The 237,272-nt window shown below is 39.1% G+C and overlaps 1 protein-coding gene across 2 annotated transcripts; it reads right to left on the reverse strand.

The window, feature by feature from the left end:
* Nucleotides 1-5,861: 5,861 nt before the first annotated feature.
* On the reverse strand, nt 5,862-150,073 carry SEMA3C (semaphorin 3C). Of its 2 annotated transcripts, XM_038741277.1 has the most exons (19): nt 149,994-150,073; nt 148,913-149,124; nt 146,604-146,750; nt 77,371-77,531; nt 74,635-74,697; nt 65,766-65,885; nt 62,382-62,472; nt 56,158-56,277; nt 52,732-52,874; nt 52,260-52,374; nt 50,906-50,975; nt 49,629-49,773; nt 36,939-37,161; nt 27,306-27,394; nt 22,103-22,144; nt 18,518-18,675; nt 15,455-15,522; nt 12,092-12,222; nt 5,862-8,586 (listed from the first exon to the last, which is right to left on the reverse strand). In XM_038741277.1, the coding sequence occupies exons 3-19, from the start codon at nt 146,704-146,706 to the stop codon at nt 8,173-8,175; spliced, it is 2,256 nt and encodes a 751-aa protein (XP_038597205.1). In that variant the 5' UTR covers nt 146,707-146,750; nt 148,913-149,124; nt 149,994-150,073; the 3' UTR covers nt 5,862-8,172. The 2 variants fall into 2 exon arrangements, with proteins under 2 accessions (XP_038597205.1, XP_038597206.1); XM_038741278.1 differs by lacking the exons at nt 146,604-146,750; nt 148,913-149,124; nt 149,994-150,073 and adding an exon at nt 131,663-131,746.
* Nucleotides 150,074-237,272: the final 87,199 nt, after the last annotated feature.

The raw sequence follows: 237,272 nt of genomic DNA on the forward strand, positions 1-237,272 counted from the left end.
TATTGTACTCTCCCATTGCATAATACAGTGCTCTGCAAATAGTAAGCACTCAATAAGTATGATTGGGTTACCACAATCCTCAGAGAACTTAAATAGTATATTATTCACCTTTTCAGTAATTTATTCAAGTGTCTGTCTTTCCTACTAGACAGTGAATGACTTAGGGGCAGGAATTAATTCTTCCAATGCTTCTGGACTCGGCCAAATGCATCATATTGGTGCTCTGTATATAGTAGGCATTCAATTAATGCTATCCATTGAGGGGTATTTGTTTTTTAATGGTATTTGTTAATTTCTTACTATGTGCCATATACTGTACTAAGTGCTGAGGTAGATACAAGCTAATCAGGCTGGTTGCAGTCCATGTCCCAATTTTTTCCTTTTTTTTGTGTGGACTCAGTCTTAATCCACATTTTACAGATGAAATAACTGAGTTGCAGATAAGTGAAGTTACTTGCCCAAGATCACACTGCAGACAAATGGCTAAAACTGGATTAGAACTCAGATCCTCCTGACTCCCAGGCCTGTACTCTTTCTACTAGGATATGCTGCTTCTCTACTGAATTGAGTAATTAATGGATTGTTTTGGAAGAAACAGTGTTCACAGGCACAAAGTGTATGTCAAGATCCAAGGACTGCAACTTTAAGTTGTGTGAATGTGAGGTTCTTCCAGAACATAATTTGAGGTCCTTCTGGGACACATCTTCTGTATTCTAGAAAAAGCAGAATGGACCACTTCATTCCTTAAGCTTGGAAAACATTTCTACTAGTTGTAAATGAAAAAGAAAATGAAACTAACAGAAAAAAGTCCATTGACTCTTCTCATTCCTATGGCTTCAATTTTTTTTTTCTGTTAATGTATGTAGTACAGTAAAGAAATTTTCAGTTGGTGATAAAAAGTGCCAAGAGATAGCCCAAATAATAAAGTCACTTATTTATCTATGTAATAGATCATGTAGAGTGTCAGCAATACTGTATTGCAGTACAGTATGGGGAAGCAGTGTGCTCAGTGGAAAGAGCATGGACTTTGGAGTCAGAGGGCAGGGGTTCAAATCCTGGCTCCACCAATTGTCAGCTGTGTGACTTTGGGCAAGTCACTTAACTTCTCTGTGCCTGTTACCTCATCTGTAAAACGGGGATTAAGACTGTGAGCCCCACCATGGGACAACCTAATCACCTTGCAATCTCCCCAGTGCTTAGAACAGTGCTCTGCACATAGTAAGCACTTAATAAATGGCATTATTATTATTGACATCTACATCATCTTATGAAGCCAAATTCTTCCATAAAATCAGAGAAGAGAGGGTTAAAAATAACTCAATTATTCAGAAATTTCAGCTTTATATAAGCACATTCTTGAGCTGTGTTTGGAAAAAACTCACCACCCAAGGCTCTTAGGGGTAACTGAAATTGAGAATTGTGATAGTATGACGAATTCTGGGGGAAAAATGCACTTACCACAGTGATTAGGTACTACAGTTGGTATGATATTGCCAGGTATGTCTGAAGGACTGATATTTTTTTCTCTCCTGAAATATTGTTATTGCTCTGCTAGATTGTAAACTTCTTGAGGGCAGGGATCATGATTCTTAATTATTATGGTCTCTTGAGAGGTTAATACAAGTGCTCTGCAGATAATGCATGTTCAGATGGTTGATAAAATCAATGTGATTCAAGGAGAAAATGACATGAATTCATGGTTATAGGATAGTTTCCTGGTACAGGTGGTTCTTCATGAATTTAATGTTGACTCCCCCTTGTATATTCTCTTTTACCTAAAAAGCTCTTCATGTGCATGGAAAAAAGAGTTATAGACTTTATCATTACCAAATCTGATCTATATACCTAATTGCAGTTTGCTAAAAGTGTATCTCCTAAAGGGCACTCTATTAATTGTAGATGAAACACTCTGTGCAAAGCAACTTATTTAGGACTGACATTTTCTGCAATTAACTTTTGGTGTTAGTGATAGTGTGTGGGGAATGTGCTTAGTATTGTGTTGTACTATCCCGATCAATTAGTACAGTGCCCAATATACGGTAAACATTCAACAGTAGTAGCAGAAGTAGCAATAATAGTAGTAGCATTAGGAGTAGTACTAGCATTTATTGAGTGTCTATTTGGAGTAGTGTACTGTACTTCATTGGGAAGTACAGAAAAATGAAGTGACGTTCCCTTTCCACAAGGTGTTTTCATGTAATGGGGTAGACAAATGTAGAAATATTTATCTTCTGTGTCACCTATGCAAATGGAGCTGTACCTTTTAAGCACTTGATATTCAGCCCACTCTCAGCCACATTGTACTTCTGTATGTAACCAAATTATGGTTTTAATGTTTGTCTCCCCCATTAGAACAAAGAACAACTTGCCAAGACATTAATCAGCCCCAACCACACAAGGCCCACAGAAGAAGTATTGACTAATTGTGGCGATAGGTTTGCCATGTGTGGCACCTGACACTGTTTTCAGTTTTACCTCTTTGTCCTCTGCCTTAAAAGTTCAGAAAAAGCAGCTTCTCCCTTTACAGCAGTGCAACAAGATGGTCAGCATGATACATTTTAGTCATGAATCCACTTTGTGGAAGAATGCATTTTACTGAATCCTCTATCACCTCCTTTTAGTTAACTATTGTCAGGAAATTATTCCCTCAACAATGCTCTCACTGGTGAATGTTTTGGGTTTTTTTTTTTTTTTTTTTTTTTTTTTTTTTTTTTTTTGGCAACAGACAAGCAAAGGGGAAACTCCCTGGCTCATTGAAATTCAGGGAAATATCTCTCCCCACTTCCCCTTTTCAGATTGTTCTGTATCTCCTATAGCACTTTGATATGCCACCCACCTCCATGTTACTTGTGTACATAGCTTTATACATTGCTGCTTCCCCTAGCTGTAATTGCTTTTAATGTGTGATCCCCACATCTGGATTGTAAGCTTCTGGAGGGTAGGGTCTTGCCTACTAACTCCATTGTACTCTCCCATGTATCTAGTACGTTTAGTTTTCTGCACAAAATGATTATTCAATAAGTATTATGAGCCCGATAGGATTAGGGACAAGCACCATGGAAAAAATGGGGATTCTGCCAAATGTTCACGTCCTGGTAGATATTAGGAATGACTGCATCATACCACATACACATTCATTTCTTGTGTGGATTTCTCCTACAAAATGCTTTTAATGAGAAGTTTCTTTCTATCAATAATATGGTTAAAAGTAATTGAGGAATATTATCCATCCTCTTTTATATAAGAAATATTTCTAGTTTTAAAAAAAGGCCAACATAGAATAAACACTTAAAAATGTTTGTAATGATGCTATGTAATAGCACTTGATACAAGTACCACTTAAACTTGTCAGAATAATAACATTGAGGAAAATGCAGTTCAAACAGTGCACAAGCTTCTTTTACAAGCTGAATGGCCAGCACACTGAAGTCATTGTAATGCAGGAATTAAGACATACTATGTGAAGAACAATCCTTCTAACTGCAGTTAGGCACAACACTGAGAGCTTTAGATTCATAGTGCAGGGCAGGCAGACCTAATTTAACTGGTTATGTAAGCATGTTAACCAATAAAAGGACTACAGACCTTTAAAGCATAGTATCCTTAATGGTAATTAGGCCTAGGCTTTCCTAGGGATTTATATAGACATAGTGTGGTGCAGTTAGGTTTTGTTCAACTCAAAGAGCATTATTCTTGTGGCAAAAACAAAAAAGAAAATGTTAATATCCGGGTTTAGATCAGCAGGAAGTTGTTTATAGTTCTTTCATTTTACTCAACAATTGACTATTGTATGCAGTTGATAGCTAAGTTTTATTTAAAAATCTCTTTATGCTCCTTGGTCTCACTGCTTATTCTCCTGAGCCTTTTCCATTTCCTAATATTTCTCATTATTCAACAAAAACATCACAGTATTCTTACCCAATATCTGTATCAACTTAGACATATACCCCTTGTTTATCATCTATTACAAACCATAAACACGAGCTACCAAACTTGCCCTCTTTGGTTATCCTCTTTGCATTTAAAGTGGGCTATTGTAAGCTCTTGGTGGGAGAAACACCTCTACAGACTCTGTTGCAGTTTACTCTCCCAATCACTCTGCACACAGGAAGCATTCAGTAAATACCATTAATTGATTGATTTTTAATTAGTTCCCACCTTTTTCTTTCTCTTATGTTTCTACTATTATGAGCTGTTTACCCTGGGTTGAATGCTGCCATTCTTGCTTGAATTCAAAATTTGTTCAATTGCAATAATACTTCAAATGACTGAACTATGAAGTAGCACAGTTTAGGAGTTAATGGTGGTGATTATTTAGGATGCAGTCATGTCCCAGAAGATCATAATGGAAAGCTGAGATGTAGAAGGAAAAGAGGTATATGTTCAGTGGCCCATGCCTATCAGGATCAATAATTCATATTTAATGAGCACTGTACTAAGCAAAGTACAGTAAAACAGGGTCGATAGACATGTCCCCTGCCCACCAAGATAGCAAGATTTATTACTCTATTTTACTTGTACATATTTACTATTCTATTTTGTTAATAACGTGCATCTAGCTTTATTTTTATTTATTCTGATGACCTGACACCTGTCCACATGTTTTGTTTCGCTATCTGTCTCCCGCTTCTAGACTGTGAGCCCATTGTTGGGTAGGGACCATCTCTATATGTTGCCAACCTGTACTTCCCAAGTGCTTAGTACAGTGCTCTGCACACAGTAAGTGCTCAATAAATACGATTGAATGAATGAATGTCAAGAAAGGCAATTCACCTGCTTACCACTGTTGCAGAAAAATTATGGGGTACATATCAGACCTTGAATGTTTTATGGAACATATTGGCAGATGATTATTTTAAATTACCTTCCTAGGAAATACTCTGCCTGGAGGAAAAAAAGTATTATCTTCAAATAAGCCACCCTATACAATCAATCATCAATTGTATTTATTGAGTACTTACTGCGTGCAGAGCACTGTACTAAGTGCTTGGGAGAATATAACAGAAGTGGTAGGCATGTTCTCTGCCCACAGTGAGCTTTCACTGGGGTAAGGCAGAACTATCCATGTTGTGAATGCAGACATGGCTCAAGGGCCTGGGAGACAGAAGGTCCTGGGTTCTAATTCCAGCTCTGCCATTTATCAGCTTGTATGACCTTGGACAAGTCACTTCTCTACTCTGGGCCTCAGTTTCATCATCTGTAAAATGAAGATGAAATACCACTCATTTTTGAAACTCTGATGCTCTGAGCCCATTAGAACCTTCCAAACAGCACTAAGTACAGTCACTGTGGAAGCTATATAAAGGATTCCTGATTTCTAATAATGGTTTGATGTGATCTGGGAAAATCTAAATCCATGTTTTCTGAAAATACACTTTTACTTCATCAATGAGGGTTGTAATTCTCTAAAGAGTCTTTACTATTGAATACAAAGGTCAGTATGCTGAAAATGGACAAAAGTTCATCTCTTATGGTTAGAGAAGCAGTGTAGCCTAGTGGATAGAACCCAGGCCTGGGAATCAAAAGGGCCTGGGTTCTTATCCCAGCTCCACCACTTGGATGTGTGACCTTGGGCAAGTTACTTAAAACAGTTCCCTCATCTGTAAAATGGGAATTAAGACTGAGCCCAGTGTAGGACAGGGATTGTTTAAACCCAATTTGCTTGTATTCACCTTGGTGCTTAGTACAGTGTCTGGCACAGTTTTTAAATGTATCTTGATTATTAAATTATTATTATTGTCTCTAGATACTGAGGCAATGTATTATGTAATGTGACTAGAGGATAGTCTTGTAGAATGAAATACATTCTGCCATTAAAATGATATATCCACTCTTAAAGGCATAAAAAAATCCTCAAGCAATACACCAAAATTTCAACACACTTTATTTTTCAGGCACATAGTATTTTAGGTATCCAATTAAACTTTACTATGTTAACTCTATTTAGTTGCTTCTTACACAAGATATAATAAACATTCACTGTAATGACAGTTTCATCATGCTAAGAGCTATACACACATCCACTTTTTTGAAAATGTTTCCCTATTAAACTGTATCTACAGTACCCATGATTGTGAAGAACATATTTAAATTTGCAAACTTTACAGACTACGCAAAATAAGTCACAAACATTTGGTATACATTTATGAAGTTCATGAGCAAGAACCTATCTTTACATTAGGCAGATTTAACATCTGGAAGGTTTTCTTTTTAAAAAAGTAATAAAATTATATACATTTTAATAATTCTCAAAATAGAAGATATTAAATAGCACAAACAATATTACAAAACTAAACACACATATTGCCTACCAATTTGAATCTAATTGAAGCACATAAAAATCGTTTAGGTTACCCTGTCCACTTATAATAAAACAGTTCTACTTTCAGTTCTATACCCCGAGGATGTTGGATACAGCTTGGAAGATTACGTAGAATCCATATTGACTTAGGCCTATTGAATAGTCTCCCAGGAGAGAAAAAATATCATCTTAATTTAACGGTATTATAAATAATCAAGACATTAATATAATAAGCAGCTTTAGAGATTAGAGTAGTACAACATATTCAAATAATTTGGTCGTGTTTTCATGCAGTGTCACATCTCTAATATCCTGTCCTAAAATTGTACCTGCTATCAAATTAAGGCTTATTAAATATCATAACCCCATTAACATTAGAAAATATTCTTAGATTCTAATTAACAATTTTATCACTTGATAGGGATGGCATCTCTTAGTTATAGTTCATGAAGTTCCCATAGGATATTTGGTTGAAGTAGTAGCAATATTTATCTTCTGTAATGGTAGTAGCCAAATTGTCAGCTATTAAGCTCTGTAATTGGTGATGCTTTGCTTTCCATTCACTGAAACAAAAGGACTCAGGAAACAAAAGAAAATGTACATTTTGGAGAAAGAAAATTTTAGCATAGGAGGTAGTTCCACTTCAGACTCTTAAACGACTATTCTGTGTGGTGAATTACTCAAAGATCTTCCAACACGCATCAGGAAGAACTGGGACTAGAAAACGTTGAATCCTGACAAACCTCCTACATTATCAACTCCGTTAACCAGTGTATGTAGTGCACTGATTCTCCCATCTCTGGCCTTAAGGAAAATTGACAAGAAATAAATCAAATTAATTGGTGCCTAAATCCAAAATGCAACATGCGAGAAGAAAGGAGGGAGTAAAAAACATTCCATCATTGAGCAGAAGAGATATTTTGCTCAGTGTGCTATAATGTTATATGGCATTATATGAAAGTCCCTTTGGCTGCTTTGTTCCCCAGATGTGAATCAAAATTATTAACTGTGCTAAACACAGTAACAAAGTGCCATATTTTATATACAAAGAGGGATATTTCAAGGAGCTGTACATTAATATCATCTCAGAAGTATGTACTTTGGAATAACAGATGAAAACCACTTTCTATAATTAGAGGAAAGACACCAACAAGAATGCACTTATTTGTTCACTTGCCAAACTCCCATTACAGCACTATGATTTCAGAAAGCTAGGTATAGTAATACAGAACAGTGTTCAGTGACTGATATTAGCAGTATTTAATGTATTTTTTACAACTCAAAAAAAACAATCAGTGTTTCTCCGGGATTCATTTTTCTCTGTGATGCCCGAGTATTTCTTCAAGCTTTCTATTCATTGCTTTGTTGATTCTAATTTTTTTTTTTACCATCTACATTTTGGCAGCTCCACTGTGCTATATATGTTTGTGATTTGCTTTGTAGGAAAGCTGTAAACCTGTTTTTCATTTTCACAGGTAAAACCGTAAACAATCAAAATCTCTTACATGCAATAAAGGACAATTGTAGCATACAGTCCTAATTCCAAAGAGAGGCATGATGATTCTGTTTCTGAAAGTAACAGCACTGAATTCAAAAAGACGACATAAATTAGACTCTGGGGTTAAGTTAAAGATTTATATGCACTGTATGGACTAGACTATGCCCAGGGCTAGTCAGCGTTGAAATAAAAAAAAAATGCATGCTCGCTCAAGTTCATTGCTGCTGCATTTTTAGTGCTGGGATAAACGCTCATCTCATGCTGAACTGGTACCTTATCAAATAGTTTGCTCAACATGTAATCCTAGAAGATAAACAAAAATCCTTTACTGGGAATATACGTGAATGAGTATCAGGCTGGATCAAACTAACGTTTAAGATCCCGGTAACTGATTCCTCCGGTTTCTACTTTTTCGGCTATTGATAAGAGCCTTTAGCTTGCCGTAGTCTCCCCTCATCTTCTGCATTTCTTCTCCCGGTTGACTTTGCTGCCGGGTGTCTTTGCAGTATTGGTTAATCATCTGCATTTCGGAGTGACTGAACACCCCGACAAAGTCCTTTGGGTGGAACTGCAAAGCTCGCACAGAACTGGCCCAGGCCCAGGGAGTCCACTTGTCTGTCACAAAGGCCACCATATCAGAATCTAAGACTTTGAAATTTATCTTGGCTATGGTTTGCTTGAAGCTGTTCTCTATGGCGATGCAGTGGTACAGACCCTGGTCAGAATCCTGAACAGAGCGAATCAGAAGTCCATGTTCTGTAGCTATGATTCTTTCATTCAACTTGACCTAGCAGAAACACAGACAATCAATCACAAAAGAAAGGCTGTTGCCATTGACCCACAGCAAATCAATTTCAAGGGAATTTTGCCCATCGAGTTTCCTCATATTGGGTTGGACAGAGTTAAATGAACAATCCAGTTGACTCAATTAAAAAGGATTAACCGGTATCTGGGAAAGTTGTTTGAACAGGGAGGATCAAACAGAAGTGATGAAGAGTTTGAAGAATGACCTATTATTTTTCACTAGCTTTTTCTGAAGCCCTTAAAATTCTCCTGGGGGATTGCATTCTCTCAGGTCACCTCCTTAAGGAAAACTTGCATTGTAGACTTTGCCACCATTTACATAGATTTACTTCTCAAACAGTACTTCACACTTTATCCAATCAGTTTATCCATATGGTTGGAATAATGTTCTCTAATTCAGTCATTATATTAGCACCATTATCTGGCTTCTGGTAGAACTGATGGCACCATCACTATTTTTCCCTAGTCTACCTATCCTTCCCCTATTCAGGTAATAAGCTCGTTGTGGGCCAAAGAAAATGTCAGATTCAATGTTTTCATATGCTTCCCACTGCTTATTTCAATGCTTTCCATGTTGCATTAGCTATCATGATGTGACTGTTATTGACTGAATCTGCGTCTACTCTAAATGCCCCATTTTCCCAATGTGTTTCAATTCCTTGCTCACCAAACTGCTGATCACAAGGGTCACCATTAACCCACTTTCATGTCCCATCCACTTGCTCTGGTAGGGAGATGCCGTGGCAATGAAATGAAACAGATGGGAACAAGAGAAGGTTGAAAGCCCACCAAAGGGTATGACAGTTCTAAAATGGATTCTCCCCGCTATGTAATTGAGATTTTTTTAAATGTAATCAGGGCAGGTTTGGATCCTAGAACTTTCTTTTTCTCATTACTCTCTCACAAAGATGAAGGTTAATCACAAGTTGGCAAACAACTTTCTGGGAAGCTCTGTTTTGAATAGCTGAACCCATGGCAGTAAGAAGCATAAAACCTGTTGTTGAAGGCAATATGTGTGTATATATACATATATATATATATGTGTGTGTATATATATCTATATACATATATAATATGTACATATCTATGTATATAGATATGTACATATTTTAAATTTATAATTTAGGAAAAACATTACTATGCTCTGAACATCCAACAAATTATCTGGTAGTAATGATCCAAATCCAGGAATGGAAGCAAGCACAAAAAGAAAAATGTGAGTTTAGGGATTCGTTGTTCTGTGGAAATCATATTCTTAAAAACATTTTCATTTGAGTGATTTATTGTAGAGAAGATGACATTTTCTGAGAGGATTTGAAAGAATTTTTTTCTTTGCTTTGTGATCTGGAGAGTGGGGGGGAAAAAGAAGGTAAAGGACGGAACAGAGTGTTGGGGATGAGGTTGGCTGAAAGGGTTGAAATTTCATGTAGAAAATACAGGGGCAATCATTGAATGGATTTAAAGAGTAACATGGACCAAAGAACAACACATACATACATAGAAATCAGGGTGAGCACAGTCCTTGCCCCATATGGGGCTCACAGTCTCAATCCCCATTTTACAGGTGGGGTAACTGAGGCCCAGAGAAGTCAAGTGACTTGCCCAAGATCACACACCAGACAAGTGGCGGAGAGGCAGGATTAGAACCCATGAACTTCTGACTCCTAGGCCCGTGCTGTATCCACTAAGCCATGCTGTCAAGCCACGGGAGGAGTTGTTCTTTAGATGCTATATTTTACAGGGTTCAATAGTGGCCTCATGGGTAGCAGGACATGCTAGTCTCAATTTGAGTAACCTCCCAGGACAGTTCTACTATTGGATAAAGAGGTTCACCTCCACCTGGTATTGTGATTTGCAAGCAGTTAAAGAAAATTGCAGAGAAGCAGCAGATCCTAGTGGAAAGAGTACAGGCCTGGGAATCAGTATGTGGGTTCTAATCCTGGGTCTGCCACTTGTCTGCTGTGTAACATTAAGCAAGTTACTTAACTTCTTAACTGCCTCAGTCATCACATCTGTAAAATGGGAATTAAGACTGTGAGCCTCATGTGTCTGTAGACTGTGTCCAACCTTATATCTAGCCCAGCCCTTAGTAAAGGGCTTAACAAATACTATATATATATATATATATATATATATATATATATATGTATATATATGTTTGTGTGTGTGTATATATATATATATATATATATAAAATACATTTATGATTAACATCTTCAAATGGAAAATTGGTATAAAAATATAATAGTCTGGATGTGAAGAAGTCAATTATAGTTGCCTTTTATTTCTTCTAGGAAGTTACCATTTTGTCAAGGGTGGGGGGGCAAGGAAGGGAATGGGGAGGTAATCTCGGCCAGGTGTTTAGCTGTGAAAATATATTTACATACAATGAGGAAAATCAGTTGTTGGAGTCAGTGTAATTGTTTTTTTTTAAATTTTGGAAAATCTAATTGGCATATTAAAATCCTTATCATCACTTATTCTTTGAGATTCTGCATTTTGTTGAAACCCCAAGATAGAACTATTGGTTTATAGCAGGAGAGACACTTCAGGGGCAAAGGCAGAGTTTCTCTCGATTCACAAACCTAATAATTCTAAATTTCAGCAGTTCCTATAACTCTAATTCTAAATTTCAGCAGTTCCTATAACTCTAATTCTAAATTTTATCAGTTCCTTGAACTCTAATCAATACAGCAGGACTAAACAGACAAGATAGCTCAGGTTAGATTTCATGGCCTAGAAGTAGAATTTTTTAAAATGTCTCTTCAGACTCTGAAGGCAATTGTTTAAATTAATATTCTACTCTGCAAAGGAAGCTGATATCCATGTAATGGCATTCATTATGCACTGTATCACTATTGATTATTTTACTGTAATTTTCTTACAGTAAAATCAAGGAAGGTCAGTACAAATAGTTTTTTCAAATATTAGTTTAATAACTATAAATACTATTTGGTTTTTTCCTTTGCACTGAAAATCAGTTTTGCTTCCAAAAACGATCATTCTCCATATTACCAAACTGAAATCCGAGAATGGTCAACAATTCAGCAACTGAAATGGGATTACAGCATCATCGAAGAATGCATGTTGCCAAGAGCGTTGACATTTAGACTAAAGTCTGTGGAGGAAACTTTCAAGGTGGTTTTGGTCTTTTTAATCTTTTCCAGTCACACACAGGTGTTGCTGTGTGAGCATGAAACCCCTTGGATTTTATACATTTTGTTTCTTTTACGGTTCCTTGCTCACAACCACACTGCTGTCTCACTCAAACACTCTTTTGGTGCAGGTGAGGAGGATAGCATCTTTACTATTCATCCATCAAATTTAGGCATAAATTGTTTTAAAGTTGTTGGCACCTGTCATCCTAAAGACATAAAAAGCCACTTATATGCCTTATTTATCCAGTTTGAGCTTTACCCCTGACCGGGCTGGTGATTTAATGCATTTTCTCTGGAGTTGATTGATTGTTTCGGGGCTCTGTCTCTCACCTCCTTCCTCCTGTCTTTGTCCTTCTGTAACAGCCATTTGATAGACGCCTGTGGAGACTTGGGCGAGCACTCCAGGAAAGTGGTGTTGTTCTTTACTCCATATTGAACAACCTCAGCCGCGTTTCTGTAAGCTGGAAAGAGTAAGAACAGAAGCAAAGGCATTTAGAAAAGAATCCTTCCAGGGAATCAACCTTAAAAGACAAATTAATTTCTGCCTGAGGTTAGGAGAAAGTCCAGTTGAAAAAAAAAAAAAGGATCTTAAGTGGTTTCACAGGTGCAAATCCATTAGGAAACAGGACAAAGAGAGTTAACATTGAAGGATAGAAATCCAGGTTTTGAAAAAAAATCTATTTGGGGTGGGAAAACTGAATGTGCAATTCCTTTGGGGTATTTAAGGTGTCTATTTTTGGAATTGGTATGGTTCAAGCATGGAGTCAAAATAAGAGAAGCAGTGTGGCCTAACAGAAAAAGCCTGGGCCTGGGAGCCAGGTAACCTGGGTTCTAATCTCAGCTCTGCCAATTGCTTGCTGTGTGATCTTGGGGAAGTCAAGCAGTGTGGCTTAGGGGAAGGAGCATGGGCTTGAGAGTTAAAGGATGTAGGTTCTAATCCCAGCTCCACCACTTGTCTGCTGTGTGACCTAGGGCAAGTCACTTCACTTCTCTGAGCCTCTGTGACCTCATCTGTAAAATGGAGATTAAGACTGCTGGCCCCATGTGGGGCAACCTGATTACCTTGTATCTACCCCAGCGCTTAGAATAGTGCGTGGCACATAGTAAGTGCTTAACAAATACCATAATAGTTATTATTAATTATTATTATTTAAACTTCCATGCCTCAGTTTCCTAAACTCTCAAATGGGGATTAAATAAGCGTTCTCCCTCCTACTCAGACTGTGAACCCCATTTGGGACAGGGATTTTGTCTGACCTAATTAACTCATACCTACTCCAGCACTTAAAATGGGGTTTGACACATTGCAAGCTCTTAAATAACATTAAATAAAAATAAAACCCACAGTGTTTGACTGGGGGTAATTGAAAATTGCTAATCTGCTTGATAAAAAATTTTCACTTCAACCATCATTGGACAGTATGCAGCCCTGATCCTCAGATTTCCCCCTCACCCAACATTGCAGGCTCTCAGTTCTTCACTGTTAGGTGAGGAACGGGGAGTTGCTGGGGAGGAGCACCTCTGGAAAGTGGTGCCCCCCCCCCCCACCCCCCAATGAGGGTGTAACCCACTGGGCTGACTTCCACTTCTGCCCAATGGTTGAAGCAGCCTTTGGTTACTAGCCTTATTTATTCTTTAAGTTATATTTATTGAAGGCTTACTGTGTGTAGAGCACTATACTGAGCACTTGGTAGAGTATAATACAACAATAAGTAGACAGATTCCCTGACCACAAGGAGCTCACAGTCTAGAGAGGGGGAGACAGATATTAATATAAATAAATAAATCACAGGTATGTACGTATGTGCTGTGTGGCTGGGAAGGGGAATGAACAAAGGGAGCCTCAGCTGTAATATGGTTTTGGGCTTAGGAAAGAAAGATGGAGGCGATCCATTCTGAATGACCCTCACGTCAGTCCTAGTCCTTCTCTCCTCTCTCTGTCTCTATCCCTCTCCCCTAACCATGAGCATGGACCCAATATCCAGTCGGATGTGGAAAGAACCTACGGAGATCCCTCCTAGAGGGAAGGGAATGTACCTAATCAAGTCTGTTATTTTATACTCCCAAATATTTGGTACAGTGTTTGTCACATGGTAAACACTCAGTAAATACAATTGATTGAGAAATCCCCCATCCCACCCTCCACTTGACACACACCGGGTTTTTCCTGCTGGCATATTGCTCAATCAATGGTATTTATTGAGTGCTTTCTGTGTGCAGAGCAGTGTAATAAGAGCTATGGAGACTACCCTATAACAGAGTTGGTAGACATGACCCCTGCCCACAAGGAGCTTATGGCCTAGAGGGGGAACCAGACAGTAAAATAGATTACAGGTAGGATGAATGGGAGAATGGAAGGATATGTACAAAAGTGCAGTGGGGTTGGGTGTAGAGTGAATATCAAGGGATTAGGAATACATATCCAAGTACAGGAAGCAGCATGGTGTAGTGGATAGAGCATGGGCCTAGGAGTCCAAAGGTCAAGGATTCTAAGCAGCGTGGCTCCGTGGAAAGAACACAGGCTTTGGAGTCAGAGGTCATGGGTTCAAATCCCACCTCCGCCAACTGTCAGCTGTGTGACCTTGGGCAAGTCACTTAACTTCTCTGTGCTTCAGTTACCTCATCTGTAAAATGGGGATTAAGACTGTGAGCCCCCCGGGGCACATCCTGATCACCTTGTAACCTCCCCAGTGCTTAGAACAGTGCTTTGCATATAGTAAACACTTAATAAATGCCATTATCATTATTATTATTAATAATAATAATAATCCTGGCTCTGCCACTTGTCTGCTGTGTGACCTTGGGCAAGTCATTTTACTTCTCTGGGCCTCAGCTCATCTGTAAAATGGGGGTTGAGAATGTGAGGCCCACGTGGGACAGGGACTGTTTCCAATCTGATTAGCTTGTATCCACCCCAGCACTTAGAACAGTGCCTGGTACATAGTAAGTGCTTAATGAATACCAAAATTATTATGATTAAGTATCTGGCCATCCCTAAAAGGAAGGTGAGTAGAGGAAACAAGGAGTTGGGAAAAGCCTCTTGGAGAAAGTGAGATCTCAAAAGACTGAAAATGACACATAACTTGCAGTACAATTTTGAGAGAATAGCTTTTTAATAATAATTTATAGCCATACTATGCATTGAAAAGAGTGCATCCAGTTATTTCTATCCATATATCACCCCCTAACATTGCTCGCACCCTCAACAGGAGACAAAGACATTTAGGCATCTTCATATTTGTGTTCAAAGGGGTCATAGCTAGAAGTTTTAAAAAAATTCTAGGTGATGGCCAAGGGGTGACTTGGGAGAAGGAAATTGATTTGTTGTGGTGTTTGCCTGGGCCTCATCTGTTCATTTTTGAAACATGCCTTCTTGATCCCAGATGGAAATCTTTATCGAGCATCCAGACCCTCATATAAGTTTCATCTGCAAATCTCAGGTTTAGTAGTGATGGACTTGCAATCATTTCTTGAATAGTGTCCATGGGTATGTACCTCCTAATTGTTTTTTAAATCTATTTTCATAACAGGTGAAATGTTTTATTCCCATTTACAAAGAAGGAACCTAGGTTCAAAAGGATTGATTCATTTCTTTCCTGGTACGTGACCATAAAAATCCTAAGAATTATGGCTGACATAAAGGGATTTTCAGCTCCTTTTTTATTTAAAAAGACAGATTCTCAAGGGTGATACCTTTTAGATTGAATCCTCGGCATTGAGTCATAGGATTTCCATGTCTGACGTCCTGTCTGCGGCTCCTCCTAAGTTTGGAGAGACCAAAAGAGTGATTTAAAATTGATCCCACTGTAAAATAAATGGAATGCAGGTAAAATGGCACTACTAACTTTATTGTCATTTTGATTGAATCATCGATTGTAGTTTGGAAGGGAGCTTACAAGACTATTTAGCCCTGTTTCATGTCCTAAATGACCTCAGAAAGATGAGACTCAAACCTAGTCTGGAAGATAAGCATTTCCTTCAGAAACAACTCTCACAGTATGGAAGAGAAGCAGCTTAGCCTAATGGAAAAAGCACGGGTCTGGGAATCAGAAGGACCTGGCTTCTAATCCCAGCTCTGCCACTTGTCTGCTGTGTGGAAGTCATTTAACTCCTCTGTGCCTCTGTTACCTCATCTGTAAAATGGAAATTAAGACTGAGTTTCATGTGGGTCATGGAGTGTGTCCACCTTTGTTAGCTTTTATCTACCCCAGCTCTTTGTACAATGCTTGGCACAGAGTAAGTCCTACACAAATACCATTAAAAATATCTTTTTCTCCAAATTTAATCTCTTGGTCTCATTTTACAGAAGATGCTGTGTGGAAGCTTCTCCACAGCAACCTCTTCTAATCTTTCTCATATATCAATTGGGTATATGATGATATTACCCCTTTGAATTTATTTTATTTTCCTAAAAATATGATTTCTTCCCCACCATTTAGGACAAGAGTCTTCCAGGTCAGCAGCATGCAGTGTGGCTCTATTTCAGTAAGGGCCTGGCATGCTTGTGGAATACTGAGTATTCAAAACACAGAAAATACTCAAACACCTAATGCTTTCATGCTTTCTCCACTGCAATCTGTCCTGTTGTTAAGCAACAAGCCTATTTGTACAGGAGGGGTTTGATATATAGTGTTGATTTTGCTATTGATTTGCTCCACAAATGGAAAGCATACTGCTTTCTGCTAATTCAAGTATTTAACTTGTTCTCAGAGGAGGCTGCTTTCCAACATGACCTAAAGAATAAAGAAACAGGGTTTGTACAGAAGTTTCTATTAGAAATGCCCAAATATTGCATTTTACTATATGGCAAAAAGAGTGAAAATATGCAATGGTCTCAGGACCATATACAAGTACTGGCAAGCCAGAGTAAGAGGAATATATGTCCATTTGTTTCAACTTTCCCTGTATGCTCTTATTCAGCTGATATACAGATGATAACAGTCTAGTTGTAAGAGAAGGTTGCACATGGGTCGGGGTATTGGGGGGCAGGGGAGGGAAGTGGGGTGCTCTCAGGATATCTGCATGAATCCCTTGGTTGGCACAATGACACTCCAAACCCTCACTAGGTTGCCCAAAGGCAGAGGGCATTCAAGATGGCAGTGGGAGAGAGTCTCCTAATTATCTCTTCTGGGTGCAAGATTGGGTATGTTGACATGATCAGAGACAGCAACATGGTACAGATCTTGTAAAAGATGTTTGTCATAGGCCCTTCTTCATTAAAGTTTTCCTGTGGCAAATGGACTCTCTGGGAATACAGTAAAGTTTAAACTAGAAATTCCATAACATTTCTGAAACCTCCAAATAGAGCCAGTCAGCAAGACCAACTGGACTTTGAAGGCTGTAGCTATCAATATCAATTGATGCTGCTGTTTCTAACTTGTCACCAACTTCCTTCCCCAAACCAGCCAAGCTTGCCCCAAATCATTGGCAGACATTTCCCTTTATTGGTGGATATATCAACATAAAGGTGACTGGGCTAAGAACATATAACTCAATTGCCTCTACTGCTTATGTGAGGGCTGGGAAATTGATCACCAGAGGGCAACAGACTAGTGAGAGGTATGGGAGTTGGAGGATTGAGGTAGAGGTGGATTATATTTATGATTTTTCCTGTTGAGTTCCAAATGCTAAATCCCTGGAAATAAGTAAACTGCAATCAGTCTTAGTTCCATAAATGAGTATTTAGATTAAATTTTCAATCAGTGTACTAAGTTTTGGGGAGTGTAAGAATGGAATTAAGACATGATAGCTGCCCACAAGCAAAGTCAATCCAGCATACACTCAGACCAGACAACAAGGATATTATTAAAAGATTCAAATAGCTATTCCACTATATTTCCCAAACACAGAATTTGAGCTATTTCTCCTATTCTTTCATTGTTGACTGATCAAATACTCATTTTTTTCTGTCCTATATTTTTAAGAATTCTTAGAATGAGATAAATGACAGCAGAAATCTATTTTTGTATCCATTGCTCAAATAATGACTATGACCAAGTAAAAATAATAAAACATTGTCCAGATTATTCTTGGCTTACTGAAAAAGAATGATCTCATAATCAGTGGTATAAATGTGGTATAAATAGTGAATGATTACTGTGGGCAGAGCGCTGTACTAAGTGGTTGGGGAAAGTTTAATTAGAGCAGGTAGTTAAGCCAGGTAATTCAGAAGTACAAACACCATTCTTATCTAACCACGTTTTCCTACAGCTGTGATCAGCACCTTAATTGGACTTCTCTATACAATGGTGGGCAGGGTTGATAGCCTTCTTCTGTAAATAACTCGGTGATTAAACAATGTCTCTTCTTATGGAATGCATAGAAGCAAGTCACATTCTCTGCACCTTAGCTACCTCATCTGTAAAATGGGCATTATAACTATGAGACCCTTTTGTGGGACACGGACTGTGTCCAAAATGATTAGCTTTGTATTTACCCCAGTGCTTAGAATAGCTCCTGGCACAGTGAGTGCTAAACAAATACCATAAAAAAGAGAAGTCTTTGCCATTTGGATTGTAAACTCCTCAAGGACAGAGCCTTTTTATGTAATGATGGTATTTGTTAAGCGCTTACTATGTGCCTAGCACTGTACTAAGCACTAGGGTAGATGTAGTGTATGAGACTCGGACATAGCCCCTGTCCCACAAAGGGCTCAAAGCCTAAGTAGGAGGATTCATATACATGTGGCAGTTGTGCAATGAACACTTGAAAAAGATGATGATCATCACATCCATGATGATATTTCCCATAACCTACCTCTTCCCTGTTGGATAGAACCTTGAACAGGAATTGCCATCCCAGGCACAATACGGATCTCTTGCGAGGCAACAATCAGCACAAGCAGTACCATAAACATGACAGCGATGCAGGGATACTTGGGTGACACCTTCATTAGAGCTGATGTACAACTGTTGCTGTGAATGGGGGGAAAAAAAGAACAATCACTCAAATGAGACAGTTACAGGACAACCTACTGAAGTGATTACAAAAATTTTCTTTTTTTTTAAATTTTGGAGGATTTTAAAAGTATCTTGGAGAGCTAAGGGATGAGTTGCAGGGAAACTGTCATAGTCAAGTGCTAACGTATTATAACCCACCAAGCATCAGGGCTGAGGAAACAGCTCAGCTCCCTGGACATGTGACCAGGGCAGAGTGCCAATGTCCCCAGCTTCACATCTGAGAGAAAATGGGACTTGTCAGTGGGATTACAGAGACATGCCACTGTCTCTCTCATCAAAGCACAAAATTTATCATGACCCAGCTGGAATGATGTGTGGGGAAAAAAAATAAATGCTTGGTGGGTACAGGAGGAGGTGAAGGAAGAGGGGCACAAAGGCTGGTGGATGTCAGCACATTCTTCCAGGGGCCAACAAGGGCTAGAATTGGAGGTTTCCAACTGGGTTTTGAATTGTAAGTTCCTTGGGGGCAGGGGTCTTGTCTATCAACTTTATTGTACCAATTATTTAGGTACAGTTCCCCTTGCACACAGTGAGTGCTCAGTAAATACCACTGATTGATTGTTCGTTACCCGCAGTTTTTGGCTAACACTTCAAGTTCCCAGGAAGTGAATTTATCCACTTGTTGCTCAGTTCTGAGCCCTCTCCTTCAGCACCATTGGCATCTCCTCCTGAAAGGAGTAGTGTTTGTGTCCTGGGACCCCACATCTTTGCTTAGGTTGGATAAATCAGGCATTTTTACTGAGCACTTACTATGTGCAGAGCACTCTTCTAAATCCAGGCATGACTCTCCCCTTCAGCAGTGCTGACTATGCCAACTCTTCTAGCAGTTCTAGAATGGGCCTACAATCAGATGTAACAGTACCCAGTCATGAGATTTAATTCTCATTTTCCTCAGGACCTTTCCCCTCATCAGGCTGGAGTGAACTGCAATTTTCCATTTGACTTCAAAGGCAGTGCTGAGTTTGGAGACTCTCCATGGGGTACAGAGTAAAATGACTAATGGTCTCTTTATTCGGGGAAATATTTGCTAACCTCCCTGCAAACATTTTTACAGATGAAACTTTTACTTCCATTATCCTCTGTTTGTTTTTCTTTCTCAAAGTTAGTCAAGAGTAAAGAGCTCAGGACACAATATGGAATTTTTCTTTATCTCTAATAGACTAAATGCTCAAAGAAGACCACTGGAATTGTGTAATCAGTTCAGTTAAACACATGAAACTTTAATCCTATATTCCAAGAAAAATACAGCTAGTTTGCATCAACCATGGAGGAAAAAAAGGTTGACAGACACATTTAAAGTGCTTCTAAAAGTGTTCTGTTTCTGTTTAACATTTTGGGTTCTTCTGATTGTAAGGAGAATGATAGAAAACGAAATGGATTACCTGAGTTATAGTCAAAGAAGTTTAAATATTTTAAAACATAATACCCGTGACATACAAAAATGCTTCTTGTATACCAAGAATGTGACAATAATGAAAACTTTGGGAGCTGGATAGCTTAGTGCTTCTTAGACATGAAGAAAACTGATTGTCATTCCAAAAAATAGAATTATTTTAGAAGGCTATCGATGTTATCTTAGTTGACATTGCTGATATGTGAATACTGTACACTGCATTTGAATATCCTGTTTATAATCTTGGCAGGGTTGAATGGAGTTAGGTCTATATGTTCTCCCACTAATAAATGGAAAGTACATTTTTCATTTTCCTTGTGGGGAAGTGGCAAATGGGCATAATCAGGAAAACCTGGGCACCTGGTGCTTTGTCAATTGGAAAACTCCAGTAATTGGGCAAATTGCCAACCCCTCTTTCCCCAGTCTATACACTTTCTTGGTCAGTTCAGTCCATGAGCCATTAATAGATCTCAGTTTACATTTGAATATATGATCCTCTGTTGTGTATTAAGTGAGCTTCACTCGATTGGCTTCTGTGCATTTGGCAGTTTTATCCTTTTGACTCCTACATTAAATTGTAAGTTTCTTAAGGGCAGGCCCGGGTTTTATCTTTGATGTGTACATTCCCAAGGACCTGCACACAGCAGGCATCCAATGAATGTTGAAGCTGATGCTATTGCACTTCCCCATGTGCTTAGTACAGTGCTCTACACATAGTAAACACTCAATAAATACCATTGATTTATTTATGATGGGGGGGGGATGTGGAAATATTAATAGTGATGTTGGCATTTCTGAAATCAGAGGAGTGATCCTTGGTGAGAAAGCCTCCATTCTGTGGGGACAGTTTGTGATGATCAGATTAGAGTTGCCCTTCTGGTACCTCCCATATCAGAGAGGACTGATATGGTCTAACTAGAGGAGACATCTCCCTTGCAGCATCTCTTTCCTCTCTCTAGGGTCCTAAAATGAGTGGTTTGCAGGACAGGATAGATGAGCAGGCAGTGGACTATTATTCTAAATAGCCAACTATCCTCTCCTTCATGGTAGCAGCTTTTAAGCAGCTGCAAACCTACCCAGTACCTGCATGTGAGCATGAGCCAGGTTGAACTGAGATCAATCAATCTATATCATGCCACTGAGAAGTGGCATGGCCTAATGGATAGGGCACAGGCCTGGGATTCAGAAGGACCTGGGTTCTAAGCCCACCTCCGCCACTTGTCTGCTGTGTTGGTATGGGCAGGTCAATTCATTTCTCTGTTCCTCAGTTTCCTCATTTGTAAAATGGTGATTAAGACTCTGAGCCCAACGTGGGACAGGGACTGTATCCAACCTGACTAGTTTGTATCTACCCCAGCATGTAATACTGTGCCTGCCACAAAGTAAGTGCTTAAAGAATACATAAAAAAAACCCAAAACAGTCAAACGATGATGTTTTTGAGTGCTAACTATGGGAGGCTACTTGGAAAAGCACAGTGCAACACAGGTCAGTAAGTATGATCCCTGCCTGCAGGGAGCTTTCAGTCTACAGGGTAAGAATGGCATCAAAATAGAATACTGAGAGGGGAAATAGTATAGACTGTAACTGTGTGATTTCTGCCACCCCTTCCCTCCTTAATTCTGAATCTGACATTAGCCTTCTCTGTGATTATGTAAATCTCCCTCCTAGGAGACTTCCCTCAAACAGCTCTGATTTTCCATCTTGGGCTTTTCTACAACAGGAGTTTTTCATGACTTGGCACCTCCCATTCTCCTGGCAGGTTGGCATACTGAGTAGCAAAGGTTTATTTCTGCATGTGCACACACAGTCACACACACAAATACACATGCATATAGAATCTCTGAGGGTGTGTACAAATATATCGTGAAATGTTTTGTTCTGTTGAAATCATAAATAGTATTCTTCCACACATTTATATTGGAAAAATTCCATTCCCAGAGTGAACAGTTTTATTGTAAAGCAGAAGGCAAGAAAGAACTTGTTTTTACCTTTTTGGAAGAAATTTTCATGGTTGTTATGGGAGCATTATTCTAAAGGGAAAAAGAAAATGCAAATCAAGTTAACAATGATAAAACCTCAAGCTCGATCCCACCGGAGGAGTACTTTGAATTTCTGAAATCTCCATTTACTCTTGGCTATGTTTATCCTTGCCCTTGAATTGCCATTCACCATCTTAAGACCACGAATGTCATTTTTATATCCCAATCTAACTAATCTAACCGGGTCTTATTCTCTTGTTAAAGTTAACATCACTTAATATTTTCTGAAAAGAACGGTGGAACTTTGGGTGTGATTAGTGCATGTTTGTGGGAGTAATATGGAATCCGCAGTACAACTTATAATTGCGATAGCACTGCAATGTTACAACATCACACCACTACAACTCACTACACTTTTCCCCAAGAATACTGTAGCTATCATTCACTGATCTGGGATAGAATAGGCTAAGAATATGCCAACGATCTGTTGGGAGGATGAACATATGGGTAAGTACACTTATCCTTTAAGAGATTAGAGAGATAGGATTTGGAAAAGTGAACAAAAGACTTATACTTTTATTCTAATCTAGGCTAATATAGGTTTGGTGACAAATTAATGGACAGCAATATATGGCCTATTACTGTTTTTCTGGACTTCAGCGGCAATTCCTCCTTCTTTATCCTGCTTTTCCATTGCAAATTTGTGCTCAATCTGGTGGATTTTGTTGAAACTTTAAAAAAAAAAAATTTGTCCTTCTTCCTTCCTCTTTCACCCTTTCAGTTTTCTTGCCAGCATCTGTTTCTAGTCTTGCAGCTCTTCAGGGAATTCAATACCTGGTTTTGCAAGCCTCTGCTTGATGGCATTGATGACATCAAACTCGTTATGGGCAGGGGAGAACATGTCACTTCTGTTGTACTCTCCCAAGTGCTTAATACAGTGCTCTTCACATAGAAGGACCTGGGTTCTAGCTCCGACTCCTCCAATTGTCTGCTTTGTGACCTTGAGCAAGTCATTTTACTTCTCTGGGCCTCAGTTGCCTCATCAGTTTAATGGGAGTTAAGACTGTGAACACTATTTGGGACAAAGACTGTGTCCAACCTGATTAACTTGTATCTACCCCAGTGCTTAGTACAGTGCTTGGCATGTAGTAAGGGATTAACAAATACCTTTACAATTATTTTTAAAAGTAAGTGCTTAATAAATGCCAGTGATTAACACCAAGAAATATGAGGTTTTTGCTTGTTTTACCCTATGTAGATCAGGTCTGCAAATTCAGATCAGGATCTGAATGAGCTTCTCCACATCCCTATTCCTATTTAGATTTGATTCAGACTCAGCTGTGACACTGTCACATCTTTGAAATTGAATTTAAGTAACGGCATTTAGGGATGACACTGAGCTAAGAAAATACGCTGGGCTCTAACTTCTTCCACATATTTATTTTAGAAGCCGAGGATATGATGTCAACCACCTATTCATCTCAATCTACCACAGACAATGCGGCATTAAGGCTCCCTGGAGTCACTAGGTGTCTTACTGAAGTAGGGATTTTGCGTCAGTTAAATCCATCATTCCATCCTTGTAAATCACAACTGAAGGGCTCTAGCTGACACTTTGGATTACTTATCTTCATGTCCAACATGGGCAATTTGAACCACAGCTCTCCATTCCACAATAGAGAGGAGTTTATTCTTTCATGGCGATCACACTGGAACTCATATAACAGCTCATCAATAGTTAGCAGTTTATCAGAATAAGAGAATATAATATTTCTTTGAAACCCTAGCCACAATATATACATTTGAATTTGTGTCAAACCCAGTTAATTAACAATGTTCTTCCTATCGTCAAGAAAGCACTGACATTAAAAAATGAAGTGCTATATTTTAAATCTTTGCTTTCCTTAAAAGGCTAGGAACCACGACACTATCACTTATGAAGTCACTCTGTCACTGAGCTTAGCATGGGGGAAATCTCTCAACCATTAAAATTGCTATTGCCTTCAGCAAATGGCCTGACGGTTCTAATGCAAGGTAGGAAGCTATGAATTTATTTGTGCTCAGTTTCCCTCTGGCTCTCTGACTTTAGACAGATCTGTGATCTGTATCTTTTCTACCACTGCTATAGTGGGACTAATGTATTTTCCCCAATGAGGCTTGTGGGGGAAAAAGATAATAAACAAGGTTGCAAATTATTGGGTCAACATAGAGACTATGAACAACTCTGATCTTAAGAAACTGAATGTGACATTTTATTTTGCATTTACCTATTACTTCTCAGTTGTTTACTCATGTCCTGTCTCTCCCCCTGAAAATGCATTATTACTAATTGGGACACACCTAACTATATAAATTTTTTTCTTGAGCAAAATTTTGGAGCAAAGGGGAATTTCTGAAGATAGAACTCATTTTAGGGTTAGTGACTGTGGTGGATTGTGCTGCCATACTGGCATAGAGAGAGTCAGGATAAAAAGAGTAGTGTCACCCAGTGGATAGAGCATGGACCTGAGAGTCACAGGGACCTGGGTTACACATTTGGCCCTGCCACTTGCCTGCTGTTACCTTGGGCAAGCCTTTAGCTTCTCTGTGCTTCAGGCACCTCATCTGTAAGATGGGGATGAAAACTGTGAGCCCCATGTGGGACATGGACTGTGCCCAACCTAAGTTGTATCCACTCCAGTGCTTAGTTCAGTGCCTGGCACATTGTAAGCTCTTAACAAATACCATTAAAAAAAATTCTCTTATAGAATGAAAAACAGAGTTGGAACCATAGCAGTGAGAGAGTAGCTGATTATATCTTGAGCTCATGTCAGAAGATACTGTGAATCCCTGGGGCCTGGGTGTGAGTGTCTGTGCTCTATGTTATGATTATTTCTAGTGCTCCTTAGCGGAGTATTCTGATGGTGGGGCAGGCTTAGCTGAACAGAAGTACAGGGGGAGTGAGTTACATCTGACAGACCCAAGCTGGAGACCTAAAATAGCACTAAGTGGTTTGTTGAGCATGGAATCTATTCATTTTAATGTCTGTCTACCCTTCCAGATTGTGGGCTCATTATGGGCAGGTAACCAGTTTGCTAATTCTGTTGTACTCTTCCAAAGCCACTTAGTACAATGCTCTGCCCATAATATGTACTCAATAAATACCATTGATTTTTATTAATTTGAAAACTTCCAGTCCATTAGGATGGAATGCCACTACTACTACTATTACTACAACTACTATTACTATAACTACTATTACTACAACTACTACTACTACTAATTTTGGTATATGTTAAGTTGCTCTAGGTCAAGTACTGTATTACGTGCTAGGGTAGATCCAACATAATCAGGTCAGGCACACTATCCCACACAGAGCTCACAATATGAAACCCCTCTAGACTGTAAGCTCATTGTAGACAGGGAATGTATCAGTTTATTGTATTATACTCTCCCAAGTGCTTAGTACAGTGCCCTGCATACAGTTGTGCTCAATAAATAAGATTGAATGAATAAATTAGTAGGAGGAAGAACAGGTATTGAATCCCCATTTTTCAGAGGTGAAACTGAGGTCCAGAAAAGGTAAGTAACTTCTCCAAGGTCACACTGCAGGCAAGTGGCAGAGGCAGAATTAGAACCCGGATCCGCCGACTCCCAGGCACATGCTCCTTCCATTAGGCCTTGCTGCTTCTCAGCAAGTAAGAACATGTCTAGAATACAGAGATGTCTTCTGTATCTTGGGTAACATCTCTAAGGTTCATCCTGGACAAACGGCAATGCCATTACCGAACAGTTTTATATCCCTCCTGCGGGATTTGTGTATTTAAAACATCTATATATTATAAGGCTTAGGTAGGGACCATCTCTATATGTTGCCGATTTGTACTTCCTAAGCATTTAGTACAGTGTTCTGCACACAGTAAGCACTCAAAAAATATGACTGAATGAATAAGGCTTGGGAATATAAAGAGTCTACATACTGTCAAAAGTCACTGAAGAATTTGGGAGGCCCCAGATTATTGATAAAATGACCCAGATCAAAATGTTCTATCTGTTTATGATGATAGAGGGGGAAAAAAACAATCCATTAATATTTTTTTTAAATGTATTGTTGGTAGAGAATTATACTACACATTAAGCTATAGTATGGTGCTTGCCCATAATCCATTCTGTCCCATATTGTCTCTCTACATTCTTGTCCCACTTTAAATCGTGAGTCTTGTGGGGGACAGGGACTGTGTCTGATAAGATAATACTGAATTTATCCCAGAACCTACAACAGAGTTTGGCACATAGTAAGTGCTTACCAAATATCACAATTATTATTATTATTATCACACTGTTTCCACATAGCCAGGGCTGGGTGGACTTTTGCATGTTGCAAGGCAATTGGATTTTGTGGGGCTCCTGTATACAAGTTCTCTATTTTCTAATTCCTAATAATGTTCTACTTAAAGACATTCTTATAGCTACATTCCAATCTTAAAACTTGAAGAATATACTTTAAATTTCATATAGCATGCTTAGACAAAGAAGTTGTTGTTCCCAAACCATAGATCATACATTTTTATATGTACATTTTTTCATGCATATTACTGTGGATTTATTTTTGTGGTTCATTCTTAGGCTGAAGCCATGGCTTAGCCCAGAAAGCCCTGCATGAATCTGCCTGTAGATATATTCATCATCTCCCCAAGGTAATAAATACAACTACCAATTTGACCCTCACCACATTCAGAGCCTACTCCTCCACCCAGAATTGGTGTTTGTATTATCTTTTATGATAAGTGAATGGAGACAAATCAAAGAAAGAAACAAACTGCTCTACTTCAAATCCCTGGTTACACATCGGACAACTGGAGGAGGAACAATTCAAATTTATCTGCCAAATACCTATAGTCTTGTTTCACTGCCTGTGAAAAATGTCCTTTCATAACCTTTAAAAAAGTAATTTTTGCAATTCTCTGTGTCACAGGGACAGTGAAAGAAAACATTCATTGATATTCAGGTGATTTAAAATCTGAGAACAACAAAAAGTTGTTCTGGAGACATAGTCATGTTTTATCTTAATTACATCAAGTATTTCCTGTTTTCTAAAGTCATCCTTCTCTCACAATTTTATAACCTCTTTATTTGATCTCTTATCAAGTGTTTCTCATCCTCTCCAAATCTGTAGGATCAAAGAGTTTATTTCAAGGCAAGGCCAAAAAGTCTAGGCGGATGAAAGCCAAACCTTAAAAACTTCCAGTTCTTCCAGGATGATCTCTCCATTGGCAGAGTCGTTTGTCGGCAGAACGACAACTTTTTGTACAGTGCCCTGGTCTGGAACAAAATGAGAACAAATTAAGTGCTACATTTTTGTTTTGCTTTGCCTTTTTTTCTTTTTTTTTTTTTAAAAGCCAAGAAACATTCAATTGTTAATTCCAGGATTAGTCATACCCAGAGAAGTATGTTTTGTTGGTGAAGATTATATTCTTTAAAATTTTAATATGGTTCCACAGAATACGATTTTGGAGTACATTTCATTAGGCAGTGGTAAGGACAACTTTTAGACTGCACACATTTCTGCCTCTGAAGCATACAGAATGCTTAACATTCAAAGGGTCCTCATTTAGAGAAGCAGCATGGCTCAGTGGAAAGAGCACGGGCTTTGGAGTTGGAGGTCATGGGTTCAAATCCCGGCTCCTCCACCTGTCAGCTGTGTGACTTTGGGCAAGTCACTTAACTTCTCTGTTCCTGTTACCTCATCTGTAAAATGGGGATTAAAACTGTGAGCCCCCCGTGGGACAACTGATCTCCTTGTAACCTCCCCAGTGCTTAGAACAGTGCTTTGCACATAGTAAGCACTTAACAAATGACATTATCATTATTATTAATTACAACTTCCAATGAGATTGTCTGAGATTATGCCGCAGAGTGTATATGTGATACAGTGAAAGATTGCATTAACCATTCTCTATCAAGCAGTATGCTTTGAATTTTCTTACATAATTAGATTAGCTTCTCCCCTTTCAGTCCTTTGTCACCAGCAATTAGCTCGCTAGTTTTACTCTCCTATGGTCAGGCTCATATCCAATGTAGTAAGCCAGGGGACACTTCTGAATCAGGTACCTCTATCACGTCTATGAAGACCAAGTGTATGCCGGCAGTACCCGCCAACTAGTTTAATCCAAAACATGGGTGGATTGGACTGGCTCCTATGATGGTTCTGACCGCCAGATTCTGGGAGGCATTTCACAGCCCCCCAGCTATTGCCAAACTAGTAATGGTTCTAATTGTATACTCCATCAGCTCAGTGGCCCAGAGAAGCCACTGAGGTCAGAAGTGGCTGTCCTTGAATGGATTACTATAAACCAAGCATCTTGTCTATCTCCCCTGTTTGAGTGTAAATTTGTTGAGAGCAGGAATTAATTCTACTTCTGTTTTGCTCTTCTAAGCACTTAGACCAGTATTAGATGCAGTTTGGCTTAATGGAAAGAGCACGGGCTTGGGAGCCAAAGGTCATGGGTTCTAATCCTGCCTCAGCCACTTGTCAGCTCTTTGACTTTGGGCAAATCACTTAACTTTCTGTAAAATGGGGATCAAGACTGTGAGCCTCATGTGGGACAACCTGATAACCTTGTATCTACCCCAGATCTTAGAACAGTGCTTGGCAGAGAGTAAGTGCTTAACAAATGCCATTATTATTATTATTTATTATTATGCACACAGAAAAATACTCAATGAACACTGTTTCTTTTTTAAATCAATTTTTAGAGAGGGAAAACATTTTAGGGTAATATTGTTTATCCAAAATATCAGATGAAACAAACCAAAACTAGAAAAATTATTGGTGAGAGGATACATACACAGAAATTATCTCTCTCCTTGGAAAGACTACTATGAATATTTCCAAGTGTTTTCTGGGTGAATCAAAAATAATTGTCCACAGGTGGACTTTCCAATTCCCTGGGCCTTTACATTTTAGTTCTTATACTCATAAATACAGGAGCTATCTAATCAAAAATGTTCGCATGTTTTTGTGGAACAGTAAATACACTTGAATTTTTGCATTTTATATAAAATACTTTGCTTTTCCTCAACCTAAGCTCCTGGATCAAATGAAATATTACGAGACATTTTGAAAGTACCAGTGAAAACAAGAAGCAAAACTATAAAGAAAAATTACCTATTCAGATTATCCTATAATCCCAGCCTCTGTATATATTACATAAAAGTCAAGATACATGAGGATAAAAAAAAGAAGTCTTAAATCATGGTGTGGTTTTGACACAAATGCTGTAATACAATCTAAATTTCCAAATTGCAGGCAACAGAACATTATAAATATCCTCTACTATGTCAGGAAATATTAGTTTGCCCGTCAACTTGCATCGAAAGTTATGATGGATGAAACTAATGTAGTGCCATCTGCTGGATTTACTGTCAACGTGCCGCTTCTTTTTACATTCCATTCTCCCTAACACGTGGATGTCTGAGGATGAATTGAGAAAAACGATGCAAAAGGAAATCGGTTAAATGAAGATGTAAATAAGGTCGTCATTTCCTACTAATTCCCATCTCCCCATCCCCATTTCCTACCCTGCTGCATCACACTACCCACTAAGCACTTAGGTGTTCACCTCATCCACCAACTTCATAGACCTTATGTACATATCTCTATATGCGGTTGCTTCCCCCCCTTTAAATGTGTTTTAAAGTCTGTTTCTTCCCTAGATTGTGAACTGGTGGAGAGCAGGAATCATGTTTGCCAACTCTATTGTATTGTAGTCACCCTTTTGTGCTCCACAGGGTAAGCGCTCAGTAAATACTACTGATGGATTGATTGAAATATAAATTATTCTTATGCACCATCCAATTGTACTGACATTCATGTAGTCACTGTTGCACAGTCTAACCATAAGAGCAGCCCCAAACTGTCTGGTAGGGTGGATATATTTAGCTCCACTTTGGGTGGGATTAAAGGGCAGGCATGTTACTGCCCCCCACCCTGCCCCAGTGATTCCACTTCTTGAACTCCTCTCTCCTAAAATAATCTGGAACAGTGCTAGGCCCCAGAACCACTGTCTCCCCATTGCTAATTTTTAATTCTCAATTCATCCTTTCTGCCCTCCTAGCCTTTCACTCTTAATCAGGGTAAGAGACAAGAATCAGTTTCAACCATCTCCATCCAAATTTCCTGGCTGGGGCCCCTGAAGGGCCAGTTCCTTCTTGAGAGACAGTTGAATCTGAGATTTAACAATAACATCTCAATCCACTCCAGGATGTCAAAACTAAAGAGTCTCCTTTGAATTCCATTATTTCCTTCAGAAAGGCAGCCAGCCCTGGATTTGGGGAATCTCTAATCTTAATTCAAACCCATCAAACTTTATTATTGCCTCTTGATTTTTTCCCTCTTAGGGGTGGAATTATAGTTGTACAAGTTTCTGGAGAAAAGCCACCCACTATAATTTTTATTTCAACCAGAATTACAAGTATTCTTGACTCTAACAATTCTTGTTTAAAGAAGCAATTTCTGAAAAAATTTAAAGTGTTACCAGATGAGGCTTCAATAGGTACACAGAAGTTTTAAACAAAATAGGGTATGCATTGTTGGTTTTCTACAACACTTATGACTGAGCAAGTTACAGATATGTAATCTTCCACACTCAAAATCTATTATGTACATGGAAAAGGATTTTTGCCAGGCATCCATAACAAAAAAAAATCAGTTAATTGCAGAAAGGAATAGGAAAAGTCATCTTTGAACCAAAGATTTCAGGAAACAATCTGTCCATATGCATAATGTCAGATCCAACTAGGAACACTCTTTGGAAACAGTATTTTAAGTCTGTTATTAATCAAAAGGTAAATACTAGGATGATATTTAATGGTCCTTTTCTCTATAATTTAATTTTATTTTAAATAAGAATAGTTTACCCTTATGTACCCAGGGATGAACCCTAAATTAATGTGCATTTCAATGTAGTTCAAAAATAAATTTCAATACAGTGGTAAATGGATTATGGTTTTTTTGGCCTCTATTTAGTCTAGAATGAAAACACAGAAAAAAGTACTGAAACCTAACCAGGAAATCTAAACTCATGACCTAAATAAGGTATGCTGTTAAGTGGCATACTGTGAATGTATATATATATATTTTTTTCTTTTTCAGTCTATGTTTTCAGACAGGAGCAGCATAGCCTAGTAAAAAAGAACAGAGGACATGGGTCAGAGGACACGGGTTCTAATCTTGACTCTGCTGTTTGACCTTCTCTGTACCTCAGTTTCCTCATATGCAAAATGGAGATTCAATAATAATGATAATGATGATGGTATTTAATATTTGGGGTGTTCTAAGTGATGTTCTATGTGCTGGGGTAGGTAGAAGTTAATCAGGTTGGTCACAGTCCCTGTCCAACATGGGGCTTAGTCATAATCCCATTTTACAGATGAGATAATTGAGGCCCACAGAAGTTTAGTGACTTGCCCAAGGTCACACAGAAGACAAGTGGCAGAGCTGTGATTAGTGAACCTTATTTGAACAAAATAAGTAGACAGTTTTCGGCCTCTTTCCAGAAGTGTCTCAAAGCCTGTGTCCAAGACAAGCAATAACGACTTCGCTTCGAATCTGTGAAACCAGAACTTGTTCCTGGCATCCTAGTTGACAGACATTAGAGATGAATGGGAGTGAAGCTACACGGTTTTAATACTACAGCTCATCTTATACCTTTTCTCCCCCAGTCAGTCAATCATATTTGTTGAGTGCTTTCTTTGGTCAGAACACGCTTGGGAGGGTACAACCAAAACCAATTTGCTTATACCCCCTCCAGCGCTTAGTAGAATGCTTGGCACACAGCTAGCACTTAACAAATACTATAATTATTTCAATACAACAATAAATAGACACATTTCCTGACAACTTGGAGCTTACAGTCGGGAAGGGGAAACAGGCATCCTAAATAAATCATATGATGACAGCCAATAACCATTTATGTAGAGTGAAGTGGAAAATCACTTATTTTTCCCCTCCCCAACCCACACAGAAGTAGAGTGTTCCTAGGAGAGGGCCACTAAACTCATGACAGACAATCTGTAAACTTCAGATCGTGAGGAGAGTAGTCAAGGACCCTCATGGGTCCAGTCTTAACCCCACCCTATTTCCCAGAGTTTGTTTGGGCCTGATTGTCTGCAGAAATTTCAGGGAATACCACGCTCCACTTTGGGATACACAAAATAAAGTTGTTTTACAAAGTTTTTAATTTGAAAAGGATTTTCCTCATCTCCCTGAGGAGAATGGCAGTCTAGACTCCATACTGCAAGAGACAGTAAAGCATGACCTTAATCCCACAGAAGTCTTTCTGGTCCTCTAGTGCTTAGCTTGCACTATCAAGTTTGATGTGGCAGCTCTGTAGTTCATTAAGGTTATGCCATTTTGGGATTTGCCACTGCCAGAATGGTTTAGTCTACTAACAAGACAGCTATCACATAACACTGCAAGGGCAGAGACTTTAAAGCTTGAATCATATGTAGTATCGAACTTCAAACCTCATGCTTTTAAAGCACTTAGTGAAGGTGAAGTTTCTAACAGAGTTCGTATGCTTGTTCACAGCAGGAGCACTGAACAAAAAAAAATGTTAGCGTTCTTGAGAATACATGGATGTGTATGTAGAGAGGGTGAAACCACATTCATGCCCTCCCTATACATTAAGAATGAATAATGATTCAAAATAATCATAAAGTCCTAACTCCCATATATGAGTGCTTTAGCTCCTTTATCAAAAACCACACATCATCCTCTTTCAAGAGTAGTGGGAAAAATATAAATATGGTTGAATGTGAAGGAGTCTGACCCAGACATTTAAATATTTTCATAACACTAGCAGCGGCAAAAAAAAAACCCAGAACAATCCTTTGGTTGTGCAATGCAGAGTTCTTTAGACAAAAGTTCTGAGTTGTAAGCAGTAGGAAGCAGTGGGAAAATAAAACTGTTCCTCTCAGGAAATCGCTAGACTGCTGCTTTATTGCCTTCCTTAAGACTAAAGAAAGCACCCAATTACAGCAAACTCCCTGTTTTCTAAATGAAGGTTTTTCCAGTATGATTTGGTGGGAAGAAAGGACAACTAGGAAAGGCCATCTCTAGAGTGAACTTTACTAATGACGCATATGGCCAAGGAGTAAAGGACTTTCGGAGAAAATAATGTGTCTATTTCACATCCATGTCATAGAGGACTCTTTAATCATGATTACACTTTGAAGAATAGTCTTCCTTGAGGTTTTTCTAATTTCTAAAATATCATTATAGTTCAGTTAGGGATCTGATTCATTTCACAATTGAAGAGATGGAGAATGGGCAGGGAATGTGTCTGTTTTGCTATACTGTACTCTCACAGTTGCTTAGTACGGTGCTCTGCACACCATAAGCACTCAATAAATATGACGGACTAAATATTGGTATGTTTTGAACCTGGCACCACATTACAGATTCAGAAGGAAGGATTCATCAGAAGTGGAAGACATGACTGGTAGTAGGTCCTCTCTAGACTGTAAGACCCTCAAGGGCAGAGAATGTGTCTAACAACTTTTGTTATATTGTACTCTCCCAACAACAATGCTCTGAACACCCTAAGTGCTCAATAAATGATTGATTTATAGCAATGTGGGCTGAGGTGATCAGTCTAATTGTCACCAAGTGTGGAGTCTGACACCTCTAATGGGTTCTAGGCTAGAGGAAACCAGAAAGTGCAGTGAAACAAAATCTCTTTTATATTCATATATGTGAAGGGACTCAGGATTTGCTTTCAGCATTGCCTTTGGTTATTGACACCTTCACTGAATTTCCCCTGAGTTTCATCAAAACAACAACAGAGGAAAGTGGAGAGGATTGCTTCATTATGACAGTAACTTAAGCATTATCATTTACATATCTGAAAGTCTGAGTCTCCAGAACCACTAGTCACTTAAAAGTAGGGTTCAGCTCTAACTAATGGCTTAGGAATCTGTCCACAACCCATAGCTCCTTCCAACAAAACTAGACAACATGATTTCAGTGTACTAACATAGTTTCAGCTAAAGCCCAATGCATGATAGCAGGAATAAAAAGAAGAAAGGGATACAATTCCAAATAAACCTATTCTACCTAAATTACAGTACAGCCAGATAGCCAGATGAGACAATTGAGATTAGCCAATCAGCCAAGGAAATCCTATTCTTTCATTATTCCCATCTTTGTGGAAATACACTGTTCACACAGGAGCTTTTATCCTTTAGTGGTGTGGATTTTCCTTTAGTGGGGAATGTTCGTTATTGTTTTTCACAGACCTTAAGGGTTTCCTAAGTAATCATTAGTGAGGTTTTATTCTCCCACAATTAGAGACATATGCTTGTGTAGTGTCTTCTAAATGGCACATATGGTGTAAAAAATATGCCAGTGGATTAATTTTCTTCTGTGAATTTTATTCATGCTTGTCAGATATGTGATTTTAAAAAAACAATGAATTGGAATATGTATTTGTCAGATCTATTTTGCTGAAAATTTCAAAAAGGCTGTCAAACTTGACTGTCAGATATTTTATTAATAATAATAATGATGATATTTGTTAAGGACTTATTATCTACAAGCACTGGAGTGGATACAAGATAACCAGATCTGACCAGGTTCTTGCCCTATATGAAGTCACAGTCTAAGTGGGGGGAGAACAGCTTAAACAGCATGGCTCAGAGGAAAGAGCATGGGCTTGGGAGTCAGAGTTATGGGTTCAAATCCCGGCTCCGCCGCTTGTCAGCTGTGTGAGTTTAGGCAAGTCACTTAATTTCACTCTGCCTCAGTTACCTCATTTGTAAAATGGGGAATAAGATTGTGAGCCCCTCATGGGACAACCTGATCACCTTGTATCCTCCCCAGCGCTTAGAACAGTGCTTTGCACATTGTAAGCACTTAACAAATACCAAAATTATTCCCCCTTCTGGGCTGTGAGTCCATTATTTGGTAGGGACTGTCTCTATATGTTGCTGACTTGTACTTCCCAAGCACTTAGTACGGTGTTCTGCACACAGTAAGTGCTCAATAAATACAATTTAATGAATGAATGAACAGATAGTCAATCCACATTTTACAGTTGAGGAAACTGAGGCATAGCAAAACTAAGTGTCTTGCCTAAGGCCCCATTGCAGGCAAGTTGTGGTTCTAGGATTGGAACCCAGGACCCCTGACTCACAACCTTTCCACTAAATCAAGTTGCTCATAAAAAGATAATTAAGTTCAGCTAAGAAGAACCTACAGCAGCTCAAGTTGACTTTTATGGCAAAAAAAAAAGACAAAAAACAGATTTGTGAGACTACAAATAGGGAGTTTAAAATCCCTCTGAGCAAGGTCTCCACAGACCAAACTAAATGGAGGATTTATCTAATTATACCAAGCATTCAGAGAAAGGAGGCTTTCCAAAGTGGATCATCATACCAGAATACTACATTTTTAGACATATATAGGTCCTGGTCAACCAATAGCATGGGGAAGACATTATCAATTAATAGATACTGAGTGGTGGCTGTGTCAATTCTGTTTATCTTGTGTTCTCCCAGTGCTTACCACAATGCTAGGCACATAGTGAACACTTAATAAATCCCATGGGGTGCATTTTGTGACAGAATCTGTGGAAATAATCCTCTTTCTCCATGTTATCTGGACAATTTTCTTTGTACAAAGACAAAATTCCTTTAAGTCCACTAAGGAAGATTATCCATTGAAAATAATGACACAACAGTAAATATAAAATAAATTAAAGTAAAAATTTTTGGAAAAAAATACTTTAAAATATGTTTAGCCACAGGAAGTAACATTACTCCTTTCAAAGTGTTCATTTCATAGTTGGCTCTGCATATTGTTATAATGATGAATGTATTTATCATAGTCAATGGGTAGCCTGATACTAGTTGTGAGAATTTTGCTGAGGCATATCATCTAGAAAAGAAGCTTTGATGAAGATAATGGAAAAAATAGTATTGTACTGCAAAGCTATACAGAAATAGATCAGAAAATCTTGGTAATGGCTTACCATGGAAACAAAGGCAACCATATACTGGGTCTTTTGAAATATGGTTATAAGGCTGGGGGAGTCAGGTCGGCTTACAACCTTAACCTCTGATCTCTTTAAATACCAGTATGGTAACTCCAAAAAATACATGGATAGAAGGCTAAACAATATCATAGTCATTTTGGAACAACTTTTTCTTGTTTACTCAGTCATCTCTCAACCAATTTCTCATTTGGAGGCAATGCATTGTCCATGGGTAAGGGGAAAAAGTAGCATTTCAAAAATACTTACGTTTTGAAATAACTGAATTCACGTTCAAGACATTGGGTTAATACTGGGATAGCATCTCTAGTCAGAAGCAGCCCCTTTGGAAAATTCTATCATTGTAATCAGTTCTAAATTTAGGAAATTATAAAGAGTAAGACATGGGCAGGATCATTATGCTCTCTCCTGCTCATAAACCTCTGCAGATTGGTTATAGTTTTACTACAAAGAGCTTAGCTGAAATTTCAATATTATTCATAGACATGTCATACAATTTCTTTGTACCATATTTACTAGGAGAATGGAAATGGGAATCTCACAAAGTAGGACCTAATAGACCAGATGTTGATTCATCACTTGAAAGCACAGTTACTGTCCTTCAGGAAAACTTGTCATTGATTTAATTTGATATTCATTTTTAAATGTATATATTTTTTACGTCATACATATCTCAGGGCAACCTGGTTCTTTGTGAAGGAATGCATTCATTATCACACTGCAGAATATTTAAAAGACTTCAACACATCAGGAAGTAGCACTAGGAAAGGAAATTTAGAAACCAAATCTCTACAACTTCACAGATGACTTACCGGTTCCAAGAAATAAAACATGGTATCTTCCATCAGCAGCATTTACTCGATCCACAGCAATCTTTGTAAACTTGTAGTCTGTGCCTATCCGAATGATTAAAGGTCGTTTGTGGATTGGATAGACAGAATTGTACATTAAAGGGTGGTTCCGAATGAAGGTGACAACATCATCTGGAAATTCCTTGGTGGAACGCATGTTGGGAGTAAAGGCCCCACCTGGACACTGGAAAAAAAAAATAGAAACAAGTCAGTGGCATTAAAACCAAAATCTTCATTAATACTTCTAACACGCAGTAAGCACTTAATGAATACCATAAGTATGCTTCAGCATTTCAAATTAGCTTGAAATCTCTTGACTATTTGGAGTAGAAAGAAGACCACCATGACTAGCTACACTAGTGATCAAAGTAGATCAAGCAATGAGCCAACACTAAATAGTAGTGTGGAGATCTTCCCTTAACAATGTTTCAACTGGAAATCATTACTTAGAACCAAGAGAAAACTTGAATAATCAGTTAAATAGGTCTGTGTGAAGACCATATGAGGTCAAAGAATATGAATAATCATTTGAGGCTGCTCTAACCCCATGCTAAAATCCACAGATCTGGGAAGTATAGAATTATGGTGTTTTCTACCCTCATTCTTCACACAAAGTGGAAGGAGGGTAACATATGCTTGTTGAATGAAAACATGGAAAGAACGGTGCAAGAGTGATATAAATAGATTTGGAGCGGTGTAAAATAACTCCATTTATGTCTTTCCATGCCCTCCCTTAAAGATCTGCAAGCATTTGCAATTCCAAGATTTATGCAAACTTCGGTAAGAACTTTCAAGCTTTTCACTACATTTTCTGAAATTATTTTTGTGTGTTGTACTGTCATTAAATTATCCTGGTAGGTTTGTGTTTTATGGACTTTACTGAATATTTAACAATGTTCAAATGACAGTTGTGGGGAACAATCCAGAATGTACTAATGAGTCCAAAAAAAATTCATATAAAGGAACAGATTTGTATTTAGTGTTCTACTAAAAAGTAGCCATGTCAATCTAGAGCCCTAAAAATTTATATTCACATTTATATTATTTATATTATAGTTATATAATATATAAAATTTATATTCAAATGAGGAAATGAGAATCCAACCAATGAGAATACAACATTTCATGATTGTGTGTTTTACAAAACTATCTTTGGGAGCAAGTATGGACCAATGACTGATTCCATAGATGAGTTTCTCATTTAAAAATGGAAATAACTATACATGAAATTTGAAATGCTCGATTTAATTTTATCTTCCTGCCCTCTACCTATTGCCCCTTCCTGTTGGAGCACATAGAAGCATACAAGCTGAACTCTAATGATTTTTCTTTTTTTCATGATAATGAGGAAAACACCATGACCTGCCATTTCAGTAAATGTTTTACATCAATCTGTTGGGCAATCAATCTATACTTTCTTCGTATAAAGTAATGGAAAAAGGTAAATCCTGTATCATATGGTCTCAATTTTTCACCTTGAAAACATTACGCATTTTTAGTAGCGGAAACTCCTGAATTAAGACTGCAATTAAAACTTGGCCATGCTAACAAAGACATCAGCAGAATGAAAGGAAAATCTGTTCCAAGGATTTTCCAGGCTGTTCTTTCCATGTATAGAAGGGCAAGATGGAAAATAAACAGAAATGAATAGATCCTGTAAAATGAAATGTGTTACTACCAGATATCTTAATCCAACATAGAAAGTATATATGTTATAAATATTGAAGCCACAATCTTGCTAGGTGTGTTGAGAATGCCAAGGACAATCTGTAACTACCATTACTTTGGATAAATCATTCACTGCTAAATAGATCTTAACATATATGGGCTGGATCCAGTTGAAAGTGAATCCCTGCATCTGTAAATGCTTCACTCTTGGAAGCTGCTGCTTTACTAGAATCCAGAAAGCATTCTGTACTAAGTATTAAGTCTGTGACTTCTTGTATACTGAGTGAAATGAGGCAAGAAGATACATAGGTATGATACTGAAAGATGTGTGAACTCGGAGTAACAGCTATAATCCAAATGACAACATTCAGTCTTTTGAAAAGAAAGATTCCTTTTATTCACCAGAATCCATCCCCATGAAGGTAACCATATCGCTCTCTCCATGGAGACAGTTATCATTCAAGCAAACTTCTAAAACTAAAGATGGTATTATGAATCTGTCTGCCTAATTCTTTAGGCTTTTTGAAGAACCTAGCTTGAAAAAAGTGCATAAGAACAATGATGTAACATTAAATACTTATGTTCCGAGCACTGTTCTAAATTCTGGGATAAATGCAAGTTAATCAAGTTGGACACAGATCCTGTCCAAAAAGTGGCTCACAGTCTAAGAAGGAGGGAGTAGGATTTAATCCCCAATTTTATAGATGAGAAAACTGTGGCACAGAGAAGTGAAGTGATTTGCCCAAGGTCACACAGCAAATCTGTGGCAGAGCCAGGATTAGAGCACAGGTCCTCTGACTGCCAGGTCCGTACTCTTTCCTTTTATGCCATCCTGTTTCTAAATTCAGCGCTTAGAACAGTGCTTTGCACATAGTAAGCACTTAACAAATACCATCATTATTATTATTATGTCAAAGTTTTGTCAGAGCATTTACCATCCAGCCTGGTGGGTTTTTTTTGTTTTGTGTTTTTTTTATTACAACAAGACTCATGGAGGAACAGTGTGAGGGATTTCCTTCTTGTCACCCACCCTATGATGAGAAATATAGTACTTAACATCGCTAAATTTTCCCTATAATTCAATAGGGACCTCCTATTTGTGAATGCATATGTGCTCTTATATCAGCTAAGTAACTGACATTGTGAAAAGTCATTTTCTATTATTTGTTTGGAACCTACTATGTTCCAATGTTAGTCCCTCATCCCAATATTGGGGAAATTTGTTGTTCTTTGCCATCCCTCTCCACATCTTTTTGATTATGAAAACTTACAGTCCTATCCCTTAATTCTGCCTCTCTTTGATGTCATCTAGTTTGTGGGGAGCCTCCCCCGGCCCCAAACTCCCAGCCCCATAAGTAAGGAACTCTCAGTGAAGAAGCCAACTGAGCCACTGGTCTTTCTGCTACTATCCAGGGAAGGGCACAATTCCTAATTAAATTGCCAGAACCTCCTATAGATGCCTCATCTAGCCTCTTTACTGGGTTGATTTAATAGGTTTCATCACAAATATTGGTACTGTCTTGTTAATTCTATTTATTCTGATGATTTTGACATCTGTCTACATGTTTTGTTGTTGGCTAGTCTGTCTGTCTAGACTGTGAGCCCGTTGTTGGGTAGGGACCATCTCCATATGTTGCCAACTTGTACTTCCCAAGCGCTTAGTACAGTGCTCTGCATACAGTCAGCACTCAATAAATACGATTGAATGAATGAATATCTTTTCAGACTGAAGAATCCTAAACTTTTAAGTTATTCCTCATACAAAATCTGTTCCATCCACATGACCACCTTCTGAAGCATGTCTATATTCCTGATGACTACATTCCATTGTTTGCACAGAAAGGAAACACTACATATTTTTTGTTTTCTATTCCTGTTAAGTGTTTTCTGTGTATCGAGCATATAGTATGGAATATCTATACTATCATCAATTCTGCATGGGGCTCACAAAGTAGGAGAGAGAACAGGTATTGAGTCTCTCTATTTTGCAGATGAGGGAACTGAGGCACAGAGAATTTCAGTGATTTTGCCCAAAGTCATACAGTCCACATATGGCAGAGTGGGGATTAGAACCCAAGCACTCTGTGTTTTTTTTAATGGTATTTAAGTGCTTACTATGTGCAAAGCACTGTTCTAAGCGCTGGGGAGGTTACATGGTGATCAGGTTGTCCCATGTGGGGCTCACAGTCTTAATCCCCATTTTACAGATGAGGTAACAGGCACAGAGAAGTTAAGTGACTTGCCCAAGGTCACACAGCTGAGAAGTGGTGGAGCAGGGATTTGAACCCATGACCTCTGACTCCAAAGCCCATGCTCTTTCCACTGACCCACGTTGTTTCTGTTTCCCAGGACCAGGCGAGTTCCATTAGGCCATGCACTTGACCCTGACCCTGAAGGGCACCTAAAGGAGCAGAAAGTAGCTGGTTTGGAGGAAATGCCATGAGAAGCACATGGAACATGCGTTTATGTCCTTCTCATGCCCCTCAGATCTTTTTTATGGTATGTGTTGAATGTGTCCAGCATTGTTTTAAGCACCTAGAACAGTGCTTGGCACATAGTAAGTGCTTAACAAATACCATTATTATTATTAAGCACTGGGGTAGATCAGGCTGGATACAGTCCCTATCCCACTTGGGGCTCTCAGCCTATGTAGGAGGGAGAACAAGTATTGAGTCCCTATTTTGCAGCTGAGGAAACTGAAGCACAGAAAAGTTCAGTGACTTCTTCAAGGTCACAAAGTAAGCAAGTGGCGGAACTGGGATTAGAGCCCAAGTCTCAAGCCCCTGCTTTCTCTTCTAGGCCACACTGCTTCCCTGGCAACATTATTCAGCCACACTGCCCTGCCCTCCCTCCCTCCCTCCCTCCCTCCCTCATTTCCTCCCCCAGAGTAAATTGGTAGGATCCATCTAGCCTCATTATTCCTGTGACTATATTTTGGATCTAGTGACTAACCCTACTCTCAAGGTGTTGATCCTAATGTCAAAATTCTAGTTATTTCTTATAGGAAGAATAGATAGAAACCTCTAGCAAGGTCAAGCGGGTAGAATGATCCATTATATAAATGTTCTTTTCCTTAGCCATTTTGGAAATTGCTGAGTTGTAGTTTTTATGTTTTGTTGTTTTCCCCCCCCAAAAAAACTTACCTACTACTTAGGAGAACTCATAAAAGGAGAGCTCTCTGTGGTCTTCCTCACCACATACACACTTCATTTTCTCCAGGACTGAATGAACTGAAAAGCAGCAATCCAACTGTAAGGATTCTACCCACAACTACAGAAGCATCTCTTGGTTGAATTCTAATGAATGACATATTAAGCTTCCAGAGGAGAGGTCTCTTAGTAACAGTACATTCCTGTCTTGATAAATGAATGGCTTTTCCAGCAATAAGTTACTGATTCATTGATTCACTCATAATCTTTGGCTTTGAGCTTAGCCCTGATTTATGATGGTTAGAACTTGTGATCACAACAAAAAGAAATTCACACCTCTTTATAGGTGATCCTACTTTATCAGTAGGTTTGCTTAGACTTAACAATTTCAGCAAAAAGTGACATAAAAACATCTTTGCCTCAACCTAAATTGGATCAGGGCACATAAACTCAACCCCCTGGTGACATTAGTGTTTCTAAGATTTAGGGTTCCCTCAAAATTGCTCATGTTCAAGCTTATTATACCACAACATTTTTCCTTCAGATAAGAGTGGCATTACCCAAATTCAGTGATCAAACATTCAGTTGTAAATGGGGTAAACTGGTCCTTAAAATGTTTGCTCTCTATGGAGTAAGCCTAAGCTAGTAATTTCTGACTAAGATTAGACAATGCCATAAACTTGTGAGATAGACTGTAATAAATCTTTGAGAGTAGAAGAAACCTTAGAAAGCAAAGTTAATGTGCATTATCAGTGCAGAAGTGGGGAATGCCAAAATTGTGAAGTGGAGATTTGTTCCATCTTGCACCATCTAATCAAGGGAAGACCAGGACTGGCAGAGGACTGCCATGTCCCCTTGCTTCGATTTCTGCCCCTCTTTCATTATGGGGTAATGCTTGTCCATGCCCTTTCTTCCCTCCCTTCCTAAGGAGGGCCCCTGCTTCATGCCTCTTGAAACACAGAGGGGAAAAAAGAGTAGCCGGTTCCTACAAGTAGAATACAGTGCAGGATATAAGAACCAAACAAGCATTTGTTCAGCTGTTTCTTTCTGATATGTTTGTATTGTTTACTGGTTTTTGGCCTATCTCCTGCTTTCATGATCTGTAAATGTTTTTTTTGTCTCCCATATTAAGTTGTAAACACCTTGAGTACATAAACAGTAGGGCCTTGTGAAAGGCCTGGGAGTTAGAGGTGCTGGGTAATAATTCCAGCTCTGCCACTTGTCTGCTGTCTGACTTTTTTTTTTTTTTTAATGATATCTGTTAAGTGCTTGCTATGTGCCAGGCACCGCACTAAGTAGTTAGAAGTTAATCAGGTTGGACACAGTCCCTGTCCCACATAGGGTTCACAGTCTTAATCCACGCTTTCCAGATGAGTTAACTGAGACCCAGAGAAGTGAAGTGACTTGCCCAAGATCACACAGCAGACAAGTGGTGGACCAGGGATTAGAACCCAGGTCCTTCTGACTTCCAGTCCCATGCTCTGGGCAAGTTTACTTAAATTCTGTGCCATGGTGTTGTCATTTGGAAAATGCAGATTAAATGTCTGTTATCCTTCCCCTTTAGACTGTGAGCCCTATATGGGAAAAGAACTGAGTATGACCTCTTAATCTTGTATCTACTCCAGTGCTTGGCACTTGTGAAATACCACAATTATTATGCCTGTACTCTCCCAGGGTCTTAGTACAGGGCCTAGCATTCAGTAGGTGTTCGCTAACTATCATTTATTGATTGATTTTTTCCAATTTAAACTCATGTTTGCTTCCCTACACTCCACTGTAGCATTCATTGATTGTAAATCAGTGAAATCAGTGGTCGCTTCTTTTTATTCAGCATGCATCTTTAGACATTTTGGCCAAGTCAGGATGACTAGACAACACTACCAATTATTCACTTCTCCAAGGAATTTCAGAAATGCTGACCGAACTAAAAAAATTAAAAAAAACTTAGAAGTTTCACTCATAAAGCATGATACTGAATAACTTCCTGATACAGCAACATCATCCACTCTACTGTGACCAAAGCTGAGTAGATATTTTTTAATGGGCTATATTTCTTTCATATATTTCCTTTGGACTCAGAGGGTATCTCATAGGGTGTGAATCCCAATGTTTACAGGTTTGTGGGAAGAGTAAAGGTCTCTCTAAAGAATCCTGGGACTCAAATGTTCGTTTCAAGCCATAAAGTGATCAGCTAGAGAGCAATCAATCAATCATATTTATTGAGCACTTCCTGTGTCCCGAACACTGTATTAAGTTCTTGGGAGAGTACAATATATCAGAGTTGATAGACTTGTTCTTTGCCCACAACAAGGTTACAGACTATAAGTGGAGACAGACATTAATATAAAGAAAGAAATTATAGATGTGAACATTTAGAGAAGGTTGGGGAAAAAAAGGGAGCAAATCATGGTAATAAAGATGTGAGGAAATAACACCTTTTCCTTTGGTGTGACACATTAAACAGGCTGTGTAATTTCCTTTGTGGAATCAGAGACTATTTTGCTGAGAGAAGAAACTGTCAAGAAACCCAGTAATATTTTCTTCCGCACATAAAAGATGACAGGATTGAACATTCCTCATGGGGTTGTGCTTACAAAGGGATAATATATACAAACACAGTGAATATAGAGAAGAGTTAGCCAGGCTGAAGTGGAATAATGTAATGCATTTAGTTGGCCACAGAAAGAGACGGCCGTCTTTGGCTGGCCTTTGCAGCATACCAATGGTTTCTTGTTACCTCCACAAACTTTCACTTATGGAAAAACATTGTGACACAGTTGGCAGGATCCTTCTCTTAAAAACCAGGCTTGGGCTGAGCCTGCGTTCTCGATGTATTTATGCAACAGCTCCAGCCGACAGCGGCAACAAACTTACCTCCAGTGGGAGTCAGAGGGCAGGCATGTGGTTGTCATCCAGATCTTTACTTTTCTGATCTTATAGGGATGGGGGAAGACTCACATCTGGCCCACCAGATGGGAAACTGAAGCCTGACCATCAAACGTGATCATTAACTGGGCGTCCTTAACCCCCGAGAATAGAGGGACATTTTAGGAAATCTGGCTATGGGTTCTGTGGCTGGGTGAAAAGGAATCCAGATCATCTGTCAAGGACTCTTTCAACTAAGGGAACTGACTCATGATGTGGAGCTCGGGAAGGGTGGAGAGGCAAAAGGCTCAAAAGGCCCTTGTTTTCCAGGAGAGTAATTGAAGAAATTAAATCATTAAAATTGGCAACTCTTGCTACCATCTCTGTGCCAGATGTAAGAAACTAGATTAGAGAAATCTGCTGTACCATGGGATGCACTCCTCCCACAGTGGGCTCAGATGTTCCAGTTTCTAAGACCTGACTGCTGCTGCTCCATTTTGGGAAAAGTTCTGGCACTCATCTGAGAAGAAATTCTGTGTTTGTGGTAGGAAAGCTGCTCCACAAAAGGTGGGAAGGCTTGAAATGAGTTAATCTGAAATCATCTGATCCGTCCGGTTACTACAGGATTTACTGTCTAAGCTTTCTTGGTGTAATTAATGGACAAATTAATAGATCAATCACTGACATTTATTGAGTGCTTAAGGAGTGCAGAGCACTGTACTAAGTGCTTAGGAGAGTACAGTGGAGTATTTAGAAACAATTCCACCATCAGGGTTCCTAATGAATGAGATTAAGCTAAAACAGAAATGTGGCTCTTTTTCATAGTCTCAAATTGATTGCAAATAATTTGATAGAAAGAAACAGGACCTCAAATGTAACACACTTTGGAGCAGTAAATCCAGCTTCCTATTTATTTTGCCTCATAGCCCAGTATATCTTACTACCAAGGAAGACTATAAACCAAAGAGAGTGCATTGCAGGGGAATGCCACAGACCACAAAACTATGAGCTGGGGACAATTCTGTCCCCCAGGAGAAGGTTTTAAGATCCTTAGTTTCCTGGGAATCCTCCCAGAGGCCCTGTAAAGGATGTCCTGAAGCCCCAAATTCTAGGAAAGAGATGAGCAGCAGAGAGCTAAGAGCCATCTGGGGATTCGTACTGTCCAGCCTGGTCAACAATTTTTATGGTTTGTGGGATAGTCTGAGGACAAATGTCTCTTATTTCCAGGACAGAACTACAAAACCATTGACCAAAAGGTCATCACAAATAAGTAAAACTGTAAATGTGAACTGTGTGAATAATGAGTTTTTCTCTGTATACTTAAAGTGCCTCAGTTCAGTCTGTTTGGACATGACAATCTGGTTTGGTTTTCTTTACTTTGAGGCACCCATTTTTTGTGGTCCAAAGAGAGGTAAGGGATTGCTGTGTCCTTTCTGACATCTACCTCTGGACAGCATCCTCTGATGTGAGGTTAAATATCAGGTGACTTTTCAGGCAGACATGCAGGAGGTCTTGGAATCTAGGGGTGCATTAGCAAGGAATTTTTTCTACTGGAATTTAAATCGGTGACCCCTCTGGCCTTTTACCAAATATGCAAACATGACACACAGGAAAGAGTTTCTTATAGATGGTCACAATAAGGTTTGTCATGCACCCCCAACATGGGCAGAAGAAAATACTCTATATCCCTGAAATAGGCTAGTTCACAGGTTCATTTCCCAGATAGTGGTAAAACAAGTCAATACAATGTCATTTTACTTAAAAGTCAATGCATTTTGAAAGATGCTTACTCACTAGACATATTCCCCAAGAGGAAATGGTGGGAGTGGGTGATTCAGTGAATTCATTCCCTTCTGAATCAAAAAGGGACAAAGATATAAGGCTTAATTCAAAATAGTTTGAGGACCCTGTGAAAATCCCTCCCCATTGGTGAGGAGGAATTGAAGTATTGGAGAGAGGAGGGGCCAAGGTTTTCTGAGCTGTGGTGCTAGTGATAGTATGCTTGAAGAAGGCTGAGCTAGCTTTACAAAAGCTACCTGAGGCTTGTCTTTCCCTAAACTCTCTTCTCCTCTTCCTGCTCCAAACTCCCCCCTCCTATCCATCTCCTCTCCCTGAAATTCCCTTTCCTCACAAGTGTCTTCCTTCAGCACAGGAGATTGATTGCACTGTGCAGATTTAGGAATATCAGATAAACAAATAACATACATTCTGCTTAGATACTGTAAATTAATTTCACACTGACAGATTTGTTTTCTCTAATCATTTGGGTGAAATATATATGTATATATATAATCAGCATATATGTGTATATATATGTATATGTGTATATATATGTACATATATATATATATATAAAAAGTATATATTTTGAAAATCAGTATATTCCCAAACTTGGGTGCCTTACATCCCCACATCCCTTTTGGAAAGGAGGAGATATGGGAGGAAGATAATGCAGAGCTAAAATTCTCCAGCATTCTGGCATGGCCATTTTACAAGTCCCAAAATACTTTGGGGCATGAACTGAGTATGTGCTGAGCAGATTAACAATAATAATAATAATAATAATAATAATGGCATTTATTAAGTGCTTACTATGTGCACAGCACTGTTCTAAGCGCTGGGGAGGTTACAAGGTGATCAGGTTGTCCCACGTGGGGCTCACAGTTTTAATCCCCATTTTACAGATGAGGTAATCGAGGCCCAAGGCATGGAGAAGTTAAGTGACTTGCCCAAAGTCACAAAGCTGACAATTGGCGGAGCCAAGATTTGAACCCATGACCTCTCACTCCAAAACCCGTGCTCCTTGCATTGAGCCACGCTGCTTCTCTAAAATCCATTTTGGCGAGTCCAGCATTTAAAGCAAAGTGGGGTCAGGGCAGGTAGGCAGACCCATTGCGTGTCTTAGTGGAAAATGCATGGGCTTGGAAGTCAGAGGTCACGGGTTCTAATCCTGACTCTGCCGTTTGACAGCTTTGTGACTTTGGGCAAGTCACTTAACTTCTCCATGCCTCAGTTACCTCATCTACAAAAGGGGATTAAGATTCTGAGCCCCATGTGGGACAACCTGATTACCTTGTATCTATACCAATGCTTAGAACAGTGCTTGGCACATAATAACGCTTAACAAATACCATCATTATTATCCATTTTGACCAATTTTGAAACAGCCTACAATTTAGGACTGATCATTTAAGCTGGTATTCAGTGTGCTATTTCAAATCCAAATATCCTCCCATGCACTTTCCTATGACCTACCCATTTTAAAGACTGCCTCCCTTACATTTTTCTACTGCATTATCTGCAAGGAAAGACCTATATTTTAGTTGATGTACTCTAAATTCAGGATTCCTTAACCCATTTCCCTCTGTCTCCTAAGCAGATAATGGTGCAGCCTGTCGAGTAGTTGAGGGACAGCAGTTTAAAAGCCAAATGACACAATCCCAAATATAAATGTTGTATAAAAATAGGAGGAATGTTATCATTGGAGTCCTGGAAAAATTCCAAATAAAACCTGCCAATTCCTCCTCCCATCCTTTAGCTTTAACTCTACAAGTTATTCCTCAATCCTCTCTGAAATTATCATTAATTCTGCTGGAAAAAAAAGTTTGAGATACTATTTGCTGAATTAGTCTACTTACACAGTTCACACCTTCAATTTTATTCTATGGACAAATCTACAAAACATCATTATTTTTCCTTAAACTGGAAAAAAGATATTTAAATCGCAAATCATGGAACTTTGAGCCCCATTAGAAGAGTATATGTATTACTTGGGATGGAAAGTATGTTGCAAGAAAATTACATACTTTTGGCCCAGTTTTTTTCAACATCCTCCAATACACAGGTTAAGGCCTGAAAACCTGTTCATCTTAAACTGAGAAATGTTTAAATCTTTACCATAGCACTTAACATTCAATTGATATGAGTATCAAGTAACTTGTGAGCAAGGAAATATTTCTAGAGTTCCAAAGGAATTGATAACAATATGGCAATTTTTTTTCCACATAAAGATGATTAAGTAACAATGGAAATTTTTCTAAACACTCCATGTGTAGAGGCAATGGTGACTGGAAAGAGCATGGATGGCAGGGTGGGAGATCTGAGTTATAGTCCTAGATCTGACATTGATCTGCTCTGTGACTTTGGGAAAGTCACTTAATTTATCTGTTTCTTAGGTTCCAAATCTGAAAAATGAGCATACAGGCAATTTGCATAAAGTATAAGTTTTGATTGCATATTAGATGGGAATTTAATTAGGGTATGTTCTTCCACTGTGAAGCAGAGTCAAAAAAAGGTTGAGTATATTATCATGGCTTCAGATCAGCATGACCAATTTTAGTAACCATGAGGTTCTTCAAAAACATACATTTCAATGTTTAAACAAAACTTAAAATAAAACATACTTGCTTCTACCTATCTCAATTATAATAATAATTAGATATTTGCTAAGAGCTTACTCTGAGCTTATTGTGGGCACGGAATGGGTCTGTTCATGGTTATACTGTACTCTTCCAAGCACTTAATGCTTTGCACTTAGTAAGTGTTCAGTAAATACAATTGAATGAATGAACTATAAACTCTATTTGAACTATAAGCTCTACTAAACTCTGGAGTAAATACAACACAGTTAGATGAATGTCCTGATCCCATGTGTGGCTCATAGTTTAATAGGGAAAGAGAAGAGGTATTTTGTACCTATTTTATAGGTGAGGAAGCTGAGGTACAGAGAATCTGCCTTGAATGGTCACAGAGTAGCAAATGTTAGAGTTGGGATTAGAACCCAGGTCCTTTGACACTCAGACCTGTACTCTTCCTTCTAGCCCAAATTCATCTTAAAGGGATACTGTGACGATGACAAAAGCACTAAACTAATGCAAAAAGAGTTGTGGGAAGATAAAAGTTCCGTACAATTCACATTATCGGTACCATTATCATCATTTTTATTAATTTTTGTATCATTTGTACTTACAGTTCCGGGGCGTGGATAAGGAATCCTGCCTTGATATGGAATCAGCTGATGGTTAGGCCCTTCCTTGTGAGCAAAAGGTCCATTAAATACAGTCTGGATATCAGATAAATGATACACACATACTGCAGAGCCCTTGAACACTGAGCTGATAATAAAACAACAAAATTAAAAGTATTTATATTACACACCATGTCTTAAATTTCCAGCCCAATGTATATATCTGCAAATGCATTTAAAATGCACAATTTATAACAGTGGAATAATGAAATCAGGCAACACAAAATATCTGAAGACATGCCTCATTGATAAAATCAATCCATCAATCAATGATATTTAGCGCTTACTGAGTACAGAACACTGTACTAAGCCCTTGGGAAGTCACTACACAACAGAGTTGGTAGACATGATCCCTGCCCACAAGGAGCTTACAGTCTAGAGGATGAGACGGACATTAAAATAAATTTTGGATATGTACATAAGTGCTGTGGGGCTGGGGATAGGGTGACTATCAAGAGGTTAAAGGCTACAGATCTGAGTGCATAGGTGGTATAGAGGGGAGGGTGGATAAGAGAAAAGAAGGTTTAGTCAGGGAAGGTCTCTGGAGGAGATGTGATTTTAAAGCTTTGAAGGTGATGAGGTTGGTGAACTGTCGTATATGAAGGAGGAGCGAGTTTCAGGCTAATGGGCAAGGACTCAGCAGCATGATAGGGAAAGCTGAAGTACAGTAAGTGGGTTGGCATTAGAAAGCCCGTTGTTGGATAGGGGCCATCTCTATATGTTGCCGACTTGTACTTCCCAAGCACTTAGTACAGTGCTCTGCACGCAGTAAGTGCTCAACAAATATGATTGAATGAATGAGTGAATTAGAAAAGTAAAATGTTGCAGGTAGGGTATGCTGATTGTAAGGAGTTCTGTTTGATGCAGGGGTGGATTGACAACCACTGGAGGTTTTTGAAGAGGGGACACACAAACTCCAAAGAATTTGAGTAATATTCTACCAAAGAATAAAGAGAATTTGTAATAATTGGAAGGAGCAGCAAGGTTCACATGCAAGTATTATTTCTGAGTCAGCCACACAATTTTAAAATAGGTCAGTTTGCACACATTTTGGCAATGCATTTGATGGCAGCCAGTAGAATTGAGTGTGTAATTCACAAATATATGGAATGATGAATAGATGGATGCATTTGAAATGAATTACTTCCTTTCAGGTTAGTTCTTACCCTACACTGTTTCTATGGATCGATTCCTGAAATATAATTACTTTAAAAAACTACCTGGATGTTGTAAAGATGCCATACACCAATGTCGTCCTGGGGTTATCTGTTTCCAGCAGAAAGACATCCTCTGTTTAGAAAAGAGAAGATGTGGCTCAATGTAAATCATTCAGGATGGTTTAGCATCAGGCTCTATAGTGGCCAATCCACCATGGGATCTGGGAATTATGACCCTAGTGCTTCCCAGAAGAATAGATGGGAAGGAATGGAGGTGTATCCAACTGCAGCTACCATGACTGATATTTCCACCTCTCTGTTAGCCCTGCCCCATGTGACATCACCTGACACGGGGTGTGATCAGGGATACTCCTAGAGAAACAAGAGATTTAGCATCCCTGCCAGGGGGGCAGGATGGAAGATGGTAATCTTTGGGTGTCCTGTGGGCATCCACGCAAGGTTTTCGGAAGCAGTGTTGCCTAGTGGAAAGAGTCCCAGAATTAAAGTAGAGATATCTGGGTTCTAATATTGCTTTGGGCAGGGAATGTGTCTTTATTGTTACACTGTACTCTCCCAAGTGCTTGTACAGTGCTCTGCACACAGTAAGCTTTCCAATACAATTGAATTGAATAATCTCAGCTCTGTAATTTGCTTGCTGTGTGATGGTGGGCATGCCAATTAACTTCTTTGTGCCTGTTTCATCATCTGTAAAATTGTGGTTCATTTACCTGTTGTTTACCCATTGGAGTTCTCTCTCCCCCTTATTCATTTATTCATCCAATCATATTTTATTGAGTGCTCACTATATGCAGAGCACTGTACTAAGCACTTGGGAAGTACAAGTTGGCAACATATAGAGACAGTCCCTACCCAACAGTGGGCTCACAGTCTAGAAGGGGGAGACAGACAACAAAACACCCTTAGACTGTGAGTCCTATTTAGGGCAGAAACTCTGTCTAATTGGGTTGTTCTTTATTTACAGTATTTGGCTCATAGTAAGTGCTTAACTAATATGACAAATACTATTTTTGTATAAAGAAGTGGCATGGCGTAGTGGATAGAACATGGGCCTGGGAGTTAGGTCATGGGTTCTAATCCTGACTCCATTTTTCCACTGTGTGACCTTAGACAAGTCACTTTGCTTCTCTCTGCCTCAGTTACCTCATCTGCAAAATGGGGATTGAGACTGTGAGCCCCATGTGGGACAGGGACTGTGTTCAATCTGATTAGCTTGTATCTACCCCAGCACTTAGAACAGTGCCTGGCACATAGTAAGTGCTTAACCAATACTGTAATTATTATTATTATTATTGTTATTATTTACACTACCATTTACCCTAACATTGGATGGGAGAGAACAGGGTTTGCTTTCTTCCAACTATCTATTATCACAATAGTGTAGCCACATTTATTGTACCTAATTCATCAAAGTAAGTCTCGGCACCATCTTCATCCATCACTGAGCACACCAATCTTGCTTTCAAAAATGTTGTCCACTTGTTGACAAGGCTCCTCTGGCCACCGGTGTCATTCTGAAACAAGTTGGAGATTTCACAAATATCAGGACCTGATCATCTCGTATCTAACTTCAGTGCTTATTATAGTGCTTGGCATATAATATTCAGTTAATAAATACCACAACTATGATTATCATCATTGTACCTGGCACAACTCAAACACATTTGTGAAGCCCCAAATTCATGACAATGTTTTTTTTTTCCAATACATTAAATGTACTTATGTTAGAAGCAGATATTTCCAATGCACATTGTAAAAGCAGAAACCAGAATTGAATGATTAATGAGACAAGATAGTGTGCTTATTGTTTCTTCTCATTCATCGGGGCTGGAAGATTCATGGGTTGGGACTAAATGAGTAGCCCTACTTACTGGACATATTCGAGCCACCATAGAATGGATCTGCTTTGTGCTGCCACTGCTGTCTGTCATTCTCTCTTTGAAGAAGAAGTACACTTTGGCGTCGTTTGGGTCAGTACCATCTGGGATTAGATGAGCACTTACAAACATAGGTTCTGAAAGAAAAGGGCAGTTACAGATAGAAACTCAAAATTTGGCATGGATAAAATATATTTGCTGTCCTAACAGGTTCCATGGAGCTCTCTTATCCAAAGTGAAAATATTTGGTCTAAGGCTGAGTACATATGTCGTTGTCCCTCCTTTCTTCTCCTATATTTGCCCCTCCCTCAGCCCCATAGCACTTATGTACATATCCGTAATTTATTTATTTATATCAATGCCTGTTCCCTCAGCATCTTGTGGGCAGGGACCATGTCTACCAACTCTAATACTTTGTACTCTCCCAAGCACTTAGTATAGTGTTCTGCACACAGTAAGCACACAATAAGTAAGATTCATTAATTTATTTGCTCCTGTTGCTCTCTTTAACATGGTCTTGGTCAGTTCTTCCATTCCCAGCATTCTCTATCCCTATCCCTCTGCAGCTGGACTCTAATCCACAGGCTAGCTTTGTTCCTCTTCTTTCTCCAACTTGTCCTACGCTGTTCTTCTGGTTCTTAGTTCCCAGTCCTCCTGACAACTCTGTTCTTTCTTTCTCTTCCCTTCTGCTCCCTCCATGCTCCTACCCCTCCCTAAGCCAAGCTCTCCCAGACCCATGTTGTCTGAAATAACAATAATAATAATGGGCATTTGTTTAAGTGCTTACTATGTGCCAGCATAGTCTTTGTCCCAAATGGGGCTCACAGTCTCACTTCCCATTTAACAGATGAGGTTAATAAGCCACAGAGAAGTGAAGGACTTGCCCAAGGTCACATAGTAGAGAAGTGGTGGAGCTGGGATTAAAACCCAAATCCTTCTGGCTCCCAGGCCTGTGTTCTATCCACTAGGCAACACTGCTTCTCTGTGAGCCAGAGTGCCCAGTGATGACACAGGTGGATGGATACAAAGTTTAATAATAATAATGGTATTTGATAAGTGCTTACTATATGAGAAGCACTGTTCTTGACTATAGAGACATGACCTGGATACCTAACATCAATTAACCAAGAATATAAATGAATCAACCTCTAATAAGGTCTGTATCCACACTTATGTAAATGTATGTTTATCAAAATACTGATGATTTAGCTAGGGAGTCATAATCATCCTTTCAGTATGATATGTTATTTAAACAGTTTCAGAAAGTGTAATAGGCCCTATCTTTCATTCTGGAACAGTGAAGTGATTTCCAAATACTTCTCTTTACTATTTTCTTTTGGTGATTTGATGGAAATCTATTTTAAAATATTTTCATGCACCATTTTGGCTGTGAAGATGAAACTTGCTTTTAAAATCCACTTCCTGTTATGATGCTTCAGAATGAATATGCTTATCTCCTTCCAGTGCTTCCATGATGATACAATTGGGGATAATTGGTGAACAACACTATTAGCTTTGGACTAATTTAATTTCTAGTTTAATTTCATAATGTGATCAAGTTCTACCAGTTTCAAGGATCAAATCTCAGGTCTACAGGAAATGTTAAACCAGTATAAGTACATGAATAAGACTGGCAGTTTTGGTGACCTTTTTCAATATATCTAGCATGATTCATTGAAGCAGATTTAACAAGAGTCTGGAGTTTGATAAATAGACTATTATAAAATCCTCATGTTAAAAGAAGGGAAGAAATCTCCACTGAAAAAGAAAATGTCATCTAAAGACATAGAGGGCTTTCTTATTCTCAGGCCATAATCAACCTTTAGAATTGGTTGCAGCCAAAGATATGGGAGAATAATTTCAAGAAGCACATGCCCCATAAAAGGTTTCTTGTGTTAACCACTCAATGGAATTAAATGCACTGATTCACATTCATCTGGGCAGTGTTAAATAGATTGCCAAATTTAGGTTCTGCTAGAATTTTCCCCAGGGTGTAATGCTGAGGATCTGGAGTTTCTGCTTCCTCTTGAGGAATAAGCTGGAGATCATAAATATGTTGTGTTAGAATCACTTTCTAGTGGTGCCTTGAATCCCCTGTCCCTTTGAAAATTAGTCAGAAAGCTCTAATGTAGGGACACATTTTTAATTGATATTTTTATTAATCCATCATATGATATAATTTTCTGATAAGAACACCCTGGAATGGGGTTTCAGGACTTCACTTAATGAGGAGATTAAGAAAAGGAACAAACAGGTGGTGCTTAATAAATGTCATCTCTCATAAAGAGTAAAGCCCCATGCTAGGAAAAGATTAAGGAAAGTAGGAGGGTTATTGGTCTTTTGTTTCTTTAAAAGCTAGCCTAGGCTAGCCTTCCTTACCATTGCAAAGCTACTCAGAGCAACATAATTATAGATCTCCAGGGTATTATGGTGGAGTTTATCTTCCCTCCTTCCCCCACTATTTACACCCCTTTCCTTGTGCCATCCTACTTCTCTTACTCTTATAGCCAGGCTCAAACACACTTAGAAGTCAATGTTTTTGAAACCTTATCTTAGGGAAAGCAAAGCTTGCTCATTCTAAATCCAGCTCAATGTAGTGCCTTCTTTCTGCATAGTGTTGTATAAATATGATAAATACAAATGAATAAATATTCCCTTTGTGCTTTCTTTTTTTTTTTCATGAGGGGGGACTTTTGATTCAGGATGAAGGAAATTTTTGGAGAGGTCTGATTCATTTATATTTTTATGCCTTGAGATTAGGACATTTTAATATTCCTTCATTTAGTCTACATTATTAAAAAAGTAAATTAGCATGGGAGGGGTAATTTTTTCCATGGGCAATACTAGGTCAACAAAAGTAGCAGCAATGGCATAATGGATAGAGCACAAACCTGGGAGTCAGAGGTCATGGGTTCTAATCCTGGCTCTGCCTCTTGTCTGCTGTGTGACCTTGGGTAAGTAACTTTATTTCTTGGGGCCTCAGTTCCCTCATCTGTAAAATGGGGATTGAGACTGTGAGCCCCATATGGGACAGGGACTGTGTCCAACCTGATTTGTTTGTATTCACCCCTGTACTTAGTACAGTGCCCGGTACATAGTAAGTGTTTAACAAATGCCATAATCATCATTATTATTATTGAATAGGATGCTTTTAACACTTTTTGAACAGATTATATCTTGCCTGATGTAAGCCTTTGAGGAAAAGGTGTTAATTTGTACCCCAAACTATTTTACTATTATCTAAATATTTAGATTCCTGTTTCATGTAGTTCTCATTAATTATATTCCAAAAGCATTTGCGATAATTTATTCCATACACTAAGTGAAAGACAGCAAGAATTAAAATGCTAGGACTAATAATAATATCAAAAGAATGATTGGTAGCTGGGAGTCAAATACATCAATAGAATTAAGTCTTACCACTTAACCACTTAGAATTATGTTGATCAGTTCTGACTGCATTCCGTTTGGTTAAGCTACGAAAAATAGCAGCATCAGTGCCCATGAAATCTATATACATTCCCGAGAACAGCTCTTCATCTGTAAATAGAAAAGAGAAACAGTATTCATCCAATATATACTCTAACAATGTAGGTTTGTCTCTTTTGGCACCACTAACAATATATGGTGTTATTTGCTCGAAGATTTATTTGCCTTATAGTGGAATAAAACTCCAACTAGATGAACAGTGATGGTTAATGCTTTCCTGACCCAAAAGAATGAGATACATTCTCTGTTATAATTTTACATCTTCTAATTATCAAAGCCTACAGTGGTCATGATAAAACAGTCTAGGCTAAAACATGTTTTCTGCCCAGTCAAAATGAAATCCATAGAGGCAAATTAACTACGGTCTGTCTACAGCATTAGATTGGTCTCTAACATGAAATCTGCCTTGTTAAAACAAGAGGGAGGGGAAAAAAAAGGTGGAAGAAAAAGAGACCCAGAAAACGAACAGAAAGGAAAGGTGAAGTACGGGGGAAAGAGTGCGATAGAAATGAGAAAAATCCAGGGAATAAATAAATTGCAAATCTCATCCCATCTAGTAATTAAACTCCCTGTGCACTACACTGAAAATGTAGCCCACAAGCACAATTTGTATCTAAATTCTTCCCTCTGCTAGGAACAAAGATAATTTCCCTGGTTAGAGGCATTGGAACTCTGAGCACACAGTAGCTAAAGTAATCTTTAGAAATCATGGTTAGTGGTATAGGTGGATGAATGACTGAGCACAGCTGCATCCTTTGATGTCCCAGTGCAAATCCCCTGATTGCCCTCAGAGGGTGGACTTCTTGGCAGGAGTCATGTTCCTTTTGAGGCATTCAACGAGGCTTTCTTCTCCAACAAAAACACAAAAAATACCCCCAAAACTACCATTTGGACCCTGGAGAGAACAAGAACTGAGGAATTTATTTTTCATTTCTTGCTTATTCATGTTGATCTGAATCCTTACAAACTAATAAACAGAGCTAGCTGACACTTAAAGTGACTACATGTCTCTCTTCCTGGAGGAGGTCTAGGGAGAACATTGTGAGGAGTTAACTGAATTAGCCTAAAGTTGCATTTGAGCAATTTTGACTTCTTCAAGACCGTGAAAATATTTGCAGAAAAATATGTGCACGGAGTTGCTTGTTAGCTAATAATGAATCCTCTAATTTCCAGGTGGGGTTTCCCAGTTTAATAGATCTGCAGGTTGAGGACTATAGCTCTCATTCTATTTCAATATTTATCTCTGGAAGATTGCACTGGGGGTTGTGTGATTGCTAATCCTGTTGAACACCAATTTAGTAGTAGCTTCCTAAATATTTCAAGAGCCTGAATTTGTAATTGAGGACCGGATGGAATACGCCAGCTTCATTTCCTTTCTAATTTCTCTGCAATTAGTACTAACAAGAGGATCATTTCATGCTGTTCTCTCTGTTATTATGCTGTAGGTGTGATGTTGAAAAAAATATGCTTTTTTAAATCTGGTGCTAACAGAAATCACAATTTTCAGAATCTTGGTGCAACATCGTTGAAAATCAAAGAACTTGTGTGCTTTGGTATTTTATTTTTTGTGCTTTAACAAGGTCTTTATCAAGTTCTTTATCAAGATTTTTCTTTATCTAGTCCTTTCTTGTCAATCTGTTGTCCTTGCAGCAAAAAGCATCATATTTCTAAACTAGCACAGGAAGGGTGAATGTATCCTGTGTGTTTTGTGCAATTTGTTGATCTTCCACTTTCACCTAGTTTATAGATTTCTGCATGCTTCAGAAGGTGGAGAAGCAGCGTGGCTCAGTTGAAAGAGCTCGGGCTCTGGAGTCAGAGGTCATGGGTTCAAATCCCTGCTCCACCACTTGTCAGCTGTGTGACTTTGGGCAAGTCACTTAACTTCTCTGAGCCTCAGTTACCTCATCTGTAAAATGGGGATTAAGACTGTGAGCCCCTGTGGGACAACCTGATCACCTTGTAACCTCCCCAGCACTTAGAACAGTGCTTTGCACATAGTAAGTGCTTAATAAAAGCCATTATTATTATTATTATTCATGCCACTATGTCAGGAAGGATTTTTTTGCCTTTTATTGTGATTCAGTGGATGGAGAACAAGATTTTTTTTTAAAAAAATGGCACAGTGAAAGAGAAATCATTCTGGAGAAGATGAAATTACGTTGAAAAATAGAATGGAATCCAATAGTGATACCTGAAGACGACAAATGTGTGAAATCATCAATATCTATTCATACAGGTTCTCTGTTTGTGGTAGTAAAATAAGTCTTTGCTTCTATTAGAAGTTTAAATTAAGCCAAAAAATGCTGTCATAAATCCATTTTTTATTTTAATTTTTAATTATTAGCACATAGAACTTAAGATGTATGTTTATAAACTAGAATATTTGGCCCCTAATTCAATTTCAGCTCAATTTATTTTAATAAAAGGTGGATTTATATATAAATGCTAAAAGGGTTTCAGGTAAAGAGAGCTGGAACTCTGAATATTGTGGTTCAAAATGGGAAATTTTCAAGTACCTTCATTTCTTTCTCTGAGGCATAAGAATTTTATATCCTGGCAATTGTGGATCTGTTTTCAGAAGTCTCAAATTGAGAACCAGATGAGAATCAATCATATTGTGTGCTTACTGTATGTAGAGGACTGTACTAAGCACTTAGCACTCTGGTCTGAAGGCAGGAACACATGTCTTTCTGGTGTGTAATCCTTAACCTGGAATATTTGAGAAAAGGAGGTAAATGGGATTTCTACCTTAAAGGTCAGATTCAGTGGGAACGGTGTATATATTTAAAGGTACAGTAAATGGAGTTGGGAATGAAGCAATTCTTCAGCCAATAGTTTCAACACAAAAGGAGAGTTTAGGGTAATAATATTTATAGAAGTATTTATTTAGTGATTATTGTGGCCCAAACACTGTGCTAAACAATGGGGCAGATACAAGATAATCAAGTTGGACACAGTCCCTGTTCCAAAGGAGACTCACAGTTTAAATAGGAGAACAGGTATTGGAGTTCCATTTTATAGATGAGGAAACTGAGGTCCAGAGAAGTTAAGTGACTTGTTCAAGGTCACACAGCAAGTAAGTGGAGGAATGTTGATTAGAACACAGGTCCTCTGAACCTGAAGCATTTGCTTTCTCCACTAGGTCATGCTGTCCAAGTCTACTGCCTTCTCAACTTATCTTCTGTTTCAGTAAGGATTGAATGATTATAGGGCTGAATCCAAGGTGTCTAAGGATTGGGGGAGGGCACTGACTCTCTACCAAAGAAGTTATGGGAAACCATATCACTGATGACCCTACCAACAATGGCAAATGCTTGAGACATTAGAGATGATGGGATTTCTCTTCTAATCCTGGAAAAGGTCCCACTGTAATTTAAGATGTGACAATGTAGTGTTGCTGGAGAAACCAGGTCTGAGTATCAGAAATCTCTGGTGATGGTGCCCTAGACCAGCTCCACACCACTGGCCCTGATTGGTCCTAACCAAACTCATAAGTCTAGTAAAATAATAATAATAATAATAATGGTATTTGTTGTGCTTACTATGTGCCAAACACTATTCCAATCGCTGCGATAGATGCAAGGCTATCAGATTGTCCAACGTGGGGCTCACAGTCTTAATCCCCATTTTCCAGATGAGGTAACCGAGGCACAGTGAAGTGATTTGCCCAAAGTCAAACAGCTGACAAGTGGCAGAGCTGGGATTAGAACCCATGACCACTGACTCCCAAACCTGGGCTCTTTCCACTAAGTCACACTGCTCTCTGACCAGGGCCAGTTTTAGCAGATAGTTGCCAAGAAGATCATCTACTTTGTGGACTAGCCTTCAGTAGCCAAGAGTGACATCACCAGTTATGGCCTATAATGCAGATGAGCTGTTATGTGCAATAATAATGACGATGACAACAATTGTGATATTTACTAAGTGCTTACTATGTGCCAAGAACTGTTCTAAGTGCTGGGGCAGATGGTGGCAAGCTGAGGGAACAGAAAATCCAGATAATGAGGCTGACCCAGCATGAGATTGGGATATATGTAATGGAATCTTCTGTCAGGAGTGAGACTTCAGTAGTGAGGAGCCATATAGAACAGTTGATTTTCATGGTGGTCATTTGCCCAGCATCACTTATACCCTCTATTCCATGCCCCCCATGTTACTATGGGGTACAGAATTATAATGTGTGAATAGGTAGGCAAGAGGGCAGAGCTGTGCAAAATGTATGTTCTTCAGCCATCCACATTAGTTACAAGTAGATCTGGGGTCTCCTCATTCTCAGAGCAGTGCTCTTCCACTAGAACAACACAGGATCCATACAGGATGACTGAGAAAACAAAACCCTTCTAAATTCATCCCAACAGTGGGGTGAAGTTTAGTCACATTAGTATTAGCCCAGACTCTACAGATGGTGTTATAGAATATTTGGACCCTGGAGGGAGGACCCTATGGAAACAACTTGGTTCCATGACAGTTTGAGGTGGAGAAACATGGACTGTTCAGCTGGGGCAGGGCAGACACTTGGAGTCTTATAGGGATAAACATTATGGGAAACACAAGGACCATCTTTTTAAGTCTAGCATTTCCCAGATGGTCAGCTGAGAACAATGTTGGCTGTCAGAGTGAGATGCACTTGCCAACCTTTTACTTGGATGACAGACAACATCTGTAGCCTCTGATGGGGACTGTGGTGAAAAACGGGAGAACTCAAAGAAAGGAGAAATCTGAGTTTAAAAGCAGAAAAATTCAGCAATTACAGCACACAGATTTTGCAGTGATTTTCAGAAGAACTTGATACATGAGTAAATAATTTGTCACTGGGATCGTCTTCTTAGGCCTCAATATAAAATAACAGACTAGAGATTCTTGTTGGAATAGAGAATCAATTAAAAATCTGACTTCCTTTCTGCCTCTCAGAGCTTCAGGCAAAGCTTCAAACAGGCAGTTTTCTATGGTTGCTATGTTCTATGTCATGTTGAGCAGAGGGACATATATGTTGCTTTTTGAGAAGAAGCACTTTTAAAGGGAAAATCAGTGCAAAATTTTGAAATGATATTTGAAAAATATTCAAGAAGCTAAGTATTTGCTTTGATAGAGTCCATTAAACCGATGTGTCATCACTGCCATCATGCACCTTTCCATGGCTTCTCCTCTTCTTAGTCCTCCACTCCCACTGTCATTACATCTTTGCCTTTGTCTGCCTTGCTAAGGACATTGTATGGCACCAAAGGGATTTTCAAGCAGACTTGAGCAGGGGGCCTAGCAATCATCCATTTTAAAGCTATGAACTCATCCACAATGCAGTATAAAAGCAGAAGAGATTGTTACAGCACAGTATTTGTAAATCATTTTTGTCTTCTTTCTCCATTAGACTGTGAGCCCATTCAAGGAAGGGGTCATGTATCTTGCTTCCCTTGTATTCTCCGAAGGACTTAGTTCAATTCTTCACACTCAGGTGGTCCTCTACAACCCAATTCACATACTTCATTCCCCTCCAAATCTACCTATTCACTGTGCTCCAGTCACATCTCTCTCCCTGTCAACCTCTTGTTCACACCTTCCCTCCTGCCTGGAACTCATCTCCCCCGCCTTATTCACTGTACTACTGCTCTCCCCATCTTTAAAGCCCTCCTGAAGACATAGCCCCTCCATGGAGTCTCCTCTAAGTAATTAATCTCTCATTACCTCCTGCCCCCCAGTCATCCCCTTCACACCCTGGCCATTTTAGTATTTCCTCATCACCTAAGGATTTGAGTATGTACTCACCCACTTCTTTTCCTCCACAGCTCTTATGTACATAATTTATAACTCTGCTGATTCCCACTACGTGCAATGCATTCCAGGGTCTGTCTACCCCAGCTAGATTTTAAGCTCCTGAAAGGCAGGATCTTGTCTAGTAATGCTATTGTACTTTATGAAGCTCTAAATACAGAGATATGCACAGAGTAACCACTTAATAATGTAGCTAGATCAATAAAGACAAATTTATTGATGGAATAAAGTAGCCACACCGTCACAGAAAAGGAGATATGCCAGGGGCAGTAGATATGCAGCAGCAGACCAGTAGAGGGCGCCAGAATGACAACCCATAACTGCCTGCACCTTACAATTTTACATTTCAGTTTTTAAATTTAAAAGCTTGAGTTTTGTTTAATACTTACTAATCATAACAGACACAGTGTTCACATTGGGATTGAAAGAGCAGCGACCTTTCCCAGATTCGCACTTGGAGTCGATCATGAAAACTTGCTCCTATAATTAAGACAAGGCCAATATCAATAATAATAGTAATAATAAGTTTACTCTTTGAAGTCGAACTAGCCTCTCAGGGTGGCTTTTTTCCTGAAATTATTTCCTTAAATGGAGTTAAATGTTACTTTCTTCTAAACTCTTCAAAAAATCAAGGAGTAACTTGACTGTGCAAAATGCATTAGACTCAAGGCAAATTTACTCTATGTAAAGACAATGGTAGCAGAGGTGTAAAGCATCTCAAGAGAATCAATTATAATTAATAAGTACCTCCTATTACTACCCATGTCTATCATCACCTGGAAGTAATAACTGTGAAATAAATATATTTAGTTTCCTAGTGGCTTCTTCTCTAGGCTTTAGAAAACTGAGACAGAGGTCACTCTTTACTGAACTTTGTTAAATGAACTACAGACATACATCATTCTCCCCAGGCAAGTCTTTTCCATTTTCAATCTTTCAATGTTTTAGGAACCAATTTTCTAGTTATAAATGAGAGTATCAATGAGTATCATCAACTGTTTCCTAAAGTCAGTGCTCCAAAAAAGAGTGGCAACCCGAAATACACAGAGAAAGTCTGGCCATCATCAGTGATATTTATTATGTGCCTCCTGTAGGCAGAGCACTCGGTACTGGACACTTGGGGATCAATCAGGGTAAAATGATTAGCTCAGTAAGATTGAGTTTGTTACTGTTGAAGAAAAAGACAGAAAGAGATATGATGGAAGCTTTTGTAATTAGTGTCTAAGAGACTGGCACCAGACTCTGTGCAAACTTCCTTTAATTGACCCCATCAGAGGGACAATTCCAGGGAAAGCTGGACCCTGGGTCTGACTCTGGTAGAATTCCGGTGTTCTCTGTTCTTAATGGCAAGAAATTTAACTCTTACTGGAAATGGAAAAAAAAATCCAAGTTCAATGGTACCCAACTAATGGGCCCCAAATAAAGAGCCGTGTTGCTGACATTAATGGTATAGAAGGCCCATCTCCTCCAAGACGTCTTCCCTGACTAAGCTCTCCCTTCTTCTCCCACTCCTCTCTGTGTCACCAGGAATTGCTCTCTTCATTCATCTCCCCTCCCAGGACCACAACACTTATATACCTATCTGTAATTTATTTATATCAATATCTGTCTCCACCTCTAAAATGTAAGCTCATTGTGGGCAGGGAATGTGTCTGTGCATTGCTGTATTGTACTCACCCAAACTCTTAGTGCAGTGCTCCACACACAGTAAACCCTCAATAAATGTGATTGAATAATAATAATAATAATAATAGTGGCATTTATTAAGCGCTTACTATGTGCAAAGCACTGTCTAAGCACTGGGGAGGTTACAAGGTGATCAGGTTGTCCCACGAGGGGCTCAGTCTTAATCCCCATTTTACAGATGAGGTAACTGAGGCACAGAGAAGTTAAGTGACTTGCCCAAAGTCACACAGCTGACAATTGGCGGAGCCGGGATTAGTGGTAACAGTAATGAATGGGTATTAAAAATGTTGTGACACACAACAGAGCCTTATCTTTTGTTAGGAGACTTGAATATGAGTCCTCTCACTAAGCTTTGCTGGAGTGCGATTGCATGAGTTGGGCTAGACTTCCTATATTCAGATTCCTCATCTGTAACACTAAGCTGAAAGACATGTGGGAATTTAGAAATAGTTTCCACTGGAGATAGATGGATGAAAGACACTCTATAATATTTCACAGAAGTAACTGAGTAGCCATTGTCTATAACAATGCCTTGACCTGACTTTGAACTAGAGACCAATATATGAAACATTCTGTGGTTCCATAGCTTAATACTCATTTAGTAAACATTTAATATACTCCACTCCCATTTCAATTATTTATTAACTGAAATAATGTCAATGGCTGAATCAGGAATATTCCTTAATGAAATGTACCCTGCTTGTATTCTGAATTGGGAATATTCATGTGGGTTAAAAAGGTTAATAATAATGACCACCCCTCTGAAAAACCCCAACTTAGTTCTGCTATAATATGGGGCTCACAATCTAAATAGGAGGGAGAACTAGTATTGAAACCCAAGACCCAGGTCTCGCAGCTTTAGTAGAGGGAGTTGTATTTAATCCCTATTTTATAGATGAGGAAACTGGGGCATAAAGAATTAAAGTGACTTACCCGAGGTCACACAGCGGATAAGTGGTGGGGGTGGGATTAGAACCCAGGTCCTCTGATTAGCGTGCAGTGCACTTTCCATTAGACCACAGTGCCTCTCCAATAAAACAGAACTGGTAGACACGTGCCCTACCCACAGGCAACATACAGTCAAGTCTATTTACTCAAGAACTAATACTAAACTAGGGATGATTTAAAGTCTGTTGGACAAAGTGAATGCAAAATGGGTTCAACTTTAAGTATAAAAAACTTCATGTTCAGCCCAATCAGTGAAACAGTGAATCAATCAATCGTATTTATTGAGCGCTTACTGTGTGCAGAACACTGTACTAAGCGCTTGGGAAGTACAAGTTGGCAACATATAGAGACGGTCCCTACCCAACAGTGGGCTCACAGTCTAGAAGAATCTGGGTGGATCTGAAAGTAGACTAATTATTTTTTACAATGTTACATTCAAAGACCATAACGTTTTTGTTCAAGTATTATAAAATATTTCCCTATACATCAAGCTGAACATTATTCTTAGATGCTTACATAACCATTAACATTACGTGTTTATGGATGGGCTAGTGGCTAATATAATTCACTTAACCAAGTTACTTGTGGGCGACTTTTAAATGTTACTTTTTTGTTTGGCTTATGTGGCACTATGTTTCAAAAATTCTTCAAAGATGAACAAAATTGAATGTCTTACCTCTTAAAGGTTTACCAAATTTGGAAGAAAAATGAGTAATACTTAAAACAGATTCTAGAAAGTTGGCATTACTACAAACCTTCCTCCAGAATTTGGACCAGAAATGAACAATACTTCAACTACTTCCAAATAAGAGGTGGCTGAGGAATTTTTTTTTTTTTTTAGATTTGCATGAGTCTTTCTCACTTTACTTTCTGTAACAGATGTCCTTAATAGGCAGATGAAAGAATATTCTCGTGACTTTTGAAAGCAGGGAGACTCAGATCTCAGAAAAATTCCAATTTCTAATTATAATTTATCATTTTTATGCTCCTAGAATCTGAGTATTTTATATACAATATGAACAAAGTTGGAAACATCTTCACCCTTTATCAGAACCACAGAATATTTTTAGGTCCTGTGAGTCACACAATTCAAATCTGCATCATGTAACCAAGAGTCAAAATTGACTGCATACACTTACCTCAGACCTCCTCCCTCTGTTCAGATATGTGCAAACCGGACTGAAAGCACCACTCCCACAAACATACAAGTGAGTTCGGTTGAAAGCCTGAATCACCCGGACAAAGTTGCCACAGCCATGCTGAAAGAATAGCAAATAGACAAATTTAATGAATAAACTAATAGTGTAATTCTTGAATCTTCCATGCTGTCTTTAAATCAATCATATGTACTGAATGCTTACTGTGCAAAGCCCTGTTCTAACCACTTCAGAGAATATAGCACAACAGCGTTGGTAATGTTCCCTTCCCAATGATAAATATAATAATTATCATTAGTATTTTTATCATGGTATTTGTTGAAGTGCTTACTATGTGCCAGGTACTGTACTAAGCACTGGAGTGGAAACAGGCAAATCAGGTTGGGTACAGTCTCTGTCCCACATGGGACTCAGGGTCTTAATCATCATTTAATCATCACAGGTGAGGGAACTGAGGCACAGAGAAGTGAAGTGATTTGCCCAAAGTCACATGGGCAGAAAAGTGCTGGAGTTGGAATTAGAACTCAAATCCTCTGATTCCCAGACTTGTACTCTATAATTAGGCCCCACAGCTTCTCAAATGATGGTCAAATTCTGAAAGAGTATGAGAACTGTTTTATCCATGAAAATCCATACTTGAGCAATATTCACTTTTATGTTTCTTCCTCCTCCATCAGCTTTTCATCTCCTTTTTCATTTATTAATTTATGATGGGAATCCACATTTTCTGCTGCCTTTTAAGGTAGCTGTGTCCAGATGTTTCTTATCTAATTTTAATTTTCAAGTCATCAGTCATTGAAAGAGTTCTTGCTTAAAAGGCTGGACATTTTATTTATATTTTCAGACATTTACATTCACTGTATAATGACTCTTTATCCTGACACCTGTTTATAAAATTACCTGCAAAGTGATTACATAATTGCACACGGTATGTTTTTTAAGGCTCAAAAGTGTTAATTTAGTATGGATATGTGTGTACTACGTAAATAACATAAATGTGTAGTTTTCACAGTTTTCAATGAGGACACTTTGGAATTGCTATAAAATATATTTATCCCTCTTAAGCCATGCATTCAATCAAAATTTTTACATTCTCTTAAAGAGTAAAACGATTATCTCTCTTTGAATCTGTCAGCCAGACTTTGGCCATGAAGTCACTTTAGATCTATTCTCCTATTCAATTTGTGATTTAAAAAATTCCAACTAAATGAGATAACATTTGGTATAACAGATTTATATCATTTTTGTTTTATGTCATAGATCCAGGAAATATTAAGCCCAGTTCATATTTGTGGTGTAGTAGGGAAGATACAAGGTAATCTAACAGGATACAGACACTGTTCTGCATGGGGCTCACAATCTAAAGGGGTCAGGGGGAGAGGCATTTAATCCCCATTTTAAAGATGAGGAAACTGAGTCACATGAAGTTAACTGTCTTGTCCATGTTCATGCAGATAGAAAGTGCTGAGCTTGGATTAGAACCCAAGTCCTGACACCCATTACTGTACTCTTTCCATTAGTCCACAAACTGCCTCTCCATATTTCCAGAATGAAAAACAGGCACTATGTGCATGGTAAATCCATTGAGGACTATTCTTAAGACATTGAACAGGAGCTTGCGGGCAGATGACTAAATTCCTTACATTCATAGGCATAATAATAAAAAAATTATTATAGTATTTGTTAAGTGTTTACTATGTGCCAAGCACTGTTCTAAACGCTGGGGTAGATACAAGGTAATCAGGTTGTCCCATGTTGGCCTCACAGTCTTAATCCCCATTTTGCAGATGAGGTAGCTGAGACACAGAGAAGTTAAGTGACTTGCCCAAAGTCACACAGCTGTCAAGCAGCGGAGCGGGGATTAGAACCCACGACTTCTGACTCCCAAACCCGAGCTCTTTTGGCTAAGCCACACTGCTTCTCATAAAGTCTGTGCCTTGGATTGTCTGGAGAATGTGGAAGAGAAACAGCACAGCCTCATGGAAAAAAAGCATGTGACTAGGAGTCAGAGGACTTGGGTTCTTATACAAACTCCATGACTTTTCTGCTGTGTGACCTTGGGTAAAATACTTCTCTGTGTCTGTTACCTCATCTATAAAATGGGAATTAGAACTGTGAGCCCCACGTGGGACATGGATCACATCCAACATGATTCCTGATTAGCTTGTGACTACACTTAGTACTGTGCCTGGCATAGAGTAAGCACTTACCAAATACCATTTAAAAAAATGATGAAGAGGACCAAAGCTCTCCTCTAAAGGAGCAAAAAGGATGTTTTGCTTTCTTGTTACCACCAAGGGGAAATTTATTCTTAACACTGATGGTGAGCATGCGCCTTCCAACAGTTGAGCACCTGCAGGTCATGTATCTATATTCATCTCCTCATGTGAGATGTGTGTTTACAGGACTGGAGATGGATTTTCAGGAAACAAAAATAGCTTTGGCCTAAATTTGCCCAGGAAAGCATATATCTAAGACATATTCAATAATAGCCAAGACTGAGTCAGCAAAGCAAACATTTTTGAGGCCACCTGGTAAAGGTGTCTTCTAGAATCCAACTGTGGGCCAGATTCCCCTGAATAACAGATACTATTTACCAAGTGACTATAAATCAGAAAGGAAGAATCATAATAATAATAATAATTAAAAATTAATTTCAAAATGTGTAATGGCCTCAAGCATTAGGGAGGGTACAAGCTAATAAGCTTGGTTGCAGTTCTTATCTCCACCCAGGCTTATAGTACCACCCATTTCTCACCTAGGGCAAGCATTTCACAGGAAACTAAAATCCAGAGAATTTAAAATACTTGCTTAAAATCCTCCAACAGCCCAAGTGAGTTTCGAACCTGAGAATCCTGAATCCCACTCCCTTGTTCTTTCTGCTAGACCACACTGTCTCTCTCTTGCTTACAAAGGAGAGTAGCCCTGTAGACTGAAATCTCCTAGTGTGCAGGGATCATATCTAGCAACTCCATTGCATTGCAGTTTCCTGCAAATGCAGTGTTCTGCATACAATCAATGTTATTTATTGAGTGCTTACTGTGGGCTGAGTGCAGAGCACTGCACACAGTAAGTGCTCAATAAATGCCACTCATTGACTAATTAATACCTCTACCTCCTTGTATGAACACAATTTAACACTCAAGATTAGAAGGGTGATTGATGTATAGTATTAACTCCTGGAGGGCAGGTGCCACATGTCTCATTGCCATTGTATGTTCCCAAATGGTTAATCTAGTTCTCTGCCCACAAAAAGTGCTCAATCAATGTTGCTCAAACACTGTTGATGCTGGTGATTACAGTGTTCATGAACTCTCTTATAAAGAAGTCTAATGAATTTGTGTAACATGCTATAGTTTCCTTAATCTTCACAATATATCCATCTTTTTCTTCCAGTCCCTGTAAGGACTCAAGGACAGTTTTGTGCTTTATAACTACTAATGTGTTCTTCCTGCTGAATAGTAACAGGTGGCATGTTACATAGTCTGACACAGAGCACAAACATATATTTTGGCAGAGAATAAACCAAAGCATATAGTTATGGGAAGAGTTGCCAAACAGCATCTTCCTTTTAAAAGTGTCCTGATGGATCACTGGTGCACGTGACCTGAAAAAGAAGTCACAGACTTTGAAAATGTTAACCATGTTATTTTAGGTACGTTAGCCAGTTATGGAGAAGGGGTTTCATCTGCTCCCATAAGTGAACTTTGCTTCCGGCGATGTCATCTTTGAATACAGAGGACATTTACGTCTATGTAATAGACAACAAACTAGCTCTCTTCCTCCCTTCAAAGCCCTACTGAGAGCTCACCTCCTCCAGGAGGCCTTCCCAGATTGAGCCCCCTCCTTCTTCTCCCCACAGCACCTGTATATATGTTTGTACAGATTTATTACTCTATTTTACTTGTACATATTTACTATTCTATTTATTTTATTTTGTTAATATGTTTTGTTGTCTGTCTCCCCCTTCTAGACTGTGAGCCCGTTGATGGGTAGGGACTGTCTCTATATGTTGCCAACTTGTACTTCCCAAGCACTTAGTACAGTGCTCTGCATACAGTAAGCACTCAATAAATATGATTGAATGAATGAACAAACAATAATGTAGTTTGGTTTGGCATAGAACTAAATTAGCTGTGCTTTTAAGCACTTTCTCTGTGGCAAGCACTGTGTTAAGCACTGAGGTAAGTACCACTATAACAGAGCCAATCGAGTCCCTCTCCCACTTGAGGATCACACAGTCTAAGTGCAGTAGACATCTAAAAACTTCAATAAAAATGGATTGCAAACTACAATATTAAGAGCATCAATAAACAGTAGTAATTCCCTGAAAGGGAATCGGAGTGGCCTAGTGAAAAGAGCATAGGCTTGTTAAAGGACCTGGGTTCTAATTTCAGCTCTGCCACTGCTTTGTTACAGTGGGCAAGTCACTTCACTTCTGTGCCTGTTTTCTCATATGTAAAACACCTGTTCACTCTCCTCCTTAGGTTGTGAGTCTCAAGCTGCACAAGTATAGTTTGTGCAGAGAAGCAGCATGGCTCAGTGGAAAGAGCATGGTCTTGGGAGTCAGAGGTCATGGGTTCTAATCCTGGCTCAAACACATGTCTGCTGTGTGACCTTGGGCAAGTCAATTAACTTCTCTGAGCCTCAGTCACCTCATCTGTAAAATGGGGATTAAGACTTATGTAAGCCCTATGTGGGACAACCTGATAACCTTTTATCCCCCTAGATCTTGGAACAGTGCTTTGCACATAGTAAATACTTAACAAATGCCAACATTATTATAGTTTCTGGCCTAATTATTATGCAGACACCCCAGAGCTTCATACAGTGTTTGGCACATAGTAAAAGTTAAGCAAACACAAGTAGTTTGATAAGGCATTGCAAAAGATCCAGTCCTACTTGCCAAGGAATTTATAATCAATCAGTACTATTTACTGAGTGCTTCCTCTGTGCATACAGTACCGTGCATATCACTGTAGTAAGAACCTGGGAGAGTACAATATGATAGGGTTAATATACATTTTTCCTGCCCTCAAGAAGCCTATACGCTAGTGAATCTAATTATAAGGAGCTTCAGTCTTTTCAGGATTTCTCCTCGATTAGCCTGTAAACCTCTTGAAGACAAAGACCATGTTTTTAACGTATTGCAGGTTTGTTGCTTGAAGTCAGGGATGGTGTCCACTAAGGTGCTCCGTTACTGCTGTGAATATGGCTGGCAATTGGAATGTCTCCTCTCCTTTGTAGTTGGTGACTGGACTAGAGATTATCCACACCTAGATATAGGAATATCCTCATGGCTTAAAATAGCCAGTTGATTTTATAAGGCACAGGCTAAGCCAATTCCTTGTAAGTGGGCCCAAGGAATGTAAAACACTTTGAGTTGTCAGGATGATAGTAGTATGAAGGTTTCTCTTAAGACTACCTAATCCACTATGAAAATCACCACAGACATCAGAGTATAAAAAAAATCAAAGTTTTTTTTTTCTTATATAGTGGCAATGCAGACCAATTCATTCGATTATATTTATTGAGCGCTTACTGTGTGCAGAGCACTGTACTAAGCACTTGGAAAGTATAATTTGGCAACAGATACAGACAATCCCTACCCAACAATGGGCTCACAGTCTAGAATTCACATGTATTGCTATGTGAAATACTGTTCAACGTGGAAGAAAAAAAAACTATTTTTTATACATTTTTCCCTTAATGAAAACATACCTTCTTGATATGTAGTATCCTACACTCTATAATTAATTATAGCTACACTATGTAATTAGTAGCCTACACTCTATAATTAAGCCCCTACTGTATAATTAATAGTCTTAATAAGGTTGACAAGGTGTAAATTTTTTCTAGAAAAAATCTGGGCAATTTTTTCAGAACTAGCCTCCAGTCCTTCCTTAAAGCATATCGTAAAGCTCACTGTTTCTCCTCCATATTAGAAATTTTAGGTGGTGTCAATATTTTGTTTTCCACATGGATACAAAGAAAAAGGGAATTCTGCAAACAGGTTGGGTCTTGGGGAATTGTGAATGTCACCCCTGCAAGGTGCCCTGCCAAAAAAAGAAAAAAATGATGCTATCTTTATCTGAATTGGGAAAATAAACAATCTTTCTGCCTATTTACTTTCAAACTGTTTTCCAGATGAAGGATATTGGAATTCACTATTATCTGGGATTTAATTAAAAATACTATATTGGATTATGTGCTAATAAATCCAGCATTTCTTTTTCCTTAGTAAATCTTAATGACAACTAGATTCAATTGTATGTCTGAATCATCCTGGAAAATTATTATTTTTTTATTGAAGATAAATTTGCTCTCTACCATAGCAACATAACAAAACACAATACTGAGTCCATGTAATTTTTATTGCTGAACAAATAAAGGAATTGTAAAATGCAGTTTTGAAACTGCAGACATCCAAAAAGCAACCTTGCATTCTGAAATGTGTATCAGTATGCACTGTAATAATTTCCAAAGAACAGTTTCTAAGAGATGATTATGAAACTCTCATTGATAAGGAAATTTGCATTTACCAGTGATTATTAACTAACTCAAGAGCTAGTAATTTAATAAACACACTGTGTAGCTTACAGCATTTTAAATCCTCTGTATCTTTATGAAAAGGAGCAGGATTAATGGGACTGTATCAAATTATGGCTTTAAATAATTTGGAAAATACTTCCTGTGATACTGAAGGGAATTTGAGATAAATGACTTATCCACCAGTCTTTAGCACATCAATGGCAATTTCTAGAAAGGGAGATCCAGGGCAGAATTCAAGGCTATGGAACATTAAGGTTAGGCTTGGAAAGCTTTGCAATGAACAAGAAACCTTCTGTGGAATTTTCAGTTGCAGGGAATTATTGAGGCAAGCAGCTTAGTAAAATTCAACAACATGATGTGACACATAGTAATAGGAAAAATACTTAGGGCAAAATTGAAGATGACAAAGGCATTGAGGGATTAGATATTGCATAATTATTTGGAATGCACTTAGCTTTTTTTACCCCATTCTTATCCTTCCCTGGAGTATGTAGCATCATGAGGAGCCAGATTTTTAAATATGGTGCCTGTGGCATCAAATAGGCTCACAATCCAAGTAGGAGACTTTGAAAAGATATTTAATCCTCATTTTACAGCCGAGGTAACTGAAGTACAGGAAGTTAAGTGACTTGTCCAAGGTCCCGCAGCAAGCAAGTGGCAGAGCTGGCATTTAGGACCCAGGTCCTCTGATTCCCAGGCCCTTGCTCTTTCCACTAGCCCATGCTGCTTTTCTACCCTAGTGGATAGAGCATGGGCCTAGAATCAGAAGGACCTGTGTTCTTATACTGATTCCTCCACTTGTCTGCTATGTGATGTTGGATAAGTCACTTAACTTCTCTGTGCCTCATTTACCTCATCTTTAAAATGGAGATTGACTGTGAGCCCCATGTCGGATAGGGACTGTGTCTACCTAATTAACTTGGAGCTATCCCAGTGTTTAGTACAATGCTGGCACATAGTAAGGGCTTAACAAATATCATTTAAAAAAATTGGTCTCTTTAATTTTAGAATTCCTTTACAAGGCCTGCTACCTGTAACCTTATTTTTGGCTCTTATGAACTTAGAGTGAAGCTTTATATCCACCTTAAAAGGGAGGGTCACAAGCTGGGTACATGTCTTGACCATGATTCCCTGTGCAGACTATGGCAGGTCCCAGTGGACAGTCATAGATCTCAGCCTCTTGCAGCTCTGAAAGAGAATCTCCTCACCAGTTGTTTCTGTCAGTTCATTTTGCTTTAATGCGAACCTTACTGACCGGTGAGAAAGCACTGCTATAAGCAGCAGTGAGAAGTTGCATTCAGCTGCTCGCCCTCCCCTGAGTCAATTCCCTGCGTAATTTCTTTCCAGCAGAAGGTCAGTATGTTGGGGCTAGAGCTAGATGTAATTTTATGCTCTGCATTGCCATGGCTTGTAAAATGTGAGTAAACCAAATGTGACTTGAAATATGGTTTAGCTTTAACTGACTTGCTTCTACTTAACGTTAATAATAAGAATGATGTCAAACACTTTAGGTAGATACACTACAATCACATCAGACACAGCCCTGTCCCTGTCACAAATGGGGCTCATGATCTAAGAGGGAGAGAGAACTGGCATTTAATCCCCATTTGACAGTTGAAGAAACTGAGGCACAGAGAAGTTGACTCTAGGTCACACAGCAGGCAAATGACAGGCCAGGTTTAAAACCCAGGTTTTCTGACTCCCAGCCCCGAGGTCTTTTCACTAGGACACATTACTTATTATTAGAAATGCTGACATTCAATGTTACCTTAGTTTTTTAAAAAAATTTCCACAGAAAACAAATGGGTGGGAACCCAGCTGCCTAACAGGTCCCTACCCTTGCTTTTTCTGTTCCGTACTAAAAAGCCATCTTCTATTATCAATGCTGAGAGTAATAATAGAACATGCAGATTAACCATCGCCATTTTGCAAAGATTCTTTCCATGAAAAAACCCATCCAGCTCCATCTGGGAGCTACTCCAGATCCTTTCATTATCGTTAGTTCAGAGTCTGCAGTTTATCCTCTAAAAGATACTGGAACAGGCATTATTACTGAAATCCATTACAAACAGTCAGAGTCCAGTGGCCAGCGTGAGTGAGGCACAAATGTACTCTGTTGGGAGGACTGAAGAAACAGAAGGTTTGAAGACATAAGCCTGAACTTTCAATGAAGCTTCACTCCTACCACGTGTCCAACAGACTATTTAAATCCCCCTGAACTGTTTGTCTCTCTCTTGGCTGCTCCCAAAGTATTCTGACTCAAAGGCCAAATCATTTATTTTTATTTTTTGTAACTCACAGTGGGATCTTTTCCAGCCATTTTGCACTCTTCAACTTTGATGGTTGATGCGGGCCAGAAAATCTGTTTTGGAAAGAAAAATAAAGGTTACATAATCTCACTGGGATCAACACAAGATTCTTCATCTCCTCTTAGTTTAGACTAACAGGTTTCTTTCAAGATACATCTTTGCTTGCTCCATGCTCATTTTCCCAAAGATCATTGCCTTCCATTTTACAGGAAAGCCTACTCTTGGGGATCCACTATAATGATGGCCAATGCATAGGAGATAAAATAGAAGTGTGTATTGCATTTCAAAGTGAGATGCAACCATTAATTCATTGATCTCCACAATTAAAGTGAATAAGAGAACTATTCCAACCAATTTAGAGATGTGGACACTGAGTTATATGAAGAAGAAAGGGGGAACAGTGAGGTGAAATTGAAAAGCATTGATTCTATGCCAATTCCATGTACAATCAGCTACCGGAAGAAACGTTTTATTAACCAGGACTTTCTGGATACTTTTAGAAGTATCCTTCCAAATGGCAGGGTCAATTTAAATACCTGATGGACCATGAGAAGTAGAAACCAGACAGTTCCTGGTGTAAAATGCATCTTCTTCCCCATTCTTTGGAGTATGAGAAGTTCCAAAGCAGGAGTACATAGCTATCCACTCTCCCTCCACACCTGGGTATGTTTATTCAACAGTACATTTACTTGTTTTGATTATTCTATTTATAAATATTTTGTCTGTCTCTTCCATTAGAGTTTTAACTCCTTGAGGTAAGGAACATGCCGCTTCATTGTAGTGTACTTTCCTAAGTGTTTTGTACTGTATCATCAACAGTGGGCTTAATAAATACTACTATTACTACAAGTACTTCAAGTGATAGGCTGCATTATATTCTGTTTAGTTAATTGGGGTGGCTCTTACCATAAAATTGCAGTTTCTCAGATGGCCATAGGCCTTGGGACAATGCTTAGTTTTATCCCAAAGGATAAATTAACATTGTAAATACAGAGCTCAGCTATCTTAGAGCTTAACTCAATTCCACAAATGAAATGGCTTAATTCAGTGAGAAGCATTTTAGATGGTACCATTCCAATTTTTGTTGGGTGCCGAGAAGAACGGGCAATGATCGGAGGTTTTTGAAGAGTAGGAAGACACGTACAGCATGATGCCTTTAGAAAAATGGTCTAGGTAACAGAGTGAAGTATGGATTTGGAACCAGAGAAGTCAGCAAGGTGGCTGATGCAGTGGTTGAGCTGGAATATGACTTCTCCTAGCCACCTATTGGAATTTGGTAATTGTGCCTGGTGGTTTACACCTCAGATTCCATCAAATGGAATGGCATGAAGATCCCCACCTTACAATTCCAGGTTGCTGGAAAATGCTGAATGAACTGTATGATCATTATTTGAGAATTTTCTTCCAAATTATCCCATCATAAAAGGGGAGGAAGTTTAATCAGAGTTAGAAAATTTTCCCAGCAACATCATTAAAGTACTTTGTGGTTGTTTATGGCATATATATATAATGACATGAGCTTCATCTATTAAAAGAGAGTTCAGAGACACCTTACTCCATAGGGATTTTGGACTCCCCTCTCAGAGTCAGGAAAAAGATGAAAATGTATTCAACTCCATGCCTGTTTGATTATTCCCCCATTTAAGTTGGATGAAATCATATTGGAGTAAGTGACTGGAGCTGCTTCAATTGTCTCAAGGGATCAGATAATTCTGAATAGACTACCATAATGACCACTGATTCCTATTCAGACAAGAAATGAAGTTACATATCAGACTTCAGAGAGAATGTGGCCCAGAGTATGAAATTTATTAGTTTAAATTTGTTTGGCATGAAACATCAATGTGTAAATGTATCTTAACCTTTCAATTTCTCACTTTACAATGCCATCAAATGTTGAGTTAATATTTATTAAGCATTAATGCCAAAAACTATCTTTATTGAAACATTTTGATCTTTTGGGTCTGTTGGAGGAAATGACGTTTGGAACATGTAATGGCTTCCATTAACCAAGATTGTGAGGAATTGTCATTTATACTGTGAGGAATTGATTTCAATTAAGTTTTGTTTATATGAACAGTAACATTTATATCAACAAATCTTTTTTTAGAAATATCAAGATGTCACTTCATTTTGAAATGCCTATAGCTATTAAGATGTAAGGTAAAATAAAATGTTTAAAGAGGCCAAATTAAAGATTTAAACCAGTCAGAGAGATAGACTACTGCCCACATCCTTTATTTAACCTCAAATGATTTGAAACACTATAAGGGATGTTAGGTAGTCTTAAATACTTTACTCCTCCACTGGTAACCCATTAACCCTATATCAGGGTAATTATTGGAAAAACAGGAGCTTTCCGCAAAGGTGAGGAGGTTGTAGTTTAACTTTCAAGAAACTGAAAATTCTTTGTATATATCAAATCTTGGCCAGAAGATAGGGAATTCAGAACAGTCCTCTACACTTAGGCTGCTCCTTGGGAAACTGATTATAACCCTCAGAGATCATTTTTAAGGTAAACAAATTATATGAAATGCATTAAGTGCTTTTGAACAGAATTAGTTTGATTCGGCTTATGTTACACATGAAACAAGTACTAACTGTTGAATGAGGTATAGACTAGACTCTTGCCTGATTTTGGTCTGATGAAATACACATTTCTCATTAATAAAAGGATTTGCAGAAAAGCAGTCAAAATGAGACAGAATGAAGTTTTTTGAACTTACACTTAGAGGATCTTGGCTTATATTATTAATATTCAGAGAAAGGATGTGATCTTTGCTGCCCACATATATCCGATCCTGATCTTCATCCATTAATAATATCCGGTAGTCTAAAGGGTTGTGGGATAGGCTGTAATGTTCAAAAGTCTTGGTTTCCTGCAGCTCTGTAATAGTAAATACCACAAGTGAATGAAGAGTTTCTGGCTTTATGGCTGCCTTTAATGTTTAATGAGGTCCCTTTGAATGATTCCGAATAAGAGCAAACTATATTTACCACTTGCTCTAATGAATTAAATATCATTTTGCATTTTTATTTTCACCTGCATTTTTTTCATGTTAAGAAGATTTTTGCTTTGATGATAATGGCATTTGTTAAGCGCTTACTATGTGCAAAGCACTGTTCTAAGCGCTGGGGGGATACAAGGTGATCAGGTTGTCCCACGTGGGGCTCACAGTCATCACCCCCATTTTACAGATGAGGGAACTGAGGCTCTGAGAAGTTAAGTGACTTGCCTAAGGTCACACAGCAGACACATTGGTGGAGCCGGGATTCGAACCGATGACCTCTGACTCCAAAGCCCAGGCTCTTTCCACTGAGCCATGCTGCTTCTCTAAGAATGCTTTCTGAAGAATGGTTGCTTAACTAATGCAATATTATTTCTATTTACTGTCTTTAAGGCTGATAGGCTATTAAATCAGCAAATCTATGTTTTTAAAGTTTTAGGGATTATAGAGGAACTGAAAATAAATCCAAATCTGACACATGTTTTGACTTCATTAGGATTTTGGAGAGATGACAATCGGTGTAATTGTCCTGAAACCCTCAAATGATTAGATTGTGTGAAGATAATTGCAGTTTGAGGTTCTGCATACACATCTTTCCTCATTTTTTTTTTTTCTTTTCCTCAAATGGTACTTGTAAACCTCTTACCTTGTGAGGGACACTATAATAAGTTCTGGGGTGGGTAGAGTATATGCAGATCACACACTATCTCTGTCCCAAGTGGTGTTCTCAGTATAATTAAGAAGGAGATCAGGTATTGAACCCCCATTTTACAGATGAGGAAGTTGAGCCATGGAGGAGGGAAATGACTTGCCCAAGGTCACACAGCAGGCAAATGTTGGAGCAGGGATTAGCACTTAGGTTCTCTGACTCCCAGGCCTTTCCACTAGGCCACACTACTTCTCATGGGACCTTGAAAGACAATGTCTGATGTTGAGGGGAGTCATCACTATCATTGATTATTATAATTATTAATAATAATGGCATTTATTAAGCACTTACTATGTGCAAAGCACTGTTCTAAGCACTGGGGAGGTTACAAGGTGATCAGGTTGTCCAACGGGGGGTTCACAGTCTTAATCCCCATTTTACAGATGAGGTAACTAAGGCACAGAGAAGTTGTGACTTGCCCAAAGTCACACAGCTGACAAGTGGCGGAGTCAGGATTTGAACCCATGACCTCTGACTCCAAAGCCCATGCTCTTTCCACTGAGCCACGCTGCTTCCTTCATTTAGAGAGAAGCAGCATGGCTTAATGGAAAGAGCACGGGCTTGGGAGTCAGAAGTCATGGGTTCGGGTTCTGGCTTTACCACTTGTCAGCTGTGTGACTTTGGACAAGTCACTTAACTTCTCTGTGCCTCAGTAACCTCATCTGGAAAATGAGGATTAAGACTGTGAGCCCCACCTGGGACAGCCTGATAATGTTGTATCTCCCCCAGCGTTTAGAACAGTGCTTGGCACATAGTATGCGCTTAGCAAATGCCATTATTATTATTATTTATGAGGACCTAGTCTTTGAAATGGCCATTGTGTAGTTTAGGTGCGATTTTCTAAATGAGCCATCAGCAGGACTGGAAAAATAGATTTAATCATCAAGCATTCTTCAAAGAGCCATTCACTCAAACCTCAAAACAATATTGTGAATGAAGCAGAGAACAAGACCTGCAGCTACTACGAAGAGCCAGTAAATGAATCGCTAAAGCCCAGTTCCCGCCGACCAATCCGTCACACTGCCCAAGTGCATTTGCAATTGACCTTTGAAAACAATGAATGTATTGTGGAATTAATAAGGTCAATATTCATGACTGAAGATTTGATTTTCTTTCTAAGCCAAGTACTTCATCACGGAATTTAACTGTTCCAGTCAAGAGGCTAATTTTCTTCTTGACCATTATTTTGAGACCCGCAAATTCTAGGGAGGCAGTGGGTTTTTTTTCAGAAATGATCATTTCTATGTAGCTTTATCACCCCAGAGCCAGAGGTTTCTTTCCCCCATGATATTTTTTTTGGTCTTGATGTGGACATGGCATGTCAGAGGCAAAATTCTGACCCAAATGGGAATGCAGTGTAATATCTTGCAACTCCAGTCCTCTCAACTGACCAAATTAATGCTCAGTGCTTTCTTGAATTTCCTCCAGCCTTTCTTAGGACTTGGCATATTGTTTGGTGTGATAAGGCTTGTCTTGTCTTATGCCGTTGAGTTGTTTCTGACCCATAGCCACACCCTGGACACATCTCTCACGGAATGCCCCACTTTCCATCTGCAATCATTCTGGGTGTGTATCCGTAGAGTTTTTTTTGGTAAAAATATGGAAACAGTTTACCATTGTTTCCTTCTGCACAGTAAACTTGAGTCTCCACCCTTGACTCTCTCCCATGACATTGCTGCCCAGCTTGGGTGAGTTTTGACTTGTAGCAGATTGCCTTCCACTTGCTAGCCACTGGCCAAGCTAGGAATGGAATAGATATGCCTCTGCTTGACTCTCACTTCCCGTAGCTGAGACTGGTAGAGTACTGGAAACTCTCCAGGCGTGACCGTGAGAAAGGGTGATAAGGCTACAGGTAGTCAAATTTGTTTCTGAGAGAAAGTGTTCAGCTCTCTTTCACTATGTCCATCAATGGAACACTGCTTGGGCAAGGAGTGTTTCTCAAAGGGCAGAATTAAAGATCCAGGCCAGGATTGACACTGCATGCTCTTTCCAGAAGTTCTAGTGATTATTGCATTCCCCATGATAGAAAGTTGTTCTATTTTCTTAAGCCAAAATTTCCAAAGTTACAATGCTTGGCAGGGCAATATTTTTACCTGAAATCCACAGGATCACTCTTAAAAATTTCCTCAGTGGTTCAGGAGGCTTATCCAAACTTTCCAATGATAAAATTATCATCAAAGTGTGAACCACTTAGGTAAGTAGCAAGTTAAGCTACTTGGCATATTGAGTGATTTTAATATTTAATAATCATTGTACATCCTGTAATATATTCCTACAAGCATAACTGCACAAGTCTAACTTTTATTCTCTATCAAAGAAAGTTATGAATTTGGAATTGGATTTCTTGAAATAATTTAGGCAATTTAATTAAGAAATGTAATTTTAGGGATAAAGTTGATAGCTTATTCTCCTATGCATTTTCACACACACAAATGCTCTATAAAATAAGACCTACAGGAAACCACCTCTCCAGAACAGTGCACCATTCTATGTTTCCTTTAAGAAACGCCAAGAATTGGCAAGCCACTTAAGAAGTTATGGATACTTTATTTGTCTGTCCAATTAAAAGTCAATTCCCAGAAAGTCTCTATTAGAAGCACATGGATTAATAGTTGTAGGAAGAAAAAAAGTGATATGGTTGATAAATAGTTAAAAGTTCATTTTATTTTTTAAATAATTTTCTTAAGGTTAAAAAGGTTCTTGTAAATAGTTTACTATAAATTCCAACCTGGTATGTAAACTTTGCTAATAATTATTTTGAATTTATTTATATTCCCCAAAGAACTCAATAAATCACTTTTACAAGTAGGACTTTTCAGGAAATCATGAAAATAATAATGGCATTTATTAAGCTCTTACTATGTGCAAAGCACTGTTCTAAATGCTGGGCTGAAATGCATGTTATTTGCATTCCCCAAACCGGCTGACCCCCGTTCCCCCACAGCGACCTCTGACCTCCGACCCCGACAGCAGGTTCACTGACCGACCCCCTCCCAACGACCTCTGACCCTGCCGCCAGGATCACCGGCTGACCCCTGTTCCCCCACAATGACCTTCCCCCACAACAAGTGCTTAGTACAGTGCTCTGCACACAGTAAGCGCTCAATAAATACGATTGATGATGACCTCCGACCCCGACATCCGGATCACCTGCTGACGACCCCCCCAACCATCTCTGACCTCCAACCCCACCGCCCGACATCAGGTCAGGATCACCGGCTGACTGACGCCCCCACCGTGCCCCTACACTGACCTATGACCTCCGACCCTGACGTCAGGGTCACCGGCTGACCAACCCCCCCACAACGACCTCTGACCTCTGACCCCTGCCCCTGCCCCCCCATCAGGATCACCGTCTGACTGACACCCCCCCCCCAACAACTTCTGACCTCTGACCCCCAACTCCTCCACCCGACGTCAGGATCACCGGCTGACCCCACCCCCACCATGACCTCTGACCTCCAACCGACTTCAGAATAATAATAATGATGGTATTTGTTAAGCGCTTACTATGTGCAAAGCACTGTTCTAAGCACTGGGGAGGACTGTGAGCCCACTTCTAGACTGTGAGCCCACTGTTGGGTAGGGACCATCTCTATATGTTTCCAACTTGTACTTCCCAAGCACTTAGTACAGTGCTCTGCACACAGTAAGCACTCAATAAATACAATTGAATGAATGAATGAATTCCCAAATACTACTGCTCACAGGATTCTTTCCTTTGCTGGGTTTTGCTATAAAAGAACTTACATTTGAGTTGCTTTTAGAATTAGTGATGTGTCACAAAAGCTTCAGTCATCTGCCAGTCTTTTGGAGGCACTGGTTAAAAACTGATTCAGCGACAGAGGTTTGGCTGTTACTTGAAGGGGAAAGACCAGAACAAGGATAGATAGATTGCCCCTGAATGATTGTCATATCAGGGGATGGCAAATCTAAGGGGACAGAGAAAAACAGCCTTTTCCTTAGCCAGAAGTTGGGAGGTATCAGATGTCAAACACTGAGATCTTTCTGAAATCCCATGGAGAGGGAAAGAGAAGGGGAAAAATTTTGCATTTTAAGTACTCCCAAAGAAAGTAGCATCAGCCAAAACTGATTTCATTTGAAATCTTTGATGTGACACATCCTTTAGAAGGCTATTATTTCTTCATGCTCCCTGAATAAATCCCAATTTAAATTAGTGTTTCTTTTCTTTGACTCATATTCCCTACTCTGGAGGATGCTGGGTTGTTATGAGGTCTCCTTCAATGCCTGATTACTGTCCATCAGTCAATCAGTAGTATTTTTTGAGCACTTACTGTGTGCACAATACTGTTCTATGTGCTTGGGAGAGTACAGTTTAACAGTGTTTGTAGCCAGTTTTCCTGATAGTGTGATAAATTTCAAGGGCTTTAAGTACACAGATCCAAGTGCATGGACAACATGGAAGGAAAAGGGAGTCGGGAAAGCGAGGGCTCAGTTGGAGAAGACCTCTTGGAGAAGATGTGTTTTTAATAACGCTTGGAAGGTAGGGAGAATGGTGGTCTGTCATATGAAACAAAAGCGAGCTCCATCCAGGTCAGAGGGAGGGCATGGGAGTGGCAGGATTGAGGTACAGTGAGTAACTTGTCACAAGAGGAGCTGATTTGTGGTAAGAAATCAACGAGATAAAGTAGGAGGGGGCTAGCTGATTGAGTGACTTAAAACCGATGGTATGGAGTTTCTGTCTAAAGTGTAGGCAGTTGGGCAACTACTGGAGGTTCTTGAGGAGAAGGGAGGTGTGACCTAAACTTGTTTTTTGTTGTTTTTTTAGAAATAAATGATCTGGGCAGCAAGAGTGAAGTATGGACTAGAGTGGGGAAAGACAAGAGACAGGGAGGTCAGTGAGGAGAAATATTTAGTGGCATTTCATTGGGCAATCAGTAAAGAGCATAGAGAGTAATCCTGCTAATCCAACTGCAACAATGAAGCATTGTATCACCAGAGAGAAGGGGAGGTGGGGTAGAGATGTAGAAGCTTAGAGAGGCTGGAAATTGCTTTACAAATTTTTGTGTATTATCATAAATCCTGTCCCGGTGACAGAGAAGCACCTCTTTTGATAGGTGTGTCCTTCAGTAGGTTTACACTTGAAGCACACTACAACTACAGATATCAGGGGACAGCAAGTGACTTTCAATTATATAGATTTTGACACGAGGCCTGGGGCAGCAGGCTCCAGTTTGACACCTGGCCAGTATATATATGTACAATTTTCAGAGTCAGGGAATAGGCAGGAAGCAGTCAGAAAAGGCAAATCCAGATAATCAAATAAAAGGTTAATTTTTTAAAGGATTGTCAAGCTTCTATACATTTATCAACTTTTGCAGCTACAATTTCTGGGTTAAATTGGTTTATTTGACAAAAAGACCCTTGCGGACTCTCTGAGACATTCCGGAAAAGAGAGAATGTGTCGTCTCAGACAGGTTATTATGAGGACATGACCCAAGAATATGTGCATAGGCATTTCCCTCAGCCCCACTGAAATCACCTAAGGCCAGTACTTCCTGGAAATGGCTCCATCCAGACAGAGGTCCCAGTTATTTGAGTAACCATGGCAGCACCTGCAACTAAGAATTTTCCACTCTTCATATAGGACCCTAATACAGATTTTGTGAACTCGCCTCGTTACCTAGACTCTGAGACTTGAAAAATGATTTACTACAGAACATCGAGACACTTTCCAAGTATTTCCAAGGCATTTCCTTCATCTCTGTTTAGATTGGAGAGTATTTTATATAGAAAGAAACCAAACCAAGGAGAGTTAAATGATCCAACGTCCTAATGACAGAGGCAAGTTTGGAGGCTTTATTCACTGCCCAGATTTCCATGCTACGCAAAATGCTGGCAGCCAAAACATTGCTTGTTCATCCTTGATTAATTTAATTTTCCTAACGTTAAAAAGGCCAGCTGGAATTTGCTGTAGGGTGACCTGGAAATATCTTAACATCATAGGGTTGGGTGTTTGAATAACTATGACATGGTCCCACCCATGTAGCAGTGGGAGCTGAACACCCAAGCTCCTCCCCACAGACCTCTCCAAATTAACCTGAGTTCCTGCCAAGAGACAGCACAGCCCAGAATGCTCATTAGGCTAGGACAGTTTCTGGAGCGGGTAGAACCTCTGAGCTGAGGACAGAGGAGTTCTGTCTGTCTCCCCCTTCTAGACTGTGAGCCCGTTTTTGGGTAGGGACCGTTTCTATATGTTGTTGACTTGGACTTCCCAAGTGCTTAGTACAATGCTCTGCACACAGTAAGTGCTCAATAAATATGATTGAATGAATGTATGTTCAGCCCTGACTCCTTCTGGGGTGCAACACTGTCTTCTGAACTTGGCTCCTGTCCTGCTCCGCCATGCCTGGTTCTGTTCTATGTAGGACTAAAGTCATTAGTGTTGTGCAATCAGTGTTTTGGCTGTTCAGCGTTGCCTGATTTGGGCCAGTAAACGAAGTCCTCCAAACTAGCCTCAGTCACTTTACTACAATTACCACAGTTACTGATTCTGCAACTAATAATAATCATGATAACTGTGGTATTTAAGTTCTTACCATATGCCAAGCACTATCCTGAATTCTGGGGTGGGTGCAAGATAATAATGAAAGACTATTTAATCCAGCTGCCCCTTTATTTTTATTATTATTAATGGCTGACTGTGTCAAGCACTGTTCTAAATGCTGGGGTAGTTACAAGTCAATCAGGTGGGAACCAGTCATTTATTGAGCATTCACTATATACAGATCACTGGACTAAATGCTTGGGAGAGTACAGTACAACAGAATTACCAGAAATGATGTTCCCTGCCCATATGGGAAGCAGCGTGGCTCAGTGGAAAATGAACGGGCTTGGGAGTCGGAGGTCATGGGTCCTAATCCCAGCTCCTCCACTTGTCAGCTGTGTGACTTTGAGCAAATCACTTCAATTCTCTGTGCCTCAGTTACTTCATCGGTAAAATGGAGATGAAGACTGTGAGCCCCAGGTGGGACAACCTGATCACCTTGTATTCCCCCAGCGCTTAGAACATGCTTTGCACACAGTAAGTGCTTAACAAATACCATCATTATTATTATTAATAAACTTACTCTCTGGGGGGAGACAAACATTAATATGAACAAATAAGTAATTTATAGTATATAATTTAAAAATATGCACCTAACTGCTGTAGGGGCTGGGGAGTGGAACAAATAGCAAACGTCCAAAGGTCACAGATTGAAGTGCATAAATGACACAGAGGGAACAGCGAGCTGGGCAAAACCGGGCTTAATTAGGGAAGGCCTCTTGGAGGAGATGTGACCTTAGTAATGCTTTGAAGGGGTTTGCAGTTTAAGTAGAAGGGAAAACAGTTATTGAATTTCCTGAGACACAGATAAATTAAATGGCTTGACCAAGGTTAAGGAGAAAATAAGAAGAGAGCTGGGATTAGAACCCAGGTCCTCTTAGTCTCAGGCCCATGCTCTTTCCACTAGACCCCACTGCTTCTCATACCAACTTCATAAAGAATGATAGACCCTGTCCTAGCAGGTATCCACCAAGGCCCTGGAGGCACTGTCCCACCCTGAATCCCCCTGGGGAAGTCACTTCCTTGCTATGAATCAGAATGAAGTCTGTGTGTTCCCCACTCTTTCATTGGTGACACATTGATTTCAACTCTGAGAGTTCTGCAGTAGGGACCATGTCACATTCTTATGTCACATAGGAATGAGCCTATGAAGAAACACTGTAACTGCAAACTCCTGTTAAAATCTCTGTTTTTTTCTCTCTCCTGCTAAGCAGGGCAGTTGTGAATCTATCGAACTAAATAAAGCAAATGGAAGTCCAACACCTAGATTATATTTGAAATCCTGCATTACTAAGTATACACTTTGTATAGCATCATCATTTTTCCAATGTGCTTTCCCATTCATTATTTCCTGTTAGCACCACAACATTCTTGTTAGGTATGAAGAGGCAAGTATTAAGCCCCATTTTACAGGTGTGGAATTTAAGGCCCAGGGAGATTACATGACATGCTCAAACTCACAAAGCCGGTTAGGGGGCAGAGCAGGGATGAGGAATATGGCCTTCTGGCTCCCAGTCCAGTGCTATAGACAGAGATGGAAAATCTACTAAGAAAGCACTTGTCCTGCTTAACCCCACTGAGATTTATATGAAAACATCATACTCTGTGAAGACATTAACAAGAGTTCACAGCCTGTTAGATAATGACTCCATCTCTATTTTCCGTGTCAATCAGGTGGTAATTTGGACTAATTAAAATTCACTGAACTTAAGTGTATTTTAATTATTCATTAATCATATGAGAAAGAAGCAGAATTAAAATGCTTGATTTCTATGCATATTCTCACATGAATATTGCTGCATTTGCATGACAGGAAATGTTAGATTTATGACTATGGAACAGAAAGAAATGATCAGTTACCACTGACTGGGAAGAATAACTATTCCATGTCTTGCCAAGGTTTTCATTATCTAGATTCTTCCTTCAGGGTTGTATAAGACCACCCACTACTTTCAATAAGACAGACAAGTCAAAATTTAACTAAATCCATCCAATATTGTTCAGTGCCATCTTTCACTGTTCTCATTCTCTCATTTTAGTTTGAGTGCAGAAAGCAGTCTAAAAAATCATGTTATATCATCTCAAAATAATAGAAAGAATTTGACTTTTATGGTAATGAAAGCAATATGGAGTAGAATCCTTGAAGAGACACACTCTAATCATTATTTTGGTTGATTTAGCTCATTGTTACGACCACACAAATATCTTTGGCTCCAGTATAAAACAACAACTGGGAAGAAGTGTGAAGGAGAATGGAGACATCCCCCTTTACTTCAAATGAGTATGTCGGTCATTTTCTTCAGTAGTCTCTTGCTTTCTTTTCTCTCTGCCCTCCCATTGCCAAGAGTGCAAGGTCAAGGACTGCTGTCTATAGAAGAGATTTAAACTGTGTACGTCAGAGTGTGTTTGTGCATAAAATTAGAGCTCTTTCCTTCCATTCAAAGCCAAGATGAAAGATGCTTGCCACATCATCCTGCAGCTTTCAAATCAAAGCAACCTCACTTAATAATGTGCATAAACATGATGGCTTTTCAGTCTAAATTCAAGACATTTTGAAGGAATGAGAAAGTGTACTTGCCAACCATGACATTGTTTCTGTCGAGGAAGAGAGCCACCCCTGAAGAATAGATACAATTTCCATATTTCCTGACTTTATTCTATGATTTTTCTTTCTTTCCAATTTTATTCCTCTCACTTTCTCGAACATACATTTCTTACAGCTAAGTGTCACCTTGAAGTTACCCTGCTAGGTCAATTTCAGTCAGTAGACGCTTTCAGTGTGTACACAGCATATTTAGTGTCATCCAAAAGACAGAATGAATAGTGATTAAACTCCTAGATATTCAAAATTTTGACCTGACCCCAGAGGATTTTAAGACACTCTTTTGAAGGTGGAGGAAATTGATAGTCCCCTAAACTTTAGCTCTGTGGTTTTTATATAGTCTGATTCTACTAGACAAAACCACAAAACCCCAACATTCTTTGGGGGAGAATTACATTAAGCTAATTAGTGTACTTAATAAAAGTATCTTAGCAGGATAAACCCTATGATGAACAGAAACTTGGAAATCAGGTTTTGTGAAGTAGATAGCATTGTTACACTTACCTTATATGGAAATGAATTATTCTGGCTCTATCAGGTCTGTTTTGTGAGTTATATTTACATGTGTAAATGCCCTATGGGATACTAACTGCAGAATTACTGTGTTTCAGCTACTACTCACACCAATTATGAGGAGAGCAGTGTGTGAATAAGTGCTGAAGCAGCTCTAATTTCAGCAGTATTCCTCCAAAAGGTATGTTAGCCTATAAAATGAGATTTTGGAGATGGCCTATTATGTTATATAGAAGATGAGAGGGCTTGGCTGAATTCACAGGAGTTCTATTGATTGTTTCTGCTTACTCTTGCTGTAGTTTGATCTACTTTGTCCCTCCAAAATTGTTTCTTTCTAAAACCAGTTGTTCTTTATCCCCTAGAACATGTTGTGATCTTTCCATTAGTTGAGAGAATCTCAGAGACCAAGAATTCAAGGATGATATTGAAAATTATCAGCACTGAGATTTGGGGGGCCAATCTTTTTCTAAATTGCATATGACCAGATGGTGATCATGCCTCTGGGCTTCCAAATTTATTTCTAAACAAAAGAAGTACTAAATTTTTTAGTGTGTTTTGACTTGCTCATACTTGTCAGTAAGCAGAGGCAATTTAAATACACTAGTTCCCTACAGTCTTAGACTAAGTAGGTAAAGCATATTCTAAATCAGGCACTTGGACTAGATATGTCCAAGTGGGACATAAATGGGGATTAAGACTGTGAGCCCCATGTGGGACATCATGATCACCTTGAATCCCCCCCAGTGCTTAGAACAGTGCTTTGCACATAGTAGGCACTTAACAAATACTATTATTATTATTATATGTACTTTCAAGTGACATTAATTTTTCATATATATATATATATATCTCAATGTCTAGGTTTCAAATCAAGCTAGGAAGGAGTGGCTCTTCTGGAGCAAAGGCTGTGAGGAAAATAGTGATGCCAAGAAGAATTGAAAATTGTTTCAGAACACAAATGCTAATAACAAATTCAACCTTACAGCAAAGTACTGTCTTTACAAGTGTGCAGTGTGGAAGGGATTGTCAGCCATGGTGCCACAGAGGGATGAAAACTCCGTGTGACACCATCAACTTTGAACTACACACACACACACATGATCAATTGGTTTATAATTAGTAATTGGTAGTGAATGTCCTTAGCAAGTGAAATTTGTTTCTTAGGGTGTTTAATAAGAAGTACCTAGAGTGCATTTGGTATAGGCAGCTTGTCTATTAATTATAGCTTGGCTTTACAAGCAGTTTTCACCTAGAGAATTCAAGAGCCCAGAATTAACACCTTGTTAATTCTCAATACATCCTGTGCCAGGCAGAAGTTTGCAACAGACCTCATTCTCTCCCTTGGGCAAGTAATTGTCAGAGTGAGGAGACTTGTGTGGGCCAGAGGGTGGGGCTCAGCAAATGATCCCTGATTATGTCAGCCTGCCCCAACAGAACAGGAAGTGCCCAAAACTTGAAAGCCACCTCTAGACTAGAAGTTCTTGGGGAAATGAGTAACTAGTAAGTTAAAGAGCATTTTTACTTAGCCACAGAGTATTTCTGTTGGCAGTGCCCTAGACTCTTCCTGCAATGGAGGGCTTGGTAGAAAAGCAGAGGACTGGGGCAGGTTTAACCTGGGACTTCAGTATTGTGAGAACCCAATAAGGCTCCAAAAACTGGAACCCAGAGGCTTTTCTAAGTCTATGTAGGGCTCTAATTGGCATCCAGTTTGCCAAAGAGCTGTAGGAGGCCTCCGAATGAATGAAAAGTTTTTTGCTGCAGCAGCTAAATCCTTTGCACATTATCATTAGAAAGTGAAACCTACTTTCCTAGGTATGTTTATGTTGTACAGCAGTCACACGTTAATTTTCCCATTAAAAGGTTCATGAGGTTTAACTGATTTTTGTTTCATTTTATGATTCATTGAGCACCTGTTGTGAGCACCTGGGAACATCCATAAAAGTAAAAGATACCATCTCTTTGCACATAGTAAGCACTTAACAAATACCATCATTATTTGTTTATTACTCATTGCACCTCGATCTCATTTATCTCACCGCTGACCTCTTGCCTACCTCCTGCCTCTGGCCTGGAAGGGCCTCCCTCTTCATATCTCACAGGCAGTGACTCTCCCCACCTTCAAAGCTGTATTCTAAAGCACATCTCCTCCAAGAGGCCTTCCCTGACTAACCTCTCATTTCCTCTTTTCCCACTCCCTTCTGTACCTCTCTTACTTGCTCCCTTTTTTCACCACATTTATGTGCTTATGTGTAATTTATTCATTTATATTAACATCTTTCTCTCCCTCTAGACTATAAATTTGTTGTGGGCAGGGAATGTGTCTGTTATATTTTTGTTCTCTCCCAAGCCCTTAGTACAGTACCCTGTACACAGTAAATATTCCATACACGAGATTGACTGAGTCCCTGACCTCAAGAAGCCTGCAGCCTAATGGAGTTCAGTGAAACCCATATGAAAAGCTCGTTAGAAAATTAATCCTGGAAATTTAAAGCATTGACTTTTTTCCAAAGTGGCTTCACTTTGAGAAGCAAGAGAAATAGCGTGGCTCAGTGGAAAGAGCACGGGCTTCGGAGTCAGAGGTCATGAGTTTGAATCCCTGCTCCGCCAACTGTCAGCTGTGTGACTTCGGGCAAGTCACTTTCTCTGTGCCTCAGTTACCTCATCTGTAAAATGGGGATTAAGACTGTGAGCCCCCCGTGGGACAACTTGATCAACTTGTAACCTCCCCAGTGCTTAGAACAGTGCTTTTCACATAGTAAGTGCTTAATAAGTGACATTATTATTATTATTATTATTCACATTAGCAATCTCATTTTCCCTTCATGGCATTTATGTGAGGTAGTAAAGGGCAGGTAGGATTATCTCCCTAGTATAGAGGAGAACACAAAGTGGCTGAGAGATTGAATGATTTATTCATCCAGCAGGTTAGTAGCAAAGTTGGAATTAAAACACTGGGCACTAATGATGAGTAGTTTCATCACTTTGGAGTAAAGCTGCTTTTTTGGGTAAAGGACCTGGGGATATTTTGGAAGGAAAGTCTGCAAACCGTGTTTGTATTTGATTTTCTTTAGAAATCTACAGGTGCTATTTCTCTGCACATTGCAAATCCATGAATGAGAACAAAAAGATTTCTAATGGCTATGACTAGTGCCCCAAACAACAGAGATTTTCTCTTCATGTCCTGTGGGTGGATGGAAATTGGGCTTGTTCTGATGCTTCCAGGGACAGGTCAGAGAGGGGCTTCGTGGAGAGGAGACATTTCAAGTGATAGGGTAGATTCGATCAGTCAATCAGTTGTATTTATTGAGTGCTTGCTGTATGCAGAACCCTGTACTAAGGGCTTGGGAGAGTACAATATAACAGAGTTGGTGGATGGGTTCCCTACCCAAAGGGAGCTTACAGTTTAGAGGAGGATACAGGCAATAAAATAAATTATGGATAGGTACAAAAGTGCTGTAAAGCTGAGGGTCGGGTAAATAAAGGTTAAAAATCCAAGTGCCAGCTTCACCAACATCCATGAGTTTGTGAGGGTGGCACTTCCAATCTGGCCCACTTTCCACTATCCTCCTAGGCCCACCCAGCCCTGATTCCCATCTTCTAGACTGTGAGCCCACTGCTGGGTAGGGACCGTCTCTATATGTTACCAACTTGTACTTCCCAAGTGCTTAATACAGTGCTCTGCACACAGTAAGCGCTCAATAAATACGATTGAATGAATGAATCTCTAAGTTTTATTGCAGATGGATCTGATTCCCTTATTACTTTAGAACAGCGCATTTTTCTGGGGCACAATTGGCAATGGTTTTGGAAAATAGAAAGAAAGATTCAAAGGACTTCTGTCATAGAATAAGAAAGATCTATCATTTTCTGTCCCATTGACCTCAGAACAATATTTTCTTGAAGTCACCACTGCTCTTCTCCACTATATCTCCTCAGTCAACTTTAGCTATAGTTGACTCAGCATCCTCTATCCCACTCTAGCCAGATTTATGACCCCCACAGGTCTCAACAGAAAATACCCAACCATGTTTCCTGAGTCCTTTAATCTGTGTTGAACAATAATTATTCTTAAGGATGCTTCCATTTTCATGACAAGCCTCCTTGACTGATTTTAACCATTTCCTTACTCAAAAAAAAAAAAAAAAAAAAGGCAAATAGCTCTTCCCTAATTGTCTTTCTTCTCAAATCCAGACTCCTCTATGCTAGGTCTGTAGCCTCTGTATTTCCCTCCTTCTTCCACTATGTTTTATATGGTATTTGATGAGTGCTCACTGTGTGTCAGGCACTGTACTACGTGCTGGGTAGATAAATTAATCAGGTTAATCCCCATCTTGCATATAAAGGGACTGAGATACAGAGAAATGAAGTGATTTGCCCAAGTTTACACAACAGACAAGTGGCAGAGCTGGGATTAGAACCCAGGCCTTCTATCTCCCAGGTCTGAGCTCTTTCCTCTAGGCCATGCTGCTCCTCATTTTAAATCTCCATTTTGGCTCATCTTACATGCTCTACATTCTGGGAACCAGGTCAAGGAATTCTGCCTTACTGTCCATCAAACAGCCTAAGCTAGAGGCCGAACCCAGCCTTCTGGCACACAGTAAAGAACTTAACAAGTGCGATGATAATAATAATTCTGAATATTCCTTTTTAAAGAGCACTGATGAGGTCAACCCTAAACCCACTGCAATACTTCACCGGGTTTCATAAAAATGCCAAATTTTTAACTCAAGTGTTCCTGTTGCCTCTCAAATCTAGCTTTTGAATGCCTTGTAAAGTGTCACTTGCAGTTAAATTTCAAAAAAAATTAGCATAAAGTACTTCTGCTTCCTTTCACAAGTGCATAATTGCTTCATCTCCTATAGGCGCTACTTTCCTAAACAGAAAATGCTGCAAGAATTTTATGCAGACTTGGACATTTTTAAACCACCGATTAACTATTTTTTATCCAGATAAAATTGAATAGGGATAAGAACAGCTATTAGTGAAATAAGGCTTTCATTTTGGTTGGGATTTTACAATTTTGGCAATGTATTCATTTTTTTCAGGTAGGTAAAGAAGTATTGCTGAAGTTTCATAGACTGGCATTACTCTGAATATAAATCCACAATATTGCATTTTAACCAGTCGATTAAAACATTTTCCATAAAAGGACAAAGAACATACATTGGAAAGTTGCTGTTATGAAGCCCAGGAAAAGAAATGATATATTTTCAAAGTATGTTACAGTATTTCCAAGGGCACTTTTTTAATTTTTTAAAAAATCTTTTAATGATATTTAAGTGCTTACGGTGTGAAAGGCACTATACTAAGTACTGGGGTAGGTACAAAATATTCCAGTTTGACACAGTACTTTCCCCAAATAGGGTTCAGAATAATAATCCCCATTTTACAACTGACGTAACAGAGGCACAGAGAAGTTAAGTAACTTTCCCAAGGTCACACAGCAGAAAAGCGGTGGAGCCAGGATTAGAACCCAGGTTATCTGATTCCCAGGCCTGTGCTCTTTCCAATCAGTGTGTCATATTTATTGTGCTTACTGTGTGCAGAGCATTGTACTAAGCATTTGGGAGAGTACAGTATAACAGAGCTGCTAGAAATATTCTCTGCTCACAGTGAGCTTACTTTCCATTAGGCCATGCTGTTTCACTTGCCATTGATTTTATGAGACTCTGAAATATGTCATTTTAGTGGAAGCTTAAGTTTCTGTACTCCCTCCTAGCTGTTGCCAAGTCAGGTCAGTAACATCAATCAATCAATCGTATTTATTGAGCGCTTACTATGTGCAGAGCACTGTACTAAGCACTTGGGAAGTACAAATTGGCAACACATAGAGACAGTCCCTACCCAACAGTGGGCTCACAGTCTAAAAAGGCTCACAGGCTCACAGTGACATGCATTAGTTATCTATCTTCATTCAGTTCCCAAAATCCTCTCTTCACCGTTCTCCTTTCGGTGCATCAACTTCAATATGTTATTGCTGAGCAGAGAAGTTTAAAAGGATGCAAAACAATAATCACTGTTCAAGTTGCAAAAAGGCTGTTGAAAGGTGGAGTGTTGTTTCAGGTTGGAACTTTTCTACTTCTAAAATTGCCTTTGTATAATTTATCAGAGAGAAATATAAGTGCTCCCTTATATGCATACCTACTGTCGGTGTAAAACTCATGGTCAGAAAACTGCTTGAGTGCTGACATTTCAAAATGAAGGCAGTAATAAAACAAAAACCTACAGCAGGGCATTGCGACAGTACAATCCTTTCATTTTTATATGTCTCTTTGTTCCCTGAAAGAATTCTCTATGGAGATTCAAAACAGTCTTCATATATCCACAATTGGCAGTACAGTTCAGGAGACAGCTTAATCCCTAACCTTACTGATGTCACTGGTTTCTCTTTTCCTGGTATAGAATCTTCTGTCACTCACTTAGCCACAAATCTCTTTCAAAGGGAAGTGAATTCTCTTCTGGTAATCTCTCAGAAAATCCAATTTTAAGTCCCCATGATTAATCAATCAATAAATCAGTGGTATTTATTGAGTACTTACTATGTGCTGACCACAGTACTAAGCACTTGGGAGAGTACAATACAACAAAATTAGCAGATACATACCCTGCCCATAACGAGCTCACTGTCTGGGGGGAGAGACAAACACTAATATGAATAAGTAATTTATAATGTAATTTAATTATATAATAATTATTTAATAATTTAAATAATTGTACTTATTTACATCCAAGTGCATAAACAATGCAGAAGGGAGAGCCAGCCAGCAAAAAGAGGACTTAAAATTCATCATGTACTTAAAATAGATGATCCTCAGAACAGTGCTATGTAACTTACAGGCATTCAAAAAATACTTGTTGATTTTGAAAATCTACCAGGAACGGAGGGAAACACTGGAACCACATTATAAGAATATAGATGTGTATACTATAGGCAAAAATTTCTTTGTTCATACCACATACTTCTTTTCTGCTGCAGAACCACAGATTATCTCAATTCTCCTTCTACCCATATAGATATTTCCCTATTGCTCCATAACGTTTTCCCCCTCATTGCATACATAAATTCACATACTGTAATGAAATGCACATGTCTATTCAGGCACATAAATATTATGTTTGCACCTAAAATTTACCTTGGAGCCTTTGATATTAAGTTTCTAAAAGGGTATGAAATTCTAAGCTTCTACACCCATTCTCCTTTAGTTGGCTCTCTTCCCACTCCCTTATATCCCATTTCTGTTGTAATGGGGAGCATGCCTTTGCACATTAAGGGAAAAGTGGTCACAATTCTGAAAGATCCTCATTATTCCTATCAATAGAAATGACTCTGACATTTTTTTTTTAAATGTTATGGGTTTAAGAGCAACATTTGAGTAATGTCTATATGAGCATAGTGCATAATATAGACAAAACGGTCCTTTGGGTTTGAAGATGAAGCTAGGGCCGATGAGATTTATCTTTGTGTGAGTGTGGCTGAAAGGCCAATGCGTGACGGACAATCCCTTCCACAGCTCAGCCAGACTGTCCCTTGGCACACTACTGCATTTACTACCCTTGGTGACTGTTGAAAGCTGATTATAGCCTTCCTTCATGTAAGAGGTATTTGAAACACCTAGTCTAGAATAATAATAATGGTATTTGTTAAGTGCTTACTATGTGCCAGGCACTGTATCAAGGCATTTTGTGTGCATACTACTATTTTAGTCATGGAGTTATTTTATTTATGCTCTTTTTCAATTATCGTTCGGAAGAAGTTATACGTTTGGTTTTCTAATGACTCCCACATATCTACATTTTTCACATTGAGAGCCCCTTTAGTATAATGGAAATTGATATCATGCTTCTATTGTCTGCTACCTTCTCAGAGGCAGTCACATTTTCCCTCTGCTGCCTCTATTTTAAATTTTGTGCTGCACCAGTAAATGGTTATTCATGTTATAACCAGTTTATAATAACTGGGATAAAGTAAATACAATGTAATGATGAGAATCCTAATTCTCATACTTAACAGGGGCCTAATTAATGGGAATTGGTGATAAAGTCTTAAAGTACATTTTACATGAAAGAATGGATTTTAGATATTTGATTTAAAAAATCATCAGTCACAATGTTGGTTTGCATTGAGTAGGTCACTTTGTATTTTCATTGTTTAGATTTCAGTTGAACAAGGAACTATTTAAAACAAACCTTCACCAGTCACTCACATCATGTCTAATGTAAACTTGCAATATTTATCCAGGAGTAATTTTATCATGTATTTGTTCAAAAGAGGATTTTCTTTTTCACTCCTTTTTGGCTTAAAAATCAAACTTGTGTGTTTTAGATAGCAAATTCCATGATTCATTTAGTGTTTTTGGATTTCAACAGAGGGATTTTTAGATAACAGCAATTTCTACTTTAACAACTAATCAATCTTCAAACTGGGCAGAGTAGGACTTGGGGAATGATTCATGAAATCATTCCAAATTTAACTGAATATATCTGTATGTATCGTGTATATATAATCCAAATCCAAACCCAAGTACATATTAGGAAGTCATGAATCTGGGGGACACATTAAACAGCAAGTTCAAGAAGTTCAGTATAGTCTCCATTTCCATTTTTGAGAGCTTGTTTAGGGCATTACCAAAGGATTGTTTCTACCTGAATTGAGCCCAGAAAACTTAAATGCTTGAAAAAATCTTATGCTTTTAGATTGAAATATCTGAAGGGCAAGGATTAATAGGGGAAGAAGAATTGTACTTGAAAGTATTTTCTTAGTGTTTGAATAGAATAGATTTCTGACACCCAAGAATCAGGATCTCAATCTGCCCATGCTGCCATCTGTAGCAAGAATTAATGGGAAAATGATCCAATCTGATGCCTCAGGGAGATGAAGTTAACAGATGAGGGATCTGGAGAGTATTTTTTAACACGTAACTGTCCTTTGTGCTAATGGATACTATTTCACCATTGGCAGCATCATCTTTGAACCCGTAGACTGCTGTTATCAACCTATGGTGGGATAAATTTAAAGGAATATAACTTTTGGGATAATCAATCAATTGTATTTATTGAACACTTATTGTGTGCAGAGAACTGTACTAAGAGCTTGGTACAGTACAATATAACAGAGTCGTTAGACACATTCCCTGCCCACAGTGAACTTACAGTCTAGAGGGGGAGGCAGACATTAATATAAATTACAGATATGTACATAAGTTTTTCGGGGATGGGGGCGGGGGGAGGAAACACACAAATATCTTGCACCAACTTCCTGCCCACATCCTGCCTCTGGCCTGGAAGACTCTCCGTCCTCATATCTGACATACAATTACTCTCCCCGACTTCAAAGCCTTATTAAAGGCACATCTCCTACAAGATGCCTTCCCTGACTAAGCCCTCTTTTCCTCTTCTCCCCCTCTTTTCTGCCTTGCCCTGACTTGCTTCTTTTATTCACGTACCCCCTTCCAGCCTCACAACACTTATGTACATCTCTATAATTTATTCATTTATATTAATGGCTGCCTCCCCCTCAAGAATGTAAGGTCATTTTGGGCAGGGAATGTATCTGTGTATTGCAATATTGTACTTTCCCAAGTGCTTAGCATAATGGTCTGGACACAGTAAGCACTGAAATACATACAACTGACTACTGACTGGCTGATAAAGGGAGCAAATCAGGGTGACACAGAAGGGAATGGGAGAAGGGAAACTGTCCAGAAAATGTAAATACATATGTAAATGTCAAAATGTATTCTGGAATATGTTTAAACCAGGTCCTAGCAAGGCTCATTTAATATAATAATGACATTTGTTAAGTGCTTACTATGTGCAAAGCACTGTTCTAAGCGCTGGGGAGGATCCAAGGTGATCAGGTTGTACCATGTGGGGTTCACAGTCTTAATCCCCATTTTTTACAGATGAGGTAACTGAGGCACAGAAAAGTTAAGTGACTTGCCCAAAGTCACACAGTTGACAAGTGGCAGAACCGGGATTTGAACCTGTGAACATTTCATTTCAATCCCTTCTTTTCATAATTCTTTCTATCACTTCCTTCAACCCTAGCCACTTTATCCATTCAGCTTTACCACTGGAGAAAGAGGAATGAACTATAAGGGTAGACAAGCCAAACTAATGCCATCCAAGCTACTGCTTTAGTATTAGAGGGAGATTGCTCCCCCATTCCAATGTCCCTTCTCCTCCTTCCCCTGAATCATGCAAAAAACAGTTTTATTGAACTGTTAGTCAATAAACAAACTGTCAAACAGTCCTGAAACATTTTCTATCCTAAGTTCTTTAGGATAGCCTGATTCTGTGCTTACAGAAAAGTGTGTCTTCTGTACTTGGTTCAGACAGCACCATGCACAGATGAGTACTTAAATGCTTTGGCTGATAATGGCAGGGGTGTCAGTAAGTTATCACTATAAGCTTTCGGTGGAGAACTGGAATCCTCAGTGCTTCTTCATGGACTAATCATTTAAACTCACTCACTTAATCTCTCAACTTTCAGACATAAATTCCTCAAAGCACTTGTTTTTCTTACCAGGCAAAGTCATATTTTCTGAAATTCATGTTGTTTTTCATGCCCACTGAAGAAAAAATGTCATAAATTCACTGCAATAAAATTATTTTTTTCCAAGGCACTGTGATTCATGACCAAGTCTTGACAGCTAAGAAAAGCTTTTCATCAGAATAAACATTTACTAAAGGTGTTTAATCTTTTTGACTTTGCTTTCCAGAGGTAAAATGTAGCAAGATTTCAAATGCTTAGCCCCTTTATTCAGAAGGGTTTTTTGCATTGCTGCTCTTAAAAATGGTATTTTTGAGAGCTCCTGGATATCCTAGGAAAATATCCTAAGAGAAACAACATGGTCTAGTGGAAAGAACATGGGCCTAAGAGTTAGAGGATCTGGGTTCTAATCCCAGCTCCACCACTTGTCTTCTGGGTGACCTTGGACACATCAATTAACTTATCTGTGCTTCAGCTACCTTATCTGTAAAATTAGGGATTAAATCTGAGAACCCCACGTGGGAAATGGACTACATCCAATCTGACTCTTGTATCTACCTCAATATATTGCCTGACATGTAGTAAGAGCTAAAAAATATATATATAAAAAATGCATTTGCCTTCTCTCGAAGTCAGAATCCTGGCCTAGGCCAGGCCAGGTCTTCATTCTGTTCCAAAACCTGCATAAGCTTTCCCAGGAATGCCAAGGTATAAGTGAGCTTGACTCAATTTCACTGGAGTAGGAACAAGAAAAATGGAAGCAAACATTGGTCTTTTAGTTAGTCAAATTGCCAATCTTTTTCATAGTAAAAGTTCTCCAGTCACTGATAACTTTGCTAAAGAAGGGCAATGAGATCCAGTTTCCTTTCACTCTTTTCTAAGGCAGAGGTACTTGCTCTGATATTCATTCATTCATTCATTCAATTATTTTTATTGAGCGCTTACTGTGTGCAGCACACTGTAAGTTCTGGAAAGTACAATTCAGCAACAGATAGAGACAATCCCTGCCCAACAATGGACTGACAGTCTAAAAATTCATTCAATCATATTTATTGAGCACTTATTGTGTGCAGAGCACTTTACTAAGTGCTTGGAAAGTACAGTTCAGCGATATATCACTTCAGGAAAGTGATACAAATGGAAGGTGGGAGAGAAGTCCTAAATCTAACAGGTAGATGATAACACACAGGGAAGCATGGAAACTAAAGTAGACCTGGTTGCAATCTTATACTAACTTCCTTGTGACTGACAGATGATCCTGAAACTGGGTGGGAGGAAAGACCCATACCTCACCAACTTGCAGGGTTTGAAACATTCAACAATAGGGAAGTAACTGTAGGATTGTGAAGGTTCACGATTAAAGGACCACCTAAGACATCTCATCGGTGAACATGCTCAGCAGAAATCATGTCAATTAGCAAAAGCATAGAGACAACTGAGGGGGTGGCTACCTTGGCAACTTCCTGGTGACTTTTGGTACAGCACTGACACTATCCTGCGGTCACTTTGTTCACAAAGAGGCTTTGTGAATAGAATTCCTACATGTCCTCACTCAATCATTTGTTGCACTCACTGCACAGCACAAACATGACTAACATGGATAAAAGAGTGCAAGTGATGATGTGTAAATCACTACCAGTTCCTTTGCCCAGGTTCTTAGATCTGAAGCCTTAGAGATTGGATGGAGTCTCATCTGTCATTTACAACATGAGACTCCCACTATCCATTAATGAGCATTTAGCAAGTGTGAGCCATGCTGACCTAGAGACTTCTCCAACCACCACAACCCCCTTCTTCTATCGCCCTCTCCTTGATCAAACAGAAGTTTCAATTTCAACAGATTTCAATCAGCTTCAGATGTGCCATACCAAGATTCGTATTAGGAAATGATTGTCTGTTGTAACCCTGATTGTATCTTTTTTAACAACATTTGTCAAGCACTGTTCTAAGCTGTGGGGTAGATTCAAATTAATCTGGCCAGACACAGTCCCTATCCCAAATGGGTCTCACAGCTTTAATCCCTATTTTACAGATGAGGAAACTGAGGCATGGAGAACGCAAGTGGCTTGCCCAATGTCACATAGCAGGCTCTCAGGCTTGGGCTCTATCTACCAGTCATATATATTGAGTGCTCACTGCATGCAGAGCACTGTACTAAGCATTTGGGAGAGTACAATACAACCAAATTAGCAGACATGTTCCCTGCCCATAACAAGTTTTCAGTCTACAGGGATTGTTACAGTGTAGCCTACCAGGCCATGTTGCTTGAATCTAATTACTTTAGTCTGTCCAAAGGGGCATTTTCTTGGCTTCTGGTTGAGATTTTCACATATTTTAATAGTGCAAATTGCAAGCACGGTAATGAGGCATGCCATCAGCATTGAAGGGAGAGTGTGGAAGAAGGCTATCAGAGACATTGGAGAACTTGGAAGCACCAGACCAGTGGGAGTTGTGGAGATTTTGACAGAAAAGAACACTGGCAATGTCAGAAATGAAACATCCAGGAATTATCACATGGACATAGTATCAGCAATCATTAAAAATATTCCTCTTTGCAACAGGGATGAGCACGAGATCCACATCTAATCCTTATTTCTACAGGCTTTATATGAACAAACTGCACTGCTCATGGCTAGTCTTCATGGAATATAAGCTTTGCACAAGAGACTTTCTCATTGATGTTTCCCATTTTCCTATCTCTCCAGCATTGTGTCAATTCCCTTCATTGTTTTCTCCACCGACAGCAAAAATGAAAAAGAAAATCCATGAAACAGATGACATAAAATACCTTTGCTTTAACCAGAAAATCCCTAGTGAACTGTCTTTTAAGGCCAGAAATATGCAGCTACTACTGAAGTGTCAAAGACTAATCCCTTACTAAGTAGAACATTACAGTGTGCTTCAGCAGTTGCTAGATGGCTAATAATATTAGACAAAGAGGTAAAAATATAGCAGTGAAGCCAGTGTGCCCCATGGGAAGCTTGCTGACAAAGCTGTTATTCCTTGCTATGGAATAACGCTTCCGCCCTTTAATCAGGTTTTTAAGACTGAACAGGGGTAGCCACAAGTAATGGGGAACTCTGGGCTAACTGATAATGCAACATCAAACAAAAAAATTGTCTCCTGCACCTGCTGCTCCAACTACAAATCATATAGATGAAACTATATTTGTCAACACGTGGCACTATGTTAGGGTGGGGGGATATGAATGAAACAATCTCAATTCCTCAACTGGATGCCCTGGCCCCAGCAGATGAGTTGGGAGTCAGAGAGCCTGGATTCATATCCCAGCTCTGCTTCTTGCCTGATGTGTAACTTTGGGCCTCAGTTTACTCATTTGTAAAATGGTGATTAATTACTTGTTCTCCCTTCCCCTCAGATTGTGGGCTCTATGTGGGGCAGAGACTGTGTCTAACCTGATTAGTTTGATCTAAAGGAATGCCTAATACAATGTTTGAAACATTTTTTTTAATTACTTTCGATCATGCTCCAGAATGGGCAGTTAAGCTACCATAGAGATATGCTTTCTCTACTTTCTGCCATATTTATTCACCACCAGGAATTTCTTGATTCTTGCCTTCTCATAAAGCTTCTGCATGACCCAAAATTTGGACTAGTTTATCCCACTGCCCTCAGGTTTAATCTGAAATAGGGTCTCACAAGGGTCCTTTTCCAGAAATAACAGGCAAGGAAGACCCAATCACATGACTCTGAGAGTGGGTGGCCCAAATTGTCCTAGGTTTTCTCCATCCTGGGGGGTTCTGGAGCTAGGGTGTGTATCCCATGGCAAAATGGTAGAGATGACTAGTTGCTTTCAAAATTTAATGCTAATTCTTGAGGATATTCCAATGGAGAAAAACTGCCTCTGTAGGGAAAACCTCCAAGAATGAACTACATATTTAGAAAAATTAAGGGACCCAAACTGCCTCCCTGTCATCCCACCCAAGCTCTCTATCCACCATCCAGAAATAACAAGAATACAATCTGCTGCTTCCCAAGTAAGCTGTCATGAAGTTTGCCATTTCAACAAATTAAATAGCCCAGGAACCACAGAAACAGGGCAGTCAACAGGGAAATCCCTGTAAACAAATTGTATGGCTACCACCTCTATAAGAATACAGACAGAAGTGCACTAATCTATCAATGTTTTGAGTGATTACTATGTGCAGAGCATTGTACAAAGTGCTTGGGAGAACACCATAGAATAGGGTTGGAAGACACATTCTCTGCCTGCAATGAGCTGACTAGAAGAAGAGGCAGACAGTAAATTAAATAAGTTCCACTAAGAAAGCAGGAGAGCAGGTATTGCACAGCTTTTAAAGTCTTCTTTACAGGAGGTGAAAAATGCATTTTCAAGAGTAAAGAAAGTAGGCACCAAAGAGTGCTATTGTACAAATAATGTGGATTTGATTCCCACAATATCCCTTGGCAGTAAGGACAGATAATGCTATCCCCATTTTGCAGATGGAGCAACTGTGGTCCAGAGTGAAAGAGCTGGAATTAAAACCTAGGATGCCTGGCTTCCAGTCCAGGCTTCTTCCCATTATATCAATCTGCCTTTCAGCCCCAAATTCTTCCAGGACTCTCTCTTTTTCCATCACATGGAACTGATTACAAAAGAGACTACATTGTGATGCTTAATAGTTTGCACATTTTCAAGACATTATTATCATTATATATCCTGATGACACCAAGAATTTGGTGCTATGGTGTCATTTTACATCAGGGTGATGATTTGGGGACAGTGCACAACATAGAATATGATTGGCTTAGTTAAAATGGGAGTAACTAAATATTGTCAAATAATAATAATAGAAAGCTAGGCTACAAATTGTGTGAGTCAGATTATTCCGCCCCCACCCCCCCCCCAATAACAGAATAGTAACAATCCAGCACAATATTTTTCAATTTCAGGGAATGAACTGAAAAGATTTGGCAGGCATTTTTAATAGGATTTGGCAAGAGGGAAAGGAAGCACATGTAAGATTAGCGTTCATAATTAACCCTAATTAGATGTCAAAATGCTAATGAAAGTGTGCTTGTTACTATAGCAGCTAAGAAACTGAGTTGATGGTTCAAGCATAGAGATATACATAGTAGCTATATATATATATCTTAGTTGCTTACAGATCTGTTCTGACAAGTTCTGACCATGATGTCTCTCTACACTTTTTCATTTCCTATTGCTTTTATAGGTGTATTTTTTGGTTGAATGATGAACAGCTGTGAATGTACTTTCTCTTGGCATTCTGAATGAGATCTGACCACTCTCTGATTTATGTTCACACTTAAATATGGACATGGGTTTCTGGTTTTATGTTTCGCATGGATTTCTAATGAATTTGACTGTTTTTTAGTGATTGTTCCATTGAAATCAGCAGCATGACTTCATTCATTAATGAATGTCAAAACAATAGCTACAATCCTCCATATCCTAAAATCCTGTCTCCAGAGAAGGTCCCCCAAAGTTTTTTTTAGAATTTTTACCCAAGTCCTTTATTCAAGTATAACATCTCAGCTAATGAAAATCTAGACCACTGAGGAGTTCTACGGTTCCAGGGTGGTTTGGCTCACTTTGCTCTATGAAACATTACTTAGGTGAAATCCTTCAAGATGTTATGACATTTCCACATTTTAAGGATAATGTTTGATTTTCTCAGACTTTGATTTACTAGGTTGTACAATTCGGTGAGCGGGGGAAGAGGGTGGCTAAATTTTCTGTGAAGCTAAGGAGGAAGGATCTATTGCAACCACCTATGATGCATGTGGTTTCCTCAGAAACCTAAGTGTGTAAGGAGGAACCTGGAGTTGACCACCATGGCAGGTGGGACCCCAGACTCAGCCCTCAACAGCCAGGGATCTCCCAGCTCCTGGAGAGGGTCCGTGGTGCCCAAGACCCACACTGGGAATGTAGAAAGCACTGTAGGTGGGGAGGGAACACAACTCTTGGAGTTGCTGATGTTACAGCTGTGCCTCTGGATTGTGTGGGTAAAAAGAGATGAGTGCATACATGGGCGGGAGGATAAGGGGGTGGGAGTCCTTTCCCTCCCCTCAAAAGCAGGAAAGTGGCACAAACTGAAGAGGAAATCTCCTGAAAGAAGCCTCATTTTTTTTTTTTCAAATAAAATAAATAAATAAATGTCCTAGGACCCCTCAGAATGGGGAGCACTGGGGCTGTCTGTCAGACTGCATCACATGACAGGTCAGGAAGTGCCCTGAGCAGGATGCATGCAGAGGACAGGCAGCAGGCCTGTGTCAGACTGCATCATAGGACTAATAAGAATAATTGTGGTATTTATAAAGAGCTTACTATGTGCCAAGCACTGTACTAAACGCTGGAGTGGATACAAGCAAATCGAGTTGGACACAGTGCCTGTTCTGCTTGAGGCTCACAGTCTTAATCCTCATTTTACAGATGAGTTAACAGAGGCCCAGAGAAGTTAAGTGACTTGTCCAAGGCCACACAGCAGATGTAGTGGAATCAGGATTAGAGCCTTCTGACTCCAAGGCCCATGCTACATCCACTATGCCACGCACTAGGAGGGGACACCCTGTTTAACCATAGTTCAACCACTCCACCAGGGGATTGGTAAGACTGATGAGATGGCAAGACTACTTCATAAACTAACTAAATGTCTCTTGTGCAAATCACTCCTCCCATCATGAACTCATTGGAAGAGTAAACAAAGGCAGTCTGTCCTGGTGATGGGGTAATTGTCAAAGATCAGAGGTTTGGAGAAGATTGTGTCAAAAGCAGGGAGGGCCAAAAATGGCACCAGGCACTTCAGATGGCAAACGGAAATGCACGGGTAATGTTTACATTCCCACACTGTGGAAGTGATTATTGGTCACAGATCAGGAGAAGCACCGTGGTTTAGTGGGTGGAGCACGGGACTGGGAGTCAGAAAGACCTGGGTTCTAATCCCGGCTCTGCCACTTGTCTGCTGTGTGACCTTGAGCAAGTCACTTCACTTCTTTAGGCCTCAGCTACCTTATCTGTAAAATGGACATTAAGAGTGAGCCCCATGTGGGAGAGGGACTGTGTTCAATTCAATTGGCTTGTATCTACCCCAATGCTTAGAACAGTGCTTGGCACATAGTAAGTGATTAACAAGTACCATAATTTTTATCAGGCCTATCGGCCAGTTTTGGAAATAATACCTTCAAGGAGCCTCATTTATAACCATGGAGAACAGAGACGTACACACACACCCCTCTTCATTATGAATATAGAAATTACATTATCATAGAAAGTGGGGTAGTTTCTGCATTGGAGAAACAGAGAGGAAAAAATGATATCACAGTGAAGAAAAAGATAAGGTTCATGGATCAGTAGAAAAACTTCCACTAACAAAAGCGTTCATTATTTTACAGAACATTCTCCTTAAAAAATATTAGCGTGTTACTGAGGTCCAAGGGGTTTGAAAAGTAAAATGTACCATTGTTGTTTTTTTTAAATTACGGATAGAGGTTCCCAAATTAAAAATTCCATAGTGTGATTAAAATATACATAATATGTATCAAATTAATATTAATGATGTGACCATAGTCACTGCCATTTGGACATATAGAAACCTGGTGCGAACAATGCAGCCTTTGAGAGCTGGAGAAAGGGCCAGAAGAGTTAAATCCAAGCAAGTTTCCAGTGTGAAGAAAGGAATGTGCTGTTCTAGAGATACTGACAAACAAAGGTTTCTTAGGCTAAATGGCTGAAGAATTCAGGGAATTAGGACCATGTCATAATACTACTCTAAATACTTTGGTTTTAATAAAAAAGTGTCAATTTGATTATAATCACAGTGCATTTAATTTATAATTAAGACCTTAGTTGTTTCAGATTTGAACTATTGGTGGGTTTTGTAGTGATCAACCAAAAGATAATCCCAATCAATCAATCAATTGTATTTATTGAGCACTTACTGTGTGCAGAGCACTGTACTAAGTGCTTGGGAAGTACAAGTTGGCAACATATAGAGACAGTCCCTACCCAACAGTGGGCTCTCAGTCTAGAAGGGGGAGACAAAAACAGTAGCGTTTGATATTGGTTAGCTGAAATGTTAAAAAAGGCAATAAAAATACACTGCTTTCAAGATTCATGGTGAATTCATTAAACAACCTTGGCTAATTATGAAAGTTCAAACTCATAAAACTTTCTAAATGTCTATTTTAAATTCCCACTTTGGTTTGTCACTAGCAGAAAATTAGAGCTAGGCAGTGAAAAGACCCTTGTCAGTAACCACTAAAATAGTCAAAGAAGAGACTTAATGCCTTCCAGTTCATGTTTTTCTGCTCTTCCCTCATTGCATACAATTGACAGTCTGACAGCACCTTTAGGATCTCTATGGCTTGAATCTACATAGAGCAATAATTGCATCATGGTGGTGTTGACATTTGGCCATGTCCAAGCAGCTGCTGAAGAAATAACAGGACACCATCTGTCACATTTGATGTCTAGCTGCGATAAAGTGTGGAGATTACTGCCATTCCGCACTTTGCATAAATGCCAACAGAGTAAAGACTGAGAAATCAAGATCAGCCACTGAAAAATATCATTGCAGCCGACTTTGTATCTGACTTTGAAGAATAGTGACCACATCCAAAGCAGACCAAGTGGAAGGGGAAAGGTAGGCTATTAGAACCACAAGTTCCCTCCACCCAGGATAGCATTTGTTTTGACAGTCTAACTCAGCCAGCACCTTGGAAAGACACCTGGTGGTCATCACTTCTGCAACTCTGCCTCAAGCTACAGCATTCTAAGTCCTATCTTCACCACTGCCCTGTCTTCTCAGTTATACTCCAGTTTTGAGCACACTTTTCCTTCCATATCAAATATATGCCTTCTCACATATTCCTTATGCATAGGGAAGCAACATGGCCTAGTAGATAGAGCATAGGCCTGAGAGTCAGAAGGACATAGGTTCTAATCCCGACTGACACCTTGGGCAAGTCACTTAATTTCTCTGAGCCTCAGTTACTTCATCTGTAAAATAGAGATTAAGACTGTGAGCCCCATGGACTGTGCCCAACCTGATTAACCTATACCTACCCCAATGCTCAGAATAGTGCCTGGCACATAGTAAGTACTTAAAAAATACCATAAAAAATAAAAATAAAAGCTGATCCACTGGACATTCATCTCCACCCGAAATGTCTACTCTTACTCTACTGGCTCCATGAAATTGTTCATGAAGTTTCTAAACTCCTTGTGTGCAGAAAACATATTACTTCACTCTTCTGTATTTCTCAAGTGTCTAGTACAGTCTCTGCACTACAAAAGTGGTACAAATGCTATTACTATTACTACTTATAAAACTGAACCGTGTCCCATACTAATTGTATAAAGCTTCATCTTTAATGTTTCTTTCTAGATTGTTCCTCTTCTTTTACTTGGCATCTTGAAGCCCTCAAATAGTTTTCCAAATGCTTTTATTTTGAAATGAGCTGAGAAAACTGAATTATATAAGTGATCTGAATTTCCAACTGAAATCTTAAACGGATGTGTTTTCCATACCATTTTTTTCAGTATTTCCAAACTAAACATTCTTCACAAGTTTTAAAATACCACAACTGATAATGTGTTAGGTGAGAGACAATAGGTATTATGGTTGGCCATAACATTTCAGTGTGAAAATAGAAATATTCTTCAAGAGTGTTCACAATTTTAAGTCAAGATAAAGGTTAGGCATTCCATTCTTTTTCAAATAGCACCTCTGGTGCAAAGGTTCTAATGAAACATTTTAGGATACACATGATTCACTTAAAATTTGCCACCCCTCCAACTGTATTAGTTCCAGCCAACTGTATTGCAATTTCAAGAATTTGTTGATTTCCTATCAAGATTCCCAGTAAACATAAAATGAGATTAACATCCCAAGAATTACACTCTGAAAGTGAACCAATGTAGGCAACTTCATGCCATAAGAAATTTCACCCTTAAAGTTATGTAGAGCTAACGTGAGGGTGGGGGGAGGAACTCAGTGGTGTGGACGGTTTTCTTGCAATCATCTAGCAATCTGTCCATTCATTATTCCATCTATTCCTAAAATGGCTGATGTACTATAACCTACTAAATGACCACTGGCATATGGAATTACCTTTAACAGCTTTGATAGAGAGCTGTACACCTACCAGATTTTTATAATACTTATCAAGCACCTACTAGGCTCAAAACACTGTACTAAACACTGGGGTACATATAAGGGAATCAGATTGAATCCAATACCTGCCCTACCTGTGGTTTACAACCTAAGGGAGCGTGATAACAGTTGCCTAAAACCATTTTATTGATGAAGAAATTAAGGTCCAAAAGAGCTATGGGATATGTTCCAGGTGACACAGCTGGCTAGTCCTGATGTAGGATTAGAACCCCAGTCTCCTGGCTTTTAGGTCCATGCTCTTTCTTCTAGGCCAAATAACCCTCTGGGAACCTCTGAAGTAGGACAAAAAATATGTGGATAAAGGAAGAAAGGAAAATGTTTTCCTTTTTCTTTTTTTACAGTATTTGTTAAGTGCTTACTGTTGCTACAGTGTACCAAGTGCTGCGGTAAATATAATCAGCCTGAACATGGTCCCTGTCCCACATGGGGCCCCCTGTCTTAGTCCCCATTTAACAAACAAGGTAACTGAGGCCAAATGAAGTGACTTGTCTGAGGTCACACAACAACCAAGTGGCGGAGCAGGTATTAGAACACAGGTCCTCCTGACTCCTGGACCCATGCTTTATTCACTAGGTCATGATTGAATTCAATCGTGTTTATTGAGCGCTTACTGTGTGCAGAGCACTGTACTAAGCGCTTGGGAAGTACAAGTTGGCAACATGGAAAAGCAGTATGACCTAGTGAATAAAGCATGGGTCCAGAAGTCAGAAAGACCTGTGTTCTATTCATTCAATCACATTTATTGAGCGCTTACTGTGTGCAAAGCACTGTACTAAGCACTTGGGAAGCATAAGTCTGCAACATATAGAGACGATCCCTACCCAACAATAGGCTCACAGTGAGTACTGCTTTCCTGTGAATAAATTAGTCTGTGCCATATAGTGTTCTATCTTATCTATGTCCTTTTTAAATCTCAGTCTAATGTTCCTTAAAAGATAATGTCACTGAAGATTTCTTTTCTAAAGGCCTAAATCTAATGGTTCTGTATATGGAATGCAAATTCTATGAATATGCTTAATGGAATTATCCAGGCGAACCTTTGGCACAGAAAGCCATTTTCTAGTTCAAGTTGGCTTGAAAATCAGCACTTCCATCCAATACCACAAAAATGTTCAGGCATCATTGCTTAAAAGAAAAAACATTCTAAGGATTTATTCTTCAGAGACAATAGCAGAAACTTGGAAGGCCTCAAAATGCCATGGAGGTAGACATATCAGAAGCATTTTATAAATCTTAGGATTAGTCTCTCTCCTTCAGGCCAGTATGGATAAGAAGTTCTTGAGCCCAGACACCAAAATTAAACCATGTTTTACATTTTTTGAGAAGCAGTGTGGCTTAGTGGTAAGAGCACAGGCTTGGGAGTCAGAGGTCGTGAGTTCTAATCCTGGCTCCACCACTTGTCAGCTGTGTGATTTAGGGTCAGTCACTTAACTTCTCAGTGCCTCAGTTACCTCATCTATAAAACGGAGGTTAACACTGTGAGCCCCACATGGGACTACCTGATAATCTTGTATCTACCCCAGCGCTTAGACCAGTACTTGGCATATAGTAAGTGTTTTAAAAATACCATAATTATCATTATTTTTTAAAATCTCTTCAATGTGTTCATTCACTATTACATTGGGCTAAATTAGATACTTTTAGCTAATCACTATCTGCATTAACTTAATGAACCTATTTTTTCCATTTACACTCCAAAGTTGATTAGGAGATAACCAGATGCGAAACTGTCTTCATCAACCCAATCCTCTATCCGTGCCTCCCCTCAAATAAAAATGGAAAATATAAAAATGAAAACATCAAGGGGCTTGACTTCAGGACTTATTCAGATGCAGCTAAGTTTCCTGAATGTGTAATTCTAAAAAAAAAAAAAAAGTGTTTTGGATTCTTTGCACATAATGAAGGAATTTGCAATGTTGATAGCAGTAGGAATGCCACTGGGGGAGAATCAATCAATGATATTTATTGAACACTTAATGTTTGCAGAACATTGAATTAAGAACTTGGGAAAGTACAATAAAGTTGGTAGATGATCCCTGCCCTTGAGAATACATATGGATATCAAAAGTGGGACTGGTTTTGAGTATGATACAGATTCTTTTTTCAACAGTTTTTGTAACAGCCAAAGAAGTTGAAACTATAGACAGTCTAAAGCTTTCTGAGTATTCTGATTCATTTCATAAATAGAGGTGTTTCCATTAATTTTGGCCAAGATACACCAGTTCTCCTAGAATGTGTTCTCTAGCCCTTAGGCACACTTAGATTTGTGGTATTTCAATACTAGGTAAATACATGACAGGAGTCAAAATGGCCCTGAAATAGTCTACATATTTATATTGCCCATTCATAGATCCATTTTTAAGAACAAAACTAAACACAAATACAAAAACTCTATCAAGGTTTGACATGAAGCAAAAAAAACCCACCTTGATCAACCTCCAACTCAGGAAAAGTAATACTTTTTAGTACTTTAGCTTCACAGATTAAAATAAGTACACTATTCCTTATTTTATTTTATTTCATTTTTTTCCAGATAGGACTATGTAATATTTAACTAGTGCAGCACAGATAAACTGAAATTTCTTACCTAATTTTAAGACAAATCAATGGGTGATAAAGGAAATACATTCACTTTAGAGAACAAGAGTCATGAGGTAATGAACATATCCTAGTAGACAGTCCTCTGTGATACTGCATACAACAGCGTCTGCAGAACCCACTGACCTAACTGCTGCTATCTACCAATTTTTGCTTTGCAGTACACTATTTCACAGAACAAGATGAAAACATTTTGCACTAGAATGTGTGCTCCTTGAGGGCAGGGATCATGTCTTCAAAAATCAGTCGTAGTATATTCTCCCGAGTGCTTAGTATAATGCTTAGAACAAAGTAAGCACCTGATAAATACCATTGATTGACTGAAATTTCCTTCCAAATAGAAATCATCTGGGGTTACAATTATATAAATGGCAACTATAAAAGCAGAAGTGATGCTTCCTCGAAATGAATTTCTCCAGCAACCATAAACTAGATACAGGAAATAGTTCTGCCAAACACTTGTCCAATCATGAAGGAGATATTATGATTGATTAGGAAACCAATTGTCATGATTACCATGCACTACTAGAGCTTATTCTTAGCAGTTTTTGGAAAAAAAAAAAGAAAAATCATACAGACTTCATGTGATTTTTAATCCTGATAATCATGGGGATAATTAACTGCCTTTAAAGTCAGTTTCACAGCAGCAGAAGCTTTTGGATTTGAAATACATTTGTAGAATTAGGTGTGTATTATTCAGTGAGAAGATACCTGATTAGTAGAACTAAAAAGTACTAATCAGCAGGTGGATTAAAATAGAAAAGAGCATGCAGAAGAAAAACAACAGCACTGTATTACATTCTTAATCATAGGGGAAGCTTGCTGAGCTTGTCAAGGAGTGAGGCAGCTCTGTCAAAATAAGCATAAAAATGCACGTAATGGACAAATCATAAAAAAGTACTTTGCAATATGGTTTCTATTCAATCAGACAATTGACATTCAACTCAAGAAACTACATTCATGTTCAAGAAAGCATGCAGAAATGAGTGAGAAGACAAAATTATGATCTGTGGGCAAGATCAGGGAAGCAGAATGGCCTAGTGGATAAGCACAGGCCTGGGAGCCAGAGGATCTGGGTTCTAATTCTAGCTTTGCCACATGCCCAAGATCACACAGCAGGCAAGTCACTTATCTTCTCTATGTCTCCATTTCCTCAACTGCAAAATGAGGAATCAATATCTGTTCGCCTTCCTAATTGGACTGTGAGCCCCATGTGGGACAGGGACTGTGTCCAACCTGCTAAACTTGTATCTACCCCAGTGCTTAGAATTGTGCTTGACATGTAGTAAGCATTTAAAAAGTACCATTTTTTTAAAAAAAAAAAGTTGTCTAATGTTAGTTTGGACTGATATATGGAAACATATTTTCTGTTCAAATTGTTAAAACAACATCCAGAGTTCCCAAAATTTCACATAATGTTTTTTGTGAGTAAAGAGTGCTACTAATATCTGAAATTTTTGGAACTATTCACAACTAAAAATAGGACATATGCACAAGGAAATATCAAAAAAGTGTTTTAATTGTCTTTATTGAAATAAAGCAGAGTTGAAGTTTCTGGCTCGACCATCTAGAATTTACTTGTAATAGTATTAATGATACATTGCATTTAAGAACTTACTAAGGGCTGAGCACTGTTCCAAGCACTAGGGAAGATACAACATAGGTAGGACACAGTCCCTGTCCCATGTGGTGCTCAGAGGCTAAGAAGGGATAAAACAGGTATTTAATCTCCATTTATAGGTAAGGAGAAGCATGACCTAGTCAAAACAGCACAGGTCTGGGAGTGAGGAGACCTAGGTTTGAATTCCAACTCCACCACTTACTTGCTGTGTGACCTTGGACAAGTCACTTCTTTTCCCTCTTCCTAATTTTCTTATTCACAATAATGTAGTAGACAGCCCTCTGTGATACTACATACAACAGCTTCTGCAAGAAACTGCCACACTAACTACTTTGCAGTACAGCATTTCATAGAATAAAATATGAAAACATTTTGCACTGTCTCCCTTATACTTTGATTGTGAGTCTCATGGGTCACAGGGACAATGTCAAACCTGATTCTTATATCTACCCCAGCACTTAGAACAATGCTTGGCAAATAGAAAGGACTTAACAAATGTTACTCAAGTGTTACTGTTATTATTATTAGATGAGGAGATTGTGCCTTAGAGAAGTTAAGTGATTTACTCAAGATTACACAGAAGATAAGTGGCAGAGTTGACATTATAACTCACATCTCTTGACTCTTGTGCTCTTCCTCTAGGCTACACTGCTTCTCAAATCTTACTCAAACAACTTGATTTCTCTTGAAAGCGTTATGAGAATTAATAATATTTTCTGTGTCATATGTGAATTTGCTTTTCCACACACTGTTCTGCCTTTTTAAACCTTTTAAGCTGTTCAGTCACCTTAGCATAGGAAACAGAAATTAGTATGTTGAGATGAGAAAAATTAATGCAAATATACACAAGCTCAATGAAACTAGTCAGAAAAAGGAGGGCTGGAATTGACCATCTCTACATCCAGCCATTTACACAAGCCAAACATTGAAATCATTGCTAGAGGGTAATGATCTAGGATTTTTGGTAGAAAGTATGTCATCCCACAAAATAAAAAACAAAAGCATCTGATAGAAAATATGACAGGAAGGAGTAAATACTTTATAATCCAATATGAATTGCTTAGGAGTCTCAGTGCCATCTTCCAAAGATTATATACTTTTCATATTGTATTTCAAAGTGTGCCTCATCTGTAGATTCCTCAAAACTGGTCTCTGTTTTACAACCTCCCCCCTCTAATAAGAAGAAATTATTAAAAGTAGGCAGATATTCAGTGTATATGAAATTTGATTTTATGCATTGATGTCTATGGGGATTGTGCAGGTACACATTGCCTCACTCAGATATAAAACAGCAGGAGTAGTTTGGTTCCAGGAGCATATCTGTGCAGGGAAGGGGCCCTAAGGAGATATCTATCCTGGCTAGTTCTAAAGTCCTAGTCAAATAAATAATTTGGCCAGGCCTGGCTGAAAGATCTTTGTGTGTCTTTGGAACTGCAACAAAAGAATTTTCAGTCCATCATATTAGAGTCTGTGAGCACCATCCTGTTCAGTCAAGTATAAGAGGGAGAAATGGAGAGAAAGAAGGTCTTGGTCAAGTCTATGGGATGATGTAGTTTAAATCCTCCTGAATATCTATGAATTCGAAGTGGCAACTAGTTGTGGGGTTCGGGGGCCAGGGGGAGGTGGAGAGGTTGCTAGTAGTTTTCCTCAGTAGCATCCAGAACAGGCACAGCCTCAGGTGGTGGGGAACATGGAAGGGGAAATTATAGACACAAAAATTTGCCCAGTCTAAAATTTGTCTCTAGTCCACAGCTCCACTGGCCTAGGGAAATCTCAACCTTTTAGTAGTTTCAGCACTGAACCAGAAGTTTTTGGCCACTTTGAAGTTTCATTTATTTCTCATTTTCATTTATTTTTCTGGGCTACACTGGGAAAACTCTAGAATGAAATTGCATCCAGTAAGTACTGCTACTTTTAACATGTTCCAGTAACTGACCCTATCAGAAATCTTAGCTCCATCAATTGGTCAGTATCTAACAAAGCCATCATGCTGGTTTCCTAGATGGTTCTCAAACAGCATCGCACCACTCAAAATCTCCCATTCATTTATCAAATGACAAATTCAGGATGTCCTTATAAATGGGAGAGATCGAGCATATATGATTGGAGTTTTAAAATGTGAAATATAAATCAGGACCACGCAAGGAATATACCATGAACCAATCAGTGGTATTTACTGAGAGCTTACTAAGCTCTTGGGAGAGTACAGTACAACAGAGTTGGCTGACACATTCCCTGCCCACAATGAGCTTGCAGTCTAGAGGGGGAGATGGACATTAATATAAATAAATAATTACATTATAGCTATCCTGAGAGTTAGCTCTTTGTTTGTGATTCACCAGCTGCCTTGGGCAATCCCTTCTCTCTAGTATTGGCAAAGACCAGTTAAATCATCCTACCATTCATTTAATAGGTCTTCTGGGTTTTATTCTCATGAAGTAAATTATAACATCGCCTATCTCTAGACATTGCCCTCAGCTCCTCCCTTTTTTACCTTCCCATTTCTTCAGATTCCTGGGTAGGGACCGTCTCTATATGTTGCCAATTTGTAGTTCCCAAGTGCTTAGCACAGTGCTCTATACACAGTAAGCACTCAATAAATACGATTGAATGAATGAATGAATCCTTTTGCCAGATGCAATTTGGCTAATGTTCTACTCAATCGGTGATATTTCTTGAGCGCTTACTCTGTACAGAGTACAGTAGTAAGTATTTGGAGAGTACAGTAGAGATTGTGACAATCTCTGCCTTGAAGGAATTTACGGTCTACTAGGGGAGAGAGTGATGGTTATCCAACTCAGAGACATTAGAGCTGAATTTTAACATTTATTGAGAACAATGTACTGAATACTTGGGGAAGTACAATACAGCACCATTGCCATTCCTGTCTTTGGGTGAGTCAGCAAACTCACAGGCCTGAATCTCTGCCTAGAAAAATGCCAATTTTCTCCAAAATATAACATGAAAATTTTGATACCTGCTATCCCAATTATTTAATAATTAGGTTGCCTTCATAGTTACCTAGTAACTTTACTAAATGCTACTTGACAAATTATCAATATCCTGGTGGCTACATAATCAATAACAAAAGGTATATAATAATAATAATAGTTATATTTGTTAAGCACTTAACTCTGTGTCAAGTACTCCACTAAGTGCTGGAGTAGATACAAGATAACCAGATACCACGGGCTTCTCAGTTTAAGTAGGAGGGAGAACAGGTATTGAATTCCCATTTTATAGATATGGGGACTGAGGCTCAGCGAAGTTAAGTGACTTGCCCAAAATAACACAGCAGGTGGCTTAGAAGGGATTAGAACCCAGGATCTCTGACTTCCAGTCCCATGCTCTTTCCATTAGGCAATGCTGCTGTCTCTCCTAAGTGCTTTGTAAACTGAACTGCACACAGTAGGTGCTCAGTAAAGTGCAGATGATGGTGATGAAGTGGTTATTTTCTTAAGCAGTTTGATGCCAAGTTATTTACCAGAGTCCTGTTAACTCAATTGAAGATACTTTCTTAAAATAGCTTTTCATGCTGTTAAATGCCAATCAACATCCTATTGAGTAACTCCAATTCACCCACACTGGCTCCAGCTTTCTTCCCAGAACTGAGAGAGCCCTTTGAGATGAGGATGAGCTGTGAATCGGGCCTCATGTAGAGCACTTCCGATCAGGTATGCGGGAAGCCAGTACTGGAGCCACCACAGCACAAGCTCCTTAGTGTGTGAGGTTGATGGGTGAATGTGAAAGGTCTTGTCTTGTGCAAACAGGGGCAGAGCTTTTCATCAACACTGAGTTAAGGTAACCCAAGTCTTTGATGTAAACTATAACCACATGTTTGACTGAAAGAGAACAGTGACTGGGTTTCTTGTGAGGAGAAATCCTCTGCATGTTTATAATATGCTTTGATGTGCATTACAAATTTTTGCATAAAAGGTAACAAGACTTTGCGATGAAACTTCAAAACCAGTGCTGTAATATTACATTCAAACTATAGACAAACTGCTTATAGAATTATGGAATAATAAACATCAAGAATGGCACATACAAAGGAAAAAACATAGACTAGCTGTCCTTGAAGAACCTGCCAAGGAAACATTCACTACCCACAAAGTACAAAGAATTATTTTGTTCAGCAAATGTCCTTGAAAAAAGCTAGTTGTTTCACCCGAAAGCTATTCACTCTCACCAAATTAGAGATTGAAGTTCTCCAGTAACAATTAATTGCTGTATATGTTTAATAAATAAACAAAAACAAATGAACAAAAACCCCTACCATTTATCCCTCAGATAGAATTTGTTAAATTACTTGGTTTTGGGTATTTAGTGTTTGTAGTTATGTACCATAGGGTCTTACCTGAAATGCAATTTACCTTTGTTTTATTATGGAGATTAATTACTGAGGTGATGATTTAAAATAAAGCTCAGCATGCTGGCAAAACAACTACGCATCAGATCTTTACCTCTGAATAATCTGCATAAATAAAGCATTGACCCACGCTGATTTGGGAGATTTTTAAAACCAATTTACACAAGTAAGTCTCAGCATGACTTACCAGTGGATAGCATGTTAGTTGCAGAAAAAAAAAAGTGACCATTCTGATTCTCTTTTATAAATACTCATCCTTTCCAGCCTTGGAGAGTATATTCTGGCTGTACATACTTTTCATTTAAATGAGATGCTATTGTAAGATCTACTATTAGTTTATAAAATCCTACTGTTATAAACATCCATTACTATAAAGCGACTAGTGGCACAAGGTGGAATTTCCACCTTGAATTTTCTTCCTTGAGACTTTGAAACAGATGGCTCTAGCTTGGAACTGTTGGATAGAGCATGTTGACAATGATGAAAAAAATATCTTGTTCATTGGAGTTGTATTTTGGGTTGTTATTTCCAGATAAGAGAAACAGGGACTTATCTAAATGCTCTTAATAATGAAGTGCACTTACATATTGTAGCAGGCAAGGCAATGAATATCGGCTTTAGGCATATTATTTCTTGTCTTTGGGTTAGATGAGCGCATCAATCACTGCTAAGTTGGTCATCCAAATTCATTCTGTGTTTAAGCTACCTTGATTTACAACCAAGTGAAATGCTTGTTTTACATATATCAAATAAAAGTGTGTTTCCTAGGACCATTCTTGCTCCAAGTGGACCCTCAGTAAATATTGTTTATTGACCGTGACATGTATTCTCAAGTATAAGTGAAAGGTATCTTTTGCTTTTTTAGTGATCATGTATTTTTACCAACTGCCATTTGACTCCAGAATTCTGGCTGCATAGTCTGAAACCAGAAGCTCTTCTATCAGTGGGGTCCAAGGGGGCATATAGCATGCACAGTAGCCTTCATCTCCCTCTTATCCCAACACTGGCCATCACTGGGAAAAATTCCAGTCTGAATGAATGGGGCGGGCACAAGAATGATGGAAGGGTTTTGGTGATTTAGACTTTGGATAACCCTGCTTGGAGTGGTGAGGACCCTGGAGGCAGTTTCCTCTCAGCAATAGTTTTCTACTGCTCTATTCCTTTTTTTTTTTGTCACCATTGTGGAATCACTCCTTTAGCTGAACTGACCATTTTTGCTTCTGTCTCCTTGAGCTTGTGAGTGTCCTGGGGGCCAGAACTTTGTTTGAACCTGGTCCTTATTCCTCTCCCCAGCCATTTGTATAGTTCATTGAAAAGAGTGCTTCCCAAGCTTAGTACAGTAAGTGTCAATAAATACGATTGAATAAATGAATGAAATGTCAAATCATAAATCAACAGTTAACATTAGCCAAAGATTGGCTGCCCTCTTTGCTGCACTGAACCAAGTTTTACAGACGCTGTTCTATGCACCCTCTTTGCTAAAATAATTTTACCTGACAGGAAAGCAGAAAACCATCTAACCTAAAAAGAGATTATGGCAGATTCTTCCAGGCTAAAATAGTTTCTGAAGTCTACAACATTTATCTTTATTTTAGTTTCATAACTGCAGAATAGCCAGGAAACTCCTGAAAGCAAATTTAAATGATGATCGAAAGGGGTCTCAAGGCAAGGCAGCAGTGCTGTCAAAGAAGATGGCCTTTGAAAAGCCAACTTATTTAAAGAATGACAGTTGGGGTAGAGAAAATTCTGATGTCTTAGGGAATCTGGGCATTATTCCAGTTCCATAGGCTTCTGCTACAAAATGCAAAGTTTCAGCATTCATTGCTGTCACTTCTTTATTAAAATCTTCCATGCTGATAGAAAAGAAAGACAGTCTTATGGAATGAACTACCTCGAAGTAGATTTTCAAAATTATTATTTCTGCAGAAAACTAAGGAACAGCCTGAAATTAAGTCACTCAGGCTAAGGGGCATAATGAAAAGGTGAAGTATTGTCAAAAAAGCAACCCCAAATGAAAGGAGACTCACTAAATGGATATGCCATATGGGTCTTGGCAAAATAAAACTTGGGAAACCACAATCTAAACAACCAAGTCCAAATTCTTGACAATGAATACAGTTCATTTTGGTTCAGCGTTTGAGCTGAGGCTTGGCTACATTTTTCCACTGTATATACTGTATATTTTAGAACTCCACGTTCGGTGGTGACTGAACTTTTCCCAACTGGCTTAGGACATAGCTTCCGAGTTCATGGACTTCCAAAAATACACCACATTAAAATCCACAGTCTGTCATACAAGGTGCTGGCAGAACTTTAAAAAGTGTAGTCCCAGGCCAAGCAAGTTTCCCAGAATTCTCACAATCTTCAATCTTAATGAATTCAAGTGACTGAAATGTCATGGACAGCACATTTGTAAATTTTTTATGGTATTTGTTGAACACTTACTATGTGCCAGGTATCGTTCTAAGAGCTTTAGATACAAGCTAATCAGGTTGGAAACAGTCCATGTCCCACATGGGGCTCAAAGTCTTAATCCCCATTTTACAGATGAGGTAACTGAGGTGAAGTGACTTGGCCAAGATCAAACAGCAGAGAAGTGGAGGAGCTGGGATTAGAAACCAGGTCCTTCTGACTCCTAGTCCCTGGCTCTATCCATTGGCCACATTGCTTCTCTAGCATACAACCATTTTCCCTGCACTGTTGAGTTTTAGCAAGTGATGTGGGGAGGGGTTGTAATTGTTCACATATGATGCAGGAGATAAGGTGTGAAACAGCCTTTAGGCTGGTTGTTCTAAGTCTCTTAGGTAAAAGGGATTTTCAGGTTCTGACTATTCTTTCTTCTCATCTTCATAGATAAAATTAAAAAAAGCTCATGAAGAGACCAATTAGCAAGTGTCTACATACACTTTTAAAGGGGTGAACTGAATCTTTCCCTGGGGAAAGAACAAAGCCTTTCAGAGGAGAACTGGGCTGGTTTGAGATGAGAAGGAAACAAAGATTTTTGAGCTTGTGTCCTTAAAGAATAAACATGTATCCTTAAATTATCCAGTTGAAACACTCAACAGATTGCTCCTTGTCTGATGAATCCAAATGTGAAAAATCTAGCAATGAAGAAAAATGAGAACTGGATGTCCTGCCTTTGTTTAAAATGTACAGGGGCACATATTTCTGCTTCCACTCTGTCTCTCAGATTCCCATTTTTTTTTTCAAAGATAATTTTTTCTAATTACTCAGTTGTAAAGAAATTCTGCAAAGTATTAAATGAAGAGAAAAATGTGTGGCTTTTTAAGGGAATAGTCCAGTATGATAAATAATGAATAATTAACCTAACGCTCCTTTCCCCCAGGTCTCCCATTTAATATCTATTTTCTTCATAAGAACACAAGACCATAAGAAACATCACTATAGGGTATAGACCGATGTTTCATCCACTCCAATGTCTATTCTGTGACTTTGGGTAAGTCTTTTAACTTCTCTGTGCCTCAGTTAGCTCATCTGTAAAATGAGGATTATGAAAATGAGCCTCATATGGGGCATGAACTGTGTCCAAACTGATTAGCTTGAATCTAAACCAGCACTTAATAGAGTGCCTGGCACATAATAAATGCATAATCAAATACCTTTAAAAAATGAATACTATAAGCTTCTCATCCATTGGACAAAAAAAGTGTTTCCTTAGTTTGTTTTTTACTATCCCATTCAAGGTTTGTTTTTTTTTTTTTTTTGATCTTGTGGAATGGGATTCTATGTTCTTCTTATAATAATGATAATGGCATTTATTAAGTGCTTACTATGTGCAAAGTACTGTTCTAAGCACTGGGGAGTTTACAAAGTGATAAGGTTGTCCCACGTGGGGCTCACAGTCTTAATCCCCATTTTACAGATGAGGGAACTGAGGCACAGAGAAGTGAAGTGACTTGCCCAAAGTCACACAGCTGACAAGTGGAGGAGCCGGGATTTGAACCGATGACCTCTGACTCCAAAGCCCGGGCTCTTTCCACTGAGCCATGCTGCTTCCCTAACACTATATGAATATCCAATTGCATATTCAATTATTTACTTTATTTAGTAAATATTCTTATGTCTATCCCCTCTATAAGAATATAAGCTGCTAGTAGGCAGAGAATGTGTCACTTGCTTTGAATTCCTTCAAGCACTTAGTACAGTGCCTTGCATCCAATAGACCCTTATAGGTCCTGCTACTACTGCTTTGTACAAAGCTACCATCCCTGTCTCTCCCCCTCCTCTGCCATCTTTGTCTTCCAAGGTTGGAATCTAATGTTTTCTATATATTCCTATAAAGAAGCTGTTTCATTTTCCACATCAATTTGGTTGTCCTCTGTTCCTTGTCCAGCTATGTGGTTCACAGTAGACTAACCACAGACTGCTACTATTTTTTTTTTTAATTCCCTCAGCTCTTTCTCTTTTCCTAAAGCTCACGTGGTTGATGAGCTGTTACAGCCTCCTGTATTCTTACTCATTGCACAATGATTTAATTCTATGATCTCATCCAAGGTTTCCAGGCTTAGCAGCCAGTCTCCTCAGAGTGGATCATAAATCATTGCTTTACAAACCTACCATGGAAATGCTGACACTTAAGGCTTAATTCTGTATAAAGTACATTGAATAGGAATTGCAATGCTGAATTTTAAAAACTCAGATAAAAATATGAATTTATCACAGGGTAGTACTCATAATATTGAAAAAAAGAAAGAGAATGGTCCATAAACAAATGTATGTTGACATATGAGAATTCAGACATCTATATTCAACAGAGATATATTGCTATTATGTCATGTTGGCCATCTACTCAAAAGTGAAGACATGATTCAAATGGCATTTTCTGCTTCTTTCTTGGTCATATTTCCTGTGCAAAGCATAGTTCCTACTTGTTTGAACAGGATTGTGTCGACAAGAAAAGATAGAGATTTGGGCTTAGGTGTTGTTGTGTATTGCTAAATATTTTTGTGATAAGGCAATCCCTTAAACAGCATAGCATAGTGGATAGAGCACAGTCCTGGGAGTCAGAAGGTCATAGGTTCTAATACCGAATCTGCCACTTGTCTGCTGTGTGGCTTTGGGCAAGTTACTTAAGGTCTTCGGGCTCAGTTACCTCATCTGTAAAATGGGGATTAAGACTATAAACCCCATGCCAGAACTGGGTTCTCAGCTTTGACACTTATCTGCTGTGTGACCTTGGACAACTCACTTAGCTTCTCTGTGCCTCAGTTTCCTCAGCTGTAAATTGGGGTTGCAATACCTGTTTTCCATCCTACTTAGACTGTGTGCCCCAAGTAGGACAGGGATAACATTTAGGACAGTGCTTGACACATAGTAAGTGCTTAAATATAATAATAATTTTATTATTAATTTTAATAATGATAATATTTAAATGATAATGCCAACTGGATTGCATAGTCTTCCATCATTATTATTAATAATGGCTTTATTTAGCATAGGGTTTAGTACATAAGTTTCGGGGAAGATACAGCTTAATACCATAATACTCCATTACAAGAAGATACATTTTGGAGCAACATGTCCTAGTGGATAGAGCACACAGGTCTGGGAGTGAGAAGGACCTAGGTTTTAATCCCAATTCCTTCACTTGCCTTCTGTATGACCTTGGACAGGTCACTTCTCTGTGCCTCAGTTACCACCTCTGTAAAATGGGGATTAAGACTGTGAGCCCAATGAGGGACATGGAATATCTCCAACCTAATTAGCTAGCACCTATCCCATCCTGGCACATAATAAATGCTTAATCATATTTTGGGGGGCATTTACTATGTGCAGAGCACTGTACTAAGTGCTTGGGAGAGTACAATACAACAAAATTATGTTGTATTTGCAGTAGTAATTGTATTGTTCTATACTTAACAGATATTAAAAATGGTATAAATTGTTTTTGTTTTTTTTGCTGGGAAATAAGAGAAAGATTTGTCTTATTGTGGAAAATGTTCATACATAAACAAATTGGAGGGTCACCCAATGGGAGATAATGGTTTACTAGACCCTGGGATAGGATAGAGGGAATTTACTCTTTGCTGCTTTTCCAAAACTGAAAAACAGCAAAATTGAGGTTTGATTTTTCTACTTGTCTCATTCCCTAATTATACTTAGTGGCAAGAAGACTGGTGTGGTGTCAATTCAGACAAATGTTCAAAACCCAGGTAGGAAGAAATAAGAGAAGAGCAGCGTCAGTCTGCATAGAGCCTGAGGAATTGGCAGTTATTTTTTCCTATGTGAAAGTATAAGCAGCTGCCCAATCGCTAGGAAACAAGCATGCTTACCTTCAGGTTGATTTTATTAAGGGAGCAAGATAGAGATAAAGCTACTAAATGTTACACCCTGACCTGGGTGCTCATGGATGCTCAGCAAATTTGACAAATATAGAGCAAGACAATTTAAGCAGGCCTAAGACCCATGGGTTCTGCCATTTTTTTTCCCACTCTAAAGACTGACAACAGTAACTGGAAGTCTGAGTGTCTAAAATCATATACAACTCTGCTTTCTTTTCATTGAACTTGAATCTGGTTTTTTTTTTTTTTTAGATCTGGACTTCATTAACTATAGTTCTCCTAAGACACACAAAAAAAGACCTTTTCCAATCATTCCCAAATTTCAGGTTTATGGTGGTTAATGGTAGTTGTTACTGGTGTATCTACTCTGAATTATATTTACTGTCCCATATTAGCCTCCTAGCAGAGAAAACAGGACTGCATATTAAATTCTGATTTATTAAAGGGCTCTAGCTCTACACAAACACTTTTCAGCCTACCATATTCCATTTTGGAATTGTATATGGGTTACAGGTCTCTCTGACATACGTATGCAGAGGACTAAGAAACCTCTTCTGAGGATCATCAGAAATAGAATCCTATGTTCTAAGTGCAATTTGGAAAGATACCCTTTTGAAATAACTCAGAAGAGAAAGTGAGCACATTAATAAATGCATTCCTTCATTTGAATAGCACTTATCCAATCCCTTAGGAGAGTAAAAGAAAGAAAAATTTTATAACAAGAAAATACAGTTCCTGACCTTGAGCATCTGATAATCTACAGAGAACCTTAAAAAAAGAGCAATAGACCTCCTACAATTTGATTATCAAAACAAACAAAAACAATGGAAGTAGTACCAGTGGAACTTATCTTCATATTTGAAGACAAAGCACCCTTGAATGGGTGCGGCAGAAAAGATCTATTTCTTTACCAGCAATTCATGAACAGTAAATACTGACCATCGACAAAGTTTCAGAGGTTGGAGAATGAATAACCCAGCATGCTAAGGAAGTCATAATACCTATCTCTAGAAAGCAATCCCTCAATCATTCACCAACGATTTTTCTGCTAGCTGACTACTTTTATTCATCAGTTATCAAGGCACCACCTTTTGCTATTCTTATGGAATACACATACCAAAAGCTCACAGTTTTTCTAGTGCAGTGGTTCTTAGCATAATATTGTAAGCCCAAGTTTCTCTTAGAGTGACAAACCCCAAGAGACTGTAATTGGTTCGAGAATATCATGCTTTGGAAGTGTTTCTAACTATTGCTATCCCTGGAATAAATTCTAACATTTCTTTCTAACAGTTAGTACAGCAGATGTGTACTAAAAAGTTACTTATGTTAAGCACTAGGTTTTAAATGGGTGAGGTCAGGTGATAAGTACTCTGAATTTGAGGCCTTATTCAAGTCAGGGTCTGGCACAGTTGCTTAAAGTCCTGGCTGTATTACTCTGGGTGTATATAGAGAGCTTAACTGAATTCAGAGAGGTTCCCAAGAGGTCCCAGGCTTCTGGGCAAGCAGCTCTAAAACCTGAGGCTTAAAAGCCATTTTACTCCAACCTTCTTACCCGAATAGCCTGAAGCTCAGTTATGTGGATCTCAGTTATTTGTAGAGATTGCCCAACAAAAATACTACTAATAATAACAATAATGGTATTTATTAAGTGCATACTATGTGTCAAGCACACACAATGCACAATAATTGGGTCAGAAACAGTTGCTGTCCTACACAGGGTTTCCAATCAAAGTAGGAGGGAGAACAGGTATTAAATCCCCATTTTACAGATGAGGTAACTGAGGCACAGGGAAGTTAAGTGACTTGTCCAAGGTCACACAGCAGGCTCGTGGCAGACCCAGATTTAGAACTCAGGTCCTCTGATGCTCAGGCCTATGCTCTTTCCACTATGCTAGATGCTCCTCCATGTAGGCAGTATAAGAATCTTGTGTACTGAAATTTCCTTGTATAAATGTTTATCTCAGCTCCTACAGTGCTTGGCACATAGTACTTAAATACCACAATTACTATAGTGAATCAATCTATCTTCCCACACCATTGCTCTCTGTAAGTGTTTGTGTAAGTAGCACTTAGATTCTGCGGGCAGGGAGCTGAAGATAAAACTACCTTTTTTACCTTTTTTGTTTTGAATGTTTTTAAATCCTAAATGGTTCTCTGTAATTCCTCTCTAGCTGCCTTCCTGTTTGATTGATGATCTGGCCCTTTCATTAACATGCCACACCTTTTCGGTAATGGGATTCCCCCATTGGTTCATGAGACCACAAGTCCTTCCTGTTAATGAATATCAGCCTTTGAGGAAAGCAAACCAGCCTTATTTAAGAGGGACTTTGCTTTAATAACAAGTGACATCAAGCACTGATGGCTTGATTCTCCCTCTGTTGTTTAGCAGTAGCAAACAGGCAAATTTAAAGAACTCTAGATCTTTTGCTAAACCTCCATTCAGTTGAATTAGAACTTGGCCAAAGTTTTCCTAGACTGATGAAGCTTACTCTGCATGTGGCTTAAAGCCAGAACCAACAGTTCTGTGCATTGTGTTCATAAGGAAGAGGAAAATATGTAAATGTTATGGGCAGAAAGCAGTAAAATGAAAGCCAGTCAGCTATGTCTGCTTTAACAGCTGTCTGGTAAAAAAAAAAAAAAAAAAAAAAAAAAAAAAACACCAGAAAAAACAAACCAATAAACAAACTAATAAGAGATAGTATTACTTTCCACCCTGGTTAATATTTCCCACATCAACTGACAGTGTGTTGCACTGTTCTTTTCATCCAGCTTTCCTAATACAAGTCTGTCACAAGTTGCACATCCTAGGAAGCAAGCGATGGCAGGACCTTTAAAATAACCCAGCCCCAAAAGTGGATTTTAAATTGGAGGAGGCATTTAATACAAACGATTCTGGGATATTGCAATGATCATTTTGTTAAACAGTTAAAATGCAGTCTATCCCAGATATAGTTTAGGAGCTAACGGAGGAAATTTAAAAGAAACAAATGGAGAATGTTAAACAAATCTACTATAAAGCATAACCTTACTGACCAAGCAAGTTACAGATTCCACTGAGAGTTTTAAGGAAGTTCAGCAATTAATTGTGTGCAAACATCATCCAACTTTCCTTCCAAAGCCTCCTGTGTTAATGAACTTTGGTAACTTCTTTAAGCATAGGAAATTGACTCTTACTTTCTATCTTTACAGCATTATCCAGCCGTTCATGTCCCAAGAAGGTTTTCTTCATTCTCAAAAAGGCTGTTTCTACAGAGTTTAACAAAGCTTACTATGAACCACACACAATCCCCGCTACACTGAAGTGCTGTAAAGGGCACCTTTCCTGCAGCATTTTTAGCCCAATATTTTTGTATCTCTTTTCTCCAGCCTTGTTCCTTTTCCCTTCATCTACCATTCATTAAGGTGCCAAACATTCCTTCCCCTTTTTGATCATCATTGACTTATAGATTCCACATTTGAGTCCCAGCTCTTTCCCCTTACACTGCTGCTGCCCATATCTTTAACCACAACCACTACCCTTTCCCTGCTGTTGACCACATCCCACCCTGCCCCCCTCAGTGTGACCTTGAGGTAGTAGCCTCATCCACCATTGGAAGCCAGGCCTGACCTTAATCCACTGTAAGGGAATCAAATGTCAATGGTCATTTAAAAGGACACCATGTCTTCCAGCCAGACTGTTTAGTTATCTCAACTACCAGAATTCTTCTTCTGGAATAGCTCTGCCATTCATTAGACAGTTCTCATCCTGCGAGGATAGTTTGTAATTTACCTCTTCAGTTAATAAACCAATGACTCATTCCTCCACTTAGTTCCGTCAAACTTTTTGAGTCAAACTCTTTTGCATGTTGAACAACATGAGTTACTGCAGAGATTTAATTCTCCATACTCCGTTTGATCTCAAGCCTTACTTTTCTCACTTTCTAGTCAATGCAATAAGGCTTTAAGAGTTCAAGGTGCTGTTGCCGTGTTATCTTGGCACTAAAAAGAGAACTTTGCTGGGTAAATGTTGATTGGTTTGATGACTTTACTTATGGATTCACACTGTGGATTTGGATCATTCCATGCTCTGAACCCCTCTATTGCTTAGATTTTAGGCTTGAAAGGGAATGATGAAAGAGGCTCCATGCCTTAGAGTTTTATCCTGATGCTCTCTAACCAAACTGGACATTTCCTATTTCAATTTGGTTCTGCCTCATCCCTGCATTTAAGAACTGGGGATAGAAGACTTTGAACCCTGAGCGATATTACAGTGACTTGTCTTTGACCAAATTCAACTTCCCCTCAGGCCATTCTGCTGCAAGACTCATTCTCCAATGAGTGTAAGGCTAACCGCTGAACTATCCTACAACACAAGGAAGACCAGAGCCTGTGTGGTCATTTATACCAAATCAGAGCACAGAACTCATTTTATAGCCCTCATCACTTGAAGCCTCTTCTCTAGAAAGTTTGGCACCTCAGAAGACTGATTTTACAAAACATTTCATTCTCCAGAGGATATTCCTTCATTCATTCAATCATATTTATTGAGCGCTTACTGTGTGTAAGTGCTAAGTGTACTAAGTGCTAACTGTACTAAGTGCTTGGGAAGTACAAATCGGTAACATATAGAGACGGTCCCTACCCAACAACAGGCTCACAGTCTAGAAGGGAGAGACAAAAAACAAAACAAAACAAGTAGACAGGTGTCAATACCATCAGAATAAATAGAATTATAGCTATATACACATCATTAATAAACTGAATAGAGTAATAAATATGTACAAATATACACAAGTGCTATGGGGAGGCTTGTCTGGCTATGACAGGGCAAATACCCCATTTCCCCCTATTGTTCTTGGGAAACCAGAACATGTCATGCTGCTTGCTTAATTTAAAAAATAATGAACAAAATGAAATATAACAATAGTTTATAAGTGCAGAAGTATGACTTTGGAAAAGGACTATTTCTCTAAACTCCTCATGAACTTTCAAGTGCATTTTTTCCCCTCTGTGGTCACTGTTGGATGAGCCTTGCTATCTGCCAGTTGTCAAGGGGCATAATACAAAGTAAGTTAGAATGGCAGCAGGCCAATTCCCTAAAACCATTCCATGGATCCGCAAGGCCTACTAGCAAAATAAAAAGGAAAATCAAATGTTCCAAATCTAAATTGTGTCTAGAAATGCCTAAAGGTAGTTTTTACTGGCAAAGACTCTGAGGATAGCATAGCAATTAAGGTGATTCTTTTTTTTTCAAGTAAATTAAACTCCTGAGGTTATGTAATTGGCAAATAATACTGCCATTAATCGGATTTATTCAAAATGCTCTTTGAGTTTCTGAATCCCAAACACCTGTAACTTTTAGGTACCCTGGATTGTGAATAAATGTTAATTAACAGACAGAATAGACAGACATGTTAGTGTCCTTAACTACCAGTCTTAAAAGTGTTATTTAATACACTTCCCAAAAATACTTGGAATCTCAATTGATTCTTACTTACAGAGAATACAAATGAAATGTGGATGAAGCACAAGGGAATCCACAAAACTGTGACCGTTCAATCAAGTCTGGTAAGCTCCTTGTGGACAGGGAACTTATCTACCAACTCTGTTATACTGCACCCTCCCAAGCTGTTTGGCCAGTGGTCAGCACACAGCCAATGCTCAGTAAATACAATTGATTGAACCATGTTTTCCTAGTGCCTCCTTTTTACCAAGTATTTTACAAAACTCTTGGAAAAGCACAATAGATTAAACAAGGAATACCTGCCCACATGGTTTTTTATTATGTATGATAATACTAATGATAGTAATGATAATATTTGTTGAGCACTGTATGCCAAGTAATTTCTAAGATAGATACAAAAAAATCAAATGGGACACAGCTTCTGTACTACATGGGGTTCACAGTGTAAGTAGTAGGGAGAACAGGTACTGAATCCCCATTTTACCAGTGGGAAAACTGAGGCACAGATAAGTTAAATGACTTGTCCAAAGTCACAAGTAAGTGTGAAGGTCAGGATTAGAACCCAGGTCCTCTGACATCTAGGCCCTGTGGTTGGATTGGGTTCCCAGATTCCTATAATTTGCACCTTTCCACTAGCTAAATTGGTAGTTTTACTTGACTGTACTGCCAATCTACAGGCTTTTCCTACCCTCTACCACTGCCTAAGGTCCTCCATTATTTGTAAGTAAGTGACCCTATCCTGAATGTTTCAGCACAGTATGGTAACTGGCACATACCCCACTGAACTATGTCCCTGTGGATTGTATTAATATGAAGAAAACCAAGTTTACTCTTCATAGGAGTCTTGGAGTGTTGGTGCTTTATTCCCAGAGATGGCTTTGTGATTTTTGTTTGTTTTCTTTACCAATGGTAATTGTTAAGCACTTGCTATGTGCCAAGCCCTGTCCTAACACAGGGCAGCACAAAGTAATCTGGGTGAATACAGTCCCTGTCCCATATGGGGCTCACGGTCTAAGTGAAAAGGAGAACAGGCACTGAATCTCCCATTGCAGTTTAGGAAACAGAAGCACAGAGAAGTTAAGTGACTTGTCTGAGGTCGTATAGGAGGCAAGTGGTGGAACTGGGATTAGAATCCAGTTTCTCTGTCTCCCAGACATGTGTTTTATCCTCTAGGCTACACTGCTTCCCACATATTTGATGTTTGCAATATTCCAATCTGGGTGAATTGAAGCATCATTATGTCCTCCTCTCTGTAACCGTCTGCCTCCCTGTTAGTGCTCTGTGTATTTGAGAGTAGGGATTATCCTTAAAGAAAGCAAGGTCTGAGGGAAAGAGAGTAAGCCTGGGAGACAGAGGACCGGCATTCAAAACCTGCCTCTAATCCCCCATTTCAGAGATTAGAAAATTGAGGCACACTGACTCGCCCAAGGTCACAGCAAGCAAGTCACAGAACCAGGATTAGAACCCAAGGTATCTGCTTCCCAGGCCTGTGCTCTTTCCACTAGGCCATTCAACTTGAGACATATAACCTCTCAATGACTCGGAATTCAATACAGAGTTCTTTGTGAAGAAAATAATCCAAATTTTACCCCCCACAAGCACAATTTAACCCTAATGAACAACAACAAAAACCCCCTCACAAATCAGGCATAGATTATACCAATGTATTCTGCTTGTTTGTCAGAATGAGACAACCGTCTAAATTCCTCAGAAAAATCAGTTTCAGCACCTCTCTGCTCTGTTTTCATTGGTATTCATAACATTCACTAACACCTGTCCAGGGATTTGAGTCCTAAAGCACTTGAAGATTGATGGCTAAATCATGCTAATGGCTTCAGTGACCAGGGGATTTCAGTCCCAATCCTGAAGATTAAGTAAAATGCCTGAAAATGATTAAGACTTTGTAGTAACCACACAATACTGCAGGGTCCATGCCTGCTTAGTATTTGCCTTCCTATCATAGCAAAAACTAGTTCATTTACCTTCATATAGGTGGTTTGCTCAAGATGCTTGAAGCCATCTACTTAAAATGCAGTATTTGTCACTCCAATTTTTCTTAAAGAATGCACTTAGTGCCTTTTTAATTCTCTTATAATTGTTGATAAAACAGATATATTTTTAGGTCATCTTGGTAATTTTTAAAGTGGCTTGGCATCTTCAAAACACCCAGTGCAGTAATAGTGAGCCCTGATGAGCTAAACAGTTAAAACCCAATCCCTACATGAAGGGGACTGAAGTATGTTGATCAGACATCTTAGTCAAGCTTGATCTTCTACCATGACCAGAGGTAAATTCAGTTCTCTTTTTCCTCCCTAACGCTGCTAATGAGAGATATAATGGAGGGGCGGGAAGACAAGCACTGGTTGTATGAAATACCCTTCACCTGTCAGCTTCTCCTGTTGGCAATTAGCTCCCAAGTGGCCCGAGGTAATGGCCAGGGAAGGGTTTGAAATGCAGTCTCCCCTATTCTATCGTTCTCTGAACCTGGAGTTGGTGAGAGTGAAAATCTGGGTTTGTGGATAGGAAGGGCAGAGATAGGAGCATGCAGAAAACTGCCCCAAAGTACAGGAGTATCAAGGATGGGGGCACTTGTCTCCGGTTCTGTCAGAAATGGAAACTTCTTCCATCAAGCATACCTGGGTGAGGATTCTCTGGTCAGAGCATTGTCAGCTCATATCCCAGGACACTTTGGGGTCTTTGTGGCTCCTGAATCGGTAGACATGGTTAGCGGTTTGCTGGAGGTTGGTAGCTACCTTCTGGAACTTCCCAGATGTTCTACCTATTGCTACCCACTGCTGACTCTCTCCCTTCTCCTCCCCCTTATGACATCATATGACATGTAAATGTCATGATATCCCAGGTCCTCTAGCTCCCAGGTGTGTGCTTTATCCATTAGTCACACCACTCCCCATATATTTGATGTTTGTCATATTCAATTCTGAGTGAATTGGAGCATCATTACTTCCCCCTCTCCATAACAGTATAGGTCGCCCTGCTAGTACATTGTGTGCTTGAGAGCAGGGATCATCTTTAAAGAAAACGTGACATAAATTGTCAGAAATCCCATGACTATTTGCCCATAACCTGTTCCAAAATTTCATAATATTTGGATCAATTGCAAACAAACAAAAAAAAACTGAAAACAGCATCAACATAAAACCCCAACCCAGTGGCTTGAAGCATCTAGGTAGGAGGGAGGTGGGTCTCAGATGGGTTATTGATCTTTAATTCAGTGCCCATCCCTGAAGGTCTACCTGGTGTGCTTACATATCACTCAGCCCAGCTAAATAGGAGTGGGTCCCAGACCAGGGCTCCTTAGTGGAGATACATAAGGGGGAGAGAAAAAATGTTTGGAGGAGAGCTGCTGACACCAGCAACTCCTTGGCATGCACTCCAAAAGCCTTTTCTTAGTATTGCCACCTTGACCAGGCAAATGCCAGGACCCCTATATTCAGCTGCTCTGTGTCCTTAAAAGGTATTAGCCGCAGGGCAACCAAACCAACACTGTTCTGCCCCTGTGACTCCAGACGAGTGAAAAAGGTGCTGAGCCAGTCCAAGATATTTCTGCTTCCAAGACTATCTTTCTCCAAGTGAACCACTCTAGAGCAGTTAGAGGAGCAGATAATGCAGGCGGGTCATTGCGGTCATAAATACCTTCAGCTGCTTTTTTGTAAGTGAAAGGTAGTTCTGAGAACAACTATTATCAGACAAGAAAGTAAACACCCCAAGCTGGAGGGCTAGTCTCATTAAGTTCATAATTACTGGAACATCATTGCAATGCCTCACACCCTGTTCAGTTAGCTATTAATGAGAAAGGAATTCAAGGCTCACGTAATTCCTGTAAAAAGGGGAAAGAAGCAGTCAAAACTGCTGTGCAACAATGAGCCTGATAATTTTGCACACAATTAATCCTCAATTTCCAATGATCCATTTTAACCAGACTTTCCAGGTAAGAGTGAAAAGTGTCAAGAGCAGTCAGGGTTCACAGCTTGTACTGTTTCAAATGGATTCAAGCTATGTGTCACAAATCTGGAAAAAAGTGCATTAACTTGTGAGTGAACATCTCATTTCTAGGATCCTACAATGTAGCTTGATGTATATAACCTTTCCAGATGTAACTGTGGGAAGGGGTCTAATCTACCTTATGGTCAGGGTGAAAGCTAAAATGTAAAGGTCTAAAATCTCCTTTTAGACCCAAAATTTTAGACAATAAACCAAATGTTTATTGTGCATTTGAACACCAAAAGGTGATTATGTTCTTTAAAAATGTTTCCATCTAGTACTAAAAGGCACTCAGTGGAATTGTCAAACTACAGGACATAAAATTGAACCAGTAAGAGCATTTAACCCTGTTTCTGCTAGACATCTCACTGATGCAATAAATAGAATATAGTGAATGTTTACTGTGTGCAGAGCACTGTACTAAGCACTTGGGAGAGTATAAAACGCAGAGTTGGTAGTTATGTTTCCTGCCCACAAGGATCTCATCAGAGCTGATATAGTCAAGAGTTTGTGAGCAATGTGAATGTAATCATGGTGATATTTCCCCCCTACTTACAGAGCTAGAAAGGATATAAGAACAAATGGCAGTGGGACATAAATGAAAAGTACATTTTCTATTTCATTTTGGGTTTCCAAAGAGAAGCTAAAATATATGAGGAGCAAGTTCTTTCAAAACTTATATCAAGAGGGTGATTAGAAAAATAACAGATACAAAATAGACATGGAATATTTGTGACAGGACAAATTGGAGTAAAAAATTTGTAAAAGGAGGTTATAAATACAGACAGGAATGTGTCTAATGAATATTTTGGACAGACGTGGAAAATATGAATTTAAGTAGAGCAGCATACGTAAAAATGAGGCAGAGGCAGCTGCCATGAGTTATAAGTAAAGCATGTTTCTTTGCCTTGTTGGTGGACATGTTCCCTGTAGAAAACATAATTAAACTAATATATCCCTAAAGGGCCAAGTACTCACACTAATGGCACACAACTTCAGATTTATTTAAGTATTATCCATTACATACAGGAATTTTATTTCTTAAATAACTAGGAGGAGTACTTCCATTTTATTTTTGTTGAGAGCAAGCCCCTCTTGCTATGACAAGACAGCAGTTCAGAAGGCCTCCGGCTCCAGTATCCAGAACAGGACTGAAGAATCTTATCCCACCCATGCCACTCTATCTCCTTTTTCTCCAGGGCAGAGTTGGATGCAGAAGTTGACAGTTCCAATACTTTTTTGATAGGAAAAATTGCAGTAATTACAGTTATTAAAGAGTGACTGAATTCTCAGAACAGTTTGTGCAAGCAAATTTGTCATGCATGTTTAAGACCTGTCATAGCAGCAGGTTCCATGTAGTCATGGAAAGATGCAATTGATGTAATTATCCCGAACAGTGGCAGGAAAAACAGCTTTTAAGAGAATCAGCTTAAATAAAGAATTCCAGCTGTGTTCATTTTAGAGTCATCAAAAAATCTCAGCTAAAGATCTCTCTCCATGCCAACTAAAGCCCTGTCCGGTCCTTGAAAGTATTGTCTTGAAGGAAATCCAAGACCTTGGCTTGAAAATAAAATCTTAATTGCTTTCTACTAATAAAATTCAAAATAGCTGTTTGCGGATGACAACGCAACCATTGTTAGCTTCCACTTTGCTTTTCTGGACTTTCGGCAGATTTTGCCTATAACAGTTTGGGAAAAAAAAGCGTAGTTCTTGGGTCTTAATATGTGGAAAAGATGGATAGAAGCCCAAGGCTTGAAGCTATTCAGAACAAATCTATTTATACACCATTTTACATATGATTCCAATACATCTCAACATTCACTTTTGGATTTTGATGCAGGAATTTCAAGCAATGTAATTTGATTTAGGTGGATCCTATTTGGAAAGTTGTTGTCCTGGTGTCCAGGAGAATTCAATCAGCTTCACAAAGTGATTCAAGTGGCACTTGAGGGCCAACGCTTGGTTTGAGACAGACATGGCTCAGGAATGTCTGGGTTAGGCTATTCCCCAGGGGTTTGACCCAAACAAGGGTATAGGCCATAGGTTAGAATTAAGCATTATTAGAGTAGCCATTTCACCATGTAGCAGGGACAGTTGCTACAGGCACATGAAATGGAGGAGATAGATGATCATGCACTGGCCTTATCAGCAACCTCTACATTAAAAATATATATATATATATATATATATACATATATATATATATATATATATATATATATATATACATTATCTTCCAACCCAAGGACAGATGTTACAGTTTGTGCTAAATACACATATGGGTTAAGCTTCAATAGTTGATTTACACTCAGAATATCAACGATTTAACACCTAATGTTAAATTATTGTTATCCTTATTATTATAACGTTTGGCTGTGGCTAAGTTTACACCATTAATTTGCCTTGTTTTAATGATCTATTAAATAGTTTTTTCACCTCCATGGTGTCTGTTACACAAGTGCCACAGATGGAAATTTACTGATCTCCATGAATCTGACGTGACAGATTATAGAAGCAAACACTTTTTTTCTTTATGGCATTGGTTAATCACATACTTTGAGCTGTGCACTGTTCTAAGCACTGGGGTAGATAATGTTAATCAGGTCAGACAGAGTCCATATCTCACACGAAGCTCAGAGTCTTAATCTCCATTTTACAGATGAGGTAACTGAAGCCCAGAGAAGTGAAGTGACTTGCCCAAAATCACAAAAACAAGTGGGAGGGCCAGGATTAATAACCCAGGTACTTTTGACTCTCAGGCATGTGCTCTCTCCACTAGGCCATGCTGCTTATTTGATTTGGGTGCATAGATTTAATAATAATGACTGTGGTATTTGTTAAGCACTGAGTACATTGTGCTGCACATTGTAAACTCTCAAATATGATTGGCTGATTTGATAAGTGATTACTTTGAGACAAATATTCTACTAAGCATTGGGGTGGATACAAGATAATCAGGTCAGACAAAGGTCCCTCTCGCACATGGAGCTCATAGTCTAAGGAAGAAGAAGAACAGAGATTGAATCCCCATTTTACAGACGAGGAAATTGAGGGAAAGAAAAGTTAAGTGATTTTCCCAGGGGCACACAGCAGTCAAGTGGAACCAGCAGGATTAGAACACACCTATCATTAGACCAGTGATTTCCTGAGTGGTTGCTACACAGAAAATTAGTTTGGTTTACCTCATGGGTCAACCTCATAAAGTTCACTGTGGGCAGGGACTGTGTCTCTTACATTGTTGTGATGTACTCTCCCAAGCACTTAATACAGTGCTCTGCACACAGTAAGCATTCAATAAATATGATTGATTCATTGGCTCTGAGTTTTCATTAAAACTCTAGAGACTCAAGGCAGCCTGAAGCACAATGTATACATTAGTTGTTGGTGATCTCATAGTGTCACAATTCCCAGCCAGCTTATCCACTTCAAAGAACTACCTCAGCAGCTGCCCTCAACTAATCCTGACTTTTGATATGCAACCCAGTGATACGATCACATTTGTGTAGGAGGAAAAGTCTGGAGACTATTATGAAGGTGAGAATTCCATGATGCAAAATATGTGCTATGGTCTACCTATCTTAGGTGTATGATAGATCATTTTTCACATCTAGTCTTTTTCATTCCTTTTCACATCTCTGGACACCAACCATAGCTAGCTATGGTTGGCTTCAGTCAGTAAATTTGAAGGACGATGCAGGCTTGGAATATGTGGTAAGCAAATCTGGTTCACTGAACTTATTATCTGCCTGTCATTGACCTTACTTCCTCTTGACACTTTAGTTCCTGTATTTTCTTGTCATCTTGTTAAAGACTGATATTCTTCCTCTGGTAGTTCATCTCATCTGAGTACAAGAAATGGAAGAGGAATTCTTGTCCAATATTTCAGTTACATAGCACACTCAGTCCCACAGCACTACGTAGATAACAGTTCTTTAATGTCTGTCTCCTCCTTTAAGCTGTTAAACTCCTTGTGGGCAGAGAATATGTCCACCAACTCTGTTATATTCTTCCAAATAAGGTCACTGACAAGAGGATAAGTTCAGTGAACCAGATTTGCTTATTACAGTTCTCTGCACACAGTTTGCACTCAGTAAATAAGATTGACTCATCTAGATGCCTGTCAAACAATAGTGTGTCGATTCAAATTCTCCATTTAAGAAATATTTTTTCCCAGTTTATTAAACTGACTACCACAAATGTGAATATATTTGAAGTCATGCAGTAATTGTAGGGAGACAAAATGTGCATGTTTGAGAACACTGAATTAATTCCACATAGTATTATAGTTTAATTCTGGCCAGTTTAACTGAACAATTATCATTCACATGGATGCTTACATTTGCCCTTACAAGTGTTTTCTAGGTAGGTACTCTCTTGGGTGGAAATGGGAGATCTCGGAGTACCCTGACCTAGAAAGGAAGAAATACACTACCACAATTACTTGAAAATTTTCCTGCCAACAACCTGCCTCAGCGTTGCTGGAAAAAGGCTTAATTTCCCTGCTAAAGCCTTCAGTTACACTTGTCTTAGGGGTGAGTACCATGGGATAAAGACGGGGTCCAAGCTCGTTGTGGGTGTAGGGATTGTGTTTGTTGTTTTTTACTCTCCCAAATGCTTAGTTCAGTACTTGGCACACAGTATGTGCAATAACAAATATAATTGAATGACTACCACTGGAATTATGCCTAGAGTATTCTTCAGCACCTCAAACACTATTCACTATCAGTGTTAACAAAGAGGGAATAGGGCTTACTGTTTCTGAAAAGAAACAAACTGCCATATAGCTAAATAGGTAAATATCATAGAGCAAGTGTAGCCACCAAAACCAGCACATGACTTGGAATTTTTAAATTTTAGAGTTTGTTGCTAACAATTACTGTTCCACAGAAAATGTCCCTTTCATTTTCCAACTTTTTCTAGAGTAGCTGTTATGAAAAGTGAGTGGACTATCAGTAAAATCACAAAAACAATGAGAATGAATAGGCAGAATGTGTCAGTCTGCAGCTTTTTTCATACTTGTTATTGTGTCAATAACAAGAAAACCAAAATGATTGTTCTTTAATTCTTATGTAAAGAATGTTCTGAAGATGGAAAAAATGGAGAGCTATTCTGATGTCTTTTCACTGTGATTATAGTCCCTAAAATATTGCATTCTTTTGCTTCATAAGTAAATTAAAAAAAATAATACTGGAGTTGTCATGACTGAAGCATTGCCCTTATTCAGGATAAACCAGGTGCAAGAATAGAGAAGCATGGTACTTTAGTGGAAAGAGTAGAGGTCTGGGAATCAAAGAACCTGGGTTCTATACTTGTCTCTGCCACTCTGCTGTATGACCTTGGACAAGTCACTTAACTTCTCTGTGTCTCAGTTTCTTCAACTGTAGAGTCCAATGCCTGTTCTCCCTCCTACTTTGACTGTGAGCACCACATGGGTCAGGGACTATGTCCGACCCCAGTGCTTTGAACAGGGCTTGATACAGAGTAAATGCTTAAAAACCCATAAAAAATAGATTCTAGGAGGCAGTAAAGACTACACACTTGATGAAAATATGATAATCTTGATTAAACCGACAAAGGTCACAACATAAAAAACAAAATTATAGGACAGTCTCTTGACTATTAAAATGAAAGACTAATGCCTTAAATGTCAACTAATCTGGGACAAACCCAGCTTGGATTTAAAACCGTGGCTGCTAAGTATTCTCATCTGTTATTAATACTCTCAAAAACGTCACTCAGTGACTAATCCCAGTATTTAACAATCCTCTAGGGGGAAAAAACTCTTCCTCGTAGTTAAATAAATTCCTTCTGGTCCAGTTTAAAGGTCTTTATATCTGTCTATTTTCAGTAGCCAACAGAAACTTTAAAGTACAGGTACGATATTGCATTTCATTATAACTTATTTTTATGTTTCTTTTCCTTTCAAGATTAATATATTCAAATTGGGTTGAATCTTAATATAATTTGGCATGCCCTCAATGGACATCAGGGGCCGTTTCCACATTATTTCTACACAAATCAGCTTTGTCCTCTAAGAAAATCTCCCACTGAGCCCAGGGTACATTTACTTGTTCTTACATTTATCAATGGTAGTCTACCCAAGCATGTCTATATCATTTAAGAATTAAGTTCTTTTATTTAGAACAATAGAATAAATTCATTAAAAAAAGATTACTGGAATAGTCCAAGTTTTCCTGAAGGCTAAATATTTGGGGAGATTCAGTAACTCATTGGTTATTCTCAAATATCAATGAAGTGAAGAAAAATTGCCTTTAATCTCTGGGGCCCCAAGAAGACAAGCTATTTTCAGCCAACGTGCCTTATAATGTTAATGTGACCTGAGTTAATGAAAAAGCAATTTATTGTTTTGAGCTTATTGTTACAGTGTCAATCCAAGGGCTCTAGGGTTCATGCACTTGTGGTTCACGGGGGTCTTTTGTTTGTTGTTTAAATTACCAAGGCCTCTGGCCAAAGGAAGCAAATATTGAGATAAAAGGATAGTTTTCGACAATTCCATGAATCCATTCAGGTTTAGATAGCCCCTGTTCCTCAGAACTCACATCCATTTTACATGTTTGTAAGAGAAACATGAGAAAAGATAAAGAATGTTTCTGTTGCTTAAGCATAGGTCATCTATCTCCTTTTATTTGCTGCAGAGCCCATTCAAATTCACTCGTGCTTTCACCGCCATTGTACAAAATCATAGAATCCGACATTGCATTTCATGGTTTTTGGAATGTTGGCAGATGTTCTTTAAGGAAAAATGAAGCCAACTTTCTACAAATGTCAGCCATATTTTATCTTCTTTGTTTGCATCATGCTGCAGAGAAGCAGAATGGCTCAGTGGTAAGAGCCTGGGCTTGGGAGTCAGAGGTCATGGGTTCTAATCCCGGCTCTGCCACTTGTGAGCTGTGTGACTTTGGGCAAGTCACTTAACGTCTCTGAGCCTCAGTTACCTCATCTGTAAAATGGGGATTAAGACTGTGAGCCCCACGTGGGACAACCTTGATTACCTTGTAGTGCCCCCCCCTCCCCCCCCAAGTGCTTAGAACAATGCTTGGTACATAGTAAGCGTTTAACAAATACCAATATTATTATTATTATTATTATCATCTCATCCATCCCTCTAAATCTCAGCTAGACCGTTCACCAGTACAGTTTTTACTACTTAAAGTGCTGCTTAGAGTTAAAAATACCTAAAAACCTTTGAACTCATATGGATACTAGTCATTTGGGAACTGAAGTCAGGTCATTGTCTAATGGACACTGAAGTTGCACCTACAGTGACAAACAAATCACTGACCATAGGCATCTAGGATTTTAATCACTAATAATTTTAACGAAGTGAAGATTTTAATTGGTGGTCCATTGGACTACGTGAAAATGTTGACTGCATAAAAATCTTTGAATCATTCCTACCAGGCATCTTGAGTTTCATGGGACAGTTATAAAAAATGTTGTAATTAAATATTACCACCTTACATGAAGATACTGAAGTCTATAGGAGATGGTTAGCGGGTAGGACTGAGGTCCAGGTCTCCTCACATTTTTGTCCTGTAAATGAAGCAAGGACTTCTGCCTCCTGACCTTGCACTTATTTAATTTACTAAAAATCAGTCAACCCAATAAGGTACCTAAACTGTGGTCCTTGATTTTTCACTTTAGGTGATGTTTTGTTTCTTGTGGATGATTTAGGAGTTTAATAGGTGAATGGCATTATTTCTTATTTGAAGGGCTCCCTTGTCATAGGTTAAATGTCCTTTCTTGACCAGTGTAAATATGTTATTTATAGAAAATATGCTTATTTATTATAAAATAAAATCAGCATTCCTATACAAAGGCCAGAAAAGAAATTTAAAAATGCAAGATATGTGAAAATTTGATTGGATCTCACCAAGGCATTACATTTTCTTGATCAGTTTGGAGATAGTCTAGCTAGCCACATCATGGCTAGCTTTTACACAGATGCATAAAGCAATTAGTGCACTACTAATCTTGCAGCTTCTGAAGTATTTGACAGCAGTCACTGCAAAACCTTTCTTCAATATGAAATGAAACAAGGTGAGTCAGTGAGTCAATGAGAAAATTTTAAATATAAAGTGGGTCAGATATGAAATTCAGCATATGTATTGGAGCACTATCATCCTGTGAATCTAGCCTGCTATTTTCATTTGTTGCATTTCATTTCTTAGTGTTGAGAGATAGCTGAAGTTTCACCTAGTCAGGTCATCATGCTCAAATGGAAGAGAGAATGAATGAAGCGTTAAAGTGATTTTTCTTGGTGTCAGGTGCTGTGATGGCCAAGTAAATTTGTCTTGAAAATCAGGTCAATTTTTCTACTTATCATTCTTCTGTCTATTCATATTCTATTTCTCTCAGCCTTTCACCCTACCTTCTGCTGCAGCAATTGGTTGTGGATTGAAATAATTCAAAATTAAGCAAGGGTGGAGTGCCTTGGTAACCAAAAACACTGGGCAATAGGAGAAAATGAATTTCTTTTAAAGACTTTTCTGAAATGTGAGTCATACCATGAAAATATTTAATGTGGTGCAAACCAGCTGCATTTTCTAAAAAATCCAGAAGTGTGTGCCTGTTTGAGGGGTGGAGAAATAAAAGGAAGTGTTGGGGATATGAGAGAGAGGGAGGGAAGAGAGACAGAAAGAAAAAGAGAAAGAAGCCTCTCAAGCTAGTACTATGCTTGAGCAAGTTTGCTACAAATTATGCAGAAATTGACCAATCTTCATAGAAATGCCATTCACAATCTGAAATGTGTACTGAAAAACCAATGTTTTTTTCATTATTTCTTCCCCCGAACATAGTGAACAATATTAAAACAAACCAAAAAAACCCTACACCTACGTTTCCAAGAAGAGAGCTTCTACATTGGCAATGTGTGCTAGGGGATGTCTCACTTAATCAATTCCAGACATCAAGAGTTTTTGGTCCTGTTCCCAAAGGTTCCCAGAGACTGAAATTCTTGGTGGATGAAGGAGAGGGTCCTGCCAAAGTGCGATCTTCCAGTCATTCTATCTGGGAAGTCTTAGCTGTGCCTGCCTCTCCCTCTCTCTTCCTGTCCTTTTACCTCCATTGGCAAAACTACTGAGGAAGTCACATAAATGCACTAGGGTGAATGCCAGCTCCTTTAAAGGGAAAGCTCATTCAGCACAGAAGCAACCACCATTTGAGAGGTTCTCTTCAATCTGGATTATTTGCCAACAGGATGTGTCACTGGGTTATTGAGTTGCCATCAGTCCTCCAGAAAATTGTAAAAATGCCCAAGGTGGAATTAGCTGCACATACTAAACTGGAGAGATTTGGGAGATATACAGAAAAGCAAAACGAAAGTAGAAAGTTAGCAGAATTTTCTGCTTTTAAAATCAGACCGGTGAAGGAGGAAGTAGGTGAACATTATTACGGACAAGAAAGTTCAGGCTTAGATGGACGATGCAAGTATGATTATGGGCTAACCTGATTAATGACAAAGATACACTTTGGGTTTCCGTGCCTTACAAAGCTGAAGTACCTGAGGAATGTCAAATACAGAAGGTCAACACTGACCTAAACAGGAAGAAATCTGAGTTATACTGGATTGGTTTCACCTAGAAGCAATTTGAAATCCTTCCTCCAAGACAGTTCATCTAAGAGAACTCATATAGACAAGAGATACTGGTTTCCTCTCTGCTTTAAAGAGAAACTGTAGTTGGTTAATATCTAGTCTCTCCATGCAGAGATTGGTGGTTATCATAATCAGCACTTACTGAATGCTTATTGTGATCAGAGCACTGTATAGAGCACTTCTTGGTATAGTACTGTACAGAATTGGTAGACAGGTTTCTTGCCTATGGTGAGCTGGTAGAGAAGTCCTTCTTAATTCAAGGCAAAAATATTGTGTTTTGAAACTTGTTTGTAAAGTCAATTAGGTGAATCATATCACAGGAAGAGGCTTCGAGAGGTCAACCAGGTTAACCTCCTGCCTCCAGGTAGGTGAATGACTAAACCATCAGTGAGAAATGATTCATTCTTCTTAAAGTTCTCCAGTAATAAAAATTTATAACCTCACTTGAAATACCTTGGAAGTCAAGTTCTTCCTTATATAAGGCCAAATTTATTCCCCTTAATAGGAATCCACCTTCTACAGAAAGATTTCAACAATTCCCAAAACTCCAAATCACATCAAACCAGCCAATGCACTTAGGTGCTTATATTCATCCTTGGCATGGATGCATATTGGGTAAATCATTCAAACATTTTATCCTAGACATATTTGTTTATACTCTGGTACGTGCACATCCTATTGCTCAATATTTTGTAAGTCTTTCTGTGTCTTCCCATCAGATTGTGCTCTCCTTGTGGGCAAGATATATGCCTATTGCACTTTCCCAAGCACTCAGCACAGTGTATTACACTCAGTATGTGCACAATATATGCCATTACTACTACATGAAGAACCGACCCAGACCCTCCTCTTAAAAACAAAATAAATAAAAACAACCCATACTTTAAAATTGCTATTAAGTAATCTCTGAACCTTCCTCTTCTCCAGGCTTAGACACTTTAATTCCAACTCAGGCTCTTCTAGATTTATGACATTTCAAGCTCTGATAAAAGGCACTACTGACAATCCTAAATTAACACCCTGCTTCTTCTTTACAACATTAGCATTGTTCACTGTCAGTAGAAATACAGAGCTTCATCAGAAGTATGCTTTATATGGTGACCAGGTTTGAAGTCCCCCCCCCCCCCCCCCCCCCCCAAGCCCCGTCTCTCTTTAAACTTCCTATTTTCTCCAAAAAAAATGTTGCATATTTATTAGCTCCCGTGAGCATCTTTTTTTGCCCCAAATCACTTCTCTAACCCCTTTGGTCACATCTTTCTCCCTACTCTGGCTTTATTTTTGTTATTTTTAAATAAAATTGCATATGTCTAAGCCTTTTCCCAATCTTACATCTCTTTTTGTTTCTGAGGCCAGTGGCTTCTTACACTTCAACTTTGGCTATAGATTTCAGGAATCAAAATATCATAATTCCCAAGTCTGCCTGTAATTTTTTTTATCTTTCCTCATAAAAATCTAAATTCAAACCCATTAATTATTTTTACTACTATACATAAGGCTCTTTTTTGTCTCAACACTTGTCCTTAATAAATGCCATCTTGTTTTAATAGAACAGTTTTTCAAGTAAAACTTTTTAAAACCATGAAAAAAGTGGGAAGCAATTTTGTTTTGACCTGAATCCCTGTTCCACACTGAAGGCAGTTCTAAAATCCAGTGGTAGTTATTGAGCAGAACATTATATTATCTAATAATAATAATAATATTGGCATTTACTAAGCGCTTACCACATGCAAATCACTGTTCTAAGCGCTGGAGAGGTTACAAGGTGATCAGGTTGTCCCACGTGGGCTCACAGTTTAATCCCCATTTTACAGATGAGGTAACCGAGGCACAGAGAAGTTAAGTGACTTGCCCAAAGTCACACAGCTGACAATTGGTGGAGCCGGGATTTGAACCCATGACCTCTGACTCCTCTTTCCACTGAGCCAAGCTGCTTCCCACTCTCCCTGAAAAAGACTCTGACAAAATAAGCTTTGGGATAACATTAGGGCAATGAGGTCATATAGCAAAGCTTATTCTAAAATTGTCCATCATAAGTTTTAGACATAGTAACACCAAAGTCCATTCTCTGCCGGACAGAGAACTGGCCATGAATGAGCTGATCCTGTGACTTGAGGTGTAACTCATGTACTTCCTACATGGCTCCAAATCTACTGGGAGTTCCAAATCTCTCAGAGCTGTGAAAGCATTATACATATCAGTGCATACAATATACATATCAGTGCATACAATATACATCTCCCAAGCCTGTGTTCTATCCACTACACCAGACTGCTCCTCTACACCATGCTGAGACTGTATTTATTTTACTTGTACATATTTATTCTATTTACTTTATTTTTTTAATATGTTTTGTTGTCTGTCTCCCCCTTCTAGACTGTGAGCCCACTGTTGGGTAGGGACCATCTCTATATGTTGCCAACTTGTACTTCCCAAGTGCTTAGTACAGTGCTCTGCACACAGTAAGCACTCAATAAATGATTGAATGAATGAATATCAGTGCATACAATATACATATCAGTGCATACACACCATAGTTCCTTGTATCTGGAGTCCCTTTTAGTCCATAGGGATTCTCCTTGAATTACTGAAAGTTTCACATAAACCCAAGTTTCCACACATTTCCCCTGATAAAACAGTTGCTCGCCAGACCAAGGAGACCTGGAATGGGACATGTAGCTACCCACAGTTCTGGAGCCAGTCTGCACAAGGATTGGGAAAGAGGTCCAAGTAGGACTTTCGAAGGGAAAGAGGGGTCTCTGATGACACTGAAGTTCAATCTCTGACTTTCAGAAGAGTGTGAGACACCTCAGGTGGCATTAGTGAGAAAGAGAAAATAAGAAGCATCAAGCAAGCACGCATTTCTCCTCTATCTTCCTCCCTGTTGAGTTTTCAGGATACTGGCTGGATTTCATCTCTCTCTAAATGCTAACCAATTCCTCAAGGTGACCTGGGAGAAGGTTCTTAGACTAAAAAAGCCAAAGGAAAAAAAAAGAGCAGAAGCTTGTTGATTTGAATGAAGTAAGCTTTTAGTGCTAGTTAAACTGTGGCTTGAAATTTAGGACAGGTGATAAAACCATAAGACTTGAGCACACACTAAAGCCAGAGATAATGAAATAGGGAAAAAAATATTTCAGGCAACATAAGATATAAACAACAACCTTATGCTATAGTTGAGATAGACAAAAATCCAAGGGTAACTCCACTAGCCAAACCATTATGGGCCTGGTGACTCATACTTGTCAGTGGCTTGGACAGTAAGAAAAAAACATTAAAAAAAATTTGATGCATTCATTTGACAAACCACTTGCACCAAATGTTCTATGTCCTTTTAATTTTGTGAAAATTTGAAATCATATAAATCATCCCTTGAGGATCTGGAAAATGCATTTGCAGACACCCCAATCAAAACCATATTTCCAAGTTTAGTCCTAAATTCTTTTCATTTAAAATACAGGGTTTTCAAAACTTCAGAAATTCTTTAGAGAAACAAATGAGATTCAGCTATTGTTAAAATAGCTACAGAGTCATCAGTTTTAGGAATAACAGCTTAAATAAAGAGTAGTTTCAACAGTGAAACTATCTGCTAACTTATTACACTGCTACTATTGGAAAGTGAAGAGTTGCAAAGCACCACAAGTTATGAAGCATTTTTGAAGGTATGAACATTTATTTTCCACAGCATTTTTTAAAGGCGGCAGACACATTCATTCATGATATCTTTTCAGATATTTCTACCATTATTTTTCCTCCAATAGGACCATGAGCATAATGACACTCACAGGTCATCCCAAATCATTTTCAACTAGTGTGAATTAAGGCAAAGTTAAACACTTCCTCTGTGTGTTCTGGTGGTATCAAACATAATGATTTTTTCTTAATTTCTAAATTATTGAAATCAGATGATCAGAAAAAATGACTTAAAATAACATTTGCCCAGGAATGTTGATCTACTTTCTTACCATTGAATGTTAAATAAACTCTTGCCGGGGGCTGGGGAGATCCATTTACACAGCTAGAATAAACAAATGCCCCAATCAACACTTGGACTGCCAGAAATGTCATGATGACTTCAGATTTTCAATATAACATCCAGGGAAAAAAGGGACCTAAAAATAAAGAACAGGAATTATTTGCACACATCAGGTGCATGAAACACAGAGAACACAATTGTAGCAGAACTCTGCAGATACAAAAGACATCTCATTTGAGAAAACAGCAGGAGGTGCTGTTACTTTTGGCTCTTGGATATGAACATTTTGATGGGTACAGTATGAGACTGGAATTTACTAGGAACCAGTTTTAAAACCCACCACAGAAACTGCTTTGAGTCCAGCCATTCTCACCTGCTGGAAACATAATCATGCTAAATGTCAATGCCAGCAAAGCAAGGACACAAGTTAATGATTCCTAAATGAAAACTCATGGATATTTTTAGATCCCTCTCCTCTTTTTTTTAATCCTTATCTAAAAATAATACTTGGGTATGGTACCAATGCTAGAGCTTCAAGGACTGAAAGCATACACTTTCCCCTTGGATATAATGCTGGAATAGGAACTGGTGGTGAAAATGTATCATTAATTCATTCAGTCATATTTATTGAGTGCTTATTGTGTGTGCAGAGCACTGTATTAAGTGCTTGGGAGAATACTATATAACAATAAACTGATATATTCCCTGTTCATTCACAGTGGACTCATGCCTCCCTAATTTTGGAAGAAAGGTCCCTGGAAAATGGGCTTATCTGCATCAAACTGTACTGGAGACAAAGTCTCTGGGCACAAACTGGCCTGTTATGCCTAAGCTCATGCAGCCTAAAACCCAGCTGTGAGATGATGGTGATGAAGTAACCACTGATGGAAGTCACATATATAACAATGACTTATAGATGAGCAACTCACATTGTATAACCCAGACCCATGATAAATCACAGGAGAGGGCTCTCTAACAGAATTCCCAAACCCTAGATCAGAACAAAACAGTTTCTGTAGCCCTGGGGGCTGTAATTAAACTACTCTTATCTCTCCCCACTGAACTGTGAAGACTGAGGAAGAAATAAAGTTCAGTTAGAGGTCTTCTTCCCTGAGCCAACAATCTGGATCACAGAATCAAATCATGTCCTTTTGGAAGTCACCAGCCAGGTTTTAATACAGTTAGACTATGGTGAAGCAGGATATCATTTTTAAAACAGGTCAGACTGATTCAGACTTTAAACACTGCTCACCTGTTTTTACTTGGAACTTTCTCCAGAATCCGCTTCAAAGAAAGTGATATAACATCATGATAAGACTGCCTGTTTTGGCTTCATAATACAATCATAATCATTGCTTGAGATTTACTCGATTAGTATTCCAGAGGAATAGCAGTGGCAGAAAAAAAGGAAGCAGTGGTGTTAATTATTTCATTGTCAATGGAGAGAAGCTATAGGTTCACTTGTGTTCTCTTAAATCAGAGTGAGAGAAATTGTCAAAAGAACACCCTGTTTCTTCCTGCTCTTTCAGTCTCCTCACCCTGCCAACCCTAAAGGAATCCATAGTGAAGAAAATTGATTTTCTGTGTGAAGATCCCCTGGTGATTACTCCTCGGTTTGATGATTTTCATTATTAAACTAAAAGTGACAAGGAACAAGAGGACAAAACTATAAACTAGATGACTTCTGTTAGATATGCTAAATCATAAATACAGGTTGTTCTTATAAAAGTGTCTTTAATTGATGTTATCAGTACCGTAACTCACGTGTGAAACACCACTGCAACCAGGCGGCCGGTGTTGGAGAAACATATCAACTTTCACAGGTTTTTTTTTTTTGCGGGTGTGCAGAAATCAGAATTTGGCTGAAACTTCAAAACTCGATTTTCCCCTTAGACCCAGGTTCTTAAATCCAAATCTTGACTCGGTCTTCTCTAGAAATCTAAGTGCATGCCCCGAACTCCAACTCTTACATTAGAGAGACTGTATCTTTTATGTCTCACCAATTCCTATCTGAAAATGTGCAAAAAAAATGTGAACTTGTTGGGTAACTAGGAGAATAGATACCCTAAGGTTCTTTGGCAGGCTGTTCTAGTTCAGAACCCTTTTTGTTACTTGACTGGCAGGTGTACTATCCTTAAAAAAAAGCATTTCACAGAACGCCCTCCAAGTGTTGCCTGAACTTTAGAGGCACAGGCAACTTGACACTTTGATTCTGAATAAAAGGAATGTGGTTGCGAAGTTGAAATCGAAATTCTGAAAAAGAAACTCAGATAAAAACAAACTTTAAATATCGCTTACCCAACTCTGAGGCAATCCAGTAAAGCAGTGTATCAGTTTCTCTCTCAGAAATCTGTCAGAGTCCTTGGAGCAGAAGACCTTTAATTCCCAAACTGACTTGTGGGTGAAATTCTCTCTCCAGGACTCCCGAGTTTCTTAGTTCAAATATTCCCCAGCTCTCCGTTCCAAAGGCATCAGCAGCCGCGCTTCTTCCTCCTTTCTCAATTAAGACCCTAAGAGTGAAATGAGTGGCTGAGCTGGGATGGGGCTAGGCTCTGGTTTCCTATTACCTTCACCCTGAACACTGGTTCCTCTCCCGTCCTGGATCGCCTAGCAGAGCCCAGCTCACACCATTAGCTGAACAAATAGGGGCAGCATCTCATAAATAATGAATAAGCCCCACCCAGCATGCGAGAGAGGAAGAAAGACAGTGACAGAGCGAGGCAGTGGAAAGAAAGAGTGGAGGGGGGAGTGAAGGAGGGAGGGAGTGAGTCAAGCGAGAGAATGGGCAACAGATCCAGGAATGCGCAACGCCGAAGATCGAGCCCTGCGGAATCACTCGCTATGTTTAAACAACAGTTTTCCACCGAGGGAGAAACTTCCAGGGTGGCCTGAGAGGTAAAGGCAGCTCTGGGAGAGTGCCCAGCCTGTCTTGGGTCAGAAATATCAAAGGGCCAAAGCAGTTTTGTGTTGCAAACCTTATAAGGCAAAGGGATAGGGGGTGTTCCAAAGAGCCCCATCCCATCCTCACCCACCCAACTCCCCAAAGCCTGTCAAGGAAAACAACAAGGCTTTCCACGAGCACACGATTATCTTTAGTGGGTATTGTTTCCTATTGTGACTTCCCTTGCATCCTGAGAGGAGTATTTTTTGAGACTTTTTTTTCCTTTGCACTGACTCAGTCTCTGCAACCTCTCCTCCAGGAGACTCTCCAAATCATTTTTGCATGGAAAAAGAAAACTCAAACCAAATACAAATCCAACAGTTATTACACAATTTTGGTGGAGGAGAGACGTTTTGGAAAAAGAAAAACAAAGCTGAACAAAAAAATGGTTTTCAACCTCACTATCCTCCCTGTGCCAAGTCAGAGGATGATACTCACAGCACCACTGTTCAGTTAAGGTAGCTACACGGGGGGCCAGGTTTTGATGTTGAAGTGGATAGGGCTCTGTGTAGCCACCAGGAACCAGATGTGCAAGTATCAGGAAGCTGGCTGAAATGTCTGACAGGCAGGCACTTGCTGCAGAAAGAAAGTGTGCTAGAAGCCCAGTAGATGTCACTCGTCAGAGGGAAGATGAGGGGTAGAGAGAAGCGATGAATCGTTCCGTAGTACATAGCCCCCACAAAAATATCCCATATCTGGTGTGTGTCAAATAGTCTTTTGTTTTCCCCTCAAAATAATTGGAAAAAAAGGAAAAAAAGAAATCAAAGGAAGGAGAATATGATGCTGAAGAATGGGACAGGTGTACAAAAATCAAGGAGTGAATCAAGAGATTTCACGGTGGCTTTTATAGAGGGGAAAGGAAGAGAGGTAGATCGAAGGTTTTTCTCAAATCCTCTGTGAGGGGATAAAATCCTGTGTGTGTTAGTCATTATTTCAAACCTAAGGGTTTCAATAATGCATTTGGGTTTTGGAGAGAGCTAGGTGAGAGGATATAGGGAATGTGAGGAGAAAGGAAGTATTAGCATTTTCTAGGAAATAACAGCATATATGGACTATGAGAGATAGGCAGGTGCTTCATAGATGGCTGATTTTATGGTTCTGAAAACTCAGGCAAAGAGATGTGATTTGTCCTCCCTAGAATCAACACGGTGGACAATAACTTAAGAGGAAGCTGCATGACTTCGTGAAAAGAGCACAGGCCTGGGAATCAGGAGCCGTAAATTCTAATTCCAGCTCCACCACTTGCTTGCTGAGTGACCATGGGCAAGTCACTTAATGACTCTGTGCCTCAGTTTCCTCATTTGTAAAATTGAGATTAAATATTACTTCCACCTACTGAAACTGTCAGCCCCATGCTGGACAAGAGACTCTGTCCAACCAATTATTTTTATCAATCCAGAGCTTAGTACAGTGCTTGCACATAGTAAGTACTTAATAAGTATCATGATTCTTCTTCTTATCATCATTATTATTATTATCCATGCAATAATCAGCTCCTGAAGTCATTACACTCTGAATCAGTCCTCACAGATAGAGATAAACCACACTAGCCTTTGCCACAAACCTAGATTCTAAAATTCCACTGACCTTCTGCCTCTCAGCTCCTAGAATAGATTTTTGTCTGTGCCATTCAATAGGGATTTGGAATTTATTCAGGCCTACTAATTCAACCAGTGCCCTGCAACACTAACCAGAAAGACTCTGGCTAAGAATTAGTTCTCAATCCCAGCTAGGTGTGTCAACCTCACTGAGGTCCAAGTTCGAATTCTCTCCTCAAGACATTCCATCTGTGATAAGCATGGGGAAGGGGAAAAGCCACCAAAGTGTCTGGCCACAGGATGAGATCTTAGTTGTATCTTTAATATGTTTATGTGTTCTTCAGAGGCCTTGAAAGGAGGCTAATAAATTTGAAGAGGACATTTCTTTCTGAAACAATTGTTAATGTCTTGCATCTGTGAAATCATTTCCTGTCAAGTCCAGAATCCTGCACCTTGAATTTGTCAGATTTGCAACTCCATATATTTTCCTGAGTGTTTTATTCATTGTACAGAAAACATCCTTTCAAATGAACTTGGCCTCAGGTGCAGAACTGGAAATCTCCATGTGTATCCCATGAGAACTAGTATTCTTCTTAGTAGCCATAACCAGAGATGTGTGCCTGTCATGAGAAAAGACAGATAAACCGGTGGTTTTGCCTTTAAACTCCCCATTAGAGTGGTCCCTCAAGAAGAAGCTGCCAGCTTGTTATTTATGAGACCAGAAAGGACAGTAAATCCCATTTGGTGAGGAGCACCTTTAAAGTGTTTTCTATAAGACTAGTCAGTGAGAGGACTTAGGACTCTAGAGCCATTTAGGGATATGCCAGTTTCCACAGGCCATTTGTTACCAGAATTACACAATGTAAAATAGTATAAAACCCGGTCTAAAACCATGCTCGGTGGTAAAGAGACTGACGGTGCCCACAGACTAGTCTGTAACCTGAACATTAATGGGTCATTTTGACCTCTGGGGCATAATAACTCTTAATCTTGAGTTGCTTGTATTGTCTAAAATGATCTGAAGAGCCATTCAAATTCCAAGCTTTCAGTGGCCTCTGCTCCCCTTTCTCTGGACCTTTTCTGCATAGAGACTTCCTAATTGATCTTTGTTATATTGACTTTAGCCCTTGCCTCTTATGTCATTTCAGGCTTCTGGGATGCAAACCTGTCAGACAGGTCCAGCCAGGAAAATTGTATATGGAATTCCTATCCACAGAGTCATTATATCTTAACAACTCCCCCATCATGGCTGTGTCTGGCTTCCCAGCAGGGCCCCAAGTCCTTTCTTTCATTCCTTCCACATTCCAAACATAGTTCAGCCACACTTGTTCTCCTCTCGCTCAGTTATTAATAATTAGGATCAATCCCCTCCCAGGCCCAAGACTCCCTGGCAGAGCCTGTGGACAGGGCAGTGGGATCCATTTATGTTTAAAAATCAGGTGAATCTGAACAGGTCCTCCCAGGATTTGACACCAGCCTAATTTCTGGAACACACAAAATGGTTTGGGAGTTATGCAATGAGGGACATGTTAACCACAAGGCAAAGAGGGGCAGCCACTTCAGGCCCATTAGTAATCAATCAATTAATGGTATTTATTGAGTTTAATTTTCATTATTGAGTTTCATTTTCAAGGGGGCCTTTGCAGTAAGGGGTCCTTTACATTCAAGGGTTCCACCATGGCCTTTAAGAGAACCACCACGGATACTGAGACAGCAACACACTGCAGTTACCCTCTCCCCCACAACTCATCCGGGCTGATCCTGGGCTAAACGTAACCCTAGGAATGTTAGGAAGAGAAGTGTGTGTCCAAAGGGACAGATGAGGAAAAGGAAGAAAAGGAAAAGTTCATCCTTGCATCACTGCTAAATTGAAGTCCAGTAAGCCAGAATAAAATAAAATGAAAAAAAAAATGACAAGCAAACAGATTTTGACACAGTGGACTGGGACACAATATATTGTCAGATATGTATATACTCATCTCAGGATGAGTGGCAAAATTGTACTTTCCAAGTGCTTAGTAAGGTGCTCTGCACACAGTAAGCACTCAATACGGTTGAATGAATGAATGAATGAAAATGCATCCCTATCTGCATCAGTGTAGTCACTACAACCATTAAACCTGAAAGGATCAACGTAGCGCATGTCAGCACTCACATGTCCAGTTGGGTTTATGCAGTTTACTACTTGTTCAGTTCTGCTTGTTGATGTGCCCAAGCCCTAGTGATACCAGCTAAATGATTTAGGATTGGGAAAAAAGTGAAGGGATGTATGTATATGGTTTGGTAACAAGTTTCCAGAAAACGCACAGCAATGGTCACTGCTAGAATCCAGTTTTCAGCTGCCATTAGAGTCTTTATTTGGTCCTGCAATAATAATAATGATAATGATGGTATTTGTTAAGCGCTTACTATTTGTCAAGCACTCTTCTAAGCACTGGGGTAGGTACAAGATAATCAGGTTATCCCACATGGGGCTCACAGTTGTAATCCTCATTTTACAGATGAGGTAACTGAGGCACAGAGAAGTTAAGTGACTTGCCCAATGTCACACAGCTGACAAGTGGTGGAGCCGGAATTAGAACCCATGACTTCTGACTCCCAAACCCGTGCTCTTTCCACTAAGCCACACTGCAATGACCATCTCAGATCTCCCTGTGCATATCAGAATATTGGGCAGATTCAACTGACTGACAAAGCACCACTCTGGTTTGGGAACTCCACAATCCTCCTCACAACTCAGGGGCAAAGCATCCAAGAAGGTCGCTTTTGTGTTTTCTACATAGATGAGCACACAGTTACCAGGAGTCAGAAGATCTAGGTTCTAATCCCAGCTCTGCCACATGTCTGCTGTGTGACCTTGGTCAAGTCACAACTTCTCTGTGCCTCAGTTACCATATCTATAATAATAATAATGGCAGTTATTAAGCGATTACTATGTGCAAAGCACTGTTCTAAGCACTGGGGAGGTTACAAGGTGAGCAAGTTGTCCCACAGGGGGCTCACAATCTTCATCCCCATTTTCCAGATGAGGTAACTGAGGCCCAGAGAAGTTGTGACTTGCCCAAAGTCACACAGCTGACAATTGGCGGAGCCTGGATTTGAACCCATGACCTCTGACTCCAAAGCCCATGCTCTTTCCACTGAGCCACGCTGATTATGACTGTGAGCGTCACATAGAACATGGACTGTGCCCTAGCTGATTAGTTCTTATCTACCCCAGTGCTCAGTACAGAAACTTGAACATATTAAGCACTTAATAGAAACTATTAAAGAAATAATGAACAAAGAAACAAACAAAATTCTAGTTGTATTTCACATTTGTCTTCCCACAGTAATGAGTAAACTCCTTTATATGTAGAAATGTGTCAATTTGCTATTCAAAACTTTGGAAGCACATGACAGTATGTAATACTAAATGGGCACTCAGTAAATACTGCCACTACTATTAGTACTTCTTCTCCTCCTCCTCTTACTACAGCTACAACTAGTACTACTAACTACTTCTAGACTGTGAGCCCGCTTTTGGGTAGGGACCGTCTCTGTATGTTGCCAACTTGTACTTCCCAAGTGCTTAGTACAGTGCTCTGCACACAGTAAGTGCTCAATAAATATGACTGAATAAATAAATGAATACCAAGAATAGGATTAAGAAAAGAAAGTGGATCCCACAGTTTCGTAGCTAGCTAGTATTTTCTACTTCAATGAAACATCATGTGAAGCCCAGAAAACAGAAAAGGGGTTATTCTCACAAGCATCTGAACAGAACTTAATTAGGTAGCTATCAATGGGTACATGATAAGGGAAGTAGAATTTCATAACAATCAAGAAACTAAAAATTTAGGAGTCATGTGGCAACAAGTGGCTACAGTGACTCTTGTGTGCTGTTAACGGCCCGGCCATGTAACTGAGGGCAAAAAGCAGGACGCTTCTACAAGTGAGATCCAGTTCTAGATGCCTGACTCCCCTCAAATGGAAAAACCCAAAATAGAATAGTGATTATTTCAGCAAAATCCACTTATAAAGACAGGTCCAGGTGTAAAACTGGTTAATTATGCAAATATTATCATGTTTTCCCTTGTTCCTTGTCCTCCTTTAATTCGTTTTTTTTCCATTTATATCCTTGTCAATTTCTGCTTAACCATTGCAGACTTAGTGATGAATAAACTGAATCATTAAATCAATCAATCAATGGTACATGTTAGGTCCTTTCTGTGTGCAAAGGGCAGAGTACAATACTGTAGAGCTTGGAGATTCCTGACTGATGACAACAACCTAATGACCGAGCTGAATTGATGATTGTTCAGAGTCTTGGGAGGTCGATATTGAAGGGCCCTTCCTTGTAGCCTGCATAGCCTGTCTCCCTCAAGTCCTTCTGTGGCACTCTCTGGGCACCCTCCAGACTATTTCTGGATGCTAAATAGGGGTTGATGGCAACAGCCCAATTCTTCAGCACCTGTGAGGGAGCGGGAGCTCTTGGAAGGGGATGTCATGGCAGCCACCAAAGAGGAAGTAGGAAGAGGAGGCTCCTCCCATCGCTTTCCTTGACTAGGCTGTCAGCCCTGCTGTAACATAGCAGTCGTGAGGAGAATGAGTGACAGAAAGATACTCAAACGACTTCTGTATGTAAAGATGAAGTTGCAAAACTAAAAGCAGGGAAGGCAGAGGAAGTTCCAAGGACACAGGAAAACAAAACCTTTCTATGTACTTGACTGTGTACTCCTTAAGTACTTTGATACACACCCTAGCCCAAGGCATCTATTTTCATGTCCTTATACTCTACCATTTCTCCTATTTGTAATTTATTTTAATGTCTGTCTCCAACCTGTAGACTGAAGCACCCTGTGGGCAGGGATTATGTCTACTATTGTACTTTCCCAGTTGCTTAGTCAAATGCTCTGCACTCAGTAAGTGCTCAATAAATACAGTGGTGTCTTCTTTGAATGCAAAGAAATAGAATCCACAAACCCTCTGCTGCCTAGTCAAAGCTGATTTGTATAAGCCCATAAATTTTTTTGGTAGCAGGGTAATTACCCCCACTATCCTTAGCTCAGGAATTTGTCTATTTGTTGTCATACTGTACTCTCCCAAGCACTTAATACAGTGCTGGGCACACAATAACTATCAACTATCATCTCTACGCTGATGACACCCAGATCTACATCTCTGCCCCTGCTCTCTCCCCCTCCCTCCGGGCTCGCATCTCCTCCTGCCTTCAGGACATCTCCATCTGGATGTCCGCCCGCCACCTAAAGCTCAACATGTCGAAGACTGAGCTCCTTGTCTTCCCTCCCAAACCTTGTCCTCTCCCTGACTTTCCCATCTCTGTTGACGGCACTACCATCCTTCCCGTCTCGCAAGCCCGCAACCTTGGTGTCATCCTCGACTCCGCTCTCTCATTCACCCCTCACATCCAAGCCGTCACCAAAACCTGCCGGTCTCAGCTCCGCAACATTGCCAAGATCCACCCTTTCCTCTCCATCCAAACTGCTACCCTGCTCATTCAAGCTCTCATCCTATCCCGTCTGGACTACTGCACCAGCCTTCTCTCTGATCTCCCATCCTCGTGTCTCTCTCCACTTCAGTCCATACTTCATGCTGGTGCCCGGATTATCTTTGTCCAGAAACGCTCTGGACATATTACTCCCCTCCTCAAAAATCTCCAGCGGCTACCAATCAATCTGCGCATCAGGCAGAAACTCCTCACCCTGGGCTTCAAGGCTCTCCATCACCTCGCCCCCTCCTACCTCACCTCCCTTCTCTCCTTCTACTGCCCAGCCCGCAACCTCCGCTCCTCCACCGCTAATCTCCTCACTGTGCCTCGTTCTCGCCTGTCCCGCCGTCGACCCCCGGCCCACATCATCCCCCGGGCCTGGAATGCCCTCCCTCTGCCCCTCCGCCAAGCTAGCTCTCTTCCTCCCTTCAAGGCCCTGCTGAGAGCTCACCTCCTCCAGGAGGCCTTCCCAGACTGAGCCCCTTCCTTCCTCTCCCCCTTGTCCCCTTCTCCATCCCCCCCATCTTACCTCCTTCCCTTCCCCACAGCACCTGTATATATGTATATATGGTTGTACATATTTATTACTCTATTTATTTATTTATTTATTTATTTTACTTGTACATTTCTATCCTATTTATTTTATTTTGTTGGTATGTTTGGTTCTGTTCTCTGTCTCCCCCTTTTAGACTGTGAGCCCACTGTTGGGTAGGGACTGTCTCTATGTGTTGCCAATTTGTACTTCCCAAGCGCTTAGTACAGTGCTCTGCACATAGTAAGCGCTCAATAAATACGATTGATTGATTGATTGATTGAATAAACACTCAATAAATATGATTGAATGAATGAGCTCAGGCCTTTGGACATAGTCAACATGATTTTCATTAAAATCCCTGTTGATGATAGTTTTCACTCAATAGGACCAAGGGACCTATCAATATCAACCCCCTATTTATAGAATTCTGATAGTGACATAAAAAGAGGGGCATAAAAACCACTGGGAACATCCCTTCGTAGAAACAAAATGAGTACTTGTTGTGGCCTGTATCTCATGACATTGTACCAATTCACCTAGGGGATTTTTCCATTTATATTTTAAAATTACTTGATAAAAAAAAAACAGTGTGTCCCGGTGGATGGAGTGTGGGCTTGGGAGTCAGAAGGGCCTAGGTTCTAATCCTGGCTGTGCCACTTCTCTGCTGTATGATCTTAAGCAAGTCATTTCACTTCTCTGTGCCTCAGCTCCCTCATCTGTGAAATGGCGATTAAGACCATGAGCCCCCATGTGAGACATGGACTATGTCCAACCTGATCAACTTGTATCTTCCCTAGTGCTGAGTACAATGCCTAGCACATAGTACTTAACAAATATCGTAAAAAACCCATTTTTTACTTCATAGTCATAGAACTTACTGATAACAGAAGCCTCTGAAGTATTTTTCCAACTGCAGCTGACTGGACAGAAGCATGTCAGTGATTGCAAGCAAGTAGTACTGATCCCTGGAAGAGAATAGAAGTTAAGCACTTTTAGAAAATTTTCAGGACTCGTGTCTTACCTCTTCAACAATATTTAAGCTTATTTTTCCAGTGCTTTTCTTGGGAAGCAACAAACATAATTTAGAAACTTTAAAGTATTAGGCCACTTTCACCTCAGTTCATTCTACCTTCAGTCTTATTAATAAAAGGAAATCATGCACAATGCTACATAAATTTTAGATGATGGTGACAGTGAGTAATATAGTATGATGATTCTGATCCTATGAGAATCATCCAGAATGTAGAAAATATTCAACTCACCCATCATGTTTTCCCAGTGGTTTTCTACATTGTTACTTGCCTTTCTAATCAAAATCAACAGTGACTGAAACTAAGAGTTTATGTTAGCCGGGACCACAGGGAGCTCTACATCTGCATCTGTAGGAGAAGTTAGGATAACTTCTCTTGGAACAGATCATTATCATTTTTCATCCAACTCTACTTCAACTCAGTATACCTCTCTCTGGCTTCTAATGATTGGCCTCACAATCATCTTTGAAAGAAATATGAAATGAGAAAAACAATTCTAATTACTATTCTATTTATTTTGTTAATGATGTGCATCTAGCTTTAATTCTACTTGTTCTGATGACTTGACATCTGCCCACATGTTTTATTTTGTTGTCTGTCTCCCCCTTCTAGACTGTGAGCCCATTGTTGGGTAGGGACCGTCTCTATATGTTGCCAACTTGTACTTCCCAAGCACTTAGTACAGTGCTCTGCACACAGTAAGCGCTCAATAAATATGATTGAATGAATTGAATGAATGAATAGATGCAATTTTAATCTCCCAGTTTGGAGATGCCCATTATAAAATATGCTTCTGTGATCTGTCCTCTAGGTTTTGATTATAGTTAAGAGATGGCATTTTGCTTTGCAAATAATGTATTGCTACAAGTGATAAAGGCTTTCAGTGTTGGGAAGTTCTCCCTGTTATTCAATCGTCATTTGAATTTTATCTTCTTGCTCTTGTGTATATCCTTGGGCCTCCCTAAACAATTTGTCTCCTTTTTGGTTTAAAACCCTCACATAGTTTACCGTGATTATCGTATTTCTCTTTCTGCCACATTGCACATTTGTACACAATATACATATAGAGTTGGTTTAATCTTTCGTCATTCGTCATACCCTCTAGCCCCATAATCATCTACATTGTTCTTCTCTGAATTCCCTCCTTTCATCAATCTCTTCAGAGGCCACTCCTTCATCTTACCAATAGTTGCTCCTCTGCCTCCCAGCCTGTAAGTGTGGGGTTCCCTCAAGGTTCAGTTCTGGGTCCCCTTCTGTTAAGCCCCTTGTGGGACAACCTGATTACCTTGTATCTATCTCAGTGCTTAGAACAGTGCATGACACATAGTAAGCACTTAACAAATACCATAATTATTATTAATATTATTATTATTATTCTCCATTTACACCCACTCCCTTGGGGAACCAATTTGCTCCCACAACTTCAACTACCCTTTCTAGGAGGGTGATTCTTAAATCTACCTTTCCAGCCCTAACATCTCTCTTTCTCTGCAGTCTCACATTTGGTCCAGCCTTGATTGTTCCTCTAGCACTTCAAACTAAACTTGTCCAAAACAAAACACTCAAGATTCCATCCTCCCCCAATATTCCTGTCACTGTAGATAACAGCACTATCCTCCACATCTCCCAAGACTGTATCCATTATCCTCAACTCTGTCAAACTGCCTCTGTAGGTTCCACCTTGACATATAGAATGCTTAAGGCATATAGATTTGTAGCCACATGGACCAACCTGATTAGAAATTGGGAATTATTGTCTTGAAGCCTAGGAAAGCTGTTATAAGAGAACCATGTGTAGGACATAGAATGTTTCTGACTTAATTATCATGTATATTCCCTAGAGCTTAGTACATTGCTTAGCACATAGGTTATTATTATTCAATAACTTACTGTGGCACATAACTATGTACCAAGCATTGGCAAGCAGTAATGATCAGCAAAAATGGAACAGGTATTGTAGCTAGATAATGAAACAATGCTAATGAAACAATACAGTAAAGTATGACATGTTCTGCACACAGTAAGTGCTCAGTGAATACCTTTGATTGATTAATTCAGGAAGTTACTGATATAATAATGATAATCATAATTATGGGGTAATTATTAAGCTCTTACTATGTACAAGGCACTGTACTAAGTGCTAGGGTGGATGCAAGAAAACTGAGTTGGACAGAGTTCCTGACTCACATGAGGCTCCCAGTTTCCATCCTCACTTTACAGATGAGGTAACTGAGTACCAGAGAGGTAAAATGACTAGGCCAAGGTCATACAACAGACAAGTGACAGAGCCAGGCTTAAAACTTGTGACCTTCTGACTCCCTGGCCCGCTATATCCACATTGTTTCTTTAATATGAGGCATGGTCCTTCCAGAGTTAACAATCTTTGGGAAAATATAAACCTGTAGAAAATACCCATGCTTAAAAATAAAAATCAAGTATAAACATTTTGTATATTGAGTAGCCAGAGGCTTAATGGCTTCCTAGGGAAATCCCTCTTCGATTCTGAATTTGCTATACATTTAGATCTTTTCATGACATTCCATTGACTTTTTCTTCAATTTTCTAATGTTCCTGAAACCATGTCAACCTTTGTTCAACCTTTCACTCTGGAAAGTGTGGGATTTTTTTCCTCTGCTATTTGGAGCTGTGCCGGTGGAAGCTAAGGTCCCCTCAACCTGGATTGCTACCAAAACACTGAGACGGCAATCCAGCTTCTTCCCACCCTTTAATTGCTAAAATTAAAAGGCTCTAGGGGCTTCACAGATTGTTGACAGTAGTGGGCCCGTTGTGTCATTTGGCCTGGAAGAAAATCAGGTGTAATGTTCATCATTCTTCCTGTCTCACCAGCCCATAACTTGGCATTATCTTCGACTCAGCTATTTCATTCAAACCACATATTCAGTCTGTCACTAAATCCTGTTCGTTCAATCTTCATAACATTGATAAAATCTGTCCTTTCCTCTCCATCCAAACTGCTACCATGTTAACCCAAGCATTCATCCTATCCCTTTTGTTGACATCTCTGCCATCTGTCTATCCCTATTGCTGTTTACACTTCACTCTGCTGCCAGATTATTTTTCTAGAAAAATGTTCAGTTCATGTTTCTCCACTCCTCAAGAATCTCCAGTGATTGCCCATCCACTGCCTCATCAAACAGAAATTTCTTACTAGCACTCAATCACCTTGTCCCCACCTACGTCACCTTGCTGCTATTCTTCTACACCCCAGACTACACACTTCACTCCTCTAATGCCAATCTAGGCCCTGTACCCTGATCTCATCTCTTTCTCCTCTGACCTTTTGGCCACATCCTGCCTCTCACCTGGGATGCCCTCTCTCTTCATATCCTACAGTGACTCGCCCAGCCTTCAAAGCCTTATCAATGGCACATCTCCTCTTGACTAAACCCTCATTTCCTCTTCTCTTATTCCCTTCTGCATCCCCCTTGCACTTGGATTAACTCCCATTTTTCACACCTCCCTTAGCCCCACAGCACTTATGCACATATCCATAATTTATTTATTTATTGATATTAGTGTCATTCTCCCCTTCTAGACTGCAACCTCACTGTGGACAGGGAATGTGTCTGAGTAGTTTAAAATCATAATGTCCCATTACCTATTCTGCTCTTTAAAAAGAATCCACATATTTTTCCAAGTAAACTCAACTGATGATATTACAATTTCTGAAAGTCACAATTACACTGTGACCCTTCTTTTAGGAATTTTTCTTTAGTCAAACAAACATAAAAAAAACCTCCTTTCTTTTTTATGGTACTATGTGCCAGGGACTGTTCTAAACACTGGGGTAGGTCCAAAATGATTGATTTGGACACAAACCCTATCCTATTTGGGGATCAGGGTCTTAACCCACATTTTACAAATGAGGTAACTGAGGCACAGAGAAGGTAAGTGACTTGCCCAACACACAGCAGACAAGTGGCAGAGCCAGGATTAGAACCTAGCTCCTCTGACTCCCATGCCCCTGCTTTAAAATTAACTACTATATGCACATTAATATATTCAAGCCCTATCTTTAGTTACATTGGGCAGTGGAAGTTGTGTTGCCATTCCATAAACTGTGCGATACTTTATTTTTGAAAGTAAAACAAAAAAACAAAAAACATTAGTGATAGATTTACATGATTCTTAAACTGGTTGAGAAATGCCAAAAAAAGATAATGCTCAAGTCTTCTAACCTAATCTAGCACAGCAAATACAATTTATTTATGCATTGGAATATCCAAATGTATGACTCTCTAAAGTTATAATTATCCTCACTGCTAAAGGAATAGCATTAAATATGTATAAGAAAGTGGTAGGTGTACAATGGAATTTCTCAAACAGATGTGGATACATCCCAGAAGTTTCAGAAAGATTTTTTTTCTTGACAAAGTGATATTAAGTCATGTTTTTAAAGAGGTACACCAAATTCTTTGTGTGAATTGCACACTCTAGGGTAACAAGGGTAACGATCACTCACACTGGAAAAAAAGTCTACCTTACTGAAATAACTTCTGGGAAGATTTCTTTGATCATTTCAATTGTAATTGAAAGCCTTTACCCAAAATCAAACATTTCAGTTGTGCTTTTCAGAGGAAAGCATGGTTTGATATTCTTTCTCAAGAACTGTGCACTTCCCAAATTCACTGTCCAAGTCTACACAGGGCAAACCTGAATTCAGTTTGCAGATAATTCCTATTTTTAAAGTCTCTTGAGGTCAGAGGTTATTGCACTTGCTTAGCACAGTTTTCTGAAAGAATAAATGCTCAATAAATACTGCTGATTAATTTACCCTCAGCAAAATGGATTGGTAGCAGCAAGTCAAAACTACTATTTTTATCACAGTTAAGGACTAAAAAGGTTGAGACCTTTGTGTTTTTTTTCTGACAGCATTTAAGCACTTGCTATGTGTCAAACACTGTTCAAAGCACTGGGACAGATACAAGGTTATCAGGTCATCCCACTTGGGGCTCACAGTCTTAATAGGAGGGACAACAGGAGAACGGAGGGACAGAGAAGTTAAGTGACTTGTTCAAGGTCACTCAGCAATCAACTGGCAGAGCTGGGATTAGAACCCAGCTCCTCCAACTCCCAGGCCCGTGCTTTATCCACTAGGCCAAACTACTTCTCCTAACTTGTATTACAGTGGATATTGTCCCTACGGAACTGGTTTCTGAGTCTTGCATGACCCCAGTAAGACTCTAGAATGTAAGGCAGAATGCCAGGTTTACTTGAGGATGTCCGGCAAAGCCCAGGTTCTCCACGACGAATGTAAGGTGAGAAGCCAGGATTGTAAATAGGATGTAAGGCAGAAGGCCAGGTGCAAAATGAAAACCCAGGCTACAAAATAGGCTAAAAGTTGGTGGCTGTGGAAATGCTACTAACCACCAGAAGAAATTGAGTCACTGAATCAGGAGACCCAGATGTAAGGGTGCTCTGTGGGCCTTTGTTGAAACTGATTGAGACCAGGTGACAGGGGTCCCATGGAGAGGGCTAGAATCAACAAGGGGTAAGGGGCACCCAACTATCTTTGCAGCAAACTGCCTCTCTCCACATTCTGTTTCTTTGGAGAGAGCAGAAAGTGCCTTAGAAAAATCCACAACAGGCCACACTGTCATGGTAAGGGAGGACTGGGGGATAGGAGTGTGCAAATAACAAAATCATTCAATCTGCAATGAGTCTGCTCACCTGTTAATTGGTACAGCAAATCAATTCATAGTGCACCCAAATTATAGGGGGAGGGTTATAGCAAAAAAGGTTATTCTTGCTCAGGTTCCTTGGACAGAACAGCTCTTGGGAACGGGGAAGAGGTAGTCCTAAAATATCTTACTGGGGCTTTTTTCCTCTGTGTGGCTATATCTGAGTTTCTCTTTCCATGATTGGCAGGGAATTCTGCCTGTCTGATGGCTGTAGGTGATAGAGAAGCAGCATGGCTTAGTGGTGGCTTGGGAGTGAGAGTCATGGGTTCTAATCCTGACTCCGCCACTTGTCAGCTGTGTGACTTTGGGCAAGTCACTTAACTTCTTTGTGCCTCAGTTACCTCAACTATAAAATGGGGATTAAGACTGTGAGCCCCAAGTGGGACAGGTTGCTTGAAGAAAAATCAGGTCCATTGTCATGATATTGTAGGACCTGCTCTTGGACACAGAATCTATCAATAATAATAACAATATTTATTAAATGTTTACTCTGTGCCAAGCACTGTACTAAGTACTGGAATATATACAAGATGATCAGTTCCCACATAGTGCTTGCTATAATTTGGTGGGAGAACAGATATTTTGTCCCTGTTTTGTGGAGGGAATTGAAGCACAGAGTAGTTAAGTGTCTATTCCAAAGACACTTATCAGGTATCTGGAGGAGCTGGGATTAGAACCCGGGTCTTGTGACTCTGAATCCCGTGTTCTTTCTTCTAGGCCATGCTGCTTTTCTACCTGAGCATCTATTGTGTGCTCACCACTATACTAAGCATTTCAGAGAATACATTACAATGGAGTTGGTACCAGATGGATACTTGGTGTGTAGTTCTGATGGTATTGTTTCGGTAAAACTTCTGGCAATAGGCTAACAGATTCAAATTCCTACTTAAACTGTGACCCCCCCATTTGGGACAGGGATTATGTCTAACTTGATTAACTTTAATCTACCCCATTGCTTACAACAGTGCTTGACATTCATTCATTCAATCAATCAATCGTATTTGTTGAGTGCTTACTGGGTGCAGAGTACTGTACTAAGTGCTTGGGATGTATAAATCGGCAACAGATAGAGATGGTCCCAACCCAACAATGGGCTGACATATAGTAAGGGCTTAAAAAAGTCTCTAACAGTTTCCTTAGAGTCAGTTGCACTACCACAGTATTTATCCTTCTTCCTTCTTATTCTTATGCTGCCTCCCTCTGCCTCTGTTAGTCTCCCTGTTTAGATCTCAAGATTTTGGCCTGCATTTCTGAGACTCTGTCACCTGAATAAAGCCTGAGATTAATCTAAATAGGATGATTATTTTAAATGTGAATCATAAGGAAAAGCCATGAACTATTCTCTGATTTTTCCGCTTGACAGACATGAACAGAAACAAAAACAAAAACTGCCCAGCACAGACAGTAGGTTTCTCAGATGAAAGACTTTTACTAATATTGTGGAGGAATTGGTTACTCAAAAAGCGGTTTTCTGTCAAGAAATGTGGAGAAGTGGCTCCAAGTGAGACATTTATATCCCTAGGAGTTTTATTCTCCAACTCACTGACCTCTTTTCTTTTTTTTTTGTCTGACTTTCAGTACATCACTGAACCTCGGCTTTTCAGCCTCTGCATGTGTCTGACAGATGAAAAAACTCACCCTTTAGCTTGCAGAAGTGTTGTAGTGATTAACTAAACAACACTGGCAAAGAATTTCATCTCTTTGGAGGAAAGGAAATTTTAAAGTAGGACTTAAATCCAGAGACCACCAGAAGTCATCAAACAGCAAGCGTTTCAAACACTACCAATTTAGTCATATTTTAAGCCATGAAGTAAAGCAGAAAGAATCTGATTTATGCTTTCACTCACATTAGCAGCCAAACCTCCACCTGAAATACAATGGTTTCAATGAAGTCTAGACTACCCTGTTTCTCTCTCCATGGGAGGTATTTATGGAATTTCCTAACATATTTCCTAAGTCTGGCTGAGATTTGTGTTTCGAGTATCAGCCTTTTCAGTGCCCCATTCTTAGAATGAAGGACACAACCCAAATGAAGGTAGATGGAAGCCTATATATAACAATTTCTTCTAAATGACATTTAGAGAAGCAGTGTTGCCTAGTGGATAGAGCACAGAATTAGGAGTCAGAGGAGCTGGGTTCTAATCCCAGTTCCACCACTTGCTTGCCTCATGAACTTAGGGAAGTCCCTTAACTCTCTTTGCCTCAGTTTCCTCATCTGTAAAGCAGGCATTAAAAACTTTTCTCCTTGGTGCTGAGACTGTGACTCCAATAAGGGGCAAGGATTAGGTCCAATTTGATTATCTTGTCATGACCCCACATAGTAGGGGCTCATAGGCATTTAGCAAATATCAATCGTGTTTACTGAGCACTTACTATGCTGGCTCTGCCACTTGTCTGCTGTGTGACCTTGGACAAGTCACTTCCCTTCTCTGTGCCTCAGTTACCTCATCTGTAAAATGGGGATTAAGCCTCTGAGCCCCACATAGGACAACCTGATTATCTTGTATCTACCCCAGTGCTTAGAACAGTGCTTGGTAACACTGCTTAACAAATACCATCATCATCATCATCACTGCTTATGAGAGTACAATACACCAGAATTGGCAGACATACCACTGTTATTATTATGTTTTCTTAGCTGTTTCAAGTGACTTTGGTCACCTTGAGTATTTAAATTCCCATAGAGTAAGGAAAGAAATCCAGGAATTACTAGTTATTTCAGAATTTAAGGGGTTAGAACCAGAATGAGTTTGGGAATAGGTGAGTTGAATTAATGCCCAACCATTTGCTGTTAAGCCACTATGACCTGTGGAAATTTATCCTTTCCAAATGCGAGACAATTCCCATCTCTAGCCACCCTATTATTCTGTAGGGAAGAGGGAGAAGAACCCTGAGATGAGGAGTCTTTATCAATTCTCCCATCACTGACCTCTTGATCATTCCCTTCCCATGCCTGAACTCACTCTCCCTTTATATGCTAATCAACCACAGTTCTCCTTGCTATCAAAGCCCTTCTGAAATCCCAACTCCTCTAGGAGGCTTTCCAGTTATATGATTTATATATATATCATAAATATATATATATATGTATAATATATATTTAGCACTGATATCACAAAGGTACTCACAAAGGTATTGCTAGTTTGCAGAACTGTTTAGTGCTAGGCTGAAAGGAGTAAAAGAGCTGGGAGGAGTGGATTGGAAAGGAATGCAAAGTTCATGGCTCTTAGCAATCCTCAGCCACTTCCTCCCTAAAAACAAATATTGAAAAAGTGACTCTTAGTAGTCAACTTGACAGAGAAAGAAGGACGGAAAGAAATTACCTCTACCGGTAATACTGCATCTAGCCAAATGTGCCAATGGAGCTTCTATGGAATCGTTTTATTCCCCAAAGTATGTTCTGCCAGGCTTGTCCACACAGCCTCATGCAGATTCTATTGCCCAGAGTCCCAAGTAAAGCTAACATTTGGTGGTTAAAGCAGGAGACTGAATAGTAATATCACAAACTTGAAGACTGCTTTCATTTTATCCAAGTGTTTTCACATGGCTTATCCTCACAACACCTCTTTGAAGTAGGGAAAAAGTAGGGAAAGGAGGTGGAAAATGAAGCCCAGAGAGCTTAGGTGACTTACCCAAAGTCACTCATCTGACTTGTAGCAGATATGAGACTTGAAACTGGGGCCCTGAGACCTCATCTTTTGCTCTTCCCATTAGGCCTGATTTTATTGGGGGAGCTCAGTGTTATGGGAATCAGATGATGACTTTGAAGGATAGTCTCAGAAGATGGGGGGAAAGGCAAACACTTGTCTGGAAGCCCACCAGTCCACCATAAGAAGTAGTATGGTATAGTGGTTAGAGTATGGGTCTAAGAGTCAGAAGGTCATGGTTTATAATCCTAGCTCTGCCACCTGTCTGCTGTGTGATCTTGAGCAAGTCACTTCACTTTTCTGGGCCTCAGTTATCTCATCCGTAAGACTGGGATTTAGATTGTGAGCCCCATGTGGGACAGAAACCGTGTCCAACCCAATTTGTTTGTATCCACTCCACCACTTAGTAGAGTGCCTTATTAAGTACTTAACAAATATCACAATCATCATCCTCCTCATCACCCATCATTCAGGTAGCTTGTTTGCTGTACAATACCATTATGAATGTGAAAGATTCATTTTTTTTAACTTTTTGACACCATGCCTCACTCCAGCACAGTTACTCCTGCTGAATTCTGTGACTCCAAATCAGCCCTAGAGTTCATATGGATCTAGAAAGGAAATGCAAAAGCCCTGGAGCCAAGTATGAGAGTCAGGGATCCCCTAAGAGAAACTCCTGCAGGATTTCCTGAATTCAAGCACACTTCTGCAATACGAAGAATGTGATATCATCACATTTCACTGTGTGCTGGGTGCGGCCCATGTAATGTCCCATGTGACCAGGATTTATGAGATCAGTCAGTAACCACCACAGCAGGGAAATGTAGAGCAGAACAAACACTGAAATGGTTTTGTTCCAGTTCATGCTCATCCCCACTCCCTGTGAATACATTTCCCCCAAAAGGAAAAAAATACCAACTTTCTAAATGACTGACCAAGGGAATCCATTGACGTTCCTGAGTACTGGAACCCAGCACCCAGATCACTGTAGTACTACCAGAAACAGATAAGAATTTAGTGGAAATTTAAGCTCTTGGCTTTCTCCTTTTCACTCCACCAAGACTACCTGGATCCTCTCAGTACAACCGGTGTGGAATAGTTCTGTCTTCCCAGTTCCACTTTCTAGACCTTCCTATCAGATCTTCAGGATTCCCCTATGCTCTGTTCATTTTAATTTGAGCTTTGGCTTCAGGACTTTAATGCTCAGATAGTTCTTTTGTCCTCCTGTCTGTGCAAGAAACAGGAATACCACTGGCAAGGGGTGTCAGAGGACCTGAATATGTATATGAATCATATTTTCCTAGGAACTTGTGTGGAATTCCCTTCAAATAGGTTCAGACAGCAGTGTTTATAGATGTGGAAGTAGAAGGGGAATAGGGATCAGAAGTTTTTTGTTTTTTTATGGCATCTGTTAAGTGCTTACTTTGTGCCAGGCACTGTTCTAAGTACTGGGGTAAAGTAATCAGGCTCGACATACCCCATGTTCCATGGGGGCTCACAGTCTTAATCCCCATTTTACAGATGAGGTAACAGGCACAGAGAAGTGAAGTGAATTGCCCAAGCTCACACAGCAGACAAGTGGCTAGAATTAGAACCCAGGTCATTTTGACTTCCAGGTCCGTGAGCTATCCATTAGAACACACTGTTTTTCTAAGTATGACCTAGTAGATTCTCATTCTGCACACGGTCAGTCAATCAATCATATTTATTGAATATCTACTATATGCAGAGCACTGCACTAGGGGATTGGGAGAGTACATGATAATAGAGTTGGTAGACACCTTCCCTGCCCAGGCAGTTTTAAAGACTAATTGTGATAATTAGGGAAATAGGGTACATTAGAGGAAAGAACAGTAAGTGAGAGGAGGCAGGACTCTTCACCAATGGGGACAGTAAGCACTCTAATTTGAGCTTCTTGGAATCTAACAGTGATATTTTTGGAGCACTTACTGTGTATAGAACACTATACTGATTGCTTGGTAAAGTTTGGAAGGGCATTATTGGCCACCAGACTAAGAGGACCATCTTTAGGAAGGGAAAAGTTTTGAGTATGGAAGGGATGTTTGGAGTTGTGGAAGAAGGGGGAATGGGGCCTTCAACAACAAAGACTCCTTTCTCCACTAGCAGCAGCCATGATAGCCATGATCTGCTCTGCCATAGGAGCAGTTAAAGAATGGGACTCTCTTCCATCTAGACTGTAAGCTTGATGTGGGTAGGGAATGAGTTTACTAACTCTATTTTATTGTAGGATCCCAAGTGCTTAGTACAGTGCTTTGCACATAGTAAGCCCTCAATAAAAATGGTTGATTGCTTGCATGAGAAAGGAGATGGAGGTACATAAAGCAGAGAGTAGGATTAAGATTGGCTAGGATAGCTAAAGATCCAGGCTTGGAGTAGAGGGTCAGCTATAGTAGTAATAGTATTTAAAAAGGGCTTACTCTGTGCAGAGCATTCTAGGAAGCTCTGGAAAAGAATACAAAGGAGTGAATTGGACATGGCCCCTGTCCCTTGAAGGTTCAGTTTAATTGAATTCCCATTTTCCAGATGAGGGAACTGAGGCACAGAGAAGTGAAGGGACTTGCCCAAGGTCACACAGCAGGTAAGTGACAGAGCATTAGATACCTAGGCCTCTGACTCCTAGGCCTGTGCTAGTCATCCTAGGAAATATCATTCTAGTAAAGTACTCATGTGATAGCACAAAATCAAAAAATAGGTCTCATAAAATAGGTAACAAGAAGTGTTAAATGGTCAAGAAAGGAACTGTGGAAACTGTGAGGGGAAAAAAAATACACAACAATCCCAAGCAGTTGTGTTGAAACGTATGCCCTATCCACCTTCCACTGCTTTTTAATTTCATTGCCAGTAGCCAACCCCCGCTAGACAAAAGGAACACTTTAAAAATACCCTCTCCCACATAAATCGGCTTAGTTATTTTTTTAAAAGTGGGTTTAAGTTTTAATTTTCATTGAGATATGTCAAAATCATTAAAAGACAGAACACAGCATATTGTTCCAGAAGCCTTAGCTAGAGCTGGATAAAATCTTTTGCTTGTGTGCTTTTTGGAAAATTTTTACTAAAAAATTACATTTTATGATAAAATAACATATGCTACAGCATATGCCAGAAAATCATTTTCTGACATAAATCAGAATTTGATCATTTCTGTTTGAAAGTGAAGGGTTTTTTTTTAAGGTGATACATCTTTGTGCCTAATGAATTCAGTTCTCATAACACAAATATGCTTTTATCTTAAAATTTCCTTTGTAAGGACAAGTCAGTTGGCCTAGAGGCATGGCACTGCTGCTTTGTTTGGAGCTGCCATATAGGAGAAGTGTTGGGAAAGAGATTTAGTAATTCTTTCAAAAACCAGCTACTAATATCCAAAATAGTTGGAAATGAATTTAATTATTACTGAATGTGGAAAGGCAGTGAGGAAACAAGAGAGAAAATAGACTTTCCAGAGTACTAGAAATTAGAGTTTCTTGGGAACACCATTTATTTTGCAAAGATTTAATGATTTTTGTTTGGCTGGGTGGTTTAAGATATGTTTTCTGTATCTCAATTCCCACATACCTCCAAACTTATTGCACCACTGATAGTAACCTGTCCCAATGGTTTAAAAACATTGTACATATATGATAGGAGATGTATATTTATCTTAATTTAGCAGAGACCAGCAAAATGATGTATAGCATATTGCAACTTGTTCCTTAATCTGCTAATTCATGCAAACTTTTGAAACAAGCTCCCATTTCATAATGTAGCTGTTGCTTTTGATCTACATCATACAACATCTAACTTTTAGAAATTGGCATAAGGCAAAATCTGAAGTGTCCAGAGCATTATCTAAAAATGTTCAAAGGAATTATCAGTCTGCTTTGGGATCATATTCATAAAAGCACTTTCAAGCATTGACATGATTTATTATGCTTTTCTTATCAAATATACTTTAATTTTATTAATTTTTAAAACCACATTTAACTCAATTTATCAATAGAAAGATCTTTCTTTTATGTCTTCAATAAGACTTTCTAATCCCAAAATTTATATTTTTCTCTGTTGAAATCATTTTTATACCAGTTGAATTTGTACCCTTAAATTTAAAGTACTTTGTTTTCATACTCCCTGAAAATAGTTACTCTTTGTTACTGCAACATTTTCCCTACTACCATGATGAATTATCTCACGGAAATTAAAAAAAAATATAACTGCTTTATAAGGCTTCATTTTGGTCTGCTTGACGTCATGTCTCCCAGTCACGCAAAGGACATGTTGAACTTCATGATTGAAGTTTTTACTTGTTTGTCTATAAGTGTAACATAGTTCAGTGGGTGGCTGAGATGTCAGTCAATCAGTGGAATTTTTTGAACTGTTATTGTGCATCAGTACTGTTCTAAGCACTTGAGAGAGTAAAATGGATATGATAGACTATCTATAGTGAGATGACTAGACAGATATGATCTGTCACATCAGGGAGCTCACAGTCTATTGAGGGAGACAGACATTAAAATAAGTTACAGGTAGGAGAAGAAACAGAATGTGAGGATATGTACATAAGTGCTGAGGGAGTCAGATTGGGGTGAGTATTACTGGGATACACAAATGGGGTGCAGTTTGCTAATTTATAACTCCTTCAGCAATGGATGATTTCCAGACAACTTTTCTCTGATATGAAGAGGAGGAAATTCCAGGCAAGAGGGAGAGCTTAAACAAAGGGTTGTTAGTGAAAGAGATTAGGTCAAGATACTGTAAGTTGGTGTTGGAGGAGTGAAGTGTGCAATCTGGGGTTGTAAGTGGGTGAGACATAAAGATAAGTAAGGGGAAGTGAATGCCTTAAATGTGATGCTCAAGAGTTCCTGTTTAATGTAATAGTGGATAGGCCATATCCTCAGTGGTACATCCATCATCCTTCAGTTGCTGTTGCTGTTCAGTCTTTTTCTCTGTAACCAAACCATATTGCCATGTTGCTGCCATTGTTGCTGTGAATGCGGTACCCAGGGCTCCTCTCCAAAATCCAAAGTTGGGACAGCACAAAATCCAGTTATACAGCTTTGTTCATTTAACATGTATTTTGGAGATCAACAGGACATGCGATCAAAGGTTTTAAATCCCATATAGGGATCACAATCTAAGAGGTGGGGAATAGTAGTATAAGCCAACACATTTGTTGGAGAATCACTGGGTGCAGTGCACTGAAATACACACTTGGGAAAATCCAGAGGGGATTAGGTATTTTACAGATGAGGAAACTGAGCTCACAGATATGAAGTGACTTGTTCAAACTCACACAGCCAGTCAGTGGCAGAGCTGGAATTAGCATCCAGGTCTGACATCTGGACTCATCCTCTTTCCACTGGGAGGGAGAGGGTGGAAGTAGAGGGAGGAAGTCATCACTGATAAGAACAATAGTGCAGAGAAGAATTTGTTCACTTTCTTAATGTTCCAATAATGTTAAATTGGATCTATAGTTGGCCTTGGTCACAGGAGTGTGAACCTCCTGTTGGTAGAAACTATCGTTTATTCAGTGTTCTAGTAGAAAGAGCACAAGACTGGAAGTCAGAAGACCTGATTTCTGGTCCCAGCTCTGCCACTTGTCTACTGGATAATCTTGGGCAATTCACTTGCTTTCTCTGCCTCAGTTTCCTGGACTGTAAAATTGAAAAAAAAAACTGTTCTTCCTCCCTTTTGGACCAAGAGCCCTATAGGAACTGTGTTCAATTTGATTACCTTGTATTTACCACCAGTACTTAGCACTGTGCTTGGTACTGGATAAATACCATCAGTGTTACTATTATTATAGATGGTATTAAATTAATATAGAAAATTTGGGGTCTACAGCTCCTAGACCTAAGCACTCAGTAAATATGATAAGCGCTCAGTGAATATGACTGAATGAATAAATGCCAAGTTGTACTTCCCAAGCGCTTAGTACAGTGCTCTGCACAGTAAGTGCTCAATAAATGCAATTGAATGAATGAATGCCAACTTGTACTTCCCAAGTGCTTAGTACAGTGCTCTGCACACAGTAAGTGCTCAATAAATACGATTGAATGAATGGTTGGGGGTGGGGGGAGAAGAAGGCAGGCTGACCAAGTGTCGAGGGACTTGAGCTACTGCTGCTTCAGAGGACAACCCTTAAAGCTTCCCAACATGAGTGCTGTTTGGGAAATTAATAGTAATAACAATAATAATTACTGTGGTATTTAAGTGCTTATTAAAGGCTAAGCATTCTGCTCATCCAGAGATGAGCTATTCTCCTGTGATGTGGGTTATGGGGTAAGGCGTATTCCTGGCAACTGAGGTAAGCGAGCCCCCACACCCACAGATTCAGGATGATGAGGCAGCTCTTTGTAAGTTGTTCACTGGTTCTTGGGTGCATTGAGGGAATTCATAATCAGATTTATTGTCATTTTAAGAAATAGTAATAATGCAAACCATTCTGTTTGATTTTTTTTCCACCCTAATTTAGGTTTAGTATTTCATTTCTAAAATATGCCCAGCATGCCTGATATTCTTGAAACCTCATCCTCAAATTCCAGAGGGTCTAGAATGAAACCTCCTTTTGATTTCCCCTGCCAATCCAGGCTCTCCAAAGATTATGTTACCACGATGAATCTGAGCATCCTGTTTGCCTGGCATTTGCATTGTTTGGGAAAATTGCCTCATGTTTCAGTACATGATATTAACTCTATTCTGCCCAAGGACATACTATCTGATAGATGATCTTGTTATATAAAGAAGCCAAGGGTTTAGAGAAAATAATACTCTAATTGCAAATGCTTAGACATTGAAGCAATGTACAGCCCATAGTAGCACACTTAAGTAATTGAAAATAAAAAACAATCATATGGGTGGTCTCAAAAACATGGTTCAAAGATGGAGAAACACTAACCATTTTCAGCTAATGGTTCAATGACTATTATTCTTCTGTCCTGTGACTACACATTGAAAAAACGCCTTTGACATGGTGAAAGGGAAATAAGCTTCCAAGTAGCCTGACCACTAATGGGCATTAAATGTTTTGTGTTTGTTTCCATGAACACAAGCTTAACTCCCAGCCCTTCATCAAATTTGAATTGGGAATTCATTGTGAATTCTGCATTACCAGAAGAACTTTCCCCTACTTTCATTCAATACTTTCCCTTTCATTTGGTCAATTCTGACCTTGATTATTCATGTGAATTTCTAAGTGACAATGGTAAGCTACACTGAAACATTTAGAAACGGATCCAGTATACTCTGCAATGCTAGAGATACCAAAATAACCAACGGCTTATTGTTCTAATCTTTTGGAATGGCCTTGATACTTCCTGCGGCAAATTGTGAATTCAGGCCTATGTTGGCACTTTCCACGGGGGATTCTGTGTGTAACTGAAGGATGAGTTTTAGTCCCAAACTATCCTAGGACTTGGCTTCACTTCAAACAAAAAGTTTAATACTACTGTGAGGTATTGAGGTGAAGCATGGTAATAGCTGCCTGTTGAGCTTTCAGAAAATGTATTAAATAACAGAACCTGTGACAGGAAAGGCTGCTATTTGCACCAACTCCAAGCATCTGACTTCTTGAGCTGTGTGATGTTTCACCTACATTCTATATTAAGCATCACATATCAAAGTAACATCACAAATAATGAGGACTTAGACACTCAGTGGGTCCAGTTCAGAAACAATGTTGGTCCCATCACCCTTACATGGGGTGGCCATGTGAGGAGTAGTGTACTCTCCCAAGCTCCTAGAACAATGCCCTGTTCATAGTATGTGCTCAATAAATACCACTGATTGAGAATGGAAGCCATATGAGCAGCTGTGGAATGGTGAGCTGAAACAGGGGAACTGTAAACATGCAGAACAGAAGAAGTGTTTAAAAGACATAGTGAAGAAAACTATTAGGGGCATTGTTCTGAGATAGGAGTGGACAGATCAGCCTGATATTCTCCAGTTAGAACTGAGGAGATTCTTTTATAGCAGGAATTCCTAGGAGATCACCACCCTAAGAGGAAGAAACAAAATGGCAGAGGGCACAGTAGTTAGCAATGTAATACTGTATTAAAGGGTACCCTTTACTTACACAGGAAATGGAAATGATTCAACTTATCAGTCACAGTCCCTCACAATGATAAAGCCTCACTGTTAGTGCTCTTTTCATCAAATTGCAAGGACAGCTGTATATGTATATATATGTATGTGTGTGTGTGTCTTTGTTAAACATTTGTGCTCACACCATTCATAAATGAATTGAGAAAGGAATGGGGGGAATGTGCATCATGTTTCAAGTTTGAATTCCATAGATAATAACTGATAGAAAAATATGAATTAAATACTGTATAAGCATAGGCTATCAAAGGGTCTGTCCTTCTATAACCAGTAAGTGGGAAGAAACTTCCTAGAATCACATGACTGGAATTTTTTGAGAAATGAAGATCACCATTAGTCTTTGGGCAATGGAAGAGTGACAATCAGGATTTTTAAAGCCAAATGAGGGCCACAACTCCCCCTACATTCTCAGCCCCCTTCCCCACCCTGGACTGTCCATAACAATTTGGTGATCACAGGAGAGGGTAGTTAATGTGCAAATTTGGTAAGCAAATACAGTCATTGGTCATTCATTATTGCTGAACAACTGTAGTTCATCAATCTTTAGAGCTCGGTGGCTGTCAGCCTAACAAAATCCAAATGCAGGAGAAGTGCCCATTGAAGTTAGAGATAAAAGGAAAAAAAGTAGACAACCACTCATGAATGGAAACAGTCTTGGGATCCTCTCCTGGAGAAGGACTACTAGCGGTTTCTCAAGGTTTGTGTTGAAGATTTTTTGCTGGCATGCAACGTGTAACAGCATTTCCTGTCTGTTTGTCCTTGTTTGTCCCTGTTTCTGTTTTTTTCTTGTTGTTTTTTATATGCAAATTCACTTAGTGCAGAATGATAAAATATTTCAATAATTCCTACCTTGATTAAACTCTTAGATATCTTTTAAGATTAGGATATCTGTTCTTCATGGAAATACAATTTAAAAACCAGTGGAACACAAATCTATCTGAAGTCAACCGAGGACACTAAATTAGTTAAGCTTGGACTGAATATCAAATACTTTATGTTCTGGGATCTAGAAGATTGTCTTCAAAAGTAGAACATTACTAGGGTCCCACTTGCTGTGTGGATGAAATTTCACCTCAGATGTCCCTCCTACCCTGGCGGGGTAAACACATTTGGTTTGGAAGTTCTGTCCCCCCGTCCCCAATTGAGAACTTTCAGAAGTTGAACCCAGCCCAGGACTTTCAACATTAGAGTATGGTCATTTCAGACCGTCCCCTCCTACAGCACATGTGCAAACGCATACATACCCTCCACCCTTAGCCTCCAGCCTGTCAAGGGAGTTTTAACACCATTTCCAACTGCTGGAATATGAAACTAGCCTGGACCTCACAGCATCTTGAAATGGTTTCATAAGGGCCCCATAGACCACACCCCATGTTTCACAAACATGTACACACATACACACACACTCACACAGAAGCGTGCTTACCTGTTGATACCGAGAGGCACATACTCAGAAAGAAACTGTGTACTCAGGCATCTATGGACTCAAGCAAATACAAAGAAACAGACACGCATTCATGCACACACATTTATTCCATGCAGGGACAGGAAACAGAGAATGTCCGACAACTACAGGCTCAGAGAAGGAGACGGGCAGAGTACAAACTCCAAGAGACAAAATAGGCCAAACTTTGGACCACATTTTCTGAAGGTATTACCTGCAACACAGAGAATGTCATGGATATATCAGTGACCCTGACAAATAACATTCAGGTCTCTTATAATTTCCACCCATTTTTCCAGTCCTGTACAAGTTGCTATTTCTGTCTGAGGGTGAAAGATAGGTGAAGATCATGAATGGCCAGGATTCCTCCCTACTTTGTTATTTTGGGTTTTTTTTTTCCCGAGGGCCCAAGAACAATGAATGCTGACCTCCAATTTTTATCTAGTTTACATTTGCTGAACTTGAAAATAAATCTCTTCTCCATCCAGATTGGTCGGAAAATAAGCAGAGATGTCTTTCCTTTCCTTTCCTTTCCGCCCTTTCCTCTCCATCCAAACTGCTACCCTGCTCGTTCAAGCTCTCATCCTATCCCGTTTGTACTACTGTTTCAGCCTCCTCTCCGATCTCCCATCCTTGTGTCTCTCCCCACTTCAGTCCATACTTCACTCCGCTGCCCGGATTGTCTTTGTCCAGAAACGTTCTGGGCATGTTACTCCCCTCCTCAAAAATCTCCAGTGGCTACCAATCAATCTGCGCATCAGGCAGAAACTCCTCACCCTCGGCTTCAAGGCTCTCCATCACCTCGCCCCCTCCTACCTCACCTCCCTTCTCTCCTTCTACAGCCCAGCCGGTACCCTCTGCTCCTCTGCCACTAATCTCCTCACTGTGCCTCGTTCTCACTTGTCCCGCCGTCAACCCCAGCCCACATCATCCCCCTGGTGTGGAATGTCCTCCCTCCCAACATCCACCAAGCTAACTCTCTTTCTCCCTTCAAGGCCCTATTGAGAGCTCACCTCCTCCAGGAGGCCTTCCCAGACTGAGCCCCCTCCTTCCTCTCCCCTTCAGCCCCTTCTCCATCCCCCGTCTTACCTCCTTCCCTTCCCCACAGCACCTGTATATATGTATATATGTTTGTACATATTTATTACTCTATTTTACTTGTACATATCTATTGTATTTATTTTATTTTGTTAATATGTTTGGTTTTGTTCTCTGTCTCCCCCTTCTAGACTGTGAACCCACTGTTGGGTAGGGACCGTCTCTATATGTTGCCAACTTGTACTTCCCAAGCGCTTAGTACAGTGCTCTGCACACAGTAAGTGCTCAATAAATAAGATTGATTGATTGATGTCAATAATCAGCATGGAACCTGAAACATTGTACAAATCAGCTAATTTAGGACCATTGGACTCCTAACTAAACTGTCCTTCATCGAACTAAGCTATGAATTGTTGATTCCAGGAATCAGTTGGATTCCATACTGGCTAGTTTCTTTCACCACGCTGTACTGGAAATGAGGGAGGGACCCAGTGGAAAGAGCTGGGACAGGGAATAGGACACCCAGCTTTTAGTTTTGGCTCTTCCACTTTTCTGCTGAGTGATCTTGGACAAGACTCTTAGCTTTTGTGTACTTAAAGTTACCTCATCTGTAAAATGGGGATGAAATGCCACTCCTTTGTTATATTTTTAGCTCTATGTGTTTTAGGGACTGTGTCTGATCTTATTGTTTTACATTTATCCCCGTGTTCAATACAGTGCTTGGCATGTAGTAAGTGCTTAAGAAGTATCATTTTCAGTGTTATTATTGCTATTATTTTATTCTGAGAAATTTTGTGATAATAACATCCTCCTTCCATTCACTGATTCCCTTTATTTTTCCCTAGTTTTTTCAGGTTCAGTCCTTCTGCCAGGAAAATCCCTGGATTTCAAGCATTGAGATGAGGCAAGCTCCTTTAACACTATCTATAAATTGTGACACAGTACTGAATCTTCCGTTTTTTCCACAATAAATGGGAGGAGGAAGGGTCGGTCAAAATCAGAATTCTGTCTTGCATTTTTCGATGTCTACATTCTAAAATTGGCTTTGAAAAACATTATTTATGTTAGTGAAATACTAACAATGAAACATTATTGTCGAATAATTTATAGTGTTCTGTGAGACATTTAAAATTGTCATTGGAAAAAAATCTTGATCATAGATAGTTGCTCATCCATATGTGATGGGAAAGTGCACATTTTTAACAACAATTTAGGAGGAAAATATGTCTGAAATTGTTGAGAGTTGCCTTTAACTTGAATATTTTGTAGTTTTAATTTGATATAATATGAAAAACAATTCATTAAGATTGCTGTAAGGTATATTTCACAGTAAATGCAGTTGAAATTTCTTTTTCTGGCAGAAATTAAATAGCACAAGAAATGAAAAAAATCCAAGAATAAGGTTGAAAATGTATAGAATGGGGATTTGATGTCTCCTGGCTTTTTTAAAGGGATTCCAATCTCTTATCTTCAAGTCCTTTTTTGAATCCAGCCCGGGTTAGAAGTAACATAAAATTGTTCCCATCTGACAGTTGCTCAGGGATTCAGGCTTAGGAATGAATGGATTGCCTCAGCCTGACCCCTTGAGTACACAGATGTCCTTGAAGCCAGAGCACCGTTCATAAGTGCTACCAGTTGCCCCCCTTGTTAGTAATGTCAGCAGAAAGCTTAAGGTTCAATTGTCTAATCACAGCAGCAAGACATGGAAAAGACCACTTAGACTATTTTGAATATCCCCCAAAGACCTCTATCCAGTTCCAGTTATTTCCTATTCTCTTTCCTCTAGTGGTTTGTCCAATCCAATTTTTGTGATGAACTTATAATTATTCACTGCTTCCCTCACAGGTTCCTTCAAAGTGCCCATGGTTGGCAGGTTTAACCTGATAAAAGAGCCTAGTTTACTCTTCCTAAAAATCAAATTAATTTTCATGTGCTACACACTGTTGGATGCTTTCTGGAATTCCTGCTTGTCCTTGGTTTACAGAACATAACGTTTGTGTGAGTGTGTGCACATGTGTGTTTCTATGTGTGTGTGTAGCTTGATAGAAAGGTGTTGCAATAGTAAAAATGATTGACCACTGAGAACTCTCTTCATGTTCAAATATATATTAGATACAAGGTTATATAATTTATTAAATACATGCTAGGTGCCAAACACTGTGCTAAGCACTGACTAGATACATGATAATCAGATTGGACATAATTTCTCCCCATTTCTTGACAGAAGAGGTTACTGAGGTACAGAGTAGTGTCTTGCCCAAAATGCCTGCCTCTCATTACGTATATCTTCCCTAAGCAAGTTCAGTATTTTTAGAATAGGAAAAGAGCTTACTATACCTCAGGGTAGTCTTAGCTTAAAAACACAATCTCTTATACTCAGTATGCTTTATTCAAAACACAGTACTTTAATATTAATGATGGGTTGGATACAGGATAATATAATGACATGTCTAGCAATAGGAATAAAGCACTTTCATTCAGTAATTCATTAAATCATATTTATTGAACACTTACTGTGTGCAAAGCACTGTACTAAGCGCTTGGGAAGTACAAATCGGCAACATATAGAGACAGACCCTACCCAACAACGGGCTCACAGTCTAGAAGGGGGAAAACAGACAAGAAAACAAAACAAGTAGATAAGGTGTCAATACCAATGCCATTACTTACACTTAATGACTGCAGTTCTGAAAGCACTTTAAAATTATTTTGCTAAGTTATTCTTCTAGTGTCCTACAACACCTTATTTAGACCCTTCAGTTTGTAGTAGAGGGACATTGAAATACAGGATCTGGTAAGTCACAGGATTTCTGCAAATCAAAATTGGGGTTAGGATTATTAGCTTGTTATTATTAGATTATTATCCAGAGTTCCAGGTTTTCAGTCTATGTATTTACCCATTACCATCTGCTATTTTCAAAAAAAAATTAGAATTGGAGTATTATGATTTCTCTGGGTAAAACTGGTAATGGTTTTGAGCATAATGACAGAGAAATCCTATACAACCAATTTCTTTTCTTTTCAGTCGAAAGTAAGAAATATTACTCCTTATGTTAACACACAAAATGATTCAACAGTTTAGTGTTTCACATGTGGGGAATCAATTCTGGGGCCAGTCAACACCTGCTTTTCCAGTTTCCCATATATCTGGTTTTAACACACACTTGTGCTGGGTTGCAAGAAAAAAAGATCACATATCTGTATGTGCCTTTCAGGGAAGGATAGGCAAGTAAGAATTTCTGTTTTGGCAAAACCTTTTTCCAGCATCAGCAGCTTAATAGTAATAATGAAAATAATGCACTGTACTATACAATATATACATTATTATAATATAATATATAATACAATATAATATATAATGTGGTATATAGTATAATATATAACATATATACATTACATAGCGCATTATTATCATTACTACTATTAAGCTGCTGATCCTGTAAAGATCATATACAATTCTAGACTTTGAACCTGCTGTTGGGTAGGGACCATCTCTATATGTTGCCAACTTGTACTTCCCAAGCACTTAGTACAGTGTTCTGCACACAGTAAGCGCTCAATAAATATGATTGAATGAATGAATGAATATATAAATATAATATATATAATTATTTTGGCTATTACTACAGAGATAAGGGGTGAAAGCTAACTGGGAAGAAAGTAGAACACCAAAATTAACATTGACACTGTCTAGAATGACAAGATTGCCTCATGAACTGTTCAATGAATACTGTCATCTGACCCGAATCCTGTTACACTGGCGACTCACTCAAGATGGTAGACAGAAAAGTAGAAAACAGAGTTTAAATGGCCATCAACCCCTTCCTTCCTGCCCAGAACTCCATCCTCTTTCTTCTCCAACAGGCCATCACTCTCCCTTTGTTCAAAGCCTCCTCTAGTAAGCCTTCCATGACTAACCTCTTAGCTCCACACCCTATTCCCTTTTCCATTTGCATTGCCTATGCATTTGGATCTGTACCCCCTAAACATTTTGATGCTCACCTCACCCCAACTCCTGCAGCATTTATGTACATATTCTTAAACTTTGTTACTTCCCATACATATATTTTATTTTCATGTCCATCTCCCCTACTAGGTTATAAACTTAATGCAGGAATCATGTCTACCATTCATTCATTCATTCAATCGTATTTATGGAGTGCTTACTGTGTGCAGAGCACTGTACTAAGTGCTTGGGAAGTACAAGTTGGCAACATATAGAGACGGTCCCTACCCAACAACAGGCTCACAGTCTAGAAGGGGGAGACAGACAACAAAACAAAACATGTGGACAGGTGTCAAGTCATAAGAATAAATAGAAATAAAGCTAGATGCATATCATTAACAAAATTAATAGAATAGTAACTATGTACAAGTAAAATAGAGTAAGAAATCATCATCATCATCAATCGTATTTATTGAGCGCTTACTATGTGCAGAGCACTGTACTAAATGCTTGGGAAGTACAAATTGGCAACATAGAGAGACAGTCCCTACCCAACAGTGGGCTCACAGTCTAAAAGGGGGAGACAGAGAACAAAACCAAACATACTAACAAAATAAAATAAATAGAATAGATATGTACAAGTAAGATAAATAGAGTAATAAATATGTACAAACATATATACATATCTACAGGTGCTGTGGGGAAGGGAAGGAGGTAAGATGGGGGGGATGGAGAGGGGGTTGAGGGGGAGAGGAAGGAAGGGGCTCAGTCTGGGAAGGCCTCCTGGAGGAGGTGAGCTCTCAGCAGGGCCTTGAAGGGAGGAAGAGAGCTAGCTTGGCGGATGGGCAGAGGGAGGGCATTCCAGGCCCCGGGGGATGACGTGGGCCGGGGGTCGATGGCGGGACAGGCGAGAGCGAGGTATGGTGAGGAGATTAGCGGCTGTGGAGGAGCTACCTCCACAGCCGGAGGTAGGAGGGGGCGAGGTGATGGAGAGCCTTGAAGCCCAGGGTGAGGAGTTTCTGCCTGATGCGCAGATTGATTAGTAGCCACTGGAGATTTTTGAGGAGGGGAGTAATATGCCCAGAGCGTTTCTGAACAAAGATAATCCGGGCAGCAGCATGAAGTATGGATTGAAGTGGAGAGAGACACGAGGATGGGAGATCAGAGAGAAGGCTGGTGCAGTAGTCAAGACGGGATAGGATGAGAGCTTGAATGAGCAGGGTAGCGGTATGGATGGAGAGGAAAGGGCGGATCTTGGCAATGTTGCGGAGCTGAGAACGGCAGGTTTTGCTGACGGCTTGGATGTGAGGGGTGAATGAGAGAGCGGAGTCGAGGATGACACCAAGTTTGCGGGCTTGTGAGACGGGAAGGATGGTAGTGCCGTCAACAGAGATGGGAAAGTCAGGGAGAGGACAAGGTTTGGGAGGGAAGACAAGGAGTTCAGTCTTTGACATGTTGAGCTTTAGGTGGCGGGCAGACATCCAGATGGAGATGTCCTGAAGGCAGGAGGAGATGCGAGCCTGGAGAGAGGGGGAGAGAGCAGGGGCAGAGATGTAGATCTGGGTGTCATCAGCGTAGAGATGATAGTACATATATACAGGTGCTGTGGGGAGGGGAAGGAGGTATTGACCTCTCCTAAACACTTAATAAAGAGCTCTGCACACAGTAAATATTCAATACCAGTGATTGATTGATTCTTCAGGAGACTCAGCCAGAGTTTGATGATCTCATGGCATCAAGTCAGACAAAACTGAAGCTGAATGGAAAGAATATGTGTCTGGGAGTCAGGAGACCTGAGTTTTAGTCCTGACTCTGCTTCTTACCTGTCTTTGATGTGGGTAAGTCACTTAATTTTTTAAAGTATACAGAACCTAGTATATAAGCAATGTAGAAGGGAGAGGGAATAGGGGAAAGGTGACTTAAATGTGGGCTTCAGAGGTGGGGAGATTGGTAATCTTCTGTAAATGAAAGGAAAGGGGGCTCCAGTCCAGAAGGGGGACATGGGCAAGGGGTGGTCTTGAGATAGATGATATTGAGAGAATGGCTCTTTTTGATTAGAAGCTTGGAGGAAATCACCTGATTGGCAAAACTGAAATGGATCCCTGTAGTTCCAAACCACAGTCACAGCAACACAGCAGGAAACAGTCTTCTTGTGTATAAAATTGGGCAGGCCTGTTGGTTTCTTATTACACTTGTCAGTCTTACACCCATAGTTAAATTTCATTGTTATCAGTTTCGTCTTTAAATTGAAAGACAACTATACATATGTATTAGTTACACATATGCACCAATCAGAAGTCACTAACAGGTCTTGTAAATTATCATCAGAGAGGTCCTCCTTTTCATTTTTAAATCCTTCAAGAAAATAGTATGTGTCCCAGTACTAGTGGTGACTAAAAAATACCCTGAAGTCCAGACTACATTTGTGGATAGAAAAGCTGTAGTACCAAAGTCAACAACCCTACCACTATAGGCTCTTGTAATAGTATTTAAGTGTTTACAATGTGCCAGGTACTGTACTAAATGCTGCGGTAGATACAAGATAATCAGGTTGGACAAAGTCCATGTCTCACATGGGACTCACCATCTTAATCTCCATTTTACATGTGAGGAAACTGTGGCACTGAGAAGTTAAGTGACTTGCCCAAGTCATTCAGTGAACAAATGGCAGAACTGGGATTAGAACCCAGGTCCTCTGACGTCCAGGCCCGTGCTCTCTCTAATAGGCCATGGACAGTACTTCTCTTTCTGAATACCAGAAAACTGAGCCCAAACGATTTTTATTTTTTATTTTTATTGGCATTTGTTAAGCTCTTACTATGTACCAGGCACTATTCTAAGCACTGGAATAGATACAAGGTAATCAGGTTGGACACAATCCATATCCCACACAGGGCTCTCAGCCTTAATCCCCATTTTACAGGTGAGGTAACTGAGGCACAGAGAAGTTAAATACTTGCCCAATGTCACCCAGCAGACAAGTGGAGGAATTGGAACCAGAACCCAGGTCCTTTTGACTTCTAGCCTGTGCTCTATCCACTGTCACACTGCTTCTCTATTCTATCAGCTTCCCTTGTTGCCATTTCCTTGTCCTGTTGAGAGGAAGTGGGAGCAGGCATCTAGCTGCTTACCTTTACAGCATAACCCATGGACGAGGGGGTCATAAAGGAAAAGCCAAGTTCTATGGACAATCGTGGGCTTGAGACTAGATAGTGTATACAAAATCAAAGTGGGTGAGGGGGAGAAGTAAACATCACAGTCTACAAAACCTTGTGTGGGTGGGTGACTGCAGTTTGTAAGATCCTCCTAAACTTAATTACTTTGAATGTTGTGCAAAAACATTTATAAATTCAGCCCAACAGCTTACTACAAGTGTCAAAGATTATTAGTCACAATTGTGTCATGTGCTGAGCTATGTGACAAGTTTTGGGTATAAATTCTCATGTTCTCACATTTATACACTAAATGAAACCCAAAAATTGCTGAGTTAGTCCAATATGATTGGATTTTGGTTTACCACTGTTATTAAGAGAATTGTTGCTTCTTCTCTTTGGAGTGTTTCCAGAAAGATTCTGGTGACAATGTGGTTTGAAAAATAAGGGATTTTATTTTGGGCCTACAGTATTGAATTTTATATTAAAACTTATATTAAGAATCACAATGGGTGATCTCCTCAAAATTATCTCTAAATAGCTAGAACAGGAGGCCATTGTGGCATTGCAGAATCCTATTTGAAGTCAGAAAACCTAGTACTTAATGTTAGTTTGACTACAGACTAGCATTAAGAAGCAGCATGGCTCAGTGGAAAGAGCCCGGGCTTTGGAGTCAGAGGTCATGGATTCAAATCCCAGCTCTGCCCATTGTCAGCTATGTGACTTTGGGCAAGTCACTTAACTTCTCTGTGCCTGTTACCTCATCTGTAAAATGGGGATTAAGACTGTGAGCCCCCTGTGGGACAACCTGATTACCTTGTAACCTCCCCAGCACTTAGAAAAGTGCTTTGCACATAGTAAGCACTTAATAAATGCCATCATTATTATTATTATTACAGACCTACTGTGTAACCTTGAACAAATCACTTAACCTCTGTATGACTTAGTTTCCTCATCTGTAACATCAGGAAAATCATTTTTACTGCCACTCCCTGGTTTACAAAGATGTTTTTTATGACAAGATAATTGGAATGATAGTGTTTGGAAAAGTATTATTATTATTATTGTTATTGTTGAAAATCTTTGATTTTTATCATCATTATTATCATTTTCTATTTACAAACACATTTGCATTTTAGTGCTTTTAGCTTCATCTTTGAGTTTTTAAGCTTCATGGGGGTCCACTCATATCAACTTGTACTTCCCAAGCGCTTAGTACAGTGCTCTGCACACAGTGAGCACTCAATAAATACGACTTATGATTGTTTCATGAACTTCGATGCCTGATGGCACTTGTGACAGAAAAAAAGAAAGTTATGGCAGTACTTAGTTTTTCTCACAACAAGATACCATTCTCAGTCTCAATCCTCATTTTCCAGTTGAGGTAACTGAGGCACAGGGAATTGAAGTGACTTGCCCAAGGTCACATAGCGGACCAGTGGCAGAGCCGGGATTAGAACCCACGACCGTCTAGTGTCCAGGCCCATGCTCTATCCACTGCACCACGCAGCTTCTCAACAGCACAACAAGGATTTGTCCCTTCTCTTTCTCATTTTCATGGACCTCATTTGGGAAGTCATGATTCAGAAGGCTCCACCTGAGCAGTGTGATAAAGAGTATCCCATTTAAAGTAGCTCCCATCCTGAAGAGTAGGCATAGGATAAGCAGAACCTAGTGGAAAGAGCAAAGGAAGAAGAGTAAAGGGAATTCAAGCACTTAGTATGGTGCTCAAGTGCTTTGTTCTGTGCTTTGCATGCAGTAAGCACACAATAAATAAGACTGAATGAATCTTGGCTCTGCTACTCACCTGCTGCATGGCCAGGACCAGTCAGTCGATCATATTTATTGAGCACTTATTGTGTGCAAAGCACTGTACTAAGTGCTTGGGAGAGCCTTTTCTTAAGCCGTCGAGGCATCTTAGACTCATAGCGACACCATGGACACATCTCTCTCAGAACACCCCACCTCCATCTGCAATCATTCTGGTAGTGTATCCATAGCGTTTCCTTGGTAAGAATATAGAAATGGTTTACCATTTCCTCCTTCTGCACATTAAATTTGAGTCTTCACCCTAGATTCTCTCCCCTGCTGCTGCTGTCCAGCACAGGTGAGTTTTGATTTGTAGCAGATTACTTTCCACTTGCTAGCCACTGCCCAAGCTAGGAATGGAATGGATATGCCTCTGCCTGACTCTCCCTCCTGTAGTCGAGACTGGTAGAGTAATGATAATAATGATGGTATTTGTTAAGCGCTTACTATGTGCAAAGCACTGTTCTAAGTGCTGGGGAGGTTACAAGGTGATCAGCTTGTCCCACCAGGGGCTCACAGTCTTAATCCCCATTTTACAGATGAGGTAACTGAGGCACAGAGTAGTTAAGTGGCTTGCCCAAAGTCACACAGCTGACAGTTGGCAGAGCCGGGATTTGAACCCATGACCTCTGACTCCAAAGCCCGGGCTCTTTCCACTGAGCCATGCTGCTTCTCTGAGTACTGGGATTTCTCCAGGTGTGACCCTGAGAGGGGCTTGGGAGAGTACAATAAAACAATATAACAGACACATACCTTGCCCACAACTAGCTTACAGTCTAGAGGGAGGGGCAGACATTAATATAAATAAATAAAATTATAGATATGTACATAAATGTTGTGGGGCTGGGATGGGGGGATGAATAATGGGAGCAAGTTGAGATGATGTAGAAGGGAGTGGAAGGAGTTTTCAGGGAAGGCCTCTTGGAGGAAATGTACATACAGTAAGGCTTTGAAGGAGGGGAGAGTAATTGTCTGTTTGATATGAAAAGGGAGGGAATTCAAGGCCAGAGGTAGTTTGTGGACAAGCAGATGGTGCAAGTGAACAGGCTGGGTTGTAGTGAGAAAGTAGCCAGCTGAGGTAGGAGGGGGCAGGTGATTGAGTGCTTTAAAGCTGATGGTGAGGAATTTCTGTTGGATGCAGAGATGGATGGGCAACCTCTGGAAGTTCTTGAGGACTGGGGAAATGTGGCCACTCATTGTGGCCACAGTTTCTCTGTGCTTGTAGTTTCTTCATCTGTAAAATGGGGATGCAATACCTGTCCTCCCTTCCTCTTAGACTGCGAGCCTCATTGGAGGCAGGGACTGTGTCTGATCTGATGGTTTTATATCTACCAAAGTGGTTGGCATAGTGCTTGGCACATAATAGGCACTTAACAAATACCACAATTAATAGTTGTGACTGCAAGGGTAGAAACAGAAGAGGCTATTGGCCCTAAAATTTAAATATAGGAGACTGGAAGAGATGAGATAAGAAGAAATGAAGGTGGCAACTGTGAGAAGGATGAGGATTTCAGGTGTGAAGCAATCCCAGTGGAAGCCTGGAAAGATTAATAACCATCCACGGCAGGCTCACTGGAACAGCTGTTGGGGGAGGCTAACAGGCTACCTGTTTTATTTTCTGTCTCAATGCTTTCCTCCTGGCTAGATCTGGCTGATGATAGAACTTTGCTAGTTTTCTGACACAATTTTATGCCTGTTAATGTAAGCCATATGAATTGCAGGAGATTTCTATAGTTAAAATCCTCAGCTTGGCCACTGAAGCCCTGTATAGTCCAGAAAGAAAACTGAGGAAATTTTGAACTAGCTTGCAGCTGGATTTTGTAATCTTTTCTGACATAGACAAGGGTCACTGGTGTTGTTTTGGCAGCCAGCCTCAGTGGAAAGAGCCAATGTGACTTATTCATTAGAAAGAGCACAGGGATTAGAACTCCCGATTCCTGTTTCCATCTTCACATGGACAAATCTTCGAGCTGTTCCTTGTTCAGCCCAATTCAAATATTCTCGCTTGAGACAGGTCAAGGAGATGATGGAGAGGGATACTTTGCCACATCCCAGTTCCCCAGTGCTAGCAATATCCTCACCCTTCTGGCTTGTCTCATGAGGCTGAACAAAAGAAAGAATAAGCAGAATCTGTAGCAGAAAGTAAAACCAGTTTCCTGGGGTGGGTCCTAAAGAACGGAGTTAGAGTACTTTGCATTCTGGTTTGGAAAACTGAATCAATTAATCACTCAATCAATAGTATTTATTGAGCTCTTACTGTGTGAAGAGCACAGTACTAAGCACTAAAGTGAGTACTGTACAGTTGGTAGACTCAGTCCCTATCCACATAGAGCTTTAGGTTTATCAGGCATGAGTGAGGAAGAAAATTAATTTGAACTTTAGTTGGTTCCTCTAGACTGTAAGCTTGTTGTGGAGAGAAAACCTGTCAACCAGCTTTGCTGTAGTGTTATATTGTACTCTCCCAAGCACTTAGTAGATTGCTCTGCACACAGTAAGTGCTAGATAAATAGTATCAACTGATTGAAAACTCTCCCAGAAGAAGATTCAAGGAATATTTTCCTCCAGACTGTAAACTTGTGGGCAACTACAACTTTATTACTCTGTACTCTCCCAAACACTTAGTTCAGTGCTCTGTGGCTTAGTGGAAAGAGCAAGGACATGGGTTCTAATCCGGCTCCTCCACTTGTCTGCTGTGTGACCTTGGTCAAGCCACTTAACTTCTCTGTGCCATAGTTACCTTATCTGTAAAAGTAGGGATTAAGAAAGTGAGCCCTATGTGGGACAACCCTATCACCTTGTATCTACCCCAGGACTTAGGACAGTGTTTGGCACATAGTAAGTGCTTAATGATAATACTGATAGATTGATTATTAATAATCCATAATTATCAACAATTATGGATTAATAATAATTAATGGTTGATTGATTGACTATCCCAAGAGGAACCAAGAATCACTCTGGTGTCAGTCCAACAAAGCAGAAAGTTGGATAAGATATAATAATAATAATAATGGTATTTGTTAATAATAATAACAATAAGGGCATTTATTAAGTGCTTACTATGTGCAAAGCACTGTTCTAAGAGCTGGGGAGGTTACAAGGTGATCAGGTTGTCCCTTGGGGGGCTCACAGTCTTAATCCCCATTTTACAGATGAGGTAACTGAGGCACAGAGAAGTTAAGTGCCTTGCCCAAAGTCACACAGCTGACAATTGGCAGAGCTGGGGTTTGAACCCATGACCTCTGACTCCAAAGCCCATGCTCTTTCCACAGGTCATACTCCTTCTCAATCTACACAATTGCCTGAAACACATACATGTTACATGTTCTTCACTTCTTCAAAGCTGCCTGGGTGGATCCTCAGCAGAAAACAGACTAATAATGGATTCTTGAGACTGCGTGAAGAGCAACTTCCCATCTCCATCATAAATCAAGTTCTTATCCTGCATCTTCTTAGCAAATGTTTCCTTATCTACCTTCCTCTGGCAGAGATTCAGTGAACTGTATTCATTACTGGCTTTGTTGGCTGCTACTCATTTTTTCTTCTTCAGAAGCCAGCTGCTCTGTATCTTGTTGTTGTTGTTGTTGTTGCAGATTATTCCCCTTTCCAGATATGAACGACTGCATGAAGAAAGTAACTGCACCAAAGGATCAAAGGAAAATGTTCCAAAATAGTATGATAGAGCTCCTGTACATGATCTTAGATGTGTTTTCCAAATTGTCTACAGAGAACATGGAGGAGAAAATTGAGGAGGGGAGTAGGGAGCAATTTATAGACTGTCCCTCAGAGAAATAAGAGACAGAATGCTTGTAGAGCTTATCTGTCATCAGAGGATGGCCAACTGTATCTTCCCTAAGAAAAAGAGCTATTCCAGGCCAGGGGATAAAAGCCAGGTTACCCAAGGAAGTCACAGAATCAGGGACTGAGGTGATATTGTTTGATCCCTTGCCTCCAGGTAGATAACAATGGAAACATCCAGTATTGAAGGATGTCCTTTCTTTTCATCAATAATCTCTACAGGCTCGACTCATCCTTTTTTATGGTATTTGTTGTGCACTTACTATGTGCCCCACACTGTACTAAGTGCTGGGTTAGATACAAGATAATCAGGTTGGACACAGTCCACGTCACATGAGGTTCACAGGCTTAATCTCTCTGTTTTACAGATGAAGTAACTGAGCTACAGAGAAGTTAATTGATGTGCCCAAGGTTACATAGCAGACAGGTGGGAGAGTTGGGATTAGAACCTAGGTCCTTCTGACTTTCAGGCCCATGCTTTACCCACTGAGGCAATCCTGTTTTACTCCTTCAGTAACTTCTAGGCTGCAAACCCCTGCCAGAAAGCCAGGAAGGCAGAAGAGTCTCAGGCAATTTAACAAATCAGTGTGGCATTTGTGGACAACAACAGCAGAAATGCTGATCTGAATGGTAGAAAAATGAGAAACGATGACTAGTCTTAAACAGAAACATCAGAAAAATCAAGCAACCAAGCAATCCATTGAAATACATTGACAGGACTTCAAGGGCAATCTCATCAGTTTAACAAGGGACTGCATTTATAGATGCATGTGGTGTGGCCTGAATGATCAGCTACTCTTTGTTTTTTCTTGTTTTTTAAATGTTTTTTGTTAAGTGCCTATTATGTGTCAAACACTGTTCTAAGCCCTGGGGTAGATACATGCTGATCAGAATGGACACAGTTACTTTCCTACATGGGGCTCACAGTCTAAGTAGAAGGGAGTAGGATTTAATCCCCATTTTACAGTTGTGGAAACTGAGGCACAGAAAAGTTAAATGATTTGCCCAAGGTCACACAGCAAGCAATTGGCATAGTCAAGAGCATATCTTTCTTCTATATCTGCAGCATTGATAGGACGACATCAATGGCGTTATCCTGATAGCTCCTTGAGAGTAAGGATTGTGTCTCTTCTAGGTATTTTGCTTATATATATATATATATATACATATATATGTAAATACACCAAGGAACTTTAAGATAGAGGACATTATTCGTACAGTAAGAAAATAAAAACTCACACGAGCACAAGGAGGATTTTAGAAAAATATGTCAATGTAACAGGCCTGTATTTTACTTTTCAGATATCATTAGTACTAAGATTTATTCCTAGGCTGGCCACCAGTGGTTCTTTCAAATACTGGACAAGAAAATGCATATGACAGATATGCAGCATAACGTCACATATGGCTTTTTGTGAAAGCACATCAATTCCACATGTTCCTAGGAATCCCTGGAACCTTTCACTTGTTCCAGAGATTTGTGGTCTCCTCCCAGGGCCACATAAACTTGGGCACTGAGCTCAATTTGTAGAACTCGGTAACAGGAGTCTAGTGGAAGGGTGATACTGATTTTTTTTTTAACAGATGTAAAAGATTCCAGTTCTATTTCAGTCCCCACTGGGCACCAACTGAAAATCAAGACTATCCAAACTAAAACCAGTCAACTGGTCACCCTATTTCTACAAAGCTACACTAAAGTGGCCCAATATTAAGATATAATTCATATATAATTAACAAATCAATTGTTAATAAATATAGGCCTACCCCTATATAGCTAGTCTTACCTTTAAAGGTAAGAATTTAGACCTTAGAGGGATTAAAAAACCCCAGAAAATAAAGCATCTTTCTGTATACGCCTAAATGAGAAAAGACAAACTCTTCTGTTGAATAGACTGATTGAATTTCTGCCCAGGAATTCCTCAAAGTAATGTCATCTGTGTGTTTTGCTTGAGAAGCTGCTGTCAGTCCAGAGGCCTGGAGCTTATTACACTTACAGCATAACAAATAAGGACAAATAGGAGAATGAAACTGTTCTTGCAAAGCATGAAGAAAAAGCTGTTGTATGATTTCAGACCAAACAAGCCATAAACGGCCTCTCTGAGCATGACAGGTTTGAAGAGAAAGTAGTCATTGGATTTGCTGCCAGAATTAGTAATTTTTCTCTTAATGATTTAGATACTTGGAAGTGACATTGGTGCTGAAGAAGGAGACTGACAACATTATATGAATAAATCTTTTTTAAAAAAAATTTACAAGCCATTACTGTTATAGTATGAAGTTTTCAGTTGCTCATTTTCTTTTACCTCCGTTTTTCAACACTGAATGATTTAAGGAGGTTTTCAAGGTGCAGGTTCATTCAAATGCCTCTACCAGAGTGCTAGGTTCCTGAGGCCCAAGAGACCCTGAGGCATGTTGAAATTATATCCTAATTCATTGCACCCACATCTGACCAAAAGATGCACTAAGAAGATTATTAATGTCCTTTAAGGTGAGGGGACACTTGTGATTTTGATTAGTATTTGAAATACTTCTCTTTAGAGGTACCTATTTGGACACACCTGGATCTTATCAGCATGCACTCTCATTCTTAATGTTATCTTTGCTTGCTAAAGCATCCAATTGATTTTTGTTTTCATTTTGTGTATTGATCCTTGTGTTATTTTAGCGTATGATCATTTCATCTCTCCTTATGTATCTATTCTCAGTTCCCTCTCCCTTCCTTGTATTCTTAGATCCTGAATCTCTTGACATCTAAAGGCCATGGTATTTGTTTAGTGCTTAGTATGTGACAAGCACTGTTTTAAGAGCTGGGGTAGACACAAGTTTAAACAGGCTGGATACAGTCACTGTCCCACATGAAACTCACAGTCTTAGTGGGAGACAGAAAAAGGAATTAAGTTCTCATTTTACAGTTGAAGAAACTGAGGCACAGAGAAATTAAGTGATTTGTCTAAACTCACATAGCAGGCAAGTGGCAGAGGTGGGATTAGAACCCAGGTCCTCGGCCTCCCAGGCCCATGCTCTCACTCAGTACAATAAGCATTTAATATATGCTATTACCATTATTACTAGTACTAAAGCAGCTCTTAGATTTGAATAAAAGTGCAAAGAACACCTCACATTAAGATTTCTCATTAATTATATGCCAAACCATTATATTGTACTGTGAAAAATAGTCCTCTCAATTTTGGGAACATGGTGAACTTTGCTTAAGCACAACTTCCTCCATAAAAAATCTCCAAGGCCATCTGGGTAATTTATTTCAACATTTAGTTAAATATCAACTCTTCCAGGTGATTTATTTCTTCTAATTACTTGGTGATGAAATGTTGTCTTTTCAATCATTTTTCCTTTATCGCTGATAAATTATTTTTAAGCAATGATTTCTGGTTTTTTGAGCCTTGACCAAAAGAATGGTTTATGGTTGATTGCTGCCAAAATCATTGGAGGAAAGGAATGGAAATGATAATGATATTTTCAGAGTGATAGTTATATTTTTGATTCCCTAAATGCAGGAATACTGAATGGGATCTCATGCTGCTACTGGGGGTCGGTGGTGGTGGGGCTCCCCTAGCAAGAGTAATTTGCTAAATCTCTACTGGAGAAATTGTTCCACTCCCTATTTCATTAACTAAAGTGGAGCAAATTGTAATTGTATCCCAGCTTCCTCCAGGGTGATACTTTGGCAAGAGGATAACTATCTATTATGATTCTGGCATACTTCTCTTTCACTTGGATCAGAGATCAAAGTGCCTTAAAGGAACCTTAATGGAACGTAAATATTCTCATAACCATTTATTCATGATCAACTCTTACCTCCAGATTGTTCTAAGTGGCAGGTGCCACTTTTGTTCCTTGGGTCTGGGTCTATTAGAGGATTCCATGAATTCAGATAACATAAATTAAAAATAAATATAGGTTTGGAAACAACCTGCATTCATCCTTTCCATGCCCTTAGAAAACTAAGGTTAGGTTGAAAAGAGCATATTCAGTCACTAGAACAGTTTGCTGTTAAGGGAAGAATGAAAAGACAGAGAGCAAGAGATGGGGGAGAGAGAAACAGAGAGACAGCAACAGACAGAATTACAGCAAGAGGTTTGAAGAGTAGGTTAATGTTGGTGAAACGTGTTCATGAAGAGTGCATGTGGTTTAAAGGTCCAGTCGACCATCCCCAAAGTGTCCATGGTCTTGACATCATGTTCTTCCCAAAAGTTCTATAAGAAACACCTCACCCCTGGTTGCTACACAGCAGCCCAGGTTGTCACTAGTGTTTACGTAAGTCATCTGTCCTGCTCTTTCACTTCAGGGTGTGCCTCATTATACCTCCATAAAGTTTCTTTGTGACCTTCTCAGACTAGAACATAGGAAAAAAACTAAGAATAGCAGACTCAGGATTAGAATGAAGGGATGTGGCAGTATAGACTTGCTTTTTTCAATATCCACACTTAGAATCCAGGACTACATCAAAACGTTTTATTATATTTGCTCTGCAGAAATATATATCTATATTATTATATAATAAAAATAAGACACAGATTTCCTAATTGTTGATTTTAAATATAGAACAAATTTACTACAGATACCCATTGTGTTTTTACACATTCATTCCACTGCATTTCAGAAATGACTAAAACATACCTGAATATTGGTAAAAATAAAGAGCATTATCCATACTAAATATGTCATCAGTTAATAAATGAGTGTTGTTCATACATTGATTTATAGACCCTGAAGGAGTGTTATAAACTCAGATAACATCCTTCAATTCCTGATTGTACAGCTGGCTCTTCAATTAAATTGAAAATTCTATGGAAAAATAAATACCAATCCCTTGACAACTCTAGTGACTGCACATCTGTGCAAAGTGATAGTTTGTTCATTGCTGATGACACCTGTAATCACCCTGATGTGTATGTACCTCCAGCACTTATAGAATTATGAATTAAGGATGAAAGACTTTAATAATTTAAGAAACTTAAATAACATAAATAAACACCAAGGGAAGAGAGCTACAGTTCTGATCCTGGAGGGCTCTGAAAAAACTATGATCTTAAATCATTTGTTCTCCTTCATGAGAAAAAAGTAAATTCTATTGGGGAAATCACAATGACCTTTAAAGGGAAATAATAAATCAAATAATAATCCAGTGACATCAGGCCAGATTCTTTTCTTGTCCCAGAAGCATATGTTTCAGGCTCACTCCCTCTGAAACCTGCCTGCAGACTTTGGGGAAGAAGTAGAAGCAAATCAGTAATGCCTTAAGGGAATTTTGTATGGCAGAGCAAGGAGTCTTGCTTTTTATAAGTTAAAATTTTTATTAGTGTTAATGTTAGTTTCCCCCTCTAGACTGTAAGTTCATTGTGGGCAGGAAACGTGTCTACCAGCTCTGTTCTACTGTACTCTTAAGTTCTTAATACAGTGCTCTGCACTCAGTAAAGGCTTGATAAATACCACTGATTGATTGAAAACAGATTCTATTTTTTCCAGTATACATCCATTTCAGAAGGCTAAACAGGAGGGAGAAAACAGGAGAATACAGCACTGCTCTTTCCATCTAAAAATTGGCTTGTCAAGCCATAAATCTGCATCAGTATCATCAATATTGATCAAATGGCTAGTAATAATAATTTGTGGTTTTATCAGGTCAGACCCAGTCCTTGTCCCATATTAGGTTCACAGTCTACTCATCCCGATGTGCTTGTATCCATCCCAGCACTTAGTACAGTGCCTTGTGTATAATAAGCACTTAGCAAATATCATAATTATTCTCTCTAGACTGTAATCTCATTGTGGGGAGGAAATGTGACTGTTGTTGTATTGTACTCTTCCAAGCACTTAGTACAGTGCTCTGCACATGTATAGCACTCAAATACAACTGAATGAATGATTGAATGAATGTGTGGAGAAAACTATACTAAGTACTTGGAGAACACACAAGAGAAATATAACACAACAACAACAAGGAACAGATTTGGAGAAGCCACTGCTGGGCTCTACCTGAGATAGGTGGTTGCTGGCCTGTGGGAGGTGGAGCATGGGGGGAGATGGGGCTTTCTCTCCCTGATTTACCCAGTAATGGGCTTGGACCAATCAATGACTGCTATGTGGCACCACAGCTGCCATGCTTAAGGCAGATAAAAGGTGATCTCTTTGAATCCCAAAAGGCATGCTAAAATAGAGGAGGGGCACATGTAAAAAAAGCAGCAAAGAGGCATGCTGAGACGCAGGGGTCACCTGGAGATAGCATGCAGAGGACCCTAAGCATGCAGAGAAGCATGAAGGAAGCATGCTGAGAGCAGCAGGAGCAGTACTGGACAGCAGCAGAAGGCAGCTGGCAGAAGGCACTTGGAAGCAGAAAGAAACAGCATTGGCAGAAAGGGCTTCTTTGACCACAGACTGGTATTGGACCCTTGGGTGGTGAAGTGAGTGAGTGTATGTATGTGGCACTCCCTTGCATGTTGATAAAACAAAGTAAAAAACTTTTCACAGTAACCCTGGTGATCAGAGGTGTGGGTCACTGTGGCTCCCCCTGTCCAGGAAGGTCCTGGTTGGTACCCTGATCTCAAGGAGTTAACAATCATATGGGGAAGACACACAGACACAATTGATAGGTATACAATAATTAAGCAACAATAGCTTAGCCATATATAGTAAACAATAGTTAATAACTATGCAACAATTAAAAGAACAATACCATTGAGCATCTAATAAATGATAGTACAGAAAGTCAGTCTCTTCTCCACTTCTGCTTGAAGAGCTTCCATGAAACTGATGGGACTAGTTCACTTGAAATTAAATGGACAGACACATGTTATGGGCAATATTTCTCTGCATAGTGACTGTTTTCTGCAAAACAGGTAATTCATGAGCTTTTTTGCCATCAGCACCTTGCTGATCAAAAATGTCTTTAACCTACTAGGTGTGATAAGTTTCCTAAGAAGCTGTAGCCTATTTTCCTTCAGCCAGTAGTCATGCTTCTAAACAATCAGTTAAATAGTTTATGAAGTGAAAAATGATTTTGCAACTGAGAAACAGATGGAGCTTTCTTCAGATGTTACCATTCTCTGTGTGTCTTGAGGTTGAAGGCAACCAGCTTAGTTATTCTGACTTTATTGGGCCAGAGATGTCTGGGCCATGGTATTTTTCATGGTATTTGCTAAAAGTGTACTATTTTCCAGGAATTATACTAAGCACTGGGATAGATACAAGTTAATCAGGTTGGACACAGCCCTTGTCCCTCTTGGGTCTCACAGTCTTAATCCCCATTTCACAGATGAGGTAACTGAGGTCCAGAGAAGTGAAGTGACTTGCCCAAAGGTCACACAGCAGACAAGTGGTGGAGCCGGGTCGAGAATCCAGGTTCTTCTGACTTCCAGTCCTTTGTTCTTTCTACTAGGCCATAATGCTTCTCTGCACATACTTGAGTGTTGAGGATCAGGGAAGGAGACTAGAAGTTTGTTCAGGTCTGAAATACCATCACCTGAAATAATTTTTCCAACTTTGCAGGGAATCCTGGATTTGTTGGTCATGGATGTTGATGTCAGTAATAAGCAATATCCCCTGACAGAATTGGGGTGACAACAGAAGACTTTAAGGGAGGAGCTGTCCCCGCTCTAGACTGTAAACTCATGGGTAGGGACTATGTCTGTTTATTGTTGTACTGTACTCTCCCAAGCACTTAGTACAGCACTCTGCACAGAGTAGGCATTCAGTAAATATGATTGAATGAATTAATGAATAGAGTGTCTGGCTGGTAGATAAGAGGTCCCTGGGCTATAGGTCTGCTGCTGTCAGAGTCACTGGGCCAATCAGGATACTCCCAGAAGAACAAACAGTCATGTCTCTTATAGTTGTGCTTCTATAATGTGACTTGGATAACATGCAATGGAAGGATGAGGGAAGATAGTTACTGTGGCATGACTAGCATCAGGAGGAGTTCCAGGTAGGAGGGAGGGAATGAACAACAGCAAATATTGTCCAGAGACTTCTTTCCACCTTTTGATCCTGCAAATGGGCCTTGCTGGTCCTGTGATTGAGGAATGGATGGAGGCTGCCTGAGTCCTCAGCCTTATCTGACCCCAGTGCCATATTCTCCTCTTACAGAGACAATATCAAAAATATAGCTGGGCATTAGTAAAAAATAGTATCTCCATTTCTATTCTTCCAGTATCTTGAACACACACAAAAAACAGTTCTGGAGCATTATTTGAAAATTCTGAGGTACTGTTGGAATGTACTTCTTAGCATTATAGGAAAAGCGCAAAGCAGCAGGTAAGACATTCTAAGTTGTCCTAACTGCCTTCTAAACTTTTTGTTAACTTTTTCTTTTACACCTGAACTTCTTTTAAATGAACCTGAGGCATTGATGACACATGACCTGTGAAATTTAGAAAATGTATAAAATTATTTTCAGGACACAAACCAAGAAATAAAATGCTTATTATGAGAAATGAAGGAGATCTGTGTCTAAATTATCCAGATAAATTCCTATTCTACACTTCACTCTCTCTGAAATAGACCAGTGTAGTCTTCTGCTATCAAGAAAGGAGGGCTTCTTTTTGAGTGAAAGCTTCAAAAAGAATGAGATTCCCAATTTTGAACTATTTTCAGAAACCACTTGCTATTAGGCAAATATAGATTTTTGGCATCAGCCTGTGATGGCTCTAACTAATAGTTCCTCTGAATAACTTTAGCTTATCAAATGCTGATAATGGAGGTGTGTGTTTTCCTGGCTTAAAAAAAAATGAGAGAACTGCTATCCATATTAGTTTCCCAAGACCTGAAAATACTTTTCTAGGCAACGTCTCAAAGTATTTTTCATATCAGTCACAGATAAATAGTGTGATTTTTTTTTTCCCAAATTCAGGATAGAGGTTCTGTTTACTGAAGATTCTTCCTTGGAAACAACGAGAAACATCTTTGTAAACTTCTAGATGAATCCCAATTTTTCAACAAAAGCACTTTTTCTAGACAACAAGCATGTCAATGGCAATGACTAATTTAAACCTCTCTTAGAAAACATCATTTCAAAAACAGTTTAAAGACAACTTTCAGTGTTGCCCTCCTTTTACTGTTATGTGATTCAGAAAGAGTGAGGCAAGATTGCAATATTTAACAATTGTAAAGTGAGCAGAAAAGGAATTAACCTTAAAGTCAATAGATTTTTGAAATGAATGCTATTCAATTTGACCAGCAGGATTTTGGAATGCCTTGCAAGTTATTAAAGTGGATAAATTTCCACACTGCAGAATGTTTAACGTGAGCCTCCAGGAAAGGTTGCTGAGTGAAGTGACAAGTCCTTTACAATGTACATGCTCATGCTCACCTGGAGTTCTACCTGGGCCAAACTTTGACCCCAAGATAGAAAATTGTGAAAGATGTGGGGGTTGGTGGCTTTGAGCTTACCCCATGGCATGTGTACATACACACACACACACACACACACACACACACACACACACACACACACACACATATCTTCCTCTCACTATTCAGGCACTTAGTACAGTGCTTTGCACACAGTAAGCACTCAATACATATTTTTGAATGAGTGAATACTGGCTGATGCATTTTGCTTTGGAGTTCAGCTATTCAGACAAGCAGCAAGTGCTATATAAAGCAAAACAGCAACAAAAGTGAAATTGTGCTTTGGCTATTATTAATAAAAACCAAAACAAAAAATGCAATGTAACTGTTCACATTTTGACATTTCCATCTTTTGCATTTTGCTTCAGTCAGAAACCCAAAGAAACAATAACGTTAATATTTCCTACTTTTTATGGCACCTATTATGTTCCAGGCACTATACTAAGCACTAGAATAAACATAAAACAATCAGATTGGGGTAAATGAATAGCTATTCTAGGAGGCAGCTTCGTTTACTCCAAGTCCATTAAGTCCATGTCCCACAAAGGGCTCACATCTCACCCCCCATTTTACAGATGAGGTTACTGAGGCACGGAGAAGTTAAATGACTTTCCCAAGGTCACACAGCAGAGAAGTGGTAGATCTAGTATAGAAACCAGATCATTCTGACTCCCAGGTCCTTGCTCTATCCTCCTGGCCAGGCTGCTTTCAAACGTAACTTTCTTGAGGTGAAGCATAACTTTCGCTGTAGGAAGTCAACATAACCTTTCCTGTGCCTTGTAGGTTCTATTTTGTAAACATCATCACCTAGTTCAGTCTGATTGATTTGTACCTGGATGTTCCGTGCAAGGTTTTAGAGGAAAGATATTATGCCTTCAATTACATTAGACTGATTTAATTTAAGCATTCTGTGGAAGAAGGAAAGGATGATAGAAAAAAAATCCTATCAGAGTCCTTTGCTGATACAACTGGAGGGAATTGCCAAGGAGAACGTATTACAATTGCTTTTCAGTGCTAAACATTTTACAAATAAGCCTTCTTTGCACTCCATGATTTCAGCAGGATAGGAATAAAAGCAGCAACTCTTGTGGGAACCTGAGTGAGACACAAGCTCATACACAAGGTCAAATAAACTTGTTTCAGATTTCCAGACTATTTAGAAAATATAAGGCAGCACCGACTTGCTTGATTACTACATGCCCTTCACTTCATAGCTGGATGCATGTGCAAACTACTTCCAAATTTTCCCACACCACTACCCATACATTCCAGAAATGCATTTCCTACTGAGACAGGAATCTACCAGTATCACCTGCCCCACCCTTCCAGCTGTTATTTGCAGGGCTCCCACTGATTTATAAGCTACCCCATCCACCTGTTGGAGTCCAACCCCAAGTGCCTATTGAAAATGCGGACTGTGGATGGTGGAAAAGAGGAAACTTTGGGAGGTCACATTTAGACCATAACTCTGATGCTGAGAAGAATGCAGACCTCTGCTGAGGAGCTTATTGCGGAGAACAGAGGCAAAACAGGTGTTCTCACAATGGACAGCTCTTCCTTCAACAGGGCAATTACAGAGTGATGCCTTGGGTTACAGGGGCTCTCTATCAAGATCCCAAATCTCAGCCAAAGGTGGCCTCTTCACAACGATGACACTGTAGTAGCAGCATAATAAAATTCACTACTGTCAGCATTATTACCTTGAATCTACCCCAGTACATTGACTAGAAAATAGTAAACTCTTAAAAAATACCACAATTATCATTATTAATATTATTATCAATAATCATATTCTGGAAGACTACATGAACTGCTCTGATAATGTCACCTTAATTTCTTCCCTCTTTACAATTACATGAGCCAACATGTAGCTATTCTGGGAGGCAGCTTCATTTACTCCCAACAACATCCTTGATAATAGATTGGGGCACTTCAAGCTCTTCTCATAGCTGTTGAATATTTGCTCTCCCTGATCACCAATTAACAAATTATAAGCCCAGGAGTTTGCCTTGCTTTGGTGCTTGTAATGGTAGTTTAGCATTTCTACTCAGATGCCATCAATACTCTTACAGATCACATGCTGTTTTCATGAGAATAGATATCTCTTCAATTTCCCTGAAATTTCCTTTTCTCATCAAGATTTCTATGTTTCTTTTTCAGGGTCCTCATCTGAAGCACATATAAAACTCACAGTGAGTAGGGTAATGATGACTGAGAATTCTGTGCCTGAATATGTGCAATAAATTGTATTAACTCTGTGACTTCCAGCTATTTTTTAAACCTATAAAATCTTCAGATTTAGACTTAAAAATAATTCCTGGCACATGCACTCAGTAATGTGTCACACAACCTAAATGGTCTATCTCACTCTAAAAAAACTAGTTGTGTCTTAAAGCTATAACAGCATTAATCATTCAATCAATCAATGGTATTTATTGAACACTTGCTGAGTGCTGTCTTAAGTGCCAAGTGCTCTATTAAGGACTTAGCAGAGTACAGTAGAGTTGATAGACACAATCCCAGACCTCAAGAACTTAATAATCATGCAGTGACTTTAAGAACAAAACTATTCATTTATAATCCCAGTCTTCTGCTTCAAGTAAAAGGATTTTATAAATGTTTGAGAGCCATGCAAAATATCATTGCACTCTGGTTACCTTGCTGAAGAGACTAACTCTGTATTCTACAGGAACATGAAACTTTTAATACTGAAGAAAGATGTTATCCTGAGAATTCTAGGTGCTAGCTTTACAAGAATGAGAAACTATAGGCTCTTATAACATAACGGAGTTATACTGCATAATGCTATGTTAGGTTAGACTAGTCTATGCCAAGGTATACTGTTTGTCATTTCAAAGCTCCCTCATTTAACACACTGAGTTTAATGACTTTCTACTCCAAGTGGTTTAACGCTCTTAGGAGATCCAATAAAAACTGTGAATTGAGTTCTATTTACTATATGTCATATATTTTATTTCCCTATGTAAGTATCACTAAGGGATTTCTGTGTATCCATAAAGATATATATCTGTATATCTTTTCAGATGTAATAATTCTCTGAAAGCATTCAACTTTTAAAAGAAGTTAGATAAACTTGGACCTCAAAGGGGAAATACCAAATGTAAACTGAAATCTATAACATTAGTTAATGGGGAATTAATCATCCATACTTAATATTCTTTGAAATGAAAAAAAAAAATCAAAATGAGACATAAAGCCAGGGTAACCGTGCAAACATTTTAGCACACTTCAAAGAGTGAAAAGATTCTTAGTATACAGAAGGTTAATTTTAGTCACCATAATCCATTTGCTCACTTTAAAATTTCCTCTAACTTCAGTAAGGACGCAAAAGAAGACAGTGGCAATGTCCACAGTATGAAGATTAAACCTTACTTTAATAGAAAGCATATTCAATTATTGATTGTTGACTCTATTCATTACTTCTTTTTAATCAAACAAATCATTAACTCCAACATAGCTCAGATTCTGGGAAACCTGTCTCTGAAGCATTTCGTTAAACATTATCCTGTTTCCCAGTCTCCAATTCAGTAACTCAGCAACTGATGTGGCCCAGTGTCACCCCTCCAAGGGCAAACTGAACATCTTTGTGGCACAAGAAATGTGACTGTAGGGATATGGTGTAATTCCAGAAAATTCTGGGCCAAAGGGTGCAAATAATAAACTTGAAAACATCAGGTTTGGTTTGGGTGGGCCCACAGTTCAGCTAAAATAGGTGAATTCCAGGGCAAAGTGTCTGACATAGCATTCTTCTGATACAGAACATAATTTGTGCCAAACGAAACAGGAAATGAAACTCCTCTTTCCCTCTGAAGCAATAATGGACCCTATATACCCCCACAGACCTGAGCTTGGCACATCCCTCTTTGATCTGGTGATGTAGCTTCTTCCAGTGTGGAGTGAGTAAAACAGCAGATGCCCCAGATTCATGCCAAAGGTCGAGAGGAAGGACCATATTTAACTTTTGTTCAACTGTTCCACATTACAGCAAAAACTCCAATATTTTATGGTCAGAGGTTGGTAGGAATTATTGGGTTCCCAACACAAGTCTTAGCAGCATTAATTTTCTACAGGTATTGAAGTTCACCATTGTCTTCAAACCCAACTACAGATTATCTATCTACCTACATACCATCTACTTGTTTATATCTACAATCTTTTTCCAACAGACATGATTTTGAGTCCAGCCTATGGATCATGATTCTTTTTTCTCCTATTCATTGCTGAATATTTTAAGGAGGAAGAGGGCACTTGACAATTTTGGCTCTACATTGGAACAAACCAGTGTGAGAAGGGCAAGAGAGGGGTGTGGTGCTGACTTATAAGAAACACGTTTAGTCTGTGATATATGCAATTTAAATACAAAATGGGTTCCAAGCAGTTATCATGCCTTGCTCTTTACTGTATTTATTCTCTCTTTTTAGTATTTGTCTTTATGAGAATGAGCTGTGACAACCTATCCTAAGTATTAGCAGTTCTGTAAACCAGGACATGCTGTGTCAACTCAGCAGAAGTTACTTAGGATCACAATTTCATAACTTTTTATGTGTTTATACTTTTATAATTATAATAGCTCAAACACTAGCCACGAAGGAAGATCTAAACTTCTTTCTTCCATAGAATTTTGCACTCAGTAATTGTATCATTGTTTTTTCTCCAAATGTCTCCAAATGAGATAACTAATTAAATAAAAATGAATATGGCATTCACATAAAATAAAATAGTTTATTGTAGATGCATTATTATTCTGAATGCAGAGAACTTCAGAGGAAAAAAATAGTAATATGAATTGTTACCAGACTTTCTCCTTTCTACCTAGAAGATCTGTTTAAATAAAGGACCATATTTTTTCTCTCTTCAATTTTTTCCTCCCTTTAGCTTTTGGCTGACCTAGTGAAGATGAGAACCCCTCCCTTAAATTTTCCAGCCAAACAACCCAAAAAAACCTGTTGGGGTCTTTAGTTCAAACTTACAGTAGCCAGATGTTTCTAAGCAAGACTAAAGTCTAAGAATGGGGTCAGAAAGAACAACTCTAGGGTCATGAATGAAGCCATGATCCTGTAGCAATTCTGAAAAATGTGGAGAAGCAATTATTAGTATAGCCCTGTAGTGTATTCATCAATGTATGTACACATCTCCCCCATTAAATTGTGGGTTCTTTGAGGATGAGATCATATTTTTTTTTCATCTTCCTCAAGTGCTCCCTGCAGTGCTCTCTGCCTTCAGTAAATGCTGTTTCTGCTTCTATTGATGATCCAGAAACATTGATGATGATGAAGAAAGTATATCAAGAGCTAACTTTCTGCAGAGCACTGTACTATGCTCTTGGGAGAGTATAATAAGAGTTGGTAGACATGATCCCTGCCTTCATGGAGCTAGTGATCTAGTGAGCTAATGATTTACACTACTTGGCACCTAGCAGGGGCTTAATAAATACTGCTACTACTTCAATTATCTATGTCTGCTGGAATCTTTTGAAGCTTTCTCTAAGAAACCACAGATATTTGAGGACAGTTAATTAGATATCCAGAAGCAACTTGCATTTCCAATGGAATGACATCCCTTTCAAATGAAATGTTTGTGATCAAAATCCTAAATTCAAGAAAGTCAGCTCTACTGTCATGATTCCAAGCGATTCAATCCAGGGCCAGGGGGTAATATAGTGTATATATAAATAGGTATACACTGTCTGAAATCCAGAATTTATACACCAAATGAATTCACATTTCAGTTTTTTAAAGTAGGCAAATGTTCCATGAAAAAATAAAATTTGAAACCTCAAATGCATCTCCCAAATCAGCAGTAGGTCTGCAAAGGTACTTGAGTAGAGCCCAGGTTTTGAATTTCAGATCTTATTAGAACACTGGATTGAATCCCTACTTCCGGGTTCATCTGGCATGGCTTCCCTTATTTGCTCCTCTCTTTAGGAGAGCATTTTCTTCAAACCACAAAAGGTTATGAATTTAAATAAGTAGCATTTTTAATCATGCCAAGGTTTTATCTATTTGCTAAGATTATTCAATGGCATGCTCATACATAGCCTGAGCTTTAATAACCTCTTAAGTAAATAGAACATGCTGAATGGCTTACAGGATACGTAATTCCATCTAATGTCTTTCCTCTTGACCTGAACTCAAAAATAAGATTTCATAAGAATTTGCTTGCCAATTTGGAAGCACCATAATGCTCAAGAGTTCATAGTTTGGAGTCATATCAAACTATATTGGTGCTTATTTACCCTTAACAACCTTATTTTCTTCAAATAAATACAAGTGAAAATGTGAACTTAAAGCTTTTGTAAAAGCAAACGAACCAGGAACATATGGATCAAATCCTTTTTAAGATATCCTAGAGTTTAAAAGTCAAAGAGAAGAATGAGTCTCTGGTTTGAAAGCAAAAAACAAATGTGGGCATTAGTTCAAATAATGATTACAAATCTCTTTTCTAGGAAAGGGACCTGAATAAGGTTTATCAGTCTGTTCATTGCTTTGGGACAATTTAAATTTTCACAGGAGAATTTGGGTATAGGATTCGAAAAAGCAATTCTGTTATCTGAGATATGGGAAGAAAGCACATTCCCTTTTCTGGATAGGAAAATCCATGAAATTAATACACTTGCAACATAGGATGAAAATTCTGAGGTAGTCTCTAGATTGTAAGCTTGTTATGGGCAGGAATTGTGTCTGTTAGTTCTGTTGTACTATACTCTCCCAAGCATTTACTACCACCACACAGTAAGAGCTCGATAAATACCATGACTGATTGATCAGTTGAAAATTTTTAGTTGTGGCTGTTACTGGAACTGCAATTGTTAGAAAATGCTTCAGTATTCTTCATGCTTCAATTGGAATTCTATTTACAAGGCCTAATTTGAACCCTCAAGAGTTTTACATAAATCAGAATATCGAACCTTGGGCAGTTTAAGCATTGTTGCTAAGGAAATATGTTACTTTAGAATGAATGAAAAGCACATGAAAAATGGCATTGATGAGGGCTGAAACAGCAAAAATGTGTGTTAAATCCTCAAAATAGAGGAACACAAACCCTCTCTGCCAGATGAAAAGATTTTCTGAAGCTTGCAGAGAGGTTAGAACAAGAGACAGATGCATTCTGATGTGAACTGAGGGAAAGAGAGCATTGAGGACTAGTATGAAATGGAAAAAAAATACAGCAATTTAATATTCACCATGAAAGGGAAATGCTGATCACATTGCACAGGAATTCACTTCTCATTACTCTCAAGAAGAACGTGGATGCTGCCTACTCATTTTCCATTTAGGGAAAAAGAAGGGATGAAATGAGGAATAAGAGAAGCTTTGATGAAAACAACAGTAAAACACTATGATGTCATAAATGTCTTTGGGGCTCAGAAAAGGTAAAAACTTCAAAATGTGGGCACAAAATTTTGGGGGGAATATTGGAAATTGCTTTAAAATGTAATAATTATAAGCACTTGACTTTAAACTAAAACTTGTATTTGATTTACCAAAAAATGTCGTGTCTTATGTGCTAACTCACTAGTTATTAATTTCCATTCTTTCTGGAAACCTAATCACTAAGGATATATTCTGGAGACAGTTTTATCTAATGCACCTGAAAGAAAGCAATGGTACTGCTTTGTTCATTAAGGGAAATGGATTTTCCGTAAGAAGCTAGTGTCTCATATGTTCTACTTAAGTATATAAAAGCAATCATTTGTCATGGTCAGCCTCCATGCTGACCTCCCTGCCTCCAGACTCACTTCTCTCCAGTGCATACTTCACTCTGCTGCCCATATCATTTTTCTAAAACCTCTTTCTGTGCATGTCTCTCCACACACCAAAAAACTACTCATGATCCATTTCAAGACACTTAATTGGTTTTCTCCCCACTATTCATCCCTGTTCCTCTTCCACTACTTCCACTCTTCCCAGCCCACACACTGTTCTTCAAATACTAGCCTACTGACTTTGTCTCACTCTCATCTCCCTAACTGTCGACCCTCACCTATACCTTTCCACTTGCCTGAAGTCAGGACAGAACTGGACTGGGTAAAATCCCTGCTACATCAGTAGGAAATTCTTGGAGCCATGACAGTGATGGATTTTGGGAAGCTCTCTTGGGCAATTTTAGAATCATGCCAAATGTTCCTGAATTGGAAATGTTCTGACTAATGGATCTCCTTTTCCCATACCAGATATCAGCCGTGCTTCCTATTATTGCTTGCATTTCTTTGTCCAGGATGGATCATACTTCAATACAAGTTAAGTTTAGGCCACAAAGCATTCTAGAACTTGTAATATAGTTGTCATAGCATGGCTGCAAGTGTCTGGAGCATACCAGAAGAGAGGGCATCCAGGCCCAGGGCCTTGGGTACCTGCTCTAATCGTTCTTATCCTGCTTATGTCCTTCATGCCACAGTAGAGCAGCTATCAAAATTCACAAATCGAATTCCATTTTAAATAGAAAGTCCATCAAATCCAGTCTATTCTTCCATTTGTTTTTTTTGGAAAATTTTGCTAACATGTTTTAATGTTGATAAATCTGGAGTGTTGAATACTAATGTGTTACTCTTTAAACTGTGTTCCTATTTGGGGTCATCGTTTGGTCCCTGTGATTTTCTCTCTCTGTGCCCCTTTGATAAATTGTTTCTAGATCCTCCTGTTTTCTATCTGTGCAGGTGGCCCATACTTTTATGTGTGCTGGTCTGCCTGCTCCATGTGCTTTTCTGAGCCTGTGTAGGTATGTGTGACTCTATATGTGTGTCCTTTTCCCTCTGTTTCCTCTATGTTTATGTTAATATTCCCCTATTCAGTATACAAATTCCTTTAATGTGTGACTTGGGGTGGGTGTGCCTTTCCTGTGTGTGTCCCTGTGTGTGGTCTGTATCTGTGTTTTTGTGGATGTATCCTTGGGAGCCTGTGTGCTTCCATAAATAAGAGAGAATATTTCTGGATAGGTTTGTGTGTTCCCAAGCTTATTTTTCTTGGTATGTGTATATTTCCCTTTGAGAGTCATTTTCCAGAATAGTATCTATATGAGCATCTTTGCCTATGTGTCAATGTATCAGCCTGTTAGTGAGTATGTATACAAGAATGCTCACTATATAGTATGAGGATATGGGGTATTTGCATATGAGTATGCTTCAGAATGTATGAGGGATAGGAGTGTGCTTTTGTCATGGGCATGAGTCAGATGAGAGATCACCAGAAAGGATGTTTAGGTGTAAGTGTGTTGACTTGTGTGGAATATGTGCATACGTTGGAGAAGAGTATGTGTTTATTAGAGGGTGAATGAGTGTGTTTGTAGGAGAAAGGATGGTGGTGTATATGTATGCAGTGTGATGGGAAAGAATAATGTACAATTAACAAGCCATTCATTCCACATCACAAGAAGGGGCCAAGCTTCTCACAACTGATGAATGTAGGCTCTTATTAGGATTTATCAATTTGTAACTGAGAAGAAGTTTTAGATGATTTCCTTCCATTCTTCTTTCCAATATTTAATACCCCTGGGAGATGACACAGGTTACAAGGCCCAGGTATATTCCCCCAAAATCTGGTAAACCACAACCAGACTCAATTCTCCTATTGATGATCAGTCTATCAATCAATAAATCAATTTTATGTATTGAGTGCATACTGTGTGCAGAGTCACAATCAATTATATGTCTCACAGCCCTTAATACAATGCAACTGGGGATCCACAACTATTTGTGCTCAGAATTAAGCTGGGAATAAATGGATGGAAGCAGGGTAGAGAGTAGGTTGCAGGTCTCTTGTGAGGTCAGGAGTGAGAGGTGCACTGGTTTATTTGTGTGTGTGTGTGTGTGTGTGTGTGTGTGTGTTTGTGGCAGGGAGAAGAGAAGAGGGACTAGTACCGGTTTTTTTTAGTGGCATTTGTTAAGTAAGCAGCATTGCTCAGTGGCAAGAGCATGGGCTTGGGAGTCAGAGGTCATGGGTTCCAATCCTGACTCTGCCACTTGTCAGCTGTGTGACTTTGGGCAAATCATTTAACTTCTCTGTGCCTCAGTTACCTCATCTGTAAAATGGGGATTAAGACTGTGAGCCCCATGTGGGATAACCTGATAACCTTGTATCCTCCCCAATGCTAAGAACAGTGCTCGCACGTAGCAAGTGCTTAACAAATACCATCATTATTGTTCTTATTATTACAAAGCAGTGAACTAAGTGCTTTGTTAGATACAGTCCATGTCCCACTTGCGGTTCACAGTCTTAATCCCTATTTTACAGGTGAGGTGAGACAGATTATTTAAGTGATGCACCCAAGATGACACAACAGACAGATGGTAGAGCCTGGATTAGAACCCCTGGCTTCTTGGCCTGTATCCTTTCTACTAGGCCACACTGTTTTCTTGAATGTCTGCTTATTTTCCTCATAAAAAGATAACAATTATGTATGAAGTGGTATTTTAAAGGAGGGGGTGTCTCTGTTAGCACTTATACCTCTTAATTTTTTTTTAAGGAAGGGTATTCTTCTTAAAGATCCAGAAGCCCACTTAGTTTATGAGTCAATAGACAGAAGGGATTGTTGCAGTATGTTCAATGACCTCTCTACTGTTATTCTCACCCCACCATTTCAGTCATAGTGATGTATAGGTCACTTTCTTGAAGTACTGCTAGACACAGTAGTTTTTATCCTCAAAAATCTCTAGAAGCTACCCATGTCCATCTGTATCCAGTAAAACCCTCTTCAATGTTTTCCAGGAACTCCACCAACTCTATCTTACATATTTGCTCTCTTCACCTGCTACTCCCTAGTTTGCTTTCTTCTCTAGATTGTAAGCTCATTGTAGGCAGGGAATGTGTTTACTAACGCTTACATTGTACCCTCCAAAGGTCTTATTACAATGCTCTGCACAAAGTAAGTGCTCAAATGCCACTGATTGATTGATATTTAGCTTTCCAAAATATAGCTTTTACCAAACTAGCTCTCTTCCCCTCTTCAAAGCCCTAGATGGTAAACCCTACGTGGGACAACCTGATAACCTTGTATCCATCCCAGCACTTAGACCAGTGCCCGGCACATAGTAAGCCCTTAACAAATACCATTATTATCATTATTATTATTATTATTACTGAGAGCTCATCTCCTCCAAGAGGACTTCCCAGACTGAGCCCCCCCTTCTCCTCTGCTCCTTTTCCCCTTCCCTGCCCCACAGCACTTGGGTATATTTGTACATATTTATTATTCTATTTATTTTATTAATAATAATAATGATGGAATTTGTTAAGCACTTACTATGTACAAAGCACTGTTCTAAGCACTGGTGGGATACAAGGTGATCAGGTTGTCCCACGTGGGGCTCACAGTCTTAATCCCCATTTTACAGATGAGGTAACTGAGGCTCAGAGAAGTTAAGTGACTTGCCCAAGGTCACACAGCAGACATGTGGTGGAGCCAGGATTAGAACCCATGACCTTTGACTCCCAAGCCCATGCCCTTTCCACTGAGCCACGCTGCTTCTGCTTAATGATGTGTATATATCTATAATTTTATTTATCTATTTTGAGGCTATTGATGATGGTCTACTTGTTTTGATTTGTTGTCTGTCTCCCCCATTCTAGACTGTGAGCCTGTTATTGGGTAGGGATTGTCTCTATCTGTTGCCAAATTGTACTTTCCAAGTACTTAGTACAGTGCAGTAAGTGCTCAATAAATACAAATGAATGAATGAATAAATGAACTTTGACTTGTCTTCCTAGCTGGAAACTCCCTTCCCACCCTTTTCCACAAATCTGCCAAATCACAGCTCTCCTGCCTTCAAAATCCTCCTAAAATCATAACACGTTTGGAAAATTTCCAATTGACTTCCAAAACATCAAGCCACAAACCACTTTTGCATTTTATTTTCACATTTACAGCTGAATATATAAGTATATTGTATTTAAAAATATTTATTTTGCTTTTTCATCCTGATATAGTACTCTGTCCTTATTGTTCCTTGTTCTTTCTGCTTCATTCATGTCAAAATGGGTTTTTTGGGTTTTTGTGGGTTTTTTTTTTTTTTGGTCTGCTCCATTGTATTTTTAGCTCCTTGAGGGCAGAAAACCTGTGTTTTGCATCTGTAGTTCTTAACCAGTTATTATAGTGCTTCACAACTCAGTATATGCTTAGTGAATACCAATAGTTGATGGTTTATTTTGTTTATACCTCAGAGCTTAGCTAAGTGTATAGTAGATGTTTAATGCTATAAGAATCAAAACCCAAACCAGCTGGTTTTGTCTCACCAAAGCATCTGATTGTTGTGCATTGAGTACTGGAGAATCTTTAACTTTCATTATTGCAGTGAATAAGCACTGTAGTCATTGGACACTGGAGAATTCTTAATTTACAGTGAATGAGATAATCGAGAGAAACATTTCAGAGGCATTGGTAACAAAGCACAATGACTAGAGTGGTGAAAACTTAGTATAGATGGGGAATTTACAAATGGGAGAGACCTATTATTCACTGAAGTGAGCAGCAGACAAACAGATTCTGGTGAAATATGTTTTCAGTGCCAGAAATAAGTAGGGCTTCACAGCTAACATACTATTGACAGTAAATTATAATAGTAATTTTTAACTACTTTTTATGTGGCAGGCTTTATACTAAATCCTGGGGCTGATATCAGATTGGATACAGTCCTTTGTCACACAAGGGGCTCAATCTTAGACTTGCAAATAAAATCAAAAGTTCTTTCTTTCAAAAATATTGAGTCCAGATGAATAAAACTAAATGACTGGGAGAAACAGTTCTGATTCCTATCTTAGTTACAGCCTCAGTTAAGTAGTTCTTATTATGTTCTGTTCACCTTGTTCCTTTTTGGCATCAACTTTCCTGATTTTAGGTAGGCAATCACTGAGGAGACAAACAGGAAATATTAATTTATTTTTAGGTAGGTTTATGTTTTAATGATAAAATGTTGATGCACATGAACTGGAATTCTGGATAAGGATGGAAGATTTCCATTGATGTCTTTTCTTGGAAGTGATTTTTAAAAATTCTTCCTTGGGTATGGATCTGTACCTATCAATTTTGGGGAACTATGCTTGATCTGGACACTGATCAGAACTGAATTATTTTTACATATTTTCTAACTTGGGGAGATTGATAATTCAAAGAAAAAATTAAATAGCACTGAAACTTTTTGAATATATGATGTGCCTGGTGTGTATTCCTGTAAGTACTTAATTTCCGAAATCAATTTTCCAAAAGGAAATAACATACTTCTACTATGTAGATAGTTATTCTCAATGTCAAAATCTTCTTAGCCATAATAAAAGTAGACTCAGGCTCAGGTATGTCTGATTGCTACCAGGAAACAGGGGAACCAGTGGAAAATGGGGAGCATGTTACATCAGAGCTGTGCACAATTAGGTTTTTCAGCAAAGATCCACTGTATTTTCAATCAGTATCAAATATACTAGCGTCTGGAATGACGGGGTTTTTTGTTTTGTTTTGTTTTGTTTTTTGTTCTTACTACCATTTCGGTATTTGACAACTAGATTTAAGGCTGCAATTTTTGATGACATTAGGAGGATGTGAATCACCTTCCTGCTACAAACACGGAATTGAACACGGACAATGGAAAGAGTTAAACCTGGCATTACCCCACAGATTGTTTAATGATGGACTTCCTTTTTTCTGGTGGAAAGGTAAAGGTTCATTGAAACTGTTCAGTAGTCTAAATACAATTTACACCCCAAAATAATTGTTGACAAAGGCTTGAGTTCTCTCACTGTTTATTTTCCCATGAGCAAATGGTAAATTTAATAGGTATTTCATTATAGAAAAGGTTGCTCCGACCCCCAGGGTTTCACCAGAAGTCAGAGTTTATTTCAGACCCACAGCTAAAAAGAACCACTGTTTCCTCAGTTGTTTTATATCAGATATAATGACCTGTAATTATGGTACCTGAAGTGTACCATATTAAAGTGGGGACATTTGGTTTTTAATAAAGACAGACAGAAAAACTTAGCCACCTTAGCTCATAAGGCAACGGCACTGCCATTTTTAAACAAAAATCCTTATTGTCACCACCTCCCTGCCCCTTGCCCCCAAGCTGTGTACAGCCCTCAACCTTAACCACGAAGTACTCAATACCATCATTCATTGGAAGTTGTTCAAATTTAAACAGATTATTAAAATGAAGCCCATGTTTCAGTGGAGATGGAAGTTCAGAAAAAAAAAAATGTTGTTTCGTCTGAGGACAAAGAAAATAGAGCACTTTTATTTCCAGCAGAAAATGTTCTTCAGATGTCTTTGAGAAGGCAAATGTGGCATACCATTTTTTAAAACATATTTTGCTTTCTGAAGACTTCCAATTCCCAGCTCTTAGTTGCATATTACTATAAAGAAATTTCCATTGGGTTTTGTGGGCACACCAAATGAACCACTTTTTATCCTAAAAGTCATGTTACTAAGTCATCTTGTTTAAATGAGCCAAAAAACTCTCAAACCTATCTAAACAAGCTTACTCTCTCATCTTAAAATCTCCAAAGTGCTTGAACTTGACGCGTTTTCTTAAGCTGAAAAAGATCTCTCCACACAATTCAGTGTAGTCATTTTCTCATTTCTTAGAGGATACACTGGTTTAAAATATTTGCTTGCTCATGTCATTCCCTAAGGTGTACAAGAAAGCTCAATAGGAAAGAGTTCCAAATCATATACATATATTGTGAAATACAAATCAGATATGCATTTGGAACAATAGCTAAGTTTTATGAAAACTCTTTTATGTTGGCTTGCTTTCATTTTCAACCAAGACTGGCAAGAACATATGACAGCTCTATAAAATGGTTTTTCTCTAGTTGGAATTCTTGTTTTAGCCAAATTCTAAATTTCATGCTTAGATAAATATTTGTTTAAAGTAATTACTAAATATGCTTAGGGCAAATTTTCTTGATCTAAATAACCTCTAATAGATCTCAAACTGATTCCTTATCTCAAAGATCCCTTTGCCCTATAATATGTTGAGATCTGCCATTAGTAGTTAATTCTCTAAAGCCATTCAAACATTTTATAGCTACTTTAAGAAAAATAATTGCATAATATATGCTCGTCATAGTTTTTATGAGTGGGCCCATTTTCTGTTTGTATGTTTTTAAACTATAAAGCAGAAACTTAAAATCATTTCAAAATATACTAATTTTAGCTCACATTAACAGTAATTCCAGGAATTCCAGAACCAAAATGATCTGAAAAGTGAAGAATAAAACACAGAAATACGTATTCAAGCTAAATGAATTCAGAAACTGAAACTAAAATATTTTTGCTTTAGAAATATCTTGAACAAGTTTTCTAAAAAAGGATTAATAAAAAATATTCAGGTTTTTAGGACATAATTCATTTCCACCCCCATCCTTTCCAACCACCCTTAGTGTTTTGCTGTATCAACTGTAAATTATTCCAAAATGTAGAATAGATTTTCCTTAGACATACAGATTGCAAGAAAACATGCTTTATATTATATACTGTATTTTGTTTAATCCAGAATGATGGGAAAGGACATGAAAAATTTGAAACACCAAAAGTAGCTACATATACCCTTTCTTGGTTGGTATCATACAAATACAAATGGAACAAATTCATTGTGGCCTGCCATTCAGTGCTCTTTAGATGAATTTATGATAAAAGTCTGTCAGGTATAAGGTCCTTAACATTGCCTGAAGGCTTATTTCTTTATTTTGAAGGTACTACCTGATAGTCTTGTTAGAAGAAGGTATAATTCATGAGACTTTTCAGAAATAAGACTGGGTAGGTCTGATCCTCTGGGATAATAAGTTACAGGAAGTGAGCTATTTTGTTCACTGATGCGAAAGGTCACTTGAGGGGTCAAAGAGAATATTTTTCCTTAGACCTTGAGGAATTAGGGAGTGTTTAAAGATAACTTCACTTCAGAGGTTGTAAATGAATTTGTCTCCAAATAGAGAATAGGAACTCAAGCAATTCTTCATGGATAACCTGAAAATGACACCATTTCTTCTGTTCTTCTCTGCTTCCATTTGGATTTACCAATTTCATAACTGAAAGGGCCTGTGTGATAAATGGGACTTGGCTAGAACACACTGGCACTAAGTACCAAGTCAAATGCATAAGAAGGAGTGTTTCCTAATGGCTAGATCACGAGGCCGGGAGTCAGAAGGACCTGGGTACTAATCCTGGCTCCACTACTGGTCTGCTGTGTGACCTTGGACAAGTCACTTGACTTCTCTAAGCCTCTGTTACCTCATCTGTAAAATGGAGATTGAGACTGTTAGCCCCATTTGGGACAGGTATTGTGTTGACCCGAATAAGCTTATACCTACCCAATGCTTAGTACAGTGTCTGACACATAGTATTTATTTAATGGTATTAACAAATACAATTAAAAACAGTGCTATCATGTTTGGGTTTAAACAGAATGGAACTAAACAGGAGATATTGTCAAGGTCACCAGGGGCATTTACTTGTTCAAATTCTGACCAGTAAAAATTTCATTTCATTCAGACACAGTCTTATTTTTCTCCTCTATTTGGCTACTTGAGGATACTTGAATGCCTTCATTGCACATTCAGCAGAAAATTCTTTCTCCTCTGAGTCTGAGTTTATTAGAAGGATGATGCCATTTCTCCACTTCTCCAGTCTAGGAATAAAACAATTACATCCATCTCCTGTTTTTTCTTACTTCTCTCCTGGCTTTCTCCAGCTGCTACCACCTTTCACTTTTGCACCATGGACTCATGACAGCTGTTGCTAAGGCTGTTGATGACAGACTTCCCATTTTGGTTGAACTCCAGGAAGGACAAATTGCTTTGATCTTTCATTGTGAGACTCACCATCCTGGCTGTGTAGAAACAGAAAACCTTGTTGGCACTGGATTCAAAGAAGGTCCTGAATATGCTAATTTATAAATTATAAATCGCTTATGGGATATGAAATAGTGGAGTGGTCACACATGTAAATATTGTCTTTATAGGTACTTTGGAATACTTTCTTTGATTTGCAGAAAGTAGCCCAGTAAGACCAATAGGAAATCACAAGTTTCTTGTAAATACTCTATTATTAAGTGTATTTAATTGGAAATAACTTTGTCAACTTTAATTGGTTTGAATAATGACTGAAATCCCTTTGAAGTCGGTTCAAGAAGCAGTTGTTTCTTACTGTATGTATAGCTCTCAACTCACTGCTGAGTGTCTTCTAACATTATCTCCATGTCATATATTTACATGGGCATTTGTTCCTTTGCCAGGCCTGAGAACATATTGAAATTGTAATCTTATATTAGTTTTTTGTAGGATCTTGCCTCATGGTACTTCCTGAATCCACAATGTATGTAGTAAAATCAAGTCCACACACACACACACACACACACACACACACACACACACACACACACACACACAATTTTATTTCATTTTTTGTCACCTAATTCAGTATGGTTATAGTTTCAGTCATCAAAATTGGCACTTGACCCAATATACTCCTTTGAAGAAGTCATTTGTTTTCTTCTCTTCCATGAAATGTCCATAGTTTGGATAAATTGTTGGTATGATGAAGAAATTTTGAATACAGATTATTTTTATGCTCTTTTATAATTGTTTGCCCACCAAAATTATTGTATGAAATCAGATGAATCAAACATTTTAAGTGCTATAGCAATTGTAATTTCTCATGATTGTGTACTTCCTTTTAATTCCTGCCTTGTTTGAATATTCTATTCCTGAAAAGATGGAGAAAAGATTAGAGTAATCGGATTTTTTTCCAATTGATGGAATGAACAATTTGCTAGCAGTTCTAACAAGGATTCTTGCTTTAATTTTCAGTGATTTTCTAAATCATTATCATATCTCCTCCAATAATTAATCTAATATGAAGCAGCAAGGAAAAAGTCCAGTGAAATCAATTGATGGTATTTGAGTGCTGAATACTGTACTAAAAACTTGGAAGAGTACAGAAGAATAGACAGATACAATCTCTGCCTATGAGGAGCTCAGTTGGAATAATGCCTGCAATCCTGATCTGAAAAATGGGGATTAAGACTGTGAGCTCTATGTGGGACAGAGACTGTGTCCAACCTGACTGTCTTGTATCTATCCCGCTGCACAGTACAGTATTTGGCACACTTTAAGAACTGAAATAAAGTTATTTTAGCACTAATATTATTAATGATAATATTAAGTGTAGCACTTAAGATGTCAATTTCTGCGAGAACCTTTTTTGACCTCCTAAACTATCATCCACCACTTCAACTAGAAATAAGGTTTTATACTCTCAAACTATGGAGATGACTTCAAAAAGAAGGATGCTTCAAATAACAATAAAAAGTGACTAGGTGGAGATGAAGAAAAGTATAGGCAAGTTGAGAACTAGTAATATATTTTGAATGATGAAAAATGCTAGGAGATCAAATAAAAATACTAAACTAACACTCCCTGAATCTGATTTTAGGCATTAGTAAAATGTTTGCATAGTTATTCAGTATTCAATCCACTCATTGTCCAGCTGAATCAATTTACATCTGTTGAGTTGGTTTGTACCATTCCAACACTATACTGCAATCTTTACCAAGGTCCACAGAAATGGTCTTGAAACCTACAAGGAAAATTAAAAAAAAAATTAAGCCTCAGTATTTAATCCTGGACAGTTGCTTGGCACTTTTAAATCAGTATAGTTTGCTGTTTATGTCTAGGATGAACTCTTCTTAATGCCTCCTTGTTTGTGAGTAAGAGGAACACTCAGTGCCAGCAAATACAATTAAAATTAATTATGCAACTTTGTTATGAGAGGCAAAATTGTCTCATTCGAAAAGTATCTGACAATAGTAATTTTGTTTGAGGCAAGAGGATATTTGGCAAGATTAAGAGATCTGGCCCAAGTATTTTTTAACCAACAAAAAAGGGATGGAAAGTTTATTAATTTTAATTGCTACTCTACCAAAATGAAGTATACCCTTAGGGCAGGTGAGCATGGTGAAGGGCTTATTTAATACTTCGTTGAGCCCTTTGCATTAGTTTTCTTTTATCAGCTAAATCAATGAGAGAAGCATGGCCTATTAAAAAGAGAAGCAACATTGCTCAGTAGAAAGAGCCCGGGTTTGGGAGTCAGAGGTTGTGGGTTCTAATCCCAGCTCCATCACTTGTCTGCTGTGTGCCCTTAACTTCTCTATGCCTCAGTTGCCTCATCTGTAAAATGGGGATAAAGACTGTGAGCCCCACGTGGGACAACCCGATTACCTTGTATCTCCCCCAGCACTTAGTGCTTGGCACATAGTAAGCGCTTAACAAATGCCATTATTATTATTATTATTACTAAAAATAATGCAGGACTGAGAATCGGGAGACTTGAGTTCTAATTCCAGCTCCACCACTTGCCTGCTGTGTAATCTTGGGTAAATCATTCATCTCTTCTGTGCTTGTGAGTCTCACGAGGGACAGGAACTGTGACTGACCGACCCTAGCATTTAGTAGAGTGCCTGGCATATACTAAGCACTTAAATACCACTATTGTTAATACTAGAGAAATGTGTGACTTCTGAGAATCCAGACAAAGAAGATGGAGTATGCAGAGAACATCTGTTTATCAGGAAGATGTGTTTACTGTGTAGAGAAGATAATGGGGAGTTTACTATGGGTGTAGTGCATTAATCCAACCTCTCATCATCTTAAATTTTTCTTAATAGTGATTGTTGTCATGAAAACATACATAAACTTTTAGAGAGCTTTTCCACACAGTAACCAGTTTATTTTTTTTTAAATAGCTTGGTTAAGTTCATTACTATAAGATCTCACAATCCAAACCACTACTTAAGCTCACATATGAAGTCTTGATAATGAAATAAATAAATTTCTAATGTGTATATATATGATACCAAATTACACTTGCCAACTTGTACTTCCCAACCGGTTAGTACAGTGCTCTGCACACAGTAAGTGCTCAATAAATACGATTGATTGATTGAGGCACCTGTTCAACAGGATCACATATTCAAAGAGTCAGCTCAGCACATAGAACTACAGGACAAGTAATACTTCAAATTTTATGACCATTCTATTGACAAGTGAGATGGCAGGAGAATTGTTGGATGGGTAAAATGACAGAAAAAAGAAAAAAATGAATCTATCCCTGATTTTCCCCCCACTCTTTCTTATGCCACAGTATCCTTTGAGGAAAGGAGTGGATGTGTGGCTATGTATGGAAAATCAGAGATGCAGTATTAATAATAATAGTGATAAGAGAAATGATAAAAGTGGTATTTAAGTGCTTATTATGTATCAAGACCTGACTGTTCAATTGCAGGAACATAGTTTTGTGTCATTTTGCAATGTTCTCTGGTTGTACAATGGCAAATTTCTGCTTTTGTGTATCTCCAATGATATTTTTGGTAGCTGAGATATTAGCTAAACATATATGGCTTTTAACTAATAGATAGAGCATGGGCCTGGGAGTCAGCTGAACCTTGGTTCTAGTCCTGACTCTGCCACTTCTCTTCTGTGTGACCTTGGACAAGTCACTTAAACTTCTCTGTGCCTCAGTTACCTCATCTCTAAAATGGGGATTAAAACTGTGAGCCCCATGTGGGACAAGGGACTGTGTCCAAACTGATTAGCTTGTATCTTCCCTAGCTATTAGTACAGTGCCTGGCACATAGTAAGAACTTAACAAATAACATAAAAAGAAAGGTAACTCCCTGTCCTATAGGGGATTCATAGTCTATATAAGCAAAAGAACAGACATTTAATCCCTGTAGATCCTTTGACTCTCAGGCCCAGGCTCTTTGGACTAGACTGTGCTGCTTTTATGATGGATGAGAAACTTCTTTTGATTGGCTAAGCCCCAATTGCCTTCATTTCTACGAGTCGATTCTTCTTCCAGGCTCCATTCTGGCTCTTCTCTTTCCTTAGTGCCTGAGTTTGTAAAGGTGTATTCATTGGAGAAGGGAGGGCTAGAGATGAGGTCTCAACCAAAGCGTAGTGCTTTAAAAAAAGTTTCAAAGCTCCAACATGGCAAGGTAATTGAAGGGAAGGAAAGGGCAAGGAAGACCACAGGAACAAGAAGCTAAAGGGATGGTTTGCCTAGCCCTCTGAGGAGACACTGGAACATTCTGAGAGGAGATGACTTGCCCAGTCGATTGAGAAAACCTCTCTCCCTGCTGGCAGAGATGAGTTTTCTGCAGAGATAATTCTGGAGAAATCCTCAGTTTACTGGGCTGCTTTGATTCCTACTGGTGGCGGCTTCCCTGTTCCTTCATCTTCCTAGGCCTGGGACTCTGCTGTGGGTTGAAATCATTTTGTTTCTGCTTAAGCAGCATGGGAGCATTGTGATCTAGAACACGGGCCTGGGAGTCTGGAGACCTGGTTCCTCCACTATGTGAGGCTACGTGACCTTGGGCAACTCACTTAACTTCCCTGTGCCACAGTTTCCTCATCTTTAAAACAGAGATTAAATACCTGTTCTCATTTCCCTCTATCCTGTGAGCCCCGTGTGGGGCAAGGGCAGTGCCTGATCTTATTTTCTTGTGTCTCCCCAGCACTCAGCACAGAATAAGTGCTTATCAAATACTATTATTATTTTATTAATAATTATATCTAAGATAGGATGAGCTAATTTCAATCTATATCCTTTAACACTCTCTTCCCCAAGAAAAATTCTTTAGACTTATGCTCTGATTGTTCAATTTTAGGCCTTTAACTCTGAGTATTCTGCAATATCTTCTGGTTGTACAGTGCCAAATCTCTGCTTTTGTGAAAATTGTTTTGCACATAGTAAGCACTTAACAAATGCCATTATTATTATTATTATTATATTCTTTGTAGCTGACATATTGGCTAAACACATCTCATTATTACTCAGTTTGAGATTCTACATCAGACATAGTAACTGAGGCCTTTGCAAGAGTAACAAGATCCTGGCTAGCTTTTCAAAGCTCTCTTTTCCCCTAGATTACTCTGAATATAGGATGGTGTCTAATTTTGTTATTATTACTCCTGGTTCAATGTTTTACAGCTAATCCTATTCTCATGAGGTGTGTGCTTCCAAGTTTGTTAGGGAACTAGGGGCATAAGGAAAGGACTCAGAGATTGGAAGAGGAGTTGCCTTCTTCTGCTGTGTCTCCTCCTGTCAAAAATTTCCCCAACAGCTTTCATTATGTATAAATGTCGTGGTTCTCAATGGAATAAAGCCTAATGCATTGACTGGAAATGGAGATGAAACTGCAGATGGAATCTTGGTAGGGGAGGAGTTGAATGAACCTGTTGAAAGGAGGACATTGGAGAGATGTTGTTCTACCGTAGTTCAATGAGCTCCCCCTCCAGCTGTTGCACAGAATAGATTTAGCCCATTCAAACCACAAGTGGTAGTGATGAGGTAACCAGCAACTGATAGGAGTTTCCTGGGAACAAAACACAACAAGCCTATTGAGATGGGTTTTTTTAAAAAATATATAAATATATATATATGTATAAATATATATATATACAGAGAGACAGAGAGAGAGAGAAAGATTTTGGGAATCAAGATTGCTGAATCTCTTTACTAATATGGGAAAACTGGGGAGAATTTAAAATTAAATGTGGAATCATTGAGGGTTTTAAAAAACATAGTTGGAAGAAAGACAACACACTTTCCATAGTATGGAATCTAGCTTCATTTAATTGCTAGAGTTCATTGATTGGGGTTGATAATATAGGGAGCAGGAACAAGAGGCATGACATCCTTAGGTGATAAGCTCCATGCAGAAAAGAATTCTGAGTTTTACTTCTCTTCTACCCTCCTAAAGGCTTAGTAAAGTGCTCTGCCCCCTGGAGATGCTCAATCAATATGACTGATTAATGCACTTTTAAAATGGAGATGAGAATCTCAAAAGAAAAAGCACTTAACATGATTTTACAGCAAAGGGTTTTTATAAAATTAGAAGGAATGATCTGTTATGAAAATGAAATTGACTAAAAAATAAAAAAGAAAGTAGGGTTAAATTGCCACTTTTAGAATGGAGAATAATAACAATACTATTTGTATCTATTAAGTGCTTATCATAATTGTTGACCTTGAAACAACTGTCAGCAGTGTGAACCATGATCAGTGATGATTGGGAATGTATAGCACCAAAGGAGAGATAGAGAACCATGTGAGGGATACACACTAATATGACACAATATTTTCTGAAGATAGAATTCTAAGTGCTCAGTACATTGCTATACATGCAGTGAGTGCTCATTAAATAGTTTTGATTGAGTTATTCCATGTTTTTCCATGAGGCCACACTGCCACACTGCTTCTCTGAAAAAAAAATTAATATGCTGAACTAGTGAAACATTAGGTGTGTCAGCCTAAGTAGGTATAAATAATAAGATTCATATTTTATGTTTCAATATTTTGGGTTCAAAACTGCCTTTTAAAATGCTAGGATTTTTCGGGGTATTTGATCCTTAAGAATAGTAAAAACATCTTTGAAATGGAAGACCTGGCATACTCGGGTGTGCAAATGTTAGGTATAAAATGTGCAGATAATAAAAGTTCTTAAAAGCTTTCTTATTCAAAAATATTGAAAATAATCCTTCCAATATTTTAACATCTCAAAAAGAGAAATATTAGAACACAAGAGATGTAATGAATTGATCAAGAACCCAGATTCTTCTGACTCCCGAAACGCTTAGTACAGTGCCCTGCACACAGTAAGTGCTCAGTAACTCTGATCGATGGATTCATTTTAAAACACCTATTCTAACTGTGGTTTTGCTCTCTACCAGGTAACTATGAACTTCTTAGAGTGGGTCATCAGCAAGTAGAACTTGTTAACACAGGAAGTTGTGGAGATAAACTTTCAAGAGGTTCAACTTGGGCTTGGATAAATCCACAGATTGATCCAATGTGGTGTTTCCATAGTCATTAGGGGGTCAAGGACAGCATTTATTAAGTGATTTCTCAAAGGGTCCTGGTGCCATTTGGATCAAATGGACCTCTGTTCTGACCCAGTAATAGCACTGCTTGTAGCCTTTGCTCTGTCCTCTCTCTGAGCTCTCTGGGTTGGGAGAATTTCTGACTTCCAGGAAACTGTCATCATCTCGGATTCATCCAAGTGAGGCTGTCCACCATTGACATTCCATGGAAGGGCATTTCTTTCTGCCATGGGGCACTAGTGCTGTTTTTTACTTTAATCTCTCAGATGATGGGCTGCTTAATGAAACACTTTACCCTGAAAAAGTCATATTCCAATTACCAGGCCATAAACAATATACAAGTTTTATAGCATCATTGAAAATAATGATGACATAGTCCATGTCAAATTTTAACTTTCCACCTGAAAAATAAAGGTGAAAAACCTCTCAATTTAGTTGCTATTATCCATGTACTAAATAGATACAGTGGCCCATTTAATCATTTCAGAGAACCAGTCACACGTGTACCCTTTGCTAAGATGCTGATTCAGCCCTGGCGTGGCTGCTGAGAGATGGTTTTCAAATGACATTTCAACTTGGGGTTAAGTAGAAAACATAATTACTCAAACTGGAATCTGGCTAGTTCCATTGAAGTTAACATCCCATTCTTAATCCCTGCACAATTTACATTATTATAAATCTCTAAGTCCCTCGTTTTCTTACTGCATGTCAGAAAAAGGTCACATCCAACTGTACAAATCCCATATTGCACCATCTGCAACATTAACTCAATACATATGGCAGCTTTTCCAGCTCTGACTCTTTCCCCCAGCACTGCTTGTTCAGTCATCCTGCTGTTAGAACTGATCTCAAAATATTCTTAAAATGAAAAAACCCAAAATAGTAGAAAACTGTCCACTAATGCCTGAGAAGAGATGTCTCATAAACAAGCAATGACCAAGGCACAGAATTTACAAGGAAAACCTATTTACTGACAGGGAATCGAAATGATCAGAATTCAGTTGGGCTTCATGGAGAAAGGTTTTTTTTATAGATGAACTTTGAAAGGGGGAAGACACATGATTTTTCAAGGTGGAAGCATGCCAGACAAGGGATGGTTGTCCAACATAGGCATTTTTAATAATAAGAGTGGTATTTGATAGAAGCTTATCCTGTACTTAGTGCTGGGTAAATATAAGATTAAAATTAGATTATGAACAGTCTCTGTCACCCATGAGATTCACGGTCTAATGGGAAGCTATTTAATCCTCATTTTGTGGGTGAGGAAACTGTGGCTCAGATAAGCTAAATCACTTGCTCAAGGCCACCCAGCAAGCAAGTGGGGAAGGTAGGATTAGAACCCACATCTCCTGGTACTCAGTCTTGTGGGTTTTTTTTTCCACTACGATCTCCTGTTCCTTTCTGCTGCTGTCTGTCTATTCTCTCAGTACTTGGAAAGTAGTGCACTGGAACAGACAGGGACATCATGAGAGCGTAAGCAAGAGGAGCCATCTCAGAGGCAACATCAAGATGGTGTTGGCCAGTGACAACTGAAAATTGTGCAGCTCTCAGCCTCCCTCCTCCTTGGGCCCTTCCTCTGAGTTGCCTGGCTTGGAAATGGCCTTGAATAGCCTCAGGAACCTGGGAGGGGAAGGCACTTGCTTTGGAGCAAAGGAGTGGTTGGAAGATCATCTGAGGAAATACTCTAGGTTCGGGGGGATTTCAGGAGGGTGACAATAAATGTCACCATGGGTCTGGTGAAAGATAACAGAATCATATGACTCTGGGGTGACCACCTTAGATGGGTGAGTAGGGGTGAGGGAATCAATCAACCAATCAATGGTATTTATTGATAACTTAATGTGTACGGAGCACTTGAGAGAATACAGTGTGATAGAGCTGGTAGACACAATCTCTTCTCTCAAGGAGTTCACAGTGAGTGTGATAACTCAGTATTGGGTTAAACCCATTCTCTTCCAACAGACTCTGCCACTTCTCCTCTTGTCCCCAGCAGGGCAGATCTCACTTCTGGACAAGAACCTCTGATCCAGCACAGCATACAAGAATGGATGAGCCCTGTGAGACCCCCTTTTCTCATCACTATCACTTCACTCACCCTGTCTGCCACACCCACTTTCTCAGGAGCAGAAGGCTGTCCTATGGACATCTGGGAGGTATTAAACCTCCAAATTAGAGGATGGAATGAAATGCAAGCTCAGAGGCATTGCCCCTGATAGAGGGAAAAGTGAAATCCACCTGTTTTACTTCTCGTTATCATGCTGGTGAAAGAATTTACTGGCTAGGAGATTAACATTGAAGGTTCTGGATTATCTGGCAAGGGTCATTATTCATTCTTTGTCTGACTCAATTAGCACAGATAATCTGGAATTGAAAGAATGAGGGTTAGGTAGAGGCAAAATTGTCCAGACTCATTTTTGAGTCTAAGGTCCAGCTTCTATCCCAAGAATGCTCTAGGCAACAGCATTCTCAGAGTCATTCAATCAACTTCAATAATACCATGTGACAGCTGAGGTGGGGGTTGGGGGTGAACACCAGCATGATCAGCATGAGAAGCAGCATGGCTTAGTGGATAGAGCATGGACCTGGGAGTTAGAAGGATCTGGTTCTAATCTCAATTCTGCCACTTATCTACTGTGTGACCTTGGGCAAGTCACTTAACTTCTCTGCACCTCAGTTACCTAATAAGCAAAATGTGGATTAAGACTGTGAGCCCTCTGTGGGACATGGACTAGATTCAACCTGACTAGCTTGTATCTACCCCAATGCTTAGTACAGTGCCTGGCACATAGTAAATGCATAACAAATACCATTCTAAAATTTACTCCACCCAACTTGTTTTCATCTTTGATAGACTTTGATCTATACCAGAATATTAACTGGCAATACAAATTAGCTCCCAGGGCCATATTAAAAAAGAAAGAAAGAAAGAAAACTTTGAAAAGGGCTCTAAGCATATTTCCATGAAGAATACATAAAGAAAAACAAATATCTCATAAAAATTCACTTGGTCATTTATTTCACACAATTTTCAATTCTCCCTTGTGTGGAAAAAAAAAATAAATTGTAAATGGTATTACCAAAGAGTAGGAGATAGAAATGCTTGAGCTGAAATGTTTCCAATCTTGAGCCACAAGTGCATTGAAAGGAAACTTACAGAACCCAAAGCTTGTTCCTCGTAATAACAGTGATGGAGAAAGGAAAGGAGGGTAAGAGGATTTAGTCATCAATAGGTAAACTTTTGCAGGGAAATTATGCCCCCCAAAAGAAAAAGTTCAAACCAATAAATGAAGCCTTGGTTAAACATTAGTGGAAGAAAAAGATAAAACACTGGACCCATTAAGTTCTGAAAGTTATGGAGTTGCCCCCATTGAAGGGTTTTAAGAATAGATTAAATAACCATCTGAAGAACTGTCACAGTGGCCTGGACTGAATATGACCTTTTCTCTTTCAGCCCGAATGCTCAGAGAGCAAGAAAGAATGAATATCTGGAGAACGGTGATATCACACAAATAGAATTTCAGTCAGTAAATCAGTCTGCAGAGTCAGAGCTCAAGTTTACACCTCAAGATTTGGGTCCCCAGGAGAGAGGGAGGGCTCAGGACAGAGTGCAAGTTTGTAATCACCAGCCCTGATGAATAGAACTCAGAAGAAAGAAATGTAAATGCACATTGTCTGACATTACCCTTTGGTGAGTGCTCATGTGTATATGTGTGTGTTTGTGTAGCAGGAGAATGAAAACTAGGAAAAAGACTAATCAAGACCTGGTAACTCTTCATACTGCAGGCCAAATGTTAAGTAGGAAGCTAAAACACTTAAAGGTTATTCTTCAATTAATCCATTTAACATGTAAGACAATTTCACTCTAAATCAGCACTTCAAATCTAGACTGTCAGTAGTGACAAGGCAATTTCAGACCCAAAATTTTAATTTGCCATAGTTTGCTATAGCATCGCAATGGTGAATTTATATGAAAGGAGACTTAAAACAGTGATTTCCAACTAAGTCTCCAAGATTCTTAGCCATTCAAGATCACAATGTTAATAATTATAGTGGTCTTTGTTAAGTTTATGTGCCAAGGACTGTATTGATAGAGATAGGTGGGAACAATTGGTGTCCTACCTGAAGGAGAGGAGGCACTGAATCTCCATTTTACAGATGAGGAAAACTAAGACACAGAGAAGGTAAGTGATTTGCTCAAGGTCACACAGCAGATAAGGGGCAAAGGGCGGGATTAGAATTTCTGGGTGAGTATTCATTCCTCTTGGCCCTGCTGAATTGATAGTTCAACATTTGACAGCCCTAAATTGGTCATCTAACTATGAAATTTTTAGGCAACAGAAAATTTTAGACTAAAACTTTTCTTTCTATAAATAAATATGTCCTCACAGAGGAATAAAGCAGAATGTGTAGGAACTTATCTGCATGAATCCTTGAGTTTATTAGAAAATACTTTTTGATACAGCACTTTGCTGTTTGTCTTGAACTTTAAAAAATAAACAAAAAAACCCAGAAAATGTGGGTTTTATTTGAATTCTCCTTAAGGTGCAAGCTCTGTAAGGGCAAAGACTATGACCTTTACTTATCTGCAGTCTTTCAAACACTTAGAACAGTTGACTGATCTCTTGATGACTTATTTTGGCCTTTTAAGATCATTTTTATAGCTCACCATTGCACTTTGCTTATGGAAGCGCCATAGAAAGCATTTTTCAATGAAGAGGAATTTGGAAGGAGTTCCACAAAGGAAGGAGAGATTAAAAATTAGGTGTGATTTTTTTTTCTAAGTGGAAAAACATAATTTAATTATTAATATAAAAAGAGCTTCCAGAAAAACAAACCAGGATACATCTTCTACCCTCTTTATTCTCAACCAAAGAACATGATCTCTAAACCCTAAAATTCTAGATTTGGGAATATAAGCAATAGTTTTAAATGGTCACTGTGGGAGCTCAATAAATATAGTTGATTATAATTTTAAACTTGAAAAATGAACAATATAATCAGGATGATGACAGGATTAGTCAGTCAATCATATTTATTTAGTACTTATTGGAGGTAGAGCACTGTACTAAGCACTTGGGAGATTACACTATAACTACATAACAGATACATTTCATGTCCATAATGAGGTTACAGTCTAGAGAAGCAATCAAGGGATGTTTCCTGGAAAAAAAAAATTTTTAGTAGGACTTCATAGAAAGAGAATGTACAAACTAGGGGTGATGGGGGAACAAAATAGAAGTGAAATCGGCAACACAGAGCCTTGAAGTTTTTTGTTTTTTGCTTTTTTGGTGTGTGTGTATGTGTGTGAGAGATTTCTTTCTAGTTTTCTTTTAAGTCTCTGAAATTCTTATAAAGATCTCTCATCAGCAATTTAAAAAAATATTATTAAGAAGTTATCAATTAGGAGATGAATAGCTGTAAATTCATTCAGGAAGAATAGAATAAAAATGAGGAAACCATAAAAAAGATGACAAATATGCATCAAAATAGCATATGAGAGATGGACATGTTTTTTGAGATCAAACAGCAAACAATAAAAACCGTAAAACAGTGTGTTCATAGAGCTTGAATAAAAGATGTCTGAATTTAAAGGACATGTTGATTTAATAAAAAAGGACATGCCCCATTTCCCTTGCCAAAGGATTTCAGTTTTATATACCACGAAGGGATTTTGATTTCCTGACAGAAATCACAGATGATAAGCTCACATCTGTGCATTTAATAACATGTAATGGAGTAAACGTGAAATGGCTTGAATCCAATATTGTTTTAATTTTCCAAATAGATTATTTTGAATCATTAACTTTTAAAACAATGGACTTCTTAATGCAACAAACAAATACTTCTGATGGGCCTGAGAAAGCAGAAATGTGATTCTGGAGATTCGATTGCACATTAGAGACCACAGCTCTGTAGCTGACACTGCAGGGAGGTGTGGTCAGGGAAAAGCACTATATTTTCAAATCTAAGACCAGATGTGCAAGTCAGACATCATAATTACCTTCAAATAATAAATAATAAAAGAGTTAACCTTGGTCACTAACCATTTCCAGTTTACATTATCTAGCCATGATATCATATCTCTATGAGATTAAGAATGGAATTGCAACCTCTCCAGGAGCATTTTAAGGGAGCCAAAGTGAGTTGGGGAGAAATTGGAAAGCAAATGAATTCATGTATCACACAAATCCAGAGTGGGCTTATGCTGCAAGGGAAACTGAAGAATTGTTTCAGAATTTAGCACTTTGCTTAGGTAACCTCTGTATAAGGAAGTGTAGAAGAAGGTAAACAGTCATTTGGCTAGATTCTCTTGAAGTGCCAACAATTTTAGTTTTATACCATCTTCCAATTTAACCCACATTTGATTCTCAACTGTCCTTCAGTCCTGATAAGCAATATGGCCTAGTGGAAAAAGCATCGGTCTGGGATTCAGAGGACCTGGGTTCTAGTCCCAGCTCTGCCGATTACTAGCTGTGTGACCTTGGGCAAGTCTCTTAACTTCTCTGTGTGTTAGTTTCCTCAACTGTAAAATGGGGAGTCAAGACCTGTTCTCCTTCCCACTTAATACTGTGAGCCCAATGTAGAACAGAGACTATGTTTGATCTAATTGACTTGTACCTACCCCAGTGCTTAAAACAGTGTTTGGCACATAATAAGAGCTTAACAAGTACTCGCAAACAAAGATTTAGATCGAAAGTGGTGGATATTAAACCTGGAGAAGACAGTTATGTGTGTGTGGATGCATCTGGGTATCTGGGGAAAATGTGAGCCTTGTCCCCTGATAGACTGATTCTTTCCTTGTCTCTGAGGTCCAAGATATGGGATTCTCCAAGATTCTTACTCTTAAACATGCAAGAAGCAGCTGTGTTTTTTTCATCTTTATGTTTTATGGAATAGTGTAACTGGCTTGGTATTCTGTTGGGGGAAAGAATAGCCTAAACCAGACAAACAAACCCAACAGTTCTAGAAATAATCATTTTTATTCCAGGACAATCCTACATAATCAAGGCTAAAGAAGCTACTGATTTTACTGTATTAAATTCAATACCTGGTCTCTCTCTTGTCTGTACTGTGAGCCCCATGTGGGACTTTCTGACCCAGTTTTCATATCTACCCTAAGTCCTTTGAACAGTCCTTGATGCATAGTAAGTGTTTAATAAAAACCACTCAGTCATTCATATTTATTGAGTACTTACTATGTGCAGAGCATTATACTAAGTGCTTGGGAGAGTACGATATAGACTTGTTGGATATGTGCCCTGCCCACAGTGAGCTATTAATCATCATTATCATATTCCTTGTGGCTTTTCATGAGTCCAAGTGAATATCCCAAATGGTGGCATCTGCACCACAACCTTTTGAAATTGAGTCGAGTTCAATAACCCAAAGCTTGTAGATTAGAGAGTAGCCTATCCTGATTACCAGAACCCAGTGGTGGACCTTTAATCCAAAACCTTTGCTCACCATTGTTGTTCACGGAGAAAGTAAGACTCAAAGGTTTTCTAAGAATTGGCAGAGACAACAAGTAGGGGACTGGGAACAAAATTAAGTTTCCCAATTTCTCATCAGTCCTTTGGGTTCTGTGCCATATGTTCTATAAGAAAGCTCCAGAATCCAACTCTGAGGTCTCGGTCATTCCATGGATTTTACTCTTCATTTTGGCCTTAAGGTAAGACTCTTATGCAAGTACTCTGAGATCATCAACCCCTCCAGAGCAGGGACCATGTCTTCTATTTTTATTTTTCACTCCCAAGTGCACTAGATAAACAGAATGGGACGAATCATCTATAAAGATTATGTTAATTATGAATGCTGTTGAAATTGCTTCACTGTTTGGATAAGTATTAGGGAAAGAGATTGCAGGCACCACTCAATGCCTTTTAAAAAAGCAAAGAAAGCCAATGTCTAAATTAAAAGTATGAAACACTACTTTAATGCTAGATTCAAAGAACCCTTCTGTTTTTGTAATTTCAACTCATAAACCCTGCTAGGTTCACAAAATGGCTCACTCAGGTCAGACTAATTAATTCCTCAGTACTTAGTAGACTGACTGCTCTGCAGATGTTTTAGCTACTGGTGAATAGATAACACTGAGTAGATAAGATTAATAGCCATATGAAACCATGACCTCACCTCTACTCTCCCAAGACCATACACAGAAATCTTTAACTATTAGAGAAATCACAAATGATATATGCGGCAGGCAAACTTGGAGACCCAATAAAAAAGTTAAGATAAAACATAGAGATTTAGCACTTGGGTTTCCATTTTGATTGTATTTTAAAATTGATAAACGATTGGGAAGGGTGACAGTATTCGAGTAATCCTATTTCATGGTACAGAATACAAACCCATCTCATTTCCTTGACTAGATTGGGAAACCTAATTGTTTCTAGAAAGTGATATATTATTAGGCTCTGCCTTCCACTGGCATTTAGTCTTGGAGATGTGAAAGGAATAGGAAATCTGAATAAGCAGAAACACCTGTTAATGTCAGCCATGGCTAGAGTAAAACCGTGAAAGGCAATGCTGCATCTGTTCCATTTAAACTAGAAGACAGTACCAAGTTTACAGATAATAGATTTTATCAGGAGGCAGAATAATTGTATCTTTGGGAAAAAAAAACAAAATTAGACTTGAAAAATAATTCCCTATCCATTTTCAGGAGCCACTGAGGTTATGACTAATAATATTTCAGTTTTGAGGCATTAATATAGGTTTTGGTTTAGCTGTATTGCTGTAGGATGCATGGTGAAACTCTTTGCCTTGTATATTTAGGGGTGCATTGTTCTAAAATGTGCTGTACTAGAGGTTAACGTGTTTATTGTGTGACTGGTATCTGCTAATGAAAAAACATATCACAGATTGTGAAATATGTTGGATGTTAAGCATTTGCACCATCAATAAGGTGATAAAATAGCTCCTGCAAACATGGAGCCCAGAGAAAAGTGTTTGAAGTTGCTTTCCCTTCCTTTTCAATATTAAGATAAAACAAGACCTCTTGCTGTGACATCACGATATTAAAGTTCAATAGGAGACAGATTTTTTGAAAATATTAAAATATGGAAAAAGGTGTACATATGGAAAACATATGAAAATATAGAATGAGCTCATAGACTCACAGTTCAGATATTCAGACTCTTATGATTTCATCTTTTTATACTTTACCTAAAAGAGTATAAATCCCCTGGTATGGAGATATTTGAAGACTCAGTATTGGGAAAGCATTTAGAAATTTTCTTTCTTCCTCAAAAATGAATAGTAACTGGTATTTTTCTGTTACTATATCATAACCTTCACCCCTGCCTATTTAACTTCTATCACTAATCCCTCTAGACTGTGAGGTTGTTGTGGTCAGGGAATGTGTCTGTTATGTTGTTTTATTGTACTCTTTCAATCACTTAGTACAGTGCTCTGCACACAGTAAGTGCTCAATAAATATGATTGACTGACTGACTAGCCCCAGCTCTGGTATGCATTCTGTATCATGTACACCACCTGCTCTGTTGTTTTGGAACTGCAGTATTTGTTTCATTCCTGAATGGGTATCATGTGATCTGAAGCTCAGAATACTATTTCTCCAGCATATTTATACAACACTTTGTCAAGTTGCCTGGCAAGAGGGCAGTCTTTGAGTGGATTCTGTGGTCACTAGGCAGCACTGCTATGGAGGCTTTGGCCTTCATCACTTTTATGAAATGTGGCTTTCAAAGAATGCTTTCCAAGTGGTTTCCAGGCCGCAGCAATCAAATAGACAAACCTAAGTTGAGTTATTTTAGTGGAACAGCAGATATATTACATGTTCCACAAGAATGGGGGTTATGTACCTTGCTAGTTTCTCTTTGGCTCTCCCATTGCTTATTACAATGCTTAGCACTCAGCTGATGCCCAGTACATACCACAAATGGAGTTTTAATTGGTGGATTCAGATTTTCTCTCAAAAGTACTTCCTTATCAGTCTTACAGAGGAGGTTAATCACAACTACAGAAGTGAATGTGAAGTAAAGAAGGTGCAGCTGGTGCTTAAACTGTCAGAAAGTATCCAGATATTTTGGCAAATAATTTCCTATGCTATTGCAGAATTTTTGAATTTGAAAATGTTTAATTCTTCAGGATTATACCTCGTGGATAAATTGTGACCTCTTAGGAAAACCAGGGCCCTGGGAGTCAGAAGAACTAAATTATAATCCCTGCTTCACCTTGTTCCTGCCACATGACCTGGGATGAGTTATTGAACTTCCCTGCGGTTCAATTTCTTCATCTTTAAAATGGAAATTTAATACCTGTTTTCACTCCTACTTTAGACTGTGGAGCCTGTATGAGACAAGGTCTTTGTCAAACCTGATTATTGTATCTACTATTGTGAGTAGTACAGTGCTTGGCATACAGTAAGTGCTTAACAAATACCATAATTATTATCTAGTGTTTTTTACCCCCTCCATCATCATCATCATCATCAATCGTATTTATTGAGCACTTACAATGTGTAGAGTACTGTACTAAGCGCTTGGGAAGTACAAATTGGCAACATATAGAGACAGTCCCTACCCAACAGTGGGCTCACAGTCTAAAAGGGGGAGACAGAGAACAAAACCAAACATACTAACAAAAATAAATAGAATAGATATGTACAAGTAAAATAAATAAATAAATAAATAGAGTAATAAATATGTACAAACATATATACATATATATAGGTGCTGTGGGGAAGGGAAGGAGGTAAGATGGGGGGATGGAGACGGGGACGGGGGAGAGGAAGGAAGGGGCTCAGTCTGGGAAGGCCTCCTGGAGGAGGTGAGCTCTCAGCAGGGCCTTGAAGGGAGGAAGAGCGCTAGCTTGGCGGATGGGCAGAGGGAGGGCATTCCAGGCCCGGGGGATAACGTGGGCCGGGGGTCGATGGCTGGACAGGTGAGAACGAGGTACGGTGAGGAGATTAGTGGCGGAGGAGCGGAGGGTGCGGGCTGGGCTGTAGAAGGAGAGAAGGGAGGTGAGGTAGGAGGGGGCGAGGTGATGGAGAGCCTTGAAGCCCAGGGTGAGGAGTTTCTGCCTGATGCACACATTGATTGGTAGCCACTGGAGATTTTTGAGTCCATCTTGACCCTGTAACTGCCTGGCAATTGTTCTGCTCCCCATCACCTCAAAGGAGCTGGAAAGGGAATAACACTTCTGGGGATCAGCAGTGTTCATCAAATGATCAGTTTTAAAATGCATTATTAATGGAAGAAAAAGAGGTGAAGCATGAGAAGGAAAATAAGAATAGGAAAGAGGAAAAGGAATGGGAGAACAGTAGTGAAGAGAGGGAGAAGGGAAAGAAAGAAGGAGAGAAGCAAACCATGGGAGGGAAGAGAAGAGGAAAAAAGAAAAACCAAAGACAGCTGTGGACTTGGTTGGCTAAAATGAAATTTAGGATTATCTCTGCCTTGCATTGACATGGATTGTATTGCTTTTTGCCAGCATAAAATCAGTCACTGGGAATTACACAAACATAATCCTAACCCTGATTTGATGCCCTTGAGAATCAAAGTATTGTGGTTTTTATTTGATTACAAATCCCAGCCTCTGTCCTTGATTAATAATGGACAAATCATGGAATCTCTCTATACAATGATTTTTTTCCCCTATAAAATGGGGATAAAATAATTGGTCTCCGTTATCCTTACACTGTGATTCCCATACAGGAAAAGGGCTGTATCTCATCCAAATATCTTGAATCTGTTCCAGTGCTTAGAAGGGTGTTTGACACATAGTAAGTGTTTAATAAATACCATAATAAAACTTTACTGAGCTCTTTGCAAATGAAAAACTTGTACTCAGTAGCAAAGCTAGTACTATTTTGCTTCTAGTATCCAAGTCACACATCCAATCCGTGGTAATAGTTTAAATTTAGATAACTTCTTGGTTCTGGGTTCCGAAAATACGTCATTTTTAGAAATTGGGGAGCATGGCCAGGTATGATTACATCACTCAATTGTATTTCCTATTTCTTATTCATTCAATCGTATTTACTGAGCACTTACAGTGTGTAGAGCACCGTACTAAGCGCTTAAACGAACCGTGAAATTTAAATGCTTAATTTAACAATGGTTTCTTTAAACCTTGCTTTGCCAGTGTGAAGCAAAGTAATTTAAATAAAATCAGAAGGACATATCATGGTTCATATTCCACGTACTGATTCCGTGGGAAGAGTTTTCTCTGAAGCCCACCAACTTCAAAAGCAATTGCAACGTCCAATTTCTCTTGTATTAGGACAGAAGAGAAACATACAGTGGTGATCATTCTGGCTCTAATATATACGCCACTTTTTCTCTCTCCCTCACAGCAGGCTGGTAATTGTTAATTTCATTTAACAAATAAATAAATGGAAAAACAGCGTCTCTTAGTGGAAAGGGTCTGGGCCTGGGAGTCAGGGGACTTTGGTTCTAATTCCATCTCTCCACTAGTTTGCTGTGTGATCTTGGGCAAGTCAGTTAACTTGTTTGTGCCTCAGTTACTTCATCTGTAAAATCAATCAATCAATCATATTTATTGAGCACTTACTGTGTGCAGAGCACTGTACTAAGTGCTTGGGAAGTACAAGTTGGCAACATATAGAGACAGTCCCTACCCAACAGTGGGCTCACAGTCTAAAAGGGGGAGACAGAGCACAAAACCAAACATACTAACAAAATAAAATAAATAGAATAGATATGTACAAGTAAAATAAATAAATAGAGTAATAAATATGTACAAATAGAGATTAAGACTGTGAGCCCCATGAAAGACATGGTCTATGTCCAACCTGATTAAGCTTCCATCTACTTCAGGGTTTAGTACAGTGTCTGGCAGATAATAAACACTAAATAAATGCCATTTAAAATCAAATGAAACACAAAAAGTCCTGGAAAAGATAAGGTTTTCTTCTAAATATGTAGGAAGATGAAACTGTCTCCTGCCCATCAGTTTAACTTCCCACCCCTATGTTGTGCATATTTATAGACCATGGAGACTCCATTTGCTTCAGTCAACTTGCATTCTCCAATTACTTTCCTTCATCATCTCCTCTTGATAGAGGAGTCTCTAAAGGCCAATTTGTCCTTCCAAATATACCAGGTTGAGACACATTTTTTCTTGCCTAAGGAATTGAGAACATTTTACCATACATAGTCCACCTCACCTTTAAAAACTGTAGGAAATTCTGGGTTTTGTGAAATATTCAAAGCAACTTCTAATGGATCTAAGAGTATTGTATTGTTCGAATAATATAAAAG

This window comes from Tachyglossus aculeatus (assembly GCF_015852505.1).
Source record: "Tachyglossus aculeatus isolate mTacAcu1 chromosome 12 unlocalized genomic scaffold, mTacAcu1.pri SUPER_6_unloc_1, whole genome shotgun sequence".
NCBI lineage: Eukaryota > Metazoa > Chordata > Mammalia > Monotremata > Tachyglossidae > Tachyglossus > Tachyglossus aculeatus.

Coding starts and splice junctions, on each gene's coding strand:
- SEMA3C (XM_038741277.1), bottom strand. CDS start 146,706: ATGACATTTCTGGCAGTCCAAGTGTTGATTGGGGCATTTGTTTATTCT. Junction 15,523..18,517: donor TTCTATCCAACAGGGAAGAG/GTAGGTTATGGG, acceptor CTCCAAACTTAG/GAGGAGCCGCAGACAGGACG. Junction 8,587..12,091: donor ACAAAGACAGGAGGAAGGAG/GTGAGAGACAGA, acceptor TGTTTCTGCTAG/GTCAAGTTGAATGAAAGAAT.